Consider the following 288358-nt stretch of genomic DNA (forward strand, 5'->3'; position numbering starts at 1 on the left):
TCTGCCACCTCTGTCATGTTGCGCGGCTCTTGGACCTTTCAGGTTTATCTTTTGTGAAATGGAATAGGTATCTGTCTTTAGCCTATGTTATAATTCTAACACACAAGTTAAGTCTCTCTCTCTTTTTCCCTCTTTCTAGTCCCAGTCATGTCTTTGCTACTCTTTAGGCTGACTGCTATCTGAACTGATACAGATCTAGGGTCCCAAACACTATCTTTCCCCCTCTAATCTCTCCTAGCTGTTCACTCTTATAATTTTTGACTCTTGTCAACAATTTCTAAATGCCAGGCTTAAAAAAAATAAAACTCAAAAAAAAAAATAAATAAAAGAAAACTCACTTACAAGTACTAAGTAAACCCCTAGAAAAGAAAGGAAAGTTTCAATAGGAAATAAGTGATAAATGGGAAAATTGCATGTCCCTGGAGGACGATTAAAAGAATTTTCATACCTCTCATAAAATCATGTCATTGAGACAACTATTTAGTCTACACAATGGAAATATTAGGCAATATACACACAAGTTCTACCAGCTATCAGTTAGTGTATCAATTAGTACACACAGTACATACAAGGGTTGTAGATTTTTTAAATATGTCAGATGCGATAATGCAAGTTATGTAACTAGCATAGGGTCAGCCACATAATAAGTGTTCAATAAATGTTAGTTATTGTTTTCATTACTGTCCTTCACATGAATCTATCATTTGACTATTAAAAGCCTAATACCCTCTGCAAATGAAAATAATAGGACACGCCCCCTTTGTTTTCATAGTTGTAGCTCTTCAGATTGATTTGATAGACTATACTACTCACACACCTCTAATCGTAATTTACTTGAAATTTGATCTGTATTAGCCTTTTTATGCTGTAGTCAGAATGGGGCTCTCAGCATATATCCTATAAGGGGAAACTTAAAGCTTTAAAAATGTAGATTAGCACCAAAAGATTTCTAATTTTCTATGTTTTCTTCTGAATTTTGATGGGGCAAGATACGCTGTGACACTGCCTTGATGACCTCAGGAAAAAATTTTAACCACGATGTGTGACGGCATCAAACCTTGATTAGTGGGCATAGGAACTCAGGGTGTAAAGGCAGCCACAAAGGATTTATTAAAATGGGATACCTCAGACTCTATATTTCCTCTCTGGGAAGGAGGGAGTGAATACCGAATAAATACAGAATGGCTTATAAAAATGTAGATCAGAACATTTCCGTACATTAATACATCTGAGAACACTGAAAATATGCTTTAAGGGGGTACATGTTCAATGAGTTCCAAAAAACAAACAAACAAAAAAATGTTTTCTTAAGGGATTATTTTGGTGTCTATTATTGCCAAATGTCATATCCTAGCATGGGCAGGGAAGACGCCTGAGAAGAGGTCTGGCCAGTAAAATGGGCAGTTTCTGGGTTCTGTCTGAATTCTGGAAAGTGACATTGAATATTGGCAGGCAGAAGTTTCAGGAGCAGTTGTACATCAAAAAATATTTGCTCACAATTGTTCAGGATGAAAAAAAATCAGAAATCCCTCATGAATTTGATGGCAGCTGAATTAGAAAATAGATGGGGCAACTAAGAATTGTCAACAAAAGTGATCAGGAGAAAATGAATTCAGATTAAAATTTCCACAGACAATAGTTTACCTTCTACAGTAACTTTTTATTAACCCAGTCACACATACAAAAAGTTTTGGTGACGTCTGAAATACATTGTTCTGCCCATGAAACCTTCAGGGAAATTAATTGTAAGGATCCTGAAAAGATACAAAGAAACAGAGTTCAGGGACGCATGAGTACTCAGGAATACTGCTAGACCAGAAAGCCACCAAGGTTACTGAGTGACTCCGGCCAGGTTAATAAACTCTGTGACTGCATTCCCTTATCTGTAAGACAGGGATAGTAATAAATCTATTACATACGATTGTCCAAAGAATTTAAAGGGAGCGGGGATGGGGGGAACTGCATGAAAGAAGATGAAGGGATCAGCCGAAGAACATATATATGCATGACCCATGGGCATGAGAACAATATGGGTGTCGCCTGAGGGAGGGGAGAAGGGCGGGTGGAGATGGACAGAGGGAGAAAGAGCAGGAACCACTGTAATAGCATAAACAATAAAATAAAAATAAAAATAAAAGAAATGAAATGAGAGTTAATACATGGGAAAGCACTTGGAACAGTTCCAGAACACAGTCTTTGCTCATTGGATGCTAGTTATCATCAATATCATTTGCGTTTAAATTTTAAAATGGGCCATCTCAGTACTTGTTCCCTGGGAGCACTTTCCAGAGATGGTCACTTTGAAAATGTTCCCATCTGCTGTGAAGTGTTTCAGACTTGTCATGGAAGGATCATAACTTACCGGTTTCTTTAGTGTGATATCATTAAGCACATAGCAGTGAGAGTCTCTTACTACTAGTGACAGGGATCCAACAATTATTTTCTTCTTTACATTTATTCCAGCCTAAAGATTTAAAAGTCACGCTGCTTTTGTCAACACAGCTCCCAAAGAAGTTATACTAGTTCCTTGTGTTTGCAAAGCGCTTGATACTTCCAAAGCAACTTCAAATATTAATTAAACAACATCCTTAGGAAGCAGGTCAGTGCTGTCATCTTTCAGAGTAGGTAAACAGGACATAGGGAGGTAAAATAATAATTTGCCTTCGGTCATGAACCAGCTCATAATTTGAATTGACTTCCTGTCAGTTAACTAGTCTGTGGTTTGAGCTGATAGGCCAAGTTCTAACAAACAAAATATTAAAATACTAATTTGAATATTGTTATATTTAGTGAGGCATCAGTGTATCCTGTGCCTCAGAAATCTGAACTTTGTATCTCATGTTCTCATTGCCTAGGATGACTTTTCTTATTTTTCTAGCTAATTTCTACTCATGTTTTATAACTTAACTCATACATGACCTCTTCTAAGAAGCCTTCCTGCCGTGCTGTCTGGTGTAGAGACTGCTATTCACAAAGCACCTAAGGCAGACAATGTCTTTCCTTGACTTTCCCCCTTAAATCTGGAGTCTGTACCTGGGTCTCTTCTTAGCAGCCTACCTCTGAGCTACAGCAACCCCTTTGCACAGAGTTTCAGAAATGCTTGGCATTCACATGAATGGATCCTCAAGTGGCTGTTGATGAATGAATGTCTTGTGCAAAATATGAACTCAACACCGTTTCTCAATTCAGGATGACTCAGAGGCACCACTTAGCCTCTAGAACTTTCCTGGGGGATCATGCTAAAGCCTTCCCTCTGAAGAATTTTTGCCTGAGCTTATAGTCTTGCTTGAATTTATTTCATTTTTTGTTTTGCTTCTCTCAATCCTTACCAGTCTCCCTTAAGAACATTTCTTAATCTATCACTTGCACACACATTCTTGTCTTAGAGGTTGCATTCGGGGAAGTCGACCTAAGATAATGCTGCCTATCTAAAAGGTGGGCAGAGAAGTGTAATGCATAATGTTTCAAGAAGGAGGACTGATACAGGCGAGCCCTGTAATATCTACCACAGAATACGCAAAAGCAATCTGGTGATTAAGGGAAGGCTAAAAGACATGGGTTTAGCTATGTAACTCCATCAAGAAGGACTGGACATGGAGAAAAAAGAAATGTTTGCACAGGGAAAGGGTCACTGTTGGGTAAGATGCTGAGGAAGCCAGGCCAGTAGTCCAAAATACAAAGTTGAAAGAAATCCTGGGCTTGGTTCTAGCAGAAATCATTATTTGGAAAGAGCCAATTGTGCAATAATAATAGAGATGGAAAGCAAAACAAGGAGTCCTTGCCATATCAGAACATAAACAGTGTATCAGGTAGGTTTATAGTTATGGGTACGTGAAACCCAAGGTTTATTCTTGTATTATTATTTATTTATTATTGTATTATTGTCCATACAAATAACTGTAAACCTACTTTTGCCCCACCCTATATATAGGGAAATGTAAATACTGGAAGAAGACAAGTTGATGACTCTGGTTCTGGATTATTATTTCACAACAATCATCAGTCAATGACTAATGGGGTGGAGCTTGGGGAGTAGGGTGTAGCATCTTGGTGAGAAGATGGTGGTAAGTTTTATGCAGAGTCTCTGGATATTATAGAAGCAGGCTAAAGGCTCTAACCTTAGTGTATCACAAGGCAGGGAAACAAAGGCAGAATCCCAGTTGTGTGAAGTGAGCAACACTGTGAGGGGTAGGAATAGGCTGCATTTGATGGGCACATATCTGCCCAGGGTGCAAAGGTACTCTAGGAGACTAACTCTGCAGGTGGGGGACTCATTCCAGACTCCTTCCTGCTGCTGTGTCTGCTCAGCCTCCCATTGACTCAAGATTCCTTCAACAATGAAGACTGGGAAATCAAGTATTTTCTATTGATGCTTCTGGATCTTGAGTCATAGTGAGAAATACTTTCCATATTCCCACATTTTAAATGAATTTACTGATGTTTTCCTCCAATACTTATGTGATTTAATATTTTACATTTAGATATCTGATGCATACAGGACTCTCTCTTCTGTATGGGTTAGGTATGCATCCCATTTTGTCTTTAAAAAATTATATATAATATTCTAATGCAATTTTAAACGTCCATTAACCCTCCCCCCCCCACATACAGACACATAGCAATTTGAATTGCCGCCTTTATTACTTACTAAATTCCATATGTAGTTAGATCTATTTCTGCACTCAGTATTCTGTTGCATTGGTCTTTCTATTCATACATCTACTCCCTACTTTTTAAATTATAAAAACTTTTTAGTTGTTTTTATCACATAGGGGAGTGAGTCCTAGTCATTATATTTCTTTATTTAGAGTTTTTCTAATGGTTCTTTTGTGTCTATTTTTCCATATGAACTTGAGAATTAGCCTATCTTCATCAAGAAATGAAAACAAAATAAAACAACTACAGGGTATTTTTAAAAGGGATATCTTCCCATATCTTCAGGTCTACATTCTAAATCTGCATATTTAAAGATTTTACTTATATACATTTAATGCTTTTTTGTTAAGACTATTTCTAAGTATCTTTCTGTTGTTATAAATATTTTCTCTTCAGTTATATAATTTAAGTGCTTATATTTCTATCCATTGAAGCTACTGATTTGTATATGTTAATTAAAAATCTGCTACCTTATTAAATATTTTTTTATTTGTGTTAGTCTTGGTGTTGATTCTCTTTTCTGTTCTAGATATACCAACATAAAATATATCATTAGAAATAGTTTAACTCTTTTTTCAATTCTTGTACTTCTGCTTATTTTCTTTTTTATATTTAAATTGGTAAATACCTTTAGTTCAAGTTTAATAGTAGTGGAGCTAATAGGCACATTTGCCTTGTTCTTGACTTTGGTGGGAATGCTTTTAGTGGTTCTCTATATATTCATCATATTATGGAAAGGTATATCAATCTATAGAGTTTTTTAAAACATATCTAGACCAGCGTATGGCTTGGGGACTGAGCAACTTTTGTATAAAAAGCTTTAAAAATGATTCTGATATAAACTCTCACTGGAGAACATGCTTCATAACAATACAAGGTATAAGTAAATTCTCATTTGTACAAACATTGGAGTCACATTTTGTGTAGGACCTCTGGATACAAAGACAAGCTTCTTTCCTTCCAAGCACTCAATTTAATAAAGAAAAAACACTTACAAACTAATGCTTACATACAATAAAATTAACACATTACTAGTAACTTTGCTGAAAGTTGACTATCTAGGGAGTTCATAAAATATTTACTCCTTAAGTTTTGTAAAATTGCATCCTCTAATACTACCAATCTCTGCTTTTAAAAATAATTCAAAATGGGCCCTTATCAATAGTCACTGACTGAAAAACATCATGGTGTTTTCCAGAAATTCTACATTTCTTGCCCTGCTTCCCCGTTACCACACATGTTATTTTCTAATTATAGCTGTATTGATTATGGCAAGCAATCTCACTCACTTGTCAATTCCTGGTGTTTACATAAGTATTTTATCATCAAAGAACAGTCAGTTGTCTGTTAAACAATGTTATACAAATAAATGTTTTTGAAAGCCTCAGTTGTCTGTTAAACAATGTTATACAAATAAATGTTTTTGAAAGCCCAGGGGAATCTCTTACTTTTATTTAAGGGTTAACGCTAACATTTTAAATATTCTGTACCTACCCCAACCAACTCTGAGAACCATATTTTTTTCTCTTAGTGCTCACTGACTTCATTCTTTTTTAATTTCTCAGCTAATTTCAAATTTAGAGGATAGTAGTAAAGATTGTCAAAATGCTTAGGGTAGGGAATAGCAGTGGAAATTTAGGGAAAAAAAGATAAAATTTTAAATCTAAAATGGTCTGTAAATTTTTATTTTATTTATTTTTTTGTGGGGGAGGGCTGTAGATTTTTTAAATTAGACACATTGAGGTAAACTTTTGGCCTGTGTGTTCTCAAGCCTGGACCAGTGCAACATCTGGACGTCTTTCTTCCCATGCCGGCTCTCCGTCTCTTTGCTCTGGGGCACCATCAGTTTGGAAGTTACTCCTCAATCAGAAAAGGTAGAGAGATTAGGATATAGTATGAGGAAGGAAACACAAAGTGGCTGCTTAGGACTAATTCTAGATGCTGTATTTTAGGAGAGACTAGTAAAGGAGATTTTAAGATGTTTTTCTAGCTTACTGATCTCTGTTGATTAAAACAGAATAAGACTGAGACACCATGGCAGGAGTTCTTACCCAAAACAAAGGCTATTAATTTAGTTAGGCTGTTAACTTGCAGCAGCAAACTTGCGAGTAAGAAATAGGTGGAAGAAGAAGCCCAGTAGAGGACACTCCAACACGTGTCCAGCAGAAATGCTGTCAGCTATGGACATTGCCACATTATTGGCCCTTGTTCTGAATATGACAATATTAGTGACATCATTGATAAGTTTTTGCCATTTGTTTTCAGCTTTTTATATGTGGGAGGAAACTTACGCAGCTATCTGAGTAACTTGTATGAAATAGAAAGTCGTATTTGATCACTACTCTTCTGAAATATATTACTAACTTCCTGAACATTTGAAACATTGTTCATAATTTCTTTTTTGATAGTTTCTCTACACTTCACAGGGTAAGTGTATTAGGTATGTCAATGAACCGTGCAAATTATTTGTTCATATTATTTCCCTGAGAGTATAAGGGTGAAAATATCCTAACTCTTTATTGGTGCTATGGATGGGTGAGTGCATGATGTTTTATATGCTTCTTACTGTCTATAAAGTCTTTGGTGTGGGGAGTTACCACATGGATTTGTAGGTTTTTTATTTTGTTTTTTTAAACTCCATCTCCATGTCATTTGGAATAACTACTAAAACAGGTACCAAGCTTAGCTTTACAGTATTTTGTTTAGTTTGGGTGAAGTCACATAGTTCTTTTCTCATCCCAAAACAGATTTCTTTGCATCTAACTTTTTCTTCTTGAAGCTGAACACCTAGAGCCAAGTTAATTTGCACTACTAGTATAATGAACTATCACCATGCAAATCTGAGCTCTCTGGTCCTGAATACCCAGGGCCCGATTTCTTAATTGTACACAAATCTTTCTTTTATATATACAAGAAGGTTTGTTCAGAAAAATTCAGCCATTATTAATATAACAAGAATGGTTTACACCACATCCATGTAACCTGGCAACTAAGGAGAGTGACTGGAATGTGTATGCATGAACAATGATGACTTCCCTATATTTGTCAGTGTGAGTGGTAGACACCAATGAGTGAGCATGTGTACCGTGTGGACATCATATTCAAAATGATTGAGTAAGTAGAGCAATGAATCTGCATCAAATTCTGTGTTAAGCTTGAACATTCCTCTGTGGAAACTATTCAAATGATTCAGAAGGCTGCAGCTATAGGCAACTGGTGATTGGCACCCTCATCATGGCAATACACCTGCTCATGCATCACGTCTTGTGCAGAGTTTTACGGCGAAACATCAAATCACCCAGGTGACTCAGCCACCCTACAGCCCAGATTGGGTGCCCTGCAACTTCTGGCTTTTCCTAAAACTAAAATCGTCTTTGAAAGGAAAGCATTTTCAGACAATTGATGAGATTCAGGAAAATGCAACGAGGCAGCTGATGGTGATTGGGAGAACTGTGTGAGGTCTCAAGTGGACTTTGAACGGGACTGACGTGTCATTGTCCTGTGTACAATGTTTCTTGTATCTTGTATCTTCTTCAATAAAGGTCTCTATTTTTCATATACATGCTTCAGTACTTTCTGGACAGACCTTGTATATTAAAGCATAGCAAAATGTTGTTTGCATTTGGTGATCAGGGTCTTCATAGCTTTCTGTGTCACCCTTATCTCTCAATCTATTTGTGCATGTTTGGATAAATATTATAACCAATAGCATAAGAAGTATTTGTGAAGACAATTATATAGACAAAAATATAGATTCCTAGAATGCTTGCATATAACATTATAGCCAGTAGTATAAGAAGTATTGGTGGAGAAAATATACAGGCAAAAATAGGGATTCCAGGAATGTGAGCTAGCCTTAAAGGTCACACTAACCCAACTACCCATTAAATGATTATAACTTCCTGCAGCTTTAAGAATATAATTTCTTTCTGTGCATCATTCTTAATTGGTAACTTGATGGTTTATAAAAATTAGAGAACCAACACTATATTTCAACTAAGAATAAAGATTAACTGCTATAAATTTTATCTCTTTAGCTCCTAAACTCTCATTATTAGACTTAACAATTAACCTGATATCATCATCTAATCATATTCAGTATAAGCCCTAAACATTGTTTATTCACTTCAGCCTTGACAGGATATTTATAATGTTGTCTATTGACTGTGGTTACAAAGTGATTTTTTTCTTTAGAAACTTAAATATACCACATTTAAAAAATATTTTATTTATTTATTTTTAGAGAGAGGGGAAGGGAGGGAGTAAAAGAAGGAGAGAAACATCTGTGTGCAAGGAAAACATCCTTTGGTTGACTCTCACACATGCCCAACCAGGGACCTGGCGAACAACCCAGGCATGTGCCCTGACTGGGAATTGAACTAGTGACCCTATGCTTTACAAAATGATGCTCAACCCACTGAGCAACACCGGTCAGGGGTAAATATACCACATTTTAATTTTTAAATAAATTTATTTTCAAAGAAATCTTGACTGTATTTCCTTACTGTGTCTGTTCTATTTTAAATAAGATTTAAATAATTTATTTTTGTTGCAATAGGTACAATCAACCAAAACTCTCACAAAGCCTAACAAAATATTGCTTTGGTTAGGTAAGTTGAACCTGCACAGCCTTCTGTTTCATGCTTATCCAAGCAATAAATTACTTTTTTAGACAAAAATCATCCTCTGAAATTGCTTCAGCTTTTTCTGAAGTAAAAGGTACTGAATGCATAGTATTGGGAACAATTTACTTTGCTTTTTATCAAATACAATTATATTTCATGTGATAGCTAACATCATAAGAGAATAAGGTGGGTTTTCTGTATTTCACTGTTTTCTCATTCATATTGATTCTAGTTTTACTGTGTTCCAATAAAGATTCTTCCTGCCCTATAACTGAAGGCATCGTCCTCTTAACCCAGAGTCATTTTGAATCTTAATCTTAAAACATATGAGATATATTTATCAAGTTTGAATATAATGTCTGGCATTATTTCCTTAAAGTTATTCCTAAAGACAAATAAAAGTCATTTTTTAAAGTTCTGATAGAATACAGATACTTGCTTCTTATAAGATGTTCATCTTCCTTGAAGTTTCATAAGTCAAGTGAATAACAAGTGCTTCCCATTTAGCCTCTCTTGAGAAATATGCTAACAATACCACATGTATACAAATAGGCTAGGATGTGAAGACAGTAGCAATAAGAATGGAATTAAATAAAAATTAAGTGCCTTTGGGATTCGAAATTCTTAGGAAACCTTAAAATCTAGGTTAAAAATATCAGGCAAATACAGACTCAAATTCTTACTTGAGTGCCTGTAACCACTTCTAGATTGGTGTTGTATGTGCTCATTAAATTCTGACACAGAAAGCTATCTGTTTTATTTATTTTGTTTTGCATTAACTTAAGTCAGCTTTTGAGGGTTTATAGCTCTTTTTGCAACTTAGGAAAGCTATGAACCTTATTTCGGGTTGGGAAAATGCACTTAAACACAAACACAGAAAATATACGTACAATTTCAGACAGTTCGAAGACTTGTTGAATGAAGACTGTCCATAAACTGCACAGGGATTTGTATTAGCCAGGACTCTACTATTGCAAACATGAGAAAAACAGCTCATATTATCTGAAGGCAAAGATAAATATAGTGGTCCATGTACCAGGGAAGGTGTTGGGATAACTCACAGAAATGAAGAAATGGCTATAGGAAGCAATCAATGCCTATAGGAAGAATTGGATCTGGGAACTTAACATACTCTATCTGTGGCTCATTTCTGATTGTCTATACAGCTCTTGGCATATTAATTTCATCCTCTCATGCTACAGAGATGTCTTCTTCATGTGACAGAGAACATACCTGCCAGAAGATCCTACTGAGCAAACCCAGGAAAAATGGTATTCCTGGGTATCCAGGTACCAAAGTCAGAGAAGGACTCTATCTCTCCTTAGGCCTCTTATTAATCCACTAATCACTTTTGCTGAAATTAATCAAGTCCAAACTCCATGGACACCTCTGTGGCAAGGGAGATAGAGTCTATAACCAGAAAAAAAAAAAAAAAGAATAGATCACCTTAAAAACTATAGCCAATATTCATGAGTCCCTGCATCAAGAATCGAAGGCAATAGAGATAAGGGCCAAGGAATTACTTTTTTCAACCTTTATCTGAGAACTCTGTTTCAAGTCTTTACCAATCAAATGTGAGACTAGAAGAGAGGGGAATAAGCTGACAACCAATGGGTAAACTGAGGTTATGTGAAGGGGGTCAAAGTGTACCCATGATAGACAGTGGTGAGCTGCTAAAATGGCTCTCTGAAAAATAGTGTATGCAACTATTTATAGGTGCATATAAATTTATATATTTTACTGAAATAAAGAATGAGTGGCACAAAATATATTAAAATAATACAATGTTCAATATTTGTATTATTTGCACACAGCCAATTGATTCTCTACTAATGCTTTTGTTGAATTTTGCTTAATTCTTATATGCTAGCTGAACTATGGTTGCAATTAACAAGAATATTGGTTGATGTTTTCTTTTTTTATCCTCAACCAAGGACATTTTTTATTGCTTTTGTAGGTATAGAGGAATATATGAGGAGAGAGAGAGAAAGAGAGAGAGAGAGAGAGACAGAGAGAGACAGAGAGAGAGACAGAGAGAGAGAGAGACAGAGAGAGAGAGAGACAGAGAGAGAGAGAGACAGAGAGAGAGAAAGACAGAGAAACATTGGTATGAGAGAAACAGAGATCAGTTGCCTTCTCATATGCACCCCAGTCAGGGATTCAACCCACAATCTGGGCATGTGCCCTGACCAAGAATTGAACCCACAGCTTTGTGGTCTATGGGATGATGCTCCAACCAATTGAGCAATACTGGCCAGGGTGATATTTTCTCTTTTTATAAACAAGTAAGATTTTCAGAACTTCATTCATTTGTTAATGGTGTGAGCAACTTCTTTGCTGAATTGGATATTCATTTTTTAATACTTGAAGGATAATTTCTAAATATTTTTGTGTTATTCACAATTAAAGTTAGTCATAACACCTTTTTAGTTTAATATATCTTGATCAATTCTTTACCTATAGAAAATCAACAAGACAATAATTCAAGCCTTGATTTGTAGTATTTGCCAATTTCCATGGTGTAAATACTACCACCACAGCTGGTTTAAGCTACCAACACTGCATCACTGAACAGAATTTGGAAGAAATGTGAACTAGCACACTATAAAAATAAATATTCTCAAAAACACAGATAATAGTAAAAAAGCAGTAAAATAATTAGGAATTGAAGATTTTTGATTATTACCTCTGTTTTATACATACTTCATTTAATTATAAGTTTACATACCTTAATTTTTAATAATAAATATATCTAAAAATTGGCTAATAAAATACCAAGAATTTTAATTATTTCCCTAAGTCATGAGCCAGTCCGAACCAGCTCCAGCATATCACTAGTGATGGTTTGCATGATTCCTATGAAGAATAGGATAGTTAAGAAATAATAACTTGAAACTATTTTAAGATAGAGAGCTGGCATCACTATGCTTTATCTAAAACAATATACTCAATAAATATAGCTAGGGATATTCAGTATTAGATACACTCAAATTTGAATGGCTTTACTTTATAGTTTGACAAGTTTTAGATTATTCACCATTTTGGATTTTTCAAATCCATTTTCTCTTTTATTAGTGCGAGTGATTGAGAGGTTATTTTATCACATTTACAAAAAGAGTATAATTTCCGTAAGCTTTATATTTTATTCAGAAAAGGAAGCAAATGCAGAATCTCTGAAAGCCTTTTCTGCTCCTTCATTCATGTGTGTGATTAGCATCTGACTTCCATTTCTTCACATTAGAAACTCTATCAGAATCTCTTTCATGCTTTAATAATCCTCTAAAAAAAACTATACTAGACAAAGTGAGATGATGAACACTAGGAATATGCTGTTTATCTCAGATATACCACCATCTTTCAGTGAATATTGAATACGATTTGGCTAAGAGGAATAAAGGAAATAACAGTGAAAAACACTTTTGATATTTTTATTTTATGTATTTGGCGTTGAATGCAGAAGTGTCTGTTTGTTGGCTTCTTGGTGACTCAAATTCTTACGTGCCTTCAGCAGTGAAAGAAATGGATAAGTGAGAGCAATTGCTGAATAAATTAAGTTAAAAACTATATAGTAATAATGCCATTTACTAATTATTTTGTCTTTGATGCCATGTTGAATACAGACTTGTTGCTTTTAAACATTGCAGTTGTAAAAACTTATCAGTTTTCTAGTATACACTTTAAATTGTAGTGCCTTTAGTTCTTAATGTGAGCAAAGAAAACATAATTACGTGAGATACGATACACCAAACATTTTTCTAAGGCATTGATTCAATAAAAAAGGAATAATTAATGAGACTATTAAACAAGGAAAAGATAGTCTGGTGTTTAGAAGAAAAATCAGCAGGAATGACTGAAAATAATGAAATAATGAAAATAAATTTGTATTAGTTGTCTGTGTTGTCAAAAATGAACAATTTTGCAGTTAACTCTGGACTTATGCTACAACAAAATAGGCCTGCTGTTGAAGCTAATGTACCATTTTCACTTTGTCATTTGCTCTTTTTGAGGGTAACAGGTCACAGGGTCATCCCTTTCTGCTCTAAGGGGGCTCAGAGACAGCCCATAACCATGGTCACAAAGGATACTTTAAGGGCTAGGGATTAGCCAAAGGAGAAGAGGAAGATGTGATTAATGCTAGACTCACAAATATCAGAAGCAGATGAGGAGTGGGAGATGCAATTGGTCTAGAATAAGAAAAGCTTAGTCCCCTGAAGGTGAAGTCAAGGAAAATAGAATTGATACAGCTGGCAGCTCCCTTGGAAAGGGAGGCAGAACAAAATAAAAGGACCAGAGACCCTTAAGTTACAGGTATAGGCCTGGCCTGAGGCAGGGTCTAGTAGGCACAAGGCAGACATATAAGGTCACATTGACGTTAATGATAAAGCAGCCACAAGTAGGCTCTGTGAGATTAGCTGAACATATAATGCTTGTCAATCGATAAGAAAAATTAAGTAAACATGTGAGTAGCATTTTACAATCAGGATAGGTAAAGTGTATTCACATTAGACTGGAACTACAAATTAACAGAAGAAATCAGATGAAACTCTATTGGGCTCATAATCTGGTCTTTTCTTATATGAGATGGGGTTGGGGGAAGTGGCTAAACTAGAAAAAATGAGTCATTATGGTAGTTTATTTCAAGAGACCCTCGTGAGATCTGAACTATAAAAAGCAGGAAATGCTTGGGGAAAAGAGATAAGCTTTTATTGGCTATTCAAAGAGTAGATTAACTCATAGATTTCAGGCTGAGCTCCTGGGAGGAATAGTAGGAAAAAACAGTTAAGTTTCAAGTCAGAATGTTACAGAAACAGGGGAGTCCAAAAACAAACCCTAGGTTTTGCGGCTGGGAGATAGGGAAAAGGAAGCAGCTTTCAGGATGCCCTTGCATGCCTGGAGCTAGTGGCTGGAAACACTGTTGCACAAAGATCCGCTTTACTTCCAAGGCCCAAGAAGATGGGAGGAGTCTTGAACTGTGGGATGGTACAGAAGGAGCCTACAGAGCCTACGTAGGTTTCTGTGAGTGGTCAGAACTGTTTGCAACACCCACTGTGTGAGAGGACGCAGTCTGGGAAGAGATAAGCAGCTGCGGACATTTTAGCTGGCGTTTTGGGGCTGGCTCTCTCGCTCTCGTGTGCTCACTCCATGTGGCTTGGAGGAGCAGGGGTCTCCAGACTGCTTAAAGAAGAAGCTCTCGCCATGCGGTTTTAAGAAGGAGAGGAGATCCACATGGTTTGCAGGAAGAAGGCAGTTTACAAGGAGGCTGAGAATCCAGGCGTTCCTGCATTGAGAGCTGGAGGGCACCACAGCACAGAAAGGACCTCCCCAATCAGAATTGAGTGATTGGCAGCTACTGGTAAAGCTGAACTGTGCCTAGGAAGTAGGGAAATGGTGTTTCTGACTTTCCTAAGACTGGCCAGGTCTGGGAGGGGGGAGGCAGGACTATGTGTAAATAAACAATTCTTTTTCTTTTCACCAAACTCTGGTATTGAGAATTATAATTCTGGCGGCGGGCAATTGGGCCCCTAACTAAACAGCCCGTCAGTTCTGTTTCAATTGGAGCAGCCCTGGGGTTCTGTTACAAGAAAAGTCTAGATTCAAACTGATTTGCTATTTGTTAGCAGAGAATTCTTAGGGAAATTAAGTCATCTTCTGAACATTGACTTCCTTATTTTAAAAATGGGGCTAACAATACTTACCACAAGGATTAAAGGTAGCCAGATACATTATGCACCTGGCCCAGAGAAGGAGTTTAATAGACATTAGTTCACTTGTTCCTGAGTGAATTGTTCAGAGGTCAGGAGCATCTGTAAGACATCCCTAGGGCAAACTTGCCTCACAGTCCAGGTGACCAGAAAGTCATTTTTGATTCAATTCCTGATTCAAATATCTCACTGTACGCCCTCCTTAGTTCCCAATTTGGCCACATCCTTTGCTAATGGCTATTAAATTCTAGGAAGGCTCTCAGGATTTTTAAAACAATTGGTCCTTGATTCTGATTCATGCTTTTTTCTTATGCATGCTTTTCCATATTCTATTAACTTCCCTAGTTTTCTTCTCTTAGCTGACTGGATGGAGCAAGGTCTTTAGTCCATTCCCTACCTCCAGAAATCTTTAGGTGCTCCATGTATGTGTGTGTGTGTGCGCGCATGCACATATGTGTCTAATCTGTAACACCCAGGCCATGGTTTATTAAAAAAAAACAAACTGTGTAACTATTGAGATATACTTAAGCAATATCACTTAAAGGGGAGGGGGCAGAGAGGGGAAGGATTTCTCAGGATAGACACTTTCTGCTTTCAGTAGGAACAGTTAAGAGTATTTTGTTCAGGTTATGTATTGCTAGTTGCTGTAACAACAACCTACAGTAAGAGAATATGCCATTCATACAAATTCTGAAGATTTTTTTTTTTTTGATCCAGCTGACAAGCTCTCCTGTGTGGTTCCTTCTATCTTGAGTCTATATTATCTCAACTGGTAGAATCCACCAGTCACCTTGAAAGGTGGAGAGGGGAGGATTCACTTTGTTCCATGGGTATGAGATAGTTACACTTCTCCACCTTGTAGATAGGCAGGATTTGTAATCTCCCTCAATGCCCCAGAGGAAAATGAAATAAAAGGTCAACCTTGTACCATCATGCCACAAAACGATTCAGAGAAATATCCTGAAATTCCCTCTTTCCCAAAAGCCAGTGGCCCATAGAATAACAACTTCCTTCTAAATACAAAATGAAATTTGGAAGAAAGAAACTCAATTATATTTTCACAGCATTGAGTTTCAGTGTATCCCAAATTTCTGGCATAACCATGAAGTATAAATTTAATGAATTACCCAGAGACTCATCTTCAGATAAGATCAAAGCTCTTGTTTAAGAAATCAACAGTCTTTCACGGAGTCCTTTGACAAAATTAAGATGTGAGAATATGAGAACCTAATTTCAGGTTATTAAAAATAATTCTGTAATTCTTATTTTAAGCTTAGGATAGCCAGAATGACCATTTCTTTTTCATGCAGTTTTAAGTACAGTAATATTTTTTATAGCTTTGCTTGCCTGTGATAGTTCCCCCATTATTTTTTCTTCTAGACAGTGCAAACAATAATATATAACAGTGAAGCACAAGATGGCTTGTATCAATCATAAGATTTGAAGGGAAAGCCAAATCTCATTTATTCCACCCCCATCTTTTTGAATCTAAATTATATTGGATAAAAATTTAAAGATGAAAAATATCCTCTTTGTACCTTCTAACCACTAGAGATTGAGTGGTAATAGATGTTTCAATGTGAACCCTATAACCCCGTGATCTTTAAAATTTGACTAGTTAGCCCATTTAAGATATAGTGAATAAAATAATGTGTAAACAAATGCGTAAATTTCCTGATTCGCTTAAAGGATTCTCTGATAGTCAATCATATGTCTTTACCCAGGAGGCAGACATCTGACTTATAGAAACACAGTTTAAAAAAAAATGAATTCTTTCATTCATCCTTCTACCACACCTACCTGTAAAAACAAACATGTCCCATTCAAGGCCGAACATTTAGCTTTTGGTTAGCAACAGAAAGAACACTTCCCCAGCAACAGGAAAAGGACATCTATTTTTAAAATAAAATGTGAAGCCCTCAGCATTTTGCTGATTTAGTGAAGAAGATAAATCTTATCCATTTAAATTAGGTGAATGTCTTACAGATTTCAAGAATAAATAGCCTGATTTTACATGCCTTGTATTTGATTATTTACTTTGGTTTTTATACACTAGACCTTTTCTTGACATTTCTGCTGATTTCTCTGTTGATGGGTATTTACATACATGACCATGATGAGGTAGGAGGTGTCTCATTTTAAGTGGAAATGTGGTAATTCAAGTTCATTTCCATACACAAAGACAGTTAACAGTAGTGTGTATCTCTGCTTGGTAGCAAGGTTTTTATAAATGAATACACTTGTTGAGGGAAAGTGATAGGAAAATAAACTGCAATTTATTTCCTATCATAATACCACAGTTTTAAAATGGAAAGAAACCGTAAAGATTATTTGAGCTTGAGCCACAAGGCATTGCCCAATGCTTCAAATAACTGACTGTCGATGTACAGAGCATAATCGTCGTCGGCAGCCGTCCTCTCGAGAGACGATGGTGTAGCTTCTTAAGAGTCTATCTGCACCGCCGAGGATGGCTGTGCAGTCCGACTCGGGAGTGACACGGTATCTGTCTCCTCCCGTGTTGAATCGACATCTTGCGATGATGCTGGAGTGTCCTCTCCAGTGAAGCTGAAGCTACAGAGCCTGGGCAGGGTGATATGGAGGGTCTGCTGTTGCCCATGCAGCAGACCCCCCCTCTCTTCGCAGCTGAGGGATCCAAGGGAAAGACGGAGTCAATACAGCTTGGCTTCAGGTACGCCGCAGGAGTTGCCGGTGTTGACTACAATGTCAAACCGCCTTAGGGACTCCGGTCCGGATTTTCTGTCGGGGTTTACTCCCTTAGCCCTTCCCCTGAAGAGGTATGCCGCAAGGCAGCGGAGGTTTTTTGGAGTCAGAGTTTTCCTTCTCTGATGTGCCCTGACTGGAAGATCGAACCAGCGACACTTAGCTCGCAGGCCGACGCTCAATCCACTGAGCCAAACCAGCCAGGGTACACAGAGCATAATAATGTTAATCAAATTATAGGCTTCAACCTCTTAACTTTACAGAAAAAGACACTGAAGCTTAATAAATGATGAATTTTCACTTGAAGGTTTAATCCTATTTAATTGCAAAGACAGAACTGCAGTGCAAATTTTCACAGGCCTTTATTCTTTTCATTCCACCACCAATATTATTGAGCATATGTCTAATAATTATTTAGCATATGTCTAATAGTTCTTCCACTTAGTTGTGTGTACATCTATTACAAATAGTTTTAAATTTAAAATTTTCATTGAAAACAGAAAGATCATATATGAAAAGACAAAGGCAGGTCCAGGTAACTTTGTGCCAATTAATGTAATATATTCCCATTAAAAACAATAGTGATTCTTAGAATAATCTTTGTGCGTGTGTGTGTGTGTGTGTGCCTTAGTCATTAAGCTAGTAAAGTTGGAAGCAATATAGTAACAGTCTTTGATTTCACCCTTACTCTGTAAAAGGGGAACTGGCTGCGGTAAGCCTTAAATATGGGGACGCAGTACGTTTTGTCTTTGAGCACTGATTCCTTTTCTCATTTCCTCCTTTGGCTGAAGGCAAAAACAGGAGGTCAGCGGCTCATCACAATTCTTATGATTTATGTAAGAAACAGGACAAGATCATAGAAAAATTTTAGTTTTTAAATTTAACTGACTTAATATACTTAAAGACACAGTATATATACATATATGATTCAGAATTATGTAACTATACAGAATATATGTACACATACAATGTATGTATATATTTCATTTTTTATTCAATATTGACTCTGCTACTAGTTGTAGTAACTTGGGGAAAAAAACAACAACTTTCTGAGCCTTAGGTTGTTGTGCAGCACTTAGAACAGAGCCTGGCACATGGGAAGAACTTAATATTAGATATTATAGAGAATCACATATCTAATATATATGTGTGTTTTATATATATGTGTGTGTGTGTGTATATCCCCTTACTGATATAGCTATTTATACACGAGTGAAATTTTTTTCTTTTCTTTTCCTGGTCTTCGCCTGAGGATAGGTTTATTAAATTTAGTGAGGGAGGGAGGGAAAAAGGGAGGGAGAGACAGACATCGTTTGGCTGCCTCCCATACATGCCCTGACTGGGGATGGAACCTGAAACCTAGGCATGTGACTGACTGGAATGGAACCTTTTTGGTGTCCTGTACAACTGTCCAACCAACTGAGCAACCTAGCCAGGCAATTGAAGTTTCTTCTGTAATATCATCAGTTGTTTGGTTCTATAGGCAAAAATGTAAAAGTAATTTTATTATGCATTTCCCCTTTGCTTTATATTGTAAGGCTGTGAAACTATTCTATATGATATAACATACATTTTTCAAAAGTCAGCACAAAGAGTGACAGTTTTAAAAAATCAAATCATTTAGAAGGTTGGGGAATCTCAAGAAAGAAAGTGGACTGCAACAAGAGAATCTGAAAGTATTACACATTTATGAAAACAACCTCATGAAGTGGGTGGGGGAAAAGGTGCTGAGCTAAGCTATTTTGGAAATGAGTGAAGCTTGTAAAACAAAAATGGAAGGAACTATGTCTAGGCATAGTACTCTAGTTCATAAAGTTGTTTTGTAAGAGGGTATTGGTTAACAATACTGCTTAACATGTATACTGAAATTGAACAATTATGTAAATGGATGGCAGATGGTAGAAACCAGTTTTCTCACTGTTGGAGTGGGATTTTACAGATTAGCAAAGAGGAGATGATCCATCCCAGAATGATCCATCTGGTAATGGATTAGAGCTAGATACATCAGTAGTTGAATGTTTAGCTTAATATACAGATAGTTTCAGACTGAATTATTCATAGATAGATGTGTTATATATGGATAAGTGTACACCCATATATTTCCTTGCTTTGTCAAATGCAAGGGCTGAAAAAGTAAAGGACTCTGAGAGTAGTAAAGAACACATCTGGTGCCTACATCTTGATTTCTAATACCATTCTTCAATAAAAGAACAAAGTTCCCTAGAGAAATGGCTGATTCTAAGACTGGGGTATGATGTAGTACCAGGAAGTAAGGAAGTGCTCAAAAACAGAATAAAAAACCACTTAACTTTGATGGATATTTAAAAAATACAGGACAACTGGAAAAAGCTCCCAATGGCCAAAGCTGGGACAATTTGAGTAACAAAATAAAATAGTAATGGGTTTCACACAAAGTATAAAATAAATATCTGAGTGTTCACACTCATATAAACAAATTATTGACTTAGTAAAATGCAGAAGAGAAAATTTCCTATGCAGAATCATTTCAAATAATTTATGTAGATTACTCTGCCCTCAAGGAGGAGGGGCATAAATCCCTGATCATTAAGTGTAGGCTGCACATAGTAACTACCTCCCAAGGAGTACAGTGTGGAAAGGGGGAAAAAAGTAAGTTTACAGTAGAGAAGCCTGGCAAACACTACTTCAGCCAGGTGGTCAGAGTCAACATCAAGAGTGATAAATCATATTGATAGTATGCATTTTTGATAGGTGACCTGGGCAAGTTACTAAATCTCTCAAGGCCTCTGAGGGTAATCAGATATCCTGTGGTGGTCTTTTCAATTGTTAAATATATGTAAAATGCCTCCCACAGCATCTGATCCATAACAGGTCTGAAAAATAACATTCATAATTGAGAATTAAAAGTTTGAAAAGTGCACTGGGTCTAATTTTTGTGACGTGAAAATATTTATTTTATAAACTATTGACTGACATTGCCAATGATTTAGTAATACTTCTGAAATATACTACAGATGTAGATACATATATATATAATATTATGTGTATACATAAATAACATGGTCCTGTTGCTTTAGATCTTGGTTCTGTGTATCTATTATTGAAGAGATTTGTGAACATTATTGCTATGGCTCTATCTGCTGTTAGCAAGGCTTCATATTATTTGTGTCTCTTAGGCTTAAAGTGCCTCAGTATTTCCTCAAAAAAAAAAAAAAAAAAAAATCACCCAAGAAAAAAGTGTGTGCTGGGCTATTTGAAGCTAGATCTCAGATCATGCATAAATGCCCTGAGATTTCTGCTTACTGTTGCCTTACTTAAGCTATAACAAAGAATCAGGATATCCTGCTATTATCTGTTCTTAGAAAGTGCCTCCTCCGTTGGTTATGCATTATTTCAACACAGACTCACTGGCTTTCATAACTAGACCTTGTTAATGAATGTATAGTACTATGTAACCTTCTGCAGAGGTAGTGACACTGATGACATTGCATTATGAAGAAACGAGTTAATCACATGGTTTAAAAAATCAAGATTAAATGGGACAATTGTATGATAGATGTAATTTGCTAGGGAGGTTGGTTCTATACTTTGCCAGTTTCTCAAAAGGAATTATAGCAAATTTGTGCCAACCTGAATATGTAGCAGATTAAAAAAAAAACTTAACAATAAGCAAACTGGACATTACTTGGAGGTTTAGAAATCACTGGCAGTGGCCTGTTTGGAAGCATCAGGCACTTTATTTTTGCCTCTGACTTCTTTTTGTCATCAGACAGATCGGATATTGCTATTGGAGAATCAAACATTTAAATTATAGACACAAATGTATCTTTATCATGTGTTTCTTAAGATGAATTGTTTTCTTTTGTTTTAAATTTCTGGTTGATAACCAAAGATTCCAGCATCTAAGATCAGTCTGTCCCAGGCTTCCTTTATAACTACTGACATAATGTTTTTAAGATCACATGGAATAAAATTGCTCTCTGTACCAAATTACATGCTTACATTTTTTTTAAAAAGCTAGTTGTTTCTGTAAGGATTCTTTCCTAACTATATAACTCCTAAATTTCTATAGCTCTAAAATGATATACCTTATTCACTTTGTTGATTCCCTTGTTAGCAACATGACTTTAATGAATAATTAAAATATAAGGTTTGTTTTTAACATGTTTTATCTTTATTATCTCCCCTCCTATCACTTCCATTGAAAATATTTGCAATGTATAATGTGAAGGGAAAGGTGTAGCTAACAATTGCCATAAACTTCACTCTAGCATTCTTAGTGACAATAAAAGTAATTCCCCATAATTGCAAGATAAGAACATCCAATGGCCAATTAAAAAAAAAAAATCCTTCAACATTAAGGATTTCTTATCAGTTTTAATTAGGCCTTTCCTCTTGGGGTCTTTTAGAAAGTGATTCACCCATTCATTTAAGAAATATTTATTGTCTACTATGTACTATGCACTGTTCTTGAATTCTAGAATAGGTGCTGAGAAAATGTCATGGAACAAAAGAGAAAAATCCTGACTTCATGGAACTTACATTCCAGTGGAAGGAAGACAGACAATAAGAAAAATAGTATTTCTGTTAGAAGGTGTAAGTGCTATTAAGAAAACTGAAGCAAGGAAGAAAGGATGTTGGGGGAGAGACAACATTTTATATGAGATGGTCAGAGCAGGCTTCCTTGAAAAGGGTGACATCTGAGCAAAGGTGGGACAGAAGTGAGCCAGCTAGTAGTCATGCAGATATCTAGTGGAAAGATCTTTCCAGATAAAGTGCAAAGGCCCCAGGGCAAGAGGATGCCTGTTGTTACAGGAGCATAGTGCTGGAACAGAATGCTTGGTAGAAATGAGGTCAGAGAGGTGACTGTAGGGATTTGGTAGGCTAGCTAACATGAGGTTTTTTAGGTCACAGAAAGGACTGGCTGAGAAAGCTGGGAGCTAATGATTTTGGCTTGTTCTGAGGTCTATAGACACTTCTAAATGTTAAAAGCATATCCATGTCATTTCAGACTGGTATAGACCTCAAGTTGTGTCTGTACGTAGTCTTTAAAATAAGTGGAAATGCCTTGCTTATGGAATTGGAAAAATATATGAAGAAAATTAAATGCTCACGACAGACACCTAGTTTTTAATTCACTAGCTAGAATCTTAAATATTAATGAGCCTCTTCTGTTTCCTTATTTACAGGTTGGAACAGTATCTTTTTCCAGGCTCCTTGTTGTCTCTAGTATCTCTTGGTTTTCCTTAATATCTTAGTCCAGATAGTATTTTCCAATCTTATTTCTCATTCATGGCTTAATCTGTCAATACCAGTAACACATTTTTACTGTATTGCAGAGGCCAGAATTTTGCTGGCCCAGATATATGGAAACTATATGTATCAGATGCAGATTAAAACAACAAAATCTACTTGGCCTCAATTAGTGGAGTAAAATCAGGATTTTTAATTCCTGCCTATCTAAATGAACCACTTTGTTTCCTTAGTAAGGACACATTAACATAGAGACAGCACAAGGTTTGTAATACCTTTACTTAATGTTTTGAGATGAGAGTAATGTACTAAGTAAATTTCATTTTCTCAATAGTACTATTATTAAAGAAGAGGAATGGAGGGAGGGGGGAGACTCTGGTAACGCGGGAGGAGCTACTATTGGCTTTAGTTTTTCAAAATGCCTTTGTAGCCCTTGTTTAAAAAAAAAAAAAATGATGGACGGGGGTTATGTCAAATCTGAAAATTTACTTCTCAATTTCTTTGGGAAATGGTTTCTCCAATTGTTTTCGGGTAAACTACTTCCATTGCAACTGAGGCAGAAGGGACTGCCTCCACACAATTCCACACATTGTAACCGGTGGCAGGCTCAGGATGTTGTCTCGGGCTTCTAGGCACACAGCGTTCCGGAGTTCTGTCCCATTGAGGCTGGGGCGCTTTACAATGACACCTGCTAAAATTTGCTCACCCTGACTGGCACATACATTGGGTCAAGAAGCCAGGATAGCTGTAGAGATGGCTATCAAAAAACAAAACTGACTTTATTTTTTTTTTTAGTCTCTTAAGTCCTCATTGTTATGCAGGTGCTGGCCAATCAACTAATCAGCGACAGTCCTAACTGCTGGGATCAGGGTAAAGCTGATATGCCCCGTATCACTTCCACAACCTGTCGCATACCCCAGTGAAGAACTCGCCGAGGACTGGTACAAAGGAAAGTTTCTGTCCAAGTTTAGGAGGCAGCGACAAAGCGGGGACCACTTTCAGGTCACAGTTAAGGCCCAGACCGTGCAGGGAGCCGAAACTCCCGCATGCACTTCGGTCGTGGAGGGGGCCAGGGCAATGCGAGGGGAAAGCTTTTCTACAGGACGTCTGCCGCCTGGTTCTCGAGATGCGCGAGCTCCACAGCGCCATCCGTCCAAGGCTCGGCCTCTGTCGATCTCGCCCCACCCAAGGGCCAGCCGACCCCGGCGTGTGGCGGAAGACGAGCGGCTCCCGCGGGCGTTCGCCCCGGCTCCTGCGCCGGCCTGGCGCTGGGGCCTCTCCCCGCTCCCCACGACCCCCGGTAGGCTTGAGGGCCGAGCATCAAGGGTCCAGCTGCCGGCTACGACTGGGCTGCCCGACACTGGTCGCCGATCCCCTGCGCGCCGGCGCTATGGAGACAGTCACGAGACGCCGGAGGCTCCTGAGCCCGCCAATCGGAGCGCACGTCGCGGGGAGACGCAAACGTCACTCTTCCAAGATGGCGGCGCGTCCGCCGCGAGCAGCCGGGCCGGGGGGAGGCCATCGAAGCCGAGTAAAGCTGCCGCCCGGGAAAGGACGGAAGGAGCTGTTGCCGCCGCTGGCGGCGGCTCGGGCAGTTTTCGCTGCTGCTACGGCTGTTGCCATGCGGCGAGGCTAGGGAGGAGTTCACTTCCCCGGGGTGTAATAATGTTAACAGAGGTAAGCGGCGACGGCGGCCAGTGTTTACCTGCGAAATGGGGAAGGGGCTGGTGCCAGCCTGTCAGGGAACATCGTTTCTCGCGCCGGCGGGTCCGACCGGCAGCGGGCCGCGCGGGGCCCGAGTTGCAGCGGGGATCCTACAAGTGCCCCCTGAATAGGAGCTGTGCTGACTCAACAGAGTCCCGCCACCTCCTGCTGCCTGTGCTCTTCCTTCGCAGTTGCCACTTGCCCGTCGCCCCTGGTATTGGTCTCGCTCCTGCTGTCGTTACCTCGTAACTCGCCTCTCCCTTCGTGGTGCCCCCTTCCATGCTGCTGCGTGGCAGCGAGGGTCCCCCTGTGCTGCCGCCGGTTCCCGTTTCCCCACGGGGCGCCCGAGCTCTCCCGTCTCCAGTCTCCGGCCTCCGCGGCCCTCCGCCTCCACGCTCGGTCAGCATCCTGTCACTTGGCCTGACCGATTTGGGTCCCACCCCCGCCTTGGACTACTTCTTGAGGTGGACTTTCTGTTTCCTCCAGCAGCGCCTGGGTCACGCCCACTCCCACACCCGGTCACCTTTCGCTTGAACGGTGGGAATAAAAGTTCTGTGCGGCATCCGCCCTCTGGATTGCTTAAGGCTCCGTGGTCCTCTTCTCTCGCGAACAGGGTTTTTTTTTTTTTTTTTTTTTCCTCTTGGACCTGAAATGGAAATAGAGCAGCTGTCAGTAGCCAATCAATTTTCCTTTCTAGTGCCAGATGTCCATGGCACAAAGCAGACTTTTTGAAGAGCCTGCCTTTACTTTTAAGAACTAAATTGATGTAGCTAGGTATTTGACACAGTGAACACAGTCGTGTGTCGTGGTGTAGGCTCGTGCAGGCATCACTGAAGATAAATTCCGAAGTTTGTGGATTTGAGTGTATATTTTAAGAGCTACTCACTGGAAGTCCTCTGAGGATTCCGGTGTCAGCTGTTGGGGACTAGTGTGGGCATCTTTGGGGCCGAACTTAAGGATAGAAATCAATTTTAATGGGCAATGGAAGTATTCTTACTTGGGCCAAAAAGAAAATAAAACGGTTTGTGATAATAAAGGACTTACTTGTCTTTCCAATGTGGTTAACTCTGGGGAACTTCCTACTTTGGTATTTGTACTTAATAATCTATGCACAGAGCGTGGCATATGACGTGTTTATTAAATACTTATTGATTGATTTTAATTCATGAACTACTTATTTTTCGTAGTTTGTAGTTCACTTTGTATTTCTAAATTCCACAGATTTTTTTTTTTTCCATTTCTGGAATTTATTTCATTCCTGCAGATTATGGTATATCATAAGCTCCTGTTGTCATTAGCAGTATTAGTTTTAAAACAATCTTAGAAGTAGCACAAGTTCTATTTTAACCTTCGTTGTGATATTTTGGTGAGAATAATTAGACTTAAAAGTTTTCAGTGGTGTCTCTAATGTACAGTGTTATATGAAATGATCTTTCGGTTAAATTTGGCTAAGGTTAGCACATTTTAAAAGAACTAATGCTTTCACATGAACCCATTGTGTCTGCTAGTACAATAAAATGATAGTGTCTTGACTTTGGAAAGATAAACTTTCTGAGCTTTTGTATTTTAAAATAATTTTGTGTTTCAGTGACATATTTTAAACAGTAAGCCAATGATAGTTGTAAGACACACTTGAGCGCTTGTGTGTACCGTGCACAGCTTCAGAGCCGGGTTCCACGTTGGCCGTCCCTGCCAAGTCTGCTAACCACTACCCTGGATTGCCTCTGTAAAGGAAGGTCCAGATTCAGTGGCACTTGGATCTCATCTATGTTTTTAAGTACTAGTTTTATAGATTAGGAAACCGAAGTCCAGAGACTTGTCCAAGGTCAAACAGTTGTTAGTGGCAAAGGTGGAAGTAGAATCCTATCTGCTGACTCTCAGTACAGAACTCTGACCATTTTGCTATTAATGCGTAGTTTTCATCTCCTTTCATAGATTTTAAAATAGGCTACTTCCTTGTCTGAATATGGTCAGATAAACTGAAAGTTAGCATTACTTGAGACTTTTTGCTTTACTTCTAATTAGCTTTTTAGTTTGTGTAAACAAGGCTCAGAAATAGCCTTCTTTTGAAAGATTTTAGATAAAAAAATTTTACTTGGCCTGGGTGGGTGCTCAGTTGGTTGGAGTCCTGTGTACCAAAAAGTTGTTGCTTTGATTCCCTGGTCAGGGCACATATCTAGGTTGTGGATTCGATCCCCTGGTTGGGGTGCATAGGGGAGGCAATCACCCATGTCTGTCTGTCTGACAATCTCTCTTCCTTAGCGCTCTAAAATCCATAACCATATCCTTGGGTGAAGATTTAAAAAACAATTTGCTCAATGTTAGTTACTAAAAAATTACTGCTGCTTCTAGTGCTAATTTTAGATAAGTTTTAGGAGATGTGATTTAACTTTTGTTAGGTATTAAAATGTATAATGAAGAACTATGTTGTGAAAGATTCATATGTTCAACAAGCATATCTTATGCTGAGGAAGTGGTGCGTGTTACTGTCTGCTTGTTTCTTTCAGATTTTGACATTGAGGTAGGTGATAGCGTCTCCATTAGCCTGATGAGAAGGCAGCGATTGAGAACTAAAGTGGCGTGCCTGTAATGAGTGGTGGAGCTGACAGTCACATCTAAGTCCTCTTACTCCAAATCGTGTGTTGTGTGTGTGGTTTGGTATGAAATGCATCATTAATTTTTTGTACCTGATAATCAACAGTATACTATTTTTAGGGTTCTTTTAAAATCAAGGTGAGGATTCCAAGTGTGTAGACTAGCATAGTTATGATAAACATTCATATGAATGTTTTGCTTTTTGTCAGATCTTTGAAACCTTTTCAGAAATGAGAAACCATACAAATGATCAACAAAGGGCTATATTAAGTTAAACTAGAAGAGAAAATTACTGAAATATGTACAGTGAACTTTGAAACTTGTGAAATATGATAGATCAGTGTGAATTGAAAATATAGCTCCAGGAGGTCATCTTGCCTTTTTTTTTTTTTTTTAATATGTCCAATTAATTTTTTTCCACCTTGTACTGTCTTTGCTTCTGTTAGGACTTCTTACTCTTAATGTTAATCCTACAAGATTTGGCAAAACATTTGTCATAGTATACATAAAAATTATTTGTTTAACAACCACTCATATTCTAATCCCCTATTCCCATTTTTAAGGTAAGAGTAAACTTCTGTATATCAGAATTAGTTAGGTATGGGATGTTTACCTGATAATTTGTTTCATTTAATCTGACTTTTCACAACACTGAATATGATAAAATATTATTTGTTTTCATTAAACACACTTTTAAACTATTCTTTGATGTTTCAAAACTATTAGTGTTATTGTTCTGAGCATTTATTATTACAGAAAAGTAAAGGTATAGAAGATGTAGAAAAAGCATGCTAAATTTGTACCAGTGCTTTGGTATACTCTGGAGGTTGTTTTGTGTCAAAACCAATTACCAGCCTATTGACACTTGTCTTGTGCTTTTAAAACTAGCAAATCACAGTTTTGGTTATTAAAACTTAATAGTTGTTTGGGATGTGTGCAAGTGTGGGGTATTAGTTAATGTTAAGTAAAAATGGTTAATTTTATCTTTGTGTTGTTACTTTAACCTAGATTTATTTTATTTTTTATATATATTAGCACTAATTCTTGATTTTGTGATTTACAACTATGGTACAGGTGGGAAAAGGTGTAAAATGCAGCACTTTTAGAAGTCCCAGGTTAATAGTTAAAGGAGTAAAATTTTGTGGTTCAAATAAATTTGGAAGATATTTGCCTAAAGGGATTTTGATAGGTTTCTTCTCTGGACGACTGCTCATAGCTTTTGATATGTGATTTACTCTCAAAGGAGGAGATAGAATTTGCATTATATTTCAAAGTTGTTTAACCTATTGGTTTTGTTTCTCTGGCGAACTCAGACTAATATGGAGACTTACAGAGTTTCTCGTATTTCATTTTAGGAAAGCCTGAGATGTGATGGATGAGTTTGTTCATCAAGAAAGGAACTCTGGACTTGCAGGGCTCTTTTTACACACACACACACACACACATACACACTCACTCACACTAACACACTCTTGCTCATAATAAATGATTAGTAAAAAATTATGACTTGATTTTGTTGATTAATATATTTGTTAATAGAACTACTCTTTCAATGGATTGATTCTTAAACTACATGAGCTATTTCTTTAATTACTAATTAATGACAATATAAAGGCAACTAACCAGGGAAAGAAACTTAGGTCCATTGGCATTAAAAGGATGTTAAGAGCCAAAAAATGTGAAGAGAGTGAACTTTGAATTAAAACAAGTAGACAGCTGTTAACATACCATTTTAAAAAGGCTGAAATTGAGTGGGGAAATAAAAGACTGGAGTCATGGTAATGTGTGCTGATGTCTATCACCAAATGATACCTACCACAGTACTGAGATAGCACACAGATGACCTATATGTTAAGCATTATGAGTCCCATCTTCACCACTTATTTATGATGTGACATTGGCACAGTTGTTTGAACTTTCTGAGCCTTACTTTCCTTCTCTGTAAAATTGGGATAATATTAACACCTTCCTAAGCTGTTTTCTCATTATTGTGAAGATCAAGTAAAATGAAAGAGGGTATATAACTCTTTGTAAACTGTCAGTCATTATACGGATATCATTGGTTAGTACAACAGATGTTTTTCTCTATAATACCTTGTACTAATATGAATTCAGGTCCTAGGTTCCATCTAGCTTTATGGTTTACTAGTTTCTCAGTGGGTGGGGGATGGATCCCTGGGAAAAGAGGGTGTCCCCTGGCGATTGGTGTAGTTACAGAGGAGGCAGAAAACAGACTAAAAGAGGTGAAAGGAAAAAAGTAGACAGAGCATGTCCTGCAAACTAGTAATGAAGGTAGTTTATCGTGTGGTTGGTAAACTGATGCCAAAGAATTTCTGAAAGGGAAGTTCCAAAAAGTATTTTGTAAAAGTTTACTTATGTAAGGGTTAGCAGTTATTTGCGTGTATATATTCAGAAATATTTGTAGGGAATCTTTTATTGTTAATCAATCCTGGTAAATTCTAAAAATCCTGGTACTATTCTTAAAAGGAAAGCTATTGTTTAGGATGATTTTTATAAAGCTTTGGTTATTACTTGTACCAAACACAAAGACACCTACTGCATGTTCGGCACATGCTAAGTTCTGGTGCTGAAGAGGTGCGTCAGACCGAAAACCTGCCCTCAGAAAATTGACTATCAGAATTAAATTGTGCCAGTTGAGCCATCATTCAGCCAAAGCTTTGAGGTCTTTTGTCAGAATCAAATAAGTAATATAATTAAAGGGTGAAAAATGAAGAGGAAGAAAAGGTTGGAGGATGTAATTAAAAGATAATTACTGTATTAGCTTTATAACTCCAGGTAAAGCTACCAGTTTGGATGAGATGACAGCTTTAAAATGAGCTGCTGCTCACAACTAGAGTCAGCCCATCTCTGCATTTGCTCCAAGCTAATTCATGGTGTAAAGCGAAAAACAAAATGAGAATAGAGAAAAAGAAAAATCTGTGCATCTGTCATTTTTTTTTTTCTTGAAAATACTTTTAAAATCTTAAGAGGTCTACCAAATTTTACCAGAAGCCCCAGCTGAATTCCGTAACCATGGTGAAAGTCATACTTGGTCCCCACCCACCTTTGATTTATTTGCTTATTTTACATTTCCTCCCTACTTGAATGTAAACTGAAGATAGGGTTCACAGTTGTATCCCCAGTATCTGGAACAGAGCCGAATGCTTAGTAGTCCTAAGTGTCTGTTGAATGAATGTTGAATATTCATTTCTTGAAGTAAAATTAAGGTGAAAGGGAAAAATTAAGATAAATATTGTCTGTGGTAACTCACATTAATTACCCTTCATGGATTGTTTACTATTGATGTCCAGTAGACATTTTTTAATAGTCCACTGTAGTTTAATACTGTATTTGGGATCACAAAACACAAAAAAAGTTTGAGAAAAAAAAAGTTGAACATCAAGCTTTTAGTTAGAATGTCATAATTTTTCCTAGAGGAAATATCAGATTAGATTGATGTTATTTTCATGTAGCCAGTTATAAATGCAAGAACAGCTTGGATTTTATCTTGTACCTTGTATTGTTTAAATTTTATTATGATTTCATGTGTACCACTTAAAAATGTATTCCTGAACTAGATAAACTGAAAGAAAGATTTGTTTATAATAGTACAATAATGCTGATTTTTGTGGCACTTTGTAGAGTGTATCATAGTTTGTATGATTTTTAATGCTATCTTGAAAGTTTGCAAGTATGAGTAAAAATTTGGTCATGGATTTCAACAAGCTGGAAAATTTGGGGTCATATTTTCAAGGCGTGCAGCTGCCACCACAGTCTCTTGACTGGAGTGCCTCTTGGTGTCACATTGTTAGAGGATTTCACCCATCTACAGTTCCATTGCATATTTAGAAATAATATGTGCCAGAAAAGTTCAATAGGAATTCTGTGTTGAACTGTGAAAATTAAACTGGTCTAATGATCTTTAAGTTAGTATAAGACGCTCATATATATCAAGTGAAGTAATTCACAATTGTGGGCTTACTGCCCTGGTTTTTCCAGTTTCCTGAGGAATCTTTTCATTCTGAATCCTCTGTGACATCCCTTGGGTGACATCCTGCTTTGCTTTTGACCTTAGCCCTGCATTGTTGGAGAGTCCTTGAATGTTACTCTATTTAAACCTGAATTCCTTTTGCTCCTGGAACCCTTGGGCTATTTTTAGCCTGGCCCTGGTTTGGCACATGAAAGAGTATGTGATTCTTTGTATTGTGACTTTTATTTTCAGGCTAGAGTTATATGGCAAGTATGTGTGGAGAATGGCTTTTGGATTCACTGTCATTTGAGGCTTAGAAATTGTAATATCGATTGAAGTTATACAGTTTTTATGGAAGAGTTAAGTATGAAATAAAATTTCACCTCATTTTAGTTATTACATAAATTTTGGGAAATCATGGTCTAATTTCAGGATATTACATGTTCTCCAGCGTTTCTCCAAATCATGATATTGTACTTCAGAATTTGTTCTTGATTTCTCTTTAGGAGTTTGAGATGACATTTTGTTCTCGGAATTTTTCTTAGGGTTTAATTAGATTACAACTATTAACATAATCAGCTATTTTCATATCCCATGTTAATTACTAACATCTGATACTTATTCTTGAATAATAGTACCTAAGTGTTTGATACTTAAACTGTTGCGATAGTCTAATCTTGGTAAAAGGTAGCAGAATAAGAGGAAATGGGCCAGAGGGAGATTGGAATTTGAAAGGTGGAAAACAAAAATAAACAGAAAAAGAAACTGAAATAGTGTATTTCACAAATAGTGGAGGTGCTGATTACATAGCAATTTTAGAAAAATCAGTTAGGCTTAAGAGTATTTTATAATTTATTAAAAATATTTTATGAACCAGAAAAGCTCTGTAAGTTAATATCTGATAGCTGAGAATATTCAATCAAATAATAGGCATTAATGCAGCATTTACAGGACTACTGAAGTTAGATTGTGTTTGTATTGGGACTCTGAGTGTTAATCATTTATATCTATTTATATCTACACACACACACTCCTCATCACAAACTGAATATCTCTAATTTCTGAAGAAGAGTATTTGCTTTTGGTTAAGAATGATGGCTTGTGTCTGATTATTTGGATTTGAATCTAAATTTTGCCACTTCAGAGCATTTGACTTGAACCTTTTTGAGCTTCTGTTTTCTCATGTGTGTTACTTGTAAATTAATGGTCCTTACCCCTCAGACTTGTTATAAGTATTCAGTGAAATAACACATTTTAAGTGTTTCCCACAGTAACACTCAATAAATACAAGGTTTTATTATTATTTTCTCAGATGTAAGTAGCAAGTGGTTTATTTTTGTAACAGAATTTAATGTCTGAAGCTGTTTTCTGTGTCTGTCTTTGTTTCATTGAGGAAGTTTTAAAATATCAAATTAATGCTCTTTGACTCATGATCTAATTCTTCTGTTTTTATTAACTTTCTAATTTATGTATTGCATTAAGATCTAGATTTTAAATGAACTCAGGAGGAAATTAAGAGAGTTGACACCTCTATAATATGGCTTGGTCATAACTAGAACTTTTGACTAACCAATATTTCTTCTGGCCATTAAAGCTTTTACTATAGCTGAAGAGAAAGGGAAAATTGTAGTATGATCTCATATCATGCTTTAAAAATACCAGTGTTATGTAGTTTTTGCTATGGGAAGTACTGTGGTTCTTGTCAATTTGATAACATTTTCTGTAAAGTAGCTTTAAATTTATAAAATCTTTTATTGAATTGTCCCTTTTATATGGCATATAAAGGTGAGGAATGGTAAAATTCTTTGTATAAAAAATATGTAGCCAGCTTGATTGGTATTAGGAGAACTGTGTAGTGGGTTAGGAAACAGACTTCGGGCTAGGTTATTACAAATAAAATTTATACTTAAAACTCTAAATATGGTATTAAGCATATAAATAATGTTAGTCCCTTTATACAACAGCAGCTTATCTGCATTCATGTAATAGTACAATAAACTGTTATACTCGAAGAGCGAAGTGTTCATGTTAAACAACATTTTACTTAGTGGAGATTATGCCATCAAGGTTCTTTGTGGGTGAACTATGTCTATCTCCATTTTTCTTTCTACACTTATTTTTTCCTTCTTTACCTTGTCACTTAGTCGATGTGTTGATTTTCACCCATTGCCGCTCTTTTATTATTTTTCTTCTTTTTTTTTTTAATTATTTATTTGTTTATTTCTTTTTTAGAGAGAGGGGAAAGGAGGAGAGGGAGAGAAACATCACTGTGTGGTTACCTCTCACTCGCACCCCCAACTGGGGACCTGACGTGCAACCTAATTATGTGCCCTGACTGGGAATCAAACCAGCGACACTTGGTTCGCAGGCCGACGCTCAATCCACTGAGCCACAGCAGTCAGGGTTATTATTTTTCTTTATGTCTGTAGGTCTGCAGCTTGCTCTCTCAGTTTTTTCCCCAACCTTTACCTTTTTCTCCTGTCTCAATAAATCAAACACGCAATAATATTAAAATTTTATTTTTTAATTTATATTTCACTTATGGGTTTAAAAATATTTTCCATTGTTAATTTAAAAGGCAAACCAATAGAACATTTTATATACATTTTTAAAAACAGTACAACTCAGTATAACTTCCTTTTATGATTGTATGCCTCTTGTCTGAATTTATCTGGATTAAAAGACTCATAATCTCTGAGTTAATAAATGCTGTTGTGGTTTTTTTTGTTGTGATTTAAGGGATCTTGTAGTACTTTCAAGATCATTGTTCTGATATTGAGTTACTGTATAGCCTTCAGGAATGTGAAGGAAATTTATTTGAATCTGTACCAACTCCAGAACATACCCTAAAAGTTATCTGAATACTAATATCTACAAAATCTACATCGTGTTGAAGAGTACCAGGGACTTTAAGGTGTGTCAGTTTAGTTACTTTAGGTTTTTCTGATAAGTTGAGTTTTTAAATCTTAATAAATTACCTTTATTTAATTAATCAAATACAATGTGCAGAATTTTCCCATCTCCTCTCCTCTCTCACCTCCCTACCCACCTTTTAAAACTCTTCTTGAGAGACAGTGTAAAATAATGGGTCAGAGCTTGCTTGAATTTTAAACCAAGCTCAGTTCATGGTCCAATTCTATGACTTAGCTGTTTTCTCATTTATAGAACAGTTAATAAAATAACATGTCAGAGTTGTGAGAATTTTATATATATATATATTTACAACCTGTGTATTATATACACATACAATATATACAGTTGTTAACAAAGGACCCAGTCAATGCTGAACACTTAGTAAACAATGACTCCTGTTGTGTTAGAGGATGCCCTTTTTCATAGGAAGGAAAGGAAAGGTAGAGATTGGTGATAGTTCAGTTGTTATGAATTGAAGATCTAGCCCCCTCTACTGTAATAGGTTGTATTGTTTGATTTCTCCTTGGATTACATATTATGGGGAAGAGTAGGAGTTGAGTACTGAATATTGGGACTTTTATTCTTACAGTGTTATAGTCCTATGTGAGTGATGGAGGAGGGGGCCATTTATTAATGTGGCCTGTTTTATCTTGCTTTTGCACCAGTTCACTACTGTGGTAAAAGTTGGGTGTACTTTTGTAGAGTAACACTTTTGTGATTGGAAGTCTTGTGATGTATAAACTAAATCCATTCTTTCTTTTTTTTTCTAATTTTGTTAAAAGGGCTTATGATGAATTGCTGTGTATCAGCTTATATTTCACGAAGTAATGATAGAGAATGGTTTTGATGTGTGAGGATCTTCATGTGGCCCAAACAGAGTGGTAGGGAGTAGACAGATTGTTGGGTTAGAAATGGCAAGTGCAGTACTGTATTATATCAAATTAATACATTTTGTTTTGGTTTAGTGTCATAGTGACAGGATCTAAAGAGAACAAAAAATTTATGGGATAGTAGGAGAATTAGTGAGCAACCTGGGTAGTCAGGATTTTAATTTCATTTTGATATTTCCTTTCTGGCATTGAAAAATACAGTGGAATAATACCCCCTTCCCCATTAAAACATTTCCGTAGTTATTTCATGAAAAATAATAAATTAAAACTCCATTCTTCAGAGAGAGCTTTTTAAAGAAGTGATTTAAATATAGTTTAAACTTTTATTTTGTTCTTAGATGTTTAATAAGGAATGCAATTTAAATGTTTATTTCTAAGAATATGATTGAAATTTCTAGCAACATAATTTTCAACCTTTTAAAATTCTTACAAACTCTTGGTGGAAATCAGCTTATTTTTCTTTATGCACATAGATTGAGCATTCTAGGTACAGAAGTAGTATAACCTGTTAGAGATTATATCATTTTAATTCAAAGACTTATTTCTGTTGTTAGGGACTCAAGTAAGTATACAGGGGTCGCCTCTTCTTTATGTAGGCATTCACAACAAGTTATTTTTCTTTTCCAAATGAAGATAGTTTTTTTGGTAGTTAGTTTTTAAAATAATTTATGCTTACAAAATTTGAAGCATAAAGGTAAGTATGAAGATATATTAATTGCTTGTAATGTCATCACTCAGAATAATCACTTTTAACATTTCGTATCTTCATTATTCTGTGTTATATTTGTACACTATTTAAAGTGGGATTATATATACAAACAAATTTGTATAACCACCTGTCTTCATTTAATGTAAATTTATAGAACAACTTTATTTATGATTATTCATGTAAAAATTATAAGCAAAATAGATTTAATTTTACATTAAAAGAAGACTGCTACAATTAAGCAGGAGTCATTGCAGATATGCAAAAATGGCTCATTTTTTAGAAATGCTATTATAACTGATTATTGATTGGTCAATGCAGAAAAAATCCTGAGTATTATAAGAAACTATGTTTTTACTTTTAAAGTTTGGATTTCTTTGATCATTGATAAGGCTGATAATTTTTCATATGTTTATAGACCATTTGTGTTTTCTGTTTTGAATTGCTTGTTCCTATTCTGTTTTTCTTTTGGAGTATTGGTCTATTGCTTAATAATTTATAACATCTCTTCTCATGGCTTTTAACCTTTTGTTGTAATTGGTACATATTTTTTACAAGTGTATATTGGGTTCGCCAAAAAGGTTTGTTTGGTTTTGTTCCATAAGATGGCTCTTATAGTGCTTAGTTGTCTTGAACTTCATTTGAAACAATTTTATTAGATTGTATTGTGACAGCTGTCATATCAGCATGCATTTAAATAAAACATCAAAACTGGTGAATTTCTGTGTAGCCATGTTAATATTGAAGATGGAAGAAAATATGCAACATTTTTGGCACATTATGCCTTATTATTTCAAGAAAGGTAAAAATGCAACTGAAATACAGAAAACGATTTGTGCTGTATATGGTCAAGGTGCTACGACAATGTGTCAAAAGTGGTTTGTGAAGTTTCGTACTGGAGATTTCTCTCTGGACGGTGCTTATTTATTTTACTTTGTTGTTTAACTAATAAGTGGTAATTTAAAAAATAGCTTTATTGAGATGTAATTCACATATGATACAATTCATGCAATTAAAGTGTACAGTTAAGAACAATTTAGTGGCTTTCAGTATATTCACAGAGCTGTGTATTTAGTGCCACTATAAATTGTAGACATCTTTACCCCAAACATAAAAGCCCTTAGTCCTTCTGCTCATTTTAAAACTGGGGGTTTTGTCTATTTTTGTATTTAGTCTTAACAGTTTTTTTGTATATTCTAGGTCGAAGTTCATTATCAGATATATGATTTACGAGTTATTTTCTCCCATTCTGTGGGTTGGCTTTCCATTTTCTTCATGGTATCATTTGTAGCACAAACTTTCCTAATTTTATCACAGTCTAATTTATCTTCTTTTGTTGATTGTGCTTTTGGTGTCAAAAAGTATTTAAGTTTTGCAATGCTTTTTCTTTAGTTAGCTTCAGGATATGGTATCAGGTATCACACAAGCAAGACGAAATAAGTAGATGAAAGTCGGCTGAAACTAAGCTGTTATAGGTTTTCCTAAGTTGAATTTTGAAAATATATTTTTTTGTGAGATTTATTATCATATCTATCGGGGTGGTGGTGGTGGTGGCAGTGGTGGTGGTGGATGGAGGTGGTGGTGGTGGTAGTAGTGGTGGAGGTGGTGGTGGTGGTAGTAGCGGTGGAGGTGGTGGTGGTGTGTGCGCACGTGTGCGGGCAGAAAACTTTACTGAGAATTTGAGGGAGAGGAGGGGTTGGAGTTTACAATGTAGTGATGCTGGATAGTTAAACATTGTTCTCTGTAGTGGGGATGCCAACTACAGTAATTTAACATTCTGCAGTGTTCCTGTCTTCAGTTGCCCTGCTGTGAATGTATTTCATGGTTAGCCACCCCCTTGAGGGGAGGAAGAATCCTCCAAAAGCAGAGGCCATATTCCAACCCTGCTGTCCCCTGCCTATGCAATCCGCTTACTCCTTGCTGAATTCCTGCCTGCATTATTTTATGATTATTGGGGTGCTTTTCCATGTTTTCTTTTCTCTCTGCACATTCTGAGTCTCTGGGTCTTAACTTTGGAGATTTCTTACTAGACTGGCTTGTTATTTCGGCAGCACTCCAGGTTCACGAATCATAGCTCAGATCATGATATTCTTGAGGACATCTTTGTGGTCCACCTGCCTCTTCACAGACACTTGTAGCAGTGTATCTGTCCTCATCACCTCCACGTTCTTAGCGTCATACTTCTTATTAAACATTGAAAAAGTTTTACTACTTAAATAAACTTAGACATTATACAAATGCATGCTTTTTTCTCTTTAAGATTTTCCATATACACATTTGTTTTAAAAGTTATTTCTGTGTTAAGATTTTTCTTTGTTACTACCATAAGTTGATCAACTATTTAGTTTTGCCTTCTTAAACAGGATGTTTGTTTCATGCATTTTATCTGGTGGAGTAGAAGTTTTATGACAGCCTTTATAGTCATTGCTTGACAGAAATAAATAGTAATAGTGTATTCATTTAATGTTGATGTTAATAAAATGAGTTAAAGATATAATGTGTCTTATAGGAAAGTGGTATGTGTATTCAAAAAATAAGTATTTCTAATATAGTTTTTGTTAAAAAATTACATGATTCCTGAAAAGTATGTCAGTACAGAAATGTATTTGGTAAAAAGTAAAAGCATTATTTGCTTTTCCCATTTAAAAAAGTCTGGGTACTTCTGTACCTTTTTTGTTTAAGCATACATGAGGGAGAATTTTCATTAAATTTAAAAAAATCGCTCTTAAAGATAGTGATGTGAATTATCTTTTCCTGCTTTGATAAGTTTCTCAAGTGTTTATTTAATTTTTCCAGTGGTTTCTGTTTAGTCTTACCATTTTATACTCTTCTCCCCTTCCCTCTGTCCTATGGATGGTAGTAGTTCAATGAATTGATTTGACGTAGAAACCAAGAGCAAGTAGAACCTAAATGTTAAGATGCCAATTAATTAATGATCAGAAAGAAAGATAAACTATTGAAGATTATTACGGGGAAAAAGCCTTGATTTATATAACATTGAGTTAGATGATTAGTTAGAAATTCTGTGTATTTAATAATATTAACAGTATACTATTGTATATGCCAAATGCTATAGTTGGCAATAAGAATACACCATTGACAAAACATACAGAATTTATGTCCTCATGTGACTTATATCATATGGTACATGAAGGAAAGTAAACAGGCAGTTACAACATAATGTGATAAATGAGGATATTGGCAGAGGAGTGGTTGAAATGGAGTCCAGTCTTGATAGGGAAGTGAATACAGAAGTGGGCTAAGTAAGGAGAAAATAGAAGAATCTAGTGCCTGCTCTTCAGAATGCAAATGAAAAATAGATAAAGTTGGTGTAACTAAGAACTGGAAGATTGTGGTGAGAGAAAAGGACAGTTACTGTATTTTTCGCACTATAAGACATAACCTGACCATAAGACATAACCTGACCATAAGATGCACCCAGGTTGAGGAGGAAAATAAGAAAAAAAATATTCTGAACCAAATGGTGTACTAAAATATTTAATAAAATATAACAATAATATTTCAACCATGTGACGTCAACAGCAATATTAAGAACCCATCATCACTGTCATTAACAAATGAGGAGAGACTTTAAGGTTCAAGTACTCTTCTGGTTTTCTCGGAACCCCAGGTCAGGTAATACACATCACGGTCTGTGACACAATATTTGCTCCATAAGATGCACAGACATTTCCCCCCACTTTTAGGGGAAAAAAGTGGGTCTTATGGAGCGAAAAATATGGTAATTTCCCCATTTTTCCATTCCGAGAAGACAAGGTGATGATGAAGTTAAGAGTGTGGTCTATAGTGGCCAAAGTGGAGTTACGTGAAACTTGGTGGAGGTGAAATGTTTACGATATTAAAAATAGACTGTTGGATCTATTCTCCTTATGTATGTTGAAACAATCAGAATTATGTAGTACTTGGGATAGAGAAGAATGTTGTGTGCCCCATGTCGAGTTTTGAATACCCTGGAGATCAGTGGTTCTCACTGTAACTGCATATTGGAATTACCTGGAGAATTTTACAGACTACTAATGCTCTGTCCTAACTTTGCTTCACATTGAAAATTCTCATGGTTAGCTCCCCCCACCCCCCAGCTATTCTGATTTAATTTGCAGAGGGTGTATGTAACCTGGGCCGTAGGATTCTAAAATGCTCCAGCTAATTCTAATGGGCAGGGATTGCACAGGGAGCAATTTTCTACAGGAAATTGGGTGGGAGTTATGGTTGGGACTGTGACCCTGCATCATGAAGTTGGGGTACATAATGAATAAAGAATAAGCAGCCTTTCAGAGGGCTGCAGGAGAAGCAACTTTTACTTAAGCAAGCAGTGAGGATTTTGAGGACCCAGGTGTGTTTGTTTTCCATGGAGCAGAGTAAACCTCAAGGGAAGCTGTGGTAGGGAGGGAAGCAGTGGGAAGTTGGGTAGTGGAGGAAAAAGCAGGAACAGTACAGTGCATAGAGTACAGAAGAGAACTGAAAACTGAATAAATTGAGCTCTTGCAGATGACCAAAGATAGCAGGGCATAGTGGGTTCAGAATTAGTCTGGAAAATACAGTCAGTGGTCCCATAGCAGATGACAGACCTTGATGGATTGAACTTCATTGAAAGCCCTAGCTTTGTATCTTTCTCTTTGTTCAAGGGTTTGGATTGATTGTGAAGGGGGTTAGATCTTCAAGACCTATGGAGAGGCCCAGAGTTCCAGGCTGACGTTCCTCAGGTTCCCAGGGAAGTGGTTAGAGGCCCATCTGTTCTGACACTGGCAGGCAGGGGCTCTGGAGTGCCGAGGCTTGGCCAGTTTTGCGTAGCATAGCTCTGCTCACTCTTACATGCTCCTTTACTATTTCTTTACTTTTACACTTGATGCTTTTCAGGAACAGTTTTAATCTCCCAGTTCCAGATTTTTGAGCAAGACTGATAGGTGTTTTTCTTAATATAGAAGAAATGCTATAGACTTAGAAAAAGTGGCAAGGGACCTTATATATTACCTCTCTCTCTCAAAAAAAATTTTTTATTTATTTGTTTGTTTACTTATTTTTGGAGAGAGAGGAAAGGAGAAAGAGAGGGAGAGAAACATGACTGTGTGGTTGCCTGTCACTCACGCCCCCAATTGGGGACCTGATGTGCAACCTAGTCATGTGCCCTGACTGGGAATCGAACCAGCGACACTTGCTTCACAGGCCGACACTCAATCCACTGAGCCACAGCAGCCAGGGCTCGCAAACTTCTCTTTATTTAGATGTTAGAATTTTATTCGTAGAGTCAAAATGAGTTTCACAAAGAAAACACTCAGCCTAGATTAAATAAAGTATAAGCTGTAATGGGATTAGAAATTTATAATTGTTACACTGATTCCAATTTCTTTTAAGGATAAATTTGTTAACTCATTAATTAGACATGTAACTCAATTTTTTTGTACTGTTAAACTTAGAAAATGAGAACATCAGATATCACAGTCAACAGAGCACAGGAAATTTAGTTTTCTTCTAAAATTGAAGAAAACTTTAAAAAGTATAATACATATAGACTTTAAGAGCTAACCTAGTTATGCAAATAAGCTTTGATATTACCTTTTAATTAAGAATTCATTCAAAACATCAAATATTTTTTTTTTAATTTTTTTATTTTGGTTTTTCAATTACAGTTGTCCCCTTTTCCCCCAATTTCTCTCCCCCACCCATCCTACCCCCTCTCCCGCAATCACATCCCTCCCCGTTGTCCATGTCCATGAGTCTTCCATACAGGCTCTTTAATTAAACCCTTCCCTTACTTATCCCCCTTCTCTCCCTCTCCCCTCCCCCCTATTGACTGCTATTCTGCTCTTTGTTCTATTTAGTTCCTTTGTTTGTGTTGTTCTTTAGTTTCCTGTATTAGGTGATATCATATGGTATTTTTCTTTCTTTGCCTGGCTTATTTCACTAAGCATAATCCTCTCTAGTTCCATCCATGTTGTTGCAAATGACAGGAGTTCCTTTTTTCTCTCTGCTACATAGTATTCCATTGTGTAGATGTACCACAGTTTTTTGATCCACTCATCTACAGATGGGCACTTAGGTTGTTTCCAGCACTTAGCTATTGTAAACAGTGCTGCAATGAACATAGGGGTGCAACATCAAATATTTTTAATATATATTTTGGCCAAAATAAGGTAAGTAGTAAAGTAATAAATTTGATAACAGCTTGATGTAAAAATAAGAAAATTGTATGCTAAGTGGAAAATAATATTTTGCATTATTATAGTATATGATGTTAACTAATAATTCAAGCCCACTCCTTTAAGCACATATCTGTGATGATTAAGGCTTTTAGACTTTTTAAAACTGGACGATTTTGTATACAGTGGCCTTATTTTGCATGTGTTTGAATTATGAAACTAACTTTTCTAGGCTATGACACAAAGTAGATGAAGCCTGTGATGGGTCATGGGGATTTAGGCTACATCAAAGGGATGCTTTAAAAAATTTTTATTTATTTATTGATTTTAGAGGGACAGGTGAAAGAAAGGAGGGAGGGAGAGAGAGAAAAACACTGGGTTGTTCTACCCATTTATGTATTCATTGGTTGACCAGGGGTCAAACCCGCAACCTTGGCACATTGGGATGATGCTCTAACCAGTTGAGAACCAGGATGCTTTTAACAGCTAGGTTGTGACATGCACTCTTATATGTTTCTTTTGCATATATAGTTTTTGAATATGCTTTTTAGCAAGGTGAAAACTGAGGAGCAATTTAAATCTGTTTTTTTTTCTTCTGATTTTGGGTTATAGTCATTGATTTACCTGATGTGAGTAACATCCATTTTTCAAAACTGAATTGATATTTATTTTTTAAAAAATCTTCATAGCAAGTTGGCTGTCTTAGTCATCTGTGGTATAGTTTCATTTTACAGATTCAGGCTGTTTATAGGTATGCTAATGAGATTTTTTGTTGTTGTCGTTGTTGTGGCTGAAATCACTTGGCTTAAATTTCTAGGCCAAAATGATTGCTGTACTGTATCGTGGGAAATTCTGATAACTCAGGTCAAAATTTATGTTGAAATATATCCAAAGCTGCATCTCTTTTTAAAAATTTTTGAGTATATTTAATTGATTATGCTATTACAGTTGTCCCAAATTTTTCCTCTTTGCTCCCTCTGCCCAGTACCTCCCTTCCCTCCAGTAATCCCCCCCCTTAGTTTACGGCCGTGGGTCATGCATATATATTCTTTAGTTTCTCCATTTACTTTACTATTCTTAATGTCCCCCTATTTTCTACCTGCCAGTTATGCTTCTTGATCCCTGCACCTTTTCCCCCATTCTCCCACTCTCCCATCCCCTCTAAAACCCTCCATATGAGCTCCATATCTTTGGTTCTGTTCGGTTCTAGCTGTTTGCTCAGTTTGTTTTTGGTTTTTTAGATTCATTTGTTGATAGTTGTGAGTTTATTGTCATTTTCCTGTTCATAGTTTTGATCTTCTTTTTCTTAAATATGCCCCTTTAACATTTCATGTAATAAGTGCTTGGCAATGATGAGCTCATTTAGCTTTACCTTGCCTGAGAAGCACTTCATCTGCCCTTCCATTCTAAATGTTAGCTTTGCTGGATAGTGTAATCTAGGTTTTAGGTCCTTGCTTTTCATCACTTTGAATACTTCTTGCCAGTCCCTTCTTGCCTGCAAAGTTCCTCTTGACAAATCAGCTGACAGTCTTACGGGAACTCCTTTGTAGTTAACTCTCTTCTTTTCTGTTGCTGCTTTCAGATTCTCTCTTTATCTTTAACCTTTAGCATTTTAATTATGATGAGTCTTGGTGTGGTCCTCTTTGGGTCCAGCTTGTTAGGGACCCTCTGTGCTTCCTGGACTTTTATGTCTATTTTCTTCAACAAATTAAGGAAGTTTTTCTTCATTATTTTTTTGAGTAAGTTTTCAATTTCTTGCTTTTCCTCTGCTCCCCTAACTTTGCATCTTGAGGAAAATTTTGACTTTGCTTATTCAATCAACTTTGCTATAGTCTCTCACCTTAAAAAAAGTATGGTTGTGAGAAAACTTGTTAGGAGTTTCTTTATTTTTTATGTCTTATCTGATTTTTAGTTATATCTGTATTAACTCTAAAACAGAAATATAAACTGCCAACACCCAGTGACCTCAGACTCTGTGACACTCAGTACCTTCCAAAGCCCCAAGAAATTGATACTGAAGAAAAAAATCCTAAGAGTTATTTAACCTCTCTGGGCCCTGCCCCCAGAAAATCTGATAATATTGATCTGTGGTGTGAGCAGAAAATTCCTGATTTAGAGGAGAAAGATAATTAAGTGTGTTAAAAAAGAAAATTATATTGGGTTGGACAAAAAGTCCATTTAGTTTTTTATTCTGTAAAATAAAAGACACATTTTTCATTTTCACCAACAACTTCATTGATTTGGATATTTTGAGTATGTCGGCTCTCTCCCACTATTGGCTTCTGGTGGGTAGAGGCCAGGGGTGCTGCTAAGGATCTTCCAATGCAGAAGACAGCCCCACAGTGAAGACTTATTTGGCCAAAATGTCAGTAGTACCAAAAATTTTCACAAACCACTTTTGACATATTCGATCAATCACAGCACCTTATCCATACACTGCACAAATATATATATTTTGTGTGTGTTTGTGTTACCTTTATTGAAATAATAAAGCATAATATTGCTGAAAATGTTGCATATTTCTTCCATCTTCAGTTTTAAAGTGGCTACACAAAAATTTACCAATTTTGATAAGTTTTGTTTTAGATGCACGCTGATATGACAGCTGTCACAATACACTCTTAACAAAATTGTTTTGAATGAAGTTCAAGACAACAAAGTGCTACTAGAGCCATCTTATGTAAAAAGCAAATGAACTTTTTGGCCAACCCAATATGATTGTAATTGCCTTTCATAGGTTTTCCTGCCTCCAGGTTTGCTTATTTCAAATCTTTCAGGTAGTTGAGAATGCCTTAAACTTGAATGTCCCATATGCTTCTCATAATCTACCTTTTAAAAACAATCTTCAGTGACTTCCCCTGGAACACAGTTTTTTGCTTCAGTTCCTACCCCTGTTGTCTTCTCTTCATCAGGTGCTTTGTTCTTCACTTGGCTATGTCCTGTTATCCTCTGATACTACTCTTAGGTGTCACCTTTTTCAGGATGCTTCCTCTGATTTGCCACCCCACTTCCCCTTCGGACTGGGTCAGATCACATGCTTCTTTTTAGTACGTACTTTGTAATAGCTGATATATGTATGTCATTTTCAGTAGAATTGCATATATATATATATATATATATATATTTATATGTATATATGAAATATTTAACACGACTGTGAGCTTCTTGAGGCCACGATCAAATCAGTGCTTTACTTATCTTTGAAATTGCAGAGCCTGGCTATAGAGGGCACATAATAGACCTCAATAAGGGTTTCATCAATGAATAAAAGAAGCTTCCAGTCTAGAAAAGGCAGATATACATCAATAATTGCTGTAGAACTTGAATGCAGCAGAGGTAGAGAATGCGAGGACTGAACAATCTACCTGGGAAGAGAGAGAGGTGCTTATGAAGGAAGGATTGCTTCATGAAATATACAAGCTTGAGCTGCTTCATGAAGGAGACTTGGTAGAGTTCTTGCTGGAGAAGAAAGGTAATCCATCCTGGAGAATAAAACCCAAAGAACCGGGCCTGCTCGTGGAAAAGCAAGATATCTCAATCTTTTTTTCAAAGGTCATTTTGGCAGCAAGGCAGATAGAATGGGGGGGGGGGCAGGAGTTCATCTTGTAGGCTCTATTGAAGGTCTCTCTTATCTAAAGCTTCGGTGGTGAAGAGGAGAGGGCCACAAGAGATATTTGGGGTGTGAAATATATCTAATTAATTGGATGTGAGAGTTGTAAGATGGCAGTCCATGTCAACTCTTCTCAGTAATTGGATAGGCACTGATGCTTTGTTTTAAATAAGGGGATATAGGTGATATTTGGAGTATGTAATACATTTAATTTTAGACATGGTGAGTTTGAGGTTCCCATGAGAAATTCAGGCAGAAATGTTCTATATGCGATTGTACATAAGTTTTAGAAACTCAGAAGGTACATCTGGGCTGGAAGCACAGTTTAGAAGTCACAGTACAAATGATGTAGTTCAAAGTGGTAGATTAGAAAACAAGATTACTCAGGGATTGTATATATAGTAAGACTGTAGGAGAGTGAAAACAGAATCCCTGGAATTCTAGGTTTTCTTCTGCTTAAAGATAATCAAGGATACACTTTCAAAGCAGTATTAGTTTTCCTTGATTGCTTTCATTTCCTTTTATTCTTCCTCTCTTTAACAGAGTTCTGAAATTTCCCCTTTACAGCCTTTACTATTTGTGATTTTCCTAATTTTTTTCCTTCTTTACTCCACTGGATTTTGCTGGAGGCCATTAGTTTACTCCTCTTTGAAGTGGTTGTTGTCAGACTAAATTAGGGAAAATGCTTAAATTTAAAATATAAAAGGAAATGCTTAAATCAGATGCATGAATTGAAATCCCTTCATGAAATGGGCACATATACCTTCACATCCACTATAAAATAGACTGTCTGCTATTTTTTAAAACACATTACTCTATTGCAGTGGTTCTCACCCTTCCTAATGCCGCGACCCTTTAATACAGTTCCTCATGTTATGGTGACCCCCAGCCATAACTAAAGCATAATGATTAATCACAAAAACAATATCTAATTATATATGTGTTTTCTGATGGTCATAAGAGACCCCTGTGAAAGGGTCGTTAAACCGCCAAAGGGGTTGTGACCCACAGGTTGAGAACCGCTGCTCTGTTGGTTTATCTTTTCTTTTCCACCTTTGATAGGTACAGATAAATATTTTGCTTCTTTCTCTAAAACAGCTATAAGATTCTGATGATTATCTTTGGACTCAGCATCTGGTAAACCCTATAGCTAGTGTTGGGACCTGGTTCATTTTCATGGGGGTTGTGGTCACTCAGCCCTATCTCATTATTGCTTTGCAGGGATCTGATTCCAGAAGAAAAGCTGGAATTCCTTATTTTTATGTCGTTTTTAAAACTGTTTATACAGAACTAAAAAAACAAAACAAAAACAAACTATTTTGACCAAATGAAACACTCCAGTTTTCAATCCCTTTGTAACAAAGACCAACTAATATCACCTACTGAGATATTTGAGATGTGTTTGGTTCTGTTGCATACTATGGTGAGAGAGGAAACCTCACTAGAAGCCACAGAAGATTGTCGTGGAAAATGAAACAGGTTCAATCGTTGGTATGGAAGACTGAGTAGTAATGGGGTCATGAAGTCAGATGGCTGATGTCCATCCCGTCTGCAGTAAGTTTTCTGGCAGCGAATCGTGCCACCTTCAGCTTCTTTTTTGTTGAGGTCTTGATTCTGAGCACCATGATTTGTGGCTTGAAATTGGAATGGTTACTTAGGGAGGATATTTTTCTATTATTTTATCCTGCATATTTAAGTACAAAAATAAAACACACACATAATACTTTGGTGTTTTGTCCCAAGAATATAACCCAGATGAATTATGATGTTTCTCTCCATCAGTGGGTTTCATGTTCTGAGCACCTGATTTACTAAATGAACTCAGAGTAAAATATGTTTAAACTTACAGTATTATCTTTATTTATTTATTTTTATTGAGTCTAAGTAAATATTTTTTATAGGCAGTCTCCTACTCATCCCATAGAAAAATCAGGGAGATATGTTGGAACTGACCTTTGGCTTTTCTGCTTGTTTTCCTTGGGAGGGAAGAGTAATGATTCATGCAGGTGGAACTTCCGTAGTTTTGATGATGCATGTTCCCTTTTAGCGACACTGTTCCCTTGGAAATAAATTCCATTTGTATAAAAATTAGATCTTACAATTAAAAAGTATATTTTAAAAATGTGCCACAAAATCTTAGAATTTGATTGCTAGTTCTTGATCAAAGTGGCTTTGACCCTATCAGATTAGATTATGAGAGGAATTTATATTCTTTGTCCTCCTTTTGAATCAAAGAATACTTTTCCTGTGGCACACTTTTGAATAGCCTTAGCATTTGTTTTTGTGAATCTTTGTTCGTGTGGAGTTTCTGTTTTTTCCTTAATTTTAAATTATTTTTTAAATCCTCACTGGAGGATGTGTTTATTGATTTTAGAGAAGGAGGGGAGAGAAACATCAGTGTGAGAGAGAAACATCGTTTGGTTGTTTCCCATCTTCCCATACACTGCCCAACCAGGGGTTGATCCCATAACCTAGGTAAGTGCCCTGACCATGGATTGAACCCATAACCCTTTGGAACGTGTGGGATGATGCTCCAACCAATGGAGCCACTGGCCAAGGCTGGAGTTTCTGGATTTGAAAATTGCCAAAACTTTAGTATATAAAGTTAATAATCAGTTTTAAATAATGCCATTTTGATGGAAAGAAGTAAGTGTAAAGAAAAGAGATTGATTTTTTTGTTTGTTTCAAAGCAGAACGGCCTTTGAAGACAATTTAAAGAGTGTTTCAATACTGTTTAAAGCTCTGGAGGCCTTATCTTTTCTATAGTCCCATTTAGAGAGTCTTTTTATTACGGCACTTATTATATTACCTTTGTGGTTTGTGAGCATATTGAGGGCAGAAACTGTCTGATTCATTTTTGTGTAATTAAGGCTTAATACATAGTTAATTATTATAGAATCAATATGAAACCCCCCAAAATAATTATTGTGAAGGATCGTAGTTCTTTTATAAAGTGTACACATACTCACACACAAAATAGGATATTAAAACTCATTACTTTGTTTTGTTTAGAAGAATCTTTTTCTTAATTGAGCAGCCAAGTGTATATTGCTCTACTATCAACTTACGGGAAACTTCTAAACACATGGCATCCTGTGGTGGTTACTTAAGAAATGCAGTCGCATTTACTATCTAAGTGAATTTTGTAACTATTGTTTGTTCAAAAAATTTTAATGAAAAATTTCAAACATTAAATGTAGATACATTAGTATAATGAACTCCCTGTCCTCATGCCCAACTTAGACATTTATCAACTCACAACCAGTTATATTTCATTTATATTCTTTTTCACTTTTCTCCCACTCACTACTTCCAGAATTATTTTGAAACATATTCCAGATATATGATTTCATCTATAAATACTTAATCATGAATCTCTAAAACATAAGTATTCTTTTTATTAAAACAAACTATAATAGCATTATACCAGCTATTAATAAAAAGGAAACTAACTTAATATCATTAAATAACAGAATATGTACATAATTAGTTTCTCTTTCTTCCTTCTTTTCCTCCTCATTTTTCTCCTTTTTGTCCTTTTCCTATTTTTAAAAAATCAAGTTAAGTAAGCTCTACATATTGCAATTAACAGAGTCTCACTTCGCCTTCTCCTTTACCTTCGTCTTTGATTTGTTGAGGGAACTGGATTTTTTGCCCTTTAGTGTTTCCCACAGTATGAATTTTGCTTAGTTCATCTCTATGTTGTATTGTAACAATTTCTCAGTCCTCTGCATTTCCTAAATCAGAATCAGGTTTGATTTTTTTTTTTTTAATCCCAGGAAGCTTCATTTATGGATGCTGGTGTGCATTTTTGTTTCGAGAGGCATGTAATATGTGGTTTGTATTCTCATTCTCATTCCCATTCTTTCTCTCTCTCGTGACTTCATGACTGCCAGACTCCAGATATATTAAGAATTGCAGTATGATGGTACTCTTAATTTTATCATCTCTTCATTGTTAAATATTTTATTAAAGAGAAACTTAATTTTCATCCACGCTCTGATTGCCGTGGCAAATGCTTAATTTTCTATCACTTTTTAAAAAGAGTTCTTTAGCGCTCTTCAGATGATCAGTGGAATTTAAACAAATCTCTACAATTTCATGAACTCAAATATTTGAAATGCTGTAATTCATTGCAGTAATGATTCTTAATGATTTTATATTTAGCCACTTGAAGTCTCTTCAATTTGTCCTGTGAGTTCTTTCGACATATCCTCAGTAGCCTTTCTGATAGGGCACAGTGCTCTAGGCCCATCTTAAACTCATTTCCTGCTCCAGACTTGGAATCAGCCATTTTTCTAACAGCCCTGGTTTGTTTTAGTGGAACTATGAACACTTTTTTTTACTGACACAATTTAAGGCTTTTTGAAGTTTTTTTAAATAATTTTTTTTCTTACAGTACGTACCACCAACAATTTACAAATTATTATATTGTAAAATCATTTGAACTAATTTCTTTATGTGGTTATTCTACATTTTCTGTATATAATATAGAGTTAGATTTGGTTGTTTCACTTTGCTTTTGATTTTGGAGATTGCTTATTGGAAGTAAAATATTTATACCATTACAAAATCAGATCTATGGAACTAGGGATCAAAGATGTCTAGTTCTTATCCCTGGCCCCTCTTTGCTCTTTTCTCCATTCTTCATAGATCATTATTTTTAAAGTTTGTATATAGTACATTTTAAAAATAAGCAAATGTTTGTATAAGCAAATTAATAAATCTCCCTTTCATAGATGATTGATAGCAATAAATACTTTTCTTACTACTATGTAATTGAGTTTAAAAAAATAACCAGGATAATGTGCTGATACAAAAAAATAGCATTTGTTCAAAATACATAGAATTGGTATTTTCTGATATCTTGATGGATTTATTAGCTCATATAATTACAGATTTCACTGTCTTATTCTTTGATAGCTTAAAGCTTTTTGCTTTAATTTATTTTTGAGGGAATACTTTTTTGTATGTCATATTTACTTATATTGTTTAGGAATGAAACTGATATATATCTATACAGGGTGAAACAGAAGTAGATTTACTGTTACTCATGTAGAAAATAACACAATAATTAATAATACAAGAATAAACTCTTGTTTTGCATACTCACAACTGTGTAAACCTACTTCTGTCCCACCCTGTCTATAACTTTTTGTCAAATGGAAACACTTTTAAGAAAAATAATCAGTTTTCTTTTTGGTGAAGATTGAAAGTGTATTATATATTTTAAAAGATCTTTACTATTTATTGAAAGTTATTATTAAGGCACAAAAACACACATAAGCCATAAAAATATAGTTTCTAAAAAGCTGTTTCAATTTACCTACTAGACTTTTTATCAGAAATTCATGGAACCTTGATAAAACAGTTTAACAATTTGAGGCTCTATTTGCTGGAAGCCTGCCAGGATTCTGCTTTGCTTTGTTCTCCCATCCACATTTTAAATACTTTATTATTCTTGCGGTATAAGGGAAAACATTCAGTAAGTAGCATCTTTAAAAAATAAAATAAAATAACTGTAGTTACTTCTAGTCCCTGATGCAGTGGTTCCCAGAGTACGGGCCATGGGGGTGGGGTGGGGCAGCTGCAGCCTTAGTTTGTGTACTGAATAAACAAATATATATTATGAATGTATCTACTATTATTTCAAACTGTACAGTATTTGTAATCTATGGAACCTAGTTTTAAAAACACTGAGGTTATTGTAGCTTTTGTTTTTGTTTATTATATTTTCTTTGTCATTGGATGTTAGGAATCCCAATTATGTGGGAGTCTGACCTTTTATAATTTCTGCTTTAATTGAAGAATGAAGGGTTTGATCAGGTAGTCACCTACATATATGTACATCATTCATTCTTGAAAGTGTATAAAAGTTGAACAATAGAGGTGTTATGAGGGAGAGAGTTCTATACCAAAGAGCTAGAAGTACAAAGCAGGTAGTGTGTATGTATGTGTATAACCTAATTATTGTGGGCATCCCCAGTTGGAAATGGGAGTGAAAACTCCACAGGTGTCCAGTGGCCATTATCTAGTGGCCATTATCATTGCCAGCTGGACAGTTAACCAGCTTGTTGGAAAGGGTAGTTATTTGAGGTGTCTGCCATTTCCACAGGCCCTATATCTCTCCTGGCTCAACAGCTGGATTGGACATTTGCACCATATTACTAGTCTTTAAGCCTCCTCAGAAGGGTATAGCAGGTTCCTTAAATAGGGGTGATGGAAGAGGATCTTTATTCCCTTGGCCCTGGAACATGAAAAGAGGGTTTGGGACCAGTTGTCCCAGCAAATGTACTGATGATTGCTGTGTGGCTGCCTCTTTGTGTCTGCCTTCCCGGAAAGGAAGTAATGATGGGGGTTGGTGTCAGGGTATGCTGAGACAGCGGAAGAACGTTATTTCCGTACATCAGTCCCATGGGAAAACAAGGACCAAGTTTTGGGTGATTTTTTTTTTTAAGGTGGGTGCTTGGTTTGGGTTTTTCTGGTAGGCGTGTCGGCAGCCGTCCGTCTCGAGAGACGATGGTGTAGCTTCTTAAGTGTCTATCTGCACCGCCGAGAATGGTTGTGCAGTCCGACTCGGGAGTGACACGGTATCTGTCTCCTCCCGTGTTGAATCGACATCTTACGATGACGCTGGAGTGTCCTCTCCAGTGAAGCTGAAGCTACAGAGCCTCGAGAGACGATGGTGTAGCTTCTTAAGAGTCTATCTGCACCGCGGAGAATGGCTGTGCAGTCCGACTCGGGAGTGACACGGTATCTGTCTCCTCCCGTGTTGAATCGACATCTTGCGATGACGCTGGAGTGTCCTCTCCAGTGAAGCTGAAGCTACAGAGCCTGGGCAGGGTGATATGGAGGGTCTGCTGTTGCCCATGCAGCAGACCCCCCCTCTCTTCGCAGCTGAAGGGTCCAAGGGAAAGACGGAGTCAATACAGCTTGGCTTCAGGTGCGCCGCAGGAGTTGCCGGTGTTGACTACAACGTCAAACCGCCTTAGGGACTCCGGCTCCGGATTTTCTGTTGGGGTTTACTCCCTTAGCCTTTCCCCTGAAGAGGTATGCCGCAAGGCAGCGGAGGTTTTTTGGAGTCAGAGTTTTCCTTCTCTGATGTGCCCTGACTGTAAGATCGAACCAGCGACACTTAGCTCGCAGGCCGACGCTCAATCCTCTGAGCCAAACCAGCCAGGATATGTGGGCCTACATATGCCAGCATTATACTAATAGCCATGTATGTGCGTTATCACACTCGGGACTTTTATCCAGTGGTTCTCAAAGTGGGGTCCCTGAACCAACAGCATCGACATCCCCTGGGAAGTTGGTAGACATGCAATTCTTTGGTTCCTATTGAATCAGATTCTGAGGGTGAGGAAAGATCAATGAGAATGGTCAGCGACTGCTTGAGCTTTCGTGTCACCACGGCCTGTGCGTGACAAACACATTCTTCAAGTGCAAAGAGATCCACCAGGTGTCATGGAGGCACCCCCGCTCCCACCACTGGCACCAGCTTGACCTCGTCATCACCAGAAGAACGGATATTGGCAGCACACTCCTCACCCGCAGCTACCACAGTGCAGACTGCGACACGGACCATGCCCTCGTGGTAAGCAAGGTGCGCATAATGCCGAAGAGGTTGCACCACTCCAAGATGAAGGGTTGCCCACGCATCAACACCAGTTGTGCCAGCAACCCAGTTAAGACCCAGCAATTCATCAACAGGATGGAAGATGCACTCGGCGAGGGAATGGCGGCAGATGACATTATCGAATCCAATTGGCCACGTCTCCGCGACGCCATATACAACTCCGCCATTATTGCTTACGGGAAGAAAGAGCGGAAGAATGCTGACTGGTACGAGGCTCACTGGGAAGAAATGGAACCCGTGATCGAGGCTAAGAGGAAGGCCCTACTGGCTTACAAGGCCACGCCCACTCCCAGTACACTTCAAGCTCTACGGGCTGCCAGGAACAAAGTCCAGAAGACCGCCCGCCACTGTGCCAACACCTATTGGCTAAACCTGTGCAGAAGCATCCAGGAAGCCGCCGATATAGGCAACGCACGAGCAATGTATGAGGGTATCAAGAAGGCAACAGGCCCAATCCCCTCCAAGATCGCCCCCCTTAAGTCCAAGACAGGTGAGGTCATCACTGACCAGGAACAGCAAATGCGGCGGTGGACCGAGCACTACCTCGAGCTGTACGCAACGAGGAACACCGTAACAGACACTGCTCTTAACGCCATCCCAGACCTACCAGTCATGGAGGAGCTAGACACCCCACCTACTGCGGCAGAGCTCGGCAAAGCCATCGACCGCCTCGCTTGCGGGAAAGCACCAGGAAGCGACGGAATCCCTCCAGAAATCCTAAAGAGCGGGAAACCAGTCCTGCTACAGCTGCTCCACCATCTACTCTGTCGCTGCTGGAAGGAGAGTTACATCCCCCAGGATATGAGAGACGCCAACATTATCACCATGTACAAGAACAAAGGAGACCGCAGCGACTACAACAACTACCGGGGCATCTCTCTCCTCAGCGTCGTCGGCAAAGTATTCGCCCGGGTCGCTCTTGCCCGCCTGCAGACCCTTGCTTCCCGCGTCTACCCAGAGTCCCAGTGTGGCTTCAGAGCTGGCCGATCAACAGTGGACATGATCTTCTCCCTACGCCAGCTGCAGGAGAAGTGTCACGAGCAGCATAAACCACTCTACCTCGCCTTTATCGACCTCACGAAGGCGTTTGATCTGGTCAGTCGAAGCGGACTCTTCAGCTTGCTACGGAAGATTGGCTGTCCACCACATCTGCTTGCTGTGGTCATGTCCTTTCACGACAACATGCACAGCACGGTGTCCTACAACGGCGCAACCTCTGAGGCCTTCCCAGTCAGCAGCGGAGTAAAGCAGGGCTGCGTCCTCGCGCCTACGCTGTTCAGAATCATCTTCTCCATGCTCCTCCAATACGCCTTTAAGGACTGCAGCGAGGGTGTCTTCATTCACACCAGATCCGATGGCAAGCTCTACAACCTGGCCCGTCTACGAGCCAAGACCAAAGTCAAAGAGGTGCTCATCCGTGAGATGCTCTTCGCCGACGACGCAGCTTTGACATCACACTCCGAAGAGGGACTCCAGCAGCTAGTCACTTGCCTTTCCCACGCATGCAAGGAGTTCGGACTAGCCATCAGCCTGACGAAGACGAACGTTATGGCTCAAGGCACGGGGACTCCCCCATGCATCACCATCGACGGATACACCCTGGAGGTTGTCAACGACTTCACTTACCTCGGGTCCACCATCTCGAGCTCTCTGTCAGTTGACTTGGAGGTCAACCGGAGAATCGCCAGGGCAGCCACAGTTATGGCCAAACTGAACCGGCGAGTGTGAAACAATTCCAGCCTCACTGAGAAAACCAGACTGCGCATCTACCAAGCCTGCGTACTCAGCACTCTCCTCTATGGCAGCGAGACGTGGACCACCTACGCAAGGCACGAAAGGAAACTCAACAGCTTCCACATGAGGTGCCTGCGACGCGTCCTGCATGTCGCCTGGCAGGATAAGGTTCCCAACACCGAGGTGCTGAAGCAAGCCAACATGAGCAGTTTGCATGCAGTTCTTAGTGAGAGACGCCTCAGGTGGCTCGGCCATGTCAAAAGAATGGATGCAGGCCGTATTCCCAAAGACCTCCTCTACGGCGAGCTAGCAGAAGGCCAGAGGATGACAGGGCGCCCAAAACTGCGGTTCAAAGACATCTGCAAAAAGGACATGACACAATGCTCCATCAATCTCAACACATGGGAAGTTCAAGCAGACGACCACCTAGCCTGGAGGCTCGCGGTCAGGCAAGGCACGTCACGCGCAGAGGCTGCGCGCAACGAGGAGGCGGTCCAGAAAAGATCGAGGCGGAAGCAGCGTCAACAGCAGCAACAACAGCCATCTGCCTTCACCTGTAACAAGTGCGGCAGGGATTGTCACTCCCGAGTCGGACTGCACAGCCATTCTCGGCGGTGCAGATAGACTCTCAAGAAGCTACGCCATCGTCTCTCGAGACGGACGGCTGCCAATGATGAATGTTAAATGAGACAAGGTTCCATTTCAGGACTACACATTTCTATTGAAATTAGTTGCCAAAGAACTTTCAACTTATTGAAGAGGGAATAGGTGGGAGGAAAGTAAGCTATAGTTGTGACAAGACCACCCTTCTTATGGTTACTTATTTTTGCTGTTGGACTCATGTATATAATTTTGTGACTCAAGTTGCACTGAATTGGCTGCCCTGTGCCATGTACTATATTAAGATATATCAGGGGAATATAACTCAAAGTGGTTGGTCTACTCTAGTGAGATTTCATATCAGAGTCTGAGGTCTGTTTTGTGGGAGCTCTGACAGTCTGGTCATGTGATCTAAAATAGCTATATCCACTTAGCTCTACTCTTCCCATGGAGCCAGAGAGTCTAGGCCTGGCTCTATTTAATCAGCTGTGTCATTATGAGCAGAGCTACGGTGGGGACTTGGATTGAGAGATGACCTTACAACTTAGCCCCTTCATTGTGCTAATGGGAATTCTGGATCAAAGAGGTTTAGTGATTTTGCAGAGGTTACACAGAACTTCAGTGACAAACTGGAACCTGTAATTTCTGATTCAGTGTTCTTACTACTCTGCTCTGCTACCTTTCCTATCATAAAAGTCAGTGGTGAGGTTCAAATGACATAAGTGTCAGTATTGCTTGATAGGCATAGAATACTAGAAGGTAAATTATTTCTACTTGCTTTATACTGTCAGGAGGCATATATGAACCTTTGCACTGTCATTTAAGCATCTTGGCAACAGGGTTCATTTTTTAATGTTTTTATGTGTCCTCGTGCTTAAAGGCCAAACCAATAACTGTAGTTATATAGTCACATTAATATATTGGTACTCTTTGGAATCAAAATTCTTTTCTTTATTTATATAGGGTATTGTCTATGGATAAACTGATTGTCTAATAATAAAAATTGTGTACTTTAATTTCATACCAAGGATTTGTTACATTCTTACAAGTAGTTTTTTGACTAATTTCTTGGGAGGCATATTAAACTGATTAATATTTAGATAAAAGAAAGCACTCATTTATGACTTCAGTATTTATTTCTTATTGTGACTTTTAAGGCATTTGTCAGTTGACAAATTTTAAGGTTCATTAGGAAGTTGAGATGTGCCTAGGATCAAGTCTCATACTTACAAATTGGGTGACCTTGGGCTATTTTAAAAAATGTCTATGTGCCATAGGTTTTTTTTTTTAAGCTAGTAATAATAATAGTGATTAAGCTAAAATTAACCATTGAACCATGGACTCATTTACTCCCCATAACAACCACATTACATAAGTGAGGAAGTGAAGGCCTGTAGTGGCTACACAGCTAATAAATAAATAGCAAAGGTGAGATTTACACTCTATTATTTTTAACTCCAGAGTTCATACTTTTTGAGCATTATGCTGTACATACTGCCATCTTGATTTCTTTATAAGTTCTGAAAGGGTAATGAGAATAGGGTTTGTAGAATCTTAGTACAGTTTTAGTGTTCACAGCTTTTGGGATTACATAATTTTGAATCAAATTTAGTGGACCTAGAGGTTAATTTTGAGGGAGTTTTAAATATATTATTTCCTTAGTTCTGAACAGTACTTGTTAGAATGAAAGAATCATAGACCCCACCCCAGACATCCTGAACAAAATCTTCATTTTAATAATCTACACTCAAGAACCTTAAAGTTTGAGAACTACTGCCTTGGATGATCTTGATGATTTCTTCCAGCTCAACCTATAGTTGGTAAGTCGGTGATTCTCCAGTATCAGCCAGCATGGATATTTCAGTGTTATTATATTTAGAGAAGAAAATTATAATATATCAAGGATTACTTTAATGTAAATCACTGTAACTTACATTTATTTCTATTTTTTTCTTGGCTTTCATTTTAAGTCAGCTCTTGAAATAATAATACCTGTTTGGACTTGTAAAAGGTTTCTGTCATAGTACCAAATTATTCTAAATTTTATCATCCGTATTTTCTGAGGAAATAATTAGGGCAAATGTTTTTCTTAATTAATCTCACCAAATAAGATTGTAATATCAGCCATTTAAATATATGGGAACACTAAAAATAACATAAAACTTTCTTATTTTTGAACAATTCACTATTCTGATGTTTCAGTGAACAGATTACCTACAAAGCCAATGAGCACCAAACTTGCTTGATTGGAAATGTTTGATCTTATTGGTCTCTAGAATATAAAAATTCTCTCAAACTTAATTAAGGAAAGGATCTTCTCGAGATTTTTAAGAATGTGACAGTCGTGTGCCTTGTTCACCATTGAATCACTACCACCTGGCACATTGTAGGTATTCACAAATATTTGTTAAGTGAATGATTGTATTTGGTGATTTTGCTACTGTTTTCAAGTGAATAACATACTTGAAAGATCTGAAAAGGAGTTTTAGGTAGTTGAGTATCTCTCCCATGTTAACTAATTGCTGCATTGAATAATCTTCCCCATATTAACTTAATTGTGATTCTTTTTTGAACATTTCTTTAGTTGTGGAAGATATTATTCAGACAGAAGAACAACTAAAACATTTATGCAGTTTAAAAAGCAAACATCTGGTTAAGAAGCAGAACACTACTGAGTATTTGAGAAGCTCCCCCATGGGTGGTCCTGTAGTTGCAAGCTCTCATCCTTTATCCTCAGAAATAGCTTCTTTGCTTGGTTTTATTTTTAAAACCTTAGAATATATCTGAATATATCCTTAATAAGTTGTTTAACTTTGAAAAACTAACAAGCATAAACCTAACTGTATAAAGAAAGAATAATATTGCTAATATTAGGTTAAATCTCACTGGAGGAGGTCAGTTGAGTAAATTATCTTGGTCACAGTATGGTTTCAGCTTTCCTGAGAGCTTATGAGAACTCTTTTCAGGGAAGTATGTGGATAAGACTTTGAGTGAATCTTGGGTGAATAGCATGTTTCCCATAGTTGGGCATCTGGCAGTACTGTAGTGTGTATCAGGTACTGGATATTCAGCAGAGTATTGTCAGAGGGACTAGAGTGCTCTGTACTTCATTCTAAATCACCATGGCCTGCTTTAAACTCTTAGAAATAAGTCAGGAGACCCCTTCTGTAGGTGAAATAGTATCCCCACGTGATTCATGGAGATCATGAGGGCAGAGCAGAAACACCAGCATTCTGTCTTCTGGTTAAAAAGATGATTAGTGGAATGAGGGAAAAGGATAATGAAAACACACATGAAAAGAGTTGTGCCAGCCTTATATAAAAGAAATTAAAAAAATAAACCCTCCACTGAATGCATAAAAGAAGATAAAAATAAATGGAGAAATGCTATTTTAGGTTAGGAAGACTTGGTGTTATAAGTTCTCCTTACATCTTGTCCAAAATTTCTGTTCATGTGTTATCTAATCATTGAGAATTTCTTAGATCCATCGATACATACACTTGCTTTATTTTTCACCATAACATTCATCCCCGTCTTACATATCTATATAGTTACTTGCTTCTTCCTCTCCCTTTCTGGAATATAAACTTAGAAAGATATGTATATATTCCATACCTAGAGCAGAGGATAGCAGAGCCCTCAATGTCCTACCCACTTCTGCCTCCATTCCCTTCCTAGAAGATTGAAGAAAAGTCAGAATGACATGCCTATGAAGAAGTGCATCATATTTAGAGATACTGGCAAGAAAAGCTTTGCCAACTTGTGCTATAAGTGGGAGGGAAAAAGCCAGCAAAGGGATCCCACTACAAGGTAAACAGACTTCCCTTTTCTGTAAGTCCTATAGCTCAGAAGAGGTCACTTTCAGTTTCCCGCTCTAACAGACCTGACTGCTGGTTTAGGCGTTTTGGCTATTTATGGACTAATAACTACAAGACCACAATCCAGGGCCAATTCCAGTTACAAAGTAACTCCAGGAACAGCGAATGATATGATGGTACCCCATAATCCTTTATTTGGGAAATGTCACATTTTCCCCATCCTAACCCTAGGAGTGGGAGTAGGTCTGCAACATCTCCAGGTTCAGACCACATGGCAGTCACTGCAAAGTAGTTGCAAGCAGCAAGAAATTACATCCAGATTCTCATGGAGACTACTGTAGGGTACAGGGTCAGAGCATGAAAGCAATCAAACCTTATATAAACAATGTTTCTTTGCTTTCTTCTTTCTTTCTTTTTTAAAATTAATGAGGTTATACTAGTCTTTCTCCCCTTACTGAATATTGACTTAAGAGTATGTTTTACTCATTATTGCTTCCCCAGTACCTTGAACTTACAGCACATACAAAGCAGTTAATGACTGGGAATGAATGAATGAATGAATGAATACAACTGTCCTTCCTCTCATAATCCACAGCACTTCTTGTCTATTCCATAGTTTTTTTGGTCATTAATTTTGTTCAGTTTAGCATCTTATAACGCTTTCTATTATTTTCTTTTGGTTCAGTGTCTTAATTGTTTCATTCCTACAAGACAGTCTTCTCTGTGCTCCTTGATGGCAAGAGTGGGACAAATGCTTCCGTGTATACCTCACAGTACAAGGCAAAGGATACAGGAACTTGTTGAACTGAAAACATTTACTTATTCATAATGACTTAAATTGCTAAGATCTAGTTTGCCTTCAACAATAGGAGTATTTTTACTGGATAATACAGTATAATTATAAACAAACTAAGGGGTTCTTTGTTTATTTTTTAAGTATGGAGAATTTTTGAAGATATTTTGTTGAGTTCATGGTAAATTTTGCTAAGTGGAATTTGGAAGTTTTATAATTATAATTTAATTAAATTTTATACTCAGTTTGAATTAAAATCACAATTTTCAGTGAGATGGATTTCTTAACCTTGATATTTTAGTTTTTAAAAGAATTGTCATGCTACAGTTATATTGAAACTTAGTTTGAAATGAAACATTCTAAATAAGCACAATTTTAGTCTGCATTTTATGTGTACTATTGCATATATAAAGACAAATGTTTTTATAAATACTTTACCATTTTTCATTCCAGCATATTATTCAACAATGTGTATAACTATTTCTTGTACCTCTACATTGTCACTAGATTTAAAAAAATTATTGCTGATGCTTTATAAATCTCTTTATACATATAGATTTTATATATCGTTTCTTGGAGACAGAGTTCCAAAAGTGTACTTAGCATTTTCAAAAGTAAATATTTTGACAGTAATTGAAACAATGTCATAAATGTAAAAAAGGAGAAATGTAAAAGTTTTGTTGGTTCTTTTCTAATTCATAATTATTGTCTTTTGCTTTATTTCAGATCAGTCTATCCATATGGGGATGGGGAGGCCTCGTCATTGTCCTTTCTCTAATAACCTTTGGACCTTTTGTAATATTTTATTTGGCATTTTATATCCTCTGCTTTGTGGGTGGGTAAGTATACTCAGTGATAATTTTGCAACTCATATGTTCTGTTGTTCAAAATTGAAACAAATGACCAAGAGAAATAGAAATATGATTTATTGTGAATGCTATTTTTACAAATTATTTTTTATCAAAGTTTTAAAATAAAATTAAGACATTTAATAGAAATAAAAATAATGATGGTTATTATTGGTACCAGAAATATGATTAGTCATCTTCAAAAATAACATAAAATTTTCAGTGATAAAAATTTTTTTGTGATAAAAGGAAACTTTTATAAAGATTTTTTTTTTTTTTTACTGATTTTGGTGTTATTACTTCTTTAAGGTTGAAATTACTATAATAGTAACAAGATAAGTTATATTGAGATGATGTATCAGGTTTTACATAGAGATATTGTGTTACTCAAACAATGTTAATTACTGGTGTTTTCCTTAGTGAATTCTGTCAAATTGTTTAAGAAAATTCAAAATAAACACCGGATTTTGAAGTTTTCTCTTCATGGTTATTTGGTTCACAGTGTTTATGCTTTTTGCTTCGCCTTGACAGACCTTTACAAGAGAGGTTTCATTTATGATTTTGTATAGTTTCCTATGCAGAGCACTTGGTATCATTGCAGAGCACTTGGTATCATATATGAATTATATGTAAGAGAATATATAGACAAGAAGAATGCTTGCTTTAGATATTCTGACTGATTAGCTGAAATGAGCATTTAGTTGTTAATATTTGTATATCTATGTATTGTATATGCATATATAAGATACATTTATATAATTATTTGTGGAATGAATACCTATGAGTTCTTTTGAAAATATCTTTGAGAACACCCAAATTTGGAGAAGTTATTTGATCTTCCAGTTTTAGAGGACTTAATTGAATAGCATATATAAACTATGGCCTGAAAGACTCTGTGTAGGACACTAAAGGGGTGACTTCTGAATATATCATCTATTCCCTTTATCAGGACGTGGGTTTGAAAGTCATGTGTAGCTATTTTTAGAGGGAGTGTACCTACTGATTGCTGAGCAAGTGTGAATTAATTAAAGGACTATTTGTAGAACTACTGTTTATTTTAGTTTTAGTATCTTTTATTAGAATTGCTTAAGTACAATAACTATTGAAACAAGAAATAAATGGTAAGAATCAGATAAAAGGAGTTCTGAATATCCTAATTGATTATAAAGACGATTGAAGACTGTAAATGTGCAGCCATCTAACTTCTAAATTGCACTTCTTAGTCCTAAATTAGAGCCACAGCTGCATGATTGCATAGCTGCATGGTTACACCTCTCCTGCATAGGTTCGTGGCTGCTTTTACTTATTGGAAAGGAGGTTCTCTTGAATGTTCATTTGAAAGGAGAGATTTCTTCTACTTCACTAATTGAGTAAGCCCTTGGCAAAAGTGAAGGAGAAGGACGCTCAATGCTTCAGAAAGGGAGGACATTGCAGCTCTGTAGAGGGAGGCAGGAGCCCTAGGGATCCTTGGAAGATGGAGAGTTGGAGAATTATTTCTTTTAGACTAAACTGCTTTATATAAAATTTGAGAGAGAGAAGGGTGATGAGTGCATTCATTTTAAAGTCATGGGAACATCTGTTGATCTCCCCCCTTCCCCCCCCCACCCCCACCCTTTTGATCCCCTTTTGCACCTGTTAATTTATTAAATAATTTTCAAAAAATTTTGGGATTTATTGTAAAGTGTATAAATTTTTTTAGATAAGATGGGACATTGGAGAGTGTGTGAAAGCCACTAAAAACTCTTTAGGTAACATTGAGTCACATAGTAGGGTCTGAAATTCCAAGTTCATGCTGTCTCATGATGTTGTGTTCCAGACTGTTGATCCCAGTGAGACTCAGTGCCACAATAAAGGACTTCTACTTACATACTAGCAAGCCCCTCAAAAGGAGATTAATTATGTACTCTGAGGTTATTCAGTTATGGCTAATGAGTACCATAATTCTGGAGTCAAATCTTTCTTATTTTGGCTCTAGTTATGAAGAATGATTGTCCCTCTTTAATTTCGTATAGTTGAATGCCTTATGAACTTTAAAAGCAAAAATAGGTTTTTAAATACCAATCTCAAGTAAAAACATTTCATATAATTAAAATAATTTTCTTAGTCTTAATGTGTTTATTGTATAAGTTTTTGAAGATATATTTTTGTCCTTTTTTCTTACTTAAAATGCAAGCTTGAGAGGAATGAATACATTTTTCTGTGAAAACCACCTTTTAACTTTTTACAACTAAAACTTAAGTTTTTAGGTTAAGTTCTGCAGTTTATTTACAATGTTGAAAATGTATGTATTTTTCTTATGATGAAAGCATACTATTTAAATAGTATCATTGGTTATTCATTTGTTTGGTTATGCATTCATTTGTAGTACCTGTTTTTTCTTAAACCTCTATGCTAAAGCTATTAGTTAGGTTCCTTGTAAGATCAGACTCAGAGAAGGAAAACTCTGACTCCAAAAAACCTCCGCTGCCTTGCGGCATACCTCTTCAGGGGAAAGGCTAAGGGAGTAAACCCCGACAGAAAATCCGGAGCCGGAGTCCCTAAGGCGGTTCGACGTTGTAGTCAACACCGGCAACTCCTGCGGCGCACCTGAACCCAAGCTGTATTGACTCCATCTTTCCCTTGGACCCTTCAGCTGCGAAGAGAGGGGGGGTCTGCTGCATGGGCAACAGCAGACCCTCCATATCACCCTGCCCAGGCTCTGTAGCTTCAGCTTCACTGGAGAGGACACTCCAGCGTCATCGCAAGATGTCGATTCAACACGGGAGGAGACAGATACCGTGTCACTCCCGAGTCGGACTGCACAGCCATTCTCGGCGGTGCAGATAGACTCTTAAGAAGCTACACCATCGTCTCTCGAGACAGACGGCTGCCGACGACGAGGAAGATCAGACTGTTCCATAGCCTACTCCCCACTGTCATTGTGTGTTCAAAGGTTTTTGTTTTTAATCAGTCTGCTTCAAGATGATGTTTTTAGAAGCACATTGTTTTCTTAGTAAGCATTTTTTTGTGTTTGTAAATTTGCTTATAACCAGGAAAAACTGAAATACAAAGCCAACTTAATTCTTAGTCGTAACATCAGCTGTATCACACATAGGTGAAATTTACTGGTAATTCTGAAGCCAGCCTTTTTTAAAAGAAACAAAAATAGGATTGATGACATAAGCTGATTTGATTTTGTGTTTTCTACTCTCCTCCCTGCTTTTGTGTTGTCTGTCCTGAGGAGCAGGGGAGTGGCAGGTAGCCATAAAAAGAGATCCTTGAGAATCTTCAATAGTTGACACTGACCATATGTAATTTTTCACTCTTCCCGTCTTGTCACTACAGTCTTTGAATCTCTAAGATTTCTGTATGGTTGTTACAAAATTAAAACTTAGATTTTTTTCTTTATGGAATTCCTGTCTACTTAGTAGTGCTTAGATTTAATCCGTAAATTTTAAATATAGGGAATATTGATAGCATTTAGTTGATACACTTAAAGTAGTTCTAAACCAGTATTTATCTTACCTTTACTCTATAATTTTCTTTTATTAATGCCAGGCTTATTTAAATAAATCAAACTGGGTCTTTTTTTCTATATATAGCCTTTGTTCCATATTCATAGTGGCAAGTTATATTAATATCTCTATGTTAATTAGCTAACAATAGAAAACGTGTGATTTAGCTATAGATTTAGATCTTGTTTTTGTTTTTGGTTATTAGCTAACTTACTTATTTAATGAGGACTTATTTTCCTAATGTTTGAAAACATTGCCTGAGATTTTTTTATGAAATATACTGGATGAAAACTTTGAAAGGCATTATTGTATAAATTCAAAATGTTTACAATTGATTTAAACTTTAGAACACAGCAAAATCTGTCAGTTTCTTGCCTTGTCCAAATCACAAACTTATGTTTTAGTGAAAGACAAGCCATCTATTGAATCTGAAAAACATAGTTGGTAATAGATGCATTAGATTATAGTAAAATTTTGTTTTTGTATCTAATTGAATTTTTCTCAGGGGTTTTGTGGTTACTCTCCTGTTTGGAAAAACAAACTCAGAGAAGTACCTAGAGCAGTGTGAACACACATTTCTTCCTCCAACATCAGCTGGAATTCCTAAGGTAAATAGAGTAAAGGAATGTGAAACCTCTAAGTCTTGTTCTGTTCTATGATGATAATGTGTTCATCTGTATGTGGCTTGGAAGAGTTTTGTATAATTCATTAATGCTCATTATAAATTTATGGGAGACTTTCTGGTCATGCTTAGAAAAATGCATTTTAAAAAGTTACCTTGTAAACTTTCTTGGATGTTAAAAGTGAGAATGCAAATTTGAGGAAAAGACAGAAAACCGGAGTTTTTATCTGTTATCTTAATCTAGAATTTCAAAGTATCACATGTATGATTTGTTTCAATGAATATACTGTTTTGAATGAAATAAATAGCATAGTAACCATAGATAGAAAAGAGGTACTTTTTTCTTAACTCATTTGAAACCTGGCTTGCAGTTAGGCTATGCATTATGTATAATTTTAATAAGTTAGGGCCAATTTTATATCATCTTGAATGTTGCTATTTTCTTTTTTCAATATATATCTTATAAATAAAATTGGAATTGAGTACTATAGATAGTAATATGGATAGGCTTCAGATTTGCATGTTTCAGTTTTTATTGTGGGATTGAGATGGTTTTATCTTTTATGAAGAGAGACAAATGGTCTGGAGTTGATGCTAGAAAATTTAACTTTATAATTACTAATTTGTTCAATTTGTGCTAAGATTTAGGAGATGCAGATAAAGTAATATATAAAGTAGTATTTTGCATTACTGAAATTAAAAAATACCCTATCCCACTGATTTTCATATTGATAAATAATTTTTTATTATATAACTTTTAAAATAACCTGAGTCTTTTGTCTTTGTCTTCCTTAATGACCCCCATTAATATGTATTCTTTCATTTGCTTACAAATCTAAGGAAATAAACCATTTTCTTTTTTTTTTTTGATTCATTTCTTAGACATTTGAATGGTAAATAGAGAAGCTGGGAAATACTTTTTAAAAGATCTTATTTATTTATTTTTAGAGAGAGGGGAAGGGAGGAGAAAGAGAGGGAGAGAAACATTGTTGTGTGAGAGAAACATCGATTGGCTGCCTTTTGCATACACCCTAACCGGGGACCTGGCTTGCAACCCACTGTGCCCTGACTGGGAGTTGAACCAGCCTGTGACCTTGCACTTTGTGGGACGATGCTCAACCAGCTGAGCCACACTAGTCAGGGCAAGATGGGAAATATTTAAAAAATTAAAATCCCAAACTAGTAAATCATAGTCAAGACTGGTTAAGTCTTTATAATATATATTTTAATAGATGGTATTAAAAAATAGTGATTTTGACTTGCTCCTTCTAAAATGATTTATAAGCATGATTTATGAAAAATATCTTAGAGGGTGTATAAACTTAAAGTATGTTATATATATGTATATATATATATAAAATATAAATATGCTTTGGTTTGTATTTTTAATTGAAAATTGTCCTACTACTCTTCACCCTGTTTTCAGACCACTGATCTTTCTGAAGACTACAGAGAAATAGAGAAATTAATTATCATTAGTTTCCAAAATTATTTCTAAATAAAATCAATTTAAAATACATTCCTTTGGCAGCCGTTTTGGACTGGGAGGGGGAAAAAGGAAGAAGAAAATTAAAAATTTAACTCATGTTAAACACTAACATGGTTTTAAAGTGTCATTAAAATATGGCAACAATATAGCTGTATATTTTCAGTTTTTCTTACACTCTAAATAATGTTTACTGATTTTATTTTGAAGTTAAGAATAGATTCTTTGGATGTGCATATTTATTAACTTGAGAAATAATGTTTGTTTTATATTGGCTTGGCCAAAACGTCTGTTATATTTTTTTCCGTGAAATAAAAGACACATTTTTCACTTTCACCAATAACTTTATTGATCTGGATATTTTGAGTATGTTGGCTGTCTCCCGCTACTAACTTCTAGTGGGTAGAGGCTAAACATCTTCCAGTGCATAAGACAGCCCCACAGCAAAGAATTATTTGGCCAAAATGTTAGTAGTACCAAGAAAATTTGCGAACCACTTTTGACACTTTTGATCAGTCACAGCACCTTCTTCATATACTGCACAAATCTTTTTTTGTGTGTGTGTGTATGTGTGTGTTTCTGTTAAATTTTTACCTTTCTTGAAATAATAAAGTACAATACAACCAAAAATGTTGCATATTTTCTATCATCTTTGATATTAAAATTGCTGCACAAAAATTCACCAACTTTGATAAGTTTTTTTAAATGCACACTAATGACAACTGTCACAATACAATCTAACAAAATAGTTTTGAATGAAGTTAAAGACAACTAAGCAGTAGTAGAGCCCTCATATGGAAAAAATGTAACAGACATTTTAGCCAACCCAATATTAGAGTCTCAAGAAATAAGGTTATTTATTTACTTGAAGATAATGACAGAAAAGTTACAATGAATACTCAGTTAGAAGTAAACTACAGAGATTTTTAATCAAGAAACTATACAGTAAGATGTGATGGTTTCCTTTCAGTGTTTAGAAGAAATGAAACGGGAAGCTAGGACTATAAAAATCGATCGAAGATTGACAGGTGCCAATATAATTGATGAACCTCTCCAGCAAGTGAGTTTCAGTATGTGGTATTTGAATTCCATATATTGTGTGCTAGGTGTAGTTCTTTTGAAAATATTAAGATACAATTTTGTTTATGTCATATGCTAGAAGTGACTTATAATGCTATTCTTTGATTCTATATTTTAAGGTGCTACCTTATTGCACTAATTTATAATGAGGTAGTTTACTTAATATTTAAAATCTTTTGATTGAATTTGCATTAGAAAAGAAAGTTTGTACTGACATTTGATAATGTTTTTAGGCTTTTTATAGTAAAGTTTTATCTTTAGCTAATGAACATACTTATTGCTTTGATTAATCAGATATTAGTCCCTGCTAGTTTTATTACTTTGGTTCAACATTAAAAAGTTAGAATTAAAACATTTATTCTCCCCCCCCAAATATTTTCACTGATTTTTTAAATTAAAAGATTATTATAAATAATGTGTACTTTAAAATTCTGATATTCATTTTATAGATGAACCCATATTTAGTTTATCTGAATTATAAAAACAATATATATTTAAATATATTATTTGGTTTTTATTGGTGAACAATACTGTTGACAGTATTAAAGGTATTAAAATTGAGTGAACAATGTTATATTTGTAATTTGAAAGGAATCTGATTATATAATTTTGAAAAAATTGTTTTCTTTTTGAGAATTGGGGTCTATTGATGTTACTTTGCATCTCATTCCATGAAACCAATTAAAACTCTACATTATAACATTGAAAGTTATTTTTCCTGAAGCCTTTGTCTTTATGAATTTGGGGTGGGGTTGGCCATAGATAACTAATTTTTAAAACATTTGGGCAGTGTGTAAGTTAGGATACCAAAATAATTTTAAAATTTTTGAAATGGTTTTTGGTATATTGATGCTTTGTAAATGAAAGTAGTTATTTACCACTACAATTTAGTGTGTAGAGAGTAAATATCAATTGGCAAATAATCTTTTAGATTTTAGTTTGTCACTGTTACTTTTTAAATCCTAAATAGTTGTGTTTCCCCCCCCCAATATTCTTCTTTTAGGTTATCCAGTTTTCCTTGAGGGATTATGTCCAGTATTGGTATTACACACTAAGTGATGATGAATCTTTTCTTCTTGAAATTAGGCAAACTCTTCAAAATGCACTCATTCAGTTTGCTACTAGGTAAGGTTACTGCATTGTACTTATGCTTAAAATTATAAATACACTGTTTGTACCAATAGGAAAAATGACTAAAATGGGAGGGGAAAATTAATTATATTTGACCCTTTAATAGCACAGGGGTTAGAGGTGCCGACCCCTACACAGTTAAAACTTTGCATGTAATTTGATTCCCCCAAACTGTAAGCCTTACCAATAACAAGCAGTCAATTAACACATATTTTGTCTACTGAATGTATTATATGCTATATTATTATAGTACAACTAGAGAAGAGAAATGTTATTAAGAAAATCAAAAGGTAGAGAAAATACATTTACAGTATTGTACAAATTTATTTTTTTAAATCTGCATAAGTGGGCTTGTGCAGTTCAAACCCATGTTATTCAAGGGTCCAATGTTTTAAAAGGTAAGTAGAACAGTAGATTAAAGACAACTTGGGTTATAGAGCTAGAGCCCTAAAAACCTTTAAGTTCCTCCTTTAAATTTAACCTTTGTATTTATAAAATGTTTATTTTGATTAAGTTCTCTTCTCTCAGTCTCTGTCAGTTTTTTCTCAATGTCCAATAATGTAACTTTTCAAAGTTTTTCACCCCACTTACTGATAAGTTAATTCCCTTTTTACCTATACCTTGTTTTATTTGAGTGCTAAGGAAATTAGTTTCTTGTACTTTTGGCACATACCTAATGCAAGTCCTCTTAATGGAAAAAAACGAAAGGATCATAAGTCGGTGGAGACTATTCAGTTTATTATTTATTCATAGAAGAGAAGTGTATTTTGATGATTTTGCTTTAAGAAACGCCCACTCTTCCATATAACAAAATATTTTGGCCTATATACTTGTACTTAAAATAATTGTTTTTTTGAGGGAGCTGTTTTATATCCAAAGACTTTATTTTTAAAGACAAGATTTATGTTTGTATGAGTTTGCAGCTTTTTTTTTAAATCCTCACCCGAGGATATGAGGATATGCTTATTGATTTTAGAGATAGAGGAAGAGCCTGGGAGAGGAAAGGAGAGAAAGAGAGGGGAGAGAGGAGAGAGAAAAGAGAAACATCACTGTGAGAGAGAAACATGGATTGGTTGCCTCCTGTAGGCACCCCTACTGGGGATGGAACCCACAGCCTAGGTATGTGCCCTGACAGAGATCGAACAAGCAACCTTTTGGTGCATGGGATAACATTCACACCAACTGAACCACCTGGCCAGGGGTGCAATCTTTTTAATCAAAGATTTTGCTTCTCAATACACATAAATATTTTCCTATTAACTGTCCTCAAAACCTTAATTTGTAGGGCAAATTAAAGCCTTGGCCATGAGTACCCTCAAATCTGAAAGTGTTATTTTCTAGCCAACCCTCTTCTTCCTTTTAGGTTTTTGAAACACATGCTTGTATTTTTGAGAGTCTTGGAGACAGGTCTTTTCCCTAGGGCTCTTCCTGTGTTTTTTTCCAAATGTCTTTTATGTGTATGTCAACTGACTTCTAAGGGCTCTGTGAAGGAGTGACGCCCACATGCCCACGTGTCCTGTCCTCCGCAGCCCTGCTTGGCTCCTGTACACTCGGGGCTATGGCTTCTTCTATGCAGTCACTCCATCTTATATTCGGTCTTTCTCTTTTCCTGTTGCTTATTTTTTCCCAGCATTATTGTGTTTTCCAAAGAACTCTGCCTTTTCATGATGTGTCCAAAGTAGGACAGCTTCAGTTTGACATTTTTGCCTCCAGCAAAGTTTCAAGCCTAATTTGCTCTATAGCCTACTCTGTGCACATAGATATTTCCAACTCATCTGCTCTGTCAAGTCTTTTCCTCTGTAACTCAGTTGATTCTGAGCTTTAGAGGAGGAGGTTAATTCCTCAGCCTCAGGTCATTGGGGAGGCCTGCAGGAAGGTTTCTGGTTTGAACAGTAACCTTACTTGTTGAGGTAGATTTGAGCTTTTTCTCCATCATGATTAACAGCAAATATTTGCAAAGTAACCAGCCATAATTATGAGTGTAGACTCATTATGAAATATAAGAAATATAATAAAGGATAATCAAACAAGGGCAGAAATTAGATTTTATTCTCCTTTGCTTCATATATATGTAACTGTTGAATATTAGGTATTTTTTTTTAAGCTAACTCTTCTGAATCAGTTATTTACTGCTTTCCATAGTAACACCATCCTAATGATTTTTCTTTGAAAGGGTGGGGATAAGAAAAGTTCATTATTCTTGTGTCTGACTGCCTAAGAGTATATTAAAATATAACGAATTGTAGACCTGGAAAGAACTTTGAACTCGTACATCATTGGAAGATTTGAGTTTGCATTTTGTCCTACCACTTTGCTGTGCAACTGTGAGCAAGTCCTTTAAACTCTTTGAACCTTGCTTTTCCTCATATGTAAAATAAACATTACATTACCTACCTTACTGTGCATTCCTCACAGGTTATTGTTAGGATCAAACTCTTCCATTCAGCTTATATTTTGTGCCTATTTTGTATTAACCAGGTGCTGTGGATATAGTAGTGAATAAAACCAAATTCCTGCTCTTTGAAATGTAGTGGAAATAATACTTGTGAAATGTTTTCAAAGTTGTGAAGGAATTCAGAAATTTAAGTTGTTTTGCCATCCAGCATCCCCAGTTTCACAAGTCAGGAAGCTAAGGTTGAGTTGAGTTGGGGGCGGAGCAAGAGTTAGAATCAGATTTGCTCTTCACAGTCTCGTGTTCTTGCTTTCCCCTCATGCCCTATTTGATATATTATGATCTAGAGTATTCATCTTAGTCTCCCTACCTTCCTTTCCTCTCTTGGTGATCCTTTTCCTATTTTTGGCCCCCAACCCCTTTTTCTTTAAACTTCATGTCATAGCTTCTCCCTCTTCTGTCACAGTCTGTGCTGTCAAGCTAAATACTTGGGTGATTACAGGCTAGGAGCCAGGTTTCTTCCATCCTAGACTGACCTGAATTTATATCTTTGCTTTGCCATTGGCCTTAAGCTTTGGGCAAATTAATCAACTCCTCTTGAGCCTTGGTTTTGTCTTCTAAAAAACTGGTAATAACCAATTTAGAGGCTGCTTTCATGCTAAAAATGATATGGAGCAAAACCCCTAGCATACAGTAAGGCTCAACAGTTATTGGTGCGTTCTCTGTGAATGACTTTATTTTTGCCAATCATTGGCTTTTTTTATTACTACTAAAGTGTACATCTTAATAGAGACTCTGTGTCTGTTTTCAATGCTAATATCAAGAAAATTAGGTCTATTTACAATCATTCAAATATTTCATAATCCTTGTTCTGTGCTCTCTGCTATGCACTGTGAAGCATTATGAAAGGAGCGTAAGTTATTGCTCCTCTCCTTCAAGATACAATCCTGTATAGGGTTCCTAACTAGGGGCCCACAGAGCACTGAAAATGTATGCAAAACTTGGGTGGTTTTTTTTCCCTATTGAGTGGTTACCATAGCTTTCATCTTTGAAATGGGCTTATGAACCTAGAAAAAATTTAGAACCACTGAATTCTAGTGTTCATATTTATTCGTCACCTTGGAGAAACAATTACAGAATATCAGCATAAAATGAAATGCTAATTTTGAGACAACAGGAAGAAAACATCATACTTAGAGTCTAAAGTCTTGATTTTGAGTTTAGCCCTATTGTTTAGAAAGTTCTATAACCTGGAATAGGCAAAACACATGGATTCTTTGAATCTGGTGATCACCCATATGTACTTATCAGGTGGTGGTTAAAATTAAGTAACATCATCACATTTAGAGGGTACCTTTTACTGGTAAGACCTTACGCTCACATTCGTACAGCACCTATTACTCTAGTAGCAGTTTGGGGAAGAAAACCTTTCCAGAGAACTCTTGAGTTCTTTGGAACCTGGGATTTGATTTAGGCTGGGGCCTTCGCTGATGAATACTCAACCTATGTATTTTTATTCCCCATTCAAATAAGATATTATGATATCGGAAAGAAAGCCCTGAAACATCTGTATTATAATTCTAACTATACCATTAAGTTACAGTGTATTTAAAAGAAAACTTAACATGTGTTAGTAAACTAATAATACTAATACTTATAGCAAACTTTTGGATGTATGGAACAAATGAGATGATGTGTATGAGACATTTCATAAAGTATTTGTTAACCAATAAATGGCATTTTGAACAAGTTACTTGACTTTCTGTTTCTCAATTTCTGTATTAGTAAAATAACTATCCCGTAGGGTTGTTGTAATAATTATATGAGGAAAAGTACATATAAGATAGCACAGGATCTGGTACATAATAATTATTTAATAAAGGTTTACTTGATTATTATTTCTGTTATTTATTATGTTCTTAGGTTATGTATACAGACTCTTTAACCTTGTCTTAGCTTGGTTTCTTCTTCTTCAAATTTTCATCTAGAGATAGAGTGGAGTAGAGTAACTGATAAAGACCTCATGTGGATTAAGGCCAAAACTGATCTTCAAGTTTGGGTATATTGGGATAGAGAAAGAGGGACAAAGGACATGTTAGAAAAGAGAAATAACATGAGCAGCGTTCTATAAAGCGGGATAAGGTTAGGTGGTAGAGACTGTAAGGAGATAAAATTGAACAAGGAACGTTGTTGCTCTCCAAAGTGAAAAGTGGTTACCTACTCCCTCCATTTTTATTCCCCTTACCCTCAAGATTAGCAGAAAAGAGATACATTCTGATGCCACTGTGCTCCAACCTGAAGGATTTTCCCCTGGGGGAGGAAGTATTGATATGATGTAGGGCCCCAGGATTCAGTGGTTATGGTAGTAATCATATCATTGTTTCTGGAATGACAAAGTATGTTCTGAAAATTTTGCCATTTTTCTCACTGTATTTTGCTTAAAAATAATGTCGTATGTTCCTAATCTTGTAGAAAGGCAAACGTAATTTAAATAACGGACATTTGCAACAGTAAAGCTTTAAACTCTTTTGCCATTTTATATTCTTTGCCATTTTAAACAGCTCAAACCTAATAAATGGAAAGGTGATTATTGTCATATTTACTATAGTAGAGCAAAAACAATTAGGAAAGTTCTTTTAATTGATTTAGGAGCAAGCTTATAATTCTGTGCCTTTAAAATCTGACTCAAATTCAATTTTAGGTTGATTCTTTTGACACTGTAACAAAATAGTTTCTTCAAGAACCCAGAAGGATAGAAACAAGTAAAGGTTTATGTATTCTATTCATTTTTTAAAAGATTTTATTTATTTTTAGAAAGAGGGAAGGGAAGGAGAAAGAGAGGGAGAGAAACATTGATGTGCAAGATAAACAGATGCGTTGCCTCTGGCACACCCCCAACCAGGGACCTGGCCCACAACCCTTTGAGCCACACCAGTCAGGGTGGTTTTTATGAATTTTAAAGAGCTTGTCCTTTCTACTAGTGAATTATGAGGGAGAAGGTAATGCCTGGTACAGGGTATCAAAGAAGAAGGAATTTCTTCTTTCACAAATAGACTATTACTTTCAACAGAAGGTGCCTGTGGGTCAATTGATAAAAGAGCCCTGTAGTGGAATAAAACTTCTTAAAATCTGCTCAAAGATGCTTGTCAAAATCTATCCCCAAAAACTACGAATTTTACTACACTAATTATTTTTTGTCTTATTTGTTTGCATAAAAATACTTATATAGGAGATTAACACATGTTATTTTAATTTTATGTGATTGGTTATTATATTGCCCTTTATTGATTAATATGGCTTTAAAAAACCTTTATATATGTATATATTTACAAGTATATATGTATATGTATATATATATACACTATTTAGTATACTGTTTTTACATAAAGTATTAGTTGTTTCGTGAAGAAATAATGTTGCATCAGGAACATAAATTTATTATAGGATTGTTTCTATGGGAAAGTCAGTTTTTACTTTTATCATTTTGACATAAAAGACCTTTTCCAAGAAAGTATTCTGCCAAGAATGTGAAGATTGCCTTTAGTGCCATCTGGTCACCCACTCCTTTAGTCAGGCAAGTCTACATGATGACTCTTGCACATACCATGTTCATTCCACCTTTTTTGCTCATTCCACCTCTTTTCCTCATTCATATATAGTTTCTTTCTGCATTTAAATACCACTTCTTTAATCCTATTTAAATTAACATATTACTTAATTAACCTCTACTTATTTTGGTGCCTGGTTATCATCAACAAAGATTTAAGCTATTTTTGGAATGGAACCAATTCTGTACTACTATGGTAGAAACTCTTTCAACTTACATTTAGTTAGCCAATATTCTCCACTCCCTTTGTAAGACACACTGACTTACTCCCCCCCAGCAGTAAAGCTAAGCTAATAGACCTTTTTCTAGTACTTCTGTCTACCTCTGTTTTCATATTTTGAGTTTTAAGCTTATCAAAAGTCAGTTGTATGGTAACAGGGCCCTGCCCCAGAAAGTCTAATACAGTTGGTCTGTGGTGTGAGCTGAAAATTCGTGATTTAGAGGAGAGAGATAATTAAGCGTGTTAAAAAAGAAAATTGTAGGGGAAAAAAAATTGGAACTATTGTAACAATATAATCAATAAAATATACTTTAAAAAAATTGTATTGGATTGGACAAAAAGTCCATATAGTTTTTTTCAGTAAAATAAAAGACTCGTTTTTCATTTTCACCAATAACTATTGATTTGGATGTTTTGAGGATCTCGGCTGTCTCCCGCTATTGGAGTAGAGGCCAGGGGTGGTACTAAACATCTTCCAATGCATGAGACAGCTCCAGAGCAAAGAATTATTTGGCCAAAATGTCAATACCAAGAAACTTTGCACACCACTTTTGACATGTTTGATCAGTAACAGCACCTTCTCCATACACTACACAAATCTCTCTCTTTTTTTTTTTTTTTTTTGCATTTCAATTGGACTTTTACCTTTCTTGGAATAATAAAGCATAATATGCCGAAAATGTTGTGTATCTACTTCCATCTTCAATTTTAAAGTAGCTGCACAAAAATTCACTGATTTTGACAAGCTTTTTTAAATGCATGCTTGTATGACAACTGTCATAACATAGTCTAACAAAATGGTTTCAAATGGAGTTAAAGACAACTAAGCACTACTAGAGCCATCGTACGGAAAAAACTAATATTTGTTTCTGAATCTGTGTCTCCCAGTTATACTATTTTTTTCTTTACTTTTATTATTGACACTATTACAGAAGTCCCCACTTACACCCCTCTGCCCGCCTCCACTCAGCTTTCATCCGCCCTTCCCTCTGGCCACCACCACGCTGTTGTCTGTGTCTGTGGGTTATGCATATGTGTTCCTTGGCTAATCCCTTCTTCATTCATTCAGTCTCCTCTTCTCCCCCAGTTACACTTTTAAGTATAATCATATAATTTAACTCACTCCTGCAGAAATGGAAGAAATATGAGTATGACTAGGTAGTTTCTATGAAAACTAAGTTACTTGCTTTGAAATTTTACTCATAGCTAGTTGCTAGATAGATTGTAGTTGGATTAGGTGTCCAAAAGGCAACTATGAAATATTGGCGAGAAGTCTTGAAGGACTCTTCATTCAGATTTGTTCACAAATGCCTGTAGTTGTCATGCTATTTAAAAGAAACTAGAAACAACTTTCACACTGTGGGAATTATTTATTTATGACAAAGGCTACATTGATATCACTAAGCAAAACATTAGTCAAATAAAAGGTCTTAACCTTATGTCAAAAGATTTATATGATTTAAGTTAACATAAAATATATCCATAACGCCCTCTTTTGATCAAATATTTTGATTTACAACTATTTATGAGTTACAAGTTTTTCATGTACTCTGTCTATGTGTATATGTATGGGTATATAGTTAATATAAACAGAGACTCTTAAAATGATTAGTGTCCTTGGAGAAAACAAACCCTGGGAAGTGATGTGGCTTGCTGAATTTCACAACTAATGAAATGGTGAATCTTACTTGAATTAAGGGCATATGTATGTATGCTAGTCCAGTGCTTTTTTACAGAAAGTGTTGGTTGATCTTGGTGGGCTTGTGTGTGTGTGTGATGATAAGCTGTACACTGCTTAGAATAGATAGCAATTTATATAATCTCAATATCAGCCCACATATTTGGGACATTCATTACCCTTTTCAGGCATAGCATTTAGTAGCTTTGGGGTTTAGAGAGGCAAAAAAGACTTCTCAGTTTATGTTCTATTTCGTAACTTGAAGGAGTAAAGAAGCAACTATTGTGTGTGTGTCTCATGTGGCCATTTTCCAAGCACCTGTTAGCAACTGCTCTGACACTGAAAGAGGAATCAATAAATCAATATATATTGCGTGCCTCCCAGTGTTCAACACATTATTTAGCTACAGTGAATAAAAGAGATGAAGTCCCTGACTTCCTGAGATTTTTATCTCAGTAATTGAATTTATTTCTAGCAATTGAGTAATTCAACTGCACGTTGTAAGTGCTATAAAAAGTTAAAAATTCGGTGCTATGAGAATGTGTAGCTGGAGATCCAGACCTGGTCTGAAGGAGTAAGACAGAGGGAGAGGGTCAACAGAGACTGACATGTGGGATTGCCATTCCAGTTGAACTCTATAAAGTATAAGTGGGAATGGTCAAGTGAACGTGGTGGAGAGAAGGAAATTTCTGGAGAGTGGGCAGGGGTGAGCAAACTTGGCAGAGGGAATAGTCTGTGCAGAGGCACTGAGATAAGAAAAGGCATATTCGAGTTTGAGGAATTGAAAGAAAGCACTGAGTGTGCAGAACAGAAGGGAAGGGGGCGGGTGGAACAGATGACGATGAGGAAGTAAGCCTTGTCCAGAGGATGCAAGACTGTACAGAAAGTATTTGCTCAGGCCTAAGATCAATGGAGAATTATTGAAAGGTTTTTAAAGCTTTTATTTTGTACTATCACATTTGTATTTAAAAAGGTCACTCGGGCTGCTGTATGGAAAATAGGATGGAGGGAGACAAGGTTGGATGTGGGAGACCCATTAAAAGGCAAGGAATGGAGTCCTGGTGTTAGAGGTGAAGACAAAGGCATGCAAAATAGATGGTCAGAGAGGTACACATTATAGTTCGGCTTTTGCTTTTATGCTTAAATTGAAACTTTATTGCCTCTTTACATTCCTAATTAACCTGTGTAATTATTGCATCCATTCTGTCAAGTATGTAAGCTTCAGAGGCCTAGTATAAATTTTATATTTTCAGGGTAGGATTGAACATGTCTCTTATCCTCTTGATCATATAGGAAATATGCTCTCTTACTTTTAAATTCAAATATGAAAGCTTATAAGTAATAATAAAATGAAAGTATAGGTAATAGGGTTAACTGTGTTTTTATTAGACTAGGAATCATGTGGAGAAATATTTTAAGCAGTGAAAAAGAGCTTTGACTGTAGGTATAATTTAAGAATAATTGATATAAGAACTCTGAGAGAGCTATTTGTGCATTAGTAGAAGGAAGTAGGCAGTTACATCAATTGAATGACTTTTTAATTTATATTCACATTTCATTTATTACATATTCATTGTATACTGTAATTTTAGAAGGTACTTCACTTTCATAAAATATTTTCAAATTTTATTAATACAAATACTACTAGAAATTGGTAGTAGATATTTTCCTAATTTATAAATGGGAAGAAACATGTTACTGTTGTTCTTATCTTTCTAACCTAGAAAAATTCTTTTGAGTTGAGATTTACATTAGGTTTGCATATTTTCAGTGGAAACGAGTCAAGAAGAGGGAAAATAATGATCTTGGACAGAGTTATAGAATATTGTGTTCCTTGTTTTCCCCACCCTAAGCATTTGTATGTTGAAAGTAGAAATTTATATTTAAAATCATTTTTATATATTTGCATTGGTCTTTAATTTTTACTAATTTTAAGTGTCATTACCTCCTCTATAGTGATGGGTTATATGAGTTGGGCTTAAAATTCAATGTTTTTTATATATATATATCGCATTGTACCATGAAATGGAACAGATCAAACTTGAAAGAGTATATATTCTACTTCTAAATTTGTTAAAAGGAATCTTTTATGGATTGAATGAGCTAAGGTAATGGCTTATATCAAGTAAGTTGTGTTTTTATAAAATTTTCAGTATGTATGATTTGGCACAAATATTCATAATAAATTTTTTGAAAGGTACTTAAATAGATTATGATCTTTTAAAGTAAAGAGTCTAAAGATTGCTAGGCTTAAGTTCTTATAATAGTTTTTATGTTGAGGCTGAATATTGTTACCAAGTTTAGTACATGCTTATATACGTGGCTCTTTTTTCTAAACAATGTTAGCCCTCCTCAGATTCCTGAGTTTGGATACCCTTAACTATTAACTTACTCTATCTTTCCATTTATATAACAGAATCAGAGTTATGTGTACATATATTTATATATAAATAAATTAGTATATGAGTGTTAATAACTTTTTAAATTTGAAAACAACTCTGTTATATTCCTCTATGCCATTACCTTGTGAAGGCTCTCTCTCAAAAAGTGACAGTTTAATCAATTCAGTTTCTTCACTAGCTTCTTTGCTGTACATTTGTGGGTAATTAACGTAATGAATTATGGTGTACTTTTTTTTGGTTTCCCCTTTGTTCAGCATCTTCATGAATAGACTCTTTGTCTTCTATCTACTTAGTTTGTTCCTAAGAGAATAAATTAGTTTTAGTGCTAATTTAAGGAAAACAACATTAAAAATATTTGTTTAAAAATACCATTTAATCCAAGGAGAGGTGCAAACTGTTTTTGGCTTATCTGTTGCATTTGGTGTCTGTTTCACTGTTGTACTAAATTAGCAGTGTCTCTCTCTCTTTTTTTTTTTTTTTTTCCTTTAATCTTCACCTGAGGATATGTGTATTGATTTTTAGAGAGAGATAAAGAGAGGGGAAAATAATATAAATGCGAGTGAGAAACATTGATCAGATACCTCCCATACTGGCTCCGACTGGGGATGGCACCCACAGCCAGCCTAGCTATGTGCCCTGACCGGGAGTCAAGCCTTTTGGTGTACGGGACAGTGCTCCAGCAAACTGAGCCACCTGGCCAGGTCGAATTAGCAGTGTCTCTTGAGGTCTATTGCTTTTAAGATAGAGTACTGTATAACTGAATATAATTAGTAATTATCTTTTTTATGGCTCAGTGTGGCCACATTCTGTAATTCATTTCTTTGTTATTTTGAATACACAAGTTTTTAAGTGCTAGACTATGCAAGCAGAAACCAATCAAGCTCAGCCTCATGCTGAAGGTATTTAGTTTAGAACTTGCCCATATAACTGAAACAAAGAATGTGGAGAATTCATAAAGGGTTGAAAAAGAATCAAGAACTATTTCAAAGGCTCTTTTATTTTTTATTGAATTTATCGGGGTGACATTGGTTAATAAAACCATGCAGGTATCAAGTATACAACTCAGTAAAATATTATCTGCATACTGCATTGAACCTGCACCACCCGAAGTCAAGTCTCTTTCCCTCCCCATTTATCCTCCCTTTGTCCACTTGCAGCTCCCCCACCCACCTTTCCCTCTGGCTGTTGCCATGGTTGTGTGTGTGTGTTTGTGTGTGTGTGTATGTGTGTGTATTTAATCTCTTCACCTCTTCACCGTTTTTCCCAGTGTATTCTTATATATGGGTTGGGAAATTACATGGTATACCTCTTAGAGTCATTTCAGATTCAACTGGAAAGATTTATGTTTCTATTTATTTTAACCTTTAAGCCTTGGCACATAAAATACTTAATATTGCTTGAAGTATTAGTCAAATAGATTTGATATGCCTTGGGTCTTGTGGAAGTAAGTGCTAAGATGATACAACAGTAATTATAATGGACAAAACCTTGATATAAATGAATTTAGTCTCTGATAATCACGTTTTCTTTTATGAGTCATTAAAAATGAATATATGTTTTGATTAGAAAGCATTTACATAATGCTCTTATGTAATGTGTTTTTTATAAGGTCAAAAGAAATAGACTGGCAGCCTTATTTTACTACACGCATTGTAGATGATTTTGGCACACACCTAAGAGTATTTAGAAAGGCTCAACAGAAGATAACAGAGAAAGATGATCAAGTAACAGGTAATATCTTTATTCCTGAAAACTATGATTTTAAAGTCTGTTTTTCTTTATCATTCATTATACCTGGAATTGTTCCTTTCTTCATGAAGGTACAGCAGAAGATCTCATAGATACCTTCTTTGAAGTTGAAGTTGAAATGGAGAAGAATGTTTGCCGTGATCTAGTGTGCACTTCTCCGAAAGATGAAGAAGGTTTTGTTTTCAATTTCATTCTCTTGAGAACAGTAACTGTTAAGTTGGTCAGACAAATTAGCAGAACCACTAAATAAGTATAAGGGTGAAATTATTCCTAAGGACAGGTAGCATAGTGAAGATACCATTAGTATTCATTTTATTTTATTTTTTAATTCTTAAAAGTAGTTTCCAAAAAAAAGTAGTTTCTAATATTTTTTTTTTGTTCTAAAGGTTGTCTTTAAAAGTTAAAGTTAGTAATTAAGGAGTACCTTTCTTGTCTTGTAAAATATAGCAAGCATAAACATTTTATAATTGTAAACTTACTTTTTTAATCTATACCAATTTTATCTGCATCTTGAATTTATTTTTTTTCTACTTAAATAATACATCTGTTACCTAAAATATTTTCTAAAAGAATGTTTATAAAGATTTCAAGTAAAATTTATGGAGTTGAATGAACTTGTCTTCTTTATGGGAAGTTAGAACAGATAAGCTTCAGCTAAGGATGTTGAATTTTCTAAGAGTCTTTACTACTTGGCACATTTTTTCTTTTTGCTTAACAGCTCTCAGTTATATAATTATATTCCCATGCAGTGTCAGCATATGAGCAACTACAGAAAAGCATTTCTAGTTGTGGAAATTGTTTTCTTTGATTTTTATAATTTGCTTAACATTTTTATTTCTTTGCTTTTTCTTTCCTCTTTTTTTAATTTTTCTTCATTTCTTTTTATATTTATATTTATTGTGCAATTTAATTTTTAATTGCCATTTTATTAGCACTGATATGAAATAACTAAATGTAAGAAATAGATATAGTGATGTGCAGTACTTTCATGTAAACTGAGCCCTCATAAATCAGTAAATTAGAAGAGCATACTCTTTTCTTCTTTTGTTATTACCTGCCAAGATAGTAGAGGTTCTCTCTTGAAAGAATTACAGGTGTATTTTGAATGTGCAAATAATTTTTAAGTATGCAAACACAATTAGTGTGGTAGAGTTAGGAATACATGGTATAGCTAAAGTTGTTTTGGGGGCACTTTTGTAATTGAAGTTTCTTAATGATTCAAAAAGTGAGATGAAACTGAGCAGAATTAAAAATATCATTTTGATTAATGAATAGTTACTATTGAAGAAGTATGAAAGAATTTTTAATGAATACTGATATGTACTAATTTATTGCTAAAATAATAAGCCAGTATCATCAGGAAACTTTTTTTCTACCTTCATATATTTATTTCATATCAAGAGTAGGTGGAGATTAATATTTTCTAATGTTATAGCTACCTTTTTTATTTCTAGGATTCCTAAGGGATTTGTGTGAGGTCTTACTATATTTATTGCTACCTCCTGGAGATTTCCAGAACAAGATCATGCGGTACTTTGTCAGGGTAAGCTTAAACTCATACCAGATAAGTGGCTGTAAAGAAACATAGAGCAGTATTTCTCAAAAGTTTTGGTCTCTGGACCCTGTTACAGTCTTTTAAAAATTATTGAGGATACCAAGGAGCTTTTTTAATGTGGGTTTTATCTATCAATATTTAGAATATTAGTAAATATTCTAAATAAAACCGAAATTTTGAAACACAACAATGCACAAACTTATATATTCCATTAGTTGAGTGCTACCATCACGTCTTGTTTCTATTTGAAAATATTTCTGCATGCTTGTCTCCCCACACCTCCCAGAGATCTCTGGACAACATATTGAGAACTGTTTGATTTAGAGTTAGGTACTTGGATTTTTGGTTATTCCAAGATGTTTTTAATTTTCTTTAATATTTCTTTACCTATAAACTTGGGCTAATTAGGCTAATTCAAATAATACTTCTGGATAAAAACTTTAAAAAAAAAACGCTGAATACCTGTGATTTTGCTCTTGTAATTGGAAAATTAATAAGAAAGATGAGAATAGTAGTCTTGGACTTCTAATTTCCTGGTTATAATATAAACCTTTGAAGTAAAATTCTGTATGAAGATACAGTGGAATAACATTTTGGCTTTGGCTGCTGTTTATGATTGAGAAATGCTAGCTACGTAAGACCTTGTGGTCTTGAATGGATAAAATGAAAATTGCCAAGCTTTTTAAAAATAAAACTTAATGATCTCTTTAGTCTGACATTCTGTAAAACAAAAATTTCATTTCTTAGGGTGTGCTTTTATGCTTGTGTGCCATCATTTAAGCAATACCATACAATTTCCTAATACCTTCTGATGGTGAGTTCATTGCACTTCTCAGGTAGAGTACTGGGACTTTGAAGTAAGAAGAAAATACTTGCTTTTGACGAGAAGAGTCTAATAGATTAAATGTTGTTAAGACCAGTTAATTGGGCTAGTCAGTTTTCAAGTCAACACCTGGAACGTGTATCACTAGATTCACCTCTACCACTAAAGGAAGGTGTTACTAACCCATTGGAGCACTCATCTTTGCTGAGCATCCATTTGACATCAGAATCTTTGTGTACCTGGTACTCCAGACAACCACTGCTAGATGGTGACTTAGCAGCTTTCAGCGTCGCTGGCTGCCTTTTCCTTCTTGAAACTCTTTCTTGGGTTCCATGTCATTGCTCTTTTCTGATATTTTTCTCCTCATTTGGTCTCTCTTTTAGTCACCTTTATACACTTTAACTCATCTTCTATGTAACTTTAAATACCCAAGTTCTTCAAGCTTGGGCCTTCTTGTTGCTCATCAGTCCTTTAGGCTTTAAACACCATCCAGATGCTAATGTCTTCCAAATTAATGTCATTGGTCCAGACTTCTCTTCTGAGCTCCAGGCTACTCTGACCAGCTCACCACTAAAATTACTGTTTTATTGACTTACAACCCTTTTAAACTTTAAATGTCCAAAATGGAAATCTTATTCTTGCCTCCATATCCTGTCTGTTTTTAGTTGTTTCTCCATCCCAGTAAATGAGAAGAAGACCTACCATCCAGCAAATTTTTCAAATGTCAAGTCCCTTCGGGAGCTAACAAGGCCTGCGTGATGCGTCTTTGTTTACCTTTCTGGCCTTCATGCTGTGAAGTCACTGTATTTCAACCACACTGGCTTTTTTCTCTATAAGTGCCATTTGTCCCCACCAAAGGACTGTCTCACCCTCTTTTCTTCGCGCTGTTCAGAATGATTTTCCTTATTCTCTTGGCTCAATTGTATTCATTCCTCATGTCTCACTTCCTCAGAATGTCCCTGACCACCCAGTCTAAAGCCCCCTCATAATTCTCTGTTACTATACGTCATTACCTAGTTGATTTCCTTTATGGTACTTACCATATTTGGAAACAAGAATCTGGTATTGTGTTTACTCACTTGATGCATCTTTCCCTCATAAAGACAGGGGCGGTATATCTGTATTTATCATTATTTTATGCTTAGTGGTTATTGCAATAGTTATCACATAGCAGATAGCCAGTCATAAAATCAGCTTTGATGTTAAGAGGAAACCTTCTTGCCCTCCTTGCTGGCTGTGGTACACATGTTACTGCAGCTCTCTGCAGATTAGGCTGGCGCTTAGGATCCAGAATGAAGATCTGCCTTGTTACATGAGATTAGAGTTTAAAATAAGTAGGATTGTTTAAAGAACAAATATGTTTTGCTATTGATTGTTCTTTTAGACCAATATTTCATTTATTTTTTGTAGAATCTAATTGATTATAATTGTAGAGCATTACATTCAGCAAATTAGTTTTTGCCTTTTAATTTGTTAGGTCTTTATTCATTTTCTTTTGTTGGTAATTCATGATTTCATCAAAGATTTTTTTTTTTTCAGATTAACAGATTAAAGATGATTTTTTTTTTTGTTTGTTTGGATCCTTTGCCTCACTGGAGACCATATAGGAATTATTGAGTTACGTGCTTCTTGACTAACCAAATCCTTTTTGAGGAGAATTAAAAGATCAAAGTAGTTTTCAAAATCAGATAGACTCATTGCATTAACTAATAAAATGCATTAAATTTATTTAAAATTCTGTCCCATGTGTTTTTATAATCATTTTGAAAAGGAACTTAAAAAAAACTTCGTCGTGTATGTGTTTTCTTCTTACAAAGTACATTTTAAGACTTGAGTATATGGGCCAGTGACATAATTTGAAGAAAAGAATTATATAAATACTAAAAATAATTTTTTAAGCATTGAAAAAATAAGCAGATCATCCCAATTTGAGACTGTAAGATGTCCCAAAACATACTTCAGAAAGTTAGTGGAGCCTTTGTTAGAGCTTTTGGAATTGTAATGCATCATGGTGAAATAGTTGTCAGAGACTTTTACAGCTTACAAAATTAGAATTTATAATATTTCTCTAAAGGAAAATAAAGTGAAGGTCACCTTCTGTGAACCTATATCACAAAATGGTCCAGATAAATTAGAGACCTGGAAAGAATAAATACATCAGTCTTGCTTAGGAAAGTAAAACATTGTTTTAAGCTTCTAGTTATTTAGCTTCTCCAGTATTCTTAAGAAACAGTGTTTCATAAATTTGGATATTATAAGCATAAAGTTGTACAGAATAGCACTAGTACTAAGTACTTAGTTTCTTTTATCTCCAGTCATTTCATATTTATAAATGCCTGCCATGTTTAAAACAATGATATTGTGAAGGTGAAGGATAATTTTGAAGATATATAAATCAATAGAACAACTGACTAGTCTCATTCATATACAAAGGATTCCTAGAGAGTTGTAGTGTATTAGAAAAGTGGAAGATACAGAATTACATAGAGAAGGGTAAGTGATAAATACCATAAATACAAGGTGTAAGTGTATTTTAAACATGTAAGTAAAGTTTAGCTGAAATGGTCAGGGTTTATTTAATTGAAGAATTGATTCTGTAGTCAGTCCTTGATGGAAGGGAAGAATTTTAATAGGTAGGAGCATGAACAGTTGGAAAGAATGGGAAGGTGTATTCTAGAGAATGGTGAATAGATGTATTAATATTTTATTTTCATGATTTTCTATTAGGAAAAATTTCAAACAGACAAGTATAGAGAATATAATAGACACTTAAGTACCAACTACCCAGATTTAACCAGTGTAATATTGAACTATAATTGCTCTGTTTCTCCCTTCAATGTAACCACTATTCTAAAATTGGTGTGGATATTTTCCTTTTTTTCTTTGTTTTTATATTTTAATATAGATACAGGAATCCACAAACACTTATACTGCCATGTTTTACTTTTTAAAAGTTTACAGAAATACTAACATACTAGAGGTATCTTTTTCTTTTCTCCATTCAAATCTAGGTGTCATTGTGAGATGTAGCCACGTCGATATTGGTAGCTTCATCTCAATTTAGTTAATTTAACTGTGGTAGACTAGCTCATCTATTTATAAGCTTATATTGGTTTTCAGGTTTTACTTTTACATGTATTATGCTTTTCTTAAGTAACAGCATTGTGTTAGGGAATTTATATTATGTCATTGATTTGAGAAGCATATTAGATTAAATTTATTTTTGTTTTTAAAATTTTTGTCCAGGAAATCCTTGCACGAGGAATTCTTCTTCCATTAATAAATCAACTTAGTGATCCTGATTATATTAATCAATACATCATATGGATGGTATGTACTTCTAAATTACAACTCTTTAAAATAGTTTTTTAGAATGTAGAAATAGTATCTGGAGATTAGGATGATTAAGCAACAATTTATTAAAGAAATTAAATAAAAATTTATCTAAAGATAATCTTTATATTTCCAATATTTCTGTTTGCTAATATGTTGAATGTGCTAGCCAAATTCTCTCTTTAAAATTTTTTTTTAAATCCTCACCTGAGGATATGTTTATTGACTTTAGAGAGAGAGGAACAATGATGTGAGAGAAAATCATTGATTGGTTGCCTCCTGTATGTGCCCCGAGCTGGGATTCAACCAGTAACCTAGGTATGTACCCTGACCGGAAACCGAACCCGCATCCTTTTGGTGTATGGGGACGATGCTCCAACCAGCTGAGCCACCTGGCCAGGGCTAGCGAAATTCTCTTTAAGGAGTGTGTTGATAAGATAGTCTTTATAATTTTGGAGCTGTTACTACTAGTTTAAATTGCCAAAAAGATATTTTACTGTCCGTGTGTATAGATTATGAGTATTTTTTAAAGTTAGAACCTTTCATGTAGGGCACAGATTCTTCTCTGTCAACTTTTATAGAGTTCTACAAGGCTCTACCAAGCGCTTTAAAATTTTGTATATCTACATAATTAAAAAAATTTTAATGTATATCTCTTGGTTAGGAATTCTACTCCTGAAATTTATTCTAAAGTAATAATAAGCAAATTTGCAACAACATTGCTTATAATACTAAAAATTGAAATCAATTTAAGTGTCTTAAATAGATGATTAGTTTAATAAATTATGTATATTGATACAATAGAATGTTATGCAGCAATTAAAAAATGATGGTAGTATATCTCAAGTCTGCTTTACTTTGTTTAAATTATATCGGCAATCATAATGATTAGTTCTCTCACAACATCTTCAACTACCTTCTCTCTCTCTCTCTCTGTACTTGCTGAAACCACACTGGTTAAATCCAATTTAACCATTCATCTGCTCTATTCCTTTTCTTCAACAACAAGTGACTGGATAAAAAGACAAAATAATAGTTATTCATATCATCACAGTGCTTCTGTTAAATTTAGTCAGAGAATTCCACTCTTCTGTTTAAAATCCTCCAGTAACTTTCATTCCACTCAGAATAAAAGTCAGAACATTTCCTGTGTCCCACTGGTTTGCCCGCCATCATCACTGATCTTGTCATCTACTCTTCTACCTTTCTCTGATATAACTCAACCGTGAGGGCTTCTTTGCTATCATCAGAAATTCTGAGCATGCTTTTCTACTTTCTAGCCGTTGTATATTTTACTTACTTTGTTTACAGTTTGTAACCCACGAGAATTTAAGAACAGTGAGTACAGAAATTCTCATTTTCCATTGTTGTAAGCATTGGGGATATGGCAAGCTCAATTTTCCCTTAGTGAGTTCCCCTTCCACCTGTTTTTTAAATTTTATTTTTCAGATCCGTGATTCTAACTGCAACTATGAGGCCTTTATGAACATTATTAAATTGAGTGACAATATTGGAGAGCTAGAAGCAGTCAGAGATAAGGCAATAGAAGAATTACAGTATCTTCGATCTCTGGATACAGCTGGTGATGGTAAATAATTAGTTTAAGTAAAAGAATGTTTTATTTTTTCATTGATTACTATAATTCAAACAGAACTAACTTATTACCTAAATGTTATTTTACCCCTTAACTAAATTGAAATCTGGCTTACTGTGTTAAACTGTGCTAAGAATAAGGTATAATTTCTGAACATGAGGCTATCATTGCAGTTATCTCTAAAATAAAGAGAGTTGGCGTAGTTTAATATTAATTAAATAATTTCACTCTAAAATTTAGGTTATTCAGTAAAATAATTGCTCTATGTATTGGTTTTTATGTTAAATTATAGTAAGTGAATGTTTAAAGTATTTCACATATAACATTACCACTTGCTAGTTCATAATCAATTTGTTTGTTTTTAGATATCAACACTATCAAAAATCAAATAAATAGCTTATTATTTGTAAAGAAAGTATGTGACTCAAGAATACAGCGGTTGCAGTCAGGCAAAGTAAGTAAAGTGCTTTTGCATTAACATTTAGTTATAAATACTTTCTAATTTTTAAAATGTCTAGCAGGGATGGAGGGGCGAAAAAGGTGAAGGGGATTGAGGAGTACAAACTTCCAGTTATAAAATAAATGACAGAGAAGTAAGGTGCAGCATGATTATATAGTCAGTAATATCATAATAACTATGTATGAGGGTAGATGATTACTAGACTTATCATGGTGATCACATCTTAAGGGTATATAAATGTGTAGTCACTTTGTTGTATACCTGAAACTAATATAGTATTTTATGTCAAATATAGTGTAAAAATAAAAATTTTAAATGTCTAGCATATAACAAAAAGTAGGATATTAACCAGTACAGTACTCTACAAAAGAACTTTTAGGAAAAAACACCTCTTATACAATGTAGCATAAGTGTGTGTGAAACCAAACTAAAGATATGGGAACACTGCCTGAAAAATGCTACAGGAATTAAAGATTTTAATCTATGTCATGATTTATTTATTCACCTACTCACTTTTATTCAAAGTTAAGCATTTATTGAATTTTGTGCGTGCGCACTATTGTAGATTGACCTAATAGACAAAATCTCTCTTCATGGAGCTTACATTTTAATTGCAGAGTGAGAAAATAAGCCAATAAGTAAATTGATATATAATGTTAAAAAAAGTAAAACATAAGTAAAATGTGAAAGAAACAGTAAAACAATGTAGAGAGATAGAGAATGTCTAGGAGTGTTTTCTATAGGTGTTGAGAGAGATTTGGTGACATTTGAGCATAGAGGGTGGCCTAAATAACACAAGAGTCCTGTGATTTTTAGTTTATTATTATTTTTTTTAATAGAATCTTTCAGGTAAGGTGAGAGCAAAGGCAAAGGTCCTGAGATAGGAAAGTGGTTGGTTGAGTCAGAGGTCAGTGTGGCTGGTATGAAATGAATGAGAGGGATTGTTAATAGGAATGAAGTTGGAGAGGAACCTTGGGAATTAGATTATATATGGTTTTTCCTAGCATAGTATGATTTTTTTTAAGAGTCTAATTGTGATGGGAATCCATTGGAGATTTTCCTTGGCAAGTGATGTGTTCTGATTTGTGAGTTAAAATGATTACTTTGGCTCTTTGTGATGAATAAATGGTGGTAGAGTGATGGGGGCAAGAATGAAAACGTAAGAGATCATTTATAAGAGTAGTAAGAGATGTCAGTAGAGGTTATGAGTATTGAATAGAGACTGGATATAGTGCTAATAGGATTTACTAATGAATTAAATATGCTGATTGTTAAACTCAAGTTCAAGGGAAGGTGTAGTGATAGAAATACACTGAGAATCCTTAGAATTATCACTGTTATTTAAACTTAACACATTGTATGCGGGACACATAAATTACATTTTTCACAAATTGTGCATAGAATGCCTTTATCTTTCATAATAACAATGAAGAATACATTCTGAGGTAAGCAAATCAAAGTTGCATTAAGAAAATTCAAAGTAGTTTTCAATTTATAGTGATTTTACCTAATGACAAAATTCGCACACATATTTCAAAAAATCTCCCGCTCCCACCATAACACGTGGGCACAAAACGCTTGCATACAATGTAAGAGACTGGGCGAGGTACCTAAACAGTGAGTGTAAGAAGATACCACGAACTCAGTTCTGAGGCACTTCAGTTACTCTAGTTTAAGACAAAGTAGGAGATCTACCCAAAGATACAGAAAGTGACTGGTGAGATTGAAGGAAAACCTGAGAATGTGATATCCTAGAAGTGAAGTGTAGAAAGTACTTAAAGAAGAAGTGAGAAATCAGGGATGTCAAAGACTAATTGAACATTGGGTGTGCCATCGAGGTGATTATTGGTGATCTGATGATAGCATTTTGGTGGAATAGTGGAGAGCATCCCTGATGGAGTCAGTCCAGGAGGAAATGGGAAGAGGTGAATTAGAAATAGTGATTATTGTTAGCTGTTTGGAGTTTTACTCTAACGTAGGGCAGAGATTTGGGTCTCTAAGATAGGAAAACATTATAATTAAGTTTAGTTTTAAGTGTAGTCACTTTTTAGCACTGGTTTTCTATTTTGGAAATTTATTTGTGACTCTCTAGTCTTGTGATTTTGTAATTTTCCTTAAGGAATAGAAGACATTTTTTAAGTTTAGGTTGCTGGGTTAATTTTAACTTGCATTACTTGAGGCCCATGTTTGTCATATACATGTGCGTGCACTTGTATGTGTGTCTGTCTTTGTTTAAGTTAACTATTTTAAATTTAGTTTATATAACTCATGTAAATTCAGAATAGAAAAATGATATGGTTTTACTAGTGCTTATTGTTTCTATAAGTAGTTGCACTCTCTAGATCTTAGATTTAGTAATCCTTCAGCATTATTACTTAAAGTCTATATGCCCAGACACTCTTTGATATTGAATCCTTTTAAATGTTGGATGCCTTGTGTGGAAGCCTGTCAATTCTATTTTGAATATCAAGTATTACCCCTTTAATAGCTCAGGTAAAGCATTTTCCATTGCAAGTAACCTCAGAATCCCCATGGAGACATTTTTTTAACCATGCTATTCATCTTGAAATCTTAGAAGACCCTTTATTCTTTTTATTACAAATAAAGTTATAGTGAATACTCTTCCCTGTCCTATCTGTGGAGCCTGCTGCTGGGCAGAAGAAATAGATGAGAAATCATATGCTAGCACTGGGTTACATTATGCCAGATATTTTAAATGAGTTACCTGTTATTCAGTACTTACATGAAGGGATGATAATTATACAGGAAGTTTTTTTTCTACTTTCTTCAGATTATCTTTCTTTTCCTTTATGTATCACCTTTGCCTAATTTAGTTTCTGTCCCTGAATAAGGCAGCTTATTTAACTTTCAGAGAACCTGTCTATCTTTTCTTTTTAAATTGAGGATTGTGAAATATGGATTTGGGAATATGCGCAGAGAAACTGGTGAAAATAGTTCACAGAAATATAATGGGTTTTAGAGGAAAGGACAATAGGCTTTGAAAACAAACTCATTCTTACTGGTTTTGTGATCATAGGCGATCTTTATGGTCTTCAGTTTTCTTATATGTTAAATGGAATTGGTGATACTTAACCAATAGGATGGTTGAGATTAAATGACGTAATGTGTGTAATGTGTGCCTAGCATAGTGCTTGACATGTAGATTCTTTATTCTTTACTTTGAACCCTTTTTAAAAATTTATTTTATATGTAGGTAGTTACTGTGCTTTGTAACTTCAAAAAGCATATGTAATTTATTGTTTACATAGATTTAGAAGAACTACATTTCTACATTTACCTTCCTGTAAGATACGTTATAGAGTTTTTACTCACTTAGGAGCAAAATCACTTTTGGGAAATATTTTGTTTCCCCAGTAGATAGACTTCAGTCTCTACTTTAAAATGTTGGGATTTGTTTATCCTTGGACATATTAAGCATTCTGAACATCCCCTTGAGCCTCTAACATATTTGTTTTTGTTTGAAGTATGTAGAGGTAGAGAATAATTGAATTACAGTAATTTAGGTTTATTTTGTATTGGAGGAAATGAATGCTTATCATAGTTAATATATATTTGCTAAGCAACTCTGAGAATAATATTTACTGAGCTGAGACTATTTTATTGGGCACCCACATGGATGATAAGGAAAAAGCTTTATTTTTATTCCATTTTAATTTGATTTTTTACACATATATAAAGATCTTTAACCTAATGAATGACTAGATGAAATAACCTGTATTTGCTTTTATTTGTAGGAAATAAATACTGTGAAACTGGCAGCAAACTTTGGGAAACTTTGCACAGTCCCTCTGGACAGCATCCTTGTAGACAATGTTGCACTACAATTTTTTATGGGTAGGTAAATCCATTTTATGAAAATAATATAACCTGTGAAATTTTTAATAATTATAACTTATTAAATTTTAAATATTTAATGTTAAACATGCCAAATTTGTCTCTCCTCTACTCCCCATTCTCTGAAATGCTCCTTTTTCATTGTAAAACATATAGGTTGAGATTTACTTTGTTTTTGAAAAAATAAATGCTTTTTATAACTAATGTACATTTGCTAAACTGCTTCTAAAATAAATCCTAGGAGAATTTATGTGGATTTAAATTATTTGAGGAAGAGTACTTTATGAGTAATACACGATATATAGATCTTATTTGTATCACTTTTGTGTATGAATGTGAAGACTTTGTTTTTATACCATTTTAATATCTACTCGTATGTATATGTATTTATTAATTTTATTACTATTACATCAAAATTGCTTTTATTTGGAGGACATTTTCAGCAAACAGTCCTGATTCTTAATTTTCATGATCAAAAACATAAAAGCATGATTTGTTGAAGGGTTCAATCCTTACTTTTAATATTTAAGGAAATATTAATACATATTATGATTAGTAAACTTTATTGAGAAGAAAAGCTGAATGTTAGCAAAATAGTTTATTTCTGATGACGCCTTGTGTAGCAAAATCCCCTTGAGATTTTATCATGAAAAATTAGATTTTTTTAAGAATGTGCTTTTAATTGTGTTTCTGACATAACTGATCTCTTTAGCTTAACTAATTCTTAATATAACTATATTTTCACCTTAAACATCTGTTAATCATTTTCAAGATGTAGAAATTTAAGTATTTGAAACATTAATCCTTCTTAACTTACCTGTCATATAGCTACATGCACCCAGAAATGTGTGACATTATTATCTATATTGTTACGGATTTTGTTTGGCAGATTACATGCAGCAAACTGGAGGTCAAGCACATCTCTTCTTCTGGATGACAGTGGAAGGGTACCGGGTTACAGCCCAGCAACAGTTAGAAGTTTTATTAAGCTGTCAGAGAGACGGGAAGCATCAAACCAACCAAACCAAAGGTCTTTTAAGAGCAGCTGCTGTTGGAATTTATGAACAGTATTTATCTGAAAAGGTGAGGATATATTTTGGTTACTGTGTTCTTATCTTCTTTGGCAGTAATTAATAGTAATTTTTATAGTATGTACAAATTTTAGTCATGCTAGGCAAAACTACTTCACAAGCATTGTCTCATTTAATCCTGGTAAAAGCCTTATTGTGTATTATTATCTTCATTATGTAGGCGAAGAATCTGATGTTTAGAAAATTGAATTAACTTGGCCAAGGTCATGCAAATACTAAATGACAAAGTCAAGATTCAAAGTCACGCAGACTTAGATTCTAAGACCCAGTAGTTGAAAGTAAAAGGATGGAAAAATAGAAATCATGCAAGCAGTAACCAAAACAACTGGAATGGCTATACTAATATTGTACAATAGATTTTAAGACAAAGATTGTTACTAGAGAAAAGAGGAACATTTTATAATAATAAAAGGATTAATTGATGAGGATGATAAAACAATTAGAAGCATAAAAAGCCCCACATACATGGAACAAAAAACTGACAAAATTGAAGGGAGAAATATATAGTTCAGCAATAATAGTTTAACACTTCATTACCCACTCTCATTAATTGACAGAACATTTAGAAAATAAACAAGGATATACAAGAATTGAAGAACACTGTGCATCAGTTAGACCTTTTACTTGTGTAGAAGACTTCACATAATAATAGCAGAATACATACTATTTTCAAGCACACGTGAAACATTCTCCAGAATAGACCATGTGCCAGGCCATGAAACAACCCTTAATTTAAAAGTATTGAAAATCATACAAAGTATGTTCTTTTCTCATAATACAATTAATCAAAAATCAACAACAGAAGGATTTTTAGAAATTTGTACATATTTGAACATTAAAGAATACATTTCTAAATAGCCTCTAGGTAAAAAAGAATTGAATGTAAATGAAAACACAATGTCACAATGTATGGAGTGCAACTAAAATAGTGCTTTAAAATGCCTAAATGGAAAGAAGGTTTCAAATCAACAATCTATGAAAAATCTAGAAAAACTGAAGCAAAAAGAACACAAGGCAACAGAAGAAAGGAAACAGTAATGATCAGAACGGAAATCAGTTAGTTAAATAGGAAAGAGAAAAACAATGATAAAAATCAATGAAACCAAAAAACTTCTTCTTTTAAAAGACCAACAAAATTGACAAACCTCTAGCTAGATTGGCCAAGAAAAGAAAAAGATCACTAGACTCATGAACGAGAGAGGGGGCATCACCACCAATTATACAGAAATTAAAAGGACTATAAGCAAATATTTTAAACAACTTTGAGAACAAATTAAAAAACTCAAATGAAATAGACAAAGTCTTAGAAAGACACAAATTGCCAAACTAACTCAAGAAGAAATAGAACATATAAAAAATAGTTTTAACTAGTAATTGAAAAGTCATCTTACAAAGAAAAACTGAGGTCTTCATGGTTTCACTGGTGAATTGTATGAAATATTTCAAGAGAAAATAATATTAATTTTTCACAAACTCTTCCACGATGTAGAGGAAAAAAACAAAAACCGTTTTCTACCTCATTTTATGAAGCCAGTGTCATTCTGATACTAAAGCTAGCCGAAGATCATTTAGTAAACCATAGATAAGTGCCGTGAATATGGACACACAAATCCCCAAGATTCAAGATTACTCATACTCCAGTACTTTTTCCCCAATCCAAAAAAAATATTTTTTAACTCCAGTACTTTTAACAGCTCTGCTCTAATATCTTATTAATTTATACTTACTAGCACAAAAATTAAATTTTAATTTTTAGTATGAATTTTGTTTGAAAACTTCTCATTATAGTATTTGCTTATGTTTTTGCCTTGTAAAATATACTTAAATAGCACAGTTTTAAGAATAGTAGCATAACAAATACCTATATACCGCATCCAGCTTAAGAAATAGAACATTCACTGTACTTTTTAAGATCCCTGTATATTCTTTACCTATCCTCACCTACCAAGTTTATCTGTTTCCTTACTTCTTAAAGAAGCAGTTTCCTGTAGTTATTCACTTGTTTTCTCTCATACAATTTTGCTATACATGTATGTTCTAAACAATATATTGCTTACTTTTGTTTTTAAAGTTTGAATCAATTGAATGATACTATAAGTATTGCTCCTCCCCCCTTATATTTGAATCCATAATGTTGATGCATGCAGGAATAGTAATTTTCACTAAAGTATTTCATTGCATAGGTATATAATATGTTTATGAACATTTTGTTTCTATTGCACTGCTCCTGTGAATATTGCAGTTCATTTTGTGCACAAATTCAAGTTTCTGCTATCTGAAAACATTGTTTATGAGTGTATTAAGTCTTTTGCATGTTAATTCTTAAAATAAGTTATAGAGGAAATTCTGTTGTAGTCCAACTGTAGAGATTATAATTATAATGGAAAAAATTATAAAATTAAGTTACTTAAGTCTGTTTCACCATTTTAAAGACATTTCATTGTTTTCTGGCTCATTGTTTCCATTGAGAAATCAGTGAGAGTTTGTTATTCTTTTGAAGATAACTTTTTTTTCAGCATTGAAGGACATCCACTGTCTCAGAAAACCCATCCCATAGTATAGTCATGGATGCAGAAGGTTGAGAAAAAGTACAAAATGCCTCCTGTGATTTAAAAAATAAGAACTGAAAGCAGCATGTTTTTGTGTCAGATGACTATGGCATGGGTTGTCTACCGTGTGTAGTCATTGCTGTTTTTCCCTTGACCTCTAATGTTGGCAACCATTATTTCCTCTTCACCATAATGGGTCTTTCATTGTGCAGCACTCCAAGTACAACTTAAGTGCATTGTTATGAGTGTTAACAGTTCATCTTTCACTTTTCCTGTCCCGTACTTTGCATTATGATAGAAGTGTTTAATTTTTAACATGAATATTGTAACTATGTTTTATGAAAGTTCAGATAAGGAGAATGATTATAATACCAACACCATCCATCATGACTCAGACATCACCAGAAAAAGACTAAATGACTGGGCTATTGTAATGACAGATTGAAGGAGCCATACAACTGGATTAGGGAGAGGAAATAACCAAAAAGAGCATACTTCACAATGCGCAAAAAATATTTTGAGATTGGCCATGGTGGAGAAGGGGATATCAAAGCAAGTATGAAGACTGAATATTACAAATACTTTATTAAGTCACTATTGGGTTCTTTCCATCTCCCAAAAAGACTTCAGTAATCTGTTAAAAATAGCGGCTGTTGAATTAGCTTGGACACACCACACAAATGAACACACATTAGCCTACCTTCTCCTGATTGTTTTGTAAACTGAATAGAGTTACAGCTTGTGATTCAGAGTTTTCAACTGAAATATCCTGTGCGTAAACAAGAGAAGAAATTTTGATAACATGATTTGATTTCGCCCTATAAAGTTTAGAGCTTTTTCTGTCAGCTCTTACAAGTAATTGTGCTTTCTATAGTGTGTTGTGTTGTGTCAGATTGGGACAACATGCGTGTATTTTTCATAGCTCCTAGGTACTGTTATTTGAAAAAAACTGAGTTTTAGGTATCTTCTTGATATACAATATTTTCAATAAACTGAAAAAACATAAAACTTTGCTCATCTATCTGCACACTTAGTAGATAGTGCAAAGATAAATTTTAACAAATTCTATTTAGTCCATAAACTTTTTTCCAAAGAAAAAGATAAAGATTTTACCTACTAAATAGCATGTTTTTAAAAAATATATATATATAGCACTGCTAACAGGAGATATTTACTTACTGAGATTTCATAATGAGAGTTTTTGTTTTAAAACGTGTAGAAACTGAGATTTTTGACATTATAAAAAATGTCAGGAATAACTTCTTTGGACATATGTCTTTGAGATGGGTATTGTTGATGGTTAGAGAAGAGATGGTAAAACGTTGTCCTTCAGTAAAGTTATATTTTCAAAGAATGGGACAAGAATAATATCCTTCTTTAATTCAAAAATACATCAAGAGTGAGTGTCATATAAAGAATTAATATACAGAAATATGTATGTTTTTTCTCTAAAACTGTTTGAATAATCTTTGAAGAGGCTAAAAGGAAACTTGAAAAGGATTGCCTGACCTGAGCGGTTTATATGTAGGCTATTACGAAATTTTAATAGTGAAAAAATAATTCAGGTTTTGGAAATAAGACTATTAAAACTCAGTGTTACCAGAAAGGGACAGCCAGTTTAAATAGGATTTTCTCAGTTTCTTACTAAGACTATAATTTATATAGACTGTACCTTCAATCTTCACAAGTTTAAAGACTGTGTTTTAAAATCATTTTCCTTGAGAAGAAGTTTAACTTATGATGACATCATTAGGCTTCAAAGTATTAAAAAGTGGACATTTCAGACATGGGTAGCTTATTTGATCCACTCAGAGATGCAAAGGACCTGATTGACAGACAGCTTGGTCTACCAGAAAAGCCTTTAGATACAAAGGCGATGGACATTTTTTTGAGAGCTGGAAACAAATCTCTACAGTTCTTAAAACCTACTGTTTTTAGTAAGTAAAATTCCATTTTTCTATGCCTAAATGATTTCACTGAAAGGATATTTAACTTGACCTTATGACATTGGACTGGTAAGAGAAATAAGTATGATGTAGGGTTAAGAGAAAGCTGAAGGTCTAAGTGAACTTTACATTTGATTATACTCATTTATACCACTACATAAAAGAAAGGATGTTCTGAAAGCTGCAGGCAGATCAGAGGAGTTTTATTAAAAAAGGAAATCCACAAAGTAAAAATATCTTATGGGGTCATGGAATAAAAAGAAAATTGTTTATTTTTTAATTAAATACAGATAATATCTGTTTAATTAGTCCCAATATATATATAAAATCTTTTGTCTCACAATTATGTATTTTAAGAATACACAATAGCATAGCCTATAATATTTAAATATCTAATAGTTAAAAAGTTAAAATAAATTGCTGTATCAGAGGATGGAAACATTATAAATACATTATTTTGTATTTCACAAATTATTTGTTTACTTAGTCCTATTAATTATACTTGCTGCTGTTAACTGGTCCTGTTATTTTAATTATTTTTGTGTAATAGGAAAGTTAAGAACACAGATTAATAGATCATTTTGGAAAACACTTACCTTGTATTTGGAAGACACTTACTTTTTATCTGTATAAATATTTCGCCTATATAATTAATATTCCCTCACTTATCGTGGGTATTACATTCTAGACTCCCCCACGAAAAGTGAAACTCCGCGAAGTAGGAACCTTACATTTATTTTAGTATTTATATATATTTTAAGGCTTTATAAACCCTTCCTACATACTTATATACTGTTCCCAGTCCCTTATTAACCTTTTCCACACCTTTATAAACACTACTTATGTTCTTAAACATATTCTACACTCTTAAACCCACGTAACTTTAACATACATATACAGTAATGCAGAATCCTGTGATATAGCGAAAAATCCGTGAAAAATAATAGAATATTTTTTTTAAATCCTGCAATACAGTGAGGCCGTGATAAAGTGAACCGCGATATAGAGAGTGACTACTGTATTATTTTTTTTGAGTGAGGCAGCCTGGTAAGTTGTGACCCATGACAGCTCTCCAAAAGTGTTGGTCATGATATACCAAGGAGCCTTAATCCAATTCTCTGTACTGGAGCTTATAGGAAAAACGAAACTAAATAAATATAAAATGTTATTTTCAGATTTGCCTAGAAACTGAGTTTAGTGAGCTTAGAGGGTAAATGAAAGGACAAAACCTACTAACATCATGTTCCTCTTTAATCTTTGTCACATACTCGGAATTACTTAGCCCTTCTGTTCTTGTTTCTGGGCAAAACGCAGGCCCCCACACACCACACCCTCCTATACGCAAACAGCAGAGAAAGCGCCCCTTTCCCACCCAGAAAGGGGAACAGCCATCACACAACCTACGGACTTACTAACAAGAATGTTGAATTAACAGGAACATTAGAAGTTCTGTACCCTTTTTAAACACATTTATACCCTACTGTTTACTTGCTTTTCCTCCTTTTGTCCCTTTTCTTTATTCATTTGTTCCCTAGATACTCTGTTGGATAGCGTGGAGAAATTATTTAAATAATGCATTCTTTTGCTAATTTTCTAAGAGTTACCATCCTCAGAGCCTTCAGAACTAGAAATTCAAAGTTGACATCGTGAAGATGACCATATTCCTAGATTTTCAGATATGTTTTCACTTTTAACTTTTACTGTATTTTTTCCATTACCGGTCAGTCTCCTTATACCTCTCACCCCAGCACTGTTGTCCTGTCCATGAGTCCTTTCTGCTTTATGCTCAGTCCCTCCACCCTCTACCCCACCCCGCCCCCGCACCAGCTGCTATCCTGCTCTCCATCTGTGAGCCTGTCTCTATTTTGCTTGTTAGTTGAGTTTGTTAATTAGTTCGTACTTAATGAGTGAAATCATATGGTATCTGTCTTTGACTGTTTTTTTTTTTTTTTCACTTAGCATAAGTAATTTTTCTCATTGAACACCGTATTTTGGAAGTTGTTGGAACAGATGAACTTCTCAGAAATTTTTTCTCTCATAGCAAAATGGAACTTTGCTGCACTGTTATAAAACCAAATTTAGGATGAGGGTAGTCTTTTAAAGGTGGTTCAGATAGATTGTTTCTATTGTTAAATGATAAGTAACATGGCTTATTATTTTGGCAATTATATTGATTACACACCCAGGACTACTGAATGCTAAAAACTAACTCCTAATGACAGTATTTCCTATGTGCCAGACATTGTGCTTGTATGGTTTTCATAAATCTCTTTTAATCCTTACAATAACCTGGGTAGTAATATCTACATTTTGCAGATTGAGTACTATATTTGTCTACCAGGCTATATTACCAATGATGATGAGATTCTAGCTCTTATTTCAGCCTTCTTAAACATCAAGTTGTCATTTACAAATCACACATTTTCTCCCACTTACTTTCAATGATATGATTCTTCTACTATCAAGGCTTGATTTGTATTTTGAAATTCCAAAGATAATTACTATTATTTTTCTGTTTGTTAGGCATCTCCAAGAGTTACTGTGGATGATTATTTGGTAGCAAAATTAGCGGATACTTTGAATCATGAAGATCCAACTCCTGAAATCTTCGATGACATTCAAAGAAAGGTATTATATACAATATTTATTATTAGGTATTTTTTGAAAAAAATCTATTTCCATATACATGTAATTTGTTTTTTAAAAGGTTATTGAAAATTATAAGAGGTAACTAAACAGAAGGGTTATGGTAATACTTCTCAACTACAAAAATGGTAGGCCAGTTTTGTTTGTTTATTTAACAAATGAAGAAAATGCTTACTTTAGGCTATTTTATTTGAATCTGACTGCAGAGCTAGATAAAGTTTTAGAATTTCATGAATTGATGATGTATATAAATAATGTCACTCAAATTTATTTTCATGTGCCTTGAGCCTTTATGCAGACAAGTCGTTTCTTAGATACCTCTACTTCCTAGAACATTATTTGTAACCTGCTGTCATGTGACTTGGGTTGTCGTAGGACAGTTTTCAATGCAATTTAGGTACCAATGAACCAGAAGAGATCATTAGTTGTGACGTAGTCTTATTGCTAACATCTTATAAATATGGAGCCTGAGGTTCATTGTAGCAAGACCTCAGTCTAGCTTTTTGTAAAATCTTTTTAGTGAAAATCAGTACATTATCTGTATTAATGATTGAATATCTTCATGTATTCAATAGGTATATGAATTGATGCTACGAGATGAAAGATTTTATCCTTCCTTTAGACAAAATCCACTCTATGTGCGCATGTTAGCTGAGCTGGATATGTTGAAAGATCCTAGTTTCAGAGGCTCAGATGATGGTGATGGAGGTGAGTGGCACACCTTGTACACAGATATGTGTGTGTGTGTATAGCCCTATATATTGTGCTTACCAAATACATGTTCTTTCAGACAAGATAAAAAATGTTCTTGAAGTACAAATATATATATTTAAAAATCTGTAAATTAGTGACAGAGTTTAGTTACCATACGCAATTAAAATGTTGAAAATTTAATAACAGATTAGAATGTAAAACTATAGAAGCTGTGAATTCTTAAAGAATACTTTTTTGAGTTTTGTCATATAAATATTTTTATGGTAAATAATAAGTTCATGACTGACAATAAGATTCTTGAGAAGATTAAATGAGAATAACAAGGGATGATTCTGAGAATGTACCATAAACTATAAAGCTTTATATTTTAAAAGAGTACAGTTTTTTTCCTCTTTATATAATTTTCCAAATCTCATATAGTATAAGCTGGAAGAAGCTACAATGGTCATTTATTCCAATCTTTCAGTTTTTCTCAAATGAGGTTACTATCAGCTTGGCATAGTGAGAAAAGCAGATTGTAAGAGTCAGAATATTTGTATTTTACTCCTCTTCTACTACTTATTACCTGTGTGATATTGCCCAAACAGTTTCTTTAAGCGCCATTTTTCTCAGTTGTGAATCTGGATTAATCTTCTCATAATAAATTTTACCTCTGAGTCATTGTCAGATTTAAATGAAATTATACATCTGAAAATGATTTATAACTGAAACACGAGTTTTTATTGGCAGTAAATAGTTATTTAGAGTAGTGGGAGAGGCAGCCCTCAGAGCCCAAGGTCCCAGAAGCTTAAGCCCAGTGACCATTTTACTTGTCATCCAATTCAGAAGTACTTAGTAAACTCAGTGTAAATAAAAAGTAAATGGGAAAGATTTGACTAAATAATATTTAAGAGAGTGCCTTAATTATAATCATTTGCTTATGAATAGGTTTATGAACATAACCACCTGGGGTTAGTGATATTAACAGATCTTTCAGGCGGTGAGCACTGTTTTAAAAAAGCACCTCTAATGGAAGTTTTCTAGCCTCTCTTCTCCTCTACCTCATCCTTACCCCCAGTCTGTAATAGTGAGATTTTAATCTTTAAATAATCTAGGGAATCTAGTTATAGATGTTTGCATTTGAGTTTTAATAACTTTTGTATTGATTATAGATCTAATATCTTGAGTTTTTAAGTGAACACTTCCTTGTAAAATTAGAATAATAGTTTAGCTGGATTTGATTGCATAATTAAGGAAGTTTTCTTTTAAAGGAGTACTTCTATGGGAGCTGAATAGTAAAATTCAGTGTACCTCAAGTTTACTATATAATATATCTGTATTTAGTATTCATTAAAAAATCTTTTATAGTATTGCTATGAAATTTCCAGTAGCAGCTCTACTTCAAGAAAGGATTGCTATAAATATTTTTGTTGTTTATTTTACTTTTACTTACTTAAGAAGTTTCTAAGTATTTTGAAAATATTTGCTGTATTACACAGAATGAAAGAAGATAACTTGAATCATATTCATATCATTTTAAATGCTGATGGTAACAATATACTCTATGGGAGTAGTTTTTGGTGCTGTAGTGTAAGAACTCTTCTAAACTTCTAAATTGGCTTTTAGCTCCCATATATCTTTTTAACCAGTCCATCTTATCTTCTTGTATGCAGCTAATGGAAATAAATTATTTATAAGCTATTTCAAACTTCCCAAAACCTCACATTTACTTAAAACAAAGTAGATTTTTAAAAAGTTTTTCTGCAACTGGTCTTGATCTGAAGTAAGTGCACTTATCTTATACATCAGTCATTGAGTGATCCCTCACATTGGAGTCACTGCCTGTAGTTTGGAATTGCAATGCATGTATCTTTTGTCTCTCTAGGGCATTCTTTTTAACATTGTGTCCTAATTGATCAGCTTTTACATACAGGTAACCCCAGTATAACACAGTTGTTATGTTCCTAACAAATGCCTTGTTATGTGAATCCGTGTTATATGAAACAAAGAGCTAGTACAAAAAGGGGGGTTAGGTTCCAAAAATTAAAACAACATACTATTATATTTTTATAATTAAGAGAACTATCTTTACTAAAGCATTTTTCATTGAAAGTATTACGTATTAATATGAATTAAGTAATGTCTTCTTCGTCATAACTACTGAGCTCCATTAACCGAATACGTTTTCTTTTTGACAAGATATCCCCATCCTCTGAACTTTCTTCAGCATTGTCTTGGTCATTTAGAATTGATAAAGTTAGAAGGCAACACCAACTGCCTTTTTTTGAAAGTAATAGAAATTTGCTTTTAAGATCTCTTTAGAGATCCAAATTCGTTAATAATCTCTTAAGTGCTAGAAACCATACATAATAATTTTAACATATGTATGAAGGGGCACCTTAATTTGCTTAGATGTAGATAAAGCCTGAGGGAAAAAGACATTAATTTTCATAATGTATAATTGACTTAACTCTCTAATATTAATTTTCAAAAATATTTTAGCTGTTTTTTAATTAAATGGCATTGCATATGGAGTTTTACATATATTTTGTTTTATTAGTTATATATTAAGAATCTAGACTTCTAACATTTTTAAACCAAATCTACCAAGAATAAGTAAACTTAAAGATATATTAATAATCAATCTATTCTTCACACTAAGGAATAATTTTATTTGTAATATTTCTTAATCCAGTAGACAGAAATAACAAAATAGCCCTAATATATCCAAACACTCACTTTGCAGTGTTTTCCTCATGTTTGTATTGTATTAGACTACTTACTATGGTACTATGAGGATAAAATATTTAATAGTTGCTCTCTTTATACATGAATGCCTGTGTGTGTGTGTGTGTGTGTGTGTGTGTGTAAGTACATACAGGGTAAGGAAATGTAGGTTTATATTTGTGAGTACGTGAAACACAGTTTATTCTTATATTATTACTTATTAATTATTGTATTGCTTTCCATATGAACAACTGTCTGTAAACCTACTCTTTCCCCACCCTATATATATATATATATATATATATATATATATTTTTTTTTTTTTTTTTTTTTTTTTCTTTTTTTCACTGAAATTCCTGGCTTGGACAACTATGGGGCATTAGGGAGCAGGTGTTTAGAGTAATGTATAACAATTTATTTTCTCTTATGTCTTGACTTGGCTGACTTTCATTCTTGGTGTCTGAACCTTAGTTAAAGCAACTGTATCAAAAGTGTTTTACTGTATACTAACTTGAGTTTCCCTTCCCACAGAATCTTTTAATGGGTCTCCTACAGGAAGTATAAATTTGGTAAGTACTATTATGGGAACTTTAATTATTAAAGTGGCTTGAAAATAATATGAAAAGCTGAGCCTTATCATATGAAAATGAATGATACTTTTGAAGCTGCAATATCATCCTTTAGTGTTATAAGAACTTGTGCTTTTAAAGAAATGTTAAATTCACATATAAGAAATCTGTGACTCAGAATTTAAAAATGAAACGTACTTTCATTAAAAAAAAAAGGTGACTTGGGTCACCACTGCATAATTCACTTGCATTTGATTGAAAATTTGATTTTATTATTTTTAATCTTAATATTTAGTGTTTTTAAATTACCCTGATTAGGCAGTCATAGGCAGTAAATTTGTGACATACATACACATAAATGTTTATATTGGAATTAGTTTTTTTCTTCTCTTGTATTTAGAAAAGAAATATTAAACTAGTTGGGCTATCTGAACACTGGTAGATATTTTTTAGTCTACACTATAACAAATTTAGGTAGTTGTAAATTTTACTATTTTTCTGAGATGAACAAAGTTGTAGCTACTTAAATTTTTTAAGTTGTAGAGTTTTATAGTGAATTAAGCAACTAATCTATGATTAAAGGTTTAAAAATGACATGTTTTTAGCATATAAGCTGTCATCGATGTTTCACGTATGCAAGGTGAAGTGTGAAATGATGAACATTTCACTTCTTTTTAGTGTATCCATTCTTGCCATTGAATAACTTACTTTATAAAATACTGGTAGGAAGAAATATTGTTCTGTAGAAGTCTCAGTCAGAGTTTGCAGGGTGTCAGGGAAGATTGCTTGCTTTGTTTTTCCTTCTACCTACATTACTTTCTTTCAGACTCTTTGAAATAGCTAAGTGGTTTAGAGGTCCACTGTCTTACGTTGTCTTCTGTACTATACACGTATTTCTAAAATAACCTTACTGAGTAAATGTTCTATTACTTCACAAAGTATACCTTCAACAAAATACTACAGGAAATCAGCCCTAGTGTTATATCAGATATTTGTAACATTTTAAACATTTTCCTAAATTTTTGGGTGTCGTTATTATTTACTTGTTATATTCCATAGCCTCATAACAACAAGGAATAGTTCCTACAGCACGGAGAAAATGTTAGCAATAATTTTCATTATACAGAAAAAGTTTACAATGTGATAAAACCTTTGATTGGTTTGATATGTTCTGGTATTTATATTTGTAGTGCTTATACAAGTGTTTGAACATTAGTTAAAAGTAATTTTTTTCTTTATTCCATATATCTGGAATAACTTTTTTCAAATAAGAGAAATTCCTTTTGTCAAATAATGATATAAGCCAAAACAGTCTCTGGAGCTAAGAAGTTACCTGAGGTTAGTGAATTGCAACATTTTCTTATTCAGATAAATCAATTAAATTCAAGCTTTTAAGTAACTGGAGTTTTTTGGATTCTTTTGTTATTATACATAGCTGCATTTTTAAAATAGTTTAAGATTATAAACCAAATCATGATAGTTTATCCCAATATACTAAGCAAATAAAATATTTAATATGTGGTGTTTTACTCGCTTTACAGTTGAGATTGGCAGGTAAATTATAAGCATTTGAAGTGTTGCCTTGTGTTCACTGAGTTCATTATCATAGTAAATTTGAATTTTCAGTTTTTGTCTTGGCATATGTTAAAAAAAACACTTTTCTTTCTTTTTCTGTTTCTCTTTTTCTTTTTGTCAAATTCAAGAGCTCTTAATCCAAGGATTACTTTGCAAAGTATATTTTATTTCAGGACAGCATTAATGTACTTCTTTTGAAAACACAATTTTCTTTTACTGATCAGTGCTTACAGTTCTAAATCAGAATATAGTTCTATAGTTAATATCTTTCCACCAGTTGTAACTATATACTCTACTTGATATTACATATGCATTATAATTGTGCCTAAAGTTTAAGAGATGTATCACCACAATTTTTTATATGTAATGAAAATATTTAGTATATGTTTTAAATGTGCTAAAAAGATACTTATATACAAAGTTTTCTAACAACTTCAGGGCTGCATAGTATAAGATGCTGACATATTTAAAATAATGAGTAGCAGTTGGCTTTTTAAATGCTACTACAAGGGAAGGTTACCACTGATATTGGTAATGCTTTTTTGTAACTTGATTGTTTTATGTTCCCTATGCTGGCTTGTAATTTGAAGCTTAGAGTAGGTAATATACATTTTGTAGAAAATCATTTCTTCTGACTCTTCTATTTTTCATATAAAAATAACATTAAAGGTTGTGCTATTTCTACTGCAGTATTTTATTATAGGTCATATGAGCACTTAAAAATAAATTCTTTCTGTTTCTTTTCGAAGTATTTTCATTCACATTATGTCCCGACAGAGTTGTAGAGCAGGCCTTTTATTACTGGGAAAACTGAGATACAAGAAATATTAATTGATAAGGCTAAAGTCTCTAACAGTATCAATGGTGAAGCCTAGACTAGACCTAACTTAATGTAATGATCCTCCCACTTGATCAGGGAAGTACAGTGGATATCTCGATGGAATTATCACATTTATTTCTCTTAATGATCAGTCTTTAGTAAATATGCTTTTGACTTCCTTCTTAGAATGCGATTGCCTTGTTTAAATACTTTTATGTCATAAGTATGGCTGCATTCAAGTCTTTTAGACGACTTTCACATTAGGACTTTAAAGTTCATTCAGATCGTAATGGTTTTTAAAGTGTAAAATATGTCTGAATTATGTAATATTTGTATGTCAGAGGGCCCCAACACCAGTCATATATTCATTGATTTGTTGAGAGGAGTCACACACTTTGGCATGGTCATACTCATGGGCTACGATTTATTATAGCAAAAGGATATGAAGCAAAATCAAAGGGAAAAGGTGCATGGGGTAAAGCCCAGAGGAAATCACACACAATGTTCCAAGAATCCTTTCCTATGAAAGCCCCATGGGACAAACACGACTCCCCCAGCAGTGAATGTGACAACATAGGCGACATGTTGCCTCTAGGAAAGCTCACTCAAGTAAGTGCCCAGGATTTTTAATTGAGGCAGGTCCTGTATGTACTCTCTGCCTAACATTTGCCAAAATCCCAGGTCCCAGATGAAAGCAGCTGTTCAGGATAAACCCCATTGTTGTACGAACAGTTTAGGTAGTGCAAGCCACTCTTCGCAGTTAGGGAATGGTGGGAAAATTCCCAGATGTCATCCAACTTTGCAAGTAGTCTCAAGGAGTTTCAGGCCTCCTGTGTTAACTCTTTTCTGTATAGTCTATACTCATTATATGATTATTTTCTTTTCTCTGTATGTGTATATGGCAAAGTTTTTAAAATTTAGACCCAAAGGCCATTATTATGAAAGATTCATTCTGGATCAACCAGTAATAATTTTTGTGAAATTAATTTTGAAAATTAATTATTTAAATTCCATCTTAGGTTATGGATTCACTTCATTTAATAAGTAATCATAATAATAGTTAACTTTTTTATGTTAGGCAGTCTTCTAAATGTTATCCATGTCTTATTTAATCCTCACATACATGATGACATAGATGCTATTATTATTCTCATTTTATAGATAAGGAATCTAAATTAAAGTTATTTATAAACTAACAAAAGTGTTAAGTAATACAGACTTCGCTTTAGTATATTTCAAAATTTAAAAAAATTAGAACATTAACTTCAAAATAAGAGCCATAATTGGTAGGTACAAAATAGGGGAATGTTAAGAATAGTAAAGGAAATGGAGAAGCCAAAGAACTTACATGTATAGCCCATGGACATGAACAAAGGGGGGGTGGATTGCTGGAGGGAAGGAGGGGTACCAGCTAGAGGGGAACAGGTGGAAAAAAAACTGGGACAACTGCAATACTATAATTAATAAAATATACTTAAAAAAAAAGTATGTCCATTGCCCTGCTCAGACGACTCAGTTGAAGCATTGGCACACCGAAGATTGCAGTTCACATCCTCGTCAGGCACGTACTCAGGTTGCGGTTTTGATCCTTTGTCAGAGCACATATAGGAGGCTACTGATTGGTGTTTCTCTTTCACATCGATGTTTCTCCCTTCGTCTCTCTAAAATCAATAAATATATCCTCAGGTGAGGATTAAAAAAAAGAGAGAGAATGTTCATTTATTTTTATCCACACTTTTTTTCTTGCTTTGTATTGAATATAACTGAGAAGTAGCAAATTTTAGTATATGGACACCCAATGAAGGAAGAAATAATCTGATTTATTTAAATTGATTTTTAAATCACTTTGTGTTATAACCTCTTAATCTTGGCTTTTCTTTTCTCCTGTTGGTGTAAATAGTGAAGATTATGTTTGAGGAAGGAGGATACAAATAAAAAGCTTATATGGGGCAAAGATGAGTAATGCATATATGATGTGAAACACTTTTAACACTTCCTATAAAATTAAAAAATCTTGTTTTTTTATTTTTTCCCCCCAGTCTTTAGATGACCTTTCAAATGTATCTTCTGATGACTTAGTACAACTTCATGCTTACATTTCAGACACTGGTAAGAGACTTTGTGGTATATTTCTTACTTACAAATTTTGATTATCATTACCCTTACCTTATTTTCCACATTTATTTGTACAAACCATTCTTCTGTAATGATATTTTTAAGTTACTTTTTTTTTCCCTGCAGCATGTTCTTCATTAAATTCTATGATGTTTATTTATTTATGTATTTGGATACTTCCTTTCTCTAAGGTTGTCATTGTTAACATTTTATTTTATTTTATTTTTTCCTTCTTAACATCTTAAAAAGCTCAGATTCTAAGCATTTTGTCATTGTTCATAAGTTCTGAAACCAATATTTCTCTCCTTTTGTTTGTGTCTAGCTGATAACTGCATAATTATCATCATCATTTGGGGGCAGATTTTAGTTCAGAATTTATTCTCATGCATGCAAAGTCAGATTAGATAACAGGGTGAATGAAGCTTTTAGATATAGAAGTTTACAGCAGTTCAAGACATGCTTGGGTTAGGTGAGAAACCTAAGATTTTGTGTCTCAATCAGCAATATGGTTAATGAGCTGAGGGGAGAAAATCAATTTTCATCATTGCCATTAGGTTATTAGGTAACGGCGGTATGTAGGAGATAATGACATTTCCTTATCTGGCCTCTCCTTTGTCCTAGAGTATAGGAGCTTTATGTCAGATTACATCCTGAAGCGTAAACATACTGAAATATAAGTCTCAGTTCAATTTAATGCTTACATTTTAGATACTGAAATAAGATTTAAAGTGTAAGTGCAGTTTAAAAGATAATTTGCATCTGTTTTCTTTTTTTTTTTAATCTCTTTTCTTTTCCTTCTCACTGGACCTGGAATCTCATTTTGCATTCTGTTCTCTGCCAAATCTCTGGAAGAAGTTACCCGTAATTGCTGTCTCAGATGTTCCTTTATCTTTTACAAGTAGTTGCTATCCATATTACTCTGCTCTTGAGGTCATTAGATAAAACCCTTGTCAAAAAAACCAAAGGTCTGTTTCTTGTTTTTCTTTCTAGCTTTTGATAGAGTTGTCCCACTTTCTCCTTCATTAAAATTTTAGAATCTTTTATAGACTTCTATTTTCTTTGTTGGCTTGTCTTCCAAATGTGAAAGCCTTTGTTAAAGTACAGATATTAGTATTTGTCCTTCTACCTCTTTCTTAAAGATATTAAGCTTTTACATCTAAAGGAAGATACTCATGTCCATATTTCTCATGTGGACCTTTCTCTTAGAGTTCTGATTTTCTAGCTGCTTTGTTCATTTGTTAAAAAAGTATTTATTAACCTCTTAAAATGAATGGAAGCATTATTCTAAACATTTTTAATAAATTGTATTTCTGTCAGACAAACATATTTAAATAGTAAAGAATCAGCATGTATAGTGGTTAGGAGTACAACTTTTTGTCCAGATTGCTTGGGTTCAAACCCCAGCTCTGCCATTTAATAACTGGGTGAACTTAGGTAAATTCCTTAACTTCTCTACTTCAATCTCCTCAACTGTAAAATGGGATAATAATAAATGATACTTTCCTTATAGGATTGTTGTGGGATTAATTAATACGTAACAGTAATTACATGATGGGCATTTTATATTAGTGCTTGTTCTGTAAATGTTTATTCTACCAATTGGACTCCTGAGTCTCTTTGAGTCTAGATATCCATGCTCTTAGCATCTTTATTACAGGAAGTAGTTAGTTCATTCCTGTCCTTTGTTGATAAATCTTGCTTTAAAAAATATTGACTAAATTAAGCAATGTGCTTAGTGACGATATTGATTTATATTCTGGTCCTACTTTCTTATCTGATTATGGATTAGTAACAGCTTGCATTTCACCTGCTATGAGTAACGTTGTCCTAATGGAAACAAAACCTACTGTTTCCACTATAATACTCACCATCATCTCAAAATCAATATATAACCTCATTTCTCTTTGCTTAAAACCAAGTTGCCTTCTGTCTTCTGTGCTGCTTTTATAACAGCCTCATTACTTTTCCTCTTGTGCTTGCATCCTAGTCATGATCTCCCTGCCTACTAATTTGTGGCAAACCTGATTATTCTTTTTTAGAATGCTTTCTCTTTTCTTTCCTTTTCTATTCATTGCTATTCTCCTTGTTCTTGTTAACTCCTAATTGGTTATGGTTTGCTGTCGAATTGATTTCTGCTTCCTTTTTTGCTTTCCCAAACCTGTTCTAAACACAACAGATAAAGCTATTCCCTTGTTTCCATGCTAACTCTGTTGAGTGATGGTGGTTTTCTAACACAATGAAAAGGTGTATTGCAGTTTGTTATGCATAGGTCTCTGAGAGAAGGATGATTGGAATAGGTTAAGAGTGAAAATAGTGTTACTATAGTTAAAGCCTTGAGAGCAACATAACCAAAGTCTTTCCCTAGTTTTGTATTTTGTCAGATCAGGAACACTGATATTAGATGGAAAGGGAATGAAGGGCGATTTTGAATAAAAATTAGTGCAGATCTTAGAAAAATTTTGATGAAAGCCTGTATAGATTTCTGGCTTTTATGTGATTAAAACGTTTACTAAGAAGCTACGCAGACTGTTCTTTGCATAATGTATACAAAATAAAAAAAAAATTTAGTCAGCTCCAAACTTGGCCACTTTTTATTCATAATATGGATCAATATAATCTATTGGAAGAGCAATTTTGGTCACTGTGGTAGTCTAAACTGCTATGGGATATGCTACCTCCCACACATAGAAAGGCTGAAAACAACAAAATACAAATAGCTAAAGAAGGACATCTACAGGTGCCATAGATAATGAGGAAAAACAAATTTAAAGAAGTGAATAGTTGTTGAATCCAAGAAGCTCATAGGAGCATAAAGACTGCTTTCTTGATGTTGACAGCATTTTTATGTCCTCAAGTTTAGAAGAGGCAGAATGGACTAAAGCCATAGGAATCTTGAACCCTGACTTTTGCATAAAGGGTGACTTGATGTAAAAAGAGATACTAGAAAATTTTAGCCTACTGTCAAAGAAAAGAATAAAGAATGTTAAGATCATGGTTGGAAATATAGTATCTATCACCCAGAAGAAATTGAAAGCTTATCTTATATCCCAGCATAGGTATATCTAGATTTATCTGTCCTCAAGTGAATGTGTACCACAGCATCTCCTAGCCTGAGTGTGTTTAAAATATTCATAGAGATAAGAGATAACACTCTGAAAAAAGAACCAAGTAAAATTTTAGAAATAAAAATATATATAGTGATTGGAGTTCAAGTCAGTGGATGGAGTAGACTAAATGCAAATGAGTGGAGACTCAGTATAACTTTTGGAGACCTTTAATGATCTAGAATAGAATACAATACAGAGAGATTGGAGAATGGAAAATATGAGAGACACATTTAAAGGATTCAAAGGGCAAGCCTCTCTTTCCTTAAGATTAGTACAAAATATGAACAGGTGGATGGTTTGTGGAAAGTTAGTAGGAAAATGTCTTTTAAAAATTTTTAGAATAAACTACACTTGTAAACTGTTGAATATTAAAAATGAGAAAGAGGTGTCAAAAGCAGATAAATCTTTATCCATGGCTTTTGCCTTCTGTTCAGTTGAGGAGATTTTAGTAGAAATATAACTAAATAGTTAAGGCTAGTACAAAAGGTTTAATTTTGTTTGTTATTTTTCCTCTATTAACTTTGAGACTCTCATGCTGCATTGTGAGGTGGTATTGTGGTATCATAACTAGTAATATAGGTAAATGCTCATTGGGAAGATAGTCCAAAGTAGACATCACTCTGTGGTTGGTAGTGTCATTATAAACTTGTCATTTACTTTGCAATGTAGCCATCTTATATAATCCCTTATGGATGTGAGTACAGAGGATGGGAATCTATTTGATCCATTGGTGACATCCTTTTGTCTCAGTCTGTCATTTCAAATTCTTCATTTCATGTCGTCCTTTTTGTTTGTTTTTGTTCTTCATCTTCCTCCTTTTTGTGTCTTTTTGTCCTCTTCATTTTGTTTTAAATGACTAGTATATGCTGACTATGACCCATATGCTGTGGCAGGCGTTTGTAATGATCATGGCAAAACATATGCATTATATGCCATCACTGTACACCGGCGCAATCTAAACAGTGAGGAGATGTGGAAAACCTATCGTCGTTACAGTGACTTCCATGACTTCCACATGAGAATCACTGAACAGGTAATGAGGTTTTAAAGTTTGTGTACTTTAAATTGTTTCCTGATTCAATGTTTGATTCTGTATAGTTCTGAGGATGCTAAGGTATTGACCCAAGCTAATTAAAGAAAATAAGGTAAGAATTTTTGTATATGATCACTATAAATGTTAGAATGATTTTTGAGCATTTAACCAATAAATCAACTTTAATTAAACATAAACATTGTGAACTAGACAAAGTATCAGTCGTAGACCATGGGAAATTAAAATGAATGTAGCCCTGGCCAGGTGACGCAGTTGGTTGAGCGTCATCCTGTACACCAAAAGGGTGCAGGTTCAATCCCTGGTCAGGATGCATACAGGAAGTAACTAATTGATGTTTCTCTCTCACGTTGATAATTCTCTCTCTCTTTCCATCTTTCTCTCTCTCCCCTCCCCTTCCTTTCTCTCTAAAATTAATAAACATATATTTTGTTGAGGATTTAAAATAAATAAATAAAATGAGTGTATATTTCTCATTTTAAGAGTTGTGTGTGTTTCGTGCTTTGTAGATATATTTAGGTTTTATTTAAAGTAAGAATGGGTATCACTGTAGAACATATTCTGGTTTTGTTTTTAGCAGTGTAATTCAGAGCTATAGTCATTCTAAAGGACTTTTTATTTAATAGTGGAACAGTTAAATCTTTGATCCATTAAATTATTTTAAGAATCACAACCTAAATTACATTTAACATTGACCAAATAATGTTTTAAAGTTTTACTAAATACTAAATAATATTTTATAGCAGTATAAGGACTGTTAAAGATAACAAATATAAACAAATTATTTCTCTGTTCTATTTTATTAAGTATTATATTAAATATTAAATATTTTCATTAAATATTTCTATTAAATATTTGTTTTGTTTTAGTAAATATTTTATTAAATGTTTTTTTCTTTAGTAGCATTTCATTAAATATTTAAAATATAAATATTTTAAAAAATATTTTTCTGTTATATTTTTTATTAAGTAAATAAATGTTGTCATTAATTTAGAAGAAAATAAACAATCAGCAGATGAATTGGAGTAAGTTAGATGGTTTATGAAATTTCTTTTAATTTGAGAGACTTGGATTTCATTAAATTTTTAAGATACGCGACTGATATTAAACCAATAAAAAGTATAGTAATTAATGGTGATATTGAGTGGACTAAAGCTTTGAAATAACATTGTTCTAGTTTAGTAATTAGAAAATGCCCTTTTTATTTAAGATAGTGGGGAAAAAGTGGTTGGCACTGATAACCTCATTAAAGTATTTTTTGAATAAGAGTGAGATAAACTATTAATAGCTTAAAATGATTAAAAACAGAGTAGTGTTGGCTTCTGAAGCCCATATTAAAAGGACTATTTTAAATTATATTCAGAAGGATTTTAATAACTTTGGACATGTCTGTTCTTCTGTTCATGTTGAGTAGACTTTCATGCTTCTCTTTTTTTGCAGGGGTGAAAGAATTTTCTGTCCCATGTTGAAGACGTAATTTTTACTTTTTTCAAATATTATCTGCTTGATACTGTTCTAAAAAGCCATATGTATTTTTTTCTCATCCTCACTTTAAACAGAGGGCAAATTTTAAGATAATTTGAATTGCTAAAAGTAATTTTATTTACTTGCAAATTGATGGGAATTTTCCATAATATGAAATTTTCTTTGTATGAATAGCTCTTTAATTTTCTTTCTGCTATTAAAAGAATGATCATTGCCTAAATTAAATGTCCTAGGATAGAACTGTAAATGTTATGTTTACATATTGACAAATGTAAATGACTTACTTTTTAAAAACTTAATATAACAATTCATAAAGAAATGTCCCTTTTCAATACAAAAGCAGAAACTTAATGAAATTGATAAAGTACAGCTCCTTTCTGAAGGGGCGCAGCGCAGGCGCAGTGGTGTGTTTGTGTTTGTGTTTTCTGTGGTCATGCGGCGTACGAGGACTGATGTAGTTAGATTGCTCGCAGAGCTGAAGCAATTAAAAACCAAGCTTGTGAATGAAAATTTAGGTTTAAACAAAACATTAAGCTTTTGTAAATAAGACTACGCTGTTTGCCTGTTAGCTCTGCCTTATCTATATTTTTAAAACTCAGATTCCCTGTAACATAGCAGAAGAAAAATGTAGTGACCTATAATTCACCATCTGGTAACAGTGCAACCTGTTGACACAAATTTTAACTGTAAAAATATTAAATTTATTTTAAAATAAGTTTCATTTTGTTTATTTAACTTAGTGATGTAAACTTTTTTCAGTCTAAATATATGAACTATCATATATTTTTTAAAGATTTTTAATAGTCTAATTTGATAGTTTATGAATAAAGAAAAGGAAAAGGAAATAATTAAAATGTTAAATGTCATATTATATTAGAAATCGTCTGAACTATCCGTTCATTTATTTAGCAAATATGTACTGAGCTTTTTTTATGTGTCTGGCACAGTTCTCAGTACTGAAATACAATAGGGAATAAGACAAGTCCTTGCCTCTAGGAGTTTAGATTCCAGTAGATACTGTGCTTGTATATAAGTATAGCTAAAACACTAGTGATTTAAAACACCAGTGTGGCTCAGTTGGTTGGAGCATCGTCATGAAGACCAAAAGGTGGTGGGTTTGATTCCCGGTAAGGGCGCATGCCCAGGTTGTGGGTTCCATCCCTGGTTGGGGTGTGCAGGAGAAGGCAACCAGTCCATGTTTCTTTCTCACATCTCCCCCCACCCCAACTTTCTTCCTCTCTCTCTCTCCCACCTTCCCTCCCCTCTCCCTCCCTTCTCCCCTCTCTCTCCTGATCCCCCTTCCTCTCTATAAAGGCAATGAAAAATGTCCTCTGGTAAAGATAAAAAAATAAAAGATTAAATATGCATTAAGATAACTAAGTAAAAGTATATTTGCTTTTAGATATAAACACATTTTGAATTCTTCTAATATAAAATTTCAAGCATGCTTTTAAAATTTTCCAGTAGTATATCAGGAATCTAAACCTGACATATTTGATATGGAAAGATAAAAATCTTTGATTTTGGAATGTATATGATTTATATAAAGTACTTGAGTTCTTTTTGAACATTGAAATACTCTTTCATTTTTACTCCTTATTGTAATTCTTGTGAGTTCTGTAGGTAAATTTTTAATTTCTTTTACATATGTTTAAAAGATATTTTTATGAATTTTTGGCCGAGTGAATTATATTACTTTTCAGGAATGGACTACCTTGTACTTATAAATAATCTTTTAAAAACTAAGCTTATAATAAGTTAATATGGAGTATAAAATTTTCCCTATTTTTTCTTTTATAATAACAATATTTAAGAAAACTATTAATCATATATGCTTCTGTTCCAGACAGATAATTTAAAAAGAAGTTTGATAATTTAGACTTCAAGAAAATAACTGTTATTGTTATATTTAATTTTTTATTAATAAGGTTTAATATTTTAAATTTTCTGAAATAAACTATTTCACTGGATACTGTTATATTCCTTGGTGTATTAGTTTGCTTGGGCTGCCATAACAAAATACTACAGACTGGGTGGCTTAAGCAAAACAAACTTTATTTTTTCATAGTTCTGGAAGCTAGAAATCTAAGATCTAGGTGTTGGCGAGTTTGGTTTCCCCTGAGGCGTTTCCTTCTGACTTGCAGTTGACTGCCCTTCTAATTGTGGCCTCACATGGCCTTTTCTTTGTGGGCTCTCATTTCTGGTGTCCTGTGTGTCCAGATTCCATTCTCTTTTAAACACAACAACCAGATTGGATTAGGCCCCACCCTAAGGACATGTTTTAATTTGATCACCTCTCTAGCAGCTCTGTCTTCACAAGCAGTCACATTCTGAAGCACTGGAGGTTAGGGCTTCATATTGGGGCACTATCGTTCAATCCATAACACAGTAGTAATGACAAAATAAACTGTTCTACAAAATTGAGTCTGTAGTTTAAGGTAATGTAGATAAGTAGTATTTCAGGAAATTAAATATCTTTTAGGATACCTTGGAAAATTAAATTTACTCCCATTAGGTATGATTTTTTTGAAAAATTAAGCCATTGGCATTTGATGTGTAAGGAGGAGCCATTCTAATACTCTTGTGAATCACCAAATTTGTGAATATCAATACAGCATAACATTGTCCCTGTAAATTGCCTCTACGTTTTTGTTTTTCTTGCCTTGGTTGGGGCAAAAGAGCTGCTTTTAACTTTGGTGTGTAAACATACAATGAACTTATTTACATTATAGCTCCAAGCAACCATTTGATTTGCAATTCTACTTACTAATTTATCAGAAAGAATCTTCCAGTTTAGGGATGAAAAGCATCCTACACCTTTTCATTTCTTTAATTTCTACACCAGGAATGATTGAGTTTTTGAATACAGAATGGTTTTAGAAAGTTGTTTCACTTCAGATTATGCATCATGTAGGAAGAGCAGTGAGGCTGCTTGAAGTTTCAGATGCTAGGCTGTTGGCCAGGAGCAACCAGTAACTATTGTAAGTAACAGTACTCTTCAGTGTTAGCAGCTAGTATAGTTAAAGTAGTGCTTCAGCGAGGCACAGCCCGTTACTATGTATCTGAAGATTTGAAGATGCACCCGAATGTTAAGTCTGTAAGTGCTGATGGCTCTGAATTTTTTTGTTGTTGTTAGTAATCTAACAGTTTATTTTTCATGTCGTCAATAGAGAAGTATCAGTCTAGTAATACAGTTGTATATAGTAGAGTTGTAATATAGCTGTAAGCTATATATATATTTTTAAAGATTTTATTTATTTATTAGAGACATGGAAAGGAAGGGAGAAAGGGAGAGAAACATTATTAATGTGAGAGAGAAACATTGACTGGTTGCTTCTCACATGCACCCCGACTGGGGACTGAACCTACGACCCAGGCATGTGCCCTGACTGGGAATCAAACCAGCAACCTTTCACTTTGCACTACGACGCCCAACCTACTGAACTATACCAGTCAGGGCTGTAAGCTATATTTTTAAATTTCCTTCCTACTTTTAGTAATTAGCCGTTACAAGGATTAATTTATTTGAAGTCATCAATATAAAAAATATTTCTTTATAAGATATTTTTAACAAGCCAGAAACTCATAACTTTGATTATTAAAAATTTATTTGCTAATACTCTATTCACGAGCCAAAGGGTTGTTAAGGACAATGTTTTTAAAAACCATTTATCATAAAAATTTTGAACAATTTCAAAATTAGAAAAAGTACTAAAATGACATCCCATGTGAATATCGCCCATCTTCACCTATCCATGTTTGTCATTTTTTATTGAAATGGCTTTATAATAAAGAACATTAGAACTGATTTGGACATATTTGGAAAATGTTTTTATATTTACTGATTTTTGCTTAATAAAATATATTGCAAAATGATCTGTTCCAAGATGCTTTTGGTATGTAGAGAAATTTTCACTATGAAAATACTTTTCTCTTTTTAAAAAAAATTTAAAATTTATTTTAAAGAGAGAGGAATAGAGAGAGATACACACACAGAGAGGGGAGGAGTGAGAGAGACATCGATTTGTTCCACTTATTTTTTCATTCATTGGTTGATTCTTGTATGTTTCCTGACCGGAGATTGAACCCACAACCTTGGCCTGTCAGGATGATCTCTAACCAAGTGAGCTACCCGGCCAGAACCCACTTTTCTCTTTTTGTAAGAAAATTGAGGTTATTGAATGTATTTTGTCTTCTAGTTTGAAAACCTGTCAAGTATATTGAAGCTTCCTGGTAAAAAGACTTTTAATAATATGGATAGAGATTTTTTAGAAAAGAGAAAAAAGGATCTTAATGCATATTTGCAGGTAAGTTCATGTTTATTATTTCCCACAGATTTTCATTTTAATATAGCACACAGATTTCTTTATTAAGGAATGATTTTCTATAATTGCAACCACTTTTAAGTAGCATGTCAGATATGACATGCAATCTGCTCAGCAATTTATAAGTGTTAATTTTATGTTAATTAAGTTTTCTTGACACTCAGTGCTAGGGGTTTTGCCTCTTCAGGTTTAGATGAATACAAACACTCATGCACATACATGTCTATTCTACATTACTCTTAAGGCTAAGTATTTTATAGTAGACTAAACAGTTAAATTTTTCCAGTTCAGTAGATAGTTCTTCATGGTATATCCAAAGCTAGCAGATTTTATTTCTCAGATAATTGTATGTAGCTGCCTCCCATAGTCCAGAATGAGTCAAATGCTTTAAAATTATAGGATAATTCAAGAGCGGAATATATCTGAGGTGCTATTTCTAATGTGAAGCATCTTAGGCATACAGAGTTCTCTTGTGGAATAAGAAAACATGTCTCACAAGTTACTGTATAAGCTGTTTGGACTTCCAGAAATAAGTTTGTTTTAGACGTGGGTACCCAGATGCTAGATTTAATAATATTATTTCTATAGTTTTATTTATACTAATGAATGGTTTACAAAGTTTTCTCCTCTGTTAGACAAGGCTTCAGCTGAGGTACGTATGTATTGTTTCATTATTCAGCGCCCCACTCCATCCTCTAGAATAGGGGTCAGCAAATTACAACCTGCAGCCCAAATTTAGCTCACCTGCTTTATTAAGAGTAGCTTCAGCAGAAACTCTATGGACCACAAAACTTAAAATAATTACTACCCTGGACCTTTACAGAAAAAGCTTGCTGACCCTGCCTTAGTATTTAGTTTAAGTTAGCTAATACTATACTGAATATTCTGTCTCTTAAGTATTTATGTTTGATTGGCTTTGTTGATAATCATAATGTAATTTCCATGCATTATTATTTACTGAAAGGATAGCAAGAACTTATAAATTTCTGTCCTTATTCACCTTTGTCTTCTGGTTTACATCTGAATGTCTGATACCATTATTATGACTCTTGTCAAATGTTTTTACTTTTTAATATACTAACTTTAGTTGCACTAAAATTTGTGTCAGTTACTTGTAAGATTTAGAAAATAACCACCTTTTCCCAAAATTGGTGCTATAAATGTATCTGTTAAATGTGGTTGGTTGTACTATATACTTCTTAGCTAATAAACTTAGTATGTCAGACATGTTTCATTGAAGAAACTAAGCTAGAATGTTAGATTATATCATCAACAGTGCTATCATAACAGTTTTTGTTAAAAACAAAAAAGCAATATTTTTGTTTTATAACACTTAAAAGACTTTTTCTGGAATATTTTATGTATTTTCTATTAATGTTAAATTTGAAATTAGTATGTCAGTAACATAACAATTTACTGATGTGGATCTAAGTATTAGCTATAAAACCTGAAAATGGAATAGTAAATATATTCGGACAACTTTCACTTTAGATGTGCTGAAAGTCAAAATAACATGGATAGAATAGACACCCAACTGTTAATGATAATAGAATTATTGATGACTTTACTGTATAATTATTTTTTAATGTAAATTCTTTATTATTTTTTTCTTTTAGCTACTGTTAACCCCTGAAATGATGAAAGCATGCCCAGCTTTGGCTCACTATGTGTATGATTTCCTTGAGAACAAAGCCTACAGTAAAGGAAAGGGGGATTTTGCTCGCAAGGTAAGCAGACCATTGCATTTTCTTTACAGATCTATTTTCATACTTTGTTTTTGATATTAGAAAATAAATTTATATTCATGTATGTTTTAAAACTAGGCAATTTTATTAAATGTTCCTTGGCATGTTTATCTTCTGTGCTTTATTAAGCCTGCTGTTTATAGATGTATCTATTAAGTATAAACTCCTATCTTTATGTGTAGATTGAATCAGCAGTAGCTTCAAAGAAAGGAAAAAAGCTTTGAAATGGTGCATGAAGGAAGGTTTCCCTAAGACACATCACAGTTTTTCTTTAGCTTCAGAAGGACCTATTTCTTACTGGGAGGAAATGTCTTACTTGCAGTAAGGATAAGAAAGGTGTTAAATATGATATGTTTTTCATGCCTCTTAAATGAAATATTTATTATTTAAAATTCCTTTTTGTTTACAAGACCTGTACTTGGATTAGATACTGTATTAAGACAATAAATGATTAAGTTCTCAAGTTGGACAAGATAGCTTAGTGGATAAGAATACAGAATTTAGGACCCGTCATCCTTTGGTTCAAATACCTGCACTTCCATACACTAGTTCTGACCTGCAGCATCTTATTTAACCTTTTGATCCTTTCATTTTCTCAGCAAATGAAGATGTTAATCCTCATTTTAGAGCATCATGTGAACCAAATGAGAGAATCTGTGTATTGCAGTGCCTGGCTCATAACTAACCTGAATAAATGTTGGATCTTAGTAGTAGCAACAGCAATAGTAGCACAAACAGTAACAGCAGCTGGGGAAGCTGGATGAAGGAGCTCTGTGTCTTATTTTTGCAACTTTTTAAAAGTCTGAAATTATTTCAGAATGAAAATTAAAAGGAAAAAATGACTCCCTTGCCTTCCTTTACCTAAAAAGACTTAAATAAAAAGCATTAAGCAGTTACCTAAAAAAATTAAAGATAGAACTGCCTTATGATCCAGTGATTCCACTTCTGGGACTATATCCAAAGAAACCTGGAACACAAATTTGAAAGAATATGTGCACCCCTCTGTTTATTGCAGCATTATTTACAATCGCCAAGATTTGGAAGCAGCCCAAGTGTCCATTAGTAGATGAGCGGGTGAAAAAGCTGTGGTACATTTGCACGATGGAATATTATTCATAAAAAAAGAAATCATACCTTTTGCAACAGCATGGATGGGCCTGGAGAGTATTGTGCTAAGTGAAATAAGCCAGTCAGAGAAAGACAAGTACCATATGATTTCACATACATGTAGAATCTAATGAACAAAATAAACTAACAAACAAAATAGAAACAGACTCATAAATACAGAGAACAGACTGACAGCTGTCAAGGGTAGGGGGGGTTAAGGAGCTGGGTGAAAAGGGTGACGAGATTAAGGAAAGAAAAGAAAACCTCACAGACACAGACAACATTATGGTGATTACCAGAGGGTAGGAGGTTCGGGGAGGTAGAAGAGGGTAAAGGGGGGCTAAATGGTGGTGCAGGGAGACTTGACTTGAGGTGGCGACCTTACAACACAATACAATATGCAGTATTATAGAATTGTACACCTGAAACCTATATAATTCTTTTAACCAATGTCACCCAATAAATTTAATGTTTTTTTGAAAAAATTGAAAAAAATGTTAAGAAATTGGTACAAAATAAAAATTAACAGCTCTAAGCAAAAGAACTTCATGTGATTAGAATATTGGGTTTTAACATCCAAGTGGATGTTGACATTTCTAAACAATGTTTTGTTTTAATAACAACTTCCAGGTCATGTACCTTATAGTACGGAAAAAATGTGGTGGTCTTATCTTTGTATTTCATAATTGAAGTGATTGAGTTTAAATTTGAACTATAAATGGTTTTATTGTCAACAGAAATGTATTCATGTATTTCACCTTTTTACGTTTACCTTATTTTCTCTCAAGTTGTATCAGTTTTAAGACAAGCTAATAAGTTGATAACAGCTTTTTGAAATAAAAAAAGCATTATATCAAATGTACACCATTTTCTTTTACTAGCAAACACTAGCTTTTATATATCCAAACAGTTATATATCACTTTAAAAAAAAAACTATTGCTGGAGTCTTAAGATCCTTCTGAATCAATTCTGGAAATCCACAATAACATACATTTTAAAAAAATCATGTCTGTAGTCACCAGGGTCATTCTGATGTCTTCTAGATTGTCAGAATAATTTTTATGTATAACAAGAATTAGGGCTTTTCACCTACATTTTCTTTTTGGCTAAATAATGGCGTGATATTTTTCTTAATTATATTTTACTGGAACTTAAATAGCTATTAGAGAAAATTATCTGTAAATATTTTATTGGCTATTTAGAGCTTGAGAAATAATACTTTATAATACATTAACTTGATCACACAATTTGTCTAGCTTTGCAAAATCTTGGAACAATTCCTAGAAAAAGTAACTGACAAGCAGTGTCTTTGTGCACATATACAGTATTCCCTCACTTAATGCGGGTATTATGTTCCAGACCACCCCCCCATTCCCGCGAAGTAGGAACCTTTCATTTATTCTACACTCTTAAACCTACATAACTTTAACAACATACATATACAGTACCACAAAATCCCACGATGTAGCAAAAAATCTGTGATAATTAAATCTAAAAATTGTTAAAAATCCTGCGATACAGTGAGGCCACTGTAAGTGAACTGCGATATAGCGAGGGACTACTGTAGTATCTTTCTGTCTAGTTTTATATCATGGTGTGAAGGTATTTTAAGCTACATTCAGGGGCCTAAATTTAAGGTAAAATCCCTTTGTTTGTGTTGTTACTAATACAAATAACTAAACTGAGGTGGTAATTGAGTGAATAGACAACACCCTTTTGAGTCAGGCTAAGTGTATACTTGTGCCAGCAATCCATAATTTACTCCTCTGCTTGGTAATTTGCAAGTTCCTTTCTGTTTTTGCTTTAAACATCTGTTTTAAGATAACTCCTGTTTTTAGAGATGTTATCATATGGTGGACTCTGCTTTTATGCTTCTAAAGTCAGACGTCACAGTCTCCTGTGGTTCTTCTCCTTTGTCCTCATCCCAATACAGATGCTTGGGCTTTACCCTCAGAAATTGGGGAAACAAAAATAAAGGAAAGGGGGGAAAAAAGAAAGAAATGGATTCTGTAGGTCTCGGGTGGTGCACAAGCAATAATAGTCTAATTCATGATACAGGTTTAGGTTCTATCAGGGGTAGTTTATCCTTGTGCCTAGATAGCTCGTGAGCTGGTATTCATTTAACCAACTCTAAAGCTTGTATTGGTTGAACCCATGTTTCTTCTAATAAATCTGCATATTTCAAATGTAAGATACATGAAATTCTAAAATGTTTTTGAGTCTTTTCAAATAGTTTTTAATGCATGTTGTAGATTGAAGGGAAATTCATGACCTCTATGCTTCTGAAATTCTACCTCTTCTGTGAACATTATAACTTAGTATACAGGTGGCAGTTTTCCCTCACGCTGTGCATTTTATATGTGTTCTCATGTTTATCTCTGAAGAATTCTGCTTGTGTTCTTATGACTTCATTTTTAATGTCATTACAGTTTTCATAAAAAACTCTTGGCACTAATGGCAGTGTTGGCAATAATATTCTGACTGATTTGAGTACTGCCCCAGTAACACAAAATTACTGTATGTACAATTAGAATTACAGAGACACATATATATGTAATTTTACACACAGAAGCATACATGCACACACGAGAATTAGCTTCATCTTTTTATTCCTTTTATTTCCACATCTCTCTTTACCAGTAGTAGTGTTTTTCAAAACCTTCTTCATCCTCATTTCTGTTCTTTGGTTCCACTCTAGATTGTCATACTGTGACAATGACCTCCCCATAGGCTGCATAGTCTGTCGAGCATGTCTATAGCTTTATTGGCTCAGCTTAAGCCAAGGAGTCACCAAAGCTCCAGACCTTGTACAGTTTTCCTAAAATTATGTTTTTATTGTTATATTTTACTTATTCTGCTTTTTCGGAGTATTTTTTATTAATGGGAACCCTGTAAGCATATTAGAGTAAAGGAATTTTGTCTTCTTGATTGTATTAACATTGTGCTATCTATGTTCCTTGAATAATGGGGTTTAGTGTTTTCACTACTTTTTTTTTCTTTTTGCATGGCACATAATTCGTTTCTGCAGTAGTTTTTATGAGACTCAACACTTTCTGGAACTTTTTTCTTGTAGTTCTCTATGACTGGTTTTATATGCCTCTTAAAATAAATCTCAAAGTTTCATATCAGCTACTTTGGCTTCTTCAGACGTCTCTTCTTTTCCTAATTGAAATTAACTAACATTTGTACAGTCACATGTCTATTTTAATGCTTTCAAATCCTCTGGAGATTATTCCTTTTTTTTTAATCACTGATAATATTTTCTTTTATAGTTTTTCTGTTCTCCCTTATTAAAATACAATTTGCATGACTGCTTTGCAGCTTCTCTTTTTCTTCTTCATAATGGATTTCAAATGCCCTACATAGATTCTTAACTGAGAATGTATGTATTCTAAAAATTATTTTTTAATTAATTTTAAATAGTCACTTGTTAGTTACTTCAGCTTTCAACTTATTTCATTGGCTTGTTTAATTTTCATATCTCCTCAAAATAGCCGTGTCATTTCATTGTTCCCTTGAATGTGGCAGAATGATGTTGTGGCTGATTCCCTGTGCTTCGGTTTCTGTTTTGGAAAACTTTTCTTTTCAGATTTTTTAAAATAAGAAAGGCAGCCAAAATTTACATTTATTTTTCAGCAATAACCTTATCACTCAGTTTTTTAAGTCATATATTTGTGAAAATGCATTTTTAAGACACATTGAAGACAGCAGTTATATACTTTTAAAATGAAATGAGCTACTATAGACTGGAAAACTATTGTATCTTTCATATGTTACCCTCTGTGTTTTCCCAGGCTTCTCTGTTGAACAACAGATCTGATACAATAAAGTCATGGTATAATATCTTTTCCCCTTTAGATGGACACTTTTGTAAATCCACTTCGAAATTCTATGAGGAATGTTTCAAATGCAGTCAAATCCCTTCCTGATAGCTTGGCAGAGGGAATGACTAAAATGTCAGACAACATGGGCAAAATGTCTGAAAGATTAGGTCAAGACATAAAGCAATCATTTTTCAAGGTAAGATATTTTCAGTAATGTCTAAAGCAAACTTTTAAAATCAACTACGCTATATTGAGTTCCTGCTTAGATTTACTATTTCTTTCAGAAGGCCAAAGCCCTCTAACACGTAAGTCTCATAAAGCATTTAAAAAAAACTAAAGAGAATAAGTTCTTATCAGAAATACTGTAAATCCAGTCACTCCTCAGTCTCTGCAATGGTAGGATTTTATATATTTTTTATTGATGCTATTATAGATGTCACCCATTCCCTCCATGCACATAGCCTCTGCCCCTGCCCCGTGCCCCACCCCAGCCTTCATTGTGTGTGTCCATGGGTTGTGCATACATGCATATATGTTCTTAGGCTAGTCTATTCTCCCCTCTGAGATATGTCAGTTTGTTCCATGTTTCCATTCTGCTATAGTAGAATTTTTAAATCTATTCAAAACAAATAATTAAAATTGGTAAAAGTTAACATTCTTTGTACTGTTGTATTCTGTTATGCCATTTTTATCCTGTAAATGCTATTAAATTTGATAACAAAATAAGTAAACGCTATTGTGTAAATTAGTTATGCTAATATTCATTAGGAAACATAAAGTCTGATTTCTCCTGATTCTCATGGTCAAGGTGAGGAGATGCCTTGCACCATCATCAATCTCTGGGGCCGTACTTGTGAGTCTATTCCTGTGAGTGATACAGAAGAGTTTCCTTGGAATCTTTTTCATTACATTATCAAATACAGGTAGTGGACCAAGTAGTTCATTGCTTCCAAAGTTGCACCTTTCATAATTTTGACCTAGTTTAAGGTTATGTTCAAGGTTATAAAAGAAAGCATACTGCTATTAGTTTTCTGTTTGTTAGATCAGTTTGAATGAAAAGGAAATATATAGAAACACAATTTTTTTTACTGTAAATCAATCATACTTTTCTGTTAATTCTCATACTCTCTCTGATGCTTCATCTTTGTTTCTAATCATGGGAAGTATATTAACACTGAAATGAGGGTTCCTCCAGTGCCACTTCTGCCAATAATCACCCATATGACTTCATCCAAAAGTCACTGAACTGTAACAGGCTTCTTTCTCACTAATAATATGAAGGGTTAGAATAGGTTTTCTTGATGGTTCTTCCTGTGCTGATCAATAATTATCAGCAAACACTAGTTTTTCTGTTCTTTTTCCCATTGTTCTACAATTGGTTAATAAGTTCTTTTACCCTGTTAACATAAATCATGCTCTCTGTGGTAAAGAAAGAAGATTGGAGTTCTATTCCTGGGCTGTGTTAAATCATTTAATCTTTCTTACCTTTAAATTTTTCTAAAAGGTATAGGAGTTTGACTAAGTAGTCCCCCCTTTCAAGTAAAAAGTTAAGCATTTTTTAAAGGAAAAAAATATTTTGGTAATAAAATAATCGCCCTTTTGTATTTGGTTTCTAATTTTAGATTGTTAATACTTTTTAAATATATATAAAAACTTTGTTTATATACTGTACTACATATTGAATAAAATGCCATTTGTTATGTTTGCTAATCATTTTGGTTTATTGTATTTTATTATTTTACTGTCTCTATGTTTACTTTTTTTTTTTTAATGTTAGATGCCTCCTTTAATTCCGAAGACTGATTCAGATCCTGAACATTGTCGAGTCTCAGCTCAACTTGATGATACTGTGAGTTAATTTTATTTTTGGTAGTTTTCAATGGTAATTGAAATCATAGTTGACAAATTTTTAACTTTTCGATGAAGTATAGTAATTATATTCATCATTAATGTGCATACATTATAAGTGTTAAGTTCGATGAATTCTTACAAACGGAACATGCCCATGTAATCAGTACTCTAAACAAGAAACAGGTTGTTGTCAGTACCCCAGAAAGCTCCTAATGCTCGTTCCTGTCACTGTCCTCTCCCCACACCAAGGGTAATCCCTATCCTGACTTATACCCTGCTTTTATACTTTATATAAATGAGGTTATAAGGTATGTACTCCTTTAAGTATGACTAATTTTGCTCAACATTGTAATACTCATTCATGTTGTTTGGTGTGATTGTAGTTTCTTCATTATGATGATCTTACTCTACTCCATTTTGTAAATATAGTACAATTTATTTGTTGTATTATGAATAGTATGCTTATGAACATTCTGATACATGTCTTTGATTAAAAAGTAAGTACATGCAGGAACATGTACTTACACCAGGAATGTAATTGCTTGGTCAGTGGGTATGCAAAAGTTCAGTTTTAATAAATACTCTCCAGTAGTTTCCCAAAGTGTGCGTTCCACTTACATTGCCACTAGCAATGCATGAGAATGCCAGTGGTCCACAGCCTGCCAGTGTTGTGTCTTTTTAACTTGAGCCATTTGGGGTTTTGTCTCTCCTGTGGATTTTCATTTCTGATGACTGTGAAATGTTGAAGACCTTTTCTATGTTTATTGGCCATTTGAGCATCTTGTTTTCTGTGCCTAGTGCTCCCCCCACCCCCTTTTTTTTTCTGTTGGTTTGGCTGTCTTTGTGTTTTGATTAGTAAGAGTGCTTTTATAATCTGAATAATGGTTCTTTGTCAGGTGTAAGTATTTATGTGCTTTTATCCACGGGATATACCATTTGTGCCTATTGCAAAGTCATAAAGATATTTGATTTTCTTTAATTTTTTTGTTTGTTTTACCATGCTAAAGTTTAGATTTGGCATTCACCTAGGATTGATTTTTGTGTATTGAATGAATTAGGGGTCCGGTCGACCCAAGCGCCACTCACTGAGAAGGCCCTCTCTTCCCCAGTACCATTTTTTCTCCTTTGTCACAAATCAGATTATTGTATCAGGTTGGCCAAAACATGTTTAGTTTTTCCATAAACTAAAAGACACATTTCTCATTTTCACCATTAACTTTATTGATTTATGTATTGTGAGCATGTCAGCTGTCTCCCGCTATTGGCTTCTAGTGGGTAGAGGCCAGGGGTGCTGCTACACATCTTCCAATGCACAAGACAGCCCCACAGCAAAGCGTTATTTGGCCAAAATGTCAGTAGTACCAAGAAACTTCGCAAACTACTTTTGACACTTTTGATCATCCACAGCACCTTCCCCATCCACTGCACAAATCGTTTTTTGTGTTTCAGTTGTTTTATTTTTCTTGAAATAATAAAGCCTAATTTGCTGAAAATGTTACATGTTTTCTTTCCTCTTCCATTTTAAAATGTCTGCACAGAAATTCACCAATTTTATGTTCTTTTTTTAAGTGCACACTGATCTGACAGCTGTCACAATACACTCTAACAAGATTATTCCAAATGAAGTTAAAGACAACTAAGCACTACTAGAGCCATCTTATGGAAAAAACTAAATGAACTTTTTGGCCACTTCAGTATATATTTGGGTCTGGGCTTAGTATTCTGTCCTTTTAGACATGAAGTTATAATTATCTCCCTTCAGTTTCTCATTATATTTCTTTATGATAAACTGGCTTAAATTTTTTTTTTTTTTGTTTTTCAGGAATATTTCAGAATATTTTATTATGAGTTGTGCTGGTATAATATTCATAACATCATACCTTTTATTAAGGGTTTTTACAGTTTAACCTTTTATTATAATTGTCATATGGCACCAGATTCGAATACACTTGCTCAGAGAATAGAACAGTATTTATTTTGCCTCAGTAAATAAATGTGTCTTTCCTCACCCCTCTGCCATGGCCCCCTCCCCTTGGTTAAGCTCTGAGCTTTCAGTATATGAAAGGGTGGGTGCCCTAAGAAAATGTTTACAGCCTGACACTGAAAAATAAATAACTCATGCTGTTTTCTCAATATTTAAGTTACAACATTGATGAAGAAATAATTGTATAGAGTATCTTAGTGATGAAAGAGTTATAAACACTCTGATAATTATATGCAGTTCTAAATCTGTACCTATTTTAGCTTTATATATATTTTTTCACACCAAAGCATTCTAGTTGTCTTCTGTTACTTTCACATCTTTAATGAAATATTCCCATTATAAAAGTGTTCAAATTTTTACTTGTTAAATGTTAGAAGAAAATTCTAGTATAGTGAAATATGTCTTATGTAATGTTACCTTAGCTGTGTATTAGATTTTACTCAGTTATTTTCCCTGAAAATATCTAAAAACATACAACTCACTGACCAAGCAAAACACATTATTCTGTGTAACTTGTGTTTTGTTGTATTAAATAAGGGGAATGTTGAAAATATTTTCTTCTTTTGAAAAAGATGCCGCAGGAAATAGGCAAAGGGATTAGCATTTGCCTTATCAAACTAGTACAGACTCTACTAAAGTAAACAAGTCAAATCATCTTTCCCCAAGATCATCATGAGTCCACTTTGTGAAATTTTTTCATTATAGTTGTGGAATTTGCTCATCAATATAGGGCTGTAAAAGTCTGTGTTCTGTCAAAACTAACTGTTAAAAATGTCTCTTCTAAATTAGAATGAAATGTCAGGTTATGAAAGCTATAGTATAACTTGTTCTCTGACCTGTGAATAGTAGCAGTCGTTTTGTAAAAGTATCCATTTATGGTAGATAGATAAGTCACATAAACATATGCTTATTTCTCCTCATGTTTTGTCAGGTGGACGACAATATTCCACTAAGGGTAATGCTGCTTCTCATGGATGAAGTATTTGACTTAAAAGAGAGAAATCAGTGGTTGCGAAGAAATATAAAAAACCTACTTCAGCAGCTTATTAGAGCCACATATGGTGATACTATTAATAGGTACCACATTTTTTTATTCTTTTTTTTCCCACTTAGAGCTGATCTTACTTAGTTTTTAAACTTATACTTCTGGAAATAGATTGTTCAATCTTTATAGGAGAATTTGTTCTCTGGGCCTTTTAAGAACATTATTAAAGCAGTCTGTTTCTCTCAAAGATAATTTACATACAAATTAAGTTACTTACTCCATGAAAGTAGTGATTATTTTATTCACCTTCTAAAATTTTTACCTTACCCATTTAAGTTTCTTTACTTTCAGAAAAATAGTTGACCATGTTGACTGGATGACCTCACCCGAACAAGTAGCGGACTTAGTGAAACGTTTCAGGTATATCTTAAGACACAGTCACTTCTTTCAGGTAGTACAGAGTTTAGCATTGTTATCGCTAATTAACTTTGCTTTTCTTTTTACATGGGCCATAAAGTTGGCTTAGTTATCACTGATGAACAAAAAGACTTATTAGAATTAAACATTTTGTATATGTGTCTATTGATCTTTCTTTTCTTTAAAACCAGAATAGGAAAAAAGTATAAAAGAAAAAAATGATAAGATGTGAGGTTACATTTTATCACAGTAAAGTGGCTTTAAAATAATTGAGTTCTGGCTGGTGTTGCTCAGTGAATTAAGCACCAGCCTGTGAACCAGAGGATCGCCAGTTCAATTCATAGTCAGGGCACATGCCTGGGTTGCCGGCCACGTCCCTGGTTAGGGGCGCATGAGAGGCAACCACATATTGTTGTTTCTCTCCCTTTCTTTCTTCCTCCCTTCCCCTCTCTCTAAATAAATAAAATCTTTAATAAATAAATAAAATAATTGAAATATTAGTGTAGACAAGACATGGTCATATAATTAACTACCTAGTATTAGGGATTAATTTTGCTCACTTTTATTGGCTAACCTTGATTTTAAATGAAAAATTTAATAAATATGTATGTCTCTGGCCACAGTTTAATTTTTTAACTACTTGAACCTCTGAAAAGAATACAAATGAAGAGCAATGATACTCCAGTTTATATGTTCATCCTACAAAAATATTCTGAGCCCCTTCTCTGTGCCTAGCACCTTGCCAATCACCAGGACCTCAGATGCAGTTCCTTCAAGGGGAGCACAGCGTAGCAGATAAATAGACCACTATGCTGTGCTCCCCTTGAAGTGAAATAGAAGTGAAAGATAAGCCAGGCCTAAAGATTCACGGCATCGTGTATTTCGAAATAATAGAAGCAAGAGGGAGCTGTTGGTATGGAGCACTGTTTGCTTGGTACTCTGCCAGTCGCTTTAGGTATACTTTCTGATCTTATCATGCTCACGAGATAGGGATTTTTGTCTGCATTTTCTTCTGAGGAAAACGAGGGACAGTTGGGTTAAGCAGCTTGCCCAAAGACTGAGGTGCTGAAAATAGGGAACCAGGTTTCTCTGATCCGAATCTGCATTCCCCCCACCCCCATACCCTATTTTTCCAAAAGTCGGACCACCTGCTCTAGCACGCAGATTAAGTCAGGGTAGGTAAATGATGTTCCTCGGGAGCAGGGATTCTCAGCCTTGGCTGCACATTGAAATCACGTGAAAAGCTTTAAAAAGTACTGGTGCTTGGGCCCATCTCCAGAGAGTCTGACTTAATTAATCTGTTGGAAGGCCTGCACATTAAGGTTTTGTCAGAGCTCTCAGGTGTTTCTAATGAGTAACGTTAAGAACGACTGCTCTGGGTCTTCTCTTTCTCTTTGATCTGACTCCCAAGTGGCAGCTTAGTTACTGTGCTTAAATGTCTGCTCTTGGCCTCATAAATAAGGGACAGAAATCACACATGCCGTGAAAGTGAGGGAGAATGGGTTATATATGTGAGGAGAACATTGTGATCAATCCAGCTATGAGGTGTGGGTGTGGAATTTGTTCTATGTTGGCCTAGTTATACGGGAATTGAGGGAGAGTAAATTGCCCCAATTCAGGATATTGTGGGCTTATATTTAGATGAGATACTTTGAGTTTAAATGGATGCGATATAGTCCTTATATGTTCCGTTTTGCCATCTTTATAATTTATTAGTGTTTGTAAGTTATTTCAGGGCAGAACTCATCTGTTATCCTTCTTGTGTATATCCTTTTACACTTAAAATTGAACCTTGTACTTGGTTACTATTTGTTGAGTTCCATACTTACATAGAATTTCAGAAATGTTTCTTCTTTCTATTTACATTTGTGTTTTCTGTAGAAAATTAGAATAATTTCACCAACTTGTATCATTAGAAAATGAAAATGGTTATTCAATTTATTTAATCTTTTTAAAATAGGGATGCCTTTTGGCCAAATGGCATCTTAGCAGAGACTGTTCCATGCAGAGATAAAGCTATTCGGATGAGAACAAGAGTTGCAGGAAAGACTAAACTGCTTTCAATTATGCCAGGTGAGTGAGCATGTTTGGTACCAACCTCGTTATTCTGTAGTGCTGAGTTTTTGGCATTGAGCATGCTAGTTTGACTAAAATAACCACCATTTTATTGCTTACCCTATACTAAGCAATGATCTACACAGTTCTCATTTTTCTGTTAACTCATTCTCATGACAAGATCATGAAGCTAGACACTACTGATGTTGTACCTTCATGTGTGAGGAAACAGAAGCTCAGAAAGGTTCAGGGAGCCTCCCAACACTCCTGAGTGCTGGGATTCTGCCTCAGCTTAAATGATTTAAAAGCCACTGCTTCCAACCACTTGAAAAAAAGTGGTGCTTTTAACTTTTAACCACTTTGCTGTCTTGAAACATCTTGAGAATAAATTGATGACAAATATATCACAGATGAAAGGGCTGATAAAGGAATCTGGAGTTCGAGGTTTTCAGAAAGAATATTTGTTCTACTTAAGAGAACAAACCATTTCTTCATAACAATCCCTTTACGTAGGAACAACTGATTTGTTGCACTAATCTTTGCCTTCTGGCTCTTACATTCTAACACGTGACACAGAAAGCAGACAAAACAGAGAAAGAAAGCACCGTATGTCAGACAGTGGTGACGCTGAGGTGACAGGTTGTGCAGGGCCAGGGACGGCGCAGGTGTGGCTCTGGGGAGGCCTCCCTGAGAGGACGACGCTTGTGTGGAGACTTGAAGGGCGTGAAGGTAGCTAGAAAAGCATATGGTCATAATTCCTCACTTGTTTTTTAGTAAATTCACAAATTATATTGTACCCCTAGTTAGAAAATACTTTTTGGAAGTTGCATGTTTCTTTCGAGAGCACTAAAAAAAGAACTTACTGCTGCTGCGGTCCCCGATTATGAATAGGAATATTCACACACGTCGTTCCCATACTCGCGTATCCGCAGTGACGCACGGCGCCACGCTCGCTCACCCTGGCAGTCACAGCTCTGTCAGCTGTCAGTGCTTCTCCGCACTTCCTCAGCAGCAACCCTGAACTTCAGCCGCACGGCCCGCCCCCACTTCTTGAGTCTGCCTTGCTTTCCTCCCTTCGTGTTCATTTGCTCACTGACGCTTTTTCCAGCAAAACTGATCCTTTGTCTGCTTGTACCTATCAAAATCCTGCCCAGGTAGCAAAGTCTACGTCAGCTGTTACTTCCTGGAGGGGAACTTTTCCTCATATTCTCATATAGAATTGCCCCATATACATCTTTATACTTTTAGTATTTTCATGGCACTGGTACTGTGTCACCGGTTTTTGAGATCATAGGTCAGTTGTCGCACATCGTTTCCTTATAGCACATTCTCACTGTGCATTACACACAGTAAGAGTATTTGTGCGACGTTTTAGGGTTTACAGATCACTTTTCACATTATCTTATTAAAGCCTTATAAATCCTTACAATTATAAGGATATTGGTTATTATAAATCCCCATTTGTACAGATGAAGAAACAAAGTCAATGTAGGTAAATGTCATAGAAGTATTAAGGGACAGGATTATAATTCAATGTGGGGTTTCTGAGTCTGGATCCTGCTTCTTTCTCTGGTGCAGTCCTGTCTCTCAGTACCTATTGCATGAGGGTGGGTGCATGCATGCACATGTACAAATTTTATTCTTTTTTTTCAAATAAAGAACAAGGTTATTTAGTGTGATATCTTATGACTTTAAAAAATCCGTATGGTTCCTATAGTTGTAGTCCCCTTTCTCATTTCTTTTTCTTTTTTTTCTTTTTTATTGTTGGTCTAGTATAGTACACAGGTGAAACACACTGAGTACCTACTGTGTGTCAGTTACTCTGCTGTGTACTTCACAGAGTTGATGTAACTGAGAGCATACTTTACACTTTGTGTTTCCTTTGAGTAATGACTTACGTTTATTTCCCCCCCTATTTAGATGAACTGAAGCACATTATTGGGGCTGAGACAACACGAAAAGGTATTCTTCGTGTTTTTGAAATGTTTCAGCACAACCAATTAAATAGAAGAATGGTTTATGTCTTCTTGGAAGGCTTTTTGGAAACCTTATTTCCGCAGTATAAATTCCGTGAACTTTTCCACAAACTGCATTCACGGTCAAAGCAAATGCAAAAATACAAACAGAAACTTCAAACAACTCAAGCGCCTTCTTTACAGAAAAGGTGACACTCCAATCTATGAAGCTGGTGTTCATTTTGTCCAGAACTAGTGTGTGGACAGATATTCTGGGGCTTAATTAACTCATATACTGTTGTGTCTGCACTGGTCCCTTAGTGTCTCAAATAGATTATCAGTACATCCACGAGACCGGTTCTTCTCATCCTCCTCCGTCACCCAGCCACTACCAAGAGAGTTGCCGTGTCTTAAATGATTTGGTGCATATTTTTGCAACATTGAGAGGATACTGCCCCCATCTCAAGCAAGAATGACGTTGGTCTCTCTTTGTTTCAAACTAATCAGCATTCTCCAGCAGTGACGAAGTGCCAGAGTGTAAGTATGAGAGCTAAGGAAAGCACAAAACAACGGTTCACAGATAAAGCGGATAATTTGTTTCACAGTGGGAGACTGTGCAATGTAGGATTTGGAGGGATTTGTTTTGCGTAATGACTTTATAGGTCTGTGCCGGAATTTTGGTACGTTGTGGATTAGCGAGGTGAATGATCTTTGGAACATCTATTTTGGGTCTGGGGAAGATGACAGAATGCCCTTAAAGTAAGAAGTAACCTGATACCCAAATTACAGTTTTGTGACATAAAACCTAGTATAAAATAAAACCAATCAAAAACAGAATGTGATTGGGTTTGTTTATTGGTATTAAACAATTTTTAATTGATTCTTATGTGCTCTAAGGGCTCTGTTTTGCTCTTATGGTACTCAGTCTACGTTTTTTGTTTTCTTGTTTTTTCTTCTTCTTGGCATTCTGTGTGCAAAAAGAAGCATATGGTGGCTCTCATTTAAGTTTCAAAATGATAGCAGTTTTCTTTACCTTTGAGAGATTACTGTTTATATAGTAGGGGTATAAATTGTTGAAAGAATTGCCAAATAAGTTCTGGGCGTCTAAAAATATGAAAATTCAAAAGAAAACAGTACTCTATTGAAAGTTACCATATGATATTTTAAATTGTGTGATCTAGACATACCATAGGTGATTGCAAAAATAGCATATTATAAAGGGTTAAATGAGTTTATTAGTCATATGTAAACATACAAATTCCTAATTCTATTATAGTGTACATATATAAAAATAATGAAAAAGAACTATAATATTTTTTAAAATATGCTCTTATTTATATTTTGCATAATGCAAACTTCTACTAAATAAAGCAAGTTGGCAAACCCCTCAGTGTATACATTTAGGTCCCTAAAATAATTTTGTACCAACGACAACAAAATAACCTTTTCCAATTTTGGAGCCTCTGCATTTCCTATAGTTTTCTCATTCTCCATGTGTCCATCTTAGAAGTCTTTATATCCCTTGTATGCAGGATTTCTGCATAGTTTTAAATAATTCCACTGACGAAGGGTTTGGATGTGTCAGCATTTTTTGTTTTAAAAATATTTAACACTAAAACCTTAAAATAGTGAATCTACTTATCAGACCACTGAGCCAAGATCCTGGTATTAAAAGAACGTCTGGGTGCTTAAGATAAAGGGACAGAGTATTGGTATCCCAGTTATTTGGGAGCTTTAAGATTGGAACAAGATACTACTGTCTTGTTTTCACTTAGATCCTACTTAAAGAGTGAGCCTAGTAACAGAATAAAGCCTTCCTTTAAAGCTTTATAATAGTAATCATATTTATTAATAATGCTGGTGTGCATACATGTAGTATGCATATATTCAGCATGTGTTGCATGTCTTAGGAATTACATAAATGAAACCCCTTTCACTGCAACTTGCAAAAGAGAAGAGTTCCTTATTGACGGGTGGGAGAAAGAATATCTCTTCCTCCCAGTGTGTCGCCCCACTCTGGCCCCTCTCCATGCCCAGGCTTTAGAAGTGAGGCTGTGTGAAACACGTCTGTAGAAAGCATCAGCATGACCATAAGTGCAATGATTTTCAAATACACCCCAGCCCAGTTCAAGTATATTTTTGACATAAATTATCTAAGAGTAAACAGAAGAATTCACCTAAGAGTCTAGTGTGGACCTGTGCAAAAACGTTTCTGAATAATGTGGGGAACGCTGACCATCAACCAGGGAAGGAAATGTCAAGTAGATTGCAAATTTTCATAACAGAGCCCTGCAACGTAAGTGCATCAGGCCAAAAAATATGTGAGTAAATGGGTTTTTTAAATAACTTCTGTTAAAAAGAGTTTATATTTCAAAAGCAGAAATGTCAAATGGTAGTCTTTGTAAGTGGTTGTGCATCTTCTCTCTATACATCTATGTTTTACATTAGAGAGAGCCTTGGTCATGCTAAAATCAGGCTATTGAATGACTTGGTCAAGCTGTGTTTAAAATATTTAACCCATAAGTCAAGTACAGTGTACTATGTTTAATAAAGTTATTACAATTTAATGCATTATTACCTATCTGAATATATGTGAAGAGGCTTTATGTCTTCTAATATTTGATTTTTGAATGTGTTTTCTAAGTCAGTGGTGCCTTTAGGCAAAAACCTTCAAAATTAATCATTCTTTGGGTTTTCTGGTTTTTCAGGTAACAAACTATTTAGAAACCGTCACTACTAACTTTTAATCATTCACCTAAAAAAATTTGATTGTATGACTTAAAAATATAGCACTTAGGTGGGCATTTCCTGTAATTAGCGTGTTCTGAATAGTTGCTGGAAATAATTGTGCCATTGAACAATGGATGAACTTGGTTAGCCTTAATTTTTTAAAAAAGAAAAAAACATTAAAAACTTTCTTTACTATCTCAGTTCCTTCATTTTAAGTTTGTGCTATTGGTTTTGGGAAAAAATCAAACAGTTAAGTGCTACCAGAAAGTGTACCAGTTTTTTAAAAATTAAGATCAACATAAAGTTCACGATCTAAAATGTTAATTTTGTGCAATATTTTCATTTAATGCATGTGTATTTGAGTATTTGTAAAATAAATGAATTTTAATGTTTAAACTGTCTTCTTAACCTGCGTTCCGTTGTTGCTGCATCCTTTTATTTAAGGACTTGTTTTAAAAGTCTTGTCACTCCTTATACAATTCTTTTGTTATAGTAAATTTTGCTTATAGGAGCATGACTCCTGTATTACAAGGGAAAAATATAAAGAGCACATCTTAGGATTATAATTGTTAAAAGATAACTTGTGCATATCATTGTACATAAGTGTCAACTGTGTGCCTAATTATTCTACCAATACTTTTCCTTCTTTAACAAAGAAGAAACAATCAGAATGTCAGCTATTTTTACTGAACTGAAAAGAAGAGTCAAAATTTTATTTGGTTTGTGTTATGTTCTGTCCATTAGAAAATACTAATAAAGTATTAACAAACCTTTTTGTTCACTTTATTTAGTAGTAATGTATTTTTATTACTTTAAGAAGTACTTGCTCAGTGGTGTTATTTTTAGCATCTCTGTGTATTTTCCGTTCTTTTCATTTTAGAAAGTCATACAGTGCAAGTTCCAGGTTGATAGATGAGCACTATGAGTGATTACTGACTTAGAACTAACTGAATTAATTTTTCTTTTATGGGGCAAGTAATTTATTACTATAATGTTAAAGAAATTTCATACTTCCCTGTCACTCAGAATTATAATTTTTCTATAGAAAATCTGTAATAACCCATTAACAATTTTTGCTTGATTTCATTTTTACCTTATAGTCTGCCTAATATTTTAGACATTTCAGTTCTAAAAGCCATTACTCAGCAGTGTAGCTGTATCTGGTTGGTCTTAATGTTTGCAGCCTCCTTGGACCTCTACCCACAGACTTCTCAGACATCACACGTGATGACTGCTACCCTACCAGGGGCAGGCATTGCATTTCTGCAAGTGCATACTGTAAAATAATCACCCCTCTAAGATGTTCTTGGGAGGATAATTTTATACTTTTATGTAACTTATGCAAATCTACATGCTGTCCAAAACCCTAAAATGTTCATAATTCACATGATTTTATTAAAGATTCTGAAAAGCTCTATAGTACATATATCTGTTTATTTACCCACTTCGCAAACTTAAGTTAACCATGGAATCTCTTGTCATAAAATAATGGCTTGAGGCTAATGTTCCTAAGGAACATGGTTTGAAAAGAATCTTCGTAAAGGAGAAATAAAGGGTGAAACATCTTTAATTAGGGCATATGAACTCTGGACAGAAGAACCAGTGGATTTGGGACACAAAGATTTATTTTAGTTTGTTTATTGCCTAATCTTTCCAATGGAAAGTTCAGTTTCTGGATGAAAAACAATATAAAAAATTAACAGCTGATAGTATAGTAGATACTAGAATTGAATTCAGCCCTTGGTACCAGAATAATGAACTCAGGGATAATAGAGTATGTCTTATTGAGAAGTAGGAAAGAGACTTACCAAGGACCTTGCTCATGGGATCAAAAGAGAAGTAACTAGAAAATGCAGGGGGTAGAGAGAAATGTAATGCTATACATTTCAGTTTTTAAAATGTGTGCCAGGCATTGACCCATATATAATGGCAGATACTATGTTTGATCTAGGGACAATTGCAGCAGCTGAGAACCTAGTACTTAAGAAAAAAAATTAATAAAATGAAAATTATACTTAAATCAACTTATGTCTGTCTACCCATGCAGTGTATGAGAAGCGTTATGGAATGTGATATTTTAAGTTGGTAAACATGACCTTTCACATAAAACAAATAGGGCTACCTTTTGGAAGTCCCAAAAACCACTCCCTGGGGGCTTCACTAGGAGGGCTCAGAGGACTCAGCCTGTAGTCCTACTCACAGCCAAGATCTGTTAAAGCAAAAGGATACAGAACATCAAAGGGAAAGGGTGCATGGGGCGAAGTCTGAGGGCAACCAAGGGTGAGCTTCCACAGTTCTCCCAGTGGGATCTCTAAGGATACACTTACCCCCACCAGTGAGTTGTGGCAATGTGTGAAAAACGCCCACCAGGTAAGCTCATTGAAGTCTGCCTATGGTTTTTATTGGTGGCAGGTTGTGCAGGTACCTGCCTGGCACATAGCAAAATCCCAGCCTCTCAGAAGGTATGCATGTGTCTGCATAAACCATATATATTTTGGACAAACAGTTTTGGCATAGTGAGCCACTTTTATCATTTTGAGGAATTGAATATTGTGCTCCTGAAATCTAAGTTCTCGGATACCTGAGAACAAGGCCGAACCTCATAAGGAAACCCTTCATAGGACAGCAGTCATACCTCCTACGTTAACTCTTGGGTACAACTGTATACCTTGGTGCAAAGAAATGGCTAAAAGAAAGTGCTCAGTTGCACGGAAGGCCGATAAGATTTATGCCTGGGTAGAAGAAGCCTCCGTACCCTGGAGTAGGAACACAGCAGAATTTAGATGTATATAAAAGAGAAAAAAAGATAAAGTAATGTTGATAAGGATATATAAGAAGCTGAAGGAACAAATGATCCTGTTCCAATAAAGTTTCCCATAGCAAACATTTTGAGGTCTAGATACTATTATCTTTAGTTTGTAGATGGGAAAACTCAGGCATATAGTGGTCAAGTCAATGATCCAAAGTTTCAGAGCAGTAAGTAAGCAGCCTGAAATCTCAACCCAGGTGGTCTGACTCGAGCCTGGGCCAGCATCTCGGCAGCAGCACCATGGACATTTGGGGCCGCACAACTTGTTGTGGGGGCTGACCCGTGCGTTACGGCATGTTTAGCAGCATCCTCAAGTTCTGTCTACTAAATAATACCAGTAGCAGCACCCCCCACCCCCAACCGTGACAACCAAATATGTCTTCAGACATGGCCAAATGATGTCTGAGGCAAAATTGTCTCAGCTGAGAACCGCTCACCTCTGCTCTCAGTCACAAAAACAAGATGAAGTGGGGACTGAAGACTTTAATTATGGAGACCTGTGTCCTCTCTCTGTAAGCAAACACACAAAAACTTTGTAGATTGCCTTGTATCAGAGAATGTCAATGGGATGTCTACTCTGTCTTAGGAGGGGGAAGGTGTAAAACCAATTATTTCACCTTGGCTTTAAGTGAGCATCTCATAGTTGAGGTGGGGGTGGGGGAAGAGTAGAATTTTGCAACATGAGATAAGAAAAACTGGATGTTTTCCTTGGAAGATGGAACATAAATGATTAAATGAAAAAGTTGCTGTTTTACCCTCATGACTAGGCTGTTGGTAACAGTGATTCTTGTGGGATATTTTTCTTTTAAATAACTATTGTCCTTTTATTTTGTGAGCCAGTCATCTTAAAGTCTGAAAACTTCCTTGTTTCTGAGTTTTCCTTTGACAGGTGGACGGTCCATTGGGACAGCCAGGTGACTCACCTGCACTGACTGGACCTCTAGGAATGAACCTCGTTCCACAATTGGAGCTTTAATCCTTGCTGACTCTTCTGTTTTTCTCTCTCTGGGTCTTAGGCAAATCTGGTCCTGCTTTTGATTAGCACACAGCTGCTTTTTAACTACACTGGTGGAAGCAATGTTGGGAAGCTGATTTTTGTGGTCTGACCTGATTTTCTGTCAACCAGGCATTTGCCTTTCTGTTTGCCATCTTGAGGATTCTTGGTGTCTGTTGGTATTTCAGATACAGACCGTTAGGCCAGTAGGTCTCACCTGTGGGATTATGGAGGCGGGCATGCTGTAGCCTACGCCTGTGATGGTGTTTCTTCTGCCACAGGTAGAATGCTCCATGTCATTTGTCTGATTTACATGATTTACACAGTGTTACACGCTAAAGAAAAATTTTTTTACAAGGAAAAATGTTTTTGCCTGCTAGACAGAAAGCGGCTCCAGGCAATCTGTCTCTGGCCTTCCTCCTTCCAAAGCTGCTACAACAAATGGGTAAGTTTTGTTCTTTGTTTTTGACTCATGTGTAATTGCAAAAGTGAGCCTGTTACCTCTCTCTGTGTTTGTGTTGTGTAAATAGAAAATAAGATAAGCCTTTTCTCTCTTTGTAACAAAAATAACAAAACATACAGATATATATACTAGGGAGAAATCCAGCACTAAATTCCTCTAGACTTCCCTCGCTTGCTCAGGGGTTGGATAAAATTCTTTTATGAGATGGATATGAAATACTTTATAAATGTGTTTGTTGATAGACATGTATGATACCTCCGCTTATCTCCTAATTTATAATAAATTGGGCTATAACGTCTCTTCAGTTTAATGAAGCTCCTATTTTGAATGCATGAATAGACTAAGTGGGACTTACAAAGTTAAAATGAAAGAACTGAATAATTTTCAGAAAGTAAAAAAAAAAAAAGAATTTCAATGAGCAAATTTGCTAACTTTAAGGAAACTCAAGTACTTGAAGGAGGTGGGTGAGAAAAGTTGGCCATCCTTTAAATGTCTTGATTGCTAGGATACAAGATAAGAAACAAAGGCCTCCATGTGTTATCAATTAACAAGAAAAATTCGAAGACCTGGTTAGGTCTGTAATTAGACATGTAAATAAAGAAAATATTTAGATAATACTACTAAACGAAGAGAATACTTGGACAAATTAGTTTTAATAATGTTGGTTTAAAACAACTGAATGTCTTTGCCCTACTAGGAGAAGTAATACTACTCTCAAGTTTCTAATTTATACAAAACTGGGATATGTTTTCCTCTGGAAAGCCTAACTTAAATACCATGAATTTCCTACTGATTTAATGGATCAAGTAAATTATCTTGATTTCCACGAAACATTTAAGACTATGAAACTGTAAAATTGTGTTGGACTAAATTAGTCATTTTCAACTTGGAGTGACTTTACCCCTCATGGAACATTTAGAAATTTCTGGTCATTTTTGATTGTCAAGATTGGAGAAGTTGCTACTCACATCTTGATGAGCAAAGGCCAGAGATGCTGCTAAACATCCTACAGCCCCCACAGCAAAGGTCCAACATGTCAGTCGCACTGAGGCTGCAAAATCCTGAACGAAATGAAATTATTATGGCTTTATATAAATAAAAAAGAATTTATTCCTCTGCCGTTACAAATCGTAAGACAATGCTACGTAGTTGTTGCATTTACAATACCTATGTAATGAAATTCCCATATTTTTGAACTTCATCTATGTTGTTGCATGTATCAATAACGCATTCTTTTTCTTGTTAATAATATTCCATAATATGGGTACAACCAATTGTTTATCTTCCCACCAGGTGAATGGCTTTGGGGTTATTTTAGGGTTTTGGTAATTACGGATGTTCAATTGTTGTATAATAAAGAATTTGGCCTGCCTTCATTCCTGGTTCTGGGAGGTAGACTCTCAATCCAGGGACTTTCCTGAATAATAGGAGTGTCTTAGCTATTTATTCATGAGCCCCTGAGTTTACAATAATGAGACTAGTCGACTTAGGATGCCAATGCCAACTGGTCAGCTCATCAACCTTACAATGAAAAGTTGGGGACTTTGAGCCAGCTGACCTCTCAGGAGGGGAGGAGGCCCAGAGCTTGAGATCAAGCACATACATGGCCAATGATCCGATCAATCCCATCTCTCTGCAATGAAACCCCAGAAGGAACTCTGGACTCAAAGCTCAGGAGAGCTTTCTGGTTGGAGAATGCACTGCTGAGCCAGTAGCATGGCCTCACCACTGTCCCTCTTCAATTTGGTCCTGTTTTTTATTCTTTATAGTAAACTATAATCATAATTATAATGCTTTTTCTGAATTCTGTGAGTAGTTCCAGTGAATTTTCAAACCTAAGGGGACAGTTGTGGGAACCCCTAGATCTGAAGCCAGTTAATCAAATATACAAATGGCCTGCGGACTCCCAAGTGTGGCTGTCATCAGGAGTAAGGACAGTCATGTTGGAGACTGTGCCTGTAGACCTGTGCAGTGTGGTTAGTGTTAGAATTGTACTGCAGGACACCAGTTGGTTTCAGAGTAAGCATTCACGTTCAAACCTTTGTGTAAACATATGCTTGCGTTCTCTTGGGCAAACTTCTAAGGGAGAGATTGCTAGGTGGTATGATAAGTCGTCGGCAGCCGTCCGTCTCGAGAGACGATGGTGTAGCTTCTTAAGAGTCTATCTGCACCGCCGAGAATGGTTGTGCAGTCCGACTCGGGAGTGACACGGTATCTGTCTCCTCCCGTGTTGAATCGATATCTTGCAATGACGCTGGAGTGTCCTCTCCAGTGAAGCTGAAGCTACAGAGCCTGGGCAGGGTGATATGGAGGGTCTGCTGTTGCCCATGCAGCAGACCCCCCCTCTCTTCGCAGCTGAGGGATCCAAGGGAAAGATGGAGTCAATACAGCTTGGCTTCAGGTGCGCCGCAGGAGTTGCCGGTGTTGACTACAACGTCAAACCGCCTTAGGGACTCCGGCTCCAGATTTTCTGTCGGGGTTTACTCCCTTAGCCTTTCCCCTGAAGAGGTATGCCGCAAGGCAGCGGAGGTTTTTTGGAGTCAGAGTTTTCCTTCTCTGATGTGTCCTGACTGGAAGATCGAACCAGCGACACTTAGCTCGCAGGCCGACGCTCAATCCACTGAGCCAAACCAGCCAGGGTGGGTATGATAAGTATATATTTAATTTTAGTAGAAGCTGCCAAACTGTTTTCCAAAGTGGTTGTAGCCTTTTACATCTCCACTAATAAATTATGAGAGTTTCAGTTGCTGTGCATTTTTGCCAGCACTTGGTATTATAAGATTTTTTTTAAATTTATCAATTCAAATGAGTGTATGGCTGTCTCGTATTGTGGCTTTAATTTGTATTTTTCTGATGACTAATGTGTTGTGCATTTTGTATATGCTCATTTGCCATCCTGTTTCTTCTTTGACAAAGTATGTGCTCAAATATTTTGCTCAGTTCTTGAGTTGTTTGTTTTCTTATTAATGAGTTCTGAGAGGTCGTTATATATTCTGGAAACAAGTTCTTTAGAAGATGTGTGTTTTGCAAAAGGTTTTTTCCCAGTCTGTAGCTTATCTTTAATTTCCTTAGCAATGTCTTTCAAAGAATGAGAGTTTTAAATTGAGATGAAGTGTAATTTATCAATTTTCCCTTTTTGATTCTTTTGTTTAAGAAAACTTTCTCAACTCAGTACCACAGATATTCCCTTATGTTTTATTTCAGAAGTTTTAGTTTTTTGGGGAGTTATATCAAATATATAAAGCATGTCCATCTCAAATTATATAAAGCATGATGTAGGAGTTATGGCTCCTTCTTTTTGTTTTTTGTTTTCATGTTAATGAACAATTATTCTTGAGGCATTGTTGAAAAGTCTATCCTGGTCCCAACTCTTGAAATTTGGTTATATGAGTCCTCCTACTTGTTTTTTAAGTTATATTTTATTGATTATGCTATTATAGTGTCCCAATTCTTTCACCTTTACTCCCCTCCACCCTGCATCCCCCACTCCCTCAAGTAATCCCCACACCATTGTTCATGCCCATGGGTCATGCGTGTAAGTTCTTTGGCTACTCCATTTCCTATGCTGTATTTTACATCCCAGTGGCTATTCTGTAACTACCTATTTGTACTTCTTAATACATTCACTTCTTTACTCAATCCCTCACACCCATCTCCCATCTGGCAACCATCAAAATCCTCTCCATTCTATGATTCTGTCTCTGTTCTTCTTGTTTGCTTAGCTTGCTTTTTAGATTCAATTATTGATAATATGTATTTATTGCCATTTTATAGTTCATGGTTTTGATCTTTTTCTTAAATAACTCCCTTTAAGATTTGATATAATAATGGTTTGGTGATTATGAACTCCTTTAGTTTTTGTTGTCTGGGAAGCTCTTTATCTGCCCCTTCGATTCTAAATGATAGCTGTTCTGGGTAGAGCAATCTTGGCTGTAGGTCCCTGCTTTTAATGACATTGAATATTTCTTGCCAGTCCCTTCTAGCCTGCAAAGTTTCTTTTGAGAAATCAACTGACTGTCTTATGTGAACTCCCCTGTAGGTAACTAACTGCTTTTCTCTTGATGTTTTTAAGATTCTCCCTTTGTCTTTAACCTTTGGCATGTTAATTATGGTGTGTTTTGGAGTGGGCCTCTTTGCATCCATCTTGTTTGTGACTCTGTGCTTCCTGGGATGTATGTCTATTTCCTTAACCAAATTAGGGAAGTTTTCTTTCATTGTTTCTTCAAATCAATTTCCAATTTCTTGCTCTTTCTCTTCTCCTTCTGGCATACCTATGATGTGAATGTTGAAACATTTCAAGTTGTCACAAAAGCTGCTTACACTATATTTGTTTTATTAGATGCTTTTTTTTCTTGTTGTTGTGGTTAGTTGGTTAGTTGTTTTTTGCATCCTTATTTTCCAAATCATTGATGTGATTCTTGGCTTCATCCACTCTACTGTTGTTTTACTGTAAATTGTTCTTTATTTCAGTTAGTGTATCCTTCATTTCTGACTGGATCTTTTTTATGCTGTTGAAGTCCTCACTAAGTTTCTTGAGCATCGTAATAATCAGTGTTTTGAACTCTGCATCTGATAGATTATTTATCTCAATTTTGTTTAATTCTTTTTCTTGAGTTTTGATCTGTTCTATCATTTGAGCCATGTTTCTTTGTCTCTTCATTTTGCCAGCCTCCCTGTGTTTGTTTCTATGTATTAGATAGAGCTGCTATGACTCTGTGTTTTAGTAGTGTGGCCTAATGTAGTAGGTGTTCTGTAGAGTCCAGTGGTACATTCTTCCCTATCACCCAAGCTGGGTACTTGAGGTGTGCCCTTCATTTGGGCTGAGTACACCTTCCTCTTGTAGTTGAGTCTTGCTTGCTATTAGCAGATAATTTACCACTAACAGGGATTTACCCAGGTCAGTCAGCTGCAAGGACTGCCTGTGATCACTGACCATCAGCCTCTGCCCTTCGTGGAGGATCATCTGTGAAAGGGCAGGGTGGTGGTGCTCTGACAAGGTCTGTAGCTGTCCACTGGTTGTGCAGGCTCTGAGGTTTCCTGGATGGTGCAGGCCAAGGTCAGCTGCCACCTGTGTTTTGCCTGGGGCCACCCTGCCTGAGCTATAAAGCAACTTGAGATGGCTGCTACTTGTGCTGGGCTTGGAGAGTCCCAGGTGAAGCCAAGCTGTGAGTTTAGGCTGGCTGTTGCTAGTGTCAGGCCTGGGACCATTTGGCAAGAAGTATAAAGACAGGGGTCTCACTGTTGCTTGTTTGAGAGGATTTAGGAAGTTGTGAAACATAAGCCAAGACCAGACATTCATATGGAAAAAAGTAGCTTGGGTCGGCCAGTAAGTTGGGTGGGCCTGAGTCCCTGGAGATCTCCATGGTGGGGCAAACAGTGTTAGTCAATTTGATGGAGTCTCACATATGGCACCTGGCCTATAGCTCTGTCGGGGGAAGGTTCAGATAAGGGACAATGGCCTATGTTCACCTTTCCGTCTGGGAGAAAACTTCCCCCAGCTCTTGCCTGGATGTCAGAGACTTCAGTTTCTCCCTGTATACTACTGGTGCCTTTCAAGCTGCTACTCTGGTGCTGGAGCTCAGAGGGGGTGAGTCTGAGTAGGTGAGTCCGTGTGTGGGTTCTTTAAGAGGAACTGCTTGAGGCTCCAGCAGTTTCTTCTACCAACTCAATTCCCACTGGTTTTTGCAGCCAGAAGTTATGGGGGCTTACCTTCTTCCTGGCACTGGTACCCTGGGCTGGGGGGCCTGGGACTCCCTGCTTCTTAGATCTCCCTCCTAAATTTTTATCCACCACGTGTGGGTGTGGGGCCAATCAATTCCATGTCTCCACCCCTTCTGCCAGTCCAGATGGGTGTGGTTTCTTTAATTCCATAACTGTCAGACTTCCATTCCACTCAATGTCTGATGTTTCTGAGTGATGGTTGTTCTGTGGTTTACTTGTAATTTTGAAGTGGTTGTGTGAGGAAGCGAGCCATGTTTACTTCTGCTGTCATCTTGATCGGAAGCCCGGGAATCTCTTCTAATTTGGTTTTGTGTTTTTAAAATACATTTAGCTATTTGGGCTCCTTTACTTCCCTATACAAATTTTAGAATCATCTTGTCTTCAAAACAAAACAAAAAGAAAATAACCTGGGAAGGTTTTGATTGGATTTCATTTAATCCGTAGCTCCATTTAATGAGAATTGACCTCTTAATATTGAACCTTTGAATCCATGAATAGGATATGATTCCTCTCCTCAGTGTTTTATAATCTCATTGAACAAATTTTACATATTTTGTTAGATTTAATTGGTGTTTCAAGTTTTTCTTTTTGATGTTATTGCAAAAGATACTGTATTTTAATTTCAAATTCCAATTGCATTGCTGGCATATAGAAATACAATATTTTATATTGAGCTTATAGTCTGTGACCTTGCTAAAGTCACTTAAAGATTCTTTGGGATTTTCTCCATAAACAACCATGTCATCTGTTGAGAAAAACAGTTTTAAAACTTTATTTCCAATCTGTATGCTCCCTCACCACTCTCTCACTTTACTTCACTGTCTAGGAACTCCAGTATATTGCTGAGTACAGCCATGGAGAGTAGATATCTTAGCCTTGTTCTTTCACCATTAAGTTTGGAGGTTATCTATAGGCTTTTTATAGATGTTCTTAGACTACAGGATTTTCTGTCTATTCCTATTTTCTGACAGCTTTGATTACAAATGGATTTTGAGGTTTTTAAATTTTTTTCCTCCATCATTTTTGGTGATCATATGGTTATTTTTAGTCTGTTGATATGGTAAATTACATTGCTGATTTTTTTTTTTTTTTTTTTTTTGGTGTGTGTATTTAATTTTAATTTTTATTTCTTTCTTTTTCTTTTTTTTTTTAATTTTATTTTTTGGTTTGATTTTCTAATGTTAAATAAACATTGCATTCCTGGGATTAATGTCAACTGACCATCATTTATTTTCCTTTTCATATATTGTTGCATTTGAACCACTATTAAAAACTTTTATGGCTGTGATCATAAAGGATATTAATCACTGGTTTTCTTTTAAAGTCCGGTTTTGATAACAGGATAATAATTTCTAAAGTGAGTTAACAAGTGTTTCTTTTTTTAAAAAATATTTTCTGAAAGAATTGGTGTAAAATTGGTATTATTTCTTCCTAATTGTTAGAACTCATCCATGAGGCCATAGGAGCCAGGAGTTTTCTTTTATGGAATGTTTTGGATATGAATTCAGTGACTTTCATAAGTATAGAACTATCAGGTTATTCTTTTCTTCTTGAAAAAGCTTTGGTAGCTGAGGTCTTTCAAGGGATTTTCCCATTTCACCTGAGTCAGAGTTTCTCAACCAAAATGACATTTGGGCAGGATAATTATTTGTTATGGGAGGGTCCTGTGTGTGATAGGCTGTTTAGCTGCCTCCCAGGACAAACAAAAATGTCTTCCAATATTTTTGCCACATGTCCTCTGTTGGCTGAGGACCACTGATTTAACTTATCAAATTCATTGGCATGGTCTCTTGTAATATTCTCCTTCTATTTTTTAATGGCTGTAAAAGCTATAGGAATTTTCCTTCATTTATTAGTAATTTGTGTCTTGTTCTCCTTCTCTCCTCTGTCTTTCATCCAATTGACTAGAGTTCAATCAATTTGATTAATCTTTGCAAAGGACTACTTTGGGTTTCATTGATTTTCTCTGTTGTTTTTCTGTTTTATTTATTTCTGCTCTTCTGCTTAATTTAGGTTTAATTTGTTCTTCCTTTTCTAGTTTTAAGGTGGAAGCTTAGATGATTGATTTTTGAAAATTTGTTTTCTAATATAATCTTTTATTACTATAAGTTTCCTGTTAACTATGCTTTAGTGGCATCCCATCAATTTGGAATTATTTTTTTATTCATTGTCATTCAGTTCAAAATATGTTTCATTTTTATTTGACTTTGTCTTTGGCTGATGGGTTATTTCGAAGTGTGTTTAATATCTAAACATTTTGGGATTTTCATTATACCTGCTATTAACTTCTAGTTTAATTTCACTTTTGGTTAGAGAACTTACTTTATATATATCAAACATTATTTTAAATGTATTGAGGTTTGTTTTATGGCCTAGAATATGATTTATCTTGGTTAATCTTTCACATTTACTTGAAAGAATGTATAGTCTGTTGTTATCTGGTGGAGCGTTCAATAATTGCTGGTTAGGACTGGTAGATTGGTTATGATATTGAGGCCTGTATTTTTACCAATTCTATTTTTCTCCTTTGTCTTTCAGTACCTGGGAGTGGAATGTGAAAATCTCCCATTACAATAGTTTCCTTTTAGTTCTCTTGGGTTTTGCTTCATGTTTTGAAGCTTTGTTCATACATACATTAAAGATTTTTATCTCTACATAATGCAGTGACCCATTTATTATTGTCTAATGTTTCTTTTTATCCCTGCTAATATTCTGTGTTCAGGCGTCCACTTTGTCTGATATTAATAAAGACCTTAAAAAAACATACTGCAGGTTGAATTTAGCCCATGGGCTATATTGTGTTGACCCTATTTTTAAAGGTTTCCTGTTGACAAGACATAGTTGACTGTTTTTGTTATTGTTAGTTACTTAGTTTTTAAGCTCTGTGTTTTAATTTGGGTATTTAATTCATTTGTATTTAATTATTAATATGGTTGAATTTACATTTTTCATCTTGCCGGTTGTTTTCTATTTTTCTTGTTTGTTCTTTATTTCCCTGTCCCTCCTCTTTTGCATTAAGCTTTTTCATGACTCCATGTTATCTTCTAGTAGCTTTTAGCTTTACCTCTTTAAAAAAAAATTAATGGTTTTTCTAAGATTTTGCAAATGACTTAATGTAATATTATACTGTTTTATAAGACTAATACAATAATGTATTTCCAATTGCTCCTTCTGTTGTTTTATTGTCATTGTACATTTTATTGTATACATATTATAAGCCCTATAGTAAACTTTATTTTATGTTAGTCATATATCTCGTAAAGTGATTGAGTCCAAGTTTGTGTGTGTTTTCATCTTGCTCGGAATGGTTATCTGACCTTCTTGGAGCTCTGATTTTATGTGGTTTTTGGTTTTTGTTTGCTTTGTGTTTTGGAAAATTATCTTCACATATGTCTCATTTCTTGTTCTCTTACTCTTTCTAGGACTCCACTTACCCATAAGTTTGACTGATGGTGTCCTACATTTGGGGGGATTTGTTTCCGTTTGTGTGTGTGTGTGTGTGTGTGTGTGTGTGTGTGTGTGTGTGTTTAGTTTAGGAGAAGGAATTTGATTTAGCCAACATTCAGTTCGGGGCACTGCTGTTCAGGTAGGGAGAGGATTTCAGGACAGACCAGCTTAGAAGTTGGTCATGGGTCAGAAGCCATTGTCTGTCTGGCCATCTATGGCAGTGCTTCTGGGTGTGGAGCTTGCAGGCATGCAGCTGGTGCTGCTGGCTGGGCCTGAGGCAAGGAGATTTCTAATGGAGAGAGGTTACAGGCCAGGCCAGCATCCCAGGGTAGCAGGCTCCTGTCCAATTCCAGGGCGGCTTGAAGTTCCAGCAGGCAGATGGACTGAGAGAAAGGCACCATTCATTCCTTTACCTCTTCCTATTGATGCATTTCTATCCACCTAAGAAAATTCCCCAGAGGAATCTGTGAGTTCGGCATTGACTCCAGACATAGGAATGGTCCTGCAAAAGAATGCGTGGGCATCACCTATGAAGCTAACTCATAACAGAAAAGGCACATGAGAAAAACAAATGAACTTCGAGCCACCCTCTCGTCTTTGTGCTTGGAAGGGGTCAGTAACAGAGCCTCCGAGTTATGGACTCATTTAATTTTTTTCTGGTGAGCTATAGTCATGAGATAGATTTACCAAGAACCAGTTTATGAAGAAATAACTAGGTACTTTTACATTACATCCTTTAACTCTGTGCTTTTCTGGATTAATAATAATCCTGGCTCATTTATTACATGTTTAACATCTGAAGTGCTTTACCTATTTTGCCTCATGTCATCCTTGAAAAATTCCCATGAGGTATCATTATTATTATTAATTATCCTGTAACTGCAGAGACTCACTGGGATAAGGTACATGACCTGTCACACAGTTAAGGCTGTAGAGAGAGCCAGGCTTCCATGCAACTCTTGATCACTAGGCCATCCTGCCCCCCCACACAATGAGGGAAGTGCCACTCGCTGCAAAGCCAAACTGGAAAGCAGAGAGACTGGGTCCGGAATTGCAATGGGACAAATGGCCAGGACAAGAAAACCCATGGCCCGTGAGGTATAAGCATATGATATTGGCTAGTTCATGGATCTGGGAGCCCTAATATGTGACACCATGAAGTGGACGACTCCCCAAAAACTGAGCTGGACATAGGGAATGTAGGACATTACTAATGCTGTGTATCAATTAGTGGGCCTGTTTCTCTGAAGGGACGGTTATGGATGTGGACCATTTCCCTTGAGTTATCAGTTCTTGCTTCCAGTGACTTAGAAGGAAATTCAAGTGACTTTCAATATGTACCAGAGATAGATGTATTGTACGACATACACCTATAAGGATTATACATTCCTAATGCCAATTTCAAGAACAAATGAGATTCTCAAAGTCGTTTTCTGTCAGTGTTCCTTTTAATCTCATAGTAGAAGGCCTGTATAACTGTCCTAGGACTAGGACATGCCAAAAGGACTGGTGGAGCAGGCTGGCCACGTGTGCCTTGGCATGAGGGACTGAGGAGCCTTTTGAGATGGAAGACAGTTCTTAGGTCCTCTTCCAAGGGCAGAAGGTTAAAGAATGGTAGGCCTCAAGGAAAGATGTCTGTCACTCATTTAGATGGTCCTCAAGTCCTATTTTCACTTCAAGTATTGAGGTGAAGGCTATAATGAATGATCAAGTCAAAAATTAATCAAGCCCAGATCCTGAGAACATGGTGTCAGAAACTTGGGTGTCAGCACCAAGAGGCAGTCCCTTAGCATTGAGCTCCAGTGTTTGCAATCTGGACATGGAGATGTGACAGTGACACCTCCACAGGCATGGCCGTACCTTCTACAGGCATGAATCACAGAACACAGGGAGCCAGAGCAGGCTGGATGAAAAAGCTGAAAGCTAAAGGCTAGCCAAGAAGACCAGGCCAAGGAACACGTGAGCTACCTTCTCAGACAAGTTAGGGGGTATTTGAGGCCTGTGTGGGGTCCCCAGCAAGGGTGAGTGGAGCCAGGCAGTAGTGGCTGTACTGCAACCCAGTGTTTACCTGCAGGCTGGGCTGGCAAAGCTCACTGCACAATGGTATGTGTGACTGTTCTCTCCAAATGTGGCCTTTTGGGGCTCCTACTCAGAATTCTCAGATCATCAGGAGCATGTGAGAGATGCTTTGGACTATGACAAATCAATTACTACTGTGTTGAAAGCTTGCAACTGCCTAAGATCTTTCTAATAAACAGTTCAGACTTAAGAAGAGATAATCCTCAGACCATGAACTGTAAAGGATAGGCTCTTTCAAGCCAGACCCAGTGTGGAATAGTTGAGCATGTGAGATCGCCAAAACTCCTTCAATGACAGGTGTTGTTTCTTTCTGTCTTCAGGACACCCAAAGGTTAAAGGAGCGTGAAATTGTCCCTAACGCAGCTTAGCTACTCATTATGCACGAAGACATGAAACTGTGCTGGAGTTGTGAACAAACGCCCTTTGGCACCTGTTTTAGCTGTCTTGGTTTGTTTTCTTCCCACAGCATTTTACAGTCTGAAAATTCAGTCTGTGACTCGCCCCCTCCCTCCAGCTGCCAACTGTGGGTGTTGGAGCTTATCGCGGGGCAGGGGTGAGCCAAGAGCATTGGCCAGATCGTATACAGGTCAAGGCCCAGCACTCCTGCTCCGTTATCTATCCCCCTGTGGGCTGGTAACTTAAGTCGGGCATCTTAATGGAGCCTGCAAAGTTCACAAACTGTCAGAAAGTGCGTTCCATTCAAACAGGCCTTTCTAGGGGTTTCAAGGGAGTTTGGGTCAGAGTGGCCCGTGTGGGAGTTTGTGATATAAGTGTGAGACTCTCACCCTACTCTTGAGTTAAACTGCTATTTTGTTGTGGTTTCTGGGGAATATGGACAGATCTTGGGAACCAACTGTAGACACACACACCCAGTAGGACTTTGGAACATTCGATTTTGGTTTTGTGCTTTCATACGATGTCAAGGAGACATGAATGACCAGAGGTGGTGCACTTTCTCTTTTGGTGCAGAGGATGTGAATTTAACCTAGTCCTTGAGCCTCTGATTTCCAAAGGGTCCCTGTAGGGGTTGAGTGCACAGAATGATGTAACTGCAAATCTCATCAGGTGAGTGACATTGTCTTCATCAACAGGGACAGTGTTGCTTTGGATCTGCTAGCTTGGCCATCACTGTAAAACCACGGTGCATTACACCTGTAACTTCCCCAGGATAATGAGGGATGGTGGCAATAACATGGTACATTAAACAGGCCATAAATTTAACTTCAGGACTGAAATAATATTTAAACACAAAGACAAAGGCCTCTGGCTACATCATAAATCAAAAACGTGGTCCCCAAAGGGACATAGCAAGTCCAGATATAATCCAAAATACTTAACAGAATTCACTTTATGATAAAGAGGGCATCTCACAGCAGAAGGGCAAAGGGGGCAATTTAGTAGTGGGTATTGTGAAAATAGCTCATATATTCCTTACCTGTATATCACAATAAACTTAAAATATTAACATCCCATATTTGAAAAGAAACCCTAAGAGCCCCAGAAGAAAATATTGGGAGAATTCTTTTGTATCCTTGAAGTGGGGAAGGCCTTTCTAATTAGGTGATTCAAAATCCAAAAGCCATAAAATGAAAGGTTAATTCAAGGACATAAAATAAAAATAACTTCTGCATGACAAATTATACCCTGAACATATCAAAAACCAAGTGACAGACTGGGGAAAGTTGTAACAACCAAAGATAAAACTCCCAATACATAAAGATCTAACAAAAATCAAATTAAAAAATATGTTTTAACACATAAAGGCAGCATATTATACACATTCTGCATCTGGTTGCCTTCATACATTTTCACTGCTGTGTTTCATTGTTTGGGAAAACTTATTATTTCTTTACCCGGTCCCCTGTTGGTAGATATAAGGGTTTGTTTTTTTCAATCTTTTGCTTTAAATCATTTTTCAAGGAGGAGAATTATCATGTTCAAGAGCTTATGAAGTCTAGTTGCCTGTGGATTCATATTTTGGTTATTACCAGTGGCAAGCTACCTGACTTTTGACCATGGGCCTCTGTTTCTTCATCTGTGAAATGGGTTTGAAATTACTAGTATGAACAACATGAAACTGTGAGGATTCCATGCGTTCATACATTGGTAAAGGGCTTAGAATAGAACCTGGCCCATGGTAATTGCTATGGAAATGTTGTTGTTATCACTATGTGCCAAACAATATAAATTTTACTGGACTTTATAAACTTTTAAAATAATGTTTAGGCCTCACAATAAAAGAGAGAGGCCTTCAGCGGGGAATGCTGTTTCCTAAAGGCAACACCTGGGATCCAGGTATGAGGAAAGATCTCTGCTACTTGCTGCTGCTTGCTTGTAGCAGCAGGGCGGGCGCCAGGCCTGGAGCTTCGCAAGTGTGGCGGCAGCCCTGAAGTCTGCATTGAAGAAGCAACCGAGGGGATTCTGCTGCAGGCTATCCCAGCCAGCATTCTGAGAAAGCGCTGCTGTCCCCTGAGTAGATAATCAAACTGCAAGCATCATGACTTAGAGACAGCAATCAGGTTCAAGTTTTTAAAAGTAAAGTCTGCGTTTAACAATAACAGGGATGATAAGCCAGTCCAGAAGAGGAAAGGTTGACTTTATCGAGGCAGTATTACTTCATAGCTGCTTTCAAGGCATGTTGCTTGTTTGCATGTCCTGGAGGTCAGTGAACTTGATATCCGGTTTTGCCAACTTCCTCCCGTACATGTTCTCTTAGTGCATTCTTGTTAATATGTTAATGCTGTTTACAGCTACTAAAGAACGAAGGAACTTCTGTGCTACTTCAAGATTTCTGGTTACCTGGTAGGACTGAGACTTGCTGGCATAAAAGGCAGACCAAAGGTTTCAGAGTCAAATCTCAGTTCATCAATTCCTAAAGTAAGAAATATCGAAAAAGTGACTATACTTCCCTGAACCCAGCTGACTCATTTATAATGTCAGAATGGTAATACTTATGCCCACAGTTATTCCAACGACTAGAGATGATAGAGACAGGACATCCACAGCAGGCTCTCAATGAAAGGTAGATATTATTTGATTAAGGCTGATTTTTCCAGGGGCTTCTCTTCTGGTCATCTGATGCCCTCTTCTGGACAGTCCTGAACCTGCCTTAAGCCAGGGTCAGCTCACTTGCTTCAAACTGAAGGACACGTGGTTTCCTGATGCAGGATATCAGGAGGAGTGTGAAATCAAAGCCAGGTAGCCAGTCCAACTGAGAAGAAAATCCAGGAGACAGGCCCTGGGGTACAAACCAGAGGAACCAGAAAAGGTGGAAGACAGAGCCCAGATTTTTCTGGATGATAGTATTAATTATGACCATTACTTTCTGCTCTTATTTACATTGTCCAGGCCTTAGATAGATTGTCTCAGTTATTCTTCAACAAAATTCTGTTGGATACAGAAGTAAATCTTATTTTTTTAATAAAAATCTTTTTTAAGTATATTGATTATGTCGTTAAAGTAGTTCCAATTTTTCCCCTTTGCTCCCCTCTGTCCAGTACCCCCCTTCCCTCTAGCAATCCCACCCCCCTTAGTTCATGTCCATGGTCGTGTATATAAGTTCTTTGGCTTCACCCATTCCTATATTATTCTTAACATCCCCCTGTCTATTTTGTACCACCGATTATGCTTCTTAATCCCTGCACCATTTCCCCATTTCCCCCCCTCCCCCCTCCCAGCTGATAACCCTCCAAATGATCCCCATACCTATGATTCTGTTCTTGTTCTGGTTTGCTTAGTTGGATTTTTTTATTTTTTTAGATTCAGTTGTTGATAGTTGTGAGTTTGTTGTCATTTTAGTGTTCTTAGTTTTGATCTTCTTTTTCTTAAGTCCCTTTGACATTTCATATAATAATGGCTTGGTGATGATGAACTCCTTTAGCTTCACCTTGTCTGGGAAGCACTTCATCTGCCCTTCCATTCCAAATGATAGCCTTGCTGGATAGAGTAATCCTGGTTGCAGGTTGCCTTTCATCACATTGAAAACTGCTTGTCAGCCCCCTCTTGCCTGCAAAGTGTCCTCTGAGAAATCAGCTGATAGTCCTATAGGCACCCCCCTGTAGGCAACTCTCCATCTCTCTCTTGCTGCCCCCAGGACTCTGTCTTTATCTTTCACCTTTGGCATCTCAATCATGATGGGTCCTGCTGTGGTCCCCTCTGGGTCCAGCTCACCCAAGACCTTCTATGCTTCCCTGACCTGTATGTCCATCTTCTTCGCAAAATTTGGGAAGTTTTCCTCATTTTTTTCAATTCTTGCATCCTCATTCTGCACTGGTTGACTGTTGTTTTCTTCCTTATGTTCCAAGTCATTGATTTGAACCCTGGTTTCCTTCCCTTTACCATTGGTTTTGTGTGGATTTTCCTTCATTTCACTTAGCATAGCCTTCACTTATTCCCTTATGCATTTGCTGTACTCAAGCATATCTGTCAAGCCTGTGAGCATCTTTATCACCGGTGTTTTGAATTCTGCATCTGTTAGGTTGGCTATCTCCCTGTTGCTTAGATCTCCCACTGGAACCTTGATCCGTTTCCCCTTTTGGACCATACTTCTCTGACTCCTCATTCGGACAGGCTCCTGTGCTTGTTTGCCTGTGCGTCCCAGATAGAGCTGTCACTCCAGTTACGTTGTAAGGGGCGGAGCCTTAGGGATTCATCAGTACAGGGCGACCTGTTCTACCACATCATGTTGCTGTATGTGGGGGAGGGGTCCAAAAAAGAACAATGCTGCCTGCCCAGCACTTGTCCCCACTCCAGGCACCTCTCCCACCCCTGCACTGGACTGGCGCCCCTCCAGCTGCTGCCCTGGCCGTGGTCCCCAGAGCGGGTGGGTCTGCAGACATTCTAGGACCAAGTGAACTCTGCTGAGAGACTGGCAGCCTCTGCCTCCACCCCAACCCCCACTGGTCTGCACAGTCAGAAGCAATGAGGCTTGATTTTCCCCAGTGCTGGGACTGAGCCACACAACCTGGCAAGGAGCTGGGAATGCTCCCCAGGTGCCCCTCCTGACTTTTTAAAACATGTGACTCCACTTTCTGCTGGCCTGCTGCTGCCGCCACTGCTGCCACCACCACACCATGTCCTCTCCGCCCCAGCTCTGCCCCTCCTACCGGTCTGGATGAGTATTTCTTCTTTATACAGTATCTTTGTTTGCTAGACTTCCATGCAGTTTGATTTTCTGGAACTTCTGGTTGTTTCTAGTTTTGAGGTAGTTGTATTCATTCTTAGTTGTGGAGGGAGATGCAGTGTGTCTGTCTATGCCTCCATCTTGGCCAGAAGTCCAATCCCAGAAGTAAATCTTCATGACCTTGGAATAGGCAACAGTACCAAAAACACAAGGAACCAGAGAGGAAAAATAGATAAATTGAGTCTCATCAAAATTAAGTATTTTGTTTTCAAAGAGCCCTATCAAGAAAGTAAAAAGAAAACCCACAGGAGGAAGATATTTGCAAATTCTTTATCTGATAAGAGACTTGTATCCAGACTATGTAAAGAACTTTCAACTAACTAATAAAAGAACAAATTACTCAATTTAAAAATGGTCAAAGAATCTTTGAACATTCACCCAAAGAAGATACACAAGTAACCAGTAGCATGTGAACAGATGCTCAGCATCATTGGTCACTGGGGAAATGCAAGTCAAAACCGCAGTGAGATGCTCCTGCATAGTCACTGGAATGGCTTTCATCAGAAATACCGACATCGAGGAGGTGCAGAACTGAGAATCTGCACACACTGCTGGTGGAAATGTAAAATGGTGCAGCTGCTTTGGAAACAGTGTGGCAGTTCCTCAAAATGTTAAACATAGAACTGCCACGTGATCCAGCAATTCCACTTCTACGTTTATACCCAAGAGAAATGAAAACGTACATCCATGCAGAAACTTGTACTCAAACGCTCAAAATGAGTGGCACTGTTCATCGTAAAGAGCTCAAAGTTGGAACCAACACAAACCTCTGCCAGCTGGTAAATGGGTAACAGAGTATGGCGTATTCATTCAATGGACTGTTATTTGGCAGTAACAAGGAATAAACCTTAGAAACATACTAAATGAAAGTAGTCACAAAAGGCCACATACTGTATGATTCCACTTATATAAAATGTTCCAAATAGGGAAACCTATCAACACTGGGGACAGACAGGGAGATGTCGAGTAGCTGTTAATGGCTGTGGACTTCCTTTTGGGCAGATGAAAAGTTCTGATATTAGATAGTGGTGATGGTAGCACAGCCCTGTGAGTAGACGGGAGAACACTGAGACTGTATTCTTTAAATGTATGGATTATATAGTATGTGAATTATAGCTCAATAAAGCGGTTAATGAAATAAAAAAATCTTATGAAGTAGATATTCTATTTAATGAAGTGTAACTGAAACTTGCTGACGGCCAGATGGGCTAATGATGCTACGACTTGAGCCTGTGTACATGTACAGACTGCCTCACACACGTTTACGTTAGTGGGCTGACACAGTCAGTGCATATCTTGTAAACTGCTCTCAAAATCTTTGGGACCCAACCCCCTCCCCCCTTGTTTTAGGAAGGACATACTTCATTTAACATGAAAAAACAAAAACCAGCATGGGTTTTGTTTTCTACAGTTTCATAACAGTCACCATTTTAGTTTTGAAGTACCTATCCCAAATCAACAAATCACAAAATTTTCATTGATGTTTATATCATTACCTTTTTTGCTTTGTGTATTGCAAAGCTAATAAAAAATAGATTAAAATAAACAGTTCGTTTCTACTATAAGTTCTTAGCAGTGCAGGGAATATCGTGGTTGTCAAAAATATTAGGAGTGCTTTCTAGGTGCATGGATGTGTATCTAGAAATTGTGTTTGAGAGTTTATAAATTATTAAAAATTTTATAATTTTTTAATATGCAGAAAGATTATTATTTTTTTGTCACTGAGTTTCTTTGCAATTCTGTAATTCTACTGGGGCAAGAATCAACTTACAAGTTATTTCATAAACCTCATTGTACTTTGTAATAAACATGCACTGAAAATGTCTTATTTATCCACTGTCAGAAATTCAAGAATTTTTCAAAACCAAACTTTATGCCCGGATAATCATTCTTCCTATATTCAGGGAATTCAACAAAATATTTTCTACTTACGCCCTTGGGGATATCTACATCAGACTGGGATTCTTGAATCTAACTGAGAACAAGAGGTAAATTAATCTACAAAAGAAATTAGGTAAAAGAAATTTTGTTTTGAAACATGTTTTTAATTTCCCATGACATGAGGGTGGGTCCTGAAGACATTAGTTGTTTCTCAAGAGAAATACTCAACTTGATCTGCAGAAGTAATGAGAAAGGACCAAATCTTTTTTATTCATGGTTAAGTGGACTATTAACAAGTATTTAGGGGACATCTGGAACAAACTGGCAGGAACCTCTTACACTAAATGATATCGTATTTAAATAAAAACAAAAGCATTAAACACTTTTTTCCTTCACATATAGCTGCCCCCCCCCCCCACTGTTGGTATGAATCCACATTCTTTTTTTTAAGAGATATATTCTTCCCTCAAAGAAAATATTAAGATTATCTTGGGATATCTATAAATAAGCTATTTTTTAAATTTCAAGGTATTCTGGCACCTAATAGAACTTTTCTGCTTGTAACCACCTCCATCCTTGTAATTCGACAGCTTGCTAAAAAATGAAAATTAAAATTTCTCAAAACAGCAGAGAAATACCCGTCCCTTAGTCAAACCTTTCCCCTTTCATGTGCCCCAGGGACCGTGTAGGCTCACTGAGTGTGCTGCTTCCTGGCGTGCAGGGTCTTTTCTTTCCTGAACCTGATGGCGATGCCTGGGGGTGGGGGTGACAGTTCCTAGCTTATGTAGGGTTAATGTTGGGAGTTCAACTATATATATGATTATTTTCTGTTAGCACTTCTAGTTACTGATCAACCAGTTATCACATGGAGGTAGTGGCAGAGCAAAGAAACCAAAGAGAGAAAACTTTTGAAAAACAAGTGTCAATTGGCATTAGGAGTGCCAGGCACGCCCTACTTTCCTTCCGAGAAATAGCGTCGGAGTGAACTGAAGAGGGCTTTTTCATAGGGGCACACATGTGGACACCCCAGGGGGTCAGGAACTCCTGCTTATGCAGAAAGGAACGTTGAGGTTACCCTTTGAATGTCAAACCTCTCCGCCACCGAACACAAACAAACTCTCAAACCCGGAACCCCAAGGGTGGGAATGCGCAGCTCCGCCGCCCTCATTGCAGATGTGAATATTGGGATAAGTGAGTTAGAAGGGGAATTCAGACTTTATGGATGCTACTTATTTAGAGGTTCTGATTTTTCGAGAAAATGTCAGGCTAAGGTTATACGAGAGGCAACCCCAATAAAATGAAATTTATGAAAAGTCATGTATTTATTCTTACACGTTTAAACTTCAGTCATCTTCAAAGTACTGTCCATTCAATGCAATACACCTACTGAGACATTTTCCACTGCTCAAAACAGGTTTTGATACATCAATCTTTGATGCCTTTTAGTGCTTCTACCCTTTTAATTTTCACCTCTTCCACAATGGCAAAACGTTTCCCTTTTGACTTTTTTTCATCTAGAGAAACAAACAAAAAAATAAACCTTGCTCGGGGCAAACAGGGAGGGTGGGGCATGGGGGTTCATCCTGTTTCTGGTCAAAAACTGCCGAACGCTCAGTGCGGTGTGGGCAGGTGCACTCGTAAATCATCCATCATAAAATAGGCAAATATATTAAAAATATTTTTTTTAACAATTCCCTGAAGCCTAACGCAGCCTCTCACGATGATGCCAGCTGGTGCACTGATACAGATGGGCTCCTAGAACACTCACCTAATGGAGGAAGCCTGTATTACAAGGGGCTTGCCCTCCAGAAGATAATTTTTATTTTTTGTCCCACCTCATATGATCCTCAGAGTGAAGCAAATGTATTTGCATAGGCCACTGAATTGCATTCAAAAGGTGCAGGGAACACCAAGGCAGGTTCATATTACCCCACTGGGATTTTTACTTCCGTATTGAGATAATAGTTAAAGGCAGTTAAGTCACTTAAGGAATTGGGGGGTGGGTCACACCTGAGAGAATCAGAAAACCTTAGAAACAGCACTGGGAGCCTGACGCTAGGTGAATGGGACTCACCACTTTCCACTCGTATTAGTATGTGCTGAAAGGTCAACATCAGAGCAGCAGAAACCTAACTAGGTTTGTGGTAGGAACTATAAACGGAACTGAGACTGAAGGTGAGAACCACTGGCCCACTATGCAGAGGATGTCTCCCAAAGTGACAACTTTAGATGATAAACACTACAGACATTTTATTTAGATGTATCAAAATGGAAGGTCTTTCAGAGACCGCCTAATACATTGGATTTCAGTTCAAAAGAGTATCTTTGGATATTGTGAAAACCATAGTCTATATATTAAAATAGATTGAAATCCTAGCTCTCACTAACTAGCTCTGTGACCAGGAAATATGTCTTTGTGTTCATCCTGAATTTTTCTAAGCTAAAACAACAGGACCAATCTTTGGTTTCAATAATAAAGGACGGCACTTGCTCACACTGAATACAGCTAGAGATGCTAGACAAAAGAAACAAGCATTGGTTTTAAGACATTAGATTACTACCAAGAAAATCAGAAATTGAGGCACCAAGATCCCAGAGAGAAGGAAAGTGCTCTAAGAGTGTATACCTTCCCTGTCAAAACATTAGTGCTTTTTGTGATGCCAAACCAAGAAGCTTAAAAGTCAAACAGCTGCTGCTAGGAAGCTAGAAATCTGTGTAGAGATTACAACTACTTCACAAGGATGGAGAGAGAAAAATGAGGATTTCAGCTTCCCCTAGATGAAACCAGAAACATTGGCATTGGTGCTGCCTGCCACTATCAGAACCAATGAGTAGAGAGAAGGATTGAATCTTTGTGGGCACTTGATTCAGATGCTGGTGATCTGAGAAGACTGCAGGTTATATACCTAAAAACCATCTTAACATCTCATCTCAAGCTGATCTTTTATAAGGAGAAGAAAAGGGTAGGTTTGGAAAAAGGTTAATCAGATGAGAATGTCAGTCCAGCAGCGATTTTCCTAGTATTTCTTTATCTACTGATCAATAATTCTTTATCTGCATCACTGATGTTCCCTCCCTGGAACACAGTGGGCTGCATTGCTTGTAGACACCGTCAGACAAAGGTTGAATTGCTTGTAGATCTCCTGGAATCATGTAGCTCATGTATTCCAGTTCCTGGAACAACAGCTTTCCACATGCAGTAATCACTAAAGCCTATCAACTATAACTAAATTTAAAATCTTTAACTCTTGAATTCCCTTATCACAAAGAGTAGGAGTGCTAGAAACACCCAAACGCCCAGTAAGGATGTGGAAAGGGGTTATACCCCAGGAGTAACTGTGAATTGGAAAGATAGACAACTAAACCCACAGTGTAACAATATTTCAATAATAAAATTACCAAGTCTAGCCAAATAACATCATCATAGATGTGATCATGGAAAATTGGTTATGTTTTTTAAATATATGTTTATTAGTTAGAGAAACATACAGGTGAGAAAGGGAAAAGGCCCCAGATATCATAACCTTAGCCAAGTGATGGGGAGCAGACAATGGGTTGGAGAAGAAATGAAGCATAAGTACAATAGAGAGCAGTATGGCCGGATTTTGGGCCACATCATCAGAGTAAGACTGAAAACAGCAGACAACATGAGGACAAATAATTTTGAAAAAAATTTTTCACAGCCTAGGTTGCTTATCATTATGCTTCAAAAAATTTTAAGAGGATGACAATAATATAAAATATTTTTAAGACAATGTTATCACTAAAACTGGATGTCTTTATTTCATGTAATCTGCTAATTTAATAGGATTTTGTTGTATATCTGTAAAAACAAACTGTCTCCTATATCTTCTGTCACAATGCAATGCTGCTTGATATTTTGCAACATCTTCACTTTTCACTGAACCCTTCCCAACCAAATATGTAACTGGAAATGCAAATGCAATAAATGAGTAATTTAGATCCCTCCAAAGAAATAAGTATAAAAGTCTTAACAGATCCAATTCTTTTGTAGTTACCCCAGTTAAATTAATCTTAGATCAATTTTTAGCTCACTTAATTTCTTTCTGAAATGCTGGCCAACATGTTCCATTTCATTTTAAAAATGAATATAAATCACAGAAAATGCTATTACAAAGATCAAATGTATCTTCAAATGTCATCATCAAATCTTTTTAACAGCTTCCAGTTGGGAGTAGTATATTTTCAGATCAATAGATTAAGCTGATCATTTTCTAATCGCTTTACCCCCATCTGTGATCATTCATGCTATTTGATGATCTTTCTGATTAAAAGATTTTTTTAAACTTCCAATGACAATAGCTTTCAGACTTCTTTTTTAACTCGTACAAGGATGATAATTCAGACTTCTTTTTTAACTCGTACAAGGATGATAATTCTATTAATGTGGTTCTTGTAAAATGTTCAGTTGATCATGATGATTAATTGTAGTATCAATTTAAAAAAGGAAGTACACAGGTACATTTGCAGGGCTGAAGATCGTTTATTTTGATATGGATATATTAGGTGTTAAAATAATGGAATATTCCCATTCCAGTTGGTAAATAATTTCTGATCTGTATTTCTGAATTTTTAAAGCAGTATGTTCATGTATATTTTGTATTTACATATGAAACAACAATAGGGTCTTGGCTCAGATCATTCTGAGCAGGTATATGTATGTTCTTCTTATCCATGTGAATGTCTCATTCAGAGGGATAAGGGTCATTTTTTTTTTTTTTTTTTTTTGTAATTCTGGACTGTCTAGCATCTCTGGTCCCACATTAAACACCAATTAAATTTCTCAGTCATTGGCACAACCAAAAAATGTGCCTACAAGTTTCCAGAATTTTCCATGAAGGACAATACTATCATTGAGAAATACTGGATTAGTGTATGTTGTCAAATGCTAGTATGTCTCCTGCTTTGGCCCATCGAAATGACTTGAGACATTTAGCTTTAGACGCTCTCTTTAAAACAAAACAAACAAACAAAATAGAATACCTGTCTTATTTCCATATAAATAGGGAAGGTGAGGTAAATGAACCTAACCTCAATGGTGAGGGGCAGGAAAGAGTACTCAGCAATAAGGACATTATCTGAAATAAAAACATTGTGAACATGTGATTTTTCTCCTACAATACTGATAATAAAATAATTATAAGTCTATTGAAGAATTACTTTGTGCCACCTCTATGATCATTGTTTTATAGTTTTAAATTTTATTTAATCCTCCCAATTTCCTAATCTGGAATAGCTATCACTGCCCACTTTAAAGGAACATTATATTCTCAGAAAATCTGCCTGCCATGTGCTCTTAACCCAATGTCTGATTTCCAAGGCAACTGGCTCTCTGAAGACGGGGGTTTGGGGGCTGGTGTCTAGAAGCAACCACTTTGCTCAGACCCAGGAAATAAACCATGTGAACGATTGACAGCACATCTAACAGCACCCTGGTATTTTCCTGTCACCTAGGACCTTGATTTCATGTGCAGCCTCTAGTTTATAAAAGTATCTTCTGCTCAGTTTTTGAAATTGAGCAATTATCTTGAGCTAACCATATACTTGTTTTGTTTTATTTTGTTTCGGGGTTTTTGATTTCTTTTAGCATTTTGTCATTCCACTCCTTGAATTCTTGGACTGATTACTAGAGTTTTGTTTTCATATAGGAGTAATTAAGCTCCTTCTGAATCCGATTATTTCTGTAAATAGGCTGAAATTGTTATTTAGAGAGAAATAATTTCTAGCAGAAACTTAGAGCATCATCATAGTGGATAGAAAGAAGCCATTCAGTCTAAATATTGGTTGGAGAAAACAATGTCTTTGTTAATCCCCTTCATTTGGAAATGAAATGTTGATTCTTCCCCTAAATTCTGATCTGTTGCTATATTATTGATAGATGTATTTAGACTCAAGAATGTGTGAGATCAGGCAGAAAGAGTGTGTTATTTGAACTTTCCATCAAATGCATTCTGTGTGAAGATTAGACAGTCACTGTGAAACGGCAGAAGCCCTATTGGAGCCTCAATAGGAAAGGTATCAGCAGGGCTGCCTTGCCCACTTTAACTGATATGCTTCTGGTATGAAAATTTATTTTAACCTCTCCTATGATGGGAGGGGCCTATGTTCAAAATAACAACAACAAACAGTAACCTTCCATCACGTTCTTTCTCATCCATACTCTTGGAAAAATAGAAGTGAGGAAAGAACGTGGTAGTTGGTACACTTATTTACAGATTTGTTATCTGACTTATTAGAAAAGATTAAGAAGCTTAATCACCGTGTCTTCTGGGGATACCTGTCACTATAAGCTCAATTCAGACTAATATTTAATGAATAAAGACAAGATTGCCAAGATGTGGGTTCCAAAGGCTTATACAATTGCAAAGGGCAGAGTCTCTCTCTGGGGTGGGAGGTGGAGGGACATCAGGAACTCTGAGAGAAATTAGTCTAAGTACACATGTGTGCATAACTAGAAAATATTTATAAATAGTAAAGGTCTTTTCAAGAATTGGGAGCACGTACATAAAAGCTTTGTGTAGGCTGACAATGGGAGGAATTTACCCAGGCCAACGTGAGGAGTGTTGGCAAAGTGGCCTCTTTTGGGGTCTGAACCCAAACAGCCATCACTTGGGTTCCCAGCCCTTCCCCTTAGTTATTTGCTACATGTAAACCTTCCATATAAAGCTGACAGATACAACTTGATTATGGTACATTTTTAATTTAGGGGCAAATTGGGAGCCAACGCTGAAATTTAAGAGGATGATTGGAAATAAGTGATCTACTGTTAAATACCACGGGGTATTTTAGCCCAGATTCTGTAGAAAATAGAGCCAGAAAAAGCATGTGTTCAAATGCATTCCTCAGGCTTGCAATCCCACAGAAGCAGGAGTGAGGGAAACAGAAAACGAGGCAGAGAGGGAGGGAGGCCAAGTACATGGATGTGCACCACAGCACTGGCCACGCTTGATACCAAGAGGGACTCGCTGCTCTACCCAACAGAACCCCTTCCGAGGGACCACAGCATTTTAGGAAAGTTCTTTTGAGACGAGAAAGGAGCAGAATCTATCTGACGAGCCCCATTTACCATTGGTCAAAGATTTACCCCAGAGGATGTTCACTCTTCACAAGATATTAACTCCATAGGGTGCACACACTTTACTGTGAAGAGGATTCCTGGCTTCGCATGCTACAGCGCCAATAGCTGGAGAAGAGGGATGGGGCATGAGGCAGGGCACGGTGGGCTTGTGCCGTGGAAGCTAATTCAAAAGTAAGTGTCCAAGGGTCTTGGGGGCCAAGGCTGCCAACAGAACCTGAGGTAGCAAGTTGGAGTCCTGATGAGGTGGTGACTTGTGCCTGGGTGGTCCAGCCCTTGAACACCTAGTCCCTCGGCAGGAGGCAAGACAAAATTCAGTTCACACTGTGTATAGAGAAGACCCGTGATAAGAGAGCCAGGCTGTCTGTGTTCCCACTTTGGGCAACAGGACACCTAGTAGGTCCTTATTCTTCTCCAGAGCAGACAAGGACCCAATTTTCTAGTATGCCATCAAGACGGATTTGATGGAAACAAACAGCATCTCAAGTGGGATACCATTAGAGAAATGCATTAACTCAGATGCAAGGAAATCCAGAAGTTGGTGGATGGAGCCAATGAATCACGTTCAAGCTCTCTGCTTTCAAATAGGCTACCATCTGCTCAGAATGTCTTCCTGTTTTTTTTTTTGTTTTTTTTTTTTTTGAGAAATAAACAGTCATATGTTCCAACATCATAAATTTTTCTTCTTTCGCTTTATACAACAGCTTCAGCACCGTAAGTTACAAAATTCAACTGTTTTGTCAGCCCCATCACGATTTCCTAAGAAAACTTGCCAGCTGGGTACATGAGTTGGGTTCTTATTTATTTCTTCCCATGTCTCCCAGCCTAACAAATCTACATTTTGCATTCCCTTATTTGCCACGCATCCTTTTTATATTTTGTACTTTCGTATCATATTTTGTACTTTTAGGATTCTTGGTTGCAAACAGCGGTGAAAATGTCGCTAATTTAAGCTGAAACGGAATCTATTAAAAGTCTATCTCAGCTGACAGAATCTATGGGAAAGCTGGAAAAGAACTTGGGCAGAAATCAGGACAGGAAAACACAGCCAAATTTCTGCCAGAGTGTGGGATGCTTCAGATATCACTGCTGCGGTCACTGCCGCCTCACACCTGCCCCCTGCAGCTGCCCTCCCCCCACCCCCCGGCCCTGCCAAGCCCCTCCCCGTGGTGAACCGCCTCACCCATCCAGTGCGGAATGGTTTCTCATCGTTATTCATTGCTGAAAATCATAAAAAGTTAATGCTTGCATTTCAGAAGTAGAGACCTTTATAATTGAATTGATTTTTTTCAGTCCCTGTTGTCACTAAAGACCTGGTTTTGCACATTATGAGCTTTAAACATTATCCACTAGCAAATTTAATTATTATGTGAGCTGTTCCCCTGTTGGAATTTTACTACAAACGATTGATGTTTTCTCCCCATTGGTTTCACTTCATTTTAATCAAATATAATCAGATAATTTGAATCTTCTGCCAGAATATTTCACATGTTTTCTGGCAACTAAATGAATAATTTTATTGAGCGTGCGTAGCTTGGACTTTTCTGGTGATAGAGTTTGATTGATTTGCTCTTTTGTAATTAAATAAGCTAACATTTCCAGGTACCCAGGCAGAGAGAACATCACAGAAACATTTATGGGACTGGATTTGTTATTTTGTGGCATTGTGCTGATGGACACGCTGAACCATACAAGATGAGCTAAGAAATGTAATAAATCTCACATACTATCCACAGAGAAAAATCTACTTTTATCTAAGCTGTCCAGACTTTTCAGCACACGGTAAGGAGGAAAAGGCCTGACATAGTACCTGCACATGTGTGATCACAGCTAGGAAAAAAATGGATTCTTATCAGCCTAGGGGGTCTTTCCTCCAAGGAACATCAGCATTATAACTACATTTTGCATGTGTTTTCAATGTATTCAGTTAAAGAAAAACAGTAAAGTTAATAAAAAAATTTAATTTTGAAAATGAGATCTACAAGACATATATGAACGTTTGATAGACTTTTTAACCCTTAACCAGCATATTTAAGATGTTATGCTGAACAAATAAAAAAATTTTAATAGATACTATATACTTCCATTGAGACTGGGTTAGGGGCTTTCAGAAGGAACAAACCAGAACACAACGGCCCATAAACAACTGATTATGTTCACAAAGTTAATTAACAAAATCAATGACTAGATTATTTTGCTTTTCATAATGTGTAACAATTAGGAAACAATCCCCGCCAGGCCCTTTGCTGTAACCACAGAGCTACATAAGATAGGCTGTTCACTGACTTGATTCTGCTAAAATTCCATATGGGAAATTCAATCTAAATAAACTTAGAAGCATAGTCTCTCTCTCTCTCTTTTTCACTCTCTTTTCGTAACCAAGAGAAAAAGACCAGGGCTTAAAGAGTGATGTTTTGAAACCGGATGTCTTTTATACATGAAATATTTATAAATGGTATCATTGCAGAACGGCGACCTTGTCCAAGGGCAAAATGGCAGGTTGTCCTCTTTCTATCTGGGTGTTAACGTTGGAGGAACAGAACAGGGCTCATTTGGAGAAGCGTCCATCATTCTTTATGAGTGTTGGTAAATAAGCCCTTCTGGAAAGGCTGTTTTAGCTCCTGGAGATACTTCAAAAGAGCCAGAGGAAGCCCGCGGAATGCAAAGTTTCTTCCACAAACTTGAAAGGGCTTCAGGAGCTACCTGGGTTTCTTGGGCTGGAATGTATTCTGTACTTGGCAGTAATGAAACTGGCTGAATGAGATCCGTTACAGACTCACCGGAGTCTGTGGCTCCTGACCTTGTAAAGATCAGGCGCTCCCTTTCAAATGCCTGACATTGTAATCCTAGTTGAGAGGTACAGATTGGGGGTGACCTGTGGTTTTCAGGTTTTCTTTTGATCTTCCAGCCCCCCTCATTTGCTGCCTTGCCACATGTGTGTTCCAGCATAGCAACTGTCCCTGCACCTTCCCTAGAGAGCTGCCCACCTGCTCCAGCAGCCGCCCCTTTGAAGTGAAGGGCTTCATTTCAGGGGCTCCGGGACCCCTTCCAGTCCCGCTCCTGCTGCCCCTCCCTGTCCCATTAAACACACACGTACACAGGCCGGGCTCCTAGCTCAGAGTGAAGAAGCTGATGTGATCCCCTTACATAAGGACTTCCCAGGGGAAAGTATACCATAGTTTTAATGATTTTGTGACCAATAAGAATTATACCATTAAACAAATATTACTCAGTGGTGTTATTAAATTGGGCCTCTGTTCTATATGATGACTTGAAGGTAATTTATCAGCACAAATGACTGCCGCATTATGATTAAGCACAGGATATTCCTTGGTACTTTTTCATTAGGTTTTAAGTTATAAGAACACTTGTAAAGTTCAAATGGACTCACCCATAATTTTCAAATTATTTAAATAATTTATTAAATCATTTAGTCATTTATCAAATGGCAATATATCCATTGTTCTGCATGTGTCATTTTAGAAAAATAACTAATTACTTGACCTACATGTTATCTATTAACAATTATTTAATAGCAAAACAAAATCCTGGTTTCTCCACTTCTTAATGACACCTGGAAAATAAAACCACAGATCAATTAAAAAAAAAAAAAGACCCATCTCTTTCATTTAATCAATATCATTACAGAAGGCAGAGCCTAGAATTATGCTGAAGATCTTTTCCCCTTGAGGCCTCCAGCATTATGTTTTAAAACATATTCCAGTTAAGGGGATAACAGGATGGGGTCTTGCTTCATTTTGTTAGCTTGAGACTAACAAACTTTTTTAACTTCTCAGAGCCTCAGTGCCTTCATCTATAAAGTGAGGATAATGGTGATTCCCTCATAGGGTTGAATGAGAATCAGTTAGAAGCCCGAAAGTATTGAGCCTGCTTCTTGGGCAAGAATCCTGAAACTGTAGGGAAGACTGAGGAGTAGCTAACTCATGCCGACTTCCTCTTTTTTGGCAATCAAATGGAAGTCTATGAATTAGTCCTTTTTTTTTTTCTGGGACCTCTAGGTTCCCCTCTACCTTCTCCCAAGTTGATTTCTTACTAATTGCCTAGTCATAGGCACCTGGCCTAATAACTCGGATGCCCCAAGGCACAGGTTTCTAAAAGACAGTGTTTGCCACATTCTCAGGACAAGTTAATAATATTATTTCCCCCATCCATTTTCACCAAGCGAACACATTCATGTTTGGAGATCCGTCCCCCCTCCACCCAATGCCCCACTCACCCTAGTTCGAAAATGAAGATATTTGAACAAATGCTTGTTGACTAGAACATTTTCATGAAATTAAACCAACACTGAGCACTTCTCACAAACTTCTTTAATTCAATTTAATTACTCGATCAAAACTTTTTATACAGCATACTTAAAACTCTTCTGATTCTTCTTACTATATCTCTTCTATTGAATTACTCTCATGCAGAGCAGTTCTCTTCTATGGGAAGTTAACCACAAAATTTTGATTTTTGATAATCCTGTTTTTCCTCATGTCATTTTTTTAACCTATTGCCAATATGGGGGTTTTGGGTCATCATTATTTCTTTAAAAAAAATGAACCAATTCTAACTTTCAGAAAAGTTGAAGGAAGAGTAAATCAAATGCTTACATACTTCTTTCATAATTCATTAAATCTTACCATAATTGGTCTTGCTCTTTAAGACATTTTCCTTTCCCAAAATTAATAGGATACATAATCATGCTGCTTCATTTCTAAATACTTAAGCATGTCTATCCCAAGAACAAGAACACTATTCTACAAAACCCAACTCCTTAGTTGTTGGGTTCATAGTTAAGAAGGGGAAAATGAACATTCATTTAATTGGATCAACTAACATACAGCCCATGTTTCATTTTCCCAAGTTATCCCCAGAAGTTCATGGTAGTTTTTTTAATTTGTTTTATTTTTTAATCTAAGGTCCAACTGGCTGCATACCTTACACAAGGCTGTTATTTCTCTTGTGGAAGCAAAATGAATACTTTTATGTTGTTATAACTCACATAAGCCATCATAGCCAAGAGAACAAGTACTTTATCTTCTGAGATGAACAAAAGTAACCGGGTCTCCCTGTATGTGTCAGACCCTAACAAGTAAAGTGAACTTAAACATTTACCATAAAACAAAAATCTTTAACTTTTACAGTGCTATTATTTGAACATATTTTATGACCTTTGTTAGTATGTTAATCATTAGAGAAAGGTGCTGTATTTTTCACCATGAGCAGATGAATGTAAGTTTGGTAAGCTTGAGAAGTTTTGCATCTTTTTCTTTAAATGCATTTGTGATTTTTTTATGGTGGGCTCATTCCCTTGGGCCTCTTTGCATGTTTTTTTTTTTTTTTAATTCCTTGCATCTTCAAGTTTTGTTTGAGCCCTCTTGAGTCTCTCTCAGTCTAGAACAATCCCACCACCTCCCTCTGTTCTTCAAGACACTGAGTCCATTCAAGAGTCCAAACATGTTGTCCTGAGAACATCCCACATCAGGATCGTCCTGTTCAATGTGATAAAATCCATGACCCTCATTACTCTTTTAAATGCCAGCATTGTTCCAAATTTAGCCAGTGTGTGCCACTTCAAAAGCCAGATCCTGCGTCCTATTAATGTTTAAGAACTCCTGGCTTTGTGGTACAATGAGTTGTTCCAAGCTCATCCCAGACCTGAAGTCAGTTATTTCTCCAAACACTCAGGTCCCCTTCTAGTGGAGAATGGTTTTTAGAAACCAAGACCTAGGCCCCTTCAATAAGTAGAGCTAGGATAGTTTTTTAAAAATGAGTTGGTATTGATATTTCCAGTGAAATTCACAGCACACGAATTTTCCATTCTCTCCCATTCTGTTCTATATCCCCTTCCTCACACAATAAAACCACTGGTTCCTAAAAACCTCACTATATTTACTCATTTATTTCAGACCGCAATATACAGCACTTTCAGAATTACAATACCAACAGCAACAGTCTTACTAAGTAGTTTGAGGCTAATTTGCAGTTCTTTTGGTTCTCAGAATATTTCCCACAGCACTGTGTTCAAATTACACACACAGTATTAGTTATTTTCTCTGTGTGATTATGTTACTAATTATATATACAGTTAGGATAATTACTTGCTGGTTACATTTAATTTTAGGGCTTTTTCTATCATTTCTGATTTAATTTTATTTATTGGAAATGTAAAACATCTCATATAAAAGTCAAGACTAAAAGATAAGTTGCAAACAGAAAAGTTTTACTTCCATTTCTATCCCTCCACCTCAACCCTACCTATTGTTAACTGGGAATTATTTTTATTAGCTGGTGTATCTCTCTTGTGTCTCTCCTAATATTCTTATTCTTATGATTTTCTTACACAATAGGTAGACTTCTGAATATACTATTTTGAACTTTACTATTTTAACTTAATAATATAACCTAGAAATGACTCCTAATTGGTTCACAGAGCTTTCTTCATTATGATCATTGTCTCTATAAAATTCAGTTTTCTTGGCTTAAATGGATTTTTCTATCAATTTTAAGTCAGTATATTTATTGTTCACAGTCAGCATCAATTACATTTTTATGTTTTTCTCAGATCAGTTTTTAAAAAATCATTTCATTGTCACCAATATATTAGTATTGTTTATCAAATGCAAAGTGTCCTCTAGTTTTTACATTTTATTATAATAATAAATCCAGCATATTTTAAATGATGAAGTTATTTTCAGAAATATTTATTGGTAATTTGATAATTAACAAGGTATATTTATTTTTCACCTTATCTATGAGAAGATTTTAAACAGCACCCTTCAGGATTATTCTGTTGTTCAGGAGAATATGACAAACCAATTTTACATTCTTGGCATCACTCCAGTGATGCGGGGTCACTGACTACTTGGCTGGCTAAGTGACAGGGCTAGAACCGGCAGAAGTCCCCTGGTTTCAAATGGCCAAGTTAAAGAGTGAGGTCAGATTGTCCGGCTTCTCCTCAGGACCGCTGCGTGGACAGTCCATGCTGCTTCATTGCACAGATCACTCTCTTCTGACCTGTCACATGGACGCCTCGTCCCAGATGGCATTTGTCATTCTATCAGACGGCAGGGGCCTCAGTGGTCACTGTAAGTTGCACTTGTCTAGTAAATTATTAACAAGAAGGATTTGGTGACTTGAGCACTGTTGCTCAAACGTGGACATCTCAGAAACAAATCCCGACTACTCAGTTTGCTTGCCTTTGTGCCACTTAACAACAGGGCCTTTTCCCTATTGGTTTAAGTCTGAAAAATGCTTTGCTTCATCACTGAGGATCAGATCCCAAAGGATTCTGCAGGAAAACCCAAACTCATACCTTCGTTGCGATTCTTCCACTGACTTCTTTCTCGTGACACTCATAAATCTACTTCAGGTCTGTCCTCTATAAATAACAGTTGGTGCAAACTAGAAACGTTGGAAGTGAGCCAGCAGGGGCGGGTGGGGAGTGGGGGGAAGTGAAATGATCCGGGATTGATTTTCCTCTCTTCCGGTTCACGGGGAGGCGTTCCCGTCCTTTTACAGCATTCAGCCTTTTTATCTCAGGCACTTTTGTGTAACAACTTATATCTGTAAAATGGAGGTGATAATATTTACCCCATCATCTTGACAAGGGTTGCTGTAAAACTCTAAATCCAGCTCTGCCTCCCTATAGACACATGAGAGGGATACTTTAAAGATCCCTATAAATAAAGGTAAGGCATTTTTATTCTTGCCATAGCCATAAAGAAGTATGACAACATAGCACCTTTCCGATAGCTAGTTCCGCCATAATATTTTTACTTTTGTGGCTGTTGGAGTTTGCCAGGCAGTAATACTTGAGAAGTGAGTATGATCTTTGGAGTTTGATATGATGTAATATGGTGCCTCTTTTCAAGTTGTTTGTTTAAAAACTGAAAAGTGTCTAAGGAATCACTCCCTTTCTTCCATGGCCAGCAAATAAGTCATTATGAATATCTAGCCAGGCCATGTTGACAATGCCCTTTTCGTTTTGGGGAAAGGAACTGCGAGAAGCACATATTTTTGCATGAGAGACCAGTAGTCTGTGGTAGGTGAGCAGAATGGAAACCCAAGTTTGAGCCTTAGCATCTCCCCTGGGCTTTGAAACACGTTTGGCAATGCTGGAAATTGTGGCAGCAGCCTCCTAAAGGGGGCGTCTTCAGGATACGGAAGATGCTCATCCTAAGTAATGAGGGAGTCAGAAGACACAGACCTGGTCCAGTAACAAGGTTCTGGCTTTGGAGTGCAGGTGGAACTAAGGACATCATGACCACTGTCACTTAAGGTCTCCTCTGGTCTAGTCCACAAAATGATTTCATGGGAAGGGGCGCTGAGCAGAGCAGAAGGAGGCATTCACCGAGTCTCGTTGAGGCCTGAGAGAGAGAGAGAGAGAGAGAGAGAGAGAGAGAGAGAGAGAGAGAGAGAGAGAGAGAGATGTGTGTATTGTGGTGGGTGTGTGGGAGGAGACACTTAAAAGGCTCTAATCCCATAATTGCAGGTGGAGATTGAGCCAGAGACACTATTTCTTGCTATTACATGGAGCTTCTATTTTGTCCCAGATTAGCACAGTAGTTTACCCAATAATTTAAAAATAATTGGAGGGATGGCAAAAAAAAAATGTGACTGTTCTTAATGCCTGTGAACTGCACACTTAATCATCATTAAGATGGTAAATTTTATATTATATGTATTTTATCATAATTTTAAAAATTGTGTGTGTGTGCACGAGAGAGAGAGAGAGAGAGGAAATACAGGTGACTTTTCCTTTTAAGGAAAAAAAAGTTACTTAATTTAATAAACAGAGCAATGTGAGACAAAGGATAGCCTCAAAGGGATTTCTGCCAGCCAGGCTGAATAATAATCCACTCTGGTCAGGTCATTAGCTCGCCTATCTGGTCATTAATCCCTGTTCCTTGAAATAGACAAGCGCCAACTGCGATCTTTTCCAATAGGATATCTGCATTACACTCACTCCACTGAACCCTTTCCAGACCAGATGTTGGAAGACTTTTCAGTCCTCTGGATAAAAACTGTCCTTTATCTTCTTGATTTATGACAGCCTTTCATTTGATGATCAAACGGAGCCACTAATAATTCTGCTATAGATGTCTCAGAAGGTCCTCAGAGAATATTTATACCCCTTAGGCTGTTGGCCTTCAGTCCGCTTTGTGCTATCAGCCATGCAGGCCTTAGAGCACCAAGCACTTTCTTCCATGTTGGAACATTATTTACAATAGTGTTTTTTTTTTTTAAATTTTATTTCCTTTGGTTCTTTTTAGATGGGGCCTCTGTAGGGTGATGCTTGAAATGGCAGTCACTTGGGGCAAAATACCTCAGAAACTACCCCAAGACACTTATGTAATTCGACCTGATCAAGTCCTGCTATTCCTCTGTTGTAACACTCACTGGGATGTTATGAAAGGTTTTCTGTTTTACTTACTGAATGCAGACAGGAGGTTTGGGAAATGTAATTCTTGCATAGTGAGAAATAAACTGATTACATATTATTTTGAAATCTATTTTCTTTTAGAAGAAAGATAATAAAAGGACATCTTTAGAATGAGAGAAGTTGTTAAACTCAAAAATAAGATTAAAATGGTTGGAGCATTCAGAGAAATACACATTCAGGAATGTAACTTGCTATTTCTGCTTGACCACCCCCCTACCCCGCCTATAAGAATAATACCTCACAAAACAATGGAGCAACTGAGTCATTTTAGTCTTTTTTAGACACTAAATCTCCCAGCCCATGCAGCAATGGATTGAAAAACACTTGGCTTGATTTGGATATGGCCACAGACCAGTGAGTGTTCACTCAAAAAGGTGGCGTCAGTACTGGTAACTGTGGGCATAAGAAAACATACGCTCCCTCCAGAATAGCTTTCTATCCATTGTCAGGTGCCTGGAATAATGTTATTACTTTTTCTCATCTGTAATTTAACACCTTAGGCACAAATGTCTCTGGAAGGAGTGAAGCCACTTTTTCTAAGCCTGTGACTACCTGTTTTAAAATCACCTAGGGTACTTGTTAAAATGGAGATTTGGTACCAAAATTCTCTGAACCAGAAATTTAGGGATCTACATTTTCACATGCCCCCAGGTTATTTTTTCCCACCAAAGACTGATGTCAATATTGTAATGTTATTAGTCATTTTGACAAAGCTGAGCTGTGGTCCTAAGGACACCTACTGATAGAGAAGCAACTTTAGAAGGAGAGGAAAGAGAGAGGATGGGGACGAAGACTGACTGGATATAGAGAGGCTGGTAGGAGATAGATTTGTTCAATCATTTGACCCTTGGAATTAGACACTGACAGGGTCTTGAGGGTGTTTCAGAACTTGCAACACAGAAGAGTTAAAGAAGAAAATACAAATTTACACTATAGACAAACTGGAAGGAACAGAGCAGGCATCCTACTCAACAATGGAGAAATGATAGCTTGAAACTCTTGGAAAGAATACAAGAAATCACAAACTGAAAGGTGACTTAAAACACTATAATGAAATAAGAATTTTATATCCCTGAACAGAAGAACAAAAAGGTAACAACTATATATATATATTTTTTTTGTTTTGTTTTTTCTTTTTTCTGACCTCTTCTTCCTCAGTATGCAGCTGGACAGCACTTCTCAGAATGTCTGTCCTGAGTGGGCCATATGACTGAGTTTACCCAATAAATTGACAGTGGAATAAGTGTTCCACTTTCAGGCCTGGCCTAAAAATCCTCTTCTCTTTCCTCTCCCTCTTCTTCATGACTGGAAGGGAGCTGTATAGCGGCCACGCTGGAGCTCGTGGTCTCAAGAAGATAGAGCTTCCATGGCCTGGGGTCCCTGCAGTGGTCTGGAGGTTGACCTTTGTAAGCAAAGGACAGGTTCCTCCTGCAGTTAGACTGTGACACATTTAGGCCCGCTGCTTACCGCGATTATCCTCTCTAACGTGCATGTGAAGAAATCATGTGACACCTCTCAAACTCCAGGGACAAGTGACCAAATGACGTAAACAATTTGTGTAATAGGAAAAACACTCAACAGTAAATGTACCAAGCTGTATTACACCTGGAGGCTAGGAGCTGTGAATTAAAATGTGAGATCTGCTGGCAAGCCTGGGGGCTAAAATACATTCACACAACTCTGAGGCCTTGTAAGTATATTGGGATAATCATTTTTGGAGGGAAATTAGGCAATATTACTTAAGAGACATTATAGCAGTTATGCTTTTGGATTGAAACCTAGTCCTTGATATTAATCGTAAATAATTATTTGGGATAAAATCATCGGTAAGGAGTTGTGTTTATGATAGCAAACAAACACAAATAAAAATATATATAATGTTTTAATCAAGATTGTCTAGATAAATATAACCAACAGGGTGTGTGTGTGTGTGTGTCTGTCTGTCTGTCTTTGTGTGTGTGTATGTGAGACCCAGGAAGGAGCTGCAATTTGAGTCCAAAAGTAGTCTGCTGGCAGAATTCCCTTTTTTTCCTTGGGAGATTGGCCTTTTCATATTAAATCTTTGACTGACGGGGTGAGGCCCGCCCATATGTGAAGAGGAATGTGCTTCACTCCAAGCCTACTGATTTAAATGTTACCCTCACCTAAAAATACCTTCAGAAAAACACCTATACAAATATTTGACCCAATATCTGGGGACCATGGCCTAGCCAGGCTGACATATAAAATTAATCATCACAACAGATTTAGTTAAATGGAAAAAAAATGAGAAATGGTTTATCAGATTATGTCAATTACTTTAGTGAAACATCCCAGTCATTCAAAAGCAGGACTATGACAACATGTCATGTTCTCATTTCATGGAAGCTTATCAGAGGCCCTGATTGCCAAGTGGTGTGTGTGAGGGTGGAGAAGCTACAGCTCCTCATCTTCAACAAGTTCACACCCCAGTGAGGCCGGCATCCTGGGACATGTGTTTGGGGGAGGCTGTGCTGGCTGCAGGTGGGGATTAGTAACAAATGAGATCCAGGGTGTGGATAAGGAGCAGCTCATGGGGGACTGGAAGATGGACGCGTTACTGAGACATTGGGCTTTATCTTGCAGCAACAGGGAGCCCTGCAGTGTGTTTAAAGAGAGCAGCTTCCCCTTTATAGAAGGTAGTTCTGACAGAAAGATAGGGATTCGTGTGCAACAAGGTCCAAGGCCAAGAAACTAATGAAATAGGCCTGGTCAGAAGTGATGGAGCCTGAATTAAAATGGTAGCAACATATAATGGCAGGAAGAGATTCCAGGGAAATATAGGAGAAGCAGAATCAAGGAATTTCATGACAGATGAGCTATAGCGTTTCAGGGGGAAGAAAAACATTAGAAATGCTCTTGGATTTCTGGCTTGGTTGCTTCACAACAAGATAAGGAGAAAGGAAAAAAGCAATGGGGGTGGTGAAAATGTGACTTTGCATCCGTTTTTAAACACATCTCATTTCTTAGTGTCATGTGCCTTTGAGACAATTGCATCAGGGTCCAGTCAGAAATCAGAAACAAAACCAAATATTTTAGCAGAAGGAAATTAATTTAAAAGACTAAGTAAGCAAGGAAAACTTAGTAAGTGACACTTAGGTAACACAGAGCTGGGACGTGCAGGGAGCAGCTTCCTTTGAAGGGCTGAGGGATGAAACGCAGGGTTTTAGACCCAGAAGCTTGGAAGAGATGCTTTATGGACAGAGGGTGGATCTGAGGAATGAAGACCCGGACTGAGGGACTGAACAAAGGTTGTTGACTAGAAGCAACGGGAGCTGGGGTGGAACTGCCAGGCCAGGTGGGGCACGGGGAAGAGCGAGCCTCCAGCCCAGCGGTCTCCCTCTAGCACCCTGTTTGCGGAGTTTAACCCCCTGGCAGAGGGGAAATGCAGACTGCAAGATCAAAATGCCAGCCTCACAGAATACAGAGTGTGGAAGCGTTACAGAAACAGGGGTGTCCAAAACGAAACCCCAGAGTTTGCCGCTGGGGGATGGGAAAAAGGAAGCAGCTTTTAAGACACCTTTGCATGCCTGGGGCTAGTTGTTAGTGTCTTTGTTATGCAAAATGGCTTTGATACCTCCAAGGCCCAAGAAGATGGGAGGAGTCTTGAACTGTGGGATGGTACAGAAGGAGCCTACAGAGCCTGCGTAGGGTTCTGTGAAAGGTCAGAACTGGTTCCAACACCCACTGCGTGAGAGTTCACAGTCAGGGATATATAAGCAGCTGCGGACATTTTAGCGCGGGCTCACTCGGACTGTCTGGCTCTCGCGCTCTTGCACTCTCTCTCTCTCTCTCTCTCTCTCTCTCTGTCTCTTGCGCCCCCTCCATGCGGCTTAGTGAAGGGGTCTTCTCCATGCGGATTAAAGAAACTGAGTTCTCCGTGCGGTTTTGAGAGGGCTCTTCAGGCCTCTTTAAGAGGCTCTCGCCATGAGGTTTTGAGAAGGAGAGGAGATCCACGCGGTTTGCAGGAAGAAGGCAGTTTACAAGGAGGCTGAGAATCCAGGCGGTTCTGCATTGAGAGCTGGAGGGCACCACAGCACAGAAAGGACCTCCCCAGATTTGAGTGATTGGCAGCTACTGGTAAAGCTGAACTGTGTCTAGGAAGTAGGGAAACGGTGTTTCCGACTTTTCTAAGGCTGACCTGGTTTGGGAGGGGGAGGCAGGACTATGTGTTTGTGGGTATTTTAAAGAACATAGGACTCAATTAGCACACATACAGGACCAAATCGACTCACTAGCGGCAGTCACCCTCCAGAATCGCAGGGGCTTAGACCTCCTAACCATGGAAAAAGGGGGCGTTTGTGTCTTTCTAGGTGAGGAATGTTGCTTCTATCTCAACCAGTCTGGACTGGTCCACGATGCGGCGGCGAAGCTAAGAGAACGGGCCCAGAAAATCCGGGAACGGCTGATAGAATCCTGGAACCATTGGCTATGAACCAACTGGATCTCCTGGCTCTTACCCTTTTTGGGCCCTCTAACCCTCCTACTTGCTGCCCTAACCTTTGGGCTCTGTATCCTCCACCTTTTTTCTAATTTCCTACAAAACCGCATCCAAACCCTCACCAACCAGAAGGTCGGTGAAATTTATCTAGCCCTACAAACCAACTCCACAATAGCCAAAGGGGAATACGGCCCCCCCTTAAAACCCGCAGGGACCCCCTCTCAATAACAACGCCCCCACTCAACAGGAAGCAGCTAAGGAGAAAGACCGAGGACCCCTTTCCGGTCCCTGCCCTCCTTATCACCCAGCTCTTAAAAACAACCAAAAGGCAGGAATTTTAGGTTCAGTAAGAGCCTCAAAAACCCCCACCCAATAAGTTGATTAGCAGGAAGTAAAAACCACAAACAATGACTATTAAGGAGTCCGGTGAAAAGTTCCTCAAATCTTGCAAAACACCAGTAGGAGGTAGAAAATTTTTTACTCCCTTATTCTATTCTTCTCCCCAGCAACCTGCCCAATAAATCACCAAGTACCTTCTCCCAAACAAACAAACAAAAAAAAAACATAGAACTCAACAGCAGAAATCCACAAATAATCTAAATCTATTTAACTGTTAAATAAACAATTCTTTTTCTTTTCACCAAACACTGGTATTGAGAGTTATAATTCTGGCAGCGGGCAATCGGGCCCCTAACTAAACAGCCCGTAGGTTCTGTTTCAATCGGAGCAGCCCAGGGGTTCTGTTACAGAGGGATGGTTTTAAAGATGAAAAAAAAAATTTTTTTAGAAAAGTTAATATTAGAAAGATATTCATCTCCAAGTGGATGCCTTTAAGAAAAGACACCAAGTTTTAAAAAAGTAGAATAAAAAAATATTAAAGAACAGTAATTAATGAAATGGAAAATCAATGTATAATAGCAAAAATCAACAAAGTCAAAAGTTTAAAAAAATTAAAAAGAAAATTGATGAACTTAGCAGGACTGATCATGAATAAAAGAGAGAACTTGGCAAAATTCACCAATATCTTGACTGAAGAAAGAATATTGCTACATATTATAGCAGCATTGCAGAGAGAAATAGGGTATTTAAAAAAATCGGGTCCAATGTTTTTGAAATCCCTTGAAGCCAGAGGAAATGCCTTGGAGTCAGAAGCTTGTTAGGTGGGGCTGCTCTGCCATTCCAGGGGGACCTCTGCTTTAGACGATCAAATCAGCTGTGGCACCTGGGGTTCTTCTGAGATGGACACGTGCTCATTGACAGGACTGGGAAGACATTCACTGTGGTTTAATCATAGAGGGACCAAACTTGCCACACAGAAGAATGTGGGTGAATCTCCTTACCATAATGTTGAGCAAAAGAAGGCAGACAGAAAGAGTGCATTGTGTACGACTGTTGCAAGTTCAAAGGAGGGTAACACTGATGGATGATGGTAGAAATCAGAGTCATGGCTGCCCTTGGAGAACCAGGGATGGGGGTGGGCATGGTGGGGGCTTCTGATTGCTCAATCAGTATGTGGTCTTGGGGGTGTATTTGACTTGAGAAAATTCATCAAGCTGTACTCTTATAATTTATGTACTTTTCAACATGCATGTTGTACTTTAATAAATAGACATTACAAATCCACTTGGGATAGTGACTAAGATAGAGATTCTGCAGTATCTTACTTTCCTCTCCCTTCTTTCCTGTTCTTACTTGACCTTGCATCAGTTTCTAATTTGCTTCCCAGCTTCCTTTTCAACCAGGTTGGCAGCCTCTTTCATCAGGAGGGACTTGAGGTTTCGTATGCAGAGACTGGAGAAGTTGAAATAGAGAAATACCTTTTGGGTTTCATTAAGAGGATGGTCTCGGCTGGATTTCATCTGTACTGGCTGTTCGTGTTGACCACTGTTACTTTGCGAGGTTGTCAATAAGTGAAGGGCAGGAAGAGGGGCCTCTCCCAATGCCAATGCCCTCAGCTAAGACCTTCAGCAAAATTGCCGATTCAGAATGCTGGGCAGGTGGACATTTTTATAAACCTCTCTAACTTTAGACAGGAAAAAAGATAGCACTCCTGTGAGCTTTCTGGTCTATAACCCTCAACAAGAGCTCTGAGATTCAAGGCTGTTTGCTGGCTTCTACATTGGGGTTTCTGCTATGTAACTTTTTCATATCTACTGGTTTGTAGGTGCTATGTAGTAATAACTTAAACAGATTGAATTGAAAAAAGCATACTTTACAGAATAGTTATACAAATAAAAATACTCAGAAACCCATTAACGTTCATAAGAGATGCACACAGAACCACACACAAACACACATTAACCCTTTTTTAAAGGTCCCTGGATATTATTAAATTTGGTCAATTTGGAAGAAAGAAATTAAAATGAGCCATTAGATATGTCATCACAGAAGGTAACATGGTAGATCATGATTATTTTACTGTTCAATTGTGTGACCTAGTTTCATGTAAACAGTCTGTACATCAGCATCCTTCATATTCTTGCAAACACATAGATTAACACCAACCTTTTCATCAGTTGATTGGAGGTGTGACCGCTTTGTGGCCCAGTCCCCTCCTAAGCTGGTGCAGGTGTGGGGCCGCGAGGAGGGTCAGAGCAAGAGACACAGCGCTCAATGGCTGTGGAGGGCCCAGCCACCCATAAGGCAGCTCTGGCAGCTGCTGGGGCTTGGTAGTACTAGCTCTTCATTAGTTTTCAAGCACTAAGACATGCTTCCAGCAGAGGACAATGGAAACAAAAGCCTAGATGGGCCATCTCTTGGTTTCTTGCTTTTGTTTTTGAAAATAGTCACAGAGATGTAAAATACAGCCTGAAGAATGTAGACAATAGTCTTTTAATAACTATGAATGGTGTTAGGTGGGATCACTTCGTAAGGTATAGAAATGTCTAATGACTATGTTGTATACCTGAAATTAATATAATATTGTAGATCAACTGAAACTGAAAACTAAATTAAAAAAAAAGAAAGGAACTATTCTAAAGCTTTTGCTCCTTGCCACTGGACAATTGGGAAGTATTTTGAAGGAGTTCTGAGTGCTTCATCCGTAGTGTGATTGTTGTGATTTTAAGGCTAACAAAGGCCTTTATGATGATTAATTTAAAAAAATAGTTTCTTTTTATTTTTAAAGTTTAGTGTAGAAAGTTTCTGACAGACCAAAACTATAAAGAATAAGCATACATAATGTCGTGTACAGACAGCCCAGATTAAAGAAAACAATAATATTATTGTAGTTGAAATAGTCTTGTGAGCATGCCTCCATGTCTTCATAAGCCTCCGCTCTCCTCCAGGTGTACCTGTTTTTCAATCAAGTGTTTGTCACAGCATGAATGAACTTCTTAATTCTCCCCCCCCTCTCTTGTGTGTGTGTGTGTGTGTGTGTGTGTGTGTGTGTGTGTGTGTGTGTGGCTTGTGCTTTGAAGTCGTATCTTAGAAACTATTGCCTAATTCAAGGTCACAGAAATTTACACCTATGTTCTCTTCTAATAGTTTTATAGTTCTAGCTATTATGTTTTCATCAATTTTGAGTTAATTTTTGTATATGGTGTGAAATAAGGGTCCATATTTATTCTTTTGTATGTGGATAACAGTTTTCCTAGCATCATCTTTTAAAAACATTATTTTTTCTCATTGAATCATCTTGACATCCTTCTCAAAATCAATTATTATAAATGTTTGGGTTTATTTTAGATTCTCAATGATATTCCATTAATTTATGTGTCTATTCTTATGCCAATACCACATTCTTGATTACTGCAATTTTGAGAAATTGAGAAGTGTGAGCCCTCCAACTTTGGTCTTCGTTTTCTAGATCGCTTTGGTTATTCTGGATCCCTCCCACGTCTATATGAATTTTAGGATTAGCTTGTCAATTTCTGCCAAAAATCTAGTTGAGATTTTTATAAAAATCGTGTTGAATCTGTAGCTCAACAATTAATTTGTGAAGTTAATTACCATCTTAACAAGTTTGTAAGCTCTTCCAACAATATCTTCTGATCCGTGTAATAATAACATCTTCATTGTAAGTTAGTAGCGAGATATTTCTGAATAGTGCATGTTAAGAGATCCGCACAAAAGCATTTATTTCCAAAAGGAGTACTTTGGAAAATATTTTGTTTTTCAGACTTCAGTTACTGTAATTCTGACGTTGGATTAGTACATTTCCTTTTATCCACATAGTCAGAATGCTATTAGGTTTTAACTGTTTCTGTTAAGATAAACTTCTGTAAAATATGTCTTAGTATCCCCTGAGGTAATGTCATGTCACAGATACTATACTAAGCACTTAAATGTCTCTCATGAATTTTTACAGTCTCCAAAAGTGCCAATAAAGTACATTAGGTCACCAAAAAGGACTTCCCTAATCTAATTTTTTGTCACTAACCAAATGATACTCTTTGAATTCCTTCATTTCCGGTGTTAAAGCAAGATAATTTGTGATTATTGTCTCAGGATCACTCAGTCAACTTTTGAAAAGACCAACGGTAACTTCTACTATAAAACAAAATTCTTCAGTTTTTTTCCCCTGTTGGAATAAACCTTTGGGGCTCCAGCTTCCTTCCTGCCTCCCACTCCAAGGCCACAACTGCGAGGCAGCACTGCCCTCTGGTGGGAAAACTTGAAAAATGACCGGCTCGAAAAAGTCCCCTCGGCAACCGAGGCCCCTCTGTTTATAATAAACTGCAGCCTAATTGGAAACTAAAATTTGCAGACCACCGATTTTGTACCACAGATTTCTGCCACGGGTTCACAGAACCCACAATATTCATTTTTTCAGCCTAAAAGAACATGCCCGATGTTCTAATAATCATGGTCCTCCTCATCTTGCCGTACCTACCCCCAAATTATTGTATATAATGATTTAATGTTTCTTAGATTTCAAAATGACCCTGGCTGGTTTGGTTCAGTGGATTGAGCGTCGGCCTGCGAGCTAAGTGTCGCTGGTTCGATCTTCCAGTCAGGGCACATCAGAGAAGGAAAACTCTGACTCCAAAAAACCTCCGCTGCCTTGCGGCATACCTCTTCAGGGGAAAGGCTAAGGGAGTAAACCCCGACAGAAAATCCGGAGCCGGAGTCCCTAAGGCGGTTCGACGTTGTAGTCAACACCGGCAACTCCTGCGGCGCACCTGAAGCCAAGCTGTATTGACTCCGTCTTTCCCTTGGATCCTTCAGCTGCGAAGAGAGGGGGGGTCTGCTGCATGGGCAACAGCAGACCCTCCATATCACCCTGCCCAGGCTCTGTAGCTTCATTGCAAGATGTCGATTCAACACGGGAGGAGACAGATACCGTGTCACTCCCGAGTCGGACTGCACAGCCATTCTCGGCGGTGCAGATAGACTCTTAAGAAGCTACACCATCGTCTCTCGAGACGGACGGCTGCCGAGATTTCAAAAACCTCAACGTGTTTGACGAAACGAATGTAATGAAACAACATCAAGTGTGGCTTTTCCTTAGTAATGACGGTAGGAAATGGGCCATACGGATGAAAGCAGGAAAATTGATGTAGATGGTCAGTTTCTTCCCCAGGCGCTGACCCTCCTTTTTTGTGGGTGAGAAACCAGAGGTCCAGAGAAATGTGGGAGTTATCAAAGCGCTTGATTTGGGATCCCTGTCTCCTGTGTCTCTGTCCAGCCCCCCTATTGGCTACAGGATGTGACGCCATGTAATTCCCTAAGATGCCAGCTGCTCCTGGAACACTTCTGTCTACCTGGTAGATTGGAGATGTGACAAATAGGGAGATCCTCTCACCCATCCAATTGGAGTCTCGTTTGCGTTAAAAAAAAAAAAAAAAAAACTTCACCCTAGGATATTTTTATTTATATTAGAGGAGAGAGGAAGGGAGAGAGAAAAAGCGAGAGAGAGAGAAATCGATCGGTTGTCCCCCCTACACACCCCAACTGGAGATTGACCAGGGATGGAACTGCCACCTAAGTATGTGTCCTGACCCCACCCTGGAAAGGAACACTCACCCTTTTGGTGTCTGAGACTAAGCTCCAACCAACCGAGCCCCTGGGCCAGGGCTTGGCTCTCATTTTTAGTCTCTGTTACTTAACCTTATCTCTCTCTCCTCCCCTTGAAAACACTGACTTCTTGAAAGAAAGAAGGTCTAAGCTGGTAGGAAGAGTTAAGCCAGGAACTAGTGAAAGGGGAATTCTGCAGTGACCTACACCTTACTCAGACCTGAAAAGGGGAATTAAAACTACAGAATGGGATGAAGGGTTTCTCCCTCTTCTGCTCTCTTGCTTTTCTGCTTCATGTCTTTCCTTCTCGTCCCTTCTTTATGCGTTTTTAAGTAGCTGACCAAAATATGGTTTTAAAATGAGCACTTGACGTAATCACATCGTCTTTGACATAATGACATCATCTTCTCTCCCAGCTGACCACGTTTGTTCGCTTTACCCCATTTTCCCACTCTGTTTGCCAGTGCTGAGTCTGGTGAGAAGGCACACACTTCATAAGCCCTGGCTGAAATTTACATATGACTGGATCAGAAATTGGGGTTGGTTCAAGGATCTTCTGTGATGACGGATTATGGTTTTATTGCCAGATTCTCCCGAGCTTCATTTGATTTATTTATGCACCCAATGGTGTGCATTGAGAATCCTTTCTAAGGCTGCTTCTCAGAACTGTGTGGATTGTGTACTACACTTCCCTACTTGGCAACCAGAATAAAACACTGTCCTTGTTCACATAGAGCTTATAGTCTCAGACACCTTAAGTTCAATGGGTTCAAGTTTAGGTTCACTAGGCTGCACTCGGAAATCCATTCCCCCATCACCTAATTAGTTGCTACATCCGGTTGAGTCTATGGGAATCCATCCCGTCTCTGTTACCACAGCCACGGTCCCTAGGCCTGTGCAGATTTGTGCACCGTGCAAGGGCATGTGGGCAAGAGGAATGGGATAAAAGCCCCAACTCTGCCCTAAACCTGCTGGGAGGAAGGGCAATCTTTTTTCAAGCTCTGTGTGTGTGTGTGTGTGTGTGTGTGCGTGTGTGTGTGTGTGTGTGTGTGTGTGTGTGTGTGTGTAGGACTGCATTGCTCAGAGAAGTCCCTTTCTCTAATTCTTCATCCCAAAGATGGTGAATTGGTGACTTATTCTAATTGGTACAAAGGTTTCTTAAAGAGCAATGGTCAACCCTCCACTAGGTTACTTCAGTGACACCCTAACTATTCTTCTTGCTTATGTCTCTCCTCCAGTCCACCCTCCCATGCAGAAGGCCAGATGGTTTTTATCAGACTCAAAACTGACTATATTATGCCCTGCTTCAAGCCTCTTTTTCCCATCCCATTGCCCTCAGAATAAAATAAAAATTGTTTTGAAAACATATAAAAAATTCCTAATATGATGCCAGCCCCATTGCTACAAGAGTTCCATTTTATACTCTGCTCTCAAGTCCTGTGACTCTCTTCTCAGTCCCTCAATACTCCATATTGTCTTTGTCTCTGTCCCTATATGGACTGATGCTTCTGTCCCCACATATGTTGAAGTTCTGTCCCCCAATGTGGTGGTGGTACTAGGAGGTGGGGCCTTTGGGAGGTAATAGGTTTAGATGAGGTCAGGAGAACTGAGACCCTATGATAGGATTCATGCCCTTAGAAGAGACATAAGATTCCTCTCTCTCTCCGCCCTGTGAGGACACTTTAAGAAGACAGCCATGTGTGAGCCAAGAGGGGGGCACTCACCAGGGACCAAACTGGCTTGTACTTCTATCTTAGACTTACCAGCCTCCAGTTCTGTGAGAAAAAAATCTGCTGTTCAAGCCGCCCAGACTGTGATGCTTCATTACAGCAGCTCGAGAAGACTGATATAGTCTCCTCCGGGTACTTTTTCCTACACCTTGAAGAGTTGCATGTCTCATCTCTCAAGACCTTGTCCACACGTCACTTTGACCCTGGCATTAATTATCCTTATAATGCAGTTGACTTCCTTTGTCCTCTTTGGAACATCATGAGTGCTTAAGAAATGATTATTAAATAAATATAATGACTCTGTTTAAAATGTTAGAAAATTCTACTTCTTCAGAGCTCCTTTCAGAAAAAAAGATGGTCACATCAAGAATGATTGTTCCAATGGAAACATTTGTGGTACAAATGACCATACCACTCACATGAAAGACATTTGATGGGTGTGTGCAGGTGGGAGGAGCCAGGGACAGACTCCCCGGTAGACAGGCTGAGCATATACTGAGGTCACAGTAGACAGGGACACACAAAGAAATAGAAAAAAATTTTGGGAAAAAAATTAGAAGAAAATTTTGTCATTTCTGAAAATGCATGGCATTATCATGGTAAGAGTTTGAACTTAATTGAAATTTCTTGACTTCAGGTTTAAGTCTTTTAAAAATATATGATATTACATATGGTAGGTGGTGGAGAAAGGCGATAGCATCATCTCTAATGCTCAGGACTTCTGAAGGTTATCATCCAGGCTTGGGAGGGCATTGCATCAAATCTTCAGTAGATCATCTGTCAGTTTCTGAGCTCCATGGTGGGGTAGAAGTTCATGATTCTGGAATGAAACTCCAAGGTGTTAGAGCTTGAGAGGACAGATAGAACAAACCCTTACATTAAGGCAGAACATTTGCTTCAGGCACTAGGCTTTGCTGGTGACTGTTGGGCACTCAGGGACGAAGTGCCAGTGGACAGGAGGGCAAGTCCTCCCCAGCTGGTGACCTCCATTCAGCTCCTACTGCTGCTCTGGAGGCCAGTGTTACTGGCTTTCCTCTTCCCAGACACCCTTTGGGCAACAGGTTGCCCTCCTTTTTAATGTCTTCATTCAAGACTGCTCTGGAACTACCTTCTAACCAGATCTTTACCCTCGTAAAGAATTTATGAGTGACCTCACTATAAGCTCTACTCATGCCCAGAAATGTCTAAAGATGCCCTTCATTGAAAGGACTTCTGTTTCTTGCAAAAAAAAAAAAAAAAAGAGAGAGACCAAAATTAGGACAAGTAGTGAGATGCGAGATCAGAGGGAAAAAACAGGAAGAGTTAACAGACTCCATCATGACATAAATCAAAGATGGAGATGTTTAACTTTGGGAACAGAGGGATAATTCAACCATCTGGACAGAAAGAAAACATGGAAAGAAGACAGCTTATGAATTTAAATGTTCTACTGTTTATCAACTTGAATATCTTCACATTCCCTCCTAATGACAGAAGACTTGTCTCTGGTGAAATCATTTCAGTGACTAAGAAAGGCTTCATCTGCTGGCGATGTCTAGGCTGAGGGCCCTTGGGGACACTGTCATTGTTTGCAGGTCGGTTTGTGTGATGCAAGACCTGGGCAGCAAACCTGCCACAGCGCTGGCCTCTCTGAATGCCTCAGGCCTTGTTCTAGACAATATTTCTTTTTAGGCTAAGGGGTGGCAGGCTGCCCACGCTGCTTCATTCCCAGTACCAAATGAAACCTTCCTTAAGTGTTACTACATGTTAATAAACATAGTCAGTGAACCCCACTTAAAAAGAATGACCTGTTTATGAAAGAAACCTTTTGAAAGACAGAATATTTTCCCCTGTGGGCCAACGCTTAGGCAGAAAAACAAAGAGCTCTTTCAAAGTCTTAAAACATGATGGAGGATGAATTCTGACTTTCTAACTACAAAAATAATGATACTTTTAGCTGCAACCTGCTCTGGGGAGCTGTAAATACACTTCACAGGCACAGGTTGAACGGTTCCCACTTTCTACCTCACGTACTATTTGAACTTGTTAAGGGAGGGTGATGTTAGCCCAAACCTACATACCAAGAAACGGAGGCAATGGAAGCTGAAGGGACTTGCCCAGTACCACCAGATAACTTACAGGTGAAGTCAAGAACAGGAAAAGCTGAGCCTGAATGCTTCTGTGATGCAGGAGCACCTCCCGACATCAGGACTAGTTTCCTTCTTTTATGCTCATTATCTTCTTTTGTCTTTCTGCTTTGTCTTCCACTTGTTTTATTGATTCTTAGCTCTTGCCAATGTACCGGGCATAACATAAGTGCTGGCACTGCCATTAGAGAGCCTGTGTTGGTGCAGGAGGCCAAGGCCCTCAAGCTTGTATTATTGATGAGCTTGTTCAATTTGTTGTTATTCCTATGAGCAATAAAATAGTATTAGCACAACTGATCTTGAAAACAATATTCTTTAATCCTAAAATACTTTGTATTTGTAGAACTACTACTCTAGAGCATATATATATATATATATATACATATATATATATATATATTTAATTTTAAGTGTTTGGTGTTTTTCTATAGAAATTATGCTTGGAGAGTTCTTAATTTTCCCTTATGATTAGTCTGCCAGCTAGCAAATGCACATTTACCCACTCATTCATTAATGTTTTTATTTGACAATTATATTTTTTGAACTTACTCTTGGCACAGTGCTGGCCTTTGTAATGAATGTTGTAGAGCAGATCTAAAGTAATTCTTCTTTCTCGGGCTTTTCTAAAGAAGCCTATTTAAGAAATGGGAGCTTGTGTCTGATTAGTTCATTTTCCCCGATTAGAAAATTGCAAGTTGGCTCAATGGAAATAAGTGTGACTTTAAGTGACCAACTACTAGTGATGTATAGTCTAATACTATTTTGAAGTAGAGTAATATGCTTTTTCTTGTGCATGCTTAGGTAGGAAACCTTCCTCAATTCAACCAAGTACCCCATTGCCTTAGGAAGATCAGGTTTCTCAAGATGCTTAAGAATAAGGAAGAATCCATGCTCAGCCGTGACACAATAGGACCAAATTAAATCCCAGGGGCAATAAGTGTTAAAGCTTTCTATTTGAAGTAACTTTTTGCATGTATTTTTAAACAGATTGTGCAAACAAAAACCAAACCAGAAAACGTGTTTACACAAAAACTTGGATGTTCATAGTGGCTCTATTTATCTTAGCCAAACGGTGCTGAAGCCCCAGGCACAGTCCCTTTGGCTGTCAGCAGGCATGTCCAGGTGGCCTCAGGGACAGACCTAGCAGAGTGAGGCCTACAGTTCCCAGGAGGTGAGCTCAGCCAGCTGCATCAGCATTCACGGTTCCTCTGTGCACACTCTGGGCACAGCAAATAGGAGCTCTGCCCTTAGTTCATCTTCAGCAGAGAGGGGCAGGCAGAACCATGTCCATTATGGATTAGTGACCTATGGCCTGCGGAAGGGGGATAGTTCAGGTTCTAAGTGTTCAAATATGTACAGAACTTAGCCCAGGGTGGGGATGGTCAGTGGGGATTATGGGGCTAGGGGGACATTCTGGGAAGGTCTGTTCAGGGCCCTGATACTCATGATAGTCCGTAATTGCTCCCTTACTGTGTATGATATTTCTGTTGCATTTTGGATGATGGGCCATTTTAATAGTATTCAAGCTCACTGTGGAATGACTCTTCTACCAATGCTCATTTGTACCTTTTGCAAATTAGAGCTTTACCTGGAAATACATGATATAAAAAGATCTATTGAATTCAATTTCTATTACTATGAAGAAAGTTAATATTACTCTTTCAATGGAAGAAAGAACAAACGTACCAAAATGATCCATTTCTGTGTGTGCCCTGATGGGGAGAGAGATGTGAGGAAAGAGGAAGTCCTCAACTTCCAGAGCCTGAGTGTTCTCATCTTCAAAATAAATATAATAGCTCATAACTAACTTAGGCTGAAGCTCAAGCATGACTCTTCTCTTGCCATGCCTTAAACTAATGAGCAAGTTCTTTTTATAAGACATGAATAAAAAGTTCAGAATTCCCAGAGACAGACATCAGGTAGGAGGTTTCATTTTTTTCTAATGAAGTCTCTATTATTTTATCCTCAAAACATTAATTAACATCAGACATTGCCCATACTGTTTTCTCAGCCTTCTGTTGGTGAGGTTTTCTCCACCGCATTTCACGGGTTGGAATAGTGAAGTTCTTCGCTCCACCCACCAATCCCGGGAGGCAGACATGGAGAGAGGCAGCCACAGTCCAGGACCCTGGGACATGGTCCCTTCAGCGCTTCTTCCAAGGGTAGGATGACTGCCTCCTTCCTCTGTACTCAGGTTGGTCTACAGGGATGCTTTCCTTTCTCATTTGGATCTCTGGGATGTGACCTTGGAAAAATTCTCATGACACAAGGGAAAACAATGACTACAGCACTCCTCCCTTTTTTATTGCTTATAAATGATCTCTTAGGAGGGGGACTGGCCCAAGCCTTAGGGTACTTTCCATTCTGGTGATGTCAAGTGCATCCACAAAGGGAGAATTGTCACAAGGCAAATAGCTAGGAAGCCTTGGTCTATGAGGATACATACATACATACAAGAATTGTGTGATAGATAATCTTTTGGGGAACAGCGTTATAGGACTATTGTGAGCACTGAATGTGGTTATATGTGTGGGAGCACTTTGTACAATCAAGCCCTACGTATGTGTGTATGCTTTATTATTGTCTTGGACACAAGGTGACTTCTAAAATCTTCCTTCTTTGAAGATATTAGAGTGGTCTAGAATTAGAATACTTGGGGGTGTGACTAAAGGTCAGGTCATTAAAGGTGATGGGCCAGAGTTGGTGGGGGGAGTGGAAGAAACCTGCCCTTCCCTTGGACATCATAACTTCCCCCCACTGAACCCAGAGGACAGAGTTGGTTTTAGATGACAACAAGGATCTTGGTTTTATACCTCAAAATGGCTCCCCTTTCTAAGGACTACTTGAGCAGGGTGACTGCTGTAATGAGAAGTGATATTATCATGGTGCCAAGTTAGTGGCCCTAGGTCCCCATTTCGGACTCAGATGAGTGCACAGCAGGGGGAAGGGGAGAAACCAGGCACCTTCAGGCATGCACACCACTGCACCCCTGGTGCTGCACCAAGAATAATTCTAGAAACAACTTTCTAAACTACATGCCTTGTGCTGTTCTTTCTACCCTGCAGGGTAGAAACTTCCAGTTCTAGAAACTTCCAGTAGTCCCCAGGCAGACAGGGGTGGGAGATGGGGGAATGCTTTTCAGTGGAGCCAAGTGAGAGTTTTCTATGACATACGTATTCCAGGCTAAGGTTTGGGAATCATGTACCAACAGAGATCATCTTAAAATGTGCCAATACATCTTAATGCCTAAGGGATGCCTTCTCACTTACATTTCTTCAAAGGAGGGAGCTCATTTTGTACATTGCTATTGTTTCCAGTTAGCTAGCAGCTGAGTCTTTAATCACCATTTCATCAAGATAAAAGAGACAATGATAGTCTGAGTAACTGAATCAAGACTTCTTGAATTTTAATGGACAGAAATCTTGTAATATATGTAAATGCTACTGCAGAGTAGGTAAGGCATATATGGACCAACTATATTATAATTTATATAGAAGCAACCTTGCCCTAGCACAGGACCCAATCAGAGCAGAGCATGAATACAATGGAAAATGTGGCTTTATCTTGCTGCAACCAGAAAATAATTTCAGTGTATTGAAATCTGGAGGGGTGGGACAGGGCAGTGTGGGCATTTGGGAACTGGCTGGGATGACTGCCATTTTCAACAAAGTTACCTTTCTGAGTTTGCATGGTTTATTTGTAATGCAGATGGAGATGGAGAATCTCAAGGTATTTCACGAATACCTGTGGCTGCTCCTGCCATAGCAGCGTTGGGGAAAACTGCCAATTAATTCACATCTGCAAGCCGCTTAGAATTCCTGCCACTTTAGAGCTCTCTAGAGAGCATTTTGAGACCCATAGTTCCAAGAACAGTAGTTCTTGCCATTTAAGTTCATTTTATCAAAGTAGATGAAAAGCAAACTAGAAAATGCCCTCTCAGATTCATTTGGGGCAGTTGGTGGATATTTGGGTATGTGTCTCTGCACTTTTTTTATCCCTGAAATCAGGCTCAAAAAGAAAATAGTATAAGAACTTTAAGGCTGCTTCCCCTCCACAGTTGTGTTCAGGGGTCTGCATATTGCAATGTATGACATAAAATGACCATCTCCAACCCTTGCTTTAGGACAAATCTGATCTTCCCAGAGGTGTCAAAGATCTGATAAAGCAGGGGTCTTGAACAGCAAGCATCTGAGAGCATAATTATACACATAATGTATTTTTCAAATTGGCTCATCTTTTTAAATTATAGATATTTTAAAACAGTAGTATCTGTGCATTAGTGGGTCTGGTGGGCAAGTTATATTGATTTTTTCATTATACATTAGAATAAGTGTGTGACTATTAAAATAAAAATATAGTTACTCCTTATCACCAAAACTTATTTCACATTCTACCAGAGGTACTTGGGAAAATACTATAAAATCCCTGTGGAGTTTTAGTTGAAAACCCCATATATGAAAATTGCTGTTTATAGATGACATTTCTGGTTGACTACAATATCACCAAGAGAAAGCCTCAACTAATTCATTTGACCTTATTCTAAAGAGAAAGAAAAGCATTAAATATGTAATTTTTCTCTGCAATTAAAGGAGGTTTTAACTACTGTTACGTTGTCTTTTTATGTTATAGTGGCCTAAATAAATGCCTTTTTTTAGTAAGAGAAATTTCAGGCTAGGGTCTTTTTGCTTGTATGGGTGGGTCAGTTACAGAACTTTCGGCATTGATTTTTTCATCTAAAAATAAATATAAGGCACTGAATGACTTCCTAACTATCCCAAGGGAATTCTCAGCTAAAATTTTAATTTAAGCTTATAATTATTTCTTAAAAGGAGCTAGCTCCCAAATAATTCCAAAGTCCTTCCCTTGAACAATGTGCCTTCCCATAGCACAGCTGGGCTTCAATTCCCTCCTTTGAATCTTTCAGTCACTCCCTCACCCTGGAATTAAAAAGCCTTTCCCACACTTTCCTTATTTAGTTTATCTTCAGGCATTTTCACCCTAGTAAGATCAAGCTGCTTATTTTTCTTACATATGTAGTGCTTTTTAATGTTCTTTGATTCGTGTTTACACTTTGAAATGGCCTTTGCCCCATCCCCTGGGCCTCAATTCTATCCACTTTGTAAAGGTCCATTTAGCTATCACATGCCTTGTCTTGAAATCTTCTTTTATTCTCCTGAGTTTAAAACATAGTTTCACCTCCTGCAACTCCTTCTCACTTTGCACCTCCTTCAGGGCTTTCAGGCTTTCATCGAGGGCTTGCATTGTGGTTACCTGTGTGGAAGTCCTGGGCTTCTCTGAGGGCAGATAAGGCCTTTTGGGGAGGGCCTATGTGCATGTTCATTTCCTCCAGGAAACCCTTGCACAGGGAGTGGCACGGCATTCGGTAAACATATTCTTTAATTAATAAGTAAGGGAATACCTGAGCATCCAAAGCCGGCTTGTCTGTTTGTGTATGTGTGTGCATGCGTGTCTGTGTGTGCATGTGTGTCTGTGTGTATGAGAGTACATGAGTGTGTGTGTACGTATGTGTGTGAGTGTGAGAGTATGTGAGTGTCTGTGTGTGTATGTGTGTGTGAGAGAGTATGTGAGTGTCTGTGTGAGTATGTATGTGTGTTTGTGTGTATGTGTCTGTTAGAAGTGTACCCAAGGTTTAGGACCCACTCTATGCAAATATAGATGTTTAGGATACACCTTTGAAACAAATAGAAATCAAATCAACTTTGTGTGAGTGAGGTAGGTCTTATGGCTGCCTTTGAGGCTTAGAAAGCGTCCACCACAACAATGGTTACAGCAAAGGTTGTAACAATTCTGGGCTCCATGAACAGCCTCTCAGACTTGTCTACAGCTGTGGTCCTCAAAGTCTCCGGATGGGCAGGCCCAGCATCTCCTGGAGCTTGTTAGATGTGCAAATTCTTGGACCGCATCCAGGCCCCACCACATCAGAAACTCTGGGGGTGGAGGCCAGACCTCCAGGTGCTTCTGGTGCATGTCCAAGAGTGAGGACCATTGGCTTAGAGAAAGTTCTAGGAGGCATGTTACCCAGTCTTGACACATCTTGGTTTAGCTAAAAAAGGGCTTTTATGATTCCATACAGATGGAATGTGAATTTGTCAGTGAACACGCGATAGTGCTTGCTTAGTCTCAGTGTATGAATCAATGGATGAAAAGTTAGGAGCCTGCCTTTGACCTCCCGCCCTCATTTGGTTTATTATGAGAAGCTGCTGCTCATAGTAGCTTGACGAGGGAGCAATGATGCTCAGATCTAAGCACAGAATGCAGATGCTGGGAAATGATGTGAAAACTGGCAGCTGCCTATCAGCCGACTAGGGAAGGTCATGGTGGGACTAATGTCCAATGTTCAAGGAATTTTCTTTGACTCGGAGTTGCCTGGATGTCCCGTTTTCTGATCTTTTCCATTCCTCATGCACATCAATATCCTAGTGCCTGGTTTCAGTGCCCAAGGCAGCAATCAGTGCTGGTCAGCTTGCCCCCTGTTCTCTCTCTTGTCTGCTGGAAGGACCTCAATTGGTTTGCCAGGGCCCACCCCTCCTCTCTGCGAGACAGTTTCTGATTTGCCAAAGCCAATTAGGGTGGTTCCATTCCCTCAACAGTGACTCACGAAGGATTGGCCGGCACCCAGTTCTGGCCAAGAAATTGTGATAATAGGTCTGCTGGTAGCTTTCTGAACAAGTTTTGTTCATTTTCAGTAGGAGATGCACAGGGTAAAATGACCCAAGCCTTAGACTTTGCTGTGTGAGGCCATGGTGCATGGGACCGATACAGCTTTCCTGGCTCTAGCAAGGCATCTGAGCCAGCACTCTGGGGACAGCAGAGCAGGAAGAACCGGGCCTGGGCAGTGTTGCTGAGCCACTGAATCAACGACCCAGGAAAGCCGGACTTTTGTTACAGGGGATGATAAGTCCCCTCTACCTAACATTTTCTATATTAAGTATTATTGCTGCTATCCTCTTACTTTCTCTTGAAAAAGCAAAGTGATTGATGTAATGACGACTTTAAATTACTTGCAGCTTTAAAAATTGATCATTTTTGCTTAAAGCATCTGCGTGTGGGGTCCCAAGGTGAAACACGATTTAGCAGGAGTGGGATTGAAGAGGTTGCAAGTATCCACGAAACTAGGGTCAGGTTGGTCGGAGATGCAGGCCGAAGCATCAAAGTGAAGAAGCAGGCTCAGCTGCATGAATCCCTAGGGGTGGCTTACGTCCTTAGTCCCAGGGCGCAGCAAAACCAGGACTCTGTAGGAAAAGGCAGACGTTGAAGATAGTAGCTAGGAATTAGGTACAGGACAAGTCAGAGACATTCTAACGAATGATTGGCTCGCCTGCAATCAGAGCTCCCTCGGACCCTCTCAGGGTACCAAGCAAGGTGCTATCGGAGCACTGAGCACTCCAGGACAAGCAATCTCCTAGCGGGTATTACTGGGATCAGGAATCCTTTGCTTGCCCAGATTCACTGAATTTCCTCCCTGGCTGACCATCCCCTGAATTCCCCAGCCTGAACTGCTCTTTGGGATGGTGTCTCTGATTCCCTGCAGGGTCTTTTCTTTCTTCTTCAATTGTCCCTTTACTGATAGCTTTCTAAATCCAGACGTTTCACTTCTCAGTCTTCTCTGCACAGCAGTGCAATCTCTAGCTTTTTCAGATGCTCTAACCTTTGAAAAACAAATTTAAATAAGCCACAAAATACAGCAAAAGAGAATGTTGACATTGGTGTCTAGCATTTTTGGGCCAACATTGCCACCTAGTGGTAAATGATCCTTAACTGTGTGCAACAAAAACTCGCGATTTGATCTCAAGGATCTTCAGATGACACAATTTTGAGCAAGAGAAGACTATTATTCTGATTCAACTTGAATGCATAATTTTGAACATTAGTAAACAGAGACAATGAAAATCTATGTGGTAACCAATATCCTTTAGATTCATTTAGTTAATTATTGGGCTAACAGCAGAAATTCTTACTGAGTTGCTTTTAAGATTTTGGTTGATCCCTCAGTTTTTCTCCCTAAAGTTTTAATAAATCCTTACCCAATGTAGCCACTTTCTGGTGATAATCATAAAACCAAACCAAACAGCAAAAAGCAATTTCAATGAATAAAGCTTCTATAACTCCCCCTCTCTGACATGCTTGTTTTTCTTTCCCCAAATCTCTCTCAGATGTCAGTTTATGAATATTTCTTCCTCTCCGGTGTATATTCCAATACAGTAAAGATATTTTTAATACATCTGCACTATCCAGCAAGATCTATTGTGTGGGACAGGTCTGGGGTGGAGCCTGAGAGTCTGCATTGTCACCAAGCTTCCCATACACGTCCAGACTGCTGCCAGGCTTTACAGAACAATGTCTACATCCTCAACAATTCAAAATCTTTCCTTGGAATGAATCACAAAATATATAAGGGACATAAGGAAGAACTGTTTTGCTCTAAGCAGTATCTCATAAGTGGCTAATTCCCTTTCTTTCTGGCTGACATGGGGGTGGGGGTTTTGCAGCTGCATGAACTGGCTGCTGCTGGCCCCGCCCAACAACACTGAGTCAGGAGCATCCTCCACGCCCTGCAATGACCACCGGCCTCTCTGGGGACTCTGGAGAACTGAGTCTGGCAGATGACCTCCCATCCGTGGTCTGAGGCTACACAGTCCTATTGATGTGCTAAATTTGTTTGCACATTGGAATCACCTGGAAAGCTTAAACATGTGCTGATGTTTGGCTCTTATACCAGGCGGCCAGGGTCTCAACGCTCCACAAGTGATGTCATGTGCCACAAGCCTACAAACCACTGTGAACCTAAAGGCTACCAGCTCGTCTTTTGTCTCCTTTCTCCTTGTCAGCAGTTCAGTCTGAGACAAAGACTTGGGGAATCCTCTGCTGGAGAGGGGATTCAGCTCTGGGATTCGTTCTCTCTGGTCTGTACTCCCTACCTGTACCCCAAAAGGATGGATGTGCTTTAAAGCAAGTGTTGTTTCCCCCAACACCCCTATGGCTTTGTGAACATGTGTCATCTTTCAGTGCCACACCCACCTGCTCCCCCATAAGGTGGACAGATATACAAGGTCTGTCTGAGAAAAGTCCAGCCATTGTTAATATAACCAGAATGGTTTGCATGACATCAGTGTAACCTGGCAACCAAGGAGAGTGGCTGGAATGCACATGCATGAACAATGACTACTTCACTGTACTAGTCAGTGGGGGAGGTAGACACCTGTTGAGTGAGCATGTGTACTGTGTGGCCATCACATTCAAAATGACTGAGTAGAGCAACAAATCTGCATTAAATTTTGCCTTAAGCTTAAAGTTCCTCTGTGGAAACTATTTGGATGATTCAGAAGGCTCCAGCTCGGACAAGGGGTGATTGACAGCTTCACCATGACAATGTGTGAGCTCATGCATCACATCTGGTGCAGAATTTCTTGGAGAAGCATCAAATCACTCAGCTGACTCAGGCCCCTTATGGCCCACATCTGGCACCCTGTGACTTCTGGCTTTTCCCAAAACTAAAATCCCCTTTGAAAAGGAAGAGATTTTAGACCATCAGTGATATTCAGGAAAATATGATATAGGGCAGTTGATGGTGATCAGGAGAACTGTGTGAGGTCCCAAGGTGCCTATCTTGAAGGGGACTGAGGCATTATTGTCTTATGTACAACATTTCTTGCATCTTGTATCTTCTTCAATAAATGTCTATTTCTTCATAGTACACGGCTGGATACTTTCTAGACAGACCTCGCTGCATATTTGTAGACGTCAGTGAACATAGGCTGAAAACTTTAATAAGTAGTGATACCAACTTCCAGGCAATAAATGATTGGTTCTGTGGAATTATGGTAAAGATCAAAAGAAAAATGCCCTGGTCCTTTACTCTCCTCTTTTTCCAATAGATTTTTATGGTGGGATGGAAAGGGGTGGGAAGAGAGGCAGAATGATGGATGTGTAAACAATAGAACATTCTTTTGTCCGTGTCCTCCGGGCCCATCTGCATCTTTGGCCCTAGGAATTCCATCTTCTTGACACTGTTTCTGCTCTGGCTGCCTCCTGGTTCTCCTTCCACTGCTCTAGATACTCTTCAGGAGCTCTGCGTCCTCTTCCTGAAAAGTAGACCTACTGCTTTTGTGACTTTAACATTTCTCAGAGTCTTCCTCTTTTCTTTAGCACCATGCCACCTCAATTTAGTTAAAAAAAATTTTTTTTTCCAACCCGGATGGCTGTAATGGCTACCTGCGAAGGGCCCCTGCCCCTGTCTTCATCCTGCAGTCGGTCCCTCCATCTCCCGCAGGGACACCTCTGTAGCGCTCACTGAAGGCTCATGCTACTCCTCAACAGCGCCCCCTGGCCTCCAGGATACATACAAGCACCTCCACTGGGCCCACGAGGGCTTTAATGATTTGGTTCTATGTCTTGAAACTTATTTTTCTCTAAAGCAATAATATTGCTCAGTCTCCTAGTCATGGTTAGCAATTTTCCAAATAAAGTCATACTTCTTTTTTAGTTCAAGGGTTTACATGCTGTAATTCTTCTTGGAAGAGCTTTTCTCTACTCTTTGCCTGATAAACTCCGTCTCGTTCCTCTAGGTAGTCCCTCCTACCCGCCTCCCAGGATGGTTAAAGGACCCCTGACCTCTCCCTCATCCTGCGCGTGTCTCTTTCAAAGGACTTCACTGACTCAAGCATCCTGACTTATGTAACTCAACACGGCCCTGCTCTTCTTTATCATGGACGCTTCAGCATAAGACTCACAATAGTCCTTTATTGAATGTATGAAAAGTAAATGTGTAATATACATGTTAACATTTAATTTTCAATGTTTTAGAAATAAAAATAGTAATGCTTACTGTGCCTATAAAATGGTAGATTATGTTCTGAATACTTTATATAGTGTGTTAACTCATTTGAACCTCAGACCAGCTCCTTGGAGATGGTGTATTTTCCCCATATTGCAGATGAAGAAACTCAGGTGATGACAGGTTAAATAAGTTTCCCAAGGTCACACCTCAAAGCCAAGCAGACTGGCTCCAGAGTTCATACTCATAACCTGATGCCTCACTGCCTTTCTGTAGCATTAGAAACAATCCTTTTAAAAAGCTGCAGACCTATATATTAATTATACAGAAAATAAATAACCTCATTTATTTAGAGTTACCTTTTGTTTGACTATCAACAATAATTATTCTCCCCAAATAGAAGAAGCTTTCTCTATGCTAGGAGGGAGACTAGAAAAGAAAATTACCTAACAGTAATTTGGAAATGGTGTAAAATTTATGGGTAGAGGACCAGTGACTAGAAGTCCGCTTCTGCCATAAAGGTACCTTGGAACTACATAGGGTCCTGGAACTATGCCATGAACTCATGTTGATTTTGGCTGGATAGGAAACCCAAGTGACCGAGTTAAAATTTCCTACCTGCCTGGCCTCCTGGGAGCTCATCACAAAATGACATTATTTTTAGTATATAGATAGTTACAAAAGTTCTTGCACACATAGTTGAGTTTGTGGAGTGATGTGTGTGTTCTCCCCACATCCTATAGAAAGTTGTTTACTCCTAGAGAAAATCAAAGAGATTTTTATTCTCTCAGAAATTATAACTAATTTTCAATTATACTTATATTTTCACTTAACAAATGTGCCTTCATTGACAGAGGCTTTAGAAAGTATTTAACATAGGAGCTACTATATATATAAAGAAAGGCAGGTTTTTATCTGACCAAATCTTTCATGAAAGCAGTCAGCCAGCATACAAAAAAATGTAAAAAGAAAACAGAACGCTGTGCCATGGGGAAATGTATTTGAGTCACTTATCTGCTGGAAGTTCCCGGGCATAGCTGTCTGCAGCTTGGCTGTTTCTGTAACAGCTAGAAATACTGACATTTCCTTGCTTTGTATGTTTTTGAGATTTAATCCCTATTGACATCAAAGGGAATGATGATGGCGTGTACATCAATTTTTTTTTTTTGTTTTGAGGAGGGTTTCAGAGGCTTGCCTGCCTTTTTAGAGAAATACAAGTCTTTTGTTTCCTCCCTTGCTCAGAAGCAGCTACCATCATAAATGTAAACTCAGATTAGTCAGTTTTATGGTTCTACTGAGGAACACAGTATCTGAAGTTTACTTGTGCTTTTTTGGTGTCTTTTAACTTTTTAAAGTAGGTGACCCCCAAACACTTGAGATCAAGGGAAGTAAAGTTTATTCTGGTCATTGAACAACTAATTCCTTTTCTCCGTTTTTGAAGGCTCAGCTCTGGGACTTTGTTTCTGGAAGCCTTTTATTCTGTTGCTCCCCAGAATTCCTGACCACAAATATTGCTCATTGCTTGCTCCCCCAGCTTTGGGTCAAGCTGTGGGAGTAATCTAATCATTAGATGGTGCCACAGCCTTAGTCCTTCTACCCTATTAGCTTCAGTTAATTCTTTCTGGGCAGCCTGTAAGCTCTATGATACTTATTAGCAAGTGCTTTCTGTCTGCTTATATCTTAGGACATTAATAGATGGAATGCCTTTTTGTTTCTCCATATCTCAATATTCGTTGCTATGGATTTCTCATCAGATTTTTTTCCTGTCTGTGCATCTGGCCCTTTGCCAGATGATGACTTGTTTCTAATAGCATGTGACTAAGCTGTCATGCACAGAAGGAAAAGGGGAAGTAGGGCTCTTGTTATTGGGATGTACTGCTTGGCTAGCGAAAACACACATGAAATTATTCACAGTGATATCGCTGTGATAAATGTGGCTGTGGTTTAGCTAAGTGGTTCTCAACCTATCTTTCCACCACAGCACATATGAAAATTGAAGTTCACAGATGTGATACACACTCATGGGTGTAATCATGGTTAAACATAATTCTCAAGGAAGTAGTATCGCTGTGCACCCCTTTCTCTCCTGTTCCAGAAAGCATCAGCATGCTAGCATTTGAAGAATAGCCTTACATTTACTGGCATTTACTTTTAAATGCCAATTATTTAAAAACTATAGTACTTGATCACTAGTGATGATCATTCTGCAACCGATTTCCCACACAGTTTGGGAGTTCAAAGGTGCTGATTTATGCAATAACTGCTACTGGGTTTTGCAGCATTTCCCTTAGGCTGGGTCCCACAAATATAAAATTATCAAAGGTCCCATGAGTACCTCTGTCTCAGGCCGAGGGCGGGCCCCAAACCTGAACATATCCTTCTGTGATTACACTTTTAAGGCTCCGGAGAGACATGTCTGCTTTCCCATATCTCTTGACCTATGTACCATTGATATCCTGCATCTGAACGCCATGAACATTTATAGCTGGCGCTCCTGCTGACATCAGACAATAACAATACCCCAGAGCTCAAAAATCGTCTCAGCTGCAGAGATGCTTAGATACGCCCCACCTGTTCTTTCAGAAAAGAAGTATCACTTCTCAGTAGCACCTGAAAGCAGCCTGACCACATGACTTGCTTTGTCACTTCTGATTGGTAGTCTTGAAAGCCATTGCATGAGCCCTGGCCTTTCTCATTTTGCCAAGAGCAGCACTCACTTCTATGATGAAGGCTTCCCTGGAATGAAGAAGATATGGAGTTCAGCTGAAAGGCATCTGCAACTGACATCAATGAGCAAGAAGCAAACCTTGGTTTTTATAAACAATGAAAATTGCGGGGTCATATTTTTGTTGGTTTTCAACAAAGCATAACTTAACAGAATTATTATATATGGGATCACAAAAATGCCATCAATTTTAGAGAGTCTGGGTTTCAAGTTTGATCTTTCATGTTTCTTTCATGGGTATGTTCCTTAACCTCTAAGAACCTCAGTTTTTTTTCATCAGCAAAATAAGAATGAAAAATAATTTTCCTATGGTGGCAATGGGAATCAATTAGAACGTTATAATTTTTTTATAGGCACATACGTGGGTTGTAGGCCAGGTCCCCAGTTGGGGGCATGTGAGAGGCAACTGCACATTGATGTTCCTCTCCCTCTCTTTCTCTCTCCCTTCCCCTCGCTCTAAAAATAAGTAAATAAAATCTTAAAAAAAAAAAAAAAGATTTGAGAAACAGGAAAGTAACTTCTACTTAAGAACTGATATTTCCCCCTTTTGTTGTGTTGCTCACCAGGACTCCCTTGTTGATTTCACGTTCTTGCATCCAAAGTATTTGAGGAACATTTAGAATTCTCTGCGGCTGGATTTCACCTGAACCAAGTTGTGAGAGTTGAGGAGACATAAGCAGCACGTGGTTCTCCTGGCTGTGGTCTGTGAGGGACGGTCTGCGAGGGACGGTCTGCGAAACGTTTGTAGATGACTCCACAGTTGACCTGCCTTGCCCCAGCCTAGGCTCACATGCATTTAAGCACTAATAAGCACATCCTCAGTTGAGATGGATCCATAACGCACCTACCCCAGCAATTTGCTTGGCGATATAGATCAAGGTAACCATGCACTTCGGTGCCCCCCAAGTCCCAGCCACTCATGAGTCCTTTCAGTTACCAGACTCTAAAGGAAGAGAGTCAACAGGTTGTGATAGCAACTGGGGTTTTAAATTCAGGAACTAGTGAAGGGGAACAGTGAGGTCCTAGAAGAAACTGAGTATTGGACCCTTCAGTGGGGTTGGGGACCCCCAACATTCTGTAGTCTCCACATTGGGGTGCACAGCTGGATCCCTGAGGGCAAGAGGATGGCCCCCAAAGTCACCCCTTCAAAGCATGGTGGAGCTGCCAGCCACATGGGGGAGGGGGAGGAGGATGCTGGGACAGTGGGTACACCTGACCCTGACCTTCCCAGTACCCAGGCATCTCCCAGGACAAAGCACAATGGACTTGACCCAGTGGTTCCCATCCCAGGGCAGAAGCAGACACAAGGAGGACAGCAAGGAGGGAGAAAGCAGATGGAGCCCAGGTGTCTGGGGTTGGGTCAGCTGAATCAGAACCCATCTGGGAAAGATGGGAGGCTGCAAATCCCCCACACAAATTCAAAGCTAAATTTATTAAGAAATTCAAGGCAGTGATCCAAGACCATTAAGTACCAGTGCTCGGTCCTTTTGAGCAAGGAACAGTGTACGAGCACACTGGTCACAGGCCCCTGAAGCCTGCCCTGGGTCTAGGGATGAGTCCTTTTGGCTTCTGTCCCAATGACACAAAGTGAACTTTGGGTGTCTCGGTTCTCAACTGGTGTTGAGGACTTCTCTCTTTGTTCTTGCGTGGATAAAGGAAAACAACCTCTTGGACCAAAGTGATATTTGCCAAAATATTGAGAATCGTTACATGTTTTTGCTCTTTAAACTTTGTTTGTTTGCTTTTTTTTTTTTTTTTTTTGGTGATGAGCAATGATTATAAAGTGCTATTGAAGGTCTAAGTAACTCTCCCCTCCCTATGGGTTCTCTAAAGTTTTTTTTTTTTTAATTTGTGGACTCAATGTAGACTTAAATTTCATATGCTCACAGGGTCAGCATAGTCTAAATCTAGGGAGATGACATTGTTTTTCACTAAAGAAGACCACATTTACATTTGATGTGGATATATAATATGTTCCACATGTGACCACAAAGCAACCCAGATCCTCCATTGCAGGAGACTTGGTTATGACTTAAATAAACCCAGTCAAACGGCAGGTGAGGAGGGTAAATAAAACTGACTGGTAAGTTCTTCTCGCCCCTGAGGCTTCCCTTTAATAATTAATACGATTTTAGAAGCCACTTAAAGATACTCTCTGGGGATTATATTGATAAGAGCAATGAGATATACTATGTATCTGGTTTCTCATCTCAAGTCGAATTTGCTTTGCCTGCTGTTTCTTGCAAAGTCAGGGTGATATTATGGTCTCATATCTTTTCAACGGTGTGTGACTATGTGGTGTATATGTGTCATTTGTTGGTTCTAGTGTTTTCAGACCCTTTATCATGAGTGAAATCAAAGAAAAAACTTGTTCCATGTAGTGCTTTTTAAACTGGAGTGTCTTCAAATTGCTAGGATACCAAGTAGATTTACAGCTGGAGGTGTCAAATGGCAGAATAATGGCAATCTCCTAAGAGAAAATAAATAAGAACAATACTCTCAATTCTCAGATATCTCTACGATTTAGCAGAGGTGACTTCCAAGGAAGTTATTTTCTGCATGAAAGAAGAAGGCAGAGTAGGGTGATTCTGTTCTGCTTTTTGAGGTTGGTTGTCTGGTGCGTTAGAGAATACACATTGTATTAATCATGCTTCCCTTCTTTTATTGTCCATGTGAATTCATTTCATCATTTTTTACTTTTCTTTATTCCTTTATTTTTGCCCATATTACTTGCTATCATTTGACCTACTACACATTTATTTTATTGCCTGTTGTCTGTCACCCCAGTAAAATAAGCTTCACAATGGCAGGGACAGCGTGCTTCATTCTCTCCTGTGTACCTAGTACCTAGCACAATAATAATTGACAACAGCTAATATTTACTGAATGTGCCTGACAACCTTCTAAAGCACTTGACATTTATATTACTTAATTCACACAATAACCCTTGGAGATAAGTAATACTTTAATCTCCACTTTATAGATGGGAAAACTGAAGCTTAGAAAAACTAAGCAAATTTCCCCAAACTCACACTGTTGGTCAGTGGGTGAGCTATGATTCAAACCCAAAACTGAGTGGCTCCAGCATTTGCATCTACTGCTTCGTGGGGCTGAGGGTTGGGGAGGGGTGGGCAGGAAGCTTGACTTGCCATGTGTTCCCCTGAGTCCTCCGCCCCAACACTTACTAGGCCCTCAATAAGTAGTTTTTGAATAGATGAATGTTCCACATGAAGAGTGATGTTCTTGCCCTTACCAGGGACAGTGGTCATCAAAGACTGAGTGATACGAGGCTGAGGTTAATGGGCCCGGCTTCTTTTCAAGCACTCAGGTGTGATGCTGTTCTCTAGGATGATACGGCGCCTGCTTTCATCCTTCATCCTATGCTTCCCCTTTTTCATCTTCTGTCCACTCTTCCCCCACCTACATGTGTGTTGCTGGGGGCAGGGCTGCTCTGGATTCAAAGGGGTCAGCTCTGGGGGAAGCCTCACAGGGCAGTGCGGCACGTACATCCAGGTAACTCATTCCTCTGATGTGCAGCTGAGTTGGTAGTGTCAGCAGGACCAATGTGTCCCCAGATCAGTGTCTAGATCAAATCACACAGCCCACAAGTTTTTTAGCCTGAGGAATGTGTGGACTTCATTGACTCATGTTGTACTCATTTGATGTCCTTCATTAATGACTGTGTCTGGGGACAAGCCTTTGACTTCTTCTTTTGTCAAACTAAGAAATGCTTTGATGTGTGTATGTGTGTGTGTGTGTTACATTACTGTGGTTAAGTCCAGAAATCATTTGCATGAGATCTTAAAAATAGTTAGATATAAAACATTCAATTTCCCTGATCTCTCTTATTACTACACAGCTGTTGAGTTATAAGAGAGTCCAATAGCAACTTTGGAAAAGAACATTACTTCAGTGTGTGTGAGTTTCTGTGTGTGAGTGTGTGTGTGTGTGTGTGTGTGTGTGTGTGTGTGTGTGTGCAGGCTTGTCCACCTAGGTGGGAGGGAAAGGGCAAGAAGTGGAGTTGTAGCTACATGGCAGCCGGAATTCAAGTATCAAAGCACAAAGGTGTTGCTTCACTTGGGACTGTTAAGCTTTACAGCCTATTAACACACACGGGGGGGGGGGGTCGTTGCGCTTGGAGTACTCTAGGTAACTAACATACAGCACCCCTACTTGGACAAAGGCTATCTTGGGAATCAGGTTGCTCACACATTTCCTTCTTTCAACTAAGAAGGAAATGAGCAGAATAAAAGAGGCCTTTATTTGTGGGTACCTGACAAGTTGAATCCTGCCTCTGTTATCAGAGAAATTGGTTTTAGGATCAAGGTATGACATAAGCCCATAAAAACTGAACAAAGAAATTGAATTACTGTTCAAAATCAAGTTTCTGATAAATGTAAAGAATGCCTTGGGATCAGTCCATGCTTCCAAACAACAAGGGAAGTATGTTATAGTGTAAAACGCATTTGGCAGCCAAATACCTTCATTTCATATCTCATATTCTCATATGTGTGCTGTGAGCTTTTATTTTGCTTTATACATCTAATAAGGAAACGCCTTTCAAGCTTTTAGTTTCTATTAGTGGTTTTGGTTTTTAAGCTCTCTTCATCCTTTTAACTCCAACATGCTGGCGTGTTGATAAAAGCCTCTTGGAGTGGTAGTTATGGCCAATACCATCACCACAGACTCAATACACCTTGGCCTCTAAAATCTAATCAGCACTTCAAAAATCTTGAAAACTATGATGTTAAATGAAGAGTAATCGTAAAAAGGAGTGTACCTGACATGAGTCCATGTTAACGATTTTTTTACATGCTACAAGACAGGCATAAACTCTTTCTAGATTATTATGAGAGCAGGTTAGTTTATTAGTCACTCACTAAAAAACAGAAACAAAAAATGTATCCCTTCTCTCTTGGAGTCTACGTTTTTGTGGAGGAAAGATCTAATAAACAATAGCAACCATAAAGTAGTCAAGTGTGCCCTAAGTGAGAAGCTGGTGAGTGCTGTGGATAAAGACAAGCCGCGTGGGGAGAGATTAGAAATGGAGGTAGGAGATAGAGGCCCAATTGACAATGTGATGATCAGATTAGGCCTCATCCAGAAGGTGATATTTAGTTCCATATATGATGGGAGTAAGTTGTCTGGGAATCTGGGAGAAGAGCATTTCTAGGAAAGTCAACAGCTGATGCAAAGGCAGCGTGCAAGCCCACCCAGTGTGTGTGAGAAACAGCTATGAAGACTATGCCTATGTGGCTGGAGTGTAAGCAAGTGAGTAGTAGGATTTGAAGTCACAGAAGAGGAGAGTTGTAAGATCTTTTAGGTCTTATAAAGGCCTTGATTTTTACTCTAAAAGAAAAGGGAGCTATTGTAGGTTTTTGAGCTGAGGAATGACTTATTCGGGCCTGTTTAAAAGAAGTCTGAGTATTCTGGATGGTCAAGAGTAAAAGTAAGGATACCAATTAGAAGGCTGTTGCCTTAATCTAGGTGTCTTTGTTAGCTATTGCTATGTAACAAGTTACCCCCAAACTTGGTAGCTGAAAAAAACAAACATTTATTATCTCACAGTTTCTGCAGGCCAAGCATTTGGGTGTGGCTTAGCTGGGCACTCTGGCTGAAGGTCTCTTATAAGGATGCAATTAAGTTATCAGCTCAAGGCTTGTTTAGGAGAGGATTCATTTCTAAGCTTACTCACAAGGAATTTAGTCCCTTGTGGGTTGTTGGACTTTGGCCTTTGATTCCTCTCTAGATATTGGTCAGAGAATATTCTCAGTTCTTTGTGATATGATCCTCTCCATAGAGGAGTTTACAATATGGCAGCTTATTTCAGGAGAGAAAATAAGAAGAGAGAGGGAGGGAGAAAGAGAGAGAGAAAGGAAGTCATAATATTTTAACCTAACCTCTAAAATGATATCCTATTAATTTGGCCTAATGTTTGTTAGAAATAATTCATTAAATTCAGCATGAACTGGTGAAGAGATTGTACAAGGGTGTGACTACCAGGAGGTGAAGATCATTACCAGCTATTTAAAAAGCTGCCTAACAAACCTGGTAAGAGATTGTGCTAGAGTTGTAGCAGTCAAAGTGTTGAGAAGTGATGGAAAATACACAGAAAAACTTGAAACTGTAATCTATGGTCTATTATTCTGTTGGTGACTTCAGGCACCTTGTATCATACCTCTCAGATTTATTTTCCTACTTTTAATTGAAAATCTATGCATTTACTATTGTACAAGTAGCTGAAACATAATGAGTCTAAGTAACTACCCGAAGTTCACATAGCTAACCCATGATGGACCCTTTATCTAAACCTTGGTAATCTTTCTCTACAGCCTTAATCTGAGGAGGACACAAGAAAGGATAAAGTAGCTGAAACTGTTCTAAAAAATGCAATGTGCCATACAGATACAAGTAAATCACGGTCAGTGATATAAGTGTAATAATAGAAATAGCTTAGTTTGAAAGAATGTTTATTCCAAAAATATGATGCTAGGTGGAGGATTTTCCTGGGTGGAGAATTTCGACAGTGCTGGGCAAAGGATGGAGTCCTTCTGTCTTTCCATGTGTCTCCAATGTGTTTCCAGGGGTGGGGGTGGGGGCGGGTAGAAGCAGAAACTAATTCCTGCTGTGGCTCATTTTTAAGCACTACGGCAGCACTTACTGCTACCCAGGATAAAGCCACATTAATTTTGACCTAGCACTCAATAATTGGGACTAGAGAAGAAAGGATTGTTGGAAACAGATGGAGATTTTGACTTAAGGTGGGGCTAGTTCTGTTTTTAACCAAGAAGTCATGTGGCCCTGACAAAGCAGAATGGCCTCACAGGACCCTGCAGTGGCATGAGGTCTGGTTCAAAGTGAATTCCACCAGGGGATAGGAAGCTCAGATAGAAGCACAGGAGCTGGGCCAGGCTGGGTAGTTGCAATGTGAGTACAAGTAGGTAAGTCTACAAAGTCATACTAGTAAGACAGAATGAAGCAAAGCCTAGGTGACACTTGGCTAATAGAGCCAGGAACAGACATTTTAATATTAATATCAAATCTCAGCCTTCTCAAGAGTAGTTTTTGTATAGTAGCTCTATTTCCTTCCTTTTATTTTACACTATCTGTTTCTTTATATTTTAAGAACATTTCTTGGTACCATATAGTTGGGTGTTACTTTTTAAAAATATGTTCTGACAGTATCTGCCTTTGAATTAGTGTTTAGATCATTTATAGTTCATGTAAATGGTAATATGATTGGTTTTAAATTTACCATTTTGTTATACCATAAGCAAAAATAAACTCAAAATAGACTAAAGACTTAAGTGTTAGATCTGAAACCATAAAACTCATAGAAGAAAACATGGGCAGTAAACACTTTTACACTGGTCTTAGAAATATATTTTTGGATGTGCCTCCTTGGGCAATGACAACAAAATTTGGAAATAAACAAATGTGACTACATTGAACCAAAAAGCTTTGCACAATGAAGGAAACCATCAACAAAATGAAAAGGCAGCCGATTGAGTGGGAGCAGTTATTTGCAAATGACATATCTGATAAGGAGTTATTATTCAAAATATATAGAGAACTTATGAAACTCAGCATTAAAGCACCCCCGAAAATCCAACTAAAAATGGACAGAAGACTGGAATAAACATTTTTCCAAAGAAGGCATTCAGATGGCAAACTGACACATGAAAAGATGCTCACCATCACTAATTATCAGGGAAATGCAAGTAAGACCCACAGGGAGGTATCACCTCACACCTTTCAGAATGGCCATCATCAAAAAGAGAAGACACAACAAGTGTTGGCAAGGATGTGGAGAAAAGGGAACCCTCATGCATTGTTGGTGGGTTTGTATTATATAAATTGCTGCAGCCACTATGGAAAACAGTATGGAGGTTTCACAAACAATTAAAAGTAGAGCTACCATACAATTCACCAATTTCAGTTCTGGGCATTTTTCTGAAGAAAAGAAAAACACTAACTCGAAAAGCTATATGCACCCCTATATTCACTGCTGCATTATTTACAATAGCCATGATGTGGAAACCGTCTAGGTGTCCATCAATAGATGAATGGATAAAGAAGATGTGGTACATATCGTCGTCGTCGGCAGCTGTCCGTCTCGAGAGACAATGGCGTAGCTTCCCGAGAGTCTATCTGCACCGCCGAGAATGGCTGTGCAGTCCGACTCGGGAGTGACAATCCCTGCCACACTTGTTACAGGTGAAGGCAGATGGCCGTTGTTGCTGCTGTTGACGCTGCTTCCGCCTCGATCTTTTCTGGACCGCCTCCTCGTTGCGCGCAGCCTCCGCGCGTGACGTACCTTGCCTGACCGCGAGCCTCCAGGCTAGGCGGTCGTCTGCTTGAACTTCCCATGTGTTGAGATTGATGGAGCATTGTGTCATGTCCTTTTTGCAGATGTCTTTGAACCGCAGTTTTGGGCGCCCTGTCATCCTCTTGCCTTCTGCTAGCTCGCCGTAGAGGAGGTCTTTGGGGATACGGCCTGCATCCATTCTTTTGACATGGCCGAGCCACCTGAGGCGTCTCTCGCTAAGAACTGCATGCAAACTGCTCATATTGGCTTGCTTCAGCACCTCGGTGTTGGGGACCTTATCCTGCCAGGCGACATGCAGGACGCGTCGCAGGCACCTCATGTGGAAGCTGTTGAGTTTCCTTTCGTGCCTTGCGTAGGTGGTCCATGTCTCGCTGCCATAGAGGAGAGTGCTGAGTACGCAGGCTTGGTAGATGCGCAGTCTGGTTTTCTCAGTGAGGCTGGGATTGTTCCACGCTCGCCGGTTCAGTCTGGCCATAACTGTGGCTGCCCTGGCGATTCTCCGGTTGACCTCCAGGTCGACTGACAGAGAGCTCGAGATGGTGGACCCAAGGTAAGTGAAGTCGTTGACAACCTCCAGGGTGTATCCGTCGATGGTGATGCATGGGGGAGTCCCCGTGCCTTGAGCCATAACGTTCGTCTTCGTCAGGCTGATGGCTAGTCCGAACTCCTTGCATGCGTGGGAAAGGCAAGTGACTAGCTGCTGGAGTCCCTCTTCGGAGTGTGATGTCAAAGCTGCGTCGTCGGCGAAGAGCATCTCACGGATGAGCACCTCTTTGACTTTGGTCTTGGCTCATAGACGGGCCAGGTTGTAGAGCTTGCCATCGGATCTGGTGTGAATGAAGACACCCTCGCTGCAGTCCTTAAAGGACTGTGGTACATATATATAATGGAATATTAGCTGTAAAAAAAAAAAAAGAAAGAAAGAATGAAATCTTGCTATTTGCGACAACAGGAATGGACCTAGAGGGTATTATGGTAAGTGAAGCAAGTCAGAGAAAGACAAATATCGTATCATTTCATCTATATATGGAATCTAAAAATAACTAAACAAATGAACAAACAAAACAAAGCAAACAGACTCATAAATACAGAGAACAAACTGATAGTTGCCAGAGGGTTGAAGAGTAGTGGCATGCGCAAAAAGGTGAAGGGGATTAAGAAGCACAAACTTATAACCCAAATAAGTCACGGGCATATATATAGTACAGTATAGGGAATACGGTCCCTAATATCACAATAACTTTGGTGACAGATGGTTACTAGATTTCTCATGGTGATCACTCTGTAAGGTAAATGTCAAATCTCTACATTGTACACCTGAAACATAATATTGTATGTCAGTTATACTTTAATTGCAATGAACTTTACCTTCCCAATTAAAATTTCAAAAATGTTACCAGTTTGCTATTTATTTTTTATTTGTGTCATTTATTATTTTCTTCTCTTTTCTGTCTTCTTTTTGATTAATCGAGCATGTTTCAGGATTTGATTTTATCTCCACTATTGATTTTCTAGCTCTATTGCTTTTATATTTTTAGAAATTACTTGAGATCTTATGATACACATTTTTAACTTATCACTGTCAATTTTCAAATAATATATTACTTCAATGTATGAATCTTGTAATAGATTCATTTCTCTTTTCCATCCTTGATGCTATTGTGACAAACTTTCTTTCTACATATGGTAAAGACACTACAATTCACTGTTATTGTTTTTGCTTTAAATAGTCAATTATCTATTTTTTTGCGTTATTCTTTTTTTTAATGTATTGTTGTTCTGTTAAAGTTGTCCCATTTTCTTTTAAAGAAATTAATACATGAGAAACAAGAGTTATTTATCCATACATTTACTATTTCTAGCACTCCTTCTTCCTTTGTGTGAAATTACCATCTGAGGCCATCTTTCTTTTGTCTGAAAAACATCCTTTTAATGTTTCTTATAGCTCAGGTTAGGTGGTGATTCTCTCAGCTTTTGCTTTTCTAAAAATACCTTTATTTTGCCTTTATTAAAAAATATTTTCACAGGGTATAGAATTCTAGGTTAACATTTATTAATTTTTTGTTGTTGTAAATATATATCTCATAACATTTGCTATCCTTACCATTTTTAAGTGTTGAGTTCAGTAGTGTTAAGTATATTTGCATTATGGTGAAACAGATATTCAGAACTTTCTTATCTTGCAAATTTGAAACTCTATACCCATTAAACAACAGTTTCCTCTCTCCCCTTTCCTTTCCCCAAACCCCAAACCAATTTTTCTTTCCATTTGTAGGAATTTGACTACTTTAGATATCTCCTATAAATTGAATATTAATCCCTTATCAGATTTGTGATTTAAAAATGTTTTCTCCTGTTTCATAGGTTGCCTTTTTACTCTGTTAGTTGTATCCCTTGGTGAACAAAGGTTTTTAAATTTGGTGTTGTCCCATTTGTCTATCTTTGCTTTTGTTTCCCAAGATATTTGTTTATTCTTTTAGTGCTTTAAGATGCTCTCTTGTTGTCTTCTAACTTGTATAGTTGCTGATGAAAAGTTTGTGATATTCTTATCTTGTTTCTCTTTTCTCACTTAATGTGTCTTTTCCCCTCAGGCTGTTTTTAAAGATTTTTCTCTTTATTACTGGCTTTAAGCAATTTGGTTACATTGTCTTTTAGTATGATTATCTTTGTATTTTACTTCTTGGGTGGGGTTCATTGAACCCCTTAAATTTGTGAGTTTATGGTTTTCATCAATTTTAGAATGTTTTCAACCATTATTTCTTCAAATATTCTTTTCATTCTCCTTTTTTCTCCTTTTGGAATTCCAATTCCATTTATGTTAAAGCTCTTGATATTGTCCAATAGATTACTGAGGCTCTGTGAATATTTTTTCAGTATTTTTTCTCTCTATGCTTCTTATTGGATAGTTTCTACTGCTGTCTTCAAATTCACTCATCTTTCCTTCAGCAGTGTCTAATCTGTTATTTATTCCATCCAGTGAAATTTTTATTTCAGATGTTATATTTTATATCTCTGTTTCTTCTGACTGAACTTTTTTGGTTATACTTCATATTTTCCTGCTTCTTTTCATGTCTAATTATGTTTGTATGGATCAACTTTGTATATCAGCTTTATCTGCCTGAGTCTTAAAAAAAATTTTTTTAAAGGCAGATATAGAATAGTTCTTATACTTGAGTTAATTTAAACTCACTTCTAGGGTATGGCCCTTCTGTGGCCTCTATTGCATACCTCATATACTTCACTAGACCTCTGTACTCTTGCTGGTAGGAGCTCAAACTATTCCTGGGCATGTATGATCTCTAGGAATTATTTGGTTTGTAACTCCTCAGTACCCTTCCTTTCCAGAAGTTAGTCTTTGCCCTGCATCATGATGTTTCATGATCTGCAAGTACAGATTGTTATTCAGTTATTAGCATTCTCCTATGTAGACGTATGGAAACTTTTCTCAGTTATTCTGGCATGCAAATTATAGCCACCTTGTCCTCTTTGGCCTGAATCTTTGTCTCCTCCACTCAGTGAGACTGAAATTTGGATTTCTTCTTCTCACCCAGTAATTGAGAAATTGCCTTTAGGCAGAAAGTATGGGCAATGATAGGACTTCACTTATTTTCTTTCTTTCTGAGAGCACAGTTCTCTGTTGCCTATTGTCTAGTGTCTAAAAATAGTTATTTTCTATGTTTTGTTCTACCTTTTAGTTGTTAACAGAGAAAGGATAATTCTAGGCCCTGTTGCTCCTTTATTGCCAGAAGTAGTTTTTCTGTAAGCATATTGAAAACTCTCCTCCTTTAGACTTCATGCACTTTTATGACTGGACTCTGGTAATGGGTGCCATTTAATACAGAATTTTTAAAAGAGTTGAATTAATAAGTGAATCCTGAAATTAGGTTGAACCACATGAAACTGACAATGTTTGACTATTTTAATGTGTATGATTCATATGGTTCAACTTTATACATTTTTAATTTGAATTATTAGCCAAGGAGGGCAGGCTCAAGTAGAGGTGGTTGCATTTCAGTGTAAGATAAGGACTGACCCTTTGTGTTTTAAATGATGTATGGAACTGTGCCTCTGGAAATCTTCGGACAGTTTTATTGACCTCATTCTTCAAAGAGAATGTTCACGGACTCTGAGCTTTGGGTTTTTTGGTTAACTTGGGTTGTCTTTGGAGAGGAGGACTGTTTCTCTGATTGGGTTTATAGTTTATTCAAGAGTACATCCACAGGTGTTCTTCACAGGTGCAACTGAATTATGTCACAAGACAAGATATTTATGAGTGTTACAGAACCCCTGGGCTGCTCCAATTGAAACAGAACCCACGGGCTGTTTAGTTAGGGGCCCGATTGCCCGCTGCCAGAATTATAACTGTTAATACCAGAGTTTAGTGAAAAGAAAAAGAATTGTTTATTTAATAGTTATATAAATTTAGATTTGCGAATTCCTGCTGTTAAGTCTTATGTTCCTTAAAACACCCACAAACACATATCCTTGCCTCCCCCTACCAAACCAGGCTATTTTTAGGAAAGTTAGAGATACCATTTCCCTACTTTCTAAACACAGTTCAGCTTTACCAGTAGCTGCCAATAATTCAATTCTGATTGGGAAGGCCTTTTTGCATTGTGGTGTTCACCAGCTTTTAATCCAGAGCTGCGTGAATTCCCAGCCTTTTCTTTCCAAAACCACGTGGTCAGTTCATAAAGAACTTTTCAAGAATGCATGGTCAGTCCCCAGTTAAAACTGCATGGTCAGTCTCCTCAAAGCAGCATGGTCAGACCTAGTTAAAATGTCTGCCGCTTATTTTTTAAATCCCTGACTGTGTCCTATGACGCAGTCGGTATGGTCCCCAGTTCTGACCATTCACAGAACCTCATGCAGGCTCTGTGTGTTCTTTCCATACCATCCCCAGGTCCAAGACCCCTCCCATCTACCTGAGGCCTTGGAAGCATCCAAGCCACTTTGCATAACAAAGACACTAGCCACCAGCCTCAGGCATGTGAAGGCATGCTGACAGCTGCTTCCTTCTCCCCATCCCCCAGCCGCAAGCTCTGGGGGGTTTTGGACATCCCCTTTCTGTAACAAGAGGAGACTTTGACCTTACTTTCATTGGGTTTATAGTTTATTCAAGAGTATGTCCACAGGTGTTCTTCACAGGTGCAATTGAGTTATGTCACAAGACAAGATATTTATAAGAGGAGACTTTGATCTTACTTTCATCAGAGTAATCAATCATCAGAGAGGGCACGATGACCATCTCTTGGACCTGGGTTGCGGATATTTCAGGAGGAATGTGACTGAGCTCTTTGTGTGGGAAACAATCTCACTAAGGACATAAGGAGCTGGTTGTTGAGTTGTGGCTGTCAGAATGGATAAGGATTTTGGCAACTAGTGGGAGTGACAAGACTATTGTTTTCTTACTGTTCAATGCAAAAATGGAGAATTAAGCTTGGTAATTACCTCCACAGAAGAAGATTTTTTTTTACAGCCAAAAGTATTGTGTCCACAGATAATTAATTACTTGCTGTTGTTTTAGTTTTACTATTTTGTAACATTATACAATACAGAACACTTCACACACATTTATAAGAATAGGTGTTTTATTGTTAATGGGATTGCAACAAATTTCCCTTAGCATAAGTTCCCTTAAATAAATGCTTGTGAGGATATTCTGGGAGCTTCCTCCAAAGGGGATTATTGACATGACACCTGGCCCCGTGGCTTTGGCTTCCTTACTTCTCAGAGTACAAACCAGCCTTAAATGTTGGCATCAGTGTTTACTATATGAGATTAGATAGAGGATTGCTATGTGTTGAATTTTGACCCCCACAATTTCTATATTGGGGTCCTAACCCCAATCCCTCAATGTGTGACCTTATTTGGAGATAATGTCTTACAGAGATAATCAAGTTAAAGCAAGGTCACAAAGGTGGGTCCTGATCCAATATGATGGTTTTCCTGATAAAAAGAGGACATTTGGACAAAGAGATACACAGAGAGGGAAAAAGATGAGAAGAGACATTGGGAGAAGATGGGCTTCTACAAACCAGGGGGAGGAGCCTGGGAGAGGTCCTTCACAGCCCTCAGATGGAATCAACCCTGCCAGCACCTTGATTTCAGATTTCTAGTTTCCAGAGCTGGGAGATCTTAATTTCTGTCGTCTAAGCCGCCCAGTTTATAGTACTTTATTATGGTAGCCCTAGCAAAGGAATACAGGGTTAACTAATGCACAGCTACTTATGGTACACTGACTTGGCAGGAAGAAGAGTGAGTACGGAACAGTGGGCCACCGTGAAACTCCTCGGACACTTAGAATGTCAGGGTGGCGGTCTGTTCATGTCATTATCAGTTTGTGGATGGATACAAATGCCACCTAGACCGAGAAGAACAGGCAAGGCTGCAGGACTAGCCATGGGTTTACTAACAGGTTATCACTTTGTGCTCATCTGGGAGGGATTCAGAACCAGAGTAAACCTTGAATTTCCTGTGTGAGTTGTGAGGAGCTTTGACGACTTCAAAGGAGATTATTTGGAGTCCATAGATGGTTTGAAAGAAAAACGCATAAAGAGTCTAAATTTTGCATTTAAGAGATTTAATATACTGCACCAGGGTTATTTTATACTCCACTGCTCTTAAGGATTATAAAATGCATGGAACACACAGAAATCTTATTTTAGTGAAATGGTTAGGACTTCTAGTGGTGTTCCCTGTTTCTCTCTGTGCCTTTCTGTCTCCCTCTGAATGACATGGGGGACAGTGCAGATTTCTGGATCCCTGACGCATTCTTTTACCTACTTGCTCATTTGTTTATAATAAAAAATGTTGCTGTGGTCAAGATGGTAACTATCCTAATACACAGACAAAGAAGGAGGCCCAATATTACCTCCCAAATCGTGAGACCGTATTAAGAGTGGAAGTAAAAAGCCCCAAGACACTCACTGAGCCAGCGACTGAGGTTGCTGGAGGGGCCCAGGCCCATCAGCCATCTGTTAAAATTGATCCCAGTCCCCTCCCTCTGACCAGGGTATAATTTAAAACTCAGTTGGACGGCGCTTCTTGACTTGATTACAACAGTTCCCAGGCTGTGAGGAGCTGAGCCAAAAAGGGTTTCATTATTTGCCTTCTCCCTGAAGATTTTAGGCTGGCTGTTTCAAAGAAATGTAGATACCACACCACGCCAACTCTCTGGTGAGAAGTTTCCCCTCTGGGAGAAAGCCGGTCGCTCAGATTCCAGCCTTTCAAATGTCAAACGTTACTCATCCCAGCTTTGGCTCTTATAAGCATGTGCAGTCCTCTTCTATTTTCATTTGAGAATGTTTGCTTCCACTAGTAGCTCAGGGAACTTTTACTCGCTGTTTGAAATCTAACCCCAGTACACAAAAAGGATGACTAATCCTACTTACTGGAATCTCAATGTTTTCATCAAGGCCGTAGTTTCCATTTCAATTTTTATATAATAAGGGCAAAACACCAACTGGCACACACACTCCTTTTCTTTTTCAGTGGGTGTACATCAAAATATCTACTGTGTTATAACAAGAAGGGGAGTTGCATAATGGAGATTTTTGCAATTGAAAGAAAACTGTCTCCAGTGGTATTTTCAAAGAGTACCCAGTTAAGATACTTAGGCAATGAAGCACTTAAAGTTAAGCTGTCAGCTGCTCTTTTATCTTCCGGACAGCAAGAGTATTAGGTTATCTCTCAAGAAAAATGGTATATATACCGAAGTCATGACCAATGGAAAGATTTTAGAACAACATACAAGTACTCATGCCATAACAATGACTTAGTTAAGCAATCATTGCGGTGGCCATTGGAAAGATGAAAGACTATGATCTAACCCAAACCAAATTTTTGCCTTCTTCCCCAGCAATCCTTTATCACTTCCTCATGTCATTAGCTCCAAATGTGGATTTCTGGAATGCTGTTGGGAAGAACTCATATCAGGAAGCTCTAGGGGAGTTGGGATGAGGCTTACTCATCAGGCAGCTCTTTTAAGGCAGGACTTAACTAGCTTAAAAGGAATACAGATATTAATTTGCAATGGTCTAAGACATTTCAAAACCCGTCTGCCAAAAGCAAATCACTTGGAGATGCAAGAAAAATTCTAGATCCCCACATTCCATTCTCAAAATTTCTCGTTCAGTGAGTCAGTGTGTATATATATTTGTTCCCAGATCATTCTCTGCTCAATCATGATAGAGAAGTTCTGGACGCATTTGCCAGTTGCACAACTGTGGCACAAAGAAATTATTCTGAATTATTTAATCACTTATGGAGGGTCTGCTAAATTTGCTGTGCCAAGGCAAAACTCTTTGTTTTTTATTAAACTATAGATCAACCCCAGATCTGATGTTTGTATGGCTTCTTTAATTCCTCATGGTCACTTGTGTATCAATTGATAAGCTATTGCCTAAAATTCTTCTTGTCCTGAACCTGGCTGAATATCAGAAACACCTGTGGAGCTACTTGAAAATATATTTTCTCCAGACCATCTAAATCTTAATCTTAACAAGGTGTCCTGACTTCCATTTTTTCTTTAAATCCTCAACAGAGAATATGCCCTTTGATTTTTAGAGGGAGAAGGAGGGAGATAAAGAAACATCGACTGGTTGCCTCCTGTATGTGCCCTGGCTGGGGATCATACCCACAACCTAGGTATGTGCCCTAACTGTAACTGAACCTGCAACTTGTTGGTGCATGGGACGATGCTTCAACCAACTGAGCCACCCCGTCAGGGCCCAACCTCTATTCTTTTTTTTTTTTTAAGTATATTTTATTGATTATGTTGTTTCAGAAGTCCCAATTTTTTTCCCTTTGCTCCCCTCTTCCCAGTACCCCTCTTCCCCCCACCAATGCCACCCCTCTTAGTTCATGTCCATGGGTCATGCATATAAGTTCTTTGGCTTCACCCTTTCCTATATTATTCTTAACTTCCCCCTGTCTATTTTGTACAAACCGATTATGCTTCTTAGTCCTTGCACCATTTCCCCATTTCTCCCCTTCCCCCTCCCAGCTGATAACCCTCCAAATGGTCCCCATACCTATGATTCTGTTCCCATTCTGGTTTGCTTAGTTGGATTTTGTTTTTATTTTTTAGATTCAGTTGTGGATAGTTGTGCAACCTCCATTCTTATATAGACCTCACAGTTGATTTGGAAAAGCAGTTAATTTTGATAATTTGATTATACTAACCGGGAGAAGTACTGATTGCCTGTTGTTGGGTACTGACTGAAGCTGAAATGTCTATACAGAAATCGTATTTATTTTTGTTGAGATAATTAAAACTATTCATTTCACTGTTTTATTATTAGCTTTTGCATTTGATCAATAGATACTTGGTAATAGTCCTAACTCCTATTGAGAAGAGCAGGGGAGAGCTTTAACACTGGAATGTATATAAAACCTTTCAGGTACAGCTTATGGTGAACCTTGAGATAGGGGTAGTGGAGCAGGGAGCAGAGAATTTCAGTTGAGGAGGACAGAATGAGGGAAGCAACTAAGACGCGGTCTTGTACTCCATGCTCAGAGGACAGTGTGTTAACAGAGTAAAGCATATGTAGTGAGAAATAGTGGAAGATAGAGTTGCACAGAGTGGATTGGCGTCTTGGAAATTAGGAATCATTACAACATTTTTGTCTGTGCACAAGAGTAATTGCTAACATCTAAGTAGGGTGTGCCAAAGTTCAGGGGTAAGGCTGTGGCAGTATTGCAGGGTGAGGAGATAGAACTTGGCCTGAAGTAGTGGCTGGGGAATATGAGGGCAGATTTGGTAAATATGTATAGAAGTAGCCTAATTTTCTTTGTTCATACGTAGAAATTTTTGTTTAAGAAGAAACCATATGATGCAGAAGAAGGCATGAAATAACTATCCCCACAATGGCAAAATAACCTTTGGTCAACTTGGCTGCTTCTTTAAACCATCAGCAAAAACATTCAAAAATAGTATTAGGATTTTGGTTTATATCCACTGGCAAAACTTTTGCAACTTAATATGTGTTCATATAGCAAGCAGACAAGTATTTAGGCATTTGAATACAGTGAATAAGCAGGTAAAATAAAAGCATAATTAGCTGCAAAGTCATTTGAATAGTCCTTTTTCCTATCATACAAATAATTGTGTACACACAGAGTGACATTTTAGCTAAAAAACAAAGGTTCTGGAATTTTCCCGGCTTCCTCCCATTGTGTCTTCATTTACTCCTATCTTTCAAGGGTCATTTTAAAAATTACCTCATCGGTAAATCTTTCCTTGGATGCTCCTTTATGTACCTTGCATCCAATCTGATGGCTCCAGTTGTTCCTCACCCCTCTTCTCTCACTCCTAGAGCCCTGATAGTAAATGACTCAGTCAGCAGAGGTCTCTGGCTCAAGACCTCTCAGAAAGAACTTGGAATCAGCAAGAACTTGGAAAAATCTACTTTGAGATGAAGACATATCAGGTCTGAAAAGTATAAAAATAGCTGCTTCATAGAAAGAACAGTCTTCCTGTTCAGTTTCACAAATATTCATGGACAGGCTCAGGGAATGTGTCATTGAACGAAGCTGGACACAGTCTTTGCCCTTGTGGAGACTTGCCTCTAAATTAACTCAATCTATGAAAAAAGAGGATTTTAGAACATATACTGCTCCATCACATTCTTTGACCCTATGCCAGTCATGTGGGAATAGCTTGAGTCTTGGCTAAAAGCAAAGCCTTCAAACTTTATTAGATTCAATACAGTGCTTCCTCGTGTCCTTAAATGTGAAGATGAAATTGATAAAGTAGGCATGTATGAGCATCAAAGATATTGGGTGCGAGTTCTTCAAATTGAAGTTTAAGATGATGGGGTGGGTTTTTTTTTTTTTTTTTTTTATAGCCCAAGGGCTTTTTCTCAGAATTATAACTTTTTAAAATTCTCTTTGGAAATCCCAAAATTGTGATGTTGCTAATTTCAGGACTTTTGGTATAAGTTTGTCTCCAGTCACCTGTAAAAGAATGACCCCAATTATTACTATAAACAAAACAGGGGAAAGATAATTTGTCAAACATACTTTTAAACATAGTAATATCAATTTGAATTTTCCTTAATGAATGATGAATGCTACCAGCTAGTTATAAGAATCTTTTGACTAAGTGGTTGCTGAAGGTTGGATTTTGAGCTCGTATTACTGAGGTTAATTGCATCTACTGTTAATATGTCTCGGTGGGGACAGTTAAGTAGAATTATAGCTTGTCTGTGTTATAACATGTTTTGTCTTCCCAATTCATCTGTAAACTCCTACAATTCCTCTTTCATTCAAGTTTCTGCTTTTCCATGGCTGAGAAAATGCTAAGAGACTCCATCCCAACAGTAGGTTCTCCTGTAGCTTCGGTTACTTTGCCTTGGAGGCAGAGCCACTGGACGTATGAGTGGCTTGCTGGAAGATTTATTGCCATGCTGGATCTTCTGCCCTTTACCCTGACCATACACGCAGGCTGGAATCCAAGTCTGAATTTAGATGTTCTTCACCAGTCCTAGGGGGTGGGTGCAGCGTCTGACTTAAACTTACAGCAGCTGTCCCTTAAATGCAAAGAATAATTAAGCTCAATAAACACTTTGATATTTTTGAAAGGAAATGAAAGTCTTTCAACATTGAGAAACACTCTGAAGTAGAAGCACATGCAGAAAGAATGCCATATATTTCAAACTTTTCTCCCTCGATGTATGTTTAAAAGCTGGATAACACTGTTAGAATGTTAATTCATGTTTTGGGCTCGGTTACAAAGTTTGACATCTGGTATTTATTATGGGTTCTCCTGAGATTTATTTTATTTTATTATTAGTATTATTTTTAACATTACAGTTCCCATTTTAAAAGATCATTTGAGACAGTGACTCTTGACACCGTTAAGTTCCCTTCCCCAGGGCATTGTTGTTAATATCAGAAATTTGGCCTTTTTCTTCTTCCAGTGCCAGAACCTCCCAGTAGATGTCATTGTAAGGCAGATTTGTGTAGCAGGGGTTTTCTAGAATAGCACATGGAATTGTTGCTTGTAGTAGTGGATGTGGTGATGTGTGTATTGGGTACTGGATTTAATTCATCCTATTCTCACCAGGGTGGGAATTGTTGTAAAGACATAAAGAGATCCTGGGGTTCTTGCGGCCTGTCCATAATGTGAGAGAATTGTTTTACTTCAGGATGTGTTAGACAACAAAGACAATCAGGCTCGCATTTCCTGGGGTATCCAACTCAGCACAAGGTATGGCTGTGCTCTTTGCGGTACAGAGGGCAGCGTGGGAGACAGTTACCGAGACACATAGATGGTAAGTGAGAGAGTTGGATTTAGAATAAAGTAACCTCACTGACTCTAGACTCCGTGCCCTTAGTGCTAAAGGGAAAATACAAATGGGCATAAAAATATGTATCCTTATCATGCCCAGTAGAGGACACAGTTGGTCCTTACCTGAAAAAAAGAAGGGGGAGAGTTCTATTGGAACTGCCTAACTTATTTTATGGATATCAAACTCAGGTAGAAAGATCACTTTTCCCATGGAAGGCCAGGGCTCATTCACTTGCTTGCTGTAAATGTGTATGAGGTCAATCTAAATTCTTATTAGTTTCTAGCTAGACACTGACTTTTTTTCCAGCTTTATTGAGGTATAATTGACAAATAAAATGGTACATGTTAAAGTGTTGAAAAATGATTATTTGATATAGATAGAAAAATAATTAAACAAGTTAATTAACACTTTCATCACTCACAAGTTACTTTTGTTTGTTTGTTTATGGTGAGAATGTTTATTTTACTCTCTTAGCAAATTTTGAGTACACAGTACAGTATTAGTAACTATAGTCACCATGCTCTATATTAGGTCTTCAGGACTTATAGCTGAAAATTTGTAATTAAAAATATATATACTTTATGAATTTTTAGATAGAGGGGAAGGGAGGGAGAAAGAGAGGGAGAAAAACATCAATGTGCAAGAGAAACATCAATCAGTTGCCTCTTGCATGCCCCCCTATCAGGGACCTGGCCTGCAACCCAGGCATGTGCCCTGACTGGGCATTGAACCAGTAACCTTTCACAGGTTGTCATAACTTTTGATCAACATCTCCCCACTCCTCCAAAGCCATGACCCTGGCAACTACAGTTCTATTCTGTTTCCATGAGGTTGACATTTCCTTTTTTTTTTTTTTTTAAGATTCCACATGTAAGTAATATTATATAATATTTGCCTCTCTCTGGCTTATCTCACTTAGCATAATATCTTCCAAGTCCTTCCATGTTGTTGCAAATGTTGGGATTTCCTTCCTTTACGGCTGAATAATATTCCATTTTATATGTACGTGTCTGTATGTATATAACAGTTTCTTTGTCCATTTATCCATGTCTCAGCTATTAAATAAATAATGGTGCACTGAACATAAGAGGGCAGATATCTCTTTAAGTACTAACTTCGTTTCCTTGATATATATATATATATATCGTCGTCGTCGTCGTCGGCAGCCGTCCGTCTCGAGAGACGATGGTGTAGCTTCTTCAGAGTCTATCTGCACCGCCAAGAATGGCTGTGCAGTCCGACTCGGGAGTGACATGGTATCTGTCTCCTCCCGTGTTGAATCGACATCTTGCGATGACGCTGAAGCTACAGAGCCTGGGCAGGGTAATATGGAGGGTCTGCTGTTGCCCATGCAGCAGACCCCCCCTCTCTTCGCAGCTGAAGGGTCCAAGGGAAAGACGGAGTCGATACAGCTTGGGTTCAGGTGCGCCGCAGGAGTTGCCGGTGTTGACTACAACGTCAAACCGCCTTAGGGACTCCGGCTCCGGATTTTCTGTCGGGGTTTACTCCCTTAGCCTTTCCCCTGAAGAGGTATGCCGCAAGGCAGCGGAGGTTTTTTGGAGTCAGAGTTTTCCTTCTCTGATGTACCCTGACTGGAAGATCGAACCAGCGACACTTAGCTCGCAGGCCGACGCTCAATCCACTGAGCTAAACCAGCCAGGGCAAATATATATATATATATATATATATATATATATATATATATATATATATATATATTATATGAAATTTATATGAACTTGCTAGATCAGATGATAGTTATGTTTTAATTTTTTGAGGATTTTCCACAGTGGCTGTACCAATTTACATTCCCTCCAACAGTGTACAGAGGTTCCCTTTTCTCCACACCCTCACCAGCATTTTTTTTTTTTTTTTTTGTCTTTTTGATAATAGCAACCTAACAGGTGTGAGGTGATATCTCATTGTGGTTTTGATTTGCATTTCCCTCATGACTGGTAATGTTAAGCACCTCTTCATGTAACTGTTGGCCATTTGTCTGTCTTTGGGAAATGTTTATTTGGGTCCATTGCACATTTTTTAATTGTTTTTACTTGGCATGGTAAACCTGTTAAATTTGCTATTAAATTGTATAACTTCTTTCTATATTTTGGATAGTAAATTCTTATCATATGGATGGTTTGCAAATATATTTTCCTATTCTATAGGTTGTCTCTTCTAGGCATTTATCAATTTCTTTTAGGTTGTCCAATTTATTTGTATAGAATTGTTCACAGTAGTCTCTTCTTTTGTGTTTCTGAGTTATCAGTTATAATGTCTCTCGCTCCTTCACTTATGTGTTTGAGTATTCTTTTCTTCTTAGTCCAGATATGTCAGTTTTGTATCTTGTTAAAAAAGCAACTCATAATTTTGTTGATCTTTTTATTATTTTTCTTTTCTCTATTTCATTTATTTTTGCTCTCATTGATTATTGCCTTCTTTCTGCTGTTTTTGAACTTAGTTTGTTCTTCTATTTCTAGTTCCTTGAGATGTAAAATTAAGTTGTTTAAGATTTTTATTTTCTTTTAATAAGTGTTACGTTACTCACACACTATATACACTATAACCTTTCCACTTAGAAGTACTTTTGCTGCGTCCTGTAAGTTTGGGTAAATTGTGTTTTCATTTTCATTTGTTTCAAGATAGTTTTTAAAAATTCTCTTTTGATTTCTTCTTCAACCCCTTGGCTGTTCAGGAATATGCTGTTTAATCTCCATATATTGGTAAATTTTCCAGCTTTTTTCCTGTTATTGACTTCTAGTTTCATACCACTGTGGTGAGAAAAGATGCTTGATATGATTTCAATCTTCAGTTTGTTAAGACTTGTTTTGTGACCTATACTGGAGAATGTTCTATGTGTACTTGACAAAAATAATGTATATTTTTGTGCTGTTAGAAGGAGTGTTCTGTATATGCCTAGTCTTCTGATTTAAAGTACAATAATTCATGGAGTTTTCTAGAAGGGAGGGGTCCACATCTGGGGGTTTTATCTTATAGTACTTAGTTAAATCCAGCTTTCCAAATCATTGTAAATATTAAAAACAGATAAATGTGATGCATGATTCTGATCTTACATCTTGGCAAAAGTGTGACATTAATGATGATAGTGATGATGAGATAATATTTTTATTTGTTTTCTTCCATCAAGTTTAATTTTAGAGTTGTTCATGTTTAAGACAACATTAAGGTGGGAAGCTGCTATATCTGAAAGGGATGAAACTGCTTTTGATGTTTGAGGAGATAAAGGTAGAGATGGAAATGAAAATCGAGAAAAGAAGATTGAAAGGGGATGAAAAAGGGAGGGAAAGCAGACAGCTTACTTAAAAGGTGAAAAAAAATATCCCTTCTTGGAATCAGTTTATTGCAACTTGATTTTGTTTTGGCCTCTACTGAGAAGGCATATACTTTTTTGCATTACTAATTAAGTAGAATAATAAGTACAGAGTATATGAAGTCTAGACCTATACAAGCTCTTCCTAAGTGTTTTACATTAAAACTTTCCCCCCCCTGATCATTTGGTCTTGCAAAGAAAGAATTAGTGTAATCAGCTTGAGAATGATAGTTTGAAAAATATTTATCAGACTAAGCATGTCGTGTGGTAAACGAGTGAGCAGAAAACCAAATTCCAATGTTCATTCACTCTCTGTCGGAGACATTTAATTACAGTGTATATATAATTCATATTTCAAAGCAGGCAACATTTTCTAAAAAGATAAGAATAATTACTCTCATGTAACTTGAAGACTTCTTTCCATTGATGAGTGTAAGCATCCGGGGGGAATTCCCGGAGCAACTTTAGGCGCAACTGAAAATGGAATTGATCTTTGAGCTTTGGGGCCACATGCCAACATTCTGACTGCTCCCTTTCTCTGTCAGTGGGATATTATTTTGGGGTGAGATCTTATATAACCTTGGCAGAGAGCTTCTCATTTTCTGCTTCTGGGTAAATGAATTGTTGGTGTTCCTGGACTTTGTTTCAACCTCAAAACATAATGATTTGGGACAGCCTGGATGGGGAAAACAAGTACGAGACTCTAAAAACTTTATTTGGTGAGTCAGGCAGCTGCAAGTACCGGAAAGGGTGCTGAGCGGGGTGTTAGGAGATTTGGGTTCTCCTCCCAGTTTTGCCCCTATTGGGTGATCTTGGCTCCAACACTAATTCAAGGCCTCTTTCTTCAAGGCTTGGGAATGTGGACAAAATTTTTAAATTCTGTGGGGAAAAATGAAAGCTTAACTGCATTTTCTTTCTCAGAAACCCTTTCCAGGGTTTTTGAAGCTTGATTTGGGGGGGAAATTCAACCTGGTCGACATCTAAAGTGCAGCTTACGTGTTACACTTTGGATACGCTGATTCTAATTGCATGCGTATAATCCAATTTGTTGATGAAGGGAGGCAAAGATGGGCCAAATTTCTCGACCGCAGTCATGACTTGAAAGCAATAATGGAGCCCCAAGTAGTCTGTTTTGGTTCTGTTATTTTAAAACCTCTTCCTAAGAGATTCCCTGTTTAGACTGGATGTGATTTTTGCCATGTGATTTAATGCGGTTGTAATGATAGGCCTCTCTCCGATAAGGAAGCACAGGTTCCAGACACAAGGCTGTGGCTAATCGGGTCCTCTGCTGCCCAGAGAAGCCGAGCATAGATTTTCCTTCTAACTTAAAATACTGTTGTTTCAAGAAAGAAACCAGTAATAGATTCTCTGGGCAAACTGTCACGAAGGTCAAGATGAATGTTCTATGTTTCTTTTTATTACCTGGAGGATTATAGGCACATTGGTACCACCTCCCACACATCCAACTTCTGCCACATTCAGTGAGATAAGGAAAAAAAAAAAGTTTGACTCTGCAGCAGGAGACACAATGCCAGTCGTAAGAGCCTCACACAGACACTTGCAGGTACTTGGCTTGTTGAGCTCAGTAGTTCTACAGGGCTCCCATGAGGCAGGTCTGATTATTGTCCACGTTCTACACACGAGGAAGCTGAAGCCTGGAGAGATTAACTAACTGGCTCAAAATCTTTTAGAACACCAATCTTTTTATCTTTTTGAAGTTTTTAATCTGCATGTTACCAAATACTCTTTTATATTATATTTCTCTTGCCTACGATTTCTGCTTCTCTCTCTCTCTCTCTCTCTCTCTCTCTCTCTCTCTCTCTCTCTCTCTCTCTCTCTCTCTCTCTTTTGGTTATTTGCCATTGAATGGCTCCAGTTAGGAGAGATCAGAGACTTTTATTTCCTGGTTTTCATGGAACTTTACACAGATGAAGACAGTTTAGAAATAGCACATCATAAGTAATTCTTCAAAATATGCAATTTAATATGATCCAGTATATGAATTTAACTACCAGGAGAGTCATTTTAGCATATGGACCAGATTTTAATAGAGTTTACTCCAAGAGAATTCTGTATGGGAGATTGTACATTTACTAAAAAAATCAATGAGAAAGTGATTATTAATTATTTACTTTACAAAAAGAGACTTTTTTTGGTCAAAATGATAATAGATCTTTTTAAAAATGTAATATTCTTTCAACATATTAGGTGCTAGGTGAATGAATTTAGAATCTCAGAGTAATGGTAGGAGAAAATGCCTTTTTGAAAATACATTGCTTTATATATATATATATATATATATTTATTTATATTTTAATGAGAAGGGAAGGGGAGGGAGAAAAAGAGGAACAGAGACATCCATTTGGTCGCCTTTTGAAGACTCCCAGACTGGGGACTGAATCCACAATCCAGGCATGTGCCTTACCTGGGAAATGAACTGGCGACTTTTCAGTTTGCAAAATGACACCCAACCAACTAAGCTATACTGACCAGAGCAGAAAATGCCTATTTTGTGTATGTGTGTTTAAAAAAAGGGTTGATGGATGTCAGTAGGGGTGGTGGTGCATGTGTGGGGACTTAGGGTATACGGGAACTCTCTATACTTTTCATTCAATTTTGCTATGACCCTAAACCGCTTTAATAGCATAATGTTATTAACTTAAAAAAATAAGGAAGTTGGTTAGAATTTCAGCTCTGTGACTCACTGACTGATCTTGAATAAATAACTTCCCTGAGTCTTAGGTTTTTATTCTGGAAAATGAAGATAATAATAGATACCATACCAATATTGAGAGGATTCATGGAACATGTATGTATCTCTCTCTCTCTCTCTCTCTCTCTCTCTCTCTCTCTCTCTATATATATATATATATATATATATATATATATATCGGCAGCCGTCCGTCTCGAGAGACAATGGTGTAGCTTCTTAAGAGTCTATCTGCACCGCCGAGAATGGCTGTGCAGTCCGACTCGGGAGTGACACGGTATCTGTCTCCTCCCGTGTTGAATCGACATCTTGCGATGACGCTGGAGTGTCCTCTCCAGTGGAGCTGAAGCTACAGAGTTAGCCTTTTGTGGAAGTGGCTTCTATTGGAAAATAAATTAAGTAAAATATTAAGAAGCAAACTTCTATTGGAAAATAAATTAAGTAAAATATTAAGACATTTCTGCTCTCCCTTCAAAAAATGAACCTTTAAAATGAACCACCATCAAGAAAAATGTTGAACCGAAAGATTATTTTTTACTCTTAAGTATATATATATATATATATATATATATATATATATATATATATATATATTTGTTTCCCAGGTCATAATGAGTACTTAAAAATAAAGTTCTGGTTCATTTCCCCTTAAATTCCCTTGTGTCATATGTCATACTTGAAGGAGATGGTGTGTTTAAAGCAGAACAGGGCTGAATGCAAATACTGTACCTTCTTGTCGGATGCATTTTTCACAATCCCACACACTTCCCAGAAGCCCAGCTTCCAGGGCAGTGAGCGATGCCTGTCTTCACAGGCTGTAACTCGTTGTGACCTGTGTCATGGCGGATGCTCACCAAGGTGGTTCACGGAAGAAACTACGTGGTAGATTTCATTCGTTAAGATCATCCTTGGTAAATTGGGCACTGGGTACATTTTTCAGGCCCTGTGCAGTTTTCCTGTAATCATTTTGAACAGCGTAAAGCTGTAAGGAGGGTTCTTAAACAGTGTGATAAGGAACAACGGAGTCTTCTCCATCCATCAGAGAGCCTAACTGTGCTCCGTAGTCTGGGGAAGACTTGAAGCCTAGTGGTTCTGACAGGTGAAAAGCTGTGCACTTTAGTCACGGATGAGCCACTTCCACAAAAGGCTAACTCATTCTATCTCCTGGATGGTTTAATTGCTTAAATACCAGATGGTTTCTTCTAGTCCCTTCTAACTTTATTATTTTGATTCTCCAAATCGTAAGCACATCTCTTCTTCAAAGCAGAGGTTTTTAACCTCTTGGCATCAAGAACTGCTTTGAACATCTGATGAAAAGCACTGCCCTGCTCCTCAGAAGATGCACGCGCAGATCCATGCAGAGGCCTTTACAAAATGTTTGAATTGAATCTCAGGGAGCTGAACTCTGCTGTAAAACAACTCAGACAGCAAAACCACGTAAACGCCCAAACGAAGCAAACTTCTATTGGAAAATAAATTAAGTAAAATATTAAGACATTTCTGCTCTCCCTTCAAAAAATGAACCTTTAAAATGAACCACCATCAAGAAAAATGTTGAACCGAAAGATTATTTTTTACTCTTAAGTAGGATAGGTTTGGTCCAGAGGTATATTGGCCAAGAGCAAAGGAGGGTCAGTGAGAACTGTCTCAGCAAAAATCCCACTTAATTCTAATGAAACAGAGGCAGCCAATATTTAAAATATTTATTTAAATAATAATTCTCAAGAAAATATAATTCTCCCTTCCTTACATCACAAAAGTGTTACTGAACTTTAAGAAACATGTCTAGAAAAGACAGCTTAGATTGTAGCAAAAATATAGAATGCCTTAGGATAAAAATCTCCAGGCAGGAAAAAATAGGATCAATTGACTGTCTGATATATTGGAACATGTGGAATATTGAGTGAGGGAAAAAATAACTATAGCCCTGGCTGGTGTGGTTCAGATGGTTGGGTATAACTGATATTGTTACAAGTATTTGCTTATAGATTTGTCTCTTCTAGCAAATAATTTTTCCAGGACAGAGAGTGTGTCTTAGTCATGTTTGGTATCCATCTGCCTAGCAACATCGTTTGAGTATAGAAGTTGCTCAACAAATCTTTGACTAATGAATAACTGAATATAGGTGTATGTACATATTATATATATGTATATACATGTAGAAGCATATATAACAAATGATATAAAAAGGCCTTTTGAACCTCTGTTGTACTTATGAATGGATAGCATTATTAGAAAATTACATATAGCACTATTAAAATTGTGGTTTAATTATTTTGGAGAATTTTCATCTCCATAATTGGAACTTTCCCCAGTTTAGTTACTCTGGGTTTCAAGAAACTTGAGTCTCAGGGACAAGACTCAGTGCCCAAGGAAGGAGGCTGCATGTCTATCTACTAAGAGTGGGCATATTTTGGATGGAGTGCTTCAGGACAGCTGGTGTTTGGAAGGCAGGGAAGTGCTGCAGGTCCCCAGATTTTTCACACGAGGAAGCTTGACCCATGGGAAGACTGACACAAACTGGAAACTCAAGAAAGTGGAGAAGAAGAACCAGATTTTGGGGGAAGAAAAGTTAGCTACTGAAATTCCGAGTTTTAGTTGATGTGTTCAGATGGGTGTGTCCAGAAGACAGAGGTGATGATAATGTTATGGTCGTAGAGATATTGGCTGCCAACACCAAATGCTGTGAGAGATCAGAGAGCCTGAAGACTGAGAAAAGCTATCTGGAGTCACTTAAACCTGTTTGAAGTCATTTCTTTTTGGATATCTGTTCATCCTTGTTGTGCATCTTAAGCTGTTTAGTTGGCAAAGAGAGTCACATGGTCAAGATGGGGCTGGTTTTCATTCCACAAATACAATTGAGGAGTTGAGAAAATATTATCATGGAGATCTATGATAGACCTCTGTCTTCATATACAGGACAATGGCCAGGTAAGCTCATCACAGCTGTTTGCTGCCCTCCTGTGTCAACCAGCCACTTGGAACAGAGGTCAACTCCTGGCAACAGAAGTCAACTCCTGGGAATGTAACTGCTTGTATTTATGAGCTCATTTTCACAAACCATATTCAGCTATTTGAGAGTTAAGAACTGGAAGCATTGGACCAAACCAGGTGCCAAAAGAGAGAAGAAAAGGAAAAAGATGTGTAAAATTATCAATAGAAGACCAAGGGAAGATTTTATGAAGATGGCAAGCTAGTATGGAGAGAAAGAAATGAGAGAGAGAGAGAGAGAGAGAGAGAGAGAGAGAGAGAGAGAGAGAGAGAGAGAGAGAGAGAGAGAGAGAGAGAGAGAGAGAGAGAGAGAGAGAGAGAGAGAGAGAGAGAGAGAGAGAGAGAGAGAGAGAGAGAGAGAGAGAGAGAGAGAGAGAGAGAGAGAGAGAGAGAGAGAGAGAGAGAGAGAGAGAGAGAGAGAGAGAGAGAGAGAGATGGCAGATGCTAGAGAAAGCAACAGGGAGCAAAATCTAAGAAGAAAAACAAAGGAACAGAATGGAGAGATTAGGGGTTAGTGTGGAAAATGATACCATCTTCCTCTGAGCCTTGAGGGAAAGATAAAATGGTTCAAGGAGGGTCAAGGCCATTTATAATGAATGGGATATCTGAGAGATTGTCATGTTATTGCTATATAATTAAATGTCAAGGAGATTACCATTTACTGAGTTATTACTATTTACCGCACACGGCATTCACATTATTTCCCATGATGATGATCAAGGTAGGAATTATTATTGCGATTTCATAGAGGAAGAAGCTGAGGCTTAGACAGTGTAAGTAACTTGTGCAAGGTCACATTGCCACGTGGACAGCTTGAGCTCACATCATCTGTGTGACTTCTCAACTTGCCTTTTTGCCCATTATAAAAATCTTTGGAAATCTGATAAGAGTAGAAAGTTACTTTCTGTGATTAAAAAAAAAAAAGGCCCAAAGCTATTTATGCATCACACTTTACATGCATTTGCTAAAATTTCATGACCCCCCTGAAAACCATCTATGGGCTGCTGTAGGTGTGTTGACACCAGATTAAGAGCAATGAGTCAATTTTCAACAAAATAACATTTCAATGTGTGTTAGCATTCCAAGTTGTCACAATGTGATGCTATTCAAGTGACATTTCTGCGGCTCCCAACATTTCTGGAGCTCTGGCTTCAGAATGTCCTCAGAATCTGTTTCCTGGCCACAAGAGAAAATCAGTCCCAGTTACTTAATTTTGTTTTCTCCACACAGTATTTGTTGTCCTGCCTCGTGCATTATCTTTGGTTTCAAATGACTTCTGGTTATTTTCAAAATTACAAACCATTCTCAAAGGATTCCATCATTTAAGAAATACAAAGAAGGGGCATTAGGCTCATAAAAACTCTAAAAGGACATATTAGAAGGGGTTCTATCTGAGGTGAAACCTTGGGGTAAGGAACTGTTCTCACATACCGTATGGCAGCTACACATGTTGTCGGTAGTCATGACTTTAATGACAGTAGTGCATATTGCGGTGTATATGGTAAGAAAGGTATGCCTTTAAAAATATACTAAATTTAATTATTGTAAGTTACTTAATAAAGCTTACTGCTTCAAGGTCTTTTAAAAATTATTATTATTGGAAATAAAATCTGTCATTTGAATAGGTACACTTTAGTGTCACTTTTGCAAATCTAGTCCTGCATTGAACCAACGTAGAAATAGTACATATCTTGGTCACTGTTGCTTGGCTTGTTTGTTTCTATAATTTGGTTAATTTTCAATGCTTTTGAGAAGTTACTGAATAACTATACCTAAAATAATGGCTTTTAAAAATTATTTTGTGACATCTTTTTAAAGTCTGACTGAGATATAGATATTTAAAGTGTGAATATATATATATGTAAAATTTAATTTTATTTCAGGCATATGATGTTTTTCCTTGGATCATTGGAAATAGTTCTAGAACTGTTTGCGCTCAGTTTGGATGTATAAGTTATCAACTATAACTGACTAAATTGCTCCTTTCTGACCACATATACTTATGGTGCTTAAAAACCCAGAAACCCTATATTTTGTTCACAGCCTTTAATATGTACAAAGGTATGATTAAAATTTCTACAATCTCATCCTGGCTCCCATCCCACTTAAATAATCACTGACTTTGCTGATGCGTGTTTATACCAACTTGGTGGACTCCTTTTCTGGAATGGACTCTGGGGCCCTAAGACATGAGTATACTTTTCACACTTAAGCAAAGCTTCTTACCTTTTCTTTCTGTACCACAAAACACACACACACACACTCATTCACAAGTTTTTAGGGGCAACACAGCCCCATCCCACATCCCCATTAGTAACTAATTATTGGGTCATTGATAATACCGGCTGTGGTGCACATGGGTGATTTCAAGTTCCGGTATTTGTTCTAATTCTATCACTTTCCTTTTTGTGGAGATGGACTAGTGTACTGTGGTAATGTGGTTGACAACTATTGGTTTAAGGGATAGACAGATGATGTTCTTCATATCTCCTCAGTACATTTGATATTGATTCTTGCCCCTCAAGGTGTGATCCAGGAATGAGCAGACCTGGGAGTTTGTTAGAAACACAGAATACCAGGTCCCAGTTCAGCCCCTACTGAATCAGTATTTGCATTTTAATGAGACCTGCTGCCCCTGTGATTTGTGTTTACATCACAGTTTAGGTAGAACTGATTCAGGTGGTTCTACATAAGCTCACATACATAAATGTTGCAGAAAATGCTGAGATTCTGGGTTTGGGTTGTTGGATATTGACCAAAAAATAACAAAGAAGCAATAAAAACACACAAGCAGACTGAATAGACACAACAACTCCCTCTTTGTCAAATGACAGTAATAAAAATATGTGAAGTGCTTAAATTCCAGATACTTGGCATATTTTCTTTCACCTTTGGAACTGATTATTTTTCCATTTCTATTGCCTTTCATGTTGAGTTTGGGCTCTGCTTGGGCTCACATGGTGAAACTGACTAAAGCTGATCCTCCAAATCAGCATTTTTAATTTGCTTCTCCTGAGAGCAAGATTTTGTGGTTTCATCTCAGATGAACTACAGTTTTGGGGAAGCAATCTAGATTCATCACAAATCAGTAGCAAGATTAAGGACACAAATGACTAAAAATATATTGTAAACTCAGTATGCAACCTCAGGTCTGTGTCAAGAACAAAATGCTATGCCTGGGAAGTCACAGTCTGTGGGAGGCTCTGCAGAACCCTGTAGGTTCAGCTGGAGCCCCGGGAAGCACTCTCTTATCTCCTGAGCCATTATTTGGTGGTGTGTTGAATGGACCCTTTTCTCATGTATCTGCTGATGGGGGCACAAATTGGTATAAGTCTTGTAGAAGACAATTTTGGTAAACATGCATCAGAAGCCTTCAAAAATGCATATTCTGATATTCAGTGATCTAGCAATTTTATTGCTGGAAATTTTTTTTTTTTTTAAATCGTAAGTATGGATTAGTAAGTGAAGTGGTATGTGAATTCTTCAAAGACATGGCTATAGTATCTACAAGAAGCAAAAGGGGTCTTTTGCTTCCCTACCATTGGCAGCCCTTCTGCTCTCTGTGACCCCCTGACCCCACCCAAGTCTTCTTCAAAGTAATTGAAGCTCTTTTAGTAAATCTTTTGATCCCACCTGGGGCTCAGTTTCCTCCTCTGGTCGGTAAGAAGTTTGGGATGGAGGCAGTGTTTTTTGAAATATTATCTCTGTAGACAACCTGGGTCAGAATCATGTCACCTGCTCCTGTGAAATGCAGATTCCTGGGCCTGGATCGTCACAGCACCTTGTGAAGGAGGGCTCAGAGAGATTTTTCTTCTACACTTGGTGAGAGGTAGAGCTGGGATTTGAACCTGCTGCCACTGATTTAATTGTAATGCTTGTTCTGTCACTCTTAGTGCCAATGAAACAAAAGTGAACAGACAGGTGCGGACTCCTGCCTGCCCTGTGAGCTCACATCCTAGAAGGGAGGATTATGAAGACTATTGTCGCGTGCCCCACATGGTGGCTTAAAGTGGCTTTTCTGATGAAAATGCTTTGTAAATCTTTAATATACTACCACAGAAATAGTAGAAGATCTGATTTTAGTTGTTGTTTTTTCTTTTTGAGTTATAGAAAGAGGGAGATTCTACTCTCCAGATGTTTAATATTCAACAGCCAATGAGAATGCTACATCTCACTTTTGAGTCATAGTCCCCTTTAGTAGGAGACTCGTTCTGTAGGTTACATCTGCTCTCATGGGATACGCACGCCTTAACCTTTATTCTAAGAAAGCCCCTGTTTCATGGCTAGAGGTGTCACATTGCCTTCAACCTATGCTGTTTATAACTCCATTATGCTTTCTGAATTGCTTCTCAACAGTTGAGGAAAAAAAAGCATCTCTTTTAAAGAATTAATTAAAAAATACTTATTGAGCACCTTTTGTGTGCCCGGCAATGGTAGAAGCTGTAGGGCTGCCCAGGGAACCCAAGGACGCATGTCCTCATGAATTCAGACCACTTTGTTAGTAGTCCCCTTTTAAATTATTTTTCCTTCATTTTGTTAAGTGTCACTCTCAAATTTAGTTGAAAGTAAATGCTCAATTAAAAGGACATTTTCTATATAATTCGGCTCATTGGAAGTGCAATAGTGTGCAGTGTCCTGCAGAACATGAGACATTACTACCAAAGACGAAAGCCCACAATATATTAACTCCCTAGGCCAAAGCCGTGAATTCATTCATTTATTTATTTATTTGTTTATTTATTTATTTATTTATTTTTGTAAATAGGATACAGAATTTAGTTGCTTTGAAAACCCTGCCATACTATTTAATGCTCCTTCATTATATTTGATCTTCAATTTTATGGGCTGCTCTGCCTAGTGACAGTAATAGCAGAGAATTATTGTAGCCTTCAAGGGGTTGAAAGGAGGAATGGAAATGATTAAAAATAAGTTCGCTTTTTCATGTACAGGAAGGAGGGATAGTAAAGAGGCAGCGATGCATTCTTAAAATGATTGAGTAATGTACTGGGGCATTTTGAAGCCTCATTAAAAATTAACAAATTGATTTTAATGCATCTCATCTCATTGTGTTGGCCGGTTGCCCACTGCCTTGAGGCTCTGGTTAAAATGGGCTCAGATGATAATCTCTACAAAGTGACAATAATCTAACATTTGAAAAGCCATCACTCCTTTCTGTTGATTATAGTGAGGCAAAGATAGACACAGGCAGGTTCTTACTTAGAGTGATTTTTGTAACGTTTTAATTTTAATTTATTGACTGCACAATGTAGAAATCTGCCAAGAGTTGCTATTGCATCTGGGACTTGCTTGATCACATTGAGAATATAAATGTCACTGCTGAATTCCAGCTATATCCACCTACACTTAAATAAATTAGAATCAAAATTCTAGACCTCTAGGAATGGCTGAAATTTGCCATGAGTATGGAACTAGCGAGATAAGTAAGCCGACCTGGCCCTGTGGCCCAACAGCAGGCTCATGTCAGCCTTCTGGCTTTGTCCCACTCATTCCTGTTCAAGGAACCAGAGTCCTTTCAGTGTTCATTATATTCGCATCAGCAAATCAAGGAGCCTACTCTGTGTTTCATCCCGTAAAACACCAAGCTTCCCTTGTGCATCGTTATTTCATATGAAAATTTATAGTTCCAAGAATCATTGACTTAGGGCCCTAAAAGATTCTTATTCAAATCCATGCTTTTAAGTTTGTTTCCATCCCCATTTTAGGCTACTAGCTTGCCTGAAGACATGGAACTAGAACAAATGGCAGTCACACCAAGTCTCCTCCCTTTGCTCATCATTCCTCCTCCCCCAAGCATCGATCAAATCCTTCCACCTTATTCGTTTATTCAACATGCAGCATGTGTGTGCACACATACATGCACATACACGCACGGCATTCTCTGCTATTTCTAGATATTCATTTTTAAGTGGAGGGATAATTTGATACTTTTGAAGCAAACTTCTAGACACATCTCTAAAGCATTGAACCACTCCCTAGTATTTGTAATCAACTCATCCATCCCTACTATGATTGTAGTATTTTGTTCTAGAGGCCTGTGTTTAAAAATCGTTTCAAAGCATCCATTTTAGTTTTTATAGAAATGGAATGCAACTGTCTTTTTTCACTCTTATTTCATAGGTTTACATAAGTTTTAATTGGTTGTACATAATTAAATAATAAGTGTGATTGGAACTTGCAGTTTTGAGAGCACACACAACAGGTAAGAGTAGATGTGTGCAAGGGTATCAGAGGTGAATAGAGTAGCCTAAGTGCCCGGTGTCCCATGGGGATCAGTGTACATCAGTTAATGTAGTGACTTGGTTAAGAGGAGACTGACTAAGAGAGCTATGAGTATAATAACTTATATTTATGGAGGGTTTATTCTGAGCCAAGCCCTGCCGTAATCACTTCACATACATTGTCTCATCTAATCTTTACTAGAACTATGAAGATTAGGCATTATTATCCCCATTTATAGAAAGGCAAAAAAATTCTTTTTCTGCTAAGTAGTTTGTCCAAAGTCACAATGCTAGCAAGTAGCAGAGTAAGAAAAAATGCAGATCTGGCTGCCTCCAGAGACTTTATTTTTAACCATTATGCTATATTATAATAATGTTTTTTGACAATCTAACAACCCCAAAGAAATCTATAGCTACAGAAAGAATGCAAATATCACAAATAAAATCTCCATTTTAGTAAAGAACTAAAATTTCTTCCCTACTTGGTATCAGTTTGTTGCTATTTCTGTTACAGGAATTCACAAAAGTTTTGTGGAAGGAGGAACACAGGCAATGACTTTTGGGTTCTGCATACATGAGGGCAAATAAACAAAATGCCTCCTCCTGCTCTAAGTTATTTATTAGAAAGTTTACAATTTCAGTAGTAAGTGATGTCAAATTTAATATATCCTCAGGACTTACAAGAGTTCTGTCAGCTGCAAATTTCTAAGCTAGGGACATGGAGACTTTCTGGCAGACATTTGTTTTCTTGTGGTTCTTTGTACTGTTGCTCCACCCTGTTCAGTTTTAGTGAAAGCTTTGATCTTTGATGAGAAAGAATAATTAGGATAATTAGGGAATGTCTGTGGCTTTTATTGGTGATTTAGACTGTGATATGTATCTGGCTATGTTGTGGGATGAACCTGATTTCATATATACACTTTTTTTTTCAAGTTCTCCAACTTTAGGCATTAAAGAGTATTTTAAAAATCAGTTTAAAGTAGAAACTTGACCTTGACTTTGTGACATAAGTCTTGGAGTAACCCAACCATTTGTTTTGGGAGGCTACTAGAGCCCTGGAAGAAAACTGACTAGAAGTCCTCATCATGTGGGGATCGACCGGATCTATTGCTCCTCATTTGTTTAATGAAGTCAAAATAAGCCTGGGTTTAACAGATTTTTGGAATCCCCTGTGCCTACATGGAATGCTGGTGCCTTAAATGTATTTGGTATTGAATTCCCTAGAGCACCTTTACCATCAGCATATTTATTTCACACTTTTTAAATATGTTCATGCCTTAAGAAATTACTTCTCTCATTCTTGCCTGTGGGTGGTAACACAGGTTACTTAGTTTACCCAGAACAACCTCTCCCTTACCTAGGGGCGTGCTGGTGAAGGCTTAGCAACAGGCTCTCAGCAGGAAGAAGGAAAAAAAAACAATGCCCTGGCTCTGGTTTGTTGCTTTGGTGATTTCCTGCATACAAATACTCCTTCTCCTCATGGTCTGTGTGAAGTTACTGCCCTGACACCCCTGCATGCTGGGGGTTGGGAAGAAATGTGAACAGTCAGCTCTCGCAGCTGGTCAGAGCCAGTTTCTGAAGAGGCCTGCTTCCCCCCTGCTATTCTTTAATCAAACAGACTCACTTCTGGACTCACTTTTGTTATTGACTGAAGAGATGGCAACAGTTTCCTTGCTGAATTTTCAAGTTACTGCTTTACCAGCTCTTTCTCTTACTAGTTGAAATGTACTCGTAAATGAGAGTTCATTTCAGGGCTTATTTGTGTGTGTGTGTGTGTGTGTGTGTGTGTGTGTGTGTGTGTGTGTGTGTGTGTGTTTATAATTTTTTCTGTTTTGGGCCCTCATTTTTGCTTTGGGGGTACCATGTTTTCCTAGCATTGTCAAGGGTGTTGAGCCTTGTCTGCTCAACTTGCTCTCTCCAGCTTCCTGAATAATAAAATCAGTGATGAGGCAGCACTAAAATCAACCCAAGCATGAGCCTATCAGTTTCAATCCTCTCTCCCAGTCCATCCTCACAGATCTCCCGCCTGCAACTGTCGCTGTGGGGACGGCATGCTGCCATGTCTGTGCTGTTGGCAAGAGAGGAAAACAGGCAAATGTGAGGCCAGCCCGGGATTTCATGTGAAGCCTTCCTAACATTCAAACAGGGGTCCACGTGCGAGCAAGATGACTCAAATGATCTTGTAACAATATGATAAAATTGGGTTAATTAACTTTCCTGTAACCTGTCTTCAGCTTTTCCTGTCATGTTCTGAAGTGCAACATATTGAATTCTATAATGCCAGCAGGATAAAATATAGAAAATACTATGACCCCCAGCCTTCCTTCTCAGGACAAAATTTCCAAAGAAATGACCTCACTAGTCAAAATGATGTGGAGAAGTCACACTTTGCTAATCCCTTGTGCTTCAAACACACAGAAATGCAAACAGCAATAGCAAAAAGATATAACACATTCAAAAACCACAGTAAATATTTTGAGGGCTTCAGTGTTGCAGAAATGCCTGGGAGTAGACAAAGCTCATGGGACTCTCAAATGTCACCTTCTCAGAATGAGGCCTTCCCTGGACACCAAGTTAAAGCAACTTGTTTTTTCTCCCACCCCGACAAGCACTATACCTCTTCCTGCTTCATTTTTATCCTTAGCACGTATCACCTTCTAACATACTACGTATTTTACCAATTTATCGCATTGTCTGACTAGGGTTACAGCTACAGAAGGGCAGAAATTTTGCCTCTCAGATATCTGTCAAGGAGTGGATGAATAATGAGTGCAATACATTTAGAAAAATACTACTGGGTCTTAAATGTTCAATACGTGTTCTTGTAATGACTGTTATTATCAACGGGCACAGACTTTTTCTACCTCATTTGGACCTCTCTTTCCCAACTTTCTGCTGCCTTTGCCTTTGGATTTATGGCTCTTTTTTTCTGTACTTTTCTGCACCGTTCTTTCTTTTATCCTCTCTGTCCGGTGGTGGACCCAATGCCTTGTGCCTGTGGACAATAGCAGAGGCCGCTCCAGATGCCCAGTTTCTCAATTCAGGCTGCATGTCGGTACTGGTGGCCAGTGGGGGAGGGGGTGGTTGGAGAATGAGGAGGCTCCTGGCGAGGGTCAAGGGTGGGTCCCCTTCCCCTTCCTCCCCACCTCAACTTCAATGCCATGTCCACCGGGCTGCTTAGCTTTGGGGAGAATAGAGCCTAAACTTCTTCCTGGTTCATATCGAAGCACACAAATAAAACACGATTTATTGGGTTTGGGTTTTAAGGACACATTACTCCTAAGGAATGCAACCTGAAATATGAAGTAGGGATAAATTGAAATTTGTGAGATAAAGAAGTGAAACACAACCTATAACAAAGATATGGCAGGAGGGATATAGAACACCAGGGATTTGAATTTAGAGCTGAAACAATTTATTCTCCTTGGTTCAGAAATCCAGTGAAGACAATAAATACAGCTTCTCCCACTCTCCAAAAAACAAATAGGATCTCAAGAGAAGTAAGGAAACATGATAGTAGCTTTACTGCTTGAGGTTCTGATTTTTATACCCCAGTTCCCAGGGAGGGGGTGCGCAGTGTAGGTGGGGAGGTGAAGTGATGACTTCTCTGCATTTGATGAGAGGGAAGTTAGTAACTTTCGGTTTGTAAGACTACAGTGAAACACGTGGCCCGTCTCTGTTAATGCTTTGTGAGATTTGTTGCCCCTTTCACTAGTCCTTAGCGAATAGGAAACATACTTTTAAGAAGTTACTGAGGGCCCTGGATGGTGTGGTTCAGTGGACTGAGCACCGGCCTGTGAACCAAAGTCATCAGTTCGATTCCTAGTCAGGGTCCCCAGTTGGGGATGTGTGAGAGGCAACCACACATCAATGTTTCTCTCCCTCTCTTTCTCCCTCTGTTCCCCTCTCTCTAAAAATAAATAAATAAAACCTTTACAAAAAATGAAGTTACTGAGGGATTGTATCCCCCATAGATAATACATGGTTGAAGGAATTATAAGAATAAGAGCACCAGCAAAACAAGGCGCTATAGCTAAGCTAAATATGTCATTCTATTTTCAATTTTAAAATGAAATGATGGCAAAATAGCTCATGTTTTCATGCTCTGCACATCTAACAACTGCTTTTTCAGCAGATGTTTACTATACAGATTTCTCAATTTTGGGTGATTCAAGGTAACACTCATGTTTGCTAAGTCTCTGCAGGTGGAATGCGGATGAGGTAGTTAGGTCCTTCAAGGTCGCTGCAGGAAGCGGGAGATGTACACCAGAGGCCTCCCTGAATAAACCAAAATCCCTCCAGGGTGATGTATTTTGATTATTTCCCTGCCTCATCTCTTGATTGAGGTCCAAAGCTGCTGAGGTCATAGATCTGGGGGCTCAGGGTGGTAAAACTGATGACAAATTTTAAGAAGCAAGAACTCTTCCAATGACAGGTACCCCTATGCTGAGAGGTATTGGCTGCCCATCAGTTGTGGGGACAATTGCACCTCAGAGCTGGCGGGAGCCTTGAGACCAACTCTGGTATGCTGCCTTTGCTGCAGCCTCATGCAGCCAGTCCAGGCTCTGGGGTTCTTCTGGCTACTCGATTTAACCAGATTTGTGACTTCCTTAAAGTCGGTTAAACTTTCCAAGCCTCAATAGCTTCAGCTGTAAAATAGAAATAATGCTTGCAGGGTTTGTACGACACAGACAACGTCAGTTAAAATTATTTTTATTAAGCATCTACTATGTTAGAAGCTGGGGATACAAGAGTGAGCAAAAGAAATACTTTCATTAGCTTCATGGGACTTATAATCCAGCTGGAAAAACAGATATTAAATAGACTGGCCCAGAATAGGTTCTCAAAAAATGGCAGCTATCTTATTATTCATTAAATAAAATGAAGACATTGCTGTACCAAGAGGTTTAGTGATCTGCTCCAGATTTCACAGTTAGTGCTGGCAGAGTCAGGACTGAATGCTAAGGTCTATAATGTAAAAGCAAGTACTTGTCACAGAGGCTGGTGATGGTGCCCAGAGTCTTGGTAATTAAACTGGACATTTTGATTCATTTGAAGACAGCATTTCCCATCCAGCCACTGAGGTAGCCTAGGGCCGCACAGCATTTCCAGGTATTGCCAGGTCAGATATATGTCAGATCAACTGGAATAATTTAAAAGCCAGGGTTTGATCATTCTATATGGAAGTCATCATGCTCTTGTAGGTTCTTGGAAAATCTGCATCAAGATCAGTAACACAAGTCATAGGCTTAGCAGGTAAAAAAACATTGATTCATATTTGACCACAGAACTGGTATTGAGCAGAATGTTTGCTGTGTACAGTACCTCACTGCCTCCCATTAAGGGACTCATATGGGAAATTTGAGAATTTAAAGCCAGCAAAATGTTTACTTCCTCCTCTCTTACAATGAGAATCTTGCAAACAATTATGCTTATTTTTTGGCCCAGACTGCCGAAAGGCTTGGATTCAGAATTAATGCCTAGTCACAGGGATGCATAAACCCTTGAGGTTGGCATATATATTTCCTTCTCATTTCCATGGCTCTGTTGTGTCTCTCATTTCTATTATTTTATTGTTTGTATGTTCTCTAATCTGAGCTAAGTATCAAAATAATGTTTAAATAAACTGCCTTCCCTTGAAGGGCATAGAATGCTAATTAGGGGCAAAACTAAGAGCAAATGGGGAAAATATGAATGAAGCTGATTTCTGGATGGTTATATTATCATAAGTGCCTTTCACCAGGTGACACAAATGGGCTTTCTTTTGCTTCAGATAGAATGAAGCCCAAGGGCCTATGACCACTTGGTTGACCTGGATATGATCTTTCCGCCCTTTATTTTATCTCTGTGTACATTTATGGGAATATCAGAGATAGCACAGCAGTTAAAAACTTTTTGGTTCAGCTGCATATTTCTTGTTTATCTAGATTTGCAAGGTTAGTTTAGTCTTGGTTTCCAGTAGCTTGCTTTGATTAGGATTTTGTTCTCTGTTCCCAGAACTACCTTTATTTACCTCCATTTTTGTTACCTTTGTGCATGAAGTTCACATGGGTTTTCTGCAGAATGGCATGTTTTCTGTAGAATTGGCTGTTCTGTTCTTTTTGCTATTGAGAAGGGAATAATACAAGTAAAACATTTGGACCATATTCTCAAATAGGAACATGTTTTGACCGAGTTAAACTATAAAAATGTCATAAAACCATCCAGATTTATCCCAGATCCCCAGCCTGGGGACAAAGTAAGGTCACAGTAAAAGTCACAGAGTGGGGGATTGCTGGCCCAGCCCAATGAGTAATTTTCTTGCAACCTAAGATTCTTTCTAGTTGAAGGGGTCCTTGGAGGCCCCATGATATGCTCTGAAGCCCACACACGACCTGCACTCTTTTTACCTTGGGAGTTTTACTGTTTCATCTTCCCTGCTCTGGGTTTCTCCAGTGACCTGCTCTTGGCTGTGATACTTGTGACCCCTTTTGAAGATATACTACGAGGTTGTCTGGGAAGTATCCAGCCATGTACTATGAAAAACAGAGACATTTATTGAAGAAGATACAACATACAAGAAACATTGTACATAGGACAAGGACACGTCAGACCCCTTCAAAGTAGGCACCTTGGGACCTCACACAGTTCTCCTAAATGCCATCAGCTGCACCATTGTATTTTCCTGAATCTCATCCATGGTCTGAAATCTCTTCCCTTTAAAAGCTGATTTTAGTTTTGGGAAAAGCCAGAAGTTGCTGGGAGCCAAATCTAGGCTCCAGCGGGGCTGAGTCATCTGGGTGGTTTGATATTTCACCAAAAAAAACTCTGCACGAGAGAGACGTGATGCATGAGCAGGCATGTTTTTGTGATGAGGCTGCCAATCACCACTTGCCCATAGCTGCGGTCTTCTGAATCACCCAAATATAGTTTTCACGGAGGAATGTTCAAGCTTAATGCAAAATTTGATGCAGATTCATTACTCAGTCATTGTGAATGTGATGGCCACACAGTATACATGCTCGCTCAATGGTGTCTACCACCCCCACTGACTAGTATAATGAAGTTGTCATTGTTCACACATGTGCAGTCCAGTCCACTCTCCTGGCTGCCAGGTTACACTAATGTTGTGCAAACTGTTCTCGTTATGTTAACAATGGCTGGACTTTTTCTGGACACCCCTTGTATTTTCCTTGTGCTCCATTCCCCTGATCACAGGCCTGGATCTGTCACTGTAACCACCCCATTTCCCCTGTCGCACAACCTCTAGGCTCTCTCTGACCAGAGTCATATCCTGTTACAGGCATGAAGCCGAAGTCCCTATGTCCTCAACTATCGGCAGGCCCGCTAGCATGGCTCTTTTCTTACTTGACCTGCTTTCTAACTAATCAGGTGAAGGTGGTGAGTTATATGCCCAGATCGGTTCTCCCTCTCTTTCACATAATACGGCTGCTTGTTAGAGACCGCATTCCCCAGTCTACTATGCATTTAAGTATGGCCACAGAACTAAGCTGTTACTGATGGCACGGACAGCTTAAATTTTTGGTCACTTATGTGAAAAGGAAGGGTTTTCCTTGCACATTATCTCTTTCTTTTCCCCTGGGTAATGTTGACTACACTGAGAGAACAGCATCCGAGTGCAGTGGGTCTCAAGGTGTGTTCTGCAGATACCTGGAGCTTCCCGAGGCCATTTCAGAGAGTCTAAAATGTCCAACTATTTTAATAATTATATTAAGATGTCATTTGCCTTTTTTACTGTGTTGCATTTGTATTGTTGGTGCAAATGCAATGGTGTGTAAAACTGCTGGTACCTTAGCATGAATCAAAGCAGGGACACCCAGTGGTACCCAAGAGTAATCACATTCTTCACAGCCTTGTGCTTGGCAAGGAAACAAAGCAAAACAACAAAATGCCTGTTTCAGTTAAGAATGCCCTTGAAGAAGCATTACAAAGAATCAGTTTAATTAAACCATTGCTGTACAGGGCATGTCTGTTTAGTATTCTGTGTAATGAAATAGGAAGCTTGTATAAATACTTCTGATATATATAGAAATGTTACATTTTTGAAAATCAGCTTATCATTTTAAGGGAAAAAAAATGGATATTTGTTACCAATGATATATTTGTGTTTTCAAGTGAAAATCTGAGTTTTGGGGAAAAATGTGTCTGCCACATTGAACTTGGCAGGATCTCAATATTTAAAAGCTTTTCTGTTGAGATGGTGGTTATAGTAATGAATATGGTTTTATAATATTGGGTAATAAAAATATGTCAACGTTTGAAAGTTCTGTATAACTCAGTGAACAAAAAATTTCTAAAGTACCAATGTATAATGTCATAAAATCATGCATGGGTTAAAAGATTCACTGAAAATGTAAAATAAGAAATTTTGCTTGTTTGTTTAATAAATGTTGACAAATGTATTCAGTTATATAATAATCAACATGCCAATAGATTTTAATATAACAGAGTATGAAAAACAGAGTATGGTTTCTGATTCCATATTGCAACTAACCTTTATGAAAGTATTACTTGAGTTTGGTATTGTATCAAAGAACAATATTTACAATGATCTGAAAAGGCTATTATATCCTCCTTTTCTCAGCTGTATAGTTGGATGGGATTAGATTCTCTTCACAGGCTTTAGCTAAAACAATTTATTGCACCAGATTTAATGCAGAAGCATTTGATCATCATCATCATCATCACCATCACTATCATTATGTTTCTAATTATTAAGCCAGACATAAAGATTTTCAAAAATATCAAATGTCACTTTTTCATTACTTTTTAAAGAGATACTTATTTGTATAAAGTAAATTAGTTATGTTAACATACAATATTTTGTTTAATCTTGGTTTTAAAAAAGAAATTAATAAACAAATATTTTAATATTTTTAGTTCTACTTTTGAATATAATAAATATAAATAGATATTCCTCACATAAGCAAATCCCTCTGTGGGTCTTATTTATTTTTTACTGTAAAGGGGTCCAAGACCAAAGCATTTGAGAACTCTTGCCTTCAGCGATGGCCTGAGCTACATAGACTCAATCTGGACCACTGAGAGAGCTCTTAGAACACAGCTGTTTCCTCCTTGACTGGTATATGAAAGAGGAATACACCTCTATTTCATCTGAGTCACTTGTGTGTTGTAAACTCTTTGCTATAGCATCTTGGCTCATATCCTAAATATATATTGGCCTAGAAAGTGATCTAATGGACACAATTAGAACTGTTTTTCACCTTCAATGTCCAATCAGTGTCCCCAGATTGAGTTTATGTGCCTTGAATGTCCTAGGAATAGTCTGGATGGTTGAGCAATGACTTTGTTAACCATTTTAGGCAAGATCAGTCCTGGGGCAGTTGTTAGTCTTAATATATCAAGTTGATTGTCTTTCTGCGAAGGACCTCAGGATTCTGAATTTTTAAACAAGTAAACTGCCTATGCCTTATATTCTGGGATCTCTTTTACATAAGGTTTTAATCTGCATTTTTTCTTTGTTCTCTTAATGTCAACATGTTTGGTCTAGTTGTTATGGTAATAACATTTTTCTGAGACAACAAGAAAGGCATGTGGTTTAACAAGTACATGGATATTATTTAGGACAATGGACGAATCCTTGATTTGAACCTTTCTGAGAAAATTCCTCATTGTTCATTATCATGCTTATAATAAACGTCCCTAGAAAATGGAATCATATTTCACTAATTTCTTGTTGCTAGACTTCACACAGTAAATAAAATTGATATACCAAGATGATGTTTAACCATAGTGTTCATGTTCTACTGTTTAAATTCAGGTGTATATACCCTCTTCCCACTAAAATCCTGATTACTCAAGAGAGGAGAGGAAACCTGGCCTTTTCCTGATATCCCATTGTTAGATGTTTTTTAATTTGATCATGTCCTTGTTCAAAATATTAGGAATGACTGTTCATTTTCTCCAAGATTAAGTCTACTTTCCATCCTGGGCATATAAGACTCTATATAGATTGGCCTCATTCTACCAACCACTGGAGCTCATAGCAGGCAGCACAAAGCCCTGGAGGCAGCTAAGTCAACACAGGAGGAAAGAGGGGAGAGTGTAGATTCCTTGGTCCAATAGTACCACTGCTTTTTTGAAAACACCCTTTATTCTCTTATCTTGGTCATTCTCATATGCACCATCATAAGCCTGATGGAACTCAACCCTGCCTACTCTGCACCTGGTCAGACAGCTGAGCATTGCTTGAGAACAGCAAGCAACTCTACTCAGTTTCTCTATTTAAAATCATCCCCACAGGTTTCATGTGGGCACCCAACAAAGATGGCAGAACTACTAACTTCTCGCATACCTTCTTTCCCACAACTTGAGCTGACAGCTTTTCTCTTCTAAATTCCTCAGCTGGTGACCTTAACTTGTAACTTATTTCAAATAGATGAAACTGACATGTATCTGCTCACACACATTTTATCTACCCTCCTTTAAGGGAGAATAGTCCTTAATTTCTGTCTAAGGACAAAGCTCTCCACTCCTGGTTCCATTATTTGTATTTGTGTACCATCCCTGTGAAACAAGAGAACATACTTTTAATGTTCTCCGTGAGACAATATTTATCACACACACCCCCATTCATTGTGCCACCGATAGGTTGACTTACTTCTTTTTTTTTTTTTTTTTTTTTAAATATCTGTCACAGATCTCTTGCACTTGCTTTTTTTTTTTCTGTTTGGGACCATGTTCATTTAACATTAGGCCAGATGTTACCTGTCATTTCCTCAAAGTCTTCCTTGACCATAGTAACTAAGGTGGGCTTCTGCGTTATTTTTCTAGGGCTGCGACAACAAAGTGCCAGAGACTGGGCAGCTTAAACAATAGAATTTTATCTTCTCACAGTTCTGGAGGCTGGAAGTCCAAGGTCAAGCTGCTGCTATGGTTGGTTTCTTCTGGGGCCTGTCTCCTTGGCTTGTAGATGGCTGTCTCCTTCCCTTGTCTTCACATGGTTTTTCTCTGTGTACCTGTGTCCAAATTTCTTTTTCTGATTAGGTCACCAGTCATATTGGATTAGGGCACAACCTAATAACTTCATTTTAACTCAATTACCTCTTTAAACACCCTATCTCCAAATATGTCACATTCTGGATCACTAAGGATTAGGAATTCAATATATGGCCTCAGTCCATAACAATACCTCTCTGTCCCATCGTGGCTTTTTTTCTTAGCATTTGTCACTATCTGAATTTATATCATTCTCCTGTTTATATATCTGTCTTTGCCCACTAGAATGTAAGCTCTGTGAATGGAGGGCCTTGATCTATCCATTTCCTTATGCCTACAACAATGTTTAGCACAGAACAGAAGCTCAGTGTATGTTCATGGAATAACTACAAAGGCAGAGAGAAGAGGGGACAAATTACAGGTGCTTTGTCTCAGTCTGATGTGATTTTGGTTCTTCTGCACAATTGTTTTTTAGTTCTACTTTTAATGCTTCTAATTTTCTCTACAAATCCTTTAAGGCTTATACCAAGTCATTGCTCCTTCTGGACATCCCTCCCCCCCAATTCCATAGCAGAGGCTGATTTTCCCAGTCTCTGAATCTGCTACAGCGGTCATTGCCTCAATTTTTTGGCACATCACCTCACTGAGCATTACTTTTGTTTGTGCTTTAATTGTTTCCTGTCTTCATTTGTGCTTGGCTCTCCACTGAGATAGTGATGTGCCCAAGGGTGTCAACCATCATTTATTTGCTTCTGAGTAAACTATAGAGTCACCCTGGCTGGTTTGGCTCAGTGGATTGAGCGTTGGCCTGCGAGCTAAGTGTTGCTGGTTCGATCTTCCAGTCAGGGCACATCAGAGAAGGAAAACTCTGACTCCAAAAAACCTCCGCTGCCTTGCGGCATACCTCTTCAGGGGAAAGGCTAAGGGAGTAAACCCCGACAGAAAATCCGGAGCCGGAGTCCCTAAGGCGGTTTGACGTTGTAGTCAACACCGGCAACTCCTGCGGCGCACCTGAAGCCAAGCTGTATTGACTCCGTCTTTCCCTTGGACCCTTCAACTGCGAAGAGAGGGGGGGTCTGCTGCATGGGCAACAGCAGACCCTCCATATCACCCTGTCCAGGCTCTGTAGCTTCAGCTTCACTGGAGAGGACACTCCAGATGTCGATTCAACACGGGAGGAGACAGATACCGTGTCACTCCCGAGTCGGACTGCACAACCATTCTCGGCGGTGCAGATAGACTCTTAAGAAGCTACACCATCGTCTCTCGAGACGGACGGCTGCCGACGAAACTATAGAGTCCTTAGTTAACTGAAGCTGAATTAAATAGGCTTGGATATATGAGTAATCTCCCTTCCTCATTTAGCAGCAAAACAGGTACCTCTGGGCGAGGAACTATGAGTGGAGTTGGCAGCTCTATGTAGTATGATTTTTGAGGCATGAAGAACAATTTTCTGCCCTGCCCACACATTTATGCCCCATTCTCCCCTTCAAATTTGATCATAGATGTTTCATGGCAAGTTTTCTGAGAAATTATTAGGCTAAAATAGAGCAAGGATTTTTTGTTTGTTTCTTAAACTGCTCTTTTGAGGTATGCTTGACATACAAAAAGCTATAGATATTTAATGTATCCATTATGTTTGCAGATGAGTATTTGCCTCGTGAAACCATCATTACTATTAAGAGCAAGGTATTTTACTATTTATTTTTAATTTTATTTTTAAATTATAGTTCACATTCAATATTATTTTGTATTAGTTTCAGGTGTACCCATAGTGGTTAGACATATACTTTACAAAGTTGTCCCCCAGTATCTCTAGTACCCACCTGGCACCGTATATAGTTGTTACAATTATTAACTATATTTCCTATGCTGTACTTTTCATCCCCATGACTACTTTGTAACTACCAAGTTGTAGCTTTTATTCACTTTACCCTTTTCACCCAGTCCCTCAATGCGCCTGTCCTCTGGCATACCATCAGTCTATTCTGTGTATCTAGGAGTGCACTTCTGTTTTGTTTATTCCTTTATTTCGAAGAGCAAGGTATTTTAAATGCAAATATCTCTCAGGGGAGGCAAGGTAATGATTTACACTCACATTTCTTGACCGATTCTTTTCTAGAAAATGGGTGGGAAGGGATTTGCTATCTGAGGCAGGAAACGTGTGCTAAAAAAGAAACCTGAGGATCTGATTTACATTTTAGCCCACGTCAGCCCTGGCCTGGACTAGCAGGCTGAAGAGTTAGAAGGTATTTCCTTGAGTTAGAATCAAGTGTGGCTGTATCTCTGCTCTACAGAACAATGACTCAAATCTTCATTCTATTAATATGAGCCACGTGACCTTAGGAAAATTACTTCACTTCTCTGAGATGTGGTATAGGGGGTGAGAGATTGGGCTAACTGGTTTATACTTAGGGATTGATGGTTCTTCCCTATATGCTACCTTATTAAGGGCAGTGGTCCTCCAACTTTTGAAATGGAGAAGTTACTTTTTATTTTATAGAAGGTTTAAAGCTACTAGGTTGTAAATGAAAGGTGAGGGCCAATGAAAATTCTCTAAGCTGGAGTGGGCATGGGGTAATGGTGTTGATCTTGGCTCTGAGAGTGCTATTGCTGCAAAGAGATATGGGAAGAAACTAGTTCCTTTACCACTGGGATTCCAGGAAACTATGAAAAGGAGGCTGACTCTAAAAGAAAAGCAGATCTAAAATTATTCCCATTTGAGAATAAACTAAAGCCTAGTGAATTGATTTGAATGCAGGTCTCACAGATGAACTCCAAGTCAAATGCTCTCTTGCTGACATTATGCTGTCTTTCCCACACACTTCAGAAATGAGTTGAACTTCAAAAACTGCTGAAACCCAAAGAATATTCTAGAAATCAAAAGAATATTCTAGAAATCCACGTGGAGCCTCTCAGAAGTAGATTTAATTTCTAATGTAGGGTGGAGGTGACCTTGTAACTAGTTTAAAAATAAGATCTTCATATTATATCAAGATTTTCTTAGGCTCCACCTACTTTGAGGCCAATTTTATGCTCTAGAGACTCACACCACTTCCTCCCAGTTACCAGATAGCCTTGAAGTGATGGACATAATGACTTGTGATCACATCACATTCCTTTTAGACACATATCATCATATTTGTTATTATATTACTGCCCAAACATCCACAGAATCTCAGGAGGTAAAATAGCATTAATGTTGATGAATGTAGTCCCACCCATTTCTGTTTTATTCAAATCAAACTTTTGAAGTGATCACTAGGAATTCACTTTTGCTCTTAACGAGAGATACGGAAAAGATGTGTGACCAGGCTGGTCTTAGTCTTTGGAGTCAAGCCATCTTTTGGAACTATTTTATTTGGAAACTATACCTAAGTGATAGCAAGAAAATCATCAGACATGAGTCACATGACACAGCTTGCAGGTGTGGAAGTGGAAGGAGTTGACGTTACACAGTATGACGTATAACAGGTCATTAGAAGGTATTCTATAAAATGCCCACTTGATATTGAAGGTAGAAAAGTGACTTGCTTACAGCTGAAGTAGGTAATATGAGTCAATGAAGTGATTCACCTATTTTGGCTGTAAATCTCATGCCATAAATCATGACCAGTGACCAGACTTTTCTACATGATTTCTTTAACTGGTCTGTAAATAGTGTAAAGTATCTATCATTTCTACTATATACATAGGATTTAGGGAATGCATGTTTTACATCAAGCACAAGAGCTAATGGTACTAGTATACAGTGAGAGTCAAGTAAATGTGCATTGGTTAATTTTATACGATTTGTTAAAATGCTGAGCATGTTTTAGTGACCCCCACCCAAATATTTATATTTATTTTTTATTTTGAAGAATAATAGAGGCATTCATTGATTTATCTATTCATTTAATTAATATTTAAAATACATAACCCAAACACTAACTCTAATCCTTATTAGTTGAGTGACCTTTGTCAGTTACTGAAACTTTTGGCCTCAGTTTCATCATATGTAAAATTAGAATGATAATAGTACTTACTCCTAGGGTGGTTGTGATCATTAAATGAACGAATACCTACGAAGTGTTTAGAACATCAAATATTACAAACACTAACATTTATTATTTTTGGTGTAAGAGACATATTGATTATATTTCTGCATAAAAAATTACCTTAAAATTTTATGGCTTAAAACAACTCATGTTTATTGTCTTATAGTTTCTGTATGTAAGGAATCTGAGCATGGCTTAGATGGCTCCTCTACTTCTCAGGCTACAATCAAAACATCTACTGGGCTGTAGTAATCTCAAGGCTGAACTGTGGAAAAATCTGCTTCCAAACTCACACATTGTTGTTGGCAAGGTTTAGTTCCTCAAGCGCTGTTGGCCAGTGTTTACCCTCAGTTCCTTGCTATTTGGGTCTTTCCAACATGGCAACTTGCCTTGTCAAATCATGCAACTTAATGTCAGTGGATTAGAACTGGCTTGAATGACTCAAATCACAATCTTTTACAACCTAATTATAAAAGTGATATGTCATCACTTTTCCATATTTATTGATTAGATGTGACTCACTGGGTTGACTGCACACTTAAGAAGAGGGTATTGCATGAGTGTGCATACCAGGGGTCAGGAATCACTGAAGCCCATCTTAGAAGCTGCCTACCATAATGGCAAACAATATAAACTTATGTATTTTGGGGGAGGTAGATGTTAAAAATAATTCTGGAATAAAATAGCAATTAAAACTTTTGATAAGCACTATGAATTAGCAATACAATGCTGATGACCAATTATAATTTTGGTACCTGAGTTGAGTTGGCATATTTCAAATGAAGACATTTCTGAGGAAGTAATTTTGTTTCAGATTAGAAGGATGAGTGGAGTTAGCCAGGGGTGGAGCAGGGAGAGAGAAGAACCCTATCGAAAGAGTGAACAAATGGCAGGTAGGACCTGAGCACCTGGTAGGTGAGCACCTGCAGTGGCCTCACCATGTGACTTGGTGTTCCCACAGTGTGGTGGCTGGTTTCTGAGAGCGTGCTTCAAGCGAGTGCTCCAGGAAAAAGGAAACAGAAGGAGAAGGGGCCAGGTCAGGCTGCAGACATCCCTTCCATGGTATTATACTAATCAAAGCATTAAAAACCTAGATCAATGCCAATGAGAGGGGTAACAAGCCCTCACTTTGGAGAACCAGCATGCTTGTTCAAGAACCAGCACTGTTGTTTGGTGTCATCTTGAAAAGTAACAATGACAATTGGTAATTTTAGCAAGAAAAATTGAGATTTGAGTTAAAAATCGCCAAAGTAAGAAAACAAAAAAGTATATATAGATGCTTCTTTAAGAAGCTTGGGCAAGGCTGGGAGATGAAACTTAAATGGGTAACCGGAACAACGTGGGTAAAGAACGAACTTGAAAGTGATATTTGTATGTAGCAGGAAACGATCCTCTAGAGAAGAAGAGCTTGAAGGTCATGATAGAGACGAGTGAGTGGATGAAATGGGTTTCTGAGAGATGGGAGGGGAAAATATTTAGGATACAGATTTGGGCGATTGGGCTTTGCTAGGAGATAGAACTTTTCCCATTGTAATAGGAAGAAAAGAGGAGAAGGTATCAGTGGATGCAGGTAGTTGTTGACGGCTGACTTTTCATTAGTTTTGGGACCCCATGTAATAGAGCCTCTGCAACACAGAGAATGCAGAAGTGTGTGGGCAACATGGGAGAACTGTGCACTGCGACAGGGTAGGAAAGAGGGAAGAAGGGAGCTACCATGGATGCTGCTGAACACAACCCAAAGGGAAAAAAAAAAATTATTGTAATTTGTCTGTTGCTACCTCAACCGGTTGTGGTATTGCACAATTTATCCTCATTTTATCTCCTGAGCAGAAACAGCACAAGGAAAGTTTTATTCAGTTGCATGGACTCTGTTCTCTTCTATTGGGCTTCCTTCTTAAATCAAACTAAGTTGAACAAAACAGAAACACTCCTTTCAAAAGCGACCCCTGTGCTTTGTTCTTTAGCCTTTGTGCCTTTTGTGCTTGTAGAATATCTCCCCAAGATCAACTATCCTCAGCATTGACTAAAGGCTTATACAAGAAACACAGATATGAACACTGTCTACTGACCATTATATACCCATTATTTCTTATATAAGGCCCTGCATGATGTGCTCTTTCTGAATTTTGCTCCCATACATTTTCCTCTTTTGAAGAAACAGTCTATTTAATTTGCTGGGTGATTAAAATGCTAAAGCAACAGTTTTTTACCTTTTTTTTTTCATTAAATATCAGGACCTCAGACCTAAATTTAGTGCTGGATCACACTATCTATGGATGGTAATGACATAAAGTATAATACACAGGTTTTGAAGTTATATACCCCTAAGCCATAGTTTTATCACCTGTAAAAATAAGATACTTTTGGAGCCTATATTATGGAGTTATTTTGAGAATTAAATTAGTTAGTGCATATGAAGTACTTAGGATACTACCTGGCATTTGCTTGTTGGCTTTATCAAGCTTAATTGTATCCTTCAATTTATAGTGGCTGATTTGCAAGTGCAGAACTTCACAGTTTCTGGGCTCATACTCCATAGTAGGTCCACATTTGTCTGACATAGTCATATTTTCTTCCAAACGTTTTCCACAAGTTTTAAAAAAGATTTCTCTATCTTCTTCTGCAGGAGCTAGAGTAGATGGTTTCTAAAGAATCTTCCAGTTCTTTAATGATGTGCATTTTTGACTTTTCTCTGTGAAGGTAGGGGTATAGGAGAATAATATATATTCAAGGAAACATATAATAATATGGTAAAATTTTTATTTACTTTTGAACTGGAAAGTGGATATTAACTTAACACATGGTATTCTTCCTGTAAACTTTCTCCCTATCTGGTGTGAGTGGATGGGCTGAGCAAATGACATATTATCTTGTAAAAGGCAAGGTAAGAAAGCTTCAAAATCCTTGGCATGTATAGACATAGACTCTAAATATATGAACAGAGGTTATTATTTACCATTAGTAGGGGAAAAAATAAGGAGACACATCATTTGAGGTACCCAGAGATTTACCCTTGTTAAAAAACTACCCATTCCTTGTTCAAACAAAGTCTATAAACATTTTTTTTCTAGAATGTAGAGAGAATTGATATATTAAGTAGAAGATTGGAATAAACTCTATTGTCCTTCCAACTCTTAATAGTCATGCTTTTACGATCTTGCCTTCAGAGCACTGGGTCTGGAATTTCTCTACTCACAGTGTGGTAATGGCCTCATCTGAGATTAGGTGAGTCATTTAAATTTCATAGTGGGGTGGCTTTCAGGACATCCCAAACATCAGCAATCAAACCTTTCTCTGTGTATTGTAAATTAATCCCTCTGAGGCCAACTATAACTATTGCTTCAAGATTTGGATCTAAGTTTGCATTCTTTTAGATCACAGTATTTTTCCTCTATTTGTAGTTCTATTATAACTAAATCCTGCGTGAGGGTCAGGTAGGTTAGGTGTACTTTTGCATGAAATCATTTTGCATCTAGCTTGGAACAAAAGACAGATATAGCAGAGGAATTTCTACTGAGCATCAAGAGTTCATTGGCTGCCACCCAAGACATTGATTCAGGCTGGGGTCTCCTTACAAGATTTGATGCTTCATTTGCACTGTTATGATTATGAAAGTCATGAGTATGGGTAGAGGAAGGCAGTTATCTGGAGTCTAAGGCATAGGCGTTACAAGTAGCTCTTAACAGCCTGACTCTGCCAGAATGAAACTCACTCCACCTGAAAGTGCCAGATTGCTGTACATTTATCAACACTCCATTCTCATACTGATCTGGGATTGGAAATAGCCAGATGCACAAGATTCCATTTCCATTGCACAGAAAAGGCACACCTGACTTAGGTGTGACCAACATCCTGGTAGCCATTGCATAGATACTAGAATAGTAGATAGTCATTATCAAGGATCACTTTTGATGTATGGCATTGAAAATCAAAATGTGTCTGGGGCTTTCTTTTAGTCTTGACAATGTCAAGCTTTCCAGAAAAGATGGGCAAAAATGTATGAATTTTGTGTTGCTTCTCCCTAAAATGCCTTCTACGAGGCTAGTTTTATTATTTTTTTCATGAAAGACAATGTTCTATTTTTCTCTAATTGTTTGAACTATAGTCCAGAAGCATTTCAATGGCCGAGACTGGGCTTCCTTAAACCATTTTATATCTTAGTACCTCATAAGACCAGGTCATAAGTAAAAATGTAACTAACATATTGACTTATTCTTTGATTGACTAAGAAGGAGGATCTGATTCCAATGGTTAAAAAATGATTGAAGAAGACACTTTAGATGGTACCAATAAACTTTATTTGCACTTCATAAAGTGGAAAGCTTCCAATCAGAGGACCACAAAATGGTAAAAGGCAGGAAGTATTTTATAGGATAAAGAGTCAAGAACAAGGAAGAGAAAAATAGAGAATACTTGATTGGCTGGAGCTACCTACTCAGCCTTCTTCAGGTGTTTGGGGTGAGAAAGAACAACAATTAAGTATAGAGCCCAGAGTTGACTTGGTGTTTGGGAATTGACTGAATGTACTGCATTTCTGGAAACAAAAGTTGTCTGATTTTGCTTTGCTAATATGGCTTTATCTTGGACCTAAAAAGTTATTTGAACACAAATGATGCACTAAAAATTGGACTTAAGGTCCTATTTGTTCAGATTATTCTAGGTGCTCTGACAATTGAAGGGCATTGAATAAGGCTGTACACTTTCTCTCCAGTGAAGTGTTACCATGTCAAATTAGGGGGGGACAGAAGAAGGCAAGAGGCAGAGAAGAGGACCAGGACTAGAATGAGGACTTTCTGCCCTAGGCCATGGTACATTGCTGACCTGGTATACAGTGGCCATTCAGTAAAGTGATAAATGAATGAATCAATGTATAAAAGCTAAATTAATCTGGACAGAGAAGTTGAGCTAGCTCCAAATTTTCCCTCTCTTTTCTTGGGAAAGCTGATTTAAGTCCAGCTGTTCTTCAGACTGCCAAGCCACTTTGAGGCAAATTCCTTTCTATTTTGTCCATTTCTAATAATTTTCCTCTTGAGTGCCAAAGAAATAAATGCTACACCAATGATTTATTCTTTATAAGGGTTGGCCCTTTGTATTGGACGTTTTCTTAATTGCTCACATTCTGCATATTTACTTAATTTTCCTAATGTTATTCCATTCCCTGTAACATCTTCTGTGACTTCAGAGATGAAAGATTTCTTATCCAGTTTTCTTATTTGTCTTTTCCACATGTCTCTGCTATAGATTGTCTCTAATACCAGTTTTCTTATCTAAGTTGACAACATCATTAACTATACAAATGTAACTTCAGTTTAAAATGACTTGAGTTGTTGTATCTCCTTCATTTAGAACAAAATATTTCAAAAACAGGGATGTGCAATTCAGCTCTTCCTTGGAACCTCTGCTAGGCGTTTGGAGTGTATGCACATCCATCATGTTCACTGAGCTAATATGACACCTGACCAGCTGGGTGAGAACATATTTTTAAGTAAGTTTACATAACGTGAGCAGCCTCTGGCACCAGTAGGTCCTGCAGGATGTGATTATAAGAACTAGTATGGAAAAAAAACAGAAAAATTCTGAATTGCAGTAGTTAACCTTCCCATATACTTAGCCAGCATAACTTAAAAAGAAGATATAATTTTAAGAAAAAGACAAAAACATCAACGTTAGCTTACTTTACAATGCTACTTATTATAATAGCATCCAATTCTTGTTCACATACTACTATCTTTAAAATAGCAACAATTATTTGTTTTTTCTTTGACCTTACTTTATATCACTACACTTTCTTTGTTATGTCATTTATAGTTTACTTTGTCTCTGATGCCATTTACTGTACCTCCCCTGTTCATCTTCAATATTAGCTAATATTATTGTTACTACTGCCTAACTTTTGAATTATTTTGCAACCCAATGACACAGCAGCCAAAACACAGCTGTACTTACTCAAACTTCCTCTGTTCATTCTTCTCTTTCTCCTCTTTCCTAGCCCTTCCCTGCCCCTCTCCTCCACCTTATTCTCCTCTTTCATGTCCCCCTCTCCCTGTCTTTCAGAATAGGATTGACTTACTAAATCATATTCCTAATTAGTAAGACAATATCATACTTTGTCTAGGCATGACTCTTATTTTATGACCTTTCTTTACCTCATTTGCAGACTTGGGTACCATTGACAAATTATCCTTATATTTAGATGCTAATGTGGGGCATTCCCTGACTAACAGATACTTAAATGTTTCAGGGGCAAGTCTTTCCTTCTCTTTTTTTTTTTTTTATTGAATGATAAAATTTCTTTGTTGATCTCATTGTGGTAGTTTCAGTGAGAAATACAGTAGTACTGTGGTTCTCAAATAATAATGTGCTTATTATCACCTCAAGGGCTTGTTTAGACAGATTGCAGGCCCCACCCTCAGAATCTCGCATTTAGTAGATCGTAGGTGGGATTCAACAATTGGAGTTTCCAGATGATATTAGTAGTGATGCTCAATTGTTCTTTGAGAACTGCCTCATCAGAGGATTTCTACATTTATAGCAAAGCACAGGTGAAAAGGGTTTGGAGATTATTTAAGGGAGAGTGATTTGCCTCAGGTCAGAAATCTAAGGATTTACTCAGCATATATATTATTCTAAATTTGGAAGGCATCTCTGCTATCATGGCCAGTTAGCCATGCCCATTAACCCAGGGAGGAGGCGGTGTGTGATTTTATTTTTTTATTTAGCAATGAGGCCAGATCTGTCCTTTTATTTATAAGTTCTACATAAAATCCTATAAGAGAGTCCTAAAATTAATTGCATGAAATATGGAATTCTGCTATTTTCATGTTAATGAAAAAGGCTAGGGGTATGCAGCCAGTGGCCTCCTATCCAAATGTGTATTAATCATAGGCAATTATCTGGGGGCTTCGCTATAACGTTTAGTTGTTTCTAAGCCTTGGCCTCATCAGGCTGGGGTAATCAGAAAGTAAAAATTTTAGATGTGAAATACAAAAAATAAGCTGATTTGAGCTAGCAGTGGAAAACACAGAGGAAGGAGCAATATTGGAGATTCAGCAAGACAGAGAAAAATATAGTCTTGGCCAAGTTATAAAGATCTTCACTTTCCTCATCATTTTTTCTTCCTTTTCTTGTTCTTTTCTTTCTTTCTATAAATATTGATTGCAGTGGTGAAAAACGGAGCAAAGCTTAACCCAGGCCAAGGCACACAGTGGATGCTCAATAAATATTGGCTGCATAAATGAAAAACTGTATGAAAAGAGGTAGATATTACATTTTGTGGGAATGGAGAGTCAGTGATGACATTACTGCTGAGGGTCATTGGCAAAGCCTGAAGGACTGGATGGATTTTCCTACCTCAGCCGTTACTGCAGTAATACTATGCCATCCTCCAAACTCATGCAGTGATTAGATCTAAGTGCATAGCACAGTCTTCCTGAGACCATGACACAATGATAACAGTCATTAACATCTTGGTCTGAGTTTGTGTTCCCCACGAAATGCGACTCAACCGGGGCATTTTGCGGAGAAAGTGCAGCCTGGATGATTAGGAGAAAGATAGGGTACAATTTGGACATGAGGCACTTCCTGGGCAGTCTGCCACCAACAGATACCCCCAGCGCCCAGGCTCATAGAGAACAGACTGCATGCTCAGACAGGGTGCATGAGACAGGGAGAGAGCGGATGTAGTTTTATCACCTTCTTGGGGATCAGCCCTGCTTTAAGGATTCTTGACCTCAAGAGTTGTCAAATCACCTAGAGGACTTCTGTTAAAACACAGATTGCTGGACTCCATCCTCAGAGACTCTGATTCAACACATTGGGTAGAGCCCCTGAACTGGCTTTTCTAACAACTTCCCAGGTGATGCGGAGGCTCCTGGTGCAGGGACCACAATTTGAGACCCATTGCTTTAGTCATTTTAGTTACTATTTTATCTTCAGTAATGAGGCTAAAAAGATTAGAAGTGGCTGCGATATTATATTTTAAAGAAGTTATATGGTTGTAATGGACTCAAATTTACTAAATATGTATTAAAAACCTGCTGTTCTTCCCAGGAGGGCATATAATTTTGTTAAAATTTTATTATGATCAGGTCCAAATAAAAATTTAAAAAATAGGGTTAGGTGGGGGAGAGAAATTAGGGGAAAAGGGGACAACTGTAATTGAAAAACCAAAATTAAAAAAAAAAAAAAAAGAAAGAGTATTAACACATGTTACCTATTGGGAGAAAAAACCTGTGGCTATATATTTTGGAACTTTCATATCTTTCAGGCTTAGTAGGTAACAATTTTCCTTCTCCATTGAACTTCATCAGAAAAGAAAAATCAATCCCCTAATTGTAGATCAATATTAAGGTTAAAAAATAATGTGGCCAATGTGTGTTGCACGTGTGTGTGTGTGTGTGTGTGTGTGTATTCACAAACAATCACAAAGGAAAAAGAGGCCTGTTGTAACTTTTCAATGGCCCAGATGTTTTAGATAAATGTAAGTCAAAGTAAATATTGAATATTTAAAATTTCTATCTTAGTTTGGGGAATCCAGCATACAATAATAAGAAGTTCTCTATAATAATACACACCTTATCTTTTACATCCCTTTTATGTTTTAACAACAGTTGCTTTAACCTGCATTGACTCAGTGATTATACCCTGGCTGGTTTGGCTCAGTGGATTGAACGTCGGCCTGCGAGCTAAGTGTCGCTGGTTCGATCTTCCAGTCAGGGCACATCAGAGAAGGAAAACTCTGACTCCAAAAAACCTCCGCTGCCTTGCGGCATACCTCTTCAGGGGAAAGGCTAAGGGAGTAAACCCCGACAGAAAATCCGGAGCCGGAGTCCCTAAGGCGGTTTGACGTTGTAGTCAACACCGGCAACTCCTGCGGCGCCCCTGAAGCCAAGCTGTATCGACTCCGTCTTTCCCTTGGACCCTTCAGCTGCGAAGAGAGGGGGGGTCTGCTGCATGGGCAACAGCAGACCCTCCATATCACCCTGCCCAGGCTCTGTAGCTTCAGCTTCACTGGAGAGGACACTCCAGCGTCATCGCAAGATGTCGATTCAACACGGGAGGAGACAGATACCGTGTCACTCCCGAGTCGGACTGCACAGCCATTCTCGGCGGTGCAGATAGACTCTTAAGAAACTACACCATCGTCTCTCGAGACAGACGGCTGCCGACGACGACGAATCAGTCTGACATTTATTTTCTTTTTGAAAAATAACAATAAGGAGGGGGTGCTTTACATGAGTTTCATGACAGTGACAATAACAATAATCATAATTTATATTAGCTATCTAATTGTTCAGGTTACTGAACAATTACTATAGATAAATTACTGATTACTATAGATAAATTAATATGCTGATATCAGCTCACTAATGTTATAAACTCACTTTGAAGTAATCACAAGGCAAGTATTACCATTTCTATGTTACATGTTTTAGATCCAGGGATCCAGGATAATGAAGTTGGTTCCCTATTTAGTCCCTACTCAGACTGAAATAGGTAGGAGAACAGCGTAAGAAGACAAATCTGTTGAGGAGTATTGTGAGTAAAAAAGTCAATCCAAATGAATTGAGCACCATGATGAAGGAAAAACCAACTTAGGGCACTATAAAGATGCCCCAATTTGCTATTTAGTGCAGTCTTCACTAGACATACATTTAGATATAGTATGGGCTACAGCTTCCTTAGGGTCATATTTCCTTTCAGAAAAGGGAACCTGGGAATCACTTAATGGAGAAAGTTTCCCTGATAATATATGTTTAAACACAGTCTAATCACTCAAGAGCTGCTTCTGTTGCGGAAGGAATATAAGAGGTTTGAAGAACTTACTGTAGATTTAAAAGATTAAATAACACCCATCAGAATGATAAAAAAGAAACAAAATTCTGGATTTTAAATTTTATATTATTTTATGCATTTATATTTATTTTTGGAAATCAAAAATATAAAATAAAAAATCATTGTAATGCTGACTTATTTGAAACAGAATAGGAATTTTCGAGGCCTGTAGGGAAGAGGAAAGGAAATATAACTAGGTCATGAGGGGGAGGTGAGAGAGCAATGGCTTTAGAGGAAGGGTCCTTTCTGGGTAGGTGATGAGGGAAGAACATTTCTACAATGGTCCCCCTAGGGTAGGTGCCCTGCAAACTTCCATAGCCTATCAGGCCACTGTAGAACATTGTAAGATCGTGGAGGTTATCATCATCATTGTTGTTATAATTACTTGTCTGCCGGCCAGCTCTCCCTCTGTCCTTTCTTCAGCTACTGAGTATGTAAGCCAGATGTGGTCACTCACACTACTCTGTCCCTGGGGCTTCAAAACAATCTAACTGGAATAAGGGACTCAAGGAGAGCCAACGAGCATCCTTCCCTGTTGTTCAAAGGGCCATGAGGCTGGGACTGCTACCAGCCAACATCTCCTGCCAACAGAGAAGCTGAACTTCCAGAGAAGAAGAGTGAAGCCACCATGTGAGGAAAAAGCAGCAGTGAGCAGATATGAGAGATGAGGGAAAGAGAATCCAGGAGGCAAAGGATCCTTGGTACCTTGGTACCTGCAGCTCTTTCTTCAATCTGGAGCCTATCTCACTAAACATATTGCTTTCTTTTTTTGCATAAAGTAGTCTGAGTTGGGCCTCTGTTACATAAAGCAAAACAGGTCCCAACCCAGGTGTCTTGCTTAGTTCATCTCTCCTCACCCATCATGATGACTGGCAAACTGGTGTAGGAAAATCTTTTAAAATACTACTTTATGAATATTATTTCTTTTCATTAAAACCTCCTATTGTCTTGAGTCTGTAGTCCTTTGGCTTAATTTCAAAGCCAAAACGGATATTATCGGTGAGCTTTCATACTTCAAAGCACTAAGTGATTTAGGGCATATCCTAAGAATAACTAAACATCGAGGGTCCTAATCCATTTTGGAGGCTCTAATGTGTTTGTCTTTGAGAGTGACAGAATTCTTAATGTTGCCTGGTGGGAGGAGATTACCATCAGCAATAACATCTGGGATGAATCTGCATTTAAATTTTGGACTTAATATGAGCTCAAACTGCAAGACTTTTGTTGGAGAGGATTGAAGTTTGAAGAGAAGTTGAAAGTTTTTCCCACTTGAAGTTACTACAGATCAGAAAGTGGACTAATCTGATAAATGCTAGAGTTCAGTCTTTAGAGGTCACTCAGGGGCCTTCTTGGGGGAGAGAACTTTGCTATTCCCTGGACTTCTTTACAGCAATAAAGGGGCACTATAATGCAATTTCCCAAACTTCAGGTGGCTCTCAGAAGACTGGTCATTTAGCACTTCTAGAAATGCCTCCTTTAACACAGAGATAGCCAATCCAGCATGTGTTAGGTTCACAGGCTGTCGTGATTTACTGCCTAAGTATCTGGGAACTGTCAGAGTGTTTTATGCTAAGCAGATTTCCCTTTATTTCTAAACCAATGAGTTTTATTTAAATGTCTTATAATTCATATGTTTTTTATTAATTTGCAATTAACTTATGTCAAGATGTTCTTTTATAAGAGTAATTTAACATCCATCAAACCCTCTGAGTATTTTATTTAATGTGTTCTAAGTTCCTTTTTGACCTAAGAAGACTTAGGCATGATATCAAAGGCAACTGACGCGAAGGTGAGGATGTGGATTTGGCTCAAAGATGAGAGCAGAAGATCGCAGTAAATATTAAAAGGAAACCCAATAAAGTTGAACTGAAGAAGCATTACTAGTTAACTAGAAATTGAAGGCTAGGTTCCAGTTTAGCTAGTTGTGTGACAATGAGCTTTCTTTGCCTTGCTTTTCTTTTCCATGTAATGGGAAAAATGGGGAATTGTTCTGAATATAAAGGATATACACTTATAAAAACATCTTGAAAGATGACACACAATTCAATAAAAATTACCACCATGATACCTGCAGTCCATAAAACCTTTCTTCTTCAATGGCGATGGCAGACTTCCTTGGTGTGGAAGTGAGTGCTGCCCCTGGCATGTACTCCCCAAGGCATAAACTACCATGGGTACTGCTTCCCAACTGCTCCACAGTGCCTTTGCTTTATATTTCCATTAATGCAAGTATGGTAGTTCAATTAGATAAGCATGGGATTTTGAGTCAGAATTGCATGTTTGAGACAGAGGATTGAAGGCAAGTCTTCTGCTTATTCAATGATTTTCTCTCTCCTTGGACGAACATGGGGGCAGGTGTGGGTTGGGATGATATGAACAGATGGGGAATTTTTCTACGCGGTATTGCTCACCTACCTGCCTGAAGCAGAAGAATGGGACTAATTTTTCTTTTCAGAGTTGTATATTCCATATATAAATCTGTACACAAATATATGTAACATAATTTACCAAATGCATTGATGATGTCACTTTTAATGGAAGTTGTTAGGGTGTAATCATTTAACCCATTTTCTCTTCAGTACTTTGTTGAAAAGAAATTGTTTGTTTGTTTTTTTTTTCACTAAACTAGGAAGATTCTCATTGACATCTTTTTACTCAGAAGGATCTGCAGAGTGGAGGGGGAGGCTGCGACTGGGTTCCACCTCACTTCCTCTCACTTGGACCCCTGCAGGAACCTTCTGATCTTCCTGCCCCTCCTTTCTTTGTTCCCAATTAGCTGACAGTCTGCTGCCAACATTTTCCTTCTAAATTACAACTCTGATTATGTAATTCCACAGAGCATACATTTTAATACCTCCACACTGGCTATTAAATTAAACAGAAATATATCAAACTGACATTCTGAATTTTCTAAAATATGACTCAAACCTTTTAGACATTTGATAAGTAAGACCCTTTAGTTTTTTGGTTTTCTTAAAATGCTTTGTTGAATTAAATTACTTGCTCTTCCCCAGATATGACCTGCGCCCTTTCTCTGGAAAGCCACTTTTTCTCGAATTCTTCCTGTTGAGTGTTTCTATACTAGCTAAGGCCGTCTCTGAAACCCACTGCCTCCATGAAGCCTGCCATGCTCTCTCAACAGCTACATGTGTGAATGGTGAAGACCTGCACTCTGGTGTGAGTGAGCGTGAGCCTTGTAGAGACAGGGCTGGTACCCATCATCTGTGTACTTCTTGATGTTGATAACCCTATTACTGATCAGGTAGCTGAAAACTGAGCCCAAATGCTCTAGTCACCTCATAATTTCTATTCTTTAGGACCGAGCTTAGGCTTCCTTCACAAATTCTTCTCTAATAAGCTCAGTCAATAGCTTTCCTTCTTTAGACAATAGCACATTTTTATTTTACTATTTCTCCTCCTCTGGCTTCAGACTCTCATATCCTGTTTTTTGTTCCTTTTGCTTATTTTCTCATGCATTGGCTCCCCAAATTGCATTTTAAATTTCTTAAAGACACCGACTAGGTTGAATGCATAGCGCCTTTAACACCACCAGGAGAGTGCCCTGTTATAACAGGTATTCAACTGCCCGTTACTGATTGACTAATCCAAACAGTAGGAGAAGTGGTCTAAGAGAGAGGTCAATTTTGTCATCTGCTGTGGTTGGATCGCCCAGAAAATACAGGTGCTGTAGACCACCAGGAAAAAAGCACTAATGATCTCAAGACCAGAATTTAGCCTTGATGAGTTGACAATAAATTATTATTGAGCAAGTCCTACTTTTTATTTTTGAAAAGATTTAGGATGCACTTAGATTACTTAAATAAAACTAATAATACAAGTAAGAATTGTCCAGGCTAGTGTGCCAGACATTGCTAAGTCAATGTATTGAAGGCTCTCGGCTTTACCAAGAGAGAAATGTTGTACTGGTGGATCAATTCTTCCATGTAGGATAATGCATACAATTTGGGTAGCTGCCACCAGTTGAATGGACCAGGCTGGTAGTTATAATGGGAGATGGATATGACCTCAGGAGACTTAAAATATTATAACACACATTCCTGTACTCCACCCACTTTAGGAACTTCTGATTTAAATGTCTTAAATTGGGAACCAACCAATGTTTTTTTAAGGTTCCAGGTGATTCTGAGGTACATCTATAAGCCATAGATTTGGGTTTGGGTTTGGGGCAACTTTGTGCCAAGAATAGCTTTTTATTTTCAGGTCAGAATAACTGGAACCAAAGATAGAAAGCAAGAGGTACTTGACTTTGCTATTTCTATGTAATTAGTTGTGAAAATTTTTTTATGTATATCAATGAGCTTATTTTGCCTTATAATATCTAAGTTAGAGTTAAAGAGAAAACGCAGGATGCACTTGGCAAGTTATAACTGATACAAGCTGTGTGTATGTAAGAGTTTACTTTCATTTTCTCTTGAATGTGTTTAGTGTTCTCTCAGTTATGGGAGACTTCCGTGGCTCCAGGACTCTTTCCAACTATTCCTAACTTCTATTCAAATAGAAGTTGTGATTTTTCTTCTGGAAGGTTCCCCATTGTTCTATAGAACTTAATTGCCCTTAGTTTCTCTTGTCCTTGTGTGGTCTTTGATCTGTGTACCACTGCTTGGTTATGAGTCCTTGGACTCATTCTCTCTCTCTCTCTCTCCCTCTCTCTCCACTCACCTTCCTCTCTCCTCCAACCCCTTCCAGCTCTGCATTACCTTCTAAAAAGGAAAGTGATATTCTTGGGCCTATACTTCTTACTAATTTTTCCATTTGGAGCCCTGTTCTGTTTATTTTATGGTCTTCTTACACGGGCTATGCACTTTTAAATCTGAATGCTTAAAAATCATCACACAAAACTATTTTTAAACAGAATGATAAAGATGACACATGCAGGTTATTAGTATGAACTATGCTTTAAAATTTCTCAGGAAACTGCAGCATTAATCTGGAGGGAAGTAGGCCCCGAGTGTGCTCCCTGTCCGTGTCATGCGGATGCCTTCTCTATGGAACAGTCTTTCCACAAAGTCCTTTTGGTACTTATGTCCACTTAAAGGGGGGTTATTGAGTCCAATTTTATGTCAGAAAGGTGTTTTGTCAAGATTGAAATTCTCTGAGCACTTGAAGGACTCTTGTGCCAGCCATTGTGGAAGACACAATATAATCCTTAAAACAGCGTCGTAAACAGATGCCATTCACATGTTTTACAGGAGAAAATGAAGGGTGAGGGAGTTCCATAATTTGCCCAAGGTCAGCGTACCTGCTTGGTGAGCATTTCCTCTCCCACTCATTGCAGTTCGGTCAGCATCCACTGTGCACTGAGGCTGAACACACAGAAATTCTAAAGGAGCCAGACTGAGAGCATGTGTCTATATGGGTCCTTCCTCCTACACAACGGGTAGGTGCTACTGTAGCAGCGATGAGGCTGTTAAAATGAGTCTGTATCACGCACTGTGTCATTTGCTGACCACAGACATTTCCTTTGTGCCGAAATGAACTGCCTCTGGGAAAACAGACATGCTCTTACAAATCTTAACAGTTTTATTTAGAGTTAATTCGGAACTTTTTCCTCCAATTCTCCCTTCAATTTTGTTGATTAGGCGGTGACTTTTCTGACTTTACAAAACATCTTGGGTGGATTCTTTATATTTTTGGTCAATTTTGATTACTGTAACTCAGCCCAATTTTCAAGCTCACATCTAATCCAAAGTTCTTCTCGCTCCATCTTTCAGTATCTTGGAACTGGAGGAGGAAGAGGGGAAGGGGAAGCATCTCTTTATTCACCTGACCCTGGTTTAGATCTCTCAGTTGGGCTGATGCTTTCCTATTGACCATCAGTGCCTCTGTGGGGCAGCATCCAAGTGTGGACCTGCTCCGGGGTGTGTGCTCTCCCGTCTCACTACCCAATCCTCTGGTGTTAAAATCCCATATTCTCCAGCCCTCGATTATAGAAAGTAAAGTGAGAAAAGGGCTTGCTGCATTCTGGAATGCTGGCCCTTAAAAGGCAGATGACCATAAAACACAACAGCAGTATGGACTTGTGCTGTGAATGAGCTGTGTGGGTGGGTGCAGGCAGTTTGCTTTGTGTTCCTTCATTTCCAGGACAAATAGAAGCAAGCACTGTATGTGGTTATTTGTTCATTTATTTTTGCTCTTTCTCTTTTTGCTTCTTTAAGGAATGCACAATGCTGAGGCTCTTTTTGTTGTGATGGTGGTTGAACTAGCCATGGCTCGATGGTAATGAGATGCAAAATGAGTGTAGCAGAGGGAAGAGAACAATTCCATCTGTGAAAATGAGAGACACAACCAGCACTGAAGTTTGTGGAGAAAAGGAAGCATTTTGATATCGAGATAGCAAAAAGGCTTAGTGACTAGGATCAGCAAAACCTGTCTAAAATCGGGAAATTGTAGAGTGGAAAGAACATGGAATCTTGTGTTCTGGCCTTGACTCTGCCACCAGCTGGTTTAGAGAAGCAGAGGTTAGTAACCTGACCCATGGAGTCTGCATCAGCCAGCCGCAGAATTGGTCCTGGCTTTGCCACTGAACAGGGGACATCCCTTAACTTCTTTGTGCCTCAGTTTCCTCATCTGTACGGTTGGGATCACAGTGACCTCTACATCAAGATTGTTATGAGGATTAAATGAGATAGCATTTTGAAATGTTCTGTGCAAGCAGTTGTTAAATAAAAAATAATACACTTGGGCAACTCATTGAACCTGTACACAATTCAATTTCCTTACTTCTAAAAATGCAGAGCCTCTGAGGTCCCTCCCACCAGTGCAATGTGATAATTCTGCAGGTTTGGTGTTTTCATTTCCCTAGTTACTTATTTTTTGCTTATTTATATGCAATTGCAATAAACTGAGTATTTGTGTCTCAATTTATATGTTGAAATTCTAACCCCCAATGGATTGGTATTAGGAGGTGGAGGCTTTGGAAGGTAATTAGGTCATAAGGACAGATTCACACAAAGAGACCCCAACATGCTGACTCATCCTCTCTCTGCTATGGGAGGGTACAAGAAGTTAGCCTTCAACCTGAGAGAGGGTATCACCAGAACAAATTACCTGGTATCCTGATCTCAGATTTTTCAGCCTCTAGAACTGTGAGAAATAAATTTCTGTTACTCATAAGCCACCCAGTCTATGGTACTTTGTCATAAACACCCAGATTTACTAAGACAACAATTAACACTCAAATAGCTTTGGAATTAAATATAACATATCTTTACCAATGGGATTAATAATATACCAGAATTTTGTTTCACTAAAAAATATTATGATAATTTATAAATAACAATGATTTGTTATTCAGGAAGACCAGTTCTTGTGTCAGAAACAATTCATTATAATGGATTTACCGTGAAATTAGAGAATTGGAAAAATCACCAATGTCCTCCACATCCTAACAGCAAACCCATCCTATCTGGCTGCATGTCTTGGGTTCCATAGCTCATTCTGCCTGGAATGCCCTCTGTAGTCAATGCTCCGGGTACCTAACTCATCATCTGTTTTTTATCACTGTGGTTTTACCTTGTACAAACTTCCACTAGATGGAATTGCATAGTGTATAATCTTTTCAGTCTCGTTTCTTTCATTTAGAATAAGTGCTTTTAAGATTAGTCTGTGCTGGTACATATATCAGTAGTTCATTTTATTTTATTGCTGAGTAAGATGAAATTTCATGATATACCACATGTTGGTAGATACTTGCTAGACATTTGGGTTGTTTCTAGTGTCAAGAACTGTGAATGGTCTACTCATGTACAAGTTAACCAGTTAATCTACCTTAGTTTCATGGATCCTGGCAGAAAATGTGAGATTCCTGGGTCATAGACCAAGGAGAATTTATTACTCATTACACCAGCATAGCCGGAGTATCAGCATTGTTGCCAGTTTTCTTCAACTCTATTCCCACAGGTTGAAATAAAGAGAGCCAGTCAATGGTTGCATTGCCGGAGAGAAATCCTGAGCTTAGGGAACTCAGATCTTTTATAGTGGGCAGTAAGCCTGCCTGATTTTTGATCCAGAGGAAGGCTTTGTCTTTAATGTATTGAACAGCAAAACAAATCTGTCCTGTTCTTTGAAAAATTCCATCTTCCAAAGTTCTATACATGAGATACGTACAAGGACAGTCATTGCCTCTATTGGCAAGACATGTGGAAATGAAGGAGATTCATGGAGAATTAATGCTCTCAGTGTCCTGGTTTTGACTAGTCTGAATAAAGCTGCTATGAACATTAGCATACACATTTTTGTGTGGACATATGTTTTCATTTATCTTGGGTAAGTACCTAACAGTAGAATTTTGGGGTCACATGGTAAGGGTATGTTTGACTTATAAGAAAATGCCAAACTGTTTTCCAAAACCGCCGTATCATTTTTATTCCCACCAGCAATGTTTGTGATTTCCAGTTGTTCAACATTCTCACCAGCACTTTGTATTTTAAAATTAGCTATTCTAGAGGGTGGGTTGGGGCTTTGTGGTTTTAATGTACATTTCTCTAATGACAAATGATATTGAATGTTTTTCCTATGCTCTTTTCCATTTACATATCTTTTAAATTTTTTATTTAGTTTCAGGTATACAGCATAGTGGTTGGACAATCATATACTTTACAAAGTATTCCTCCAATATTTCCAGTACCCATCTGGTACCATACAGAGTTATTATAATATTATCGGTTATGTTTATTTCCTGTGCTGTACTTTATATTCCCGTGACTACTTTGTAACTACCAATCTATACTTCTCAAACCCTTTACCTCTCTGACCTAAGTCCTCCGAACCTCCTCCCATTGGTCCATTCTCTGTGTCTATAAATCAGTTCCTATTTTGTTTCTTTATTTATATTGTTCTTTAAATTCTACATGTACGTGAAATCATATGGTGTTTTTCTTTCTCGGACTGACTTATTTCCCTCAGCATAGTATCCTCTAGGTCCTTCCATGCTGTCACACTATCTACATCTCTTTTTGGTGAAGTGTTTGTTTAACTATTTTGTTAAAATTGTGGGTTGTTTGTTTTATCATTGAGTTTTAAGGGTTCTTTGTATACTCTCAACATATCTTCGTCTTTGGATATCATTGGTAGATAATTCTCCATGAGTCTCATATGTTTCTGGAAATTTTGTGGACAGGCACTGACAACTATTATTCTAGACTATTTTTTTAGTGCCCCCTTTGGGAGAGGACAAATTGCTTGCTGCCTAGGGTAATAAAGATATCTCCCAGCTTATTGCAGCCCTTAAAGGAAAGGAAGGGGACTTCTCTAAGGTTGGAGTTACTCAGTTGCGATGCAAATCTACTTCAGGTGTAGTATCCACTAGGGCCTAGCTATACGTCACCCCCATAGATGTTTGCTCTGTGAGTAATGAAGTCCTTTGTCTGTGACCCAAGATGCTCTGATCTTCGAGAATTCATGAAAGAGTGTCAGGCTAATGTGTCAGGCTAATATGAAAGTTTGCTAGTCTTTCATAGCTCTTGACATATACAACTTTTCCAAAAGATTTTCTCTTTGTCCATGGCTTATTTTTTCATTTTCTTAACAGAGGCTTTAAACAACAAAATATTCAAATTTTAATAAAGTTTAAATTTTTCTATCACAGTTCTTACTCCTTTTACCCTAAAATAATAAATCTTTGCCTAATCCAAGGACAGAAGTAATTTTTTCTTTGTTTTCTTCTAGAAGCTTTATTTTAGTTTTACATTCAGGCCTATGAGTTCATTTTTACATATGGTATGAGGTTTATTATTATTTTTGCATAGGAATATCCATTTGTTATAGCACCTTTTGTTGAAAAGGTTATCCTTTTCTCATTAAATTTCTATGGCATCTTTATCAAAAATAAATTGGCCAGATAGAGTTAAGTTTATTTAAGTATTTTGTATTTTGTTCCACTCATTGGTGTACATATCTTTGTCACACTATCTTGATCATTGAAGCCTTATAATAAAGTCTTACAATCAGGTAGTGAAAATCTACAACTTTGTTCTTCTTTTTGAGAAATATGTATTCTAGATTATTTGCATGTCCATCAAAATATGAGAATCAGATTAATAACTTTTATTAAAAAATGATTTCTGTAGTTTTTATTGGGATTGTTTTGAACCTTTCGAAATATTTGGGAAGAGATGGCATCTTCACAACACTGAATCTTTTGATTTATTAATGCAACATAGCTCTTAATTCACTTAGGTCTTTAGTTTTTTCCAGTAATGCTTATACTTACAACTTACATGTCTTAAAATATTATTAGGTTTATTTTGAAATATTTCTGGTGCTATTGTTAAGTGGTAATGCTTTGTTTTAAATTTTAATTTCCAGTGGTTTATTGCTAGCATACAGAAATACAATAGATTTTTGTATATTGGGTCTGTATCTTGCAATCTGGCTAAACTCACCAATTAATTTTTATTGAGGTTCTTTGCAGGTGGGGTCTACAGGATTTCCTATGTAGACTCATATATTCTGGGGCTAAAAAGAGGTATAATTTTTTTCCTAATCCATATATATTTAATTTTTTTCTTGCCTGATTTTATTGAATAAACATCCACAACAGTTTTGAATAGAAATAGTAAGAGTGGACATCCTTGCCATGTTCCTGAACTTAGAGGAAAAACAGTCTTTTAATACTTAGTATGATGTTAGCAGTAGCTTTTTCATAGATGTCCCTTCTTAGTTTCAAGAAGTTTCCTTATTAGTTTGCTCAGAGGTTTTATCATTGAATTCTTTAAAGAGCCTTTTTTTGTATCTATTGACCTAATTATATGGTTTTTCCTTTTGTAGGCTTTAGAATTGATGAACGACATTGATAGCTTTTGGAATGTTATTAAAGTAAACTTGCTTCCTTGGAGTAAAACTAAGATGGCTATCTTTGTTTTTTAATACAGAAATTGGATTAAATTTACTAAAATTTTGTTTAAAAATTCTGTGTCTATGGTCACAAGAAATATTGGTCTCTTGTTTTTTGTTTTTGTTTTTTTAATTGAGTGTTTTATTTGGTCTTTGTATTAGGGTAATACCATAGAGTGAGTGGGGAAGTGCCTTTATTTTCTAGAAGAGTTTGAGTACACATAACATACTAGATAATTGCTTTTATAAGGGATCCCTTTGCCTTTTTTTTTTTTCCTATTGATTGGTTAATGGGGAAAAGTTGTTATGTGAATCTTACTTTTATGTTTCTGAGGACCATGAAAATTCATGTGATTTGAATGATTTCTATAATAAGCTTACATCTATGAGTGGTTGATTTTGTATATATTTTTAGAACACTGATATGTTTTATAAAGTATTTTCTGCAAATACTATATATATTTTGGTAACTAGATAAATTATTATATGCTATAGTCTTATTACAGTATTTTAAGGTTTAAGAACACAGGAGACAGATTGAACTGAGACTCTGGGTACTTCCTTTTAAATAGCTTTATAATATTGTAGACATATACTGAAACTGTAGCATATTTTTCTTGAACTTTATCTTAAGGAAATTTATAATTTTATTGTTTGGCTCTGTACCCACCAGATTGTCACATGGTTAAATAATTGTTGATATATATATTTTTACAAAGCCATTTACACTAATAACCCTGTGCTCAGGTCAAGCAGAGGTGTAAGAGTCAGAGATCTGTTACATGCCCCGAAACAAATGAGTCTTGTGGCTGGCTTGTCAGGTTATATAGCAAGGGGATTATTTGTTATATCTAAAGTGGCAGCTGAGTATTTCTGGAGTGTTTGAAATGGAAAAAAATTTAATGGCATTGATATGAGTAATACTTTAAAATGTGCTGGTAATTTCCTCAACATTTTATGAGGTAAACAGGAAGACATTCCTGTTGTGTAAATTTAGTACCTAAGGCATTAAGAATTTAGGTGGTTTTACAAGGCTGTACAAGGAGTCCAGACCAGAATAGCCTTTGGGAGTTCAAGGCAATTTTGTTCTCCAAATTCTGGTCTATTTCTGTGGGTGTCCCCGCTTTGGTGAATTTAAAACCAAGATTATTCACAAGTCCTAAATGTGGATTCAATTGGTATAAGTGGTCAGTTTACTATTAAAAAAAAAATACAATGGCATTGGGCTAGTCTTGGGAATTAAAGTATATTTTGTGACACCAAGAACCCCTATTGCTCATATTAATCAATCTCCTAAACATTCAAAACAATGTTTTGAAGGGGAGGTAATTATTCATAATTCTAGAAGTGTGAAAAAAATGAGTCTCAGGGATCAGTAACTTGCCCAGGTTCTCCTGGTTGCTTAGCTTTGATGACACTTCTGGCCATCTGGAAGTGTTGGGGGTAAAATTTCTGAATCCATTTCATGCAGCTAATAAAGTGGCACTCCACCCTGGCTCACACTGAATCACACAGGGAGCTTTAAAAAATACTAATGCCCTGTGCCCATCCTGTTCATATTTCTGGGGTCTAGGCTCAAGCATTGGTATCACAAAAACAAAAAGCAAAAACTTCCTTGGGTGATTGGTTCTATTGTTCAGCCAGTTATAAGCCACCGATAGTGCTGTAGACCTGAGGTTATGATTTATTGGATTGTTGAATCAGGGTGATCCTTAGCCAGTGTGTCCTTCAACACTCGGTTGACGTGTTATGTATTTCATGACCCGAAAAAAAATATAGACAAGTTCCTTGAGTCTTATTTGAAATACTGTGGTCAGGTAGCATCATCTTTTCTAGCCATTCTTTTTCTCTTCTTCTGTTTTTCAAATGACTCATGTTGAACAGTATACTTTTTGCATGTTGTAACGTGGTCCTTCGCGTGGTTGTCCCGACACCCCATTTATCTTTGTGGTTATGGGCACAGCCTGGAAGTTTAGAACAACGCGAGTCATTTTGAAATGTGAAACATGATTTCTGGTAATGCTTCAGGAAGTATTTTAAGGTTAATTTTCATTTCCTAGGTACCCTGGACTCCTTCTCGAAATAGATGAAAAAGCTAGTTGTGGGCAGAGAGAAGAACTAAGTGGAAGGGACTTGGGCTGTCTTTGAGAGCTGTGTGATTAGTCCTGATTTAAATACTGGAAGTGACTTGAGTCACTTAGGGGTTTTCTAATTCTGAATCTATCTTTACTGGAAAACTTATTTTAACAATATCTGGGTAAAGATTTGTAAGAGAGTTCAACTCATTCTTTTTAATGGAACAAAGAACCTAATTTTATCACGCCCCCCCCCAAATACACATACACACACTCCCTTTGCAAATATTCCTCCTTTTAGATAAAATGGGGTACAGGACAGAGGCAAATTCTGTTAGCTATATCCTGACTTAGGACAAAGGGTCTAAACATTATTGTCATCCTGGAGCCGTCCTTTGCCCAAACCTTAGGTAGATGGATTGTTTCCCATGGTCTCTAATTTACCATCTCTGGTCCTCACAAATCTTTGAGATTTTGTGTGTGTTCTTTTAAAAAATTGTACATTACACTCCCTTCTCTCACCTAGAGCAGTGTTGCTTTTCTAAAACAACTCATTTGTATCCCAAACTTATTATTTACTAGACATGGGATTTCAATCTAATTGCTTAACTCCTTCAAGACTAAGTTTGTTGAGCTCTAAAATGAAGATAAAGTTATGAAAGGCTTACTGTAGCTGCAGGGATTAAAATTAGGTTATTTATATAAAGCACCTAGTTGTTCCTCAGTAAATGTAATTTATTCCCTCTTTTCTTTCCCCTTCCTTCTATCAATATAGATTCTTAGAAGGAAGCTAATGCCAGTCATATATATATGTATATATATTATATGTGTAATAATACTATCTATCGGCAGCCGTCCGTCTCGAGAGACGATGGTGTAGCTTCTTAAGAGTCTATCTGCACCACCGAGAATGGCTGTGCAGTCCGACTCGGGAGTGACACGGTATCTGTCTCCTCCCGTGTTGAATCGACATCTTGCGATGACGCTGGAGTGTCCTCTCTAGTGAAGCTGAAGCTACAGAGCCTGGGCAGAGTGATATGGAGGGTCTGCTGTTGCCCATGCAGCAGACCCCCCCTCTCTTCGCAGCTGAAGGATCCAAGGGAAAGACGGAGTCAATACAGCTTGGCTTCAGGGGCGCCGCAGGAGTTGCCGGTGTTGACTACAACGTCAAACCGCCTTAGGGACTCCGGCTCCAGATTTTCTGTCGGGGTTTACTCCCTTAGCCTTTCCCCTGAAGAGGTATGCCGCAAGGCAGCGGAGGTTTTTTGGAGTCAGAGTTTTCCTTCTCTGATGTGCCCTGACTGGAAGATCGAACCAGCGACACTTAGCTTGCAGGCCGACGCTCAATCCACTGAGCCAAACCAGCCAGGGGAGATGTGTAATAATATATGTTATATGTTTATATATTATATATTTATATATGAAAATTTCTCACTTTTTCACTTCCTAGGGAATCCTAAAGATGTAGACTTTAATAATAGCAATGATAATAATTATAGACCATTATAATGCTTACTATATACATTACTATGATAGTGATTGGTTAGATGACTTATCCTCTTTATAGAAATTTAGTATCATTGAGTAGGGACAGATTATCTTTGTGTGTGGTTGGCTGGAGAACAGCAAGGTCACTCCATGTAGGCAGCTTTCTTCTCAGCATATAGGGCAGACCCATCCCAGTCACATTCAGTGATGTGTTTGTGCAAGAAGCAGGAATGACCATCACAGGATGACCTATCACCAGAGCTCTGTCTTAGCTGATTCAGGGTAAGATTGGTTATGAAAGTCAGGATCTCAGGATCTGGGAAAGATATTAGGCTGGATATTTATGAAAACTGTTACAAAGGAGTAATTAGGAGAATGGAAAAGATGACCTTCAGTTATTTGGTTCCCTGGTAAACGTACAAATACAACCCACATCAGCAGTGTGAGAAAATCTGTGCGAGGGAGTCTTGTACTCTCTTTGAAATATTTCTCAAGGACTGTCCTGCTGGGATACTTGTCAGAAGAGCCCTGAGTCTATTTTTTCTGGAGACATGCAATCCTTTATTCAAGGACGTGTAGAGAGAGGGCAGACTGTAGATTCTGCTGTCTCGTCCTCTTGAGGGCATACGTTATTTGCAAAAGGAGATTTAGATTATATGACCTCATAACACTTAGCTGAAAGCAAATATTTATTCAACAAGGATGGGTTAGCAGCGTCAAGGTAGTCAGACTTACCTTGTACAACTTTTTAAAAGTTTATTGAGTTTGCTAATGGAATGACATTGTCTCTGATTGACAGATACAAAAAAAATTGATGTCAGATTTCTAATATAAATATTTAACAATACTTGTGAATTTGTGAATTACACAGCAGAAATAGAATATCACCACCCCCTCCCCAGCCAAAAGCCACATTATTCATTTGGCTGGAAGTTGGTATTAAGATGTTATTCAAAATAAGATTTTTTCCCATGGAATTGGTCTCTTTGTTTCTGAATATTCTTCAAGTTTCAGTACTAGTGGAAAGTATCACAGCCTCAGAGAACCCTCAGGTAAGTTTGCTCCATTTTGCTGATTCATATAAAGAAATACAATATTCAGTTTTACTGAGAATACTCTAAGTAATGTGTTAACCCTGATTTAGACTAAGAAAAACTAAAGGTCTTTTTGCTTCTTTCTTTCTCTTTAGTATGTATGTTTGTGTGTGTGTGTGCATTTAAAAATAATATTTGCAAGTTTGTTGAGATACTGAACACTATTCCCTGAACACCCAACTATGTTGTATTGAGAAACTCCTTTATTGCTGATTCTACCTGATTAATTTCAGTTCTTTAATAACCTAGAGGTTGCGCTAGTTGATTTCACAGGGGTTCAGAATGTTGGCACATGTCTTCAAACAAGAGATCAAAGCTAGAGGAGATCCTGGTGAGTTCTGTAACTACTGGTAAAGAGTATCAAACATTCATGATTCATTAACTGGATCTATACCACACAGAACAAAGTGGAGATTTGGTCCTTGTCTAGTCATTAATTTGCTATCCACCTGCACTGACAGAACACGTTAATTAGATTAATGGTTAATGCACAGATCTCTACTTTGCTATTTGTTTTATAGACAGTTCTAGCATATAGAGGTAGAATGTGTTGTTCTGTCCTTGTGCACAATTCTTAGGATGACTTTTGCCCAGTCTAAACATTGCCTAGGACTTGTTTATCATGGCTGATTTAATGCCCATTCTGAAGCATGTATACTATTAAGTTCTACTTAAGAATCTCCAACAAAGCAAATATTTACATAAAGAGGGTGATTCCCTTCTAGCTGCAGAGATGGATCAAGCCAGTGATACCAAAATAGATATGGCTGTGTCTATCCCCCAAGACTGGAATCACATTTAATGACTGGACAAGTTGTGCCAGGATGAAGGAAGATGTGATGTCTCTATGTGGCTATGCAATATATCTTGCTTTTTATTTACAAGGCTACAATAGAGGAGTTATATCATGGCTTTCTCCCCAACTCCTATTTGTATAAAGCCATATTTACTAGCTATTGGTATACAGCAATATTTGGTATACTTAACAGCATTTAGAATAGGGCAAGGCAAGGGAAGAGGAAAGATGTTAGGATAAAAGGAAGTTTCCCACAGGAATTGCCAAGAATTTATTCTGTGGAGGAAGTCCTTAATTGCATCTTGTTCATGAAAATATTTTCACCTGCCTTGCCAAGGCCTTGATACTCATATCTGGGAGGTATTAAGCAGTCCAGAAAATTTATTCTTCAACTTTGATTTATTTTAATTAATGAAAGAACAGAGAAATAAAAGTTACTCCCCTCGTGTCCCCAAAATGCAGGGGTTTTAATGCCTAATGGCTTGCTCCCTACGTAGAGCAAACATATTAGTCAAATTTGATAAACTGATTCATAAGTCATATATTAGGGCCAAGACTCCCTCTTGATACATAACTTGGCTATGAATTTAAACCTGATAAACAACATTTTAAAATGCCACATTGGGAAAGTAAATTGAAATATACTGACAATAAGCAATCTCTTCATCTTTCACAGATATCGCTGGACTTAGGACAAGAAGCCTTGTGTATTTTGGACTCTTCTGTGAAAGCAATGCCTTTCCTTAGGACTTCAGACTCAATGAGTTTGAATTTGAGGTTGTGATAAGTTCTAGTGGTTGGAGTCTGCTTTAATGAGGCAGCTTTAGGTCCAGTGTGAGTAGTACCCTTGTTGCATGGACTTGAACCTGAACTCTAACACTTCAGAGACCACCACAGTTTAACCATTAGAAAGAAAGCATAGGAGCTGGGACGAATGCACTACACATGATCTGTGATCATATTATTTTGGTAACTATGAGTCAGCATGAATCAGCAATGCAAGGCATACTTTCTTAGATGAAAAGGTTTGAGATCTGAAGGAAGAGCACACTAATAGATGACTCATTCTATGAAAGGAAGTTACCCAATCAAGACAATGTATTTCCTGGTTTTCCACAAGAAAAACAAACTATTTAGTACTTTTCAATTAATAATAAAATAAATATAAAAGTAGAGTTTTCCCTCTCTGAAATCAAGAGAATCACTGAAGTTATGAGGACATTATATTAATCTCCTTAATCCTTTGTGGGGGATTTTATATTTCATCTATCTTTATAGATAGCTTTTGATATCTTTATAGGAGTATTCTAAATAGAGATATTTTTAACTCTTGTAAGAGTCAAAGTAACCCTACCTGTCTCCTGTGTTCACAGAGGTACTTGGCCCTTGCTCACTACCTCATTTTCCTACAGGGTCAGGCTGACCTCTGAGTGCTGAAGCCCAGGGAAACCAGGCCCTGGTTAGGAGCAGACTATGTGAGCAAAGTTACCATTTGGCACCAGGCTATGTTTGCCAGGGATGCAAAGTAAGAAACATATTATATCAGTATGTTTGATGAAGCCCATTGAAGTCAGAAATCAATTAATAATGTATCTATTGAGTTATTCAGGATTTTGGGTTTGTTTGTTTGTTTTTACCATGTTTTTAGCATCTACGATGTGCCAAAAAACAATTATACTACCTCTTAATGCCCTTGGCCTCACATACTATAATATATTTTGAGTCCTTCTTCATCACCTATATTAACAATGTCATGGTCTAATGAAAAGTAGGATAGGAGGCCATTTAAGCAATTTCATATCTGAGCAGGGATGCTCACTTCTATGACCTGCTGCTACTTCTATTACCCAAATCTCAGATTCCTGATTTATAACATAAGAATAAAAATATCTCATATTTCAAGAGTTAGCAAGCTCAGTACATTTTTTCTGGAGTTCCCATTTTATATGTGAGGATAACAGTTAAGGGAAATGGCACTAGTAAAAAGAAAATGAATAAATGGAGGTAAGTTTATAAAATGCCATTTATGAGGCAAATTGAAAGACCATTTGTAACATAGGCAGTGGGAACAAAGGTAGGATGAGTCACCCAGGACAGGACATTAAAGGCATGCTATTTAATGAGCCAATGGTATCCCAGAACTACCCCACTGCTTGTTTGGTTTGATCGATGGTAAATGGGCCATTCGGATTCTATTCTCCAGAACCATCTGTCACAGGACAAAGCCCATCCTTCATGTATAAGGAAGAGTAGGCCTACAGGACAGGTAGTTGGTATAGAGTCATTGTCCTGTGCTGAGTTTGGAGGTTATATCGAGGTCCTGCAGTACTGGAATCAAAGATGAGATGTATACTGTAAAATATACTTGGGAATGGCCTTTTCTTTCTCCCAAGGCTATGAGTGTCTGTAAAAGTGAAAGGGACAGACACAGCTTCTCAGAAGGAGAAGTCAAGAAATATCTCCTTTTGTCTTACTGAATGTTTACAAGTGTTTTTCTCTGCATGTATAATAATGCTTCTTGATTGATTTTGAAAACTGAATGTAGTCTCCTTGGCTGTCACTCACCTGGCCAGGAGTCCAGCCCAGGTAAATGACAGCAATGCATCACGTCAGGGCTGTCAGCTAAAGCAGAGCAAGTATGGGAGTTCCTGGGATTCATACAGGTGCGTGGGGCACTGAGTCTCTGAGGTCAGAATCAACAAGTGCCTGCTTCATAAATGGAGTTAAATTATGCTCCCAGCTCAGAATCTGTTTATTCTCTGCTGCTTTATGTAGCGTTTCAGGGTGGGTGCCTAAGTGCAACCTACAACCAGGAAGTTAGATACATTTCAGGTGCAATTTGCCCCAAACAAGGAAGGTAGACACTATAGTCTTAATGAAGAGAAAGAATGTACAAAAGGTGTAATCCACACAAAGGAAATTGAACGTTGGTTATATTCAGATGGTTCCTGGAATGTTGCATAATCCCAATAGTGAGAACAGCCAATTGAATAGTAATGTCCCTCAGTTTGTGAAACTTGCTAAGAACTAGTTCATAACTTAGAAGTATGTAGTTTATTTGGAAGAACAGCAGGGAAAGCCAAGAACACAGGCAAAGACACAGTGAGGTGGATAGACCAGTGGATGGAGAATGAGAAAGTTCTCCTCTTGTCTCCCAATGTTAATGAAATAGGAAAGAGGTTATCAGCTGATGGTGAGAAGGGCAGGCGCCATGGGAGTTCTGACTGGGAAGTGAGTGGCAGAGAGAATGATCACTGGAGGTGAGGTGGTCAAGGGGCTGAAAGGCCCAGATAACAGAAAGATTTTCTGCAGGGATATGAAGATCACAAGTACTGTGGAAAGACCAGTGATGGAGAGAGATAGTGAGCCACAGCTAACTTTTCAAGAAATGAGGGTCTGTGTCAGATGAATCTCTGTATATGATGGCAACAAGGAGAAATATCAGGTACTATCATTGCAGCTATGACTTTTGAATTGCTGAAAGTTTTTATTGAGATGGAACGAAGATGATCTGGAAGCAACATTAAATGCAAACAAGACAACTACTGAACTTCCTGGTTTGATAGCACAGGGGTTTGATAAGTAAACAGCAACCCCATGAAAAGGCGAGAGGTAAGACATGTCCTCAAGCAGATCCAAATTTCAGAGTCAGCAAGAACGTTCTTGGGAGTGTCAGAGAACAGAGAAGAGTAAGGAAGATGAGTGTGGGCTGGGAACGTGGTCTCATTTGGGGACAAACAAAGCCATATGGAAATAACATCAGTTGATTAGGGATGACCTGGTGGTTTGAGGAGAATAAAAATATTCTTATGAGCATATATATATTTTTTTGGTTGGGGGTGATGTGGGGCTGTAAAATTTAACTTTGTCATGATGATAATGATGATGATGATACCTGTTCAGTGCTTATCTCCTTGGATACAGCCTATATCAGATTTGTTCTATTGTGTGGGTTCTCTCTCCCAGACCAGGTTTATTAATCTTGATTTGCGAGGTTTGAAGTAACCTCAGAGGCCTTTTAGTTCATTCCTCTGTGTGTGTGTGTGTGTGTGTGTATGTGTGTGTGTGTGTGTGTGTGTACGGTCAGTTCTATGGACATATAATTTAGATACCATAAGAAGTGAGATTCACCCTTCTGAGTGTATCATTTTATAAGTTTTGACAAATGAATATACCACCAAATCAAGATCTGTTTACAAACAGTTAGAACAGCTCCTAAAACTGACTTGTGCCTGTAGCCAACACTGTATCCTACCCTCAGCAACTGGCAACCACTGATCTGTTTTGGTCCCCATAATTTTGCCTTTTCAGAAATGACAACTGAGTGGAGTCAGATGACATGTGGCCTTTTAAGTCTAGCTTCTGTGGCTGCAACATGATGCAGTTGCAGTTCATTCTTGTGTTTTTCAATGGTTTGTTGCTTTTCTTTGCTGAGTAGTATTTCAGTATATGGATATAACACAGTTTATTTATGATCTTACCAAGTGAATAGTATTTGTGTTGTATTTTTTTTTTTGGTAATTGTTAATAAAGCCACTATAAATATTTATGCATAAGTTTGTGTGGGAACTTAAGTTTTCACTTTTTGCGGTAAAAATCAAGGAGATTGTTGTATCATATGGTAAATGTATGTTTAACTCACAAGAAGGTACAAACATATTTTCCAAAGTGGCTGCTTCATTTTGCATTCCTACCAGCAATGCATGAGAATTTTAGTTGCTCCTGTCCTGGCCACTGTTGATAATGTCAGGTATTTTGTGTGTGTGTGTGTGTGTGTGTGTGTGTGTGTGTGTGTGTGTGTGTGTGTTTACTATTTTTGACTTTTTAGTCAAGTGGGTGTGTAGTATTGTTACATTGTGGTTTTAATTTGCACTTCTCTAGTGACTAATGATGTTGAACATCTTTTCATGTGTTGTTGTTTTGTCATTTATTTGTAAATCTTCTTTGTTAAAATCTTTTGCCTACTTTTTAAAATTGTTTTTTCTTATTATTGAGCTTTGAGAGTTCTTTACATATTCTAGATACAGGTTCTTTACCTAACATGTCTTTCAAAAATGTTTTATCCAAGTCAATTTGTTCTATCTTCATTTTCTTTTTTCTTTTAAAAAGGAATGATAAATGTATTTTAAAGATTTTATCATTTATTTTTAGAGAAAGGGGAAGGGATGTAGAAAGAGGGGGAGAGGTACATCAATATGTGGTTGCCTCTCACAAGCCCCCAACTGGGATCCTGGACAGCAACCCAGGCATGTGCCCTGACTATAAATCATTCTGGTGACCCTTTGGTTCACAGGCCAGCACACAGTCCACTGAGCTCCACCAGCCAGGGCTGTATTTTCATTTTCTTAATTGTGTATTTGGAAGAGCAAAAGTTTGTATTTTGATAAATTTTAATTTATCAGTGTCTGTTTTTTAATGGATTGTGCTTTTGGTTTTGTAACTAAGAAGTCACTACCTAACCCAAATTTTACAAATACTTTTTCTATACTTTATTCTAGGTATTTTCTATTTTATAGTTTTACATTTAAATTTATAATCAATTTTAAGCTAATTTTGTGTATAGTATAAACTTAGTATCAATGAGTACTATTTTTTTATATTGATGTCCAACTTTTCCAGCACCGTTTGTTCCGTGTGTACTTGAAAAGAATTGGTATTCTGCTCTGCATGGGTGGGGTGGCTCAGCTGATTGGAGCATTGTCTCATACACCGAAAGGTTGAGGGTTTGATCCCCAGTCAGGGCGTGTATGGGAAGCAACCAATTGATGTTTCTCATAGATGTTTCTCTCTCTCTGTCTCTCTTCCTCTCTCTCTCTCTTTCTTGCTTTCTCTAATAATCAAATAAACATATCCTCAGGCAAGGATTAGAAAAAAAGAGAAAGAATTGATGTTTGTGTGGGTTGTTTAATAAATCCTAATTAGCTCAACTTTGTTGCTAGTTTTGTTCAGGTTCTATTTTCTTATCGATTATCTTTATATTTGTGTTACCAAATACTGAGACAGAAGAATATTTAAGTTTCCAACTCAGTTGTGACTTTGTCCATTTCTCCTTCAGGTCTATCGGTTTTTGCATTTGCATTCTTGATCTTTGTTGTTAGGTGCAAGGCATTTAGGATTGTAATGATACTCTTTAACCCTAAAAATATTCCTTGTTCTGATGTCCATTTTGTCTGGCATTAATATCCTCACCGGATCTTTCTTTTGATTAGTGTTTGTGTGGTATATCTTTTCCACACTTTTGCCTTTAACCTATTTGAGTCTTTAGTTTTCAACTGGTTTTGTTATAACCAGAAAATATTTGTGTTTTAGTTTTTCCTTTTTAATTAGATAATCTCTGATTTATATTTAGTCTGGTTTGATCGTTTGCCCTTAATATAATCTTGGGTATGATTGGATAAAAATCTACTATCTTGCTTGTTTTCTATTTGTTCCATTTTTTGCTCCTTTTTTCCTTCTTTTTCTGAATGTTTTTGGATTGAGAATATTTTAATTTCCATATTACTTATCTCCATTATTATATTACTATTTTTGCCACTTTAAAAACTGTTTTTATTTCATACCCTAACATGACAATATACACCTCTAATCAATTGCACTCTACCTTCGGGTATTTTAGAGCTTTACAGTAGTATACTTCCAATTCTACCCTCCCAATCTTTGAGCTATT

General features: G+C 37.3%; 1 protein-coding gene across 3 annotated transcripts; it reads left to right on the plus strand.

The window, feature by feature from the left end:
- The first annotated feature begins 24013 nt into the window (after window positions 1-24013).
- On the plus strand, window positions 24014-139160 carry SNX13 (sorting nexin 13). Of its 3 annotated transcripts, none has more exons than XM_090287132.1 (26): window positions 24014-24613; window positions 60790-60902; window positions 64911-65013; window positions 67484-67573; window positions 68597-68718; window positions 80633-80754; window positions 80844-80945; window positions 82227-82315; window positions 86397-86480; window positions 87933-88071; window positions 88443-88531; window positions 92293-92392; window positions 93282-93475; window positions 100502-100606; window positions 101200-101332; window positions 104576-104613; window positions 109048-109117; window positions 113091-113263; window positions 118966-119073; window positions 120708-120818; window positions 125803-125964; window positions 127546-127617; window positions 130535-130680; window positions 130940-131008; window positions 132966-133078; window positions 134981-139160. In XM_090287132.1, the coding sequence occupies exons 1-26, from the start codon at window positions 24014-24016 to the stop codon at window positions 135226-135228; spliced, it is 3495 nt and encodes a 1164-aa protein (XP_090143258.1). In that variant the 3' UTR covers window positions 135229-139160. The 3 variants fall into 3 exon arrangements, with proteins under 3 accessions (XP_090143258.1, XP_090143259.1, XP_090143260.1); XM_090287133.1 differs by having other exon boundaries at window positions 24524-24613; window positions 113124-113263; XM_090287134.1 differs by lacking the exons at window positions 24014-24613; window positions 60790-60902; window positions 64911-65013; window positions 67484-67573 and adding an exon at window positions 74629-74690 and having other exon boundaries at window positions 68603-68723; window positions 113124-113263.
- The last annotated feature ends 149198 nt before the right edge of the window (window positions 139161-288358 follow it).

This window comes from Furipterus horrens, unplaced genomic scaffold (assembly GCF_987537825.1).
Source record: "Furipterus horrens unplaced genomic scaffold, mFurHor1.1.pri manual_scaffold_9, whole genome shotgun sequence".
Taxonomy (NCBI): Eukaryota; Metazoa; Chordata; class Mammalia; order Chiroptera; family Furipteridae; genus Furipterus; species Furipterus horrens.

Coding starts and splice junctions, on each gene's coding strand:
- SNX13 (XM_090287132.1), top strand. CDS start 24,014: ATGCGAGGGGAAAGCTTTTCTACAGGACGTCTGCCGCCTGGTTCTCGA. Junction 93,476..100,501: donor AACAGTATTTATCTGAAAAG/GTGAGGATATAT, acceptor TCTGTTTGTTAG/GCATCTCCAAGAGTTACTGT. Junction 133,079..134,980: donor ACTGCTTTCAATTATGCCAG/GTGAGTGAGCAT, acceptor CCCCCTATTTAG/ATGAACTGAAGCACATTATT.